Source organism: Schistocerca cancellata, chromosome 1 (genome assembly GCF_023864275.1).
Source record: "Schistocerca cancellata isolate TAMUIC-IGC-003103 chromosome 1, iqSchCanc2.1, whole genome shotgun sequence".
In the NCBI taxonomy this organism is placed as follows: domain Eukaryota; kingdom Metazoa; phylum Arthropoda; class Insecta; order Orthoptera; family Acrididae; genus Schistocerca; species Schistocerca cancellata.
In genome coordinates, this window is record NC_064626.1 from 1,221,196,468 (window position 1) to 1,221,484,825 (window position 288,358).

Sequence of the window (288,358 nt, forward strand, 5' to 3'; positions counted from 1 at the left end):
GATTATACGGTTCTTAGTCCAGTGCATATACGTGTGTTTCTGTCAGAGAAACTCTGACTCGTGTGTTTTGCAGGAGTTCGATTTATTGGTGTTTATTAGACTGACTCTTGTATTTTGCAGGTGTTCTATTTATCTTTTTTAGACTTTGACTCTTGTATTTTGCAGGTGTTTTATTTATAGGTGTTTTTTTTGTTTTAGATGTTGACTATTGTACTGTTTTATTTATCAATGTTTGTTTTTGTGTGATGTATTAGATTTGTGATATTTTGTTTCGTAAATTCATTGCTGTGGCATTGCTTCGTTTATCAGTCAGATAGCTTTTTATTCTCATTGAACTGTGATCGATTAGCCTTTGCATGGGGCATATTTACTGTGAGGAACCCCTTAAGGGTAACAATCACATAATTATTGTAGTTTCAGTATAATGACACAGTGCTCATTGTTTGCTAACTAATTGAAATATAGTAGAGTGATTAAATGAGTGCCACATAGTTATTTTAATTCTACAAATTATTAGTTTTATACGATATAGAATTTTTTTGCGATAACCACTTTGTAAAACATGTTTTTTCTCTTATCATTTTGTTGCTTTTGCAGATTGTGCATTGTTATGTTCTGCTTTTTAATACCGATGTTATTTGATGTTCTTTTTTTAATTGCTGTGGCACCTTTGCTATTTTCATAAATTTTGCTTGTTAATAAACAGTCATAAATTTTCCTGTGATCAGTTGGCTCTTGCAATGAGCAAATACTGGTGAACTCCATAAGGGTAACAACCAGAAATTGTTTTCATATTAATGACACAGGAACCATTGTTTTTACTTGCTGACCGAATTAGGTCTACACTACCTTTTAAATAGGTGTCACAGATTGTGTTCTTTTTTTTCTGTTTGAAATTGGTAGATTCTAAATATGAGTTGAAATTATTGTGTTTTAGCAAGTAGCTGGTGTCCTTTTGCCTTTTCTTTTACACTTTTGGTTTAAGTAGGGTGTGAGAAGCCTGCTTGGGAATGTCCTAGCATGGCCAGAAAATTCCCTGCACAGTCTTTTCCCGGAGCGTTGGGGTTATGAAAGGTCTCTGTTGGATTCCTTTCATGTTTAATTTCTTAAATCTGTTGCCATTTATGGAATAAATTCCTCTTCTAAATGTATTGTGGCGTTTCTGACTATCTGGGAGGAGACTGAGCAGTGGAACGTGTTACTTTTACACATAAACAAGAACGATCTGTCACACTACTACACTTTAAGTTGCATGCTTGAGGGTAGCAGACAAGCCTGTCTGCTAGAGAACAGTAGGACCAACGTCGGAACAGGTAGCTACGCTTCCTAAAAGCAAAGAGGTTTCCATCCTTAGTATGGTCCTGTCCGTCCGTTGTCATGTTGGTATAGGAAGCTGCCCCTCTGGCCACTTCCGTTGGTCTTTGTGAGCCACCGAGAGGAAGCACGCTCGGCAGTAGACAGTTGCAGTGTGGCCGTGGCGAGCGTCTGAAGTGGTAAGATCTCCGGCTAAGCGCGTGTCTGTTAAGTCCGTAGGACAATGGATTTCTTAAGTTCAGCCTAACTGAAAATTTATTCACCTTTATTTCAGGTTTAGCTCTAAAATATCTAATGCTATCTTAAAGTGCAGCGGAGTGTAATTCTCGTGTTAAATTCAGATTATTTTGCGGTAGTTGCTTTGTTACTACTTTGTGAGTAAAGTGGAACCACGTGTTGATCAGTAACTCTAACTAAGTTCATCAATCTTAAATCCGAATGTGCGTGAGATTATAACGTCTCGTCTTGAGAATATTTTTTTAATATAGCAACTTTTCTTTATGCTTTTGTTTATGTTCAACCCACGTGGGGTGTATTTTGCGAGACCACTACCACGTGCTTATATAACTGTTTGACCCATCAGGTTAATAGTAAGACGTTAGTAACCAGTTCAAGGTTTTTCTTTTGTCAATTGCTTTTCGATCTAATGTATTTTAATTATCAAAATTATTGTGGAGTTGTACGCTTTGTGTAAACCAAGTTGACCACGTGAAGCATGTGGTGTAATCATCAAAGCAGCCCTCAGCTATTCCTTTTGCGAAGACTTCACAAAGAGTTAATATGAATTTAGTATACCAGTGTGTGGTAATTACATGACGGACAGGATTGTGGTATGAACGTAATTTCTTTGGGTAAAAACTGAATCTGTTGGTTGTGGTTAATTTCTTCTTGCTTATGTTTCAATGTTCTTCGTGTGTGATTTTATGAATGCAGTGTTGTATACAGTCTCCCAATCTTGGCTCCATATTTTATGTGTTCCGTAAAATTACAATCTCACATTCTTTTCAATCGTAAATAAGGCACCAGCTCAGTTATAACTCACGTATAATACGCTGAAATTTCAATGAACAATCTTAAAATAAATTTCCAAGTATAAACTGATTTCTTTCTTTTTATTTAAATTATCCTTTATATATATATATATTACCGGTTTTGTAAGACTATTAAAAGATTATCATTAATGTTAGTCTGGTTGGTAAACCAAGACTAAATATCTGATGAAACACTTGCCCAGTAATCCACGGTTAACGTCCCCAGACAGATCACGGCTTTTAACCCACTTTCATTGTCAATTAGCACCGATTTCAGCATACCAAAATTAGAGTTACAACTTTACACAACAGCTAACAAAATTAAAGTTACAATATTACAAGTGTAATTTAATTAATTCTCTCGCCCAACATATTTATCTTAGCCACGTCAAAATTTTATTATCAATACTTACCTGCGTGCTGTATGCACGTTTAAATTAAGAGCTTCATCGGCCATCAGCAAAAGAAGCTATAAATTATTATGTAACTTGAAGTGGTGCGTAACTAGCCCAGCGGCTAGTCGGGAGAGCCGATTTGATCAGGCGTTCCCTTAGCCGTCCGCACCGCGGCTATATATATAAGAGCGCTGCGCGAGGAAGGAAGGCCCCAGTTCTCTCCAGACGCTAAATAGCACGCCATCTGTGTCGGGAGTCGCGTCGCATCGGTATCACTGCTACAAACAGCCTCGGGTGCCGTATTAAGTTACTAGAGATACGCGGAACCGTGAAAGCATTTCAAGTGAAGGGTTAATTCTGGGATGATTTTCATTATCTAGCCTCAGTTGGCGTATTGTCGTATTTTCACGTGCCGTCGCGGGACAGACATTCTACCAATTATTTAGCGTGGCGTTTGATGAAATATTCTCACAAATTTTTGGCGAGCATTCTTTTTAACATTTAATTCGAACATTTATAGTTGCATCAGCGCATTAGACTCTGAACTGCTCTGTTAGTTAGGTTGTAGGGATACTTGTGTTGTTATCAGTGAATTTCAGAATATACTCAACTATTTTGGAAAATCGTTTTTGATTAGAAATTCCGGACAATCTCCTAATTCCTCAGAGCTATAAGCTGCAGCTATAATGGTGTTCTCAGATGAAGTGGGCACTAGGAACTCTAATTACAGGCTTCACGTTCTGTTAAATCACTTTCTGGGTGCTAAACAGTAAATAGAGAGTCAGTGTTGAGAACGGCGAAAGACAGCATTAACAACATTCTAAAAGCCTGAAACTGATTCAACATTCAAACATTTGTATTTCAAGCATTTATACAGCAACAAATTTTTACGAGTTAACCGCCGCCCCACACAACCACTGCTTCCCTTTCGTGCCCCTCGACTCTTATAACTGCCATCTTGTTTCTGTACAAATTGTAAATAGCCTTTCGCTCCCTGTATTTTATCCCTGCCACCTTTACAATTTGAAAGAGAGTATTCCACTCAACATTGCCAAAAGCCTTCTCTAAGTCTACAAATGCTAGAAACGTAGGTTTCCTTTCCTTAATCTTTCTTCTAAGATAAGTCGTAAGGTCAGTATTGCCTCACGTGTTCCAATATTCCTACGGAATCCAAACTGATCGTTCCCGAGGTCGGCTTCTACCAGTTTTTCCATTCGTCTGTAAAGAATTCGCGTTAGTATTATGCAGCTGTGAATTATTGAACTGATAGTTCGGCAATTTTCACATCTGTCAACACCTGCTTTCTTTGGGATTGGGATTATTATACTCTTCTTGAAGTCTGTGGGTATTTCGTCTGTCTCATACATCTTGCTCACCGGATGGTAGAGTTTTGTGAGGACTGACTCTCCCAAGGCCGTCAGTAGTTCTAATGGTATGTTGTCTACTCCCGGGGCCTTGTTTCGACTCAGGTCTTTCGGTGCTTTGTCAAACTCTTCACGCAGTTTCGTATCTCCCATTTCATCTTCATCTACATCCTCTGCCATTTCCATAATATTGTCCTCAAGACATCGCCCTTGTATAGACGACCTATATACTGCTTCCACGTTTCTGATTTCCCTTCTTTGCTTAGAGCTAGGTTTCCGTCTGAGCTCTTGATATTCATACAAGTGGTTCTCTTTTCTCCAAAGGTCTCTTTAATTTTCCTGTAGGCAGTACCTATCTTACCCCTAGTGAAATAAGCCTCTACATCCTTACATTTGTCCTCTAGCCATCCCTGCGTAGCCATTTTGCACTTCCTGTCGATCTCATTTTTGAGACGTTCGTATTCCTTTTGGCTGCTTCATTTACTGCATTTTTATATTTTCTCCTTTCATCAATTAAATTCAATATTTCTTCTGTTACCCAAGGATTTCTACTAGCCCTCGTCTTTTTACCTACTTGATCCAATGCTGCCTTCACTACTTCATCCCTCAAAGCTACCCATTCTTCTTCTACTGCATTTCTTTCCCCATTTCTTGTCAATTGTTCCCTTATGATCTCCCTGAAACTCTATACAAACTCTGGTTTAGTCAGTTTATCCAGGTGACATCTTGTCAAATTTCCACCTTTGTGCACATGGGGTATGAATTCAATACCACAATAACGTTAACGATATGCATTGCAGAGTATAAAACATGAAAATAAAACCAGTATTTCCAGTTCGCCTGTGTGTACAAGTTAGCGTTGATGCTAGTTATCCTTCTTAAACTAGCCCACTGCTTTCGACAGCAGTCACGCTCCAGCAGTAATTAATACGCGGAAGTGGTGAGCCGGCCTCGGACTTGAGGCGTCCGGGCGCCCACACTGACAGCTTTCCCTTACACCGACGCCCGCCTCCTTTGTTTACGCGCCGGCCCGGGCGGACGCTGTGTAAACAACAGTGCGCCACGCCACGCCACGCCACGCCGCCCTAGGCCTGCCGGCAGTTAACAGAGCCGGCGGTCTTCATAATGAGCGTCCCGGCGCGTCGCAGACAATGAACACGGCCGCGCACCGCCGAGTTCCGCGTCGCGCCTGCAGTAAACCTGAGCGCCGCCCCCGCGTTTACGACAGGCGGCGGTGCTGTTATCTGGCGGCGGCCGGGTCCCCGCTGCTGATTCTGCTCCACTCGTTCGCGTTTCTGTTTCTTAGACGTCGTGATGAAGACTGTATTGTATCCCAAGTTACGTGTGGAAGCGTCTTGCATGAACACTGACTGGTTCGTAGACTGTAACAGCGCTGTAAGACAGTAGCCCAACCACACCCTATTTTGGTACTGGGAGAATGCCCTGGTGCAATATTCGTTTCTTCAACTGTTCTACTGCTTTATTCGGTACTCTATACAGTTCGCATTCTATTTTTTTCCTTAATACACTCCTGGAAATTGAAATAAGAACACCGTGAATTCATTGTCCCAGGAAGGGGAAACTTTATTGACACATTCCTGGGGTCAGATACATCACATGATCACACTGACAGAACCACAGGCACATAGACACAGGCAACAGAGCATGCACGATGTCGGCACTAGTACAGTGTATATCCACCTTTCGCAGCAATGCAGGCTGCTATTCTCCCATGGAGACGATCGTAGAGATGCTGGATGTAGTCCTGTGGAACGGCTTGCCATGCCGTTTCCACCTGGCGCCTCAGTTGGACCAGCGTTCGTGCTGGACGTGCAGACCGCGTGAGACGACGCTTCATCCAGTCCCAAACATGCTCAATGGGGGACAGATCCGGAGATCTTGCTGGCCAGGGTAGTTGACTTACACCTTCTAGAGCACGTTGGGTGGCACGGGATACATGCGGACGTGCATTGTCCTGTTGGAACAGCAAGTTCTCTTGCCGGTCTAGGAATGGTAGAACGATGGGTTCGATGACGGTTTGGATGTACCGTGCACTATTCAGTGTCCCCTCGATGATCACCAGTGGTGTACGGCCAGTGTAGGAGATCGCTCCCCACACCATGATGCCGGGTGTTGACCCTGTGTGCCTCGGTCGTATGCAGTCTTGTTTGTGGCGCTCACCTGCACGGCGCCAAACACGCATACGACCATCATTGGCACCAAGGCAGAAGCGACTCTCATCGCTGAAGACGACACGTCTCCATTCGTCCCTCCATTCACGCCTGTCGCGACACCACTGGAGGCGGGCTGCACGATGTTGGGGCGTGAGCGGAAGACGGCCTAACGGTGTGCGGGACCGTAGCCCAGCTTCATGGAGACGGTTGCGAATGGTCCTCGCCGATATCCCAGGAGCAACAGTGTCCCTAATTTGCTGGCAAGTGGCGGTGCGGTCCCCCACGGCACTGCGTAGGATCCTACGGTCTTGGCGTGCATCCGTGCGTCGCTGCGGTCCGGTCCCAGGTCGACGGGCACGTGCACCTTCCGCCGACCACTGGCGACAACATCGATGTGCTGTGGAGACCTCACGCCACTCGTGTTGAGCAATTCGGCGGTACGTCCACCCGGCCTCCCGCATGCCCACTATACGCCCTCGCTCAAAGTCCGTCAACTGCACATACGGTTCACTTCCACGCTGTCGCGGCATGCTACCAGTGTTAAAGACTGCGATGGAGCTCCGTATGCCACGGCAAACTGGCTGACACTGACGGCGGCGGTGCACAAATGCTGCGCAGCTAGCGCCATTCGACGGCCAACACCGCGGTTCCTGGTGTGTCCGCTGTGCCGTGCGTGTGATCATTGCTTGTACAGCCCTCTCGCAGTGTCCGGAGCAAGTAGGGTGGGTCTGACACACCGGTGTCAATGTGTTCTTTTTTCCATTTCCAGGAGTGTAGTTGGTTTAAGGTGGTTTCATTGGTGTGTAATCCTGGGGACCGATGACCTCAGCAGTTTGGTCCCATAGTCCTTACCAGAAATTTCGAAAAATTTTCCTTACTAATGTCTCCCACTAATTAATATTGCTTCTGTGGTATAAGGACGTTCAAAACACACATATAAACATTCAAACACACAGGACCAGTTCGAGAACATTTTTCCTCATAAGGGATGTATCATTGGCAGACCACCGACTTTTCTTCAGACCTCAGAAATTTTTATTTGGGTGCTTGGTAATAACATTAAATATAAATGAAAAGCACCAGTTTGCTTTTGTTCTACAATATTATTTTTACTGTTAACCGGTTCGGCTTACAAGCCCATCTTCAGACAATTACTGAGTATTGTCACCAAAGCAGTTAAATGTTTGCAGACAACATTGGAAGAGAAGTAACATACATAGACTGAAGTAGAAACATACAGTAAGTAACATCTTTGCAATGAAAAAGTAAAAACTGAACAGTACATAAATAACAATGGAGTAGACATGGAAAGCTTTAGCTCAAAATAGGAATAGCATACCTACATAACAGTTTCATTAATAAACAAAAATAATAAAATAAAATTAGTACTAGACAAGCCTGCATCAGGAGGTACGAAACATGGAGAGTGATACACAACCAATTAAAAGATGAGACAGTTATCAATGTAAATACAGAATACATAAGGAACTTAAGCAACATGAATGAGATAAACAGAAATAAATAAATGCAGGAAAATGGAGGTCTTTGAGGGAACCTACAGTTTGAGAGTATGGTAGTACTGCATTTTAACATTAACATTATAATCAAAGCAGTGGCTGTGTAACAGTTTACATTAAATAAATAATTAAATAAAGTAAAATATGACAGTATTTGATGAGACAACTACAAGGGGTTATTATAATTTATTATAATGTTGTTCTACCAAGAACCGACTGAAGATTCTGTTAAGAACATTAAAAATAAATCTAAATCTAGTGATTCTGGAAATCGGTTCTGTATGCTTCTGAAGGAAGTACATCTACCTCTCTACATCTACATCCATACTCCACAAGTCACCTGACGGTGTGTGGCGGAGGGTACCTTGAGTACGTCTATCGGTTCTCCCTTCTGTTCCAGTCTCGCATTGTTCGTGGATAGAAAGATTGTCGGTATGCCTCTGTGTGGGCTCTAATCTCTCTGATTTTATCCTCATGGTCTCTTCGCGTGATATACGTAGGAGGGAGCAATATACTGCTTGACTCCTCGGTGAAGGTATGCTCCCGAAACGGACGATTGATTTTATATGGTCATTCCATTTTAAATCACTCCTAATGTCTACTCCCAGATAATTTATGGAATTAACTGCTTCCAGTTGCTGACCTGCTATATTGTAGCTAAATGATAAAGGATATTTCTTTCTACGTATTCGCAGCACTTTACACTTGCCTAGATTGTGATTCAATTGCCATTCCCTGCACCAGGCGTCAATTCGTTGCAGATCCTCCTGCATTTCAGTACAATTTTCCATTGTTCCAACCTCTCGATATACTACAGCATCATCCGCAAAAAGTCTCAGTAAACTTGCGATGTTATCCACAAGGTCATTTATGTATATTGTGAATAGCAAAGGTCCTACAACACTCCCCTGCGGCACACCTGAAATCACTCTTACTTCGGAAGACTTCTCTCCACTGAGGATCACATGCTGCGTTCTGTTATCTAGGAACTCTTCAATCCAATCACACAAATCTGATAGTCCATATGCTGTTACTTTGTTCATTAAACGACTGTGGCGAACTGTATCGAACGCCTTGTGGAAGTCAAGAAACACGGCATCTACCTGGGAACTCGTGTCTATGGCCCTCTGAGTCTCGTGGACGAATAGCGCGAGCTGGGTTTCACACGATCGTCTTTTTCGAAACCCATGTTGATTCCTACAGAGTAGATTTCTAGTCTCCAGAAAAGTCATTATACTCGAACATAATACGTGTTCCCAAATTCTACAACTGATGGACTTAAGGGATATAGGTCTATAGTTCTGCACATCTGTTCCACGTCCCTTCTGGAAAACGGGGATTACCTGTGCCCTATCCCAATCCTTTGAAACGCTACGCTCTTCTAGAGACTTACAGTACATCGCTGCAAGAAGGGGGGCAAGTTCCTTATAGTACTATGTGTAAAATCGAACTGGTGTCCCATCAGGTCCAGCGGCCTTTCCTCTTTCGAGCGATTTTAATTGTTTTTCTGTCCCTCTGTTATCTATTTCGATATCTACCATTTTGTCAACTGTGCGACAATCTAGAGAAGGAACTACAGTGCAGTCTTTCTCTGTGAAACTGCTTTGGAAAAAGACATGTAGTATTTCGGCCTTTAGCCTGTTATCCTCTGTTTCAGTACCATTTTGGTCACAGAGTGTCTGGACACTTTTTTTATCCACCTACCGCTTAGACATAAGACCAAAATTTCTTAGGATTTTCTGCCAAGTCAGTACATAGAACTTTACTTTCAAATTCATTGAACACCTCTCGCATAGTCCTCCTCACACTACATTTCGCTTCGCGTAATTTTTGTTTGTCCGCAAGGCTTTGGCTATGTTTATGTTTGCTGTGAAGTTCCCTTTGATTCCGTTGTAGTTTTCTAACTCGGTTGTTGAACCACGGTGGCTCTTTCCATCTCTTACGAACTTGCCTGGCCAATACTCATCTAATGAATATGTACAGTAGCCCAACCACACCTTATATCGGTACTGGGAAAACGCCCTGGTGCAATATTCGTTTTTTCAACTGTGCTACTGCTTTATTCTGTACTCTACACTCTTTGCATTCTATTTCATCCTTACTAGTTAGTTTAATTAGTGTGTAAGCCTAGGGACCGATGACCTCAGCAGTTTGGTCCCATAGTCCTTACGACAAATTTCCAAAATTTTTCCTTACTAATGTCTCTCACTACTTAAAACTGCTTCTGTGGCAGAACGACGTTCAAAACACACATATGAACGTTCAAATACACAGGACCGGTTCGACAACATTTTTCGACATAAGGGATGTATCATTGGCAGACCATCCACTTTCCATCAGACCTCAGTAATTTTTATTTGGGTGCTTGATAATAACTTTAAAAATAAATCTAAATCTAGTGATTCTGGGAATCGATTCTGGTTACTTCTATAGGAAGTACCACATGAACATCGTCCGTAACGTAAGTAAATTTTTTTATCTCATTCCATTGCTCACTATGAAAATAAGAAAAAATTGTTTTCATTTAAGATAATTCCTGTGATCTCTTGAAGACCTTTCTTACTGATCCATCTCAAATCGAAGTGGGCTGTCTGCTAAACTTGGGCAAAGGTGTTTCCACAGTGGCAATACCGGTTCTAGTCAGCTCACCAAAGTCAAGCGCTGTTGCGCTTGGCTAGCACTAGGATGGATGACTATCAGGGTTTGTCGAGGGCTGTTGGCAAGCGGGGTGCACCCAGCCCTTGCGAGGCCAGCAGCTGACCCAGAAAATATTAGACACAGGCTCCCAGGTAGATGCTATTTTCCTTGACTTCCGGAAGGCATTCGATACAGTTCCGCATTGTCGCCTGATAAACAAAGTAAGAGCCTACGGAATATCAGACCAGCTGTGTGGCTGAATTGAAGAGTTTTTAGCAAACAGAACATAGCATGTTGTTCTCAATGCAAAGACGTCTACAGACGTGCCACAGGGGAGTGTTATGGGACCATTGTAAGTTTGTTACTTTGATTTGGTATGACAGGGGTACAGATATTCAATAATAGCGGGTTAAAAGCTGTGATCTGTCTGGGGAAGTTAACCTTGCATTACTGCGCAACTGTTTCACCAGGTAACTAGTCTAGGTTTACCAAATTCCCAAAACAGACTAACATTAATTATAATCTTTTAATAGTCATACAACAACCGGTAATATATATATATATATATATATATATATATATATATATATATATATATATATATGTGTGTATATATAAAAGAAGAATTTAAATAAAAGGAAAGAAATCAGTTTATATTAGGAAATTTATTTTAACATTGATCACTGAAATTTCAGCATATTAAACGTGAGTTATGACTGAGCTGGTGCCTTATTTAGGACTGTGAAAATGTGAGTTTGCAATCTTACGGAACACATCAAATATGGAGGAAAGATCGGGAGACTGCATACAACACTGCATTCATATAACAACACACAAAGAACGTCGAAACGTATGCAAGAGAAAGTTAACCACTACCAACAGATTCAAATTTTCACCCAAAGAAATTACGTTCGTAGCACAATCCTGTCCATCATGTAATTACCACACACTGGTATACTAAATTCATATTAACTCTTTGTGAAATCTTCGCGAAAAGAATAGCTGAGGGCTACTTTGATGATTACACCACATGCTTCACTTGGTCAACTTGGTTTACACAAAGTGTGTAACTCCACAATAATTTTGATAATTAAAATAAATTAGATCGAAAAGCAATTTACAAAAGAAAAACCTCGAACTGGTTACTAACGTCTTACTGTTAACCTGACGGGTCAAACAGTTATATAAGCACGTGGTACTGGTCTCGCAAAGTACACCCCACGTGGGGTGAACATAAAGAAAAGTTGCTATATTGAAAATATAGTCAAGACGAGACGTTATAATCACACAAGCATTCGCATTTAAGATTGATCTTAGTTAGAGTTACTGATCAACACGTGGTTCCACTTTACTCACACAGTAGTGACAAAGCAACTACCGGAAAATAATCTGAACTTCACACGAGAATTACACTGCGCTCCGATTTAAGATAACATTAGATATTTTAGAGCTAAACCTGAAATAAAGTTGATTAAATTTTTAGTTAGACTGAACTTAAGAAATCCATTGTCCTGCAGACTTAGCAGACACGCGCTTAGCCGGAGATCTTACCACTTCAGACGCTCGCCCCGGACCGACTGACCTGCGCTCCTACCGAGCGTGCTTCCCAAATACAAAACGGAAGTGGCCAGAGGGGCAGCTTCCTATACCAACATGACAACGGACGGACAGAACCATACTAAGGATAGAAACCTCTTTGCTTTTAGAAAGCGTAGCTACCTTTTCCGACGTTGGTCCTACTGTACTCTAGCAGACAGCCTTGTCTGCTACCCTCAAGCATGCAACTAGAAATACATTTGCTCATTCATCCTCTCACACAGAAGGGAAGGGGGATGACAGTATCTTATAATATACAGTATATAAAAGAAAGCGGATGTAGGTTTTGTATGAGACTGTGTGACATGAATTACATATAAACTGTGTTTTAAAGTGTAGTAGTGTGACAGATCGTTCTTGTTTATGTGTAAAAGTAACACGTTCCACTACTCAGTCTCCTCCCAGATAGTCAGAAACGCCACAGTAAATTTAGAAGAGGAATTTATGCCGTAAATGACAACAGATTTAAGAAATTAAACATGAAAGGAATCCAACAGAGACTTTTCACCATTGCTTTTCACAATATATATAAATGACCTAGAAGATAGTGTCGGAAGTTCCATGCGGCTTTTCGCGGATGATGCTGTAGTATACAGAGAAGTTGCAGCATTAGAAAATTGTAGCGAAATGCAGGAAGATCTGCAGCAGATAGGCACTTGGTGCAGGGAGTGGCAACTGACCCTTAACATAGATAAATGTAATGATTTGCGAATACATAGAAAGAAGGATCCTTTATTCTATGATATATGATAGCGGAACAAACACTGGTAGCAGTTACTTCTGTAAAATATCTGGGAGTATGTGTGCGGAATGATTTGAAGTGGAACGATCACATAAAATTAATTGTTGGTAAGGCGGATACCAGGGTGAGATTCATTGGGAGAGTCCTTAGAAAATGTAGTCCATCAACAAAGGAGGTGGTTTAGAAAACACTCGCCGATCTATACTTGAGTATTGCTCATCAGTGTGGGATCCGAACCAGATCGGGTTGACGGAGGAGATAGAGAAGATCCAAAGAAGAGCGGCGCGATTCGTCATAGGGTTATTTGGTAACCGTGATAGCGTTACGGAGATGTTTAGCAAACTCAAGTGGCAGACTCTGCAAGAGAGGCGCTCTGCATCGCGGTGTAGCTTCCTCGCCAGGTTTCGAGAGGGTGCGTTTCTGGATGAGGTATCGAATATATTGCTTCCCCCTACTTATACCTCCCGAGGAGATCACTAATGTAAAATTAGAGAGATTCGAGCGCGTACGGAGGCTTTCAGACAGTCGTTCTTCCCGCGAACCATACGCGACTGTAGCAGAAAAGGGAGGTAATGACAGTGGCACGTAAAATGCCCTCCGCCACACACCGTTGGGTGGCTTGCGGAGTATAAATGTAGATGTAGATGTAGATGTAGAAAGCGGAGAGCTTTACCCAGTGACGCCAGTCGAATGACAATCACACGGCAGTAGAGTCGGTGGAATCCGTTTGGTCGTCAGAAGCCTACTTGAAAAGAGTTTAAGCTTCAGTTTATCTATTAAACTGGTAGAAGGAAAGAAAATACGCTGCTTCTCTTATTTTCTTAGTTTAATAGCGGAAATTACTACTTCCGTAAACCGCAAATTATTTCGCATTCCGTCGCAAAAACGGGACTAAGGAAATACAGAAAAATCATCGTACTTTATACTGATAATGAAGCGTTATCTTCTAAGAAAACTCTCATGTAATCGAAGCATAAAGAGTCGCCGCACTGAAGATTGCAGCCAGAAGAAAAAGCTTCATTCGCGTTATGGTTCAGTGCGGAAATGGTAGTTAGCGTTCATTTAGCACTTTTTACCTCAGAGTCTCCCTCTTCCCTCTGCGTTTATATCTGACTAGTGAATAAATTGGTAAGCGTGCTCGTTAGACGGCGGGTGGTTGATCAGCTTACCACAATTCTTATGACAAATATCACTAAGCTATTGAAGACTGATGGGTACGAAATATCAGAGGGACGATTTAGCTCCGTTTAAAGAAATAAGTAAAGGGAGAGCACAATTAGCGGTCGTACGCCGTTGGTTGGTTGGTTTGTGGGGGTTAAAGGGGACCAGACTGCGATGGTCATCGGTCCCTTTTTCCAAAAAACTAAAATCACCCACAGAGAATAAAAAATAAATAAAAAAAACGAACAACAGATAAGACGTCAGACGACACAGGACAAGAAAGACTCAGAAAGAGATCAGACAAAACAAATTAAAGTCACAAACAGTGTGACGGTGGTTGGCCGACCATAGAGAAAATAAAGGAAAAACCAACCACCGAGAACACATTAAAAACTCAGCTTAAAATCGGAGGCCAAAAGCCAGAATCAACACTAAAAAACATAAACACTCAGATTAAATAATATAAAACGCCTCCCCGAATAAAACGCAAAACTAAGTCCACCATGGCAGAGTCATCTGTTAAAAGGGCAGGGAGCGTGTTAGGCAGCGCAAACGTCTGCCTGAGCACAGCTAAGAGGCGACACTCCAACAAAATGTGGACCACAGACAAAACGGAGCCGCAGCGTCATAGAGGTGGGTCCTCACGGCGCAATAAGTGGCCGTGGGTCATCCGTGTGTGCCCAACGAGCAGTCGGCAGAGGACGACAGACTCCTTGCGAGTCGTCGTCTTCTTGACGGCACGGAGTTTGTTAGGGGTGGTCAGACCGCACCATTCAGCGTCCCAAAGCGAAATAACTTTGCGGCGTAAGACTGCCCTCAAATCAGTCTCCGGGAGGCCAATGTCCAGAGATGGTGTACTGATGGCCTCTTTCGCCAGGCGGTCAACATTTTCATTGCCGGGTATCCCAACATGGCCTGGGGTCCAAACTAAGACCACAGAGCGGCCGCAACGGGCAAGAATATGCAGGGACTCCTGGATAGCCATCACCAGATGAGAACGAGGGAAACACTGGTCGAGAGGTCGTAGACCGCTCAGGGAATCGCTACAGATCACGAAGGGGTTCGCATTGCGGGAAACCAAGTTTCCTAAAGAGCAATGCCGAAGAAAGGGTGAAGACTGATAAGTTGTCGGAGCTCAGCTAGATGGTGGAAGAAACCGTTGCAGTTCCGCTGGAGGATGATATTGTCCATGTCTGAGAAAGGCGTGACGGGACTGGGAAGGCAGATTACGCCGCTGGGTCACCTGCTGCCTCCGATTGAGCACCTGTGCTAGTGCTATCAATGGTGTCTGAGGGGCCGGCGAGATCGAGGTCCTCAGCGGACGCCAGAATCTCCACCTCATCCTCAGACGCCGAGTTGGAAGGTTGTGGCGGGACAGGTGCCATCGCAATGTCAGGATGCTTGGGAGTCTTTTCCTTTGACTGCTTTGCACGCTGTGCCTTTGGTGGGTCTGGCTGGGAGGGCCCCACTGCGTCAGTCTCAGGGATGGACGACGACCGTGAAGCCCTATGACCAGCGACCGGTGGCTGGTTCAAAAATTTGCGTGTATCCGCTTTGGCACTGGGCAAAGCCTGGGATGGGAGGGCCCCAAGGGACCCCTTCCTGGCTAGAGTAGCCGAAGAAGTCTCACGCTTCTCCGGCTGGGAAGGGGGAACTAAGGTCCCCGATGGTTGGGGTGGCGTTGCTCCTGAAGTAGATGGAGCAGTAGCAACAGAGGGGGAAGTGCCCCCCTCAACCAAGGGGGCTGGTGCATTCTGACATATCTGAGAGGCAACAGTATCTGATGACACGGGAGAGGTTCAAATGGGTGTTCCAGCAGCGGAATAGGTGGATGTCATTGGCACAGGATGTAGCCGCTCATATTTCCGCCTTGCCTTGGTGTAGGTCAGGAGGTCCAGGGTCTTACATTCCATTACCTTCCTTTCTTTCTGGAATATCCTACAGTCCAGTGAGTAGGGGGGATGGTGTTCTCCGCAGTTAACACAGATAGGAGGCGGGGCACATGGAGTATTGGGATGGGATGGGCGTCCACAATCTCGACATGTGATGCCTGAAGTACAGCGGGATGACATGTGCCTGAACTTCCAGCATTTAAAACACCGCATCGGAGGAGGGATGTATGGCTTCACATCACAATGGTAAACCATCACCTTAACCATTTCGGGTAAGACATCACCCTCGAAGGCCAAGATGAAGGCACCGGTGGCTACCTGGTTATCCCTCGGACCCCGATGGACGCGCCGGACGAAGTGAACACCTGGTCGTTCGAGGTTGGCGCGTAATTCATCGTCGGGCTGCAGAAGATGATCACTCTGGAATGTAATACCCTGGACCATGTTGAGACCCTTATGGGGCGTGATGCTAACTGAAACATCCCCCAACTTGTCACAATTGAGCAACCGCCGTGACTGGGCAGGTGATGCTGTTTTGATGAGTACTGAACCAGAGCGCATTTTGGACAAGCCCTCCACCTCCCCGAACTTAAAATGCTCCACAAGAAACTGGGACTTGGTCGACATATACGATTCCCCATCAACTCACGTACACGCGAGGTACTGGGGTGAATATTCTCCACTGCCTTCTTTAGCCATACGTTCCTCCCATGGAGTGGCCAGGGAGGAAAGTGATCTTGGTTCGTATTTCTTGCGTTGAGGTTAGACCTCGATCGCTTAGAGACTGCTGGTGGAGGCCCACCAGCGAGAGATGATGTACCACGCTTCATTGCGGGTCATCCGCCCTGATGCCACCCACTCCGACCAGGGGCTCTCCCCACGGGCGCAACCCAGCCGCAGCAAAGACCACCTGGCAGGATGGCCTTTGCCGGGAGTCCCGATGCCCCAGAGGGATAGGCATCTACTCCTCGGCATACGTGGGGAAGTAGCAGCTCAGGCATCAGCAGTGCGATCCCTGTGTAGTCAGGGGGCTACCACCAAAAGGGTACATGAGGACCCCACCACAATGGACTAGCTACCGTGCTGGATGTCAGGTGTCAAACATCCATATGTGTCAGGAGGGCGAAGATGGAAGTGTATAATGGAGGGCATGTATGCTACCCAGAACACACAGTAATTGTTGTGGCCGGAAGCTTGGTGTAAGGCCAACTCCATGACAATATCGGTTGTGCCAGATCTTAGGGCAAGATGGATATAGAATGCACCACGTAAGGCGTCCTTCCCCAAATGGTACGCACTAACAGAAAATTTTGAAATCTAGTTGTCAAACCCCTTAGGGGACCAGCACATTTAAGGCCGAAACAGTTGAGACTCATTTTAGTCGCCTCTTACGACAGGCAGGAATACCGCGGGCCTATTCTTACACCCGAACCCGCAGGGGGGGGGGAGGGGGTGGTCGTACGCTGTCTAACAATTCGTCACCAACCTCTCCTATTTGAAAATTGGATAGGGTATACAAATGAAATGATCAGCACGGGAGTATATCAGATATTGCAATGAATACTCAAGTGTTTTACCAAAAAGAGTAAAAATTACAAACATCAGACAAGCGAATGAGTAAACTCGCAAGCTTCAAACAGTAGAACAGCACTTCTTCAGTTTTTCCCCGCGATATTATATATTCTTCTTTACAATATCCACAAAAATTTATAACAACATGATTATATAAAAATATTTATACAGATATGTTTTCTCCATTAACGTGTAAATTTCAAGGGTGTACCATCAAAATAAAAGTTTCTTCAAAAGCGACACAAATTTCAAATATCTTAAAAATAATACCTCAATCCAAGTTTCAGCCAGTATGGTTAGGTTTTTACAATAACGTTTATCATTATTTTAGCACTGAAGAATTCTGTACATATATAGTTTTATACGATGGATGAAGATGTAATCATGATGTTTAACTAATGTAATAACGGAAATTTTTAATTCTATAATTTGCAATTTATTTCGCATTTCATTGCAAAAATTAGACAGTAATTCGATGGCGTCATCCAGTTTCATGCTGACACGGTAAACGCAAGACTCTGGCGTAATTGCATAAGTTGCACATAACATGTGTAGAAAAGTCATCAGTAAATTATAACATGTAACGTAATGAAGTGGCATTCCGTTTCCTAGTAAGGTGGGCCCTGAGTGAAATTTGAATTCAATTAGATCGCTATTTGAAAATTTTCCATTTAAAACACATTTATGCAAAGCAGAAAACATTTGGTAGCAACATTTCGTAACCATATATTCTTCATTATCTTGTACACGCGAGTTTGCGGACTCATACTTACTGGAACTTCTTTTATTATCACATTATTTCACCTATGTCAGTGTTCGCTGCGAATTGGAGTACAGTCCGTACACAATTTTTGGCGCCCCAAGCAACTTGGACCTGAACCAGCCCAACAGATCTGAAACTTCGACATCTGTAGAATACTCATAGTTTCAAGCAATTCTACTACTACAATAAACGTTGTACATGAGCTCATTGCTCCCAACATTTTTTTTTCTGTTACTGACGTACAACCAACAAGATTATATATTTCAAGATTTTAAACACGGCTGCAAAAGCAACTGTTGAAGTTCTTCACAAGAATGGATGACAGCCAAAACAGTTTCAGGATAAAAATTTATTAAAATTCTTGACCAAGGTTTCAGTATATATAAATAAACCATCTTCAGAAATAAAAAATCCTAAACAGGAAGACACTTTCATTAGTAAAACCTTAGCATCGGAAGTGAGAAACACAAAATCTTAAGTAACAGTGAAATTACCAGAGAAATACAGGCACATAATTTTTTAGTTACTTATTAAAATTACATCATGCAATCGAGATTAATAAAACAATTGTGCCAAAGGCGTCGTCAATAATTAAGACATCTTCTCCATTTGTACAACATGACTATGTGCACAGGGTCAGTGAGAACAGTTTAGCACCAGCACTTCGCCTATGAACTATCGAGACAAGAGTGTGAAAGCACTAAGGCAGATGGTTTCGCCAAGAGAGGGCACTTGTGGTATGTGCCAGACGCTCGCGCATATTAAAATCCATGAATACCTACATAAGCGCATCAAAAATTATTAAAAGTTGTGCTAATTCAAACTTTCTGTCTTAATAAATAAGACATATCAGACCATTTAAAAACATTTATGTAAAATACAAAATACCTGTGTCCTAGTGTCAAACAGATGAAGCTTGCGCTATGGAGCACATCTAACGAGATAGGGCACTAGTGTAATGCGCGAGAATCTCGCGTAACGTAGGCGGTGAAATACATACTAGCGAAAAGATCCAAAATGTTACAGTAAAACGGAACCATCTATCGTTGTGAATAAAAACATACTAGTCAATTAAACACACATACACCTCGAAAATCACAAACAGCAAACATCAAAAATACGTAAAATCCCAACAAGATAGGAAAAGCGAATTTCACCGGCATCAACAAGCAAGAAAACTAACTTCAAGTCAGCCAGACTATATTACATTAAGGCAAGGAGTGGTTTGAAACTGTCTAAAATTTTTTTTTCTAAGCTGCACCTGTTCATTAAGAACAAAACCATCTTTTAGAGACAGATGCTTGAAAATATCTAGTTCTTCAAGCAAGTCTAGTTTGTAACCCTTATTCGCTTCATGAAGCAACTCTACGTTGTCTAGTTCGCGTGGCGTATGCTGTAAGAGCCATAGATGTTCGGCAAACGTGGAATTATGTACATTTTCCCCATTTTTACCTACCATGAGCTCTTTATACCTTACTTTAATGGGTCTACCTGTTTGTCCAATGTAATAGTTTGGGCAGTCGTTGTAAGTAGGCTGTTTATGTTTGCTTATTGGCAACGTTACGTAGCGCTCTGTATGAAAATCACTGGCTGTGCTGTGTGCAGTCTGTGGCTAGTTTGCATTGTTGTCTGCCATTGTAGTGTTGGGCAGCGGCAGCTGGATGTGAACAGCGCGTAGCTTTGTGCAGTTGGAGGTGAACCACCAGCAGTGGTGAATGTGGGGAGAGAGATGGCGGAGTTTTGAAATTTGTAGCACTGGATGTCATGAACTACTATATATATTATGACTGTTAAGGTAAATACATTGTTTGTTCTCTATTAACATATTTCAATTGCTAACTATGCCTATCAGTAGTTACTGACTTCTGTAGTTTGAATCTTTTATTTAGCTGGCAGTAGTGGCACTCGCTGTATTGCAGTAGCTTGAGTAACGAAGATTTTTGTGAGGTAAGTGATTTGTGAAAGGTACAGGTTAATGTTAGTCAGGGCCATTCCTTTGTAGGGATTTCTGAAAGTCAGATTGCGTTGCGCTAAAAAAATATTGTGTGTCAGTTTAAGCACAGTCATGTATAATTGTTGAATGGGGACGTTTCATATGTCGACCCTTAGCCGAGGATACCTCACTGGAATCTTCTGATTTTTTCTTGTAGTTTGTGTAATTAGTGTAGCTATTGTTTATTGCTAGTGCGTAATTCTAGAGAGAATCTCCTTGGTAGTTGCAGTCATTGTTGCATTTCATTGTTGTACAGTAAAACAGTTGTGGCATGCATGTAGTATTTCGCAGCTGCACTTGCAATTAACAAGATATTATTTTAACCCTTTGTTTCCTGACATAAGAAAAAATGTACTTTTTAACATTTTCTTTGCAGAATTTATGCTATTGTGGCCTCAAATGACGGTAGGATTTTTTGTAAAATTTTATTTTATTTTTCACAACTTTTTTCTCTCCTGGTACTCACAAGTACCGTCAGACTCCATGGACAGAATCACAACATGCGCAGAAAAATGCTCCAGTTTTTATAAGTTGTACTTTATTCCACATAAATATTAAATATTTTAACATTAGAAAATTAATTAACAGAAATATGATATTTCTGAATGTTTTTTAAATTTCACATAGATTTAATCTAGAGCAACTTCACAATACATAGTAACTTAGTTATACATTTTTGACAGTATATATGTATCACATATTTAGTGATACCTCATGAAATTGTAGGAAACAGTTCTTTCTCTCATTGCAGCACAAATACACTTTACATGTACCACATTGTGAATGTGCTCTCGACTGAATTTTATTTTTCGCACAAATTTCGCATCGTCCTCTTTTACAACTGAACAATACAAAATGGTTGCCTCTGTTGCCAAGACGTACATCCTTCGGAACAGAAAAGTTATCCTTCCTTCTCTTTGGGAGAGTTATTTCATTTTTATCAGAGTTTCTCTTTTTGAGATTTGGCACTTGCTGTTCATTCATTAGCCCTAGTGCCACAGCACGCCTGAATTCCAGCAGTGGCAGTGCCCCATGTAGATCACTGAAAATGACGTAAGCATTGACAAAAGCAATTTCTATTGCTCCACAGAAGAGACGGTGCCACCATTTCTTTGATCGCTTGTCAAGACCATAAGTTGAACGTAATCTGTCTGCATGATCCACACCACCCATGTTTTTATTGTAATCACATACAATAACTGGACATGGTATAGTCATACTAGTTCCATCTTTCTGTTTTCTTGTCACTACGCTCTGTTCAGTGCCATGGAAGTTTGACGCAAAATACACTACTTTATTTTCCTTCCATTGAAATACTGTTAGGTCTAAAGATGACTCTCTGTGATTTGATTTAGACATTTTTCTTTAGGTAAATTGCCTGGCAAACCTTTCCTGTTTGTTCTAATTGCTCCACAGGCAAATGTATTTACCGATTTCTATGTGAGAAAAAGCGGACAGAACAACTAGTGAGAGGTAACGCATTGTTGCTACAATAAAGTGTTCACACAACCTGACGGTACTAATAAGTCCGCCTTATATTTTCCACTTTATCTCATTCACATGTAACGTAATGCTTCAAACTATTATGAAAAAACAAAGAAGATAAGTACGTACAATGGAAAACTCAACGGAAGTTTCAATAAATTGCGCACAAATTCAGGCAACACCATGGAAACAAGCACATACAATCTTCTGTTTTCACAGCAGCGCGCGAAAAACAATTTCAAGCTCTGACCGCCAGAGAGGTCTATGTATTGCACAATAACATCTATGAAACAGTAGAGCAGAGTTACTGTTACGTACCGACAGGCTCTCAGATCACGAAACTGCACCACGAGAAAATAATGTGAGTCAAAACTTATTGGTACTTTTAAGTACCGTCAGGCAACAAAGGGTTAGTGCTATGTTAATGTGTTCTCTTATTGTTGCTCTTCAAATTGTGTTTTTCTGTGTTATCGTGTGAAATACTGTGACAATAATGGCGTGTGAAAAACGTAATACTAGGGTCCAAAATAAACTGAGAAATGACAGTGAAGACGAAAGCAGTGTCTTAGCGCCACCGAGTACTGAATTACGTAATGTTCAAAGTAGTAATTTGGTAATTGTACGTAGGGAAATGGAGCGGGCTGCAAACAATGGTGTAGACAGTGAAACAATTAGTGAACAGGGAAGCATTATCGATCGATCGGTCGGCAACAGCTCGCCTCAGGAATCCGAAATGACAGAACACAATATTGCAAATACTGTAGACTTAGGGTTTGGGTCCTCACCGTTTTCTCAAATGAGTCTGTAATGACGTAAAAACACAAATTTGTGAGCATTTTCAACCTATTTTTTCGCGGAATGAAAATGCATTACAGAATCACGAAGCAGCCATAAAAGAACTGCAAACCATTGTTCATGAAAATCATGAGACATTGTGGGCTAAAATTGACTCAGTTGCATCTACCGATTCGGTTATGCAACTTGCAAAAACTCAGGAAAACTTAAAGGACACAGTAGATTCGATTTCAACACAAATGGACACTCTGAAACTTGGTTCAGAAAAACACACTGAGGAAATGTGTTCACTATCGGAGAAAGTAGCCGAACTTTAGGATCAGGTCACTAACTTATCTACAAAGGTAGATGATGATCTGAATGACACAAGACCCGTAGCCTTCACTGATACAGAAGAGTTTGAACAAATTAGAAAAATCAAACAAAATCAAAATCAAATCAATACTCAGTACAAAAGAGTAAATCCGGGAAGTACAAGATCAGTTGACGCAGGTAATACAAGAATTACATATTTCAGAGGACACTCGTGCTTCAGTACGGGAAGAGGGACATAGAAATACGGAACAACCACAAAATTATAACACAGGACAGTTCGGAAATTATGAAAGAAATTGGCAAGGCGCATTGGATTTTGAGATGGAACCGCCGAAACGAAGTAACAATGAGCGATGTGCGACTCGCCGACACGATGATTTCGACTATAAGCTGTTCATTACTACACGTAAATTCAAAACATTTAAAAATTCTGACAACGACATTCATCCACAAGCATGGCTTCATCAATTTTCTCATTCTTTTTCCTCCCAACTGGTCATTGGAGCACAGGTTAGAATTTATGTGTGGCTACTTGGAGAATGAACCAGCTGTAAGAATGCGATCGGTCATTCACGATTGTCACAGTGAAGGAGAATTTTATCATGCCTTCCTCTCAGCATATTGGTCTCAAGCTACACAAGACCGAGTAAAACATAGCATCATCATGATGAAACGTTTCGAACAATCTGAATGTTCCAGTCTTATGAAATATTTTGAAGACATGTTGCATAAGAATCAGTATCTTTCAAACTCATACAGCCCCTCAGAACTCATCCGCATTTGCTTAATCAAACTGCCTGAACATTTACAACATATTATTTTAGCAGGACGTTGCAAAGACGACATTGAAGCTTTTCAGGGACTGTTACAAGAACTGGAAATTGACACTGACAATCGCGGAAATCGTGGAACGCGAAAACAGGAACACAACAATTACAGGTCACATCCGTCGCAATTCCACTATGGAAGAAACAATAACTGGACACGACAAGTCCATTCTTACAACGTAAACCGTGACCAAAACAGACACCACCCGTATGAGTGTAGAGTAATAGTCACAGAGAAAGATTGCACTTCCGTAACTATGAATATGACAGAGATAACCATAGGAACAGACAATATGGAAACCAAAACAATTATTATCAAGGGAGACAGAATAACTTCAGATGCAACAGTTCAGCCCACAGTTACGATTCCGGGAGATATTTTCCACCACATGAGCGACAAACAAGAAACTATGTAAACTACCAACAGAACGACAGACCCGAATTCCACCAGAACTGGCGGGATTCAAACAGAGCAGGGCACTTTCGACAACGTGAATTGTAGAAGCTAGGTCTCCTAATCCCAATAACGACGCGCGCCAACAAAGAAACAGACAATGACTTGCACAGCAGGCAGCCACGTGCGCCGGTTGGCTCAGAGAAAAATAACATAGACGCTAACCTTGAGAAAAATTCCAGTATTCTTTACCGACGTATACCACATGATAATTGCATCGAAGTTGAAACTCTGCGTACTAGGAAGAGTAAAGGTTTACACCACATTTCACATGTAAAACCGTTTATTGAAAGATAATCTGCTTTTTAACTTTGTCTTTGCCATAAAACGTTTCACTTCACGTTACTAGTATGCTTTAGAAACTGTTACCATGCAACAGTGTTTGAAGTTAAATATCCAGTCAAGAACCAAGAGAACTTATTTAAACAGAAATTACGAATGCATTGTTATTGCGAACAGACGACACAGTGTTATTGTGTGTGTACATTCTTGCTTGTTAGTTGCACGATTACGTAACGATTATAAGGCTCACGTACTTAGAACATTTACCAGTACTGCTAATGAGGTTCTACTTGAAAATACATTCCAGATTTAAAGTACTTTCTGTGAGATACCAGATGAGACAATGGTTAGTTTATGTGACAGCTACACGATTTTATCACGACGCTAATAATGAGTGACAATTTACAATGTTGCTTTTGCGGTGTTTCTGTTTCATATCTGCACAGTTTTTCTGTATTATTCTGGAAAGTAAAACATGTTTTAGTAGTAACTTTTGTGGTATAGCTACAATGAGACAGCCTTTTCCATAGCACAACAATACGTTACAGCACAGTGATTTCTTCATCACCACAATAAGCGTAATAACTAAGATATCTATACGCAAAGCATTTAACTTTTGTTTATCATGAGGTAAGTACATTGACTTCTGCAGAACTTAGCTTTCGGAGGACAATAACTATGACACTTCCACAGAGATTATCTTACAGCAAGAAGCACATTTAGCGCTACAGGACACGTATTTGAGTGATTAATTTTGTACTTAAATCATTTATTTTTAAAGATATTTGAAGTACAATGATACAAAGGTTTTCTGTAATACATTTCATTCCATTGTTGTAATCTGTAACACCTGAGGGTATAATTACATTAATCCTCAGGGGGGTACACGCTTACTTTGTGTATCATGTGTTTGGCAAGCACAAGGAGCCCTAGCTAATATGGTATTTGCTTATACAACTTTACACCTCGGTACCATATTCCTCTAACACATAAATTACACAGCTATCTGATCATTTAACTGAGAGAGAGAAACTCTTTTACTACGTCAGTGACACATGTTTACATAATTACACGGTTGGATAACTTCACACTTCGAAATTGTATTTTGTCTGTACTTTGTGAACTGTTCATATTTTTTCAGACCCATTGTGATATCATGAGAGCTTTGGATGATATATTTGCTATGGGATCACGATTTTTAAAGTACGTTTAAGGCAGATGACACTTTTGTAATGAGCAGAGAATTTTCATTAGGTTTTGAAATTATTGCAGAAAGCTACGACGTTTTTGAGAGTTGACAGAGGTGTTATGATGTTATTATTACGACAACGATGTGTATTATGCTGTTGAGGTATGTTTATGATCAACAAGCTGATGCTATATGAGGAATTTGATTATGCTATGTATTTATTATGATGAAATATTGAAGTTTCGTCACAAGATTGACGGGTCAACGAATATATATATGTGTATTAAGGTAAGGAGTAATGAATAGTGGTTAGGGACTTTGACTTGTGAAAAAGGATTTGGAAACCAAGAATCGTACTTTAAGAGTTATGAAATGTGTGTAAATGCGTGAATGTATCACAATGCCGGCGAAAATTTTTTGGCCACTGTTATATTCATAAGATTTTGTTTCTAAACATTTGCAATGCAAATTCTCGACCCGTGAAATTTTGTATATGAGACTGTCACTGTAGCGGAAACTGCTGTCGTAAATATTTCCATAAGAAAGTTAAGTGACCACCTGCACGTAATGTGTCGTGGGCACCCAGCTGTGTCATACGCCTGGAGAAAAAGCCATTAGTGTGTGCGTTTTCAGAGGCACAGGTAGAAAAAAAAAGGGAGGCCATTATTCTCGCTATTGACATTCCTTTGTAGAAAGCATCGCAAATACGACACACTCATTACTTGGAAAGATACTTACATCTGCACACCTGATTATGACGAGTGTCTTTCTACGAGAGTTGAGAGAATTTCTACTATCTTATGAAATGTCACATTACTATTGAATGATATTTTTATGCTTTGCTTTTCATAATTGCTTATTTCATTTGATATCTGTTTTCCAGCTGTGTTGCAGCATTGGTTTTATAAAATAAACTTAAATGCATTTGCTAATGTGAACACTTTCTGTCAACAGATCTATTAAATAATTATTTTATGATCCACATTCTTCGAAAAAGGAGCTCTTGGAACGGAAAGAACAATAAGAAGGGACTAATAACAGTAACTGCATATATAATTTTCTTTTCAAGTACTTGGTAATTTTTGTAGAATTAGTTTTTGTGGTGCACCACTTTAATTACATAGACATCAAGATGTCAATATACATTTCCCTTATCTGCATTGTTGTCTTTAGTGTAATATTTTTTCTTCTTGAGCTTTGTCATGTTTAGGTATAAGTTATGGCTTTTGCTGCTGCTGTTTGCCAGGCATAATGTTACTGAATTTGACTTTGTATTACATCTACATCTACATCTACATTTATACTCCGCAAGCCACGCAACGGTGTGTGGCGGAGGGCACTTTACGTGCCACTGTCATTATCTCCCTTTCCTGTTCCAGTCGCGTATGGTTCGCGGGAAGAATGACTGTCTGAAAGCCTCTGTGCGCGCTCTAATCTCTCTAATTTTACATTCGTGATCTCCTTGGGAGGTATAAGTAGGGGGAAGCAATATATTCGAAACCTCATCCAGAAACGCACCCTCTCGAAACCTGGCGAGCAAGCTACAGCGCGATGCAGAGCGCCTCTCTTGCAGAGTCTGCCACTTGAGTTTGTTAAACATCTCCGTAACGCTATCACGGTTACCAAATAACCCTGTGACGAAACGCGCCGCTCTTCTTTGGATCTTCTCTACCTCCTCCGTCAACCCGATCTGGTACGAATCCCACACTGATGAGCAATACTCAAGTATAGGTCGAACGAGTGTTTTGTAAGCCACCTCCTTTGTTGATGGACTACATTTTCTAAGGACTCTCCCAATGAATCTCAACCTGGTACCCGCCTTACCAACAATTAATTTTATATGATCATTCCACTTCAAATCGTTCCGCACGCATACTCCCAGATATTTTACAGAAGTAACTGCTACCAGTGTTTGTTCCACTATCATATAATCATACAATAAAGGATCCTTCTTTCTATGTATTCGCAATACCTTACATTTGTCAATATTAAGGGTCAGTTGCCAATCCCTGCACCAAGTGCCTATCCGCTGCAGATCTTCCTGCATTTCGCTACAATTTTCTAATGCTGCAGCTTCTCTGTATACTACAGCATCATCCGCGAAAAGCCGCATGGAACTTCCGACACTATCTACTAGGTCATTTATATATATTGTGAAAAGCAATGGTCCCATAACACTCCCCTGTGGCACACCAGAGGTTACTTTAACGTCTGTAGACGTCTCTCCGTTGATAACAACATTCTGTGTTCTGTTTGCTAAAAACTCTTCAATCCAGCCACACAGCTGGTCTGATATTCCGTAGGCTCTTACTTTGTTTATCAGGCGACAGTGCGGAACTGTATCGAACGCCTTCCGGAAGTCAAGAAAAATAGCATCTACCTGGGAGCCTGTATCTAATATTTTCTGGGTCTCATGAACAAATAAAGCGAGTTGGGTTTCACACGATCGCTGTTTCCGGAATACATATTGATTCCTATATAGTAGATTCTGAGTTTCCAAAAACGACATGATACTCGAGCAAAAAAGATGTTCTAAATTTCTACAACAGATCGACGTCAGAGATATGGGTCTATAGTTTTGCGCATCTGCTCGACGACCCTTCTTGAAGACTGGGACTACCTGTGATCTTTTCCAATCATTTGGAACCTTCTGTTCCACTAGAGACTTGCGGTACACGGCTGTTAGAAGGGGGGCAAGTTCTTTCGCGTACTCTGTGTAGAATCGAATTGGTATCCCGTCAGGTCCAGTGGACTTTCCTCTGTTGAGTGATTCCAGTTGCTTTTCTATTCCTTGGACACTTATTTCAATGTCAGCCATTTTTTCGTTGGTGCGAGGATTTAGAGAAGGAACTGCAGTGCGGTCTTCCTCTGTGAAACAGCTTTGGAAAAAGGTGTTTAGTATTTCGGCTTTACGCTTGTCATCCTCTGTTTCAATGCCATCATCATCCAGGAGTGTCTGGACATGATGTTTCGAGCCACTTACTGATTTAACGTAAGACCAGAACTTCCTAGGATTTTCTGTCAAGTCGGTACCTAGTATTTTACTTTCGAATTCACTGAACGCTTCACGCATAGCCCTCCTTACGCTAACTTTGACATCGTTTAGCTTCTGTTTGTCTGAGAGGTTTTGGCTGCGTTTAAACTTGGAGTGAAGCTCTCTTTGCTTTCGCAGTAGTTTCCTAACTTTGTTGTTGTACCACGGTGGGTTTTTCCCGTCCCTCACAGTTTTACTCGGCACGTACCTGTCTAAAACGTATTTTACGATTGCCTTGAACTTTTTCCATAAACACTCAACATCGTCAGTGTCGGAACTGAAATTTTCATTTTGATCTGTTAGTTAGTCTGAAATCTGCCTTCAATTACTCTTGCTAAACAGATAAACCTTCCTCCCTTTTTTATATTCCTATTAACTTCCATATTCAGGGATGCTGCAATGGCCTTATGATCACTGATTCCCTGTTCTGCACTTACAGAGTCGAAAAGTTCGGGTCTGTTTGTTATCAGTAGGTCCAAGATGTTATCTCCATGAGTCGGTTCTCTGTTTAATTGCTCGAGGTAATTTTCAGATAGTGCACTCAGTATAATGTCACTCGATGCTCTGTCCCTACCACCCGTCCTAAACATCTGAGTGTCCCAGTCTATATCTGGTAAATTGAAATCTCCACCTAAGACCATAACATGCTGAGAAAATTTATGTGAAATGTATTCCAAAGTTTCTCTCAGTTGTTCTGCCACTAATGCTGCTGAGTCGGGGGGTCGGTAAAAGGAGCCAATTATTAACCTAGCTTACGCTGTTAAGCCAGTTTTACTACGCATTTATTTTTCTTGTTTGCTGCACAGTGCCTTATATTAGTTGTAATATTGCAATTGCTTTGCCAATTTGAATTTTTTGTCATTGATGTTTGTGTTATCTGTTTTGTGCTGCTGCATTGCCTCGTCCCTTAGTTTATGCATCTGAGCTCAGTAGATTTAAGTTAGCTTAAGAGGGGGTAGACTATACAAGAAACTAACTATGATGAATTGGAAGAAATGCATTAAGAAGCTATAAGAAAATAGTTTGGCCAAAAAAGTAGTGCACAGTGGAGAAAACGTATTTTGAAAGGGGATATGAACAAAAAAGTAGGGTTTAGGGTAACAGGTTTAGATAGGATTTTCTTGGAAATAAACGTTGAAATAAGGCGAAAGATCTATGGAATGAAGTTTTGGGTTGGACTGCAGTACCAAATGTTACACTGAAAACGAACCCTGTCCTATCCTTTTGTGTTATCCCACTATGTGTTTGTGTACCCTTGTGTATTTGTTTTCTTCCTTTCTCTGTGTAGTTTCATAGATTTTTTTCCTTCTTCTAATACTAAGCTACATTCACTATGATGAGGAATACTGTTATCCTCAAATATAATTGGCATTAATAATATGTTATTTACCTTGTAAATATGCTTAGACATGATTTATTCTGTTCTGTTTTAATGCTCATGTGTGAAGTTGGTATTTCGAAAACTATTCTCATTATTTTATATATTTACTTATGTCATAATTCCTGTAACACTGATGTATCTGTTTATTTCTATTGTTTTGTAAAGCCTGTTTTACTACAAATGTTATCTGTATTATTAAGTTTTTAATGATGTATTTTGTACCTTTCTTATTGTATTCTTGTTATAAAATTATAATTGACACCAGTTCATCAAATTATGTAACTTGTAAGCATTCATTTCACTGCACACATTTCTGTTGGTCATAGTAATGCACAATATGTGAGAAGTTGGGACTGTTAGTGTTTGCACGTGTGTTAATAATTCAGCAAGGGACTGGATAACAGCATTGCTGGTTCTAAGGACAATTCCAAAAACTTTGTGCGTGCACAAGTGGTGGTTTATGGACTTGCTATCTTCTCTGCAAGACTCTTCGATGGTGATTGTGCACCTGCACAGTCGCAGCAGATGGCTGCTGGCCATCTCTGCAAGGACTACAGTGGGTCTGCATCTTTGATGACCCACCAATGCCATTATTTCTACAAGGACTACAGTGGGTCTACACCTTTGCTGACTCACCAGTACCATTATTTCTACAAGGAATGCAGTGGGTCTGCACCTCTGGTGACCCACCAATACCGTAATCTCTACCAGGACTACAGTAGGTCTACTCTGTGGTGGCCTAATCACCAATATTCTTCAAAACGTTGAATGACTCTGCTGTGGGTTTGCTCTGTTGTGGCCCATTACCTGTCAGCATGTCAAGAGTCAGCAATGTCTTTCTGTTGGAAGGACAACACTACTTCTTCAAGACTGCATGGAAATCCACTACTTCTGTGTGATTTTCTTTTCGTCCTCAGACTTTGAGAAAAACACTGCAATTTTACTGCTATGAACAATCTGGACTGTCTTTATGGACTGTGAGAAAATTTTAGCTTTTGATCAACATTGTATTAATAAGTGTCTGCATTGGATATCTTTGTTATTGTAATTATGAAAAATTTTATCAAATCATTATTGGCCACTGCCCAAAACAATTTGTAAAATTTTTTGTGCGGAGCATGGGGTCTATGTAAGTAGGCTGTTAATGGTTTCTTATTGGCAACGTTACATAGCGTTCTGTATGAAAATCGCTGGCTGTGCTATGTGCAGTCTGTGGCTAGTTTGCATAGTTGTCTGCCATTGTAGTGTTGGGCAGCGGCAGCTGGATGTGAACAGCGTGTAGCGTTGCGCAGTTGGAGGTGAGCCGCCAGCAGTGGTGGATGTGGGGAGAGAGATGGCGGAGTTTTGAAATTTGTAACACTGGATGTCATGAACTAATATATATATTATGACTGTTAAGGTAAATACATTGTTTGTTCTCTACTAACATCTTTCAATTGCTAACTATACCTATCAGTAGTTAGTGCCTTCTGTAGTTTGAATCTTTTATTTAGCTGGCAGTAGTGGCGCTCGCTGTATTGCAGTAGCTTGAGGAACGAAGATTTTTGTGAGGTAAGTGATTTGTGAAAGGTACAGGTTAATGTTAGTCAGGGCCATTCCTTTGTAGGGATTTCTGAAAGTCAGATTGCGTTGCGCTAAAAAATAATGTGTGTCAGTTTAAGCACAGTCATGTATAATTGTTGAAAGGGGACGTTTCATCATTACAAGTACTTTTGTATACACCGGATTTTTGTGCCGAGTTCTTACCGTGCTCCAATACTACACTCCTGGAAATTGAAATAAGAACACCGTGAATTCATTGTCCTAGGAAGGGGAAACTTTATTGACACATTCCTGGGGTCAGATACATCACATGATCACACTGACGGAACCACAAGCACATAGACACAGGCAACAGAGCATGCACAATGTCGGCACTAGTACAGTGTATATCCACCTTTCGCAGCAATGGAGGCTGCTATTCTCCCATGGAGACGATCGTAGAGATGCTGGATGTAGTCCTGTGGAACGGCTTGCCATGCCATTTCCATCTGGCGCCTCAGTTGGACCAGCGTTCGTGCTGGACGTGCAGACCGCGTGAGACGACGCTTCATCCAGTCCCAAACATGCTCAATGGGGGACAGATCCGGAGATCTTGCTGGCCAGGGTAGTTGACTTACACCTTCTAGAGCACGTTGGGTGGCACGGGATACATGCGGACGTGCATTGTCCTGTTGGAACAGCAAGTTCCCTTGCCGGTCTAGGAATGGTAGAACGATGGGTTCGATGACGGTTTGGATGTACCGTGCACTATTCAGTGTCCCCTCGACGATCACCAGTGGTGTACGGCCAGTGTAGGAGATCGCTCCCCACACCGTGATGCCGGGTGTTGGCCCTGTGTGCCTCGGTCGTATGCAGTCCTGATTGTCGCGCTCACCTGCACGGCGCCAAACACGCATACGACCATCATTGGCACCAAGGCAGAAGCGACTCTCATCGCTGAAGACGACACGTCTCCATTCGTCCCTCCATTCACGCCTGTCGCGACACCACTGGAGGCGGGCTGCACGATGTTGGGGCGTGAGCGGAAGACGGCCTAACGGTGTGCGGGACCGTAGCCCAGCTTCATGGAGACGGTTGCGAATGGTCCTCGCCGGTACCCCAGGAGCAACAGTGTCCCTAATTTGCTGGGAAGTGGCGGTGCGGTCCCCTACGGCACTGCGTAGGATCCTACGGTCTTGGCGTGCATCCGTGCGTCGCTGCGGTCCGGTCCCAGGTCGACGGGCACGTGCACCTTCCGCCGACCACTGGCGACAACATCGATGTACTGTGGAGACCTCACGCCCCACGCGTTGAGCAATTCGGCGGTACGTCCACCCGGCCTCCCGCATGCCCACTATACGCCCTCGCTCAAAGTCCGTCAACTGCACATACGGTTCACGTCCACGCTGTCGCGGCATGCTACCAGTGTTAAAGACTGCGATGGAGCTCCGTATGCCACGGCAAACTGGCTGACACTGACGGCGGCGGTGCACAAATGCTGCGCAGCTAGCGCCATTCGACGGCCAACACCGCGGTTCCTGGTGTGTCCGCTGTGCCGTGCGTGTGATCATTGCTTGTACAGCCCTCTCGCAGTGTCCGGAGCAAGTATGGTGGGTCTGACACACCGGTGTCAATGTGTTCTTTTTTCCATTTCCAGGAGTGTATATAGCAAAGTACACTTATCTGCATGTCGCTCATCGCTAGTTGAGTATTGTCATTCTTCTTATTTGTAATAAAAACTATTAATGTGATATTGCTTGATTTTTTGTATAACATTCCGAGAACCCAGTATCCCTTAGGCACCCTATACGTGACCAGTGGGCAGTGGTGATTTCCTGTCAGAGAGTTCATAGTTCGTAGTAATTGACGGAAAGTCATCGAGTAAAGCAGAAGTGATTTCTGGCGTTCCTCAAGATAGTGATATAGGTCCTTTGCTGTTCCTTATCTAAATGAACGATTTGGGAGACAATCTAAGCAGCCGTCTTCGGTTGTTTGCAGATGACTCTGTCGTTTATCGACTAATCAAGTCAACAGAAGATCAAAACTAACTGCAAAACGATTTAGAAAAGATATCTGAATGGTGCGAAAAGTGACAGGTGACCCTAAATAACGAAAAGTGTGAGGTCATCCACATGAGTGCTAAAAGGAATCCGTTAATTTTCGGATACACGATAAATCAGTCTAATCTAAAATCCGTAAGTTCAACTAAATGCCAAGGTATTGCAATTACGAACAACTTAAATTGGAAGGAATACATAGAAAATGTTGTGGGGAAGGCTAACCAAAGACGGCGTTTTATAAGGAGCACACATAGAAAATGTAACAGACCTACTAAGGAGACTGCCTACACTACGCCTGTCCGTCCTCTTTTAGAATACTGCTGCTCGGTGTGGGATCCTTACCAGATAGGACTGACGGAGTACATCAAAAAAGTTCAAAGAAAGGCAGCACATTATGTATTATTACGGAATATGGGAGAGATTGTCAGAGAAATTTTACAGGATTTGGGCTGGACATCATTAAAAGAAAGGCGTTTTCCGTTGCGACGGAATCCTCCCACGAAATTTCAATCACCAAAATTTTCCTAAATTTTTTGTTGACACCGACCTACATAGGGAGGAACGATCAACACGATAAAATAAGAGAAATCAGATCTCTTACGGAAAGATATAGGTGTTCATTCTTTCCGCGCGATAAACGAGATTGGAATAATAGAAAATTGTGAAGGTGGTTCGATGAACCCTCTGCCAGGCACTTAAATGTGATTTGTAGTGTATCCATGTATGTATAGAAAATTTCTTTGGGTTCTGTGAAATAGCACTTGATAATATTTTATTACGGTAGTGATCGGAGGCATCACGTATTTTTCTCTTGAAAGCCAACCGAATTTCATTCAACGTCTCCCTATCTATAGTCCTACGCTTTGTTTTACACATACTATGCAGTAGTCCGTTCCTTTAATAGTGTCTTTGCAGTGGCTGTATATCGCGGAATTTGCCACACATTATTGGCGTTATCTAGCTTACAATTTCAAATAGCTGCTACGTAGCACACAATACACGAAGACGAAATAAAATTAAACCTTAGTTACTCGGGTAAAACGTAATTTCAGTTTCCTGTTATTAACTTTGCTCACATTTAACATTTGTAAATATCTCGGACAATTTCAGAAACTATCACATATTTGTTTCTCTGGCGTGTACATGAAATGAACAACACGCCAGATTTATTTAATATGTCGTTTGAGAGAGAACGAAAGATTGTTTTTGTTTAATGCTCTTGCTACCCAAATGGTAAGTATCTTCATAAGGGTCATCGTTATAAGTGACAGTCACCCGGCGTTTGTGAACCATTGCTGGGTAAAAATCCTTTGTAGATCTTTACTATGAAAAACTGTCTTCTGCTTGATTTCTAGTGTCTTGTAATTTCCTTCCACTGGGTCTTTTCTCACGTTCCGAAATACAGCAAACAACTTAACTTGGTTCATCTACTCTCCTGGCTACACTTCTCATATATGTGATTTCCATTACATTCATGATTATTTATTTCGCTCCAGTTTATTTTCTGAATAATTTGTTTGTTTTTCTATTCCTTCCAGCAGTTCCGGCTTGCATGTCTCCATGATCCATGATTCTTTGACCAAAGATCGGTTCTGAAGGACTATTTTCGTCAGTACACCACAACAGAGCTCGATGGCGCCGTGGTGAACTAGTAGGACTCGCGAACTGGAGAATGAAGGTTTAAATCCCCATCCGGCCAGAGAGATTTAGGTTTTTCGTGGTTTCCCTAAATCACTTAAGGCAAATACCGGGACTATTTCTAGGAAAACAGAGCGAATGATTTACTTTTCCCAACGTTCTACGACCTGAGTTTGCGCTCCATCGTGCATGGGACGTCAAACCTCAATCATAATTCTCCTTCCTCACTGCCGTAACTCTAACTGTTAATTATTTGTTACGACTTACACACATCAGACTCTTCGTTCCACAATTGTATTTAGTTTGCCAAAACACCTCAGCTCGTATTTAATCTGTATTTATTTCCGTGAATACTGGATCCAAAATACAGAAGATTCCAATTTATACAGAAACATTGTGAGTTCGGGGTGTGATATTCAGGGTCCGTGATCGGCGATATGCATATATGCATGTATATATTTCTTTTATTGTCTTTCCGGTCGTTGTCTTCAATAGCTGTAAATGAAGAAAAATAGTAAATTTGTTGTATTATTTCAATATAAAATTGTAAAATGTTTCGATATGTTGATTGTATATCATTGTACACCCAGTACTACACAGTTTCGGGTCTACCATCGAATTTGTACTAATACGATCCATTCGTAACAGAAGTCTATCTGTACTGGAGGTAATTAGTACAGTGTCAGCCACTTCATCTGCATCTACATATACGCGAGTACTCTGTGATTGAAACTTAAATGCCTTGGAGGGAGTTTATCAAACCATTTTCACACTACTTCTCTACCGTTCTACTATGTATAGAGCACGGGAGAACAGTAATATTTCTGCGTGAGCTCTGGTTTCTCATATTTAACAAGTCAGTTCTCCCTATGTATGGGTGGGGGGGGGGGGGGGGGGGGGGAGGTGAACGAAATATTTTCGCTCTTGCATGAGAGAATTTCATGAGAAGACCTTGTCGCAATGAAAAACGCCTTTGTTTTTTTAAATGTCTGACACCTGAGCTCCCGCATTTTATCTACGACACTCCCTCCCCTCGCGGCAATAGGAAACGAGCTGCCATTCGTTGAACTTTTTCAAAGTCCTCCGTCAAGCGTATCTCGCAAGGCTCCCATAGCGCACAGAAATACTCTAGTAGAAGACATACAAGCAATTGTAACCTATCGTTATAGTGGGTTAGTTTTTTTTCCATGTGTTCTGAAATAAAACGCAGTATTTGGGTGGGTTTCCCACAAGGATACCTAAACGCTCGTTTACATTTAAGTTGTTCAAATTCGAGCTGCCCTTCATTGAACTTTTTCGAAGTCCTCCGTCAAGCTTATCTCGCAAGGCTCCCATAACGCACAGAAATACTGTAGTAGAAGACATGCAAGCAATTGTAACCTATCGTTATAGTGGATTAGTTTTTTTTCCCATGTCTTCTGAAATGAAACGCAGTATTTTGGGTGGGTTTCCCACAAGGATACCTGCACGCTCGTTTACGTTTAAGTTGTTCAAATTTGTAATCCCTAGCTATTTAGTGGAATTGACAGCCTTAAAATTTGTGTGATTTTTCTGTTACCCGAAATTAAACAGGTCTTTTAGTACTTATACGGATGACCACATACTTTTCATTATTTAGAGTCAATTGCCACTTTTCGCACCATACAGATATCTAGCTTTTGTATATCTGTCCTCCTAATTGGACATGTGAGGAACATGGACCTTTCACTTTCGTCATAAAATCGAACATCTACAGCGTCCTTACGATGTTATTTATTACATGGCTACCAGTTTCGGTGCTTCAGTGTAATTTCTTCAGGTCTTAACTGATGCTGAAGGAGTTAACATCAATCGTTTACAGTATTCGTCAGTGGCCCACATCTACGAACTGGTTTTCGCAGACTACCTGCAACAACGATGTTGTGTCTCCAACCATCAACTATCAACTGACTCGACTGAGCAGAGTCAGTTGATTGTTGAGGACACAACATCGTTGTTACAGACAGTCTGCTACCAACTGAGATGATTCATTCGATGCCTGATGGTTGGAGACACAACATCGTTGTTATAGGTAGTCTGCGAAAACCAGTTCGTAGATGTTGCCTACTGATGTATCGTGTTTACGATTGCTGTTAACCGTGACAGCGTCATTTAAGACGAAGATATTGCACTAAAGCACTGAAACTGCTAGCCGCATAATAAATAACATCGTAAGGACATCTGTAGGTGTTCCACTTTATTACATACAGATATCCAGTCCGAATCATTTTGCAATTAGCACAGATCTTCTGGTGACTCTACTAGCCGGTAAAAGACGGCGTCATCAGCGAACAATCTAAGATGGGTGCTCAGACTTTCCCCTGAACTGTTGAAATAGATTAGGAACAGTTGACGACCTCTGACACTTCCTTGGAGTACGCCAGATATCACTTCTGCTTTGCTCCATTACCTTCCATGAGTTACTACGAATTCTCACCTATTCTAATAGGAAGTCACGAATCCAGTCGCATAACTGAAACGATAGTGCATAGGCACGTAATTTGGTAACAAGCCGTTTGTGACGAACTGTACTGAAACCCTTCTGGAAATCTAAAAATGTGGTATTAGTCTGACATGCCCTGTCGATAGCACTCATTACTTCATGAGAATAAAGAGCTAGTATTTGGTTATAGCATAGTTCTTATTATATAAGCATCTTTAAAAAATGTTTTAAACCTTTCTGTATCATGTAGTACAGTGCTAAATTGAAGTATATCAACTTCATTCCTTCATTATTAGTTCCAAGTCGACCCTTCGTGTGATCCACGGAACATGACACACAGTATAACCACATTTGTCGCGAAATGTCGCCATAATTTGTGGGTTTCAAGATCGTCCAGCGTAAGCCTTATGCTGGACGCTATATGCCCCAAATTTTTGGCAGTGCTCACAATTCGAAATGTAATGCGCATTTACTTAAAAAATGGTCGAGTATGTGAAACCTCCGAAGCAAGTTCGAGAACGCGTCGATGGCGCAGGCACGAAAGTTTAAACACAGTCCGCCGGGAGGTCGTGATCAGCTGATGAACTAGAGGATTATGCGCACGCCAGAACACTAAGTACTGTCACTCACCAAGCCACTAATTTCTCAACAGTGTTTCAACTCCTGCCCCCCCCCCCCCTTCCCTCTCCCCTTTTCATCTCACCTACTGACCGACCGCTACTTCTCTCGTCGCATCACTTACTATTTTGTTTACTTCTGCAGAATTTTTTATTGATAGCAGTATGTTGGTACTTTCTGATGAACAGCACCGTACTTTTGACTTCATTTGTACCAGTATACCAACTTTCTTCACTACAAACGACAAGAAAATTCTTAAGAAATTGGATAATTTTTTTATCGCCCATTGATATAAAATTCATCTCCAGTGGTTACCGATTTCGGTCTGACACGCCCATTTTCTAAACACACATCTTGCTATTACGGGTAGTTATTCACATAATATGGTGCCTAACGGAACATGAAAGTATACCGGGTGATCAAAAAGTCAGTATAAATTTGAAAACTGAATAAATCACGGAATAATGTAGATAGAGTGTTACAAATTGACACACATGCTTGGAATGACATGGGGTTTTATTAGAACCAAAAAATACAAACGTTCAAAAAATGACCGACAGATGGCGCTTCATCTGATCAGAATAGCAATAATTATCATAATAAAGTAAGACAAAGCAAAGATGAAGTTCTTTACAGTAAATTCTCAATATGTCCACCATCATTCCTCAACAATAGCTGTAGTCGAGGAATAATGTTGTGAACAGCACTGTAAAGCATGTCCAGAGTTATGGTGAGGCATTGGTGTCGGATGTTGTCTTTCAGCATCCCTAGAGATGTCAGTCGATCACGATACACTTGCGACTGTAGGTAACCCCAGAGCCAATAATCGCGTCAGTCGATCACGATACACTTGCGACTGTAGGTAACCCCAGAGCCAATAATCGCAAGGACTGAGGTCTGGGGACCTGGGAGGCCACACATGGCGAAAGTGGCAGCTGAGCACACGATCATTACCAAACGACTCGCGCAAGAGATCTTTCGCGGGTCTAGGAATATGGAGTGTTTTTTTTTTATTTGTTCTAATAAAACCCCATGTCATTCGAAGCATGTGTGTCAATTTTCACCTCTCTATCTACATTATTCCGTAGTTCATTAAGTTTTAAAATTTATACTGACTTTTTGATCACCCGGTACAATGGGCAAGTATCCTCACAGATCTGACCCCACTACTGACTGACACAATATAACTACAGCCCGAAACCGGTAACCACTACAGGTGAAAGTTATATCAACGCAACTGGGAGGGACGAAACAAAAAATCGTCCAACTTTCTCAGTACTGAACAGTTGCTGAGCCACTATTCAGTTGCAGCATGTCTGGAATAAACAATGAAATACTAACCTAAAGCCTGAAAACAGTTGTATTTGATGTGTTGGCAAATGTGCCAACACCTTGTAGATAGAGGAGGCCGAAATGCACGCTATAATCTAACGCAGACGGGCGTGAGGTCTGGAACAGGATACGTCATGAATGCTATAAAGAAAAGTACGTAGCTGCTGGAATACTTAACTTTTAATCCATCATTTGTATACAGCATTCTTGATACAAGTGAGACTCTCTCCAGAAATGGTTAATGGCGCCTTGCTAGGTCGTAGCCACGGACTTAGCTGAAGGCTATTCTAACTATCTCTCGGCAAATGAGAGAAAGGTTTCGTCAGTGTAGTCGCTAGCAAAGTCGTCCGTACAACTGGGGCGAGTGCTAGTACGTCTCTCTAGACCTGCCGTGTGGTGGCGCTCGGTCTGCAATTACTGACAGTGGCGACACGCGGGTGCGACATGTACTAATGGACCGCGGCCGATTTAAAGCTACTACCTAGCAAGTGTGGTGTCTGGCGGTGACACCACTGTCTTGTTTTAGGTATTTGTCCTACTAATTTTTTAAACCGTCTGTGAATACCAACCGACTTCCTTCGAATTGGAACTGGCAATAATAACGATAAACATAAAAGGAAAGCGTGCTGGCTGCAGCAAACCAGTATGTACAGTGCGCTGATTATTAGCCATATTAAAAGCGATAATATGCCAAGTTACCTTTTCCTCCAATATTTGCCGGTTTTCATATAACGGTGACTAACCACAGCTGTGGAGAGACATTCAAAGCGATTCCGTCCGCTAGCAGTACGTGCAAATGGCTCTATCGGAGAGGTGCGCAAAGTATTTCCGGGACAGCTCGCGGACCCTCCCGGCAAATCCGGGTCCGTAACGAACGACCACCTATCGGAGGGGCGATGGTCTGTAATTGCCGATCGGCCCCGTAAAGATAGCGGGGGCAGAGCCGGCGCAGGTGCGCTGAGGGCGCAGCGTGGAGGCGGCGGAGGTGGAGGCGGCGCCGTATCAGCCGCGACCCGCCTCCGCGACTACGCCCCTGGCGCCGGGGCAGCTCCGGGACGCACAGATTCGCCGCCGTCTGTTTTATTGTTATGACAGTGGAGGCGCGCGGATAATTCGGCCTCCATCCGGCCGGGGACAAACAGGCTCTTTATATTCAATTGCCCGCCCCCGGGCACCGCATGCCGCCTCTTCGCCCCCGAGAGGCCACCCTACCGGATGGGGCGCAATAGTCACGCCTGCTACAACCGCGTCCGGATTTGTCTTCGTGGAGCCTCGCAGGTCTCGGCTAGGTGCTACAGTGAACGAGCCTGGGACATGGAGTGGGTGGGGGGAGGGAGGGGGAGGGCACCACTCGCTTTCGTGTGACTGGGTGGGGAAGACCCCCTTGTAGGACGGCTGTCGGCGGTTGTAAGTGGGTCGAGAACTGCGCCGCGGACACAGTTGTTCCGTTAAGGGTAAGGGGATATTCTATTGGTAGGCGCCAAACGTCTTGGGAACTCGTCTTTTCACCATCTTTGCCATTTGTTGCTTTGCAAGTAAGCTCTCCACGCTAAATATTAGTCACGCCCTTAAAAGAGAACATCAGTCAGTTTGGAAAGGCAACACCGGGCGAGGGGACGCAGTGGTTAGTACACAGTGTAAGCGTACTGTCATATCGCTGCCCTACTTGTGGAGTATCTCTGCGGGCAGCCGCGTGTGCAGAGTCGAGCGTGGAACACGGAACTGTTAATGGTTCAAAGGGCTCTCTGAGCACTATGCCACTTAACTTCTGAGGTCATCAGTCGCCTAGAACGTAGAACTAATTAAACCTAACTAAGCTAACGACATCACACACATCAATGCCCGAGGCAGGATTCGAACCCGCGACCGTAGCGCCCAGAACCGCACGGCCACACCGGTCGGCCGGAAATGTTATGTTGTGTGGTGTGTGGTGGCATTGTTAGTATGGAAGTTGAAGTGTTGCTACAAGTGCTTTTACAGTAAAGTGACAAAATATGCAAATAATTCAGAGGGAAGTGCGTCAAGAAGAAATTTAAAAATGAGCTGTGCCGCTGATAACGTATTTGGGTATCCTCTCGTCGCGTGTCGTACCGTACAGTATCAATCATCCGCGCCGTGTTCGGTCTCTCAGAATGAACTAATGTGAATCAGCAAAAATTAGTTACCACAAAAGAGTGCAAACAGCTGCCAGTGTCTTGTAGCGAGATTGAGGACGTGCGTTCGATCATCATTAACAATCAGCCGCGCCGCGACGGTTACGCGCACGCTCGTACAAGTGAAAAGTGAGAACTGAAAAATTAACTTTACGGACAGTGTTATATCATTACTAGTGTCAAGGAGGACTGGTACCAAAAGAAATCTGTGTATACGTGGCGAGCGTAAGAACTTCCGTTCGATTGTTCGGCTTTCGCGTCATCAACAATCATCCGCGCCGTGTTCGGTACGCGTACGCTCGTCCAAGTGATATTGTGGACAGATAATCATCGAGAATGTCAATTGAGATAAACATTTACGACTTAGAGTGTAAACAGTGCAACCGGTGATTTCCATATCGCCTCAGAATATAGATGTTCATACCAGACGTAGAACAGTGTTGTGCTTAACGTTGAATGGCTCCCCTAAGCCCGCTTGCATATTTCGATAGGTAATTTTAGGCAAGCCAGCAGCAGTGTGGAGCAGAACAGTACGACCGCCGCGGGATTATCAGTTACGTGGTGGGGACAGGGCGCACGGTCAAGAAAAGCAGAAACGACAACCAGTTTAAAGGGACACCCCATCCATTTGTACCCCCGGGCGCGTTACAACTGTACTCGCTTTCGTGAGAACGACGGTTGAAACCCCCATTCAGGCCTCCAGATTTAGGTTTTCCGTGATTTTCTGAGCTCACTCCAGGGAAATGCCGTGATAGTTCCTTTAGAACGGAACAGTCGATTTTCTTCTACATTCACTCGTCGTACGAGCTTGCGCTCCGTCTCTAATGCCTGCGCTTTCAAAAGGACATTTGCCTCGTATATCGCCATCGGCGGGTAAGTAAATGATTAGACCTGCAATTATCTGCGATAGGTACAACTGCCGACACAATCTCCTAGTGTTGTTTACGTTACTGCTGTTAACAGGCTTAATGGGATACAAAAGTAGCTTCAACAATGTCAGATGTTTATTGATCACTGTGAATTATACGGAGATGATGCGTACCCGTATGAAATTGGCTTGATAAATCAGCACATGAAAGAGTTTCAAAGGGGTCTCATTGAGGGTCCCTACGTGGCTGACTGATCGGTAGTGAAATATTCAGGCATGATGAGGATTCTGACGTGTCAGTGGCCCATTGTTCGACTGCACAAGAACGTGGAGACAGACATACTCATTGTCAAGCCTCAGGTCAACCAGGTCTGACCAACGCAAGAGTTGATCATCGTATAGTGAACCATCTACTTTCCTTGTATCTGTTACTAGAGAACATGAAATGGACCCACTGCGACATTCTATGTTACCTTTCTTTCCATCGTGGAACCACACGGCCAACAGTTCAGTTCAAACAACCGTTTCGTACAGTGACTTGTGTTTCGACACCTCTAAGGATGTCTTCATCAGAATGAAATTGAAGAAACTCTATAAAATAATAAATAGGAAATTAAGTTTGAGAAGAATATTAGCCTACAAGGCATTCGTCATAGCATACAAAATAAAGCTACATTGCGGGGAAGCAATGGTCAAATTTAAGGTGTGCCGGTCCCTGGTACGAATCCACCCGGCGGATTAGTGTCGAAGTCCGGTGTGCCGGCCAGTTTGTGGATGGTTTTTAAGGCGGTTTTCCATCTGCTTCGGCGAATGCGTGCTGGCTCCCCTTATTACGCTGTAAGTAGGCTGTTTATATTTTCTTATTGGCAACTATGTAAGTAGGCTGTTTATATTTTCTTATTGGCAACTATGTAAGAAGGCTGTTTGTATTTTCTTATTGGCAACGTTACGTAGCGCTCTATATGAAAATCACTGGCTGTGCTGTGTGCAGTCTGTGGCTAGTTTGCATTGTTGTCTGCCATTGTAGTGTTGGGCAGCGGCAGCTGGATGTGAACAGCGCGTAGCGTTGCGCAGTTGGAGGTGAGCCGCCAGCAGTGGTGGATGTGAGGAGAGAGATGGCGGAGTTTTGTAATTTGTCATGAACTGCTATATATATTATGACTGTTAAGGTAAATACATTGTTTGCTCTCTATCAATATCTTTCATTTGCTAACTATCCCTATCAGTAGTTAGTGCCTTCCGTAGTTTGAATCTTTTATTTAGCTGGCAATAATGGCGCTCGCTGTAGTGCAGTAGTTCGAGTAATGAAGATTTTTGTGAGGTAAGTTATTTGTGAAAGGTATAGATTAATGTTAGTCAGGGCCATTCTTTTGCAGGGATTTTTGAAAGTCAGATTGCGTTGCGCTAAAAATATTGTGTGTCAGTTTAAGCACTGTCGTGTATAATTGTTGAAAGGGGACGTTTCTTAGCCTAGGATACCTCACTGGAATCTTCTGATTTTTTTCTTGTAGTTTGTGTATTTAGTGTAGCTTTTGTTTATTGCTAGCGCGTAATTATAGAGAGAATTTCCTTGGTAGTTGTGGTTTTTCATTGTTGCACAGTAAAACAGTTGTGGCATGCATGTAGATTTGCACCAAGTATTTCGCACAGCTGCACTTGCAATTAACTAGATAAAAAAAACAAAAAAAGACATATTAGTAACTTGTAAGTTACATTTCACTGCACACGTTTCTGTTGGTCATAGTATATGGACAATATGTGAGAAGTAGGGACTGTTAGTGTTTGCACGTGTGTTGATAATTCAGCAAGGGACTGGATAACAGCATTGCTGGTTCTAAGGACAATTCCAAAAAAATTGTGAGTGCACAAGTGGTGGTTATGGACTTGCTATATTATCTGCAAGACTCTTCAATGGTGATTGTGCACCTGCACAGTTACAACAGATGGCTGCTGGCCATCTCTACAAGGACTACAGTGGGTCTGCATCTTTGATGGCCCACCAGTACCATTATTTCTACAAGGACAGCAGTGGGTCTGCACCTCTGGTGGCCCACCAATACCATAATCTCTACCAGGACTACAGTGGGTCTGCTCTGTGATGACCTACCTACCAATATTCTTCAAAACTTCGACTGACTCTACTGTGGGTTTGCTCAGTTGTGGCCCATTACCTGTCTGCATGTCAAGAGTCAGCAATGTCTTTCCGTTGGAAGGACAACACTACTTCGTCAAGATTGCATGGAAATCCACTACTTCTGTGTGCAATTTCTTTTACTAATGAGACTTTGTGAAAAAAAACTGTAATTACTATTATGATGAATGATCAGGGCTATCTTTATGGACTGTGAGAAAATTTTAGCTTTTGACCAACATTGTATCAATAAGTATGTGCATTTGATATCTTTGTTATTGTAATAATGAAAAATTTTATCAAATCATTATTGGCCACTTGCCAAAACAATTTGTAAATCTTTTATTTAGCTGGCAATAGTGGCGCTCGCTGTATTGCAGTAGTTCGAGTAATGAAGATTTTTGTGAGGTAAGTTATTTGTGAAAGGTATAGATTAATGTTAGTCAGGGCCATTCTTTTGCAGGGATTTTTGAAAGTCAGATTGCGTTGCGCTAAAAATATTGTGTGTCAGTTTAAGCACAGTCATGTATAATTTGTTCTAAGGGGACGTTTCAACGCTTCAGTTACACTATTTCGGTGACTGCTGCGGAAACACTTTCTCCACGTACGCGTACGCCATAAATCCTCTACCAAGCAAACATTGGCGTTACACTCGTCTGGTGTGAGACGTTCCCGGGGAGTCCAGCGGGGGCCGAACTGTACAGTAACCCTGGGTTCGGTGTGGAGCGGCGTTGGGGTTAGTGGACTGCTGTACCCCGTTGAGAGGTTGTATACTACTGCGGACTACGGTGGGGACGGAGCCTCTCCGTCAGTTCTAGGTCTCCAGTTCCATACAATACAATACAATGGTGAATGTTTATAGCAGACATGCTCAAGTCAGAAATTAAAATCAAACGCGTTTCAGTCCTTGGCACTATGCCGTGCAAGGAACAACATCAGACTGATCGGCACAATGGCTTACATTGCTGGCACTGTACAAGTAGCGTCACCTATCGGGTGCGGACAGTGACATGTGCCATTTGAGACCTAATCAGTTGCTCCTATTTATAGTTCAGGCGTTTACAAAACCACTTGTGATGCATGTCCTGTTTAGGTCATTTATTGTATAGAACGAACTAGAAGACCTTTCAGTGTCAGTTAGAAGAAACATTTACTGGGAAAAAGAGGCACTATTGTACATGATTCCACTTCTGCTGATCATCTGTTAATTCCGAGAGACGCCCTGCTAAACCAGCAGGACAGAAAAGGTAGTTTACGGTGTGGAAAGGGGCCGAAATAAGCGACTGTCAGTTACACTCGAACATACAACTTTTTATTTGATCAAACATTACACGAGCCAAGAATTTTTTTTAGTTTTGGATCTTAATTAGCGGCTGAATGCGCTGTACAATCTCATGCCTTAAGGGCAAGACCACTTTAATTTAAAAACAGCTGAAAGCCAATGACTTAAAGCTCAACCAAAATTAGAAATTTAAAATGCAAAGCCTTACCTTAAAAAAGTTAATTAATTAGGCTGAAGGCCCAAAGAATCTGACTCTTTAAGAGCAAATAACTTAAACTGAAAATCGGCTGAAAGCCCAACACTTAAGGCTCAATAACATTAATTTTAAAAATGCCAAAGGCTTTACGCAAAAGAGTTCTTAAATTAGGCTGAAGGTACATACCATCCGACGCCTTAAGGGCAAATCAACCTTAATCTAAAAATCGGCTAGAAGCCATACAAGTACAAAAAACAGACGACAATCCAACCGACAGACAGTCAACGGACCCACCGACAAAATAACCTCCACTTCACTGGACCAGCACACTACAGGGAGTTCAATGGAACAATGTAGATGGTATTGGCGTCCACAACCAATTATACATTCAGCTGTCAAACTACACACCGTGCTGGACGGTAACAAAACGATGAGGAAAATACACTACCTGAATTAACGTCAACGGCCAGGGCAGGTAACCGGAACGTTAACAGCCACAAGGAGGAAGATTCCGGTGGTGCACTTCAATTAAAATATCCAAGTGCAGTTAAATTCCATCGGAGGGTGGCTAAAATTTGGTAACTTGAGAACACACTTGCTCGCGGGAATATCCCAACAGCTGACAACGAACTCCAAACGACACAATGTGAACAGTGATGACTTGCTGGTAGATAAAGTCAAAACTCAACTTTCGTGTCCAGGATCCGTGAGCCACGAACCTCGTAGCAATGGGAACAGCACCATACACCCTGACACCGCAAAGGGCATCCAGCAGACCCGTCCAAACTACGTGCAAGGAGATTTCCTCGCTGCTCCACGCCAACGGACCAACTCCCAGGCCCAGAAACGGTGAAAGGACCAAATCTGCTTCGGCCTATGAGAATACCAACCGAACGACCAACCAACGGTTGTCCCACTCCCATCTCCCTCCCTCGGACAGTTCATGTGTAACCTCCCCCTCACTTATCGACCTTAAATGACAGTGAAAAAATTAAACCGCGTGTACCTAACGGAAATTTGGGAAAAGCAATCGTCACCGAAGTTAAACTGTCGGTAAAGAGGGAGGAAAAGGTTACATCTAAATGAAAGGAAAATGCTAATGAAACTGGTGGAAATTAATTTTGAAAAGGGGTAAAGTTAATAAAGAAAGTAAATGTGCTGCCGTTACGTTAATAATCAACTAGCGGTAATTAGATATTTGAGATTTGGGGGAAATTACGGTCGCCAGTCCTAAGGACAATTACTATAGTAACTGAAAAAGAAAGATTATTACACATATAATTAGCACTAGAAGTGTGGCAACTGAAGGTCGAAAAGTGTAGTGTGAAAAATGAAAGTTTGTCAGAAGTAATAAATTTCGCTACACTCTGACTTAATTTAGCAAAAGAATTAATAAAACCGAAAAATCGAAAGTTACTTTAGTGACTGAAGTTAATAGTGAGCTTTCTTTCTGAAGCACATCGAAATTCAGTAAAATACGGTTAGTCTTGGACTACCTCAACAATTATTTCAAAAGCTACTTGAATCTACACAATTTAGAAATAAGAGATTTAACTTTGAACTTGAATTAAATGATTCTGAACAATTAACAATAGTAAAATTTAGTACGTATCAAGCTGAGCTGCAGTCACAGGTAAGCTAAAATACGGTAACAAAACTCGCACTCTTAATTTGTGCTTGTGTAATGTAAGTATTGTAGTCAGCCATGAATAGTTTAACTGAACTTTGAAATTAAAGTAGTGAAATAGCTATAACATTACTTTAATGCTGGCGTTTGAATTTCAACGACACTCGGGTTCATTCCGGAAAAGGAAGGGACCCTGCTTGGTAATACAATTGGGACAATGAGCAACAAATGTTCATACCAAGTTGCTGTAATTATAGTTACGAAAATGGTACAGTTTGAAAAGCTGAGGTCTGCCATACAGTTCTAAAACTTTACGTGCTTCCAGTCTTCCTTGTTGGTTGATTGAAGGTTTGAAGCCGTCGATCGATGAGGTGGCGACAGTCACTCATTGTCGGACGTCGCTGTTGCAGAAGCTGGATGTCGGCGCGCCTTCTTCTCGACACGGTCACCAGACGAAACGGGCTCTTGATGTGCGCCAGCTAATGCTTCCCGTCCGCGACACCATGTCAGAAACTATCATCGCAAGTCGAGCGCAATTACATGCTGCCAAACCCCGAAAGCGCGGAAACTCGCGGGAGCGTCACACAACACACCTGCTCCACTCGCTACTCCGGCCAGACTTTCTCTCTGCCCGCGCTCCACGCGACAGAGTTAACACTACCAAAGATCCTCAACACTTTGGTTCTCCACACGACCTATCGATGTATCCTTTCAATAGCATAGTTTTCCCTAGGCCAGATCCAGCGTATAAATACAAATAATATTCACAAAACAAACAAACATAAATGCAGAAATATATATATATATATACAAACAGTAAAACAATTACAATATATAAAGAGACAGTAATGTTATATCTTGAGGTAACAAAGCAAGGAGAAAAAATTATAGTACAATGGATGGAAATAGGAGGATATACATTTCCGGCGTTACACATGTATGTCGCCAGCGGTCGGCGATCACTGGCTGCCGGCGCCTCACCGGCGCTCCGTGCTCGGCTTCACAGAGTTACTGCGTCCCGACTGAACAGCTGGTCCGTCTCCATCTGACTGGTAGACACACGACGACCCGGAAATACTATCGGTCGCTCCAGAGATGGTACGACAGTGCACTTATAGATACGCGCTGCTGCTGCCGCTCATGGGCAAGTAAGGCAGGAAGTAGTGACACCAGTAAATGGAGTAAGAAAACGAGGTGACGGTACCGTATTAGAAAATGACAAACAATAAATGGGACAAACGCGAGCCATGCACGGGTCATTCCGATCACAAGCCGAAAAGTGTCGAAGGAATGTCTATTTTGCAAAGGCAGGACAACGGCTATAAGCTCGTTGTATTCGACCAGCTGGAAATTTTAAATTTCTAAAAGCGGTGTTCTAGTGCTCAATGAGCAGTTACAATTAGATAACAATATTTTTTTTCAATAGCAATCCACTACTTTCAGAATTTTGATTCCTTTACTTTTTACTATGTTTTCCTACCTCTAGTTCTGAAACATCTTTTTCTTAAAACCTCACAGATGTGTACTACTAAATTTACCTTCATCAAGGTGTTTTTTTTCGATTGTTGAGCCGTTTGTAGAAATACTCTATAATATCCTGTGTTTTACGTAATGGTAATTTCTGTATAGTCTAAAAGATGGCTCTCTTGTATTTCATTTGGTTGAATTTTTTGTATTTTGATTTTATAATTAGCTGCTGTTTAATTCAGTCATTTCTGTTACAAAGTCTCAAATGGGCACAAGTTACTGTGCGCGTCCGATAGGCGGCGGTGGTTGTATTGTTTTTGTCGGTGCAATGTAAGCAATTAGGCTGATTAGTGTGATGATGTTCATCGCAATAAAGTGCCAAAGATGGAACGTGTTTAATTTTAATTTTTCACTTCAGCATATCTGCTCGAAACTTTAACCATTTCTTTCTTGTAATGCAACTCTACTTTGTCTGCCATGACGAATGTCTTCTTGATTAATATTTTTGTCAGATTACTTTTCTGTTTATTATTTTATAGGAGTTCTTAAAATTTCATTGTTTGTTGTTCCGGAGCAGGAAGTGTCATTAATTTTCGAAAGTGAAGCAGGGAACGCCACCGTGATAAAATCGGCGTGTGTCCTCGCCTCATACTTTCATCCACATCACCACAGAACTATTTAATCTCTGTCGCTAACTTTATTTTGGCGTTAAAGTCTTCTGGGAGTGGCACCGCGTCGTGTTATAAAAGGCTAAACTGAGGTGATCAAAGTTATTGGATACCACCTAATATCGTGTTGGACCTCCTTTTGTTAACGTAGTGCAACAACACGACGTATTATGGACGTAGAAATCCCCTGCAGAAATAATGCTGACTTTATAGCCGTCCATAATTGCGAAAGTGTTGCCGGTGCCTGATTTTGTGCATGAACTGACCTCTCGATTACATCCCGTAGTTGGTTGATGATATTGATGTCGGACGATCTGAGTGGTCAAACTATTCGCTCGAACTGCCCAGAATGTTTCTCGGACCAGTCAGGAACAATTGGGGCCTGGTGATACGGCGCTTCGTCAACCACAACAATTCCATCGTTGTTTGGGAACATAATGTCCATGAATGGCTGAAAATGGTCTCCAAGCGGCCGAACGTAACCATTTCTAGTAAACTGCTGGCTCAGTTGGACCGGAGGACCTAGTCCATTTCATGGAAACACAGGTAACACCATAATGCAGCCACCATCAGCTTGTACAATGCCTTGTTGACAGCTTTCGTCCGTATGGCTCAAAATGGCTCTGAGCACTATGAGACTTAACTGCTGAGGTCATAACTCCCCTAGAACTTACAAATACTTAAACCTAACTAACCTAATGACATCACACACATCCTTGCCCAAGGCAGGATTCGAACCTGCGACCGTGGCGGTCGCATGGTTCCAGACTGTAGCGCCTAGAACCCCTCGGCCACTCCGGCCGGCTAGTCAGTATCTTTCTTGGGGTCTGTTGCACAGTAACACGTTGCCATCAGCTATTACTGACTGAAATCTGGACTCGTCTGACAAGGCCAAGATTTTCCCGTCGTCTAGGGTGCAACCGATATGTTCATGAGCCTAAGAGAGGAACTGCAGGCGATGTCTTGCTGTTAGCAATGGCACTCGCTATGGTCGTCTGCTGACATAGCCCATTAACACCAAATTTCCCCGAACTGTCCAAACGAATAAGTTTGTCGTACCTTCTACACTGATTTCTGCGGTTAATTTACGTATTTTTGCTTGTCTGTTACCTCTGACAATTGTACGCAAACGCTGTTGCTCCCGGTCGTTAAGCGAAGGCCGTCGGCCACTGCATTGTCCGTGGTGAGAGGTAATGCCTAAGATTTGGTATTCTCGGCACACTTTTGACACTGTGGATCTCGGAATAATAAATTCCTAATGATATTCAAAATATAATTTCCCTTGCTTCTAGCTCCAGTTACATTTTTCGTCCAGAGTCTGTTAATTCCCGTTGTGTGACCTCAATTACGTTGGAAACTTTTTGACATGAATCACCTGAGTACAAATCACAGCTCCACCACTGCACTGGCGTTTCATACCTTGTCCGCGCGAAACTATCGCCATCTGTATACGTGCGTATCACTATCCAGTAATTTTTGTCACCGCAGTGTATCCTTCTCCACTCGCCTTCAATGTGCAAAGGGCTACCTTATCTTTGGTGGAGCCTAACATATCCTCGTCACTGTGGATGCTGTAGAAGACAGGCTGGACACCATGTCGGCGAAGCTGTTTTTGCCAATCCAGTCTATGTCATCCTTCAGGTGGAGTAAGAGTGGTGCTGGCTGCAGTTCGTCGAATTCGTGCCCATATTGTTGGCAGGATCGTGCAAATTAATTGATTGTTAAAACAAGTGGCAAAGAACTTAGTTTAAAGACCTTTGCGCTCAGGTGTACCGTTGTGGCCACTGTTTGGGCACTACGCATGGACAACCATAGCCAGAAAATGGATGACTGAGTCCTCCTGCGCTGGGTGGTGGTTGGTTTTGGCGTGGAAATCCCAGGCCTTATGTGTAGGCCTCTGTGCTCTTCTGTACTTCGAGCGGGAACTAAATCTCCGCGTGTTCTTTGTTCAAATTATTACGAAATCTGTGTATCTCCGTCTCATCGAGGGTCCATATAGCGAGCGTGTCGTTCACGAATCTGAACCACCAGCGAGGGCGTAAATGAGCAGAAGTGGGTGCGGTTGCTTTTAAGTCCTCTATGAATAGGTCGGCTGCTAAATGGATAGGGGGGAACCCATTACTACGCCGTCAGTTTGCTTGTAGTATTTTTCTAGCCATTTGAACTACCTTGATGACGAACACAACCAATCCAGGAGGCGTATGTCTGGCGGGACGTGATCTTTTAGGATGCGAATAGTTTGTTCTATTGACACGTTTGTGAATATCGACTAGCAAAGTCAACAATGGAGCGTACCTAGTTAGACACAAACAGTCCGGTCCTAGAGGAAGTGCTGGGGGAAACCATTGAACATCATTTGTTGTTAAGTACCTCCTGCTCGACATCTGTTTTTACTCTGGTTTCAGCTATTTTTCGCCGATTCAGGTTTTCGGTGATATGAGCGGGGAAAGTGTGCGGGCAATCCACACTGGAAACAGTGTCCCCAGCTGCGAGTGACGTTGTTAGCAACTATCGTACTATCACCCGGATGAGGCCCGTCTTCCCTAACACGCTCACGTCCAACATCCGCTTGAGCAATCCCAATGACGTCAGAAACCAGAAGTCTTGATACATTACAGGCCTTTCCAAAAGCAAAGTCCGAGCACGATCAACTTGATTGATGCTCTACACAATTGTAGCCACTGCCTCTGCCCCTGTATATCGAACACAAGTGCGGTAGGACTCATTTGTCACATGCAATCAGTAAGGGTTCCCCAGGTTGGTGTACCCAGAGCGCAAATTGGTTAATTAGCTCGTTCGAATCTAAGCAGACACTCTTTGCTGAATGTTCATGGAGTGTAGTTCATGCATATCGCCCTTGTAGACCAGGACAGTGTTCACCATTTCAGCTAAAGGACCGAACACAAGGGGTAAGCAAACAGAAACCCCAAATAACAAATACATTGACTTGCTTCTATAGGTTTACGCAGAACCACATAATTTCACAAACTGATTAGCGGTTCAAATGGTTCTAATGGCTCTGAGCACTATGGGACTTGACACCTGAGGTCATTAGTCCCCTAGACCTAGAACTACTTAAAACTAACTAACCGCCCGCATCTCGTGGTCGTGCGGTAGCGTTCTCGCTTCCCACGCCCGGTTCCCGGGTTCGATTCCCGGCGGGGTTAGGGATTTTCTCTGCCTCGTGATGGCTGGGTGTTGTGTGCTGTCGTTAGGTCAGTTAGGTTTAAGTAGTTCTAAGTTCTAGGGGACTGATGAACGTAGCAGTTAAGTCCCATAGTGTTCAGAGCAATTTGAACCATTTTTTTTAACTAACTAACCTAAGGAAATTACACACATCCATGCGCGAGTCAGGATTCGAACCTGCGACCGTATCAGCAGAGCGGTTCCGGACTGAAACGCCTAGAACTGGTCGGCAACAGCGGCCAGCCTCATTAGCAGTATCTGTTGCAAAATAATCTATGCCCTATCGGGCTAAAAAACGAAGTTCGATAAAACAGGCTGCCTCTCTAGGCATATTCCCTTCCACGGAACTGTGAGTTTCCCCTGGACGCTCCTTTGCCACACCACTACTTTTGCCCACTCGGGATCCCCAGTCCCATAATTCCAATCTAACGCATTCAGCTTGGTCTGCACGTACGGTACCGCGACCAATAATTCATTCTATTTACCCCTAGAGGTAACATCAGTAACTACAGATCCCAAGCGCTCTCCACTCGGTCGAACAAATGCGACGTCTGCACTTTTAGGCGATAAATTAGCGCGCGAGAGAACTCCTCATTCTCGTCTATCAAGTCTGAGAGGGAAGTGGAGCAATTCGCAAACGCGGCACTCACCTGGGTATACAAACCGCTGTGACCTACACAGGAAGCGTGACCGCTACACAGGCACGTGCGAGTAACTCACTGACATCGCCATCCTATCTTTGGCCTCGTACTCGCAATTCATGCTTAAGCTGGTGCTTCTTCAAGGTCACCATTTCGATCACGGCACTAGCTTCTAGGTTACCTAGAGTACCTGAAACAACAACCAGGCACCAACAGTTTCCAAGCGATAAAATGTTACACAGTAAAAAATAAATATTCCAGTAAAATCAGGGATGGACTAAAACGTAAAGCAAGCGTCGTAACTGTGTTCTAACTGCCAGGGCGTGTTTGTAGTTTGAGGACGTAAACAGTCAGATCTTGGAGGAAGCGCTAGGGAAAACCATTGACCAACATTTGATCATCTGTTATTAAGTACCTACTCCAGAAATTAATTGGTTCAAATGGCTCTGAGCATATGGGACTTAACATCTGAGGTCATCAGTCCCCAAGAACTTAGAACTACTTAAACCTAACTTTTCTAAGGACATAACACACATCCGTGCCTGAAGAGAAATTAATTAAGCAACAAGAAATTCTTTCGCAAAACTGTAAAAGGTACATTCATCAATGTTTTCTTTTGTAGTTAATAAAAGGAAAAGAATACGACAAATCCATTTTAGGAAAAAATACTGATCTCCAAATACCATACATCACGCAATTTAGACACGCTTGACAATATTAAAAGGATTACGAAACATAAAACACATTAAAGATTAACAAATCACAGTCTATCAACCCGACGTCATATCGAACGCAACCCCGCTGGTGGCACAATAGACTCCCAGCCATCGGCGAGAAGGCAGCTGAGAGTAAGGGCTACATGTACAGCAAACGCTCTCTTAGCGATAGGGTGAAGCAAAACTAAGGCCTTTGGCCAAACTCTGAAATAATTCACACTTACAATAGATGTAAACACGGTAATACCGAAGAGTCGAGGGTTATTTATACTTTAAATATAAGACAAGTATCACCACAGTCTCGACAAATTCTAAAGTCTCTTTCGAAATTACTATCCACAGTTTAAAACGTACCTCAGCCCTTCTTATATGAATGGCTCTCTTTCAGCTTAATGGTCACATCAGGGGTTTATAAGTACTTCAGTTGACCTTGCTGAATTCCACCTTGTAAACTTTCATATATAATTTAACAGATATGAGCATGGTTGTGTAACCTCCCCACAAAATTTCAAAAGAAAATATTTTAAATGTTAACAGACATAGAGCCAAGTGTAACCTCCCCGCAAAAATTTCGTATGACAATTATTTAAATATAAATGGAGCCAAGAGTAACCTCCCGGGAGAAAAATGAAAGAGAAAAGAGACGATAGTATAACCTCCCAGAGAAATTTTGAAAGACAATAATTAAATGTTAGAACTAGCAATCTGACCCATGTATAACCTCCCACAAAATGAAAGTCAACTCAATAAGAAATGAATAAAATCTCAGTGACAATGAAAATGCAAATAGACCGAAATGTCGATCTTTAGGCCCTTATTAAACTCAAATTCTTACCTCAATAAAACTGCATCTGCTCTTATTTTTCGCCATAGCTTGGAGGAAATGCATCGCAAATATATATTTTTTTGAATTTAAGGGAAACTTTTCTTTAAGGAAATGCTAGGGAAATATTATTTCAAAAAGTATTGTTTGTCAAAATGGTTGTATTAACAACAAAATTATTATTGGGGCGATTCTTGAACAAATTAATTACAGTTAATTTACATTACATTATCAGATGTGCGCAAAGCTGCTTCATTACCTTATTTAACAATATACCTCGTCCTGAATCTTGACCAGAGCCATGTCGGCGCCCGCCGATTCGTCACACACAACACCTAACTCGCAACAAAAAACCTACTCTCGCGGCTCGCTGCTAACTACTACTGCATCTCGCAACAAACTAAACTCTGGCGCGCTATTACTCTCTCGCAGCTGTACTGAACTCTATGCTCTCTGGTCAGAGATTGTGCAATGCCTCACCATCGCCGCCACACAATATACGTGTTTCATAACCCTCCACTGGGGGGGGGGGGGGGGGGGGGCAAAAATTTGGCAGCGATTGTGAGTCATTTGGACTTGCCAATCGCGGCAAAATTTTTTCTTAACTAATTAATTTTACAATTACAAAGAATATTCAGATGTAGAACGTGAAATAAATATGGTGCACATGCACCGAGTACAAAATATTTCAGACAAAGACAAAAATATATACAATAAGTACAAAACATATTACATAAGTGCACACGCACTAAAGTATTGAACATATCTTTCTACAACAAACAAACAAATCAAGGAGTGTAATAAAGTGCACATGCACTGTAGAAGTCTTCAGTAATTTCAGGATAACTGATCTCATTAACAAAAGAAAAGAAGTGCACACGCACTGTATATGACTTTTTCATTTCACAATAATTAGGGAAGGAATAGGAAGGATTGCGTCATGGTTGTAGCACTAAGGTTGCACGCAGCTGCACTGAAAGTCCATATCTTTCCACAGAAATACAACTCCAAGTGAGACAATTTGCAGTTCTTTTGCCAGAAATATTTATCAGCGTATCCAAGACACTGAAATGTCGTAGTAATATTCCCAGTTATCATTTTAGCAGTACATCAGGTACACCAAACAGTGGGACCATAATAACGTCTTCATCGCTCACGGTGGTGGACAGCATGTCGTGTCAACACCACGCTCTTACAAAGCACACCAACGTAGAATTAGTGCAAAAACCAAACATAGTGCTCCATGATCATGAGGATGGACAGGACAAATTGATATTACAGTAATTCAGGGTAGTTAGCTCAGAAGGTGAAGGACATTAAATCACATACAAGTCGTCATTAGTAATTACATTAGTAGTTTGCGGCATTCACAGCCCAATTATTAAAATTTTCTGTACCATGAATGTAGTATTACAGAAAAATGTTCATAAATTGATTTACATAGAATATTTGCACCGTTCTCTAATTACAAATCATCAGGAGTCATTACTTAAGACATGAGGTAGTCAATAATAATGTTGATACTCAATCATTGGACATCCCAATACAGTCATCATTTCTCAGTTACAAAGCATTATTAATTAGTAGTATTCATTTTCCATTTGTCATTTCAATATAGCCTTCTTTTCCTAGTTACAAAGCATTATTAAATAATCGTATTCTTTTCCAGTTACAAAGCATAATTAGTAGCATTCTTTTCCTAGTTACAAAGCATTATTAAATAATCTCATTCTTTTCCCAGTTACAAAGCATAATTAGTAGCATTCAGTTTCTAGTTATAAAGCATAATTAGTAGCATTCTTTTCTTAGTTACAAAGCATTATTAAATAATCATCTGTCATTTCAATATAGTAATAATCAGTAGCCTTCTTTTCTTAGTTACAAAGCATTATTAATTTATAGTATTCATTTTCCAGTTACAAAGCATAATTAGTAGCTTTCTTTTCCTAGTTACAAAGCATTGGTCATCTCTATATAGTAATTAGTAGTATTTTCCTAGTTACAAAGCATTATTAGCAGTTCTTTCTACTTACAAAGCATTGCTCATCTCTATATAGCAATTAGCACTACTCATTTTTCAGGTGACATATTATTCATAGCTGATCAGTATTATTTAGAATTCTCTTAAACCAGTAGCATTATGTGGGACTGGTAATACATTTTTTTTTTTGTTAGTTAGCAATGCACTGCTTTGGGTAATTATAAGAGAAAGCAAGAAGAGTAAAAAGAAAAAAAAATTGGTTCTGGGTTGTTCCTGTAAATGAAAAATGTGTAACGTCATTCGTCATGAGTCAGCTGTAGCAAGGTTGTGAAACAAGGCGGTAATGTGATCACATTTATAAATGATAGACACAAATGGGTAAAAAAAATGTAAGTGCTAGTACATGTATAATAAGTAACAGGTTTAGTAAGTATCATGAAAAGCTTCTGCTGGAAAAAAATACAAAATGGATTACTGAGCTGAAAGACGAAACGCATACTATGCTGAAAAGTAGTGAACTTCGAATTAACAGGTAGTGAAATGTGTATAAAAAATATGTTCCATAGCTGTCCTTTCAAAAACCTTCCGTCATCCTACTATGCAATATAACACCTGCTGTCAAAGCAAACTGCAACAAATACTTAAATAACTACATAGCATTAATACATAACCTTCAACATCATCCTCATGTGTAAAGAAAAAAACTTCATTATCCATCACTTCATTATTCATAACTCCATCATTATCAACACCTGTAAAGAAAAACTTCATTATTCATATTATCATATTCTTCATCATTATTCATCATCACTCATTATCATCTGCAAAAAGAAAATATCACTCCATTATTCAATTATTCCTTATCTCTAGCATATTTCATCACTAAAACTAAGATGTGTAGTTCTGTCTGACAGCCTGCATCAATCGCCTCGTATTCTGAAAGAAAAAATTAGTTAAGACTGCTATTCTTCGATGTGTATTGTATATTCTTGTTAATGCTTGTTAATTCTGATCCATTTACTCTTCTTCATAAAGTTTTTGTATCCTCTTTCGTCTATTCCGTAGTTGAAATTCCCATTTCCGTTTAATTTATTTCATTTACGTATCATTTCTTTCTGAAATTGATGAACAAAGATTAATGTCTTGCATTTACATCATATACTCACTAAATAATTACTGATTAACGGTAATATAATTAAGCGTACAGCATAACATGACAGAAAACGTAATATGTCAAAAGCATAGACAGTGTTCAAAGGCAAAAATGTACACAGAATATCACAATGCAGCAGCAAAAAATGTAAAAAATAGTCACGATGTTGAGATATCTTAAAGCAAAAATGTCAAAGTCAACTGGTGTTTGCTATGTCTTAGCTATTTCATAATGCATACAAACAAAACAGGAAAACAATCATACATACAAAAAATGGAAAATGTGCACGGTCTGATGTGTAACGACAAGTAAAGCGACCTGCTAACCTTACCTTGCCGAGCACTTACCAAGAAAAAAATACGATAGTCATCAGTAGGTAATCACATAAATATAATTGCATAAATGGTCATACAAATGTGTAAGTTCATCTGAAAAAATATGCACGGTCTGATGTGTAACGACAACAAAAGCGACCAGCTAACCTTACCTTGCCGGGCACTTGCCAAGAAAAAAATACGACAGTCATCAGTAATTAGTCATGTGAGTATAATTGCATAAGCGGTCATAAAAAAATTAGGAAATGGCATTACAGCATTTCAAATCATAAAGCATCTTCATTCAATAAAAGGTTTGACGTTGGATGTGTGGTGGTTCCTTTTCGATTTTCTGGTTCTCCAAGTTTCGACGTGTACGACATTGGGATGAAGAATGCTGCGAATCCGATACTGACCTGCGTATAGAAGTTCAAATTTACTGCACCTACCTTTTATTTTGTTGGATAAATAGTGTGTTCGTACTAATATCTTCTGTCCAACGTGGAAGTCTCGGCGTGTACAAACCTGTTTTTGCTGTCTTCTCCGGCGCTCTGCGGCACGTTTGATGTTGTTCAGTGCAATGTCAATTATTTCACGGTGTCGTAGTCGACAAGATCTAGGAAAATTTACTAATTCTGTAATTTTGTTTGGTGGTTCAACGTTCTTCAGTATAACAGACGGAGAAAGCATAGTGGATTCATTTGGAATGGAGTTAATTACATCCTGGAATGAGAGTATGTGTGTGTCCCAAACAATATGTCTTTTGTGGCAGTATATTCCTCACAGTTTACCAATTTCTTTCATTAATCGTTCACAGGGGTTCGAAGAAGCATAGTACTTGGATATATAGATCGGGGAAATATTTCTAGCTCGTAACATGCGTGTCCATATAGCAGAACGAAATTGTGATCCATTGTCGGAAATTACTTTCAACACATGCACTACATGAAATAAAAAATGCTTTACAAATGCTTTCGAAACAGTTTTAGCAGTAGCTTTGCGTAACGGAATGAAGGTAACCAATTTTGAAGTGAGTTCAACAGCGACAAAGATGTAGCAAAAACCTCTATTAGTTCTAGGAATCGGACCAAAAATGTCTATTGCGGCCATATGTCTTAATTTAACAGGTACAATCGGATATAATGGAGGAATATGTGAAGTTGTGTCTGACTTAGCTTTCTGGCAAATTTTACATGACGCTAAAACTCGTCGTATACGTTTCTCCATGTTGTTAAAATAACAGTTCTGTCTCAGTATAAGAAAACATTTTCTGGCTCCGTAATGCGCATAACTTAAATGAGTGTACCAGATTAATTTGTTAACCAGTTCGTCAGGAATACATAATAACCAATTGTTGCTGTCAGGATGAGAACGGCGAAACAGAATGTCATTGCGTACAGTGTAATGGTTTCTAATCGTAACATTATTCTTATCTTGCCAAAGGTGTTTAATTTCTTTCCACACATTGTCTTTATTTTGCTCTTTTGCTATGTCCCGTAATGACGATGAAATAAAATTTTCAAATGCAACTTGCTGGATGTACATGATGCTGGAATTTGTTTTGCAGAAGTTGGTTGCGACGTCTTGCTGATTGTTACTGAGAGAACGAGATAGTGCGTCTGCTACAACATTTTGTGTGCCGGGAATGTGAACTATTGTAAAATTAAATTCCTGTAAATAAAGTTTCCATCTGCTGAGTCTGTCGTGTGTAAATTTAGCCGAAAGTATAAATTGTATCGCTCTGTGATCTGTGTAAACTGTGGTGTGTCTTCCATAAAGAAAGTGCCGAAATCTGATAAAAGCCCATACAATACATAATGTTTCAAGTTCAGTAACGGAATAATTTCGTTCAGCAGGTGACAGAATGCGGCTTGCAAATGCGATGTTTTTGATTACTGTATAGCCATCTTCTTCAATTTCCTGAAAAATATGTACGCCTAAAGCTGTGTTGGAACTGTCGGTGGCAATGGAAAAATTTCTGGTAAGATGTGGGTGCGATAAAAGTGGTGCATTCAACAAAGCGTATTTCAAATAAGATTTTCGTGGACAAGATTCTGCGTGTCTAAGGTACTGCTTGCGTTACTGGAATATGCAATCTGTGCTGTATCTGGTTAAATTCTATCGTACGTGCTGTTATTTGCGGGAGGATGCTGTGTCATTTCTACTATTTGTACTGTTCTGTTAGTTCTTCCTGACGTATTACGCTATGGATGACACCTATTGTCTGGTTCATTCATGATAATATGTTATTGCTGATGTTCTTGCTGCTGAAAAGATCGACTGTTATTAAATGTACGCTGAAAATTGTGCTCACTATTTTTACGTCTGTCGTGATAGTCATCTCTATACGGCGCATTGCTATAGGAATTAAAATACTGTGTATTCGGTACGTAGTTATTTCTTTGCTGCCGTGCGTTACTATTTGTTGTAGCTGGGACTATACGTGCACGCGGCGAAACATTAAAGCTTGGTTGACCTTGTAGACTGCATTGTTGGTTAGGTATGCTAAGCGGCTGACTTTCATGCTGTTGCGGAGAAAAACGTGGATTGTTACCAAAAATGTGGTTCCTGTTAATGAAAATTTTTACAATTGCTGAAAATGCTATACATACTGATGATTACAATTTTATCTGATAATAAAGTTCTCGTAGTTGTCATTTCTGGAGCGTCTAATGAAAAATTGTCACATTCGGTATAACTTTGTCTTATCGGGTATTCATTATTCATTTTTAATTCTAGATAGAGCAATAGTTGAAGAGCTATTTTGATAGATATAAAGGATAGTAGAAGAGAAAGCAGCAGTGCAGAAAACTAAAGATGAAACAGCACTACTACAGCTCGGGGCCCTATGCTCGCTACGGCACATATTCATTAAAGCGTAATGAATCCCCTGAGGTTTATTACGCGCTACAAATAAATTTTAGCTTTTGCATTACAGGCAATGGCAGTAAAAATTCAGAAACAAATTGCTGTATCCATGCTAATTCAAGTTTCTGCATTACAGGTAATAGCGGAGAAAGTACAAAAATAAATTGTCGTATACAGCTCAAAGCGTGTATTTGTGTTCTGTCACTGTTAAGTTCCTTACATTCTCTTATGGATAAAAATTGTTCGTAATCAACGTTCTCGTCTCTGAATTTGAGAACACGTTCAGGTTTGTGTGAAAATCTGTTTGTCTGTGTCATTTCGGATTTCAAGTTGCGTAGCTTTTCAGATTTTAAGTCGCATAGCTTTTCGGATTTTAAGTCGCATAGTCTCTGTAAATTGCTCAAATCATACGCGCTGCGTGACTCTGACAAATGTTCGCTAAGTGGCGTCTGCTGTGCTGTGTTATTAGCTGAAATATTTTTTATCTCTGCTACCTCTTGCTGTAAACTTGACAATTTTGTATGCAATGTGTTATTAGATGAATCGATTTCATTGATTGTCTGTTGTAGATTTTGGAATTCAGGTGTTTGGTTAAATGAAACCGGTGAAATATCGTCTGATTTATTGTCATTAGTAGTTTCAATAACGTCAATACGACTGGCCAGTTCATCACATTTTTCAGTCAGTATTTTTACCTGATCATCGGTTTTAGAATCAGACGCATTAATCTGTTTTTGCAACTTACGTGTAGTTTCGTTCAGTTTTTTAACATCAGCTTTGATGACATCGCAATCCTGTGTTAGTTCTAATTGTTCGAATCTGTCTGTCACTGTTTGAATATCTACTGTGTGTGTATCTGTTTTTGATTTAAGATCAGAAATTTCATCACGTAATTCTATGTTCAACTGTTTGATGGTATTAATTTCGTCGGTCACTGTAGCAATATTGTTGTCTACATATGTCTTCGCTTTCGCGAACAATTTACGTTTGTCTTCCTGTCTCTGCGTAGTGATTGTTTCCATTACTTCACGTTTTACTTTATTTTGATCCTGAATAAATTTGCGGAAACGCGTATCACTGTTTTGTATGTGAAAATTAAAACGTTCGTCAATCTGTGTATTCTGTTGCTCGAATTTCGCGTCAATCTTTTCATCCATTGTGCGCGAAAGTTCTGCTGTCATTGCTTTAAACTCGTCACGTAATTGTGTAGCTTTTTCAGAGCATTGTTTAGCGACTCCGTTAATTTCCTCTCTAAGCGTTTCTGTTGCAGCTGTTTGCATTTCCCTTAATTCCTGAGCAACAGACCTAATTTCTTCGCTACTTTTTCTTGAACAAGCCTCAATTTCCTCGCGTAACTGTTCCTTAGTATCATGACACTGCGCGGCAACGGCTCTAATCTGTTCACTAAGCTGTCTGGAAGTGTTATCTAATTTTTCATTTAAGTGTTGTTTGAGATTTTCATTATCTTGCTTGTTCTGTTCTCTAAGTTGTCTGAAATCTTCACTCTGTTGTCTGACCTGTTCACTAAGTTTGTCTTGTTTTTCATTATTATTGTCTAGTTTTTCATTAAGTTGTTTGAAATTTTCACTAAATTGTTGTTGTAGCAATTTTGCCATAATTTGTTCCAAGCCAAAATTAGCATTTCTATTCTCTGTGCCGTTTAGTGGTGTACCTGTAATTGTCGCGTTTTGTGTGACCATTTGGTCATTCTGTAATTTACAAAAAGTATTATCAGTCGGATGTACACTGTCAGACACTATTTCGGAATTAAATAGATCAGTCGTACTTTCAGTACACTGTCCATTTTCATCAGAAAAATTTCTCTGTACGTTACTTGAATTTTCCAAACCGGGTGTATTAAGCTGGGCAGCGCTCATTACAATAGTGCGCCCCACGTCATCGGTTGTCGTCAAATCAACAGAGGACATAACCGAGTTCGTTTGTTCATCAGTAAGATAATAATCATCACTAGTAGTTGGAACGCACTGATTGTCAGTGAACGCAGGATTGACATCATTACACTGCGTGTCACAAGTACTATTGGTGAAGTTGTTTAAATCGGTAGCTTCGTTCATTATACCTCGCGATACACTATTCACAGTCTTTCGCGGCATTTTTACAGTAGTCAAAATTATTCACAAAACAAATAAGCACAAAGCAAAAGCAACAAACACAAATACAACAGAGCAAAGAATTGACGATGATCTGAGGAAAGAAAGTCACAAATTAGTAAAAGCGTTGCGCCAAATGTTAATTATATTAAAGCAAATAAGAGCAGACTTCTGACTACTTTTCAGAAGATTCTCAACGAAATACGATCCTGGACCGGATGTCGCCAAGTGTAACCTCCCCACAAAATTTCAAAAGAAAATATTTTAAATGTTAACAGACATAGAGCCAAGTGTAACCTCCCCCCAAAAATTTCGTATGTCAATTATTTAAATATAAATGGAGCCAAGAGTAACCTCCCGGGAGAAAAATGAAAGAGAAAAGAGACGATAGTGTAACCTCCCAGAGAAATTTTGAAAGACAATAATTAAATGTTAGAACTAGCAATCTGACCCATGTATAACCTCCCACAAAATGAAAGTCAACTCAATAAGAAATGAATAAAATCTCAGTGACAATGAAAATGCAAATAGACCGAAATGTCGATCTTTAGGCCCTTATTAAACTCAAATTCTTACCTCAATAAAACTGCATCTGCTCTTATTTTTCGCCATAGCTTGGAGGAAATGCATCGCAAATATATATATTTTTTTAATTTAAGGGAAACTTTTCTTTAAGGAAATGCAAGGGAAATATTATTTCAAAAAGTATTGTTTGTCAAAATGGTTGTATTAACAACAAAATTATTATTGGGGCGATTCTTGAACAAATTAATTACAGTTAATTTACATTACATTATCAGATGTGCGCAAAGCTGCTTCATTACCTTATTTAACAATATACCTCGTCCTGAATCTTGACCAGAGCCATGTCGGCGCCCGCCGATTCGTCACACACAACACCTAACTCGCAACAAAAAACCTACTCTCGCGGCTCGCTACTAACTACTACTGCATCTCGCAACAAACTAAACTCTCGCGCGCTATTACTCTCTCGCAGCTGTACTGAACTCTATGCTCTCTGGTCAGAGATTGTGCAATGCCTCACCATCGCCGCCACACAATATACGTGTTTCAGTTGGAACATCATATGACATATTGCACTTATGCCGCTAGAGAGTAACTGCGTTGTCTAGGTGGGGAGATATACTACAAGAACCAAGTCAATGGTTTTGAAAAGAAACGTTGCTACTCAACATCTAGCGGAGATGCTGAGTTGCGATGGCCACAACAAAAAGCCTGTCCCAGAATAAGTTTTTGGGCCAACAAGGCCTTTATCAAAAATAGACGATAGCCAGACACACGCTCACGCAAACGCAACTGAAACACGCATGAGTCGTGTGTGTGAGAGTGGGAGAGTTGCGTTTGCATAAGTGTGTGTGCCTGTGTGTGTGTGTGTGTGTGTGTGTGTGTGTGTGTGCGTGTGTGTGTGTGCGTGTGTGTTTGTGCGTGCGTGTTCATATCGTCTATTCTTGACAAACGCCTTGTTGTCCTGAAACTTATTCTGTGACAGGCTTTCTGTTGTGCCCATGTAAACTCAGCATCTCGGCTGGATGTTGAGTTGCAACTTTCCTTTTCAAAATATTGTCACATTCCATCCTGATTTTCCATTGTTTGGTATCAACGTTTCTTTTATTTTTTTAAGAAACATTAGGACGTAATGTGGTTCTCGGTGATAAATCATGACAAAATATATGTGATTCTGGACAGCAAAAACATACTAGTAGACTCAGAAGAACGCCGTTTTAACTGGGATCGCACCGTTAATTTCACAAAAATGGTTCAAATGGCTCTGAGCACTATGGGACTTAACATCTATGGTCATAAGTCCCCTAGAACTTAGAACTACTTAAACCTAACTAACCTAAGGACATCATACACATTCATACCCGAGGCAGGATTCGAACCTGCGACCGTAGCGGTCGTGCGGTTCCAGACTGTAGCGCCTTTAACCGCTCGGCCACTCCGGCCGGCTAATTTCACAAGTAATAGTGTTTACTAATACGTAGCGGTAGCACACCCAGAAAAGTGTTATGTCACCTGACGCTGACCACACAAGACTATTCGTCACACACTCGAGCTACTTACTCTCATAATTGCAGTTCTCAAATCATACGGACGTTGATAACATTCGCTAAAACTGAATAATTACAGAACAACAGATGTGTCAAGCGGTTTGAGGTTCGAGGTTTTACTCGACACTGCGAAATTTTGCTGTTATGTTTTGCTACTCTTAATTCAATTTATATGTATCACAACCCTCCATTTGTCAGTGCTGTCATCTGCAACTGCCTATCCTGTTCCGGTTGCCTTGACGTCCTGTTACAACGGTGAAAAATGTGTCACTTTTACGCCGGCAGCCGTTAATGCCTGCACGCCGAACCTAATTGCAGAAATTATAGTTAAACTGCGCCGTCAATCAGGCCGCGCCAGAGACAACATCTGCCCCGCAGCAGTAATCAGTGTCATCACCGTTTTATCCGATAAGCGGCATAATCGAAGGGAATTCAGTTACCGACTAGTCTGCGAGAGAAATTATCGGTAATAGCTGATTCGATCGTTGCCTGCAGCCTTATCGACATACAGCTGAAGTATAATGCAGGTAATGTTCGAGCGTCCCATGATAATGATGTTTCTAATGTTGTTCAATTACTACGAGTAGCGTGTATTGGATGAACACATCTACAGCGGCCTAAAATATGCGACAGTTCTTGTAAAACATTTCGTGCGACACCTGTTCACGGAAACAAAGTTCATTCCATCAGATAATTCTTGATCTGATACAAGTTCATCGCTATTTGTCAGCAGAAAACCAAAAGACATTCTGGTCGTATCGCAAAGTATACCAGCGTAGGACGTAATCAATGACTTCGACTGGCGATAGTATGGTAATGTTACTGATTTCAGCGACCGTTTAGTAATACAACATTATTTCATGAACAAGATGTAGTCTGTATTGCACAATTGTAATTTGGAAGTAGATAGCTTGAGTTGCGAAGCAATTTAAGACTGGAAAATGCACTAATCATACAAATACACTAGAAAGGAGATTGAAGTACAGAACCACATCATTAACATCGATGTGCAGAAGGATTTTGGAATATATACTGTGTTTGAACGTCATGAAATGAAGAAAACTATCTATAGACTAATAACTAACACGGATTTTCAAGTTGATCCCGTTTTTCCAGATTTTACACCGTTCCAGTCAAATAAGCTGCCTATGAAGTTCGTTTCAGTTGTGCGAGTATATTCGTGATTTCCTGTAGGAATAACGGAAGTTCGTAGTAATTTACGAGAAGTAATCTAGTGAACCAGAAGTTATACCTAGAATTCCCCATAAAGTAATAGGCTGTACTTGTAGACCCTCTTCCGTTCCTGATCCAGTCCTCTTGGATTGTTAGCAGGTGATACTGCCTTACATCACAGTCTTCAAGAGATCATAACGAATTGCAGAATGAATTGGACAACGTATCTGTAAACTGTGATATGTGCTAATCGATACTAAATAAAAATTTGAAGTACTCCACAGGAGTAATAAAAACGTTCCGTTAAGGGGCTCCGGAAAGGCTCAAAATCATGAAAAGTTCAATTTTTACTTTTTTGCGTTTTCTGAATCTGCAGACTATTACCTTTTAATAGATATATAATTTATTCACTTCCGAAGACTACAACTATTTTTAAATTTTTTTTGAAATGTGTTCTACATGGCGTGACCCACTGTGGCGCTGTTAAACTGCTGTCAAATGGTGTTATTATTAACGTCCGTGTTCATCAGGTACATTTTAGTGATGTGAGATAAAGTATGTGTTGTGGCTAACCTGTGATGGTTCAATATATTTCGCTGGTGTGATTGTCGATTGTTTCATGTTTACGTACTCTGTCGTTATCTCGAAAATATTCGTCATTAATTCTGTTTCTTGAGTCTCTGTTTTGTTGAAGTATAATATTGAGTAAAAGTAAAGTTATTAGAAATCCTCTGAAGGCTTTTAAGAAAAGGAGAAATGTTGGAAAGCCAAAGGTATGTGTTATTACTGTAAATAATAAAATTCTAACATGGTACGAGCGATGCTTGCTTTAGACAAGGAACGCCTTCGGGCTGCAGACAAGGCTGTAAAGAGTCTAGAAATACAAGCAAGAGTAAACAGGAGGAGGAACAAGAGGAAGCTGGAGGAGGAGTTTGCAGAGGATGAAGATAATCCATCCTATGGACCTGGAATGCACTAAATAGTTAATCCAATCTTTGTCGCTCGATTCCGAAAACTTTTATTTCCTCATACAAATTACATGTTTTCTAAGGATCTTCCAAACATATTTGTTTCAAACTTTCAGTAAATGTTACACAGTACCTTCTGCATAATTTAACATAGCCTTTTTCCTAAAAAATGTATATTTTTGAATATATAAATAAAAAATTGCAAAAAATGTTGTGAATTTTCATTACAATTGAAAAAAAAAATCATCTTTAATAACTGAACTAAAATTTTGTAAGATCCCTGTGTTAAGTTGTTGCCCACATTCCAATAAATAATCTGTAAAAAGTTCAACTTCCTACCTCAAATACTTTGTGAGGAAAGATGTAATTTATAAGCGTTCTTTTAACATTGCAAGTATAGGGCGTTCCGGAGCCCCTTAAATCACGGATAGACAGATTTAAAGCTTCTCAAATCAACTACGTACCTAGAGATCACAATTACGGACGACTTGTACTGAAACCAACAAACAGAGAATGTTGCGGGGATATGAACCGAAGACTGCCTTTTACTGTCAAACACTTAGAAAATACAACAAATCTGCTACAAAGATTGGCTACACCACGCTTCTGCGTCCTCTTCTAGAATACTGCTGCACAGTATAGCGAAATAGGAGAGTGACGCTCACGTGTATGATACACCTGTTGGAGTTTCAAGCATTAAAGCAAAGGCTTTGTCACTGCGGTTACATCTTGTCATCAAATTTCAGTTGCCAGCGTTGTCATTCAAATCCAAAAGTATTTTGTGACTCCCCTGTGTATGGAGGTATGACCATTATAATGAAACAAATAGAAATATAGGCTCGTACAGTAAGGTTTAGTTGTTAATTTTTCCTACGTGCTGTTAGGAAGTGGGACGGTCGAGATATGGTCTGAAAGTCTTACAATGCCAAATACACAAGTGTGAATAATAGACTAGTCATACACGAGGTACGTTCCGACTATAGTTTCGACATAGATTTCGGAAAAGAAGACGGCACACCAGATGACACAAACTCGTTGTGTGTCCATTGCCGTTGGTGGTTGAATAACGGAAGGTGTGTCGGCGGAGGAGGAATGATTCATGCACAGAGAGCCCAGAAAGAGAGTAATAGCTGACAGGCGTGCCCGAGATCTTTCGAGCATACATCGCGATGACAGACGTGTACTGACAAATGAGCCAACATGGCCTTGCTTGGTTTGTACCGCGAATAGCTGACGATAAGACGGAAGTAAAGCTATTATATTTCCTAGGGGTACGTAACTATGCCGTATAGCTTAATAATGGTGGCACGCTGTTGGGTAAAGTAGACCCCCAATTTGAATTTCCGGGCGGGACTACTCAGTATGATGTTGCCATCGGGAATTACAAACCTGGGATTCTACGGTCCACAGCCTCGAATGTTACATACCATTATTGAGTAGGAAGGTTCGAGAGCTTAAACAGAAAAAAAGTTTCTACTGTAGTTAGATACAGAAGGAATTAGTGAAGCCAGTGGCAAGAAGAAAATGCCTTTTGGCCTGATATGCACAAGAGCTACTTACAAAAAACTCTAATAGGAGTAATTGGAGAGTAGACCTAGTCGTACTTAAGAAATTAGAGGGTGTGGGTAAACTACTATAAACCACATTCTCGTAGCCAAGATAGATACAAAGCCAACACCCACTACAGTAGTACAAGATGATATGCCAGCTATCCCACAAATAACGAAGAGAATGAATGAAATGTGTGATAAGATAAAAGAATGCATGCATATAGTTAAGGAAGAATGTTATTGTGTTATAAAATAGATTTCGATAAAAGTAAATGAAAGAGACGAAAATGTAGGGGGAGAACGAGGAGTAGGGGGAAAGGAAAGAAAGAGAAAGCGACCTTGTACATCTTTGCACAGAGCAGGATTTAATCAACACTAACACTTGGCTTAAGAAACAGGAAAGACGGTCGTATATGCGGAAGAAACCTTGAAAGGTGGCTACACTGAGTCACAGCGCCAGAGATTTCGCCAGAGAGTATTATTCAGCCGCCTCCACTGGCAGTAGTTGTTCAGAAGCGGTGGTAGAGATTGCTTGTCGTGAAGTCGTCGTAGAGAGTTCTTGTCGAGAAGCGGTGGTAGAGAGTGCTTGTGGAGATGTTGCAGTAGCGTGTCGTTGTTGAGAATATCCCATGGAGAGTGCTTGTTCATATGTTGTCATATTGCTTTGATGGACTAGAGTGTACTTTTCGTCAATATATATGAAGGTAAAAAATTCCTCTTTTTTATTATTTCAATGTCTTAAACAATAATGCCTCTTGGTCACAGGTTCAGTCAACAAAGCATCTGGCTCGTGTTCATGTATTAGTCTGTAATTCTGGTTTCTATGTGCAATTATAGTATTTCAATTTTATTTAATTAATTCAGTCTAAATGGTATCTAAAATATCTTGTCTTATTGAGGAAGTACCGTGCCAGATGCGTACGTTGAATCACAGTTCCACACACAGAACGGCTACACTTGAGTTTTGTTGTTTCGTAGGTTTTATAGTTGCTGGGGACTTAATTAATTAATTGTGTTAACGGAAGTTTTGTTTCATTCCTTGTTGTTATTCTATGCAGTCAGATTGCGTACAAATACTGGGCAGGGCCAACTGGTTACGAGGCTTCGTAACCGCACAGACAGCGACTAAAAATTAAATTATTTGCATAATATTTAAATATTTAATTAAGCCCCCATGCAACCTGGAGATAATTGAAGGTCTTAGGCTGATTGTACGCCGTGCGTTCAAAACATTCCTCGACTGATTTTATTCCTGTCGCATAAGTGATGTTAGCGTAGTAACTACTGTGGCAGCCTGAACTTAGAGCTGTAAAAAACAGATGTCCATTCGACAAATCATCTGTGAACGGGGACTGTTAGGTAGTGGACGTGTGGCCTAGCTAGTCAGTGTTGTTGTAACACAAATGACAGTTGAGCAACGTTTCCAAATCACTTGTACGAGACATTCGCCACAATGTTTTTAGAGGACAAAATTTTGTGCTGACTTTGTCCCAGGCACCTAGTCTACCCAACAAAAAGAATCGCATGGGCACATGATTGAAATGCAAATGTGGACAATTCTTTCCTAGAAAAAATCATTGTGAGAGACAACATTTAGTGTTATGAATACGAACTGTCACAAAAACAGAAAGTGCAGAAATTCACACGAGGATTTAAAGCTTTGGCGGCACAATCGACATTGAAGTCAATGAGACGCGTGAGTTGAACAACAGCTCAAATAAAGACTTTACTGACACTCTTGTACAGAAGTTCTATAGGTTGTATTCACTTGGGGCATAGAGTATGTAGAATATCTGGAGCATTAAAATTGCCATCTCAGTGTTTCTATAGTTTTCATTAATTCAATCTCATATCTTTTTGGACTCACTGGGTGTATTGCGCAGTGCGATTTTACATTCCGTGACAGTTCGGAAAATATAAAACTACCGTTTAATTAGTAACAGCTGTGCATGTTGCTACAAGAATGCGGTTTGCTGGATGGTGCTCATTTCTCCTCAAAATGACTTATCGGAGTTTTTCTCATTTAAGTGATGCGTTACTCTTTTCGGTCTGTTTCTGTTTACTGTAATTTTAAAGACAGTTGGCAGAAAGTATACTGAAGATTCCAGTTGTTTACTATCCAAATTGGATTTGAAACCGTTTTTGGAATATGTTTAAAGGTGTTAGTCGTCTTCTTCTTTATGGCTAATATCATTCCACTATAGTTCCCGTTTATGGAATTGTGACAATGGAGGGAATCGATACGTGTTTGTTTCTTTCACTCATTACTAAATTTAGTCCGCTAACGTAAATGAAGTGGCAACTAAACGACTATTCAACTTCCCCTGTAGAATCTACGAGGCACCATTCACGTAATTCCTGTCACCAAGGACAGATAACAGACACATCTGTCCCACGACCAGCTCAACGGTTCATGAATCCATGTTGCTGAAAACAGATATATGCAGAATAACGTAAACGAAACTGACGTTCTATTAGGAGTCGATCAGTGTGGCTGTAGGAAAGGTGAAGGCATAAGAGGGGAAATTGTGATGTTGCGCTTGATAAAGACAGTGAGTCTTAAGGAAAATCAAGTGACTTTCATGTTGTTGTTGTTGTCGTCTTCAGTCCTGCGACTGGTTTGAAGCAGCTCTCCATGCTACTCTATCCTGTGCAAGCTTCTTCATCTCCCAGTACCTACTGCAACCTACATCCTTCTGAATCTGCTTAGTGTATTCATCTCTTGGTCTCCCCCTACGATTTTTACCCTACGCAGTGCCCTCCAATACTAAACAGGTGATCCCTTGATGCCTCAGAACATGTCCTACCAACCGATCCCTTCTTCTGGTCAAGTTGTGCCACAAACTTCTCTTATCCAAAATCCTATTCAATACTTCCTCATTAGTTATGTGATCTACCCATCTAATCTTCAGCATTCTTCTGTAGCACCACATTTCGAAAGCTTCTATTCGCTTCTTGTCCAAACTATTTACCGTCAATGTTTCACTTCCATACATGGCCACACTCCATACAAATACTTTCAGAAATGACTTCCTCACACTTAAATCTATACTCGATGTTAACAAATTTCTCTTCTTCAGAAACGCTTTCCTTGCCATTGCCAGTCTACATTTTATATCCTCTCTACTTCGACTATCATCAGCTATTTTGCTCCCCAAATAGCAAAACTCCTTTACTACTTTAAGTGTCTCATTTCCTAATCTAATACCCTCAACATCACCCGACTTAATTCGACTACATTCCATTATCCTCGTTTTGCTTTTGTTGATGTTCATCTTGTATCATCCCTTCAAGACACCATCCATTCCGTTCAACTGCTCTTCCAAGTCCTTTGCTGTCTCTGACAGAATTACAATGTCATCGGCGAACCACAAAGTTATTATATCTTCTCCATGGATTTTAATACCTACCCCGAATTTTTCTTTTGTTTCCTTTACTGCTTGCTCAATATACAGATTGAATAACATCGGGGAGAGGCTACAACCCTGTCTTACTCCTTTCCCAACCACTGCTTCCCTTTCATGCCCCTCAACTCTTATAACTGCCATTTGGTTTCTATACAAATTGTAAATAGCGTTTCGCTCCCTGTATTTTACCACTGCCACCTTTAGAATTTGAAAGAGAGTATTCCAGTCAACATTGTCAAAAGCTTTCTCTAAGTCTACAAATGCTAGAAAGGTAGGTTTGCCTTTCCTTAATCTTTCTTCTAAGATAAGTCGTAAGGTCAGTATTTCCTCACGTGTTCCAGTATTTCTACGGAATCCAAACTGATCTTCCCCGAGGTCGGCTTCTACTAGTTTTTTCAGGATTTAGGATTTAGGATTTAGGAAAAATCAAGTCACTTTTATGCAATTTTTTCGTGCATAATATATGCTCAATAAGATAAAATGGTGTTAGACGTTCGAAATTCTCAGAAAAATATGTATAAGCCATAGAAATGACGGATAATATACAATATCTACAAGAACTGCTATGAAAAAACATGACCGGAAGACTAGAAGAATGTGCAACATTATGTGGTAGGATAAGAAATGACTAAGTTGTGAACCCTCAGGTTTTCTCGGAGTGATTTATTAGTAGTGTGTTTAACCGAGTAGTGCAATAATTCGGTGGACTTCCGGAAGCACACCATTAATGCGGATGTCCTGCTCAGAATAGGGGCAACGAATATGTGGTAAACAATGACAAGAAGAGTTGTGTGTGCGCTTTAGTTGTGCCCAACGACTAGGTAATGAGCGCACCGAGGGCACGATGATAGGACATTTGCCAAGAAATGTTGTAACTACCGTGGTACAGGGAGCCAGAGAATGTAAAAGATGTAGGAGAAGATAGAGTTGGTATTACATCCAGCAGTTAATTGAGAGCGTTGTGTGCAAGTGCTACACTGACACGAAGGAGAGGAAGTCAGAAGATTGCTGACTAAATTAGATGCTTAAGGCGACCTTCGCTTGAAAAATGACCAAAAGTTTAAAAAAAATACTTTTTTACTCTATAAAAGCGCATTTCCTGCAGATCACAAAATTGTTTAGTTAATGGATGTTTTCACTTACTGTTTGTTCTTAAAATTAGCATAGACGTAATGTTAAACAAGTGGCACACCTGTACATCATCTTTAAATGCTCGAGCTGTCCTTGCTTTTTTTTTTAATTTTTAGCCGATAGTTACGGATCATAAGCACAGACGCATTGTAGAAGGCTCTGAGTAATGGAGCAAAAGTTCGGGTACACACTGAGGTAACAGAAGCCACAGAATATTTTCTAGTATCGTGTCCGACTTACTTTCGTCCGGCGTAGTGCAGCATTTCGACATGGCATGGACTCAACGAGTTGTAGGAAGTCCCTTGCAGAAATATTGACCTACGCCGCCATTACAGACATCCATAAGTGGGGAAGTGTCACCGGTACAAGATTCTGTGCATGACCTGACCTCTCTATTACACCCCATAATTGTTGGGTGGGATTCATGTCGGGCGATCTTGGTGGCCAAACCGCCCCATCACTTCGTCCGGAAAGTTGTTCAAACCAGTCGCAAACAACTGTGACCCAGTGACATGGCGCATTTCCATTCCTTCGTACTTAGGAGCATGAGGTCCATGAATGGCTGCAAGTGGACTCCAAGTAGCCGAACATAACGGAGCCTCCCGTCCATTCGACGCACACGGAACCCACAGTACTATGGAGCCGCCACCAGCTGGCACGGTGCCCTCTTGACAACCCGGTCTTTGGATTCATGGGGTCTGCTCCGTATTCGAATCCTCCCATCAGTTCTCACTAACTGAATTCGGGAGTACTGACCAGGCGACGGTTTTCCAGTCATCTAGGGTCCAACCGACGTGGTCACTAGCCTAGGAGAGGCGCTGCAGGCGACGTCGCTCTGTTCGCAGAGGCGTTGGTCGTCTGCTGCCATAACCCATTAACGCGCCGGCCGCGGTGGTCTAGCGGTTCTGGCGCTGCAGTCCGGAACCGCGGGACTGTTACGGCCGCAGGTTTGAATCCTGCCTCGGGCATGGGTATGTGTGATGTCCTTAGGTTAGTTAGGTTTAAGGGGCTCCGGAAAGGCTCAAAATCATGAAAAGTTCAATTTTTACTTTTTTGCGTTTTCTGAATCTGCTGACTATTACCTTTTAATAGATACATAATTTATTCAACTCCGAAGACTACAACTATTTTTAAATTTTTTTTAAATGTGTTCTACATGGGCGTGACCCACTGTGGCGCTGTTAAACTGCTGTCAAATGGTGTTATTATTAACGTCCGTGTCCATCAGGTACATTTTAGTGATGTGAGGTAAAGTATGTGTTGTGGCTAACCTATTTTCAGAGACTTAGCAGCACCTGAACTGTTGAAAATGTGTATTCACGGAAAAACTCAAAACCCCAATGAAAGTGTAAATAGTGTTATATGGTCGAGAATCCCCAAGACTGTATTTGTTGGAACAGAAACACTTCACTTTGGTGTTTATGATGCTGTTGCGACTTTCAATGATGGCAACATTGTAAGGTGCAAGGTATTTAGAAATATGGGAATGAAGATAGGTTCTAACATGGTACGAGCGATGCTTGCTTTAGACAAGGAACGCCTTCGGGCTGCAGACAGGGCTGTAAAGAGTCTAGAAATACAAGCAAGAGTAAACAGGAGGAGGAACAAGAGGAAGCTGGAGGAGGAGTTTGCAGAGGATGAAGATAATCCATCCTATGGACCTGGAATGCACTAAAAAGTTAATCCAATCTTTGTCGCTCGATTCCCAAAACTTTTATTCTCTCATACTAATTACATGTTTTCTAAGGATCTTCCAAACATATTTGTTTCAAACATTCAGTAAATGTTACACAGTACCTTCTGCATAATTTAACACAGCCTCTTTCCAAATAACTGTATATTTTTGAATATGTAAATTAAAAATTGCAAAAAAATGTTGTGAATTTTCATTACAATTGAAAAAAAATCATCTTTAATAACTGAACTAAAATTTTGTAAAATCCCTGTGTTAAGTTGTTGCCCATATTCCAATAAATAATCTGTAAAAAGTTCAACTTCCTACCTCAAATACTTTGTGAGGAAAGATGTAATTTCTAAGCGTTATTTTAACATTGCAAGTATTGGGCGTTCCGTAGCCCCTTAAGTAGTTTTAAGTTCTAGGGGACTTATGACCTAAGATGTTGAGTCCCATACTGCTCAGAGCCATTTGAACCATTTGCACCCATTAACGCGACATTTCCTCTTCCAGTCCTAACCGAAACTTTCGTCACTGATTTCTGCGGATACTTCAAGTATTGGTTTTTGTATGTTAGCACTGACAATTCTGCGCATCACCGCTGCTATCTGTCATTACGTTAAGGCCATCGGCCACTGTGTTGTCTGTGGCCTAAGTTAATGACGGAAATTCGGTATTCTCGGCACGCTCTTCACACTGTGGATCTCGGAATATTGAATTCCCTAACGATTTACGAAATGGAATGTCCCATTCATCCAGCTTTAGCTACCGTTCCAAGTTCAAATCTGCTCATTCCCGTCGTGCGGCAGTAATCACGTCGACAACCCACGCACATGAAATGCTTGAGAACAAATGACAGCTCCGACATTGCATTGACCTTTTATACCTTTTGTGCGCCATACTACCGTCATCTGTATACGTGTATATCGCAATTCCATGACTTTTGTCACCTCGGTGTATTTAGAAGGCTATGGTTTAGCTGCTTCCAAAGATCTTAGGGTAAATTTTTTTTCTTCTTGGCTTCAGAAGTGTACATTCGCTTCATAGTTACTGCTGCGATGTTCTATTTGACAGTGTATGAGATTTATGTGTGAAAAATGCAGAGAACATAGGAATTTCACAGAAAGCGGAGTTTCAAAGCAGATACCGAATAATCCACATCATTGGATTCAACACTCGCTTTCAGAAATTGTGTCTATAGATGGTGCTTCTAAACGTTACGTTTCTCGCTCCATTATATAACACGCTAATTTAAAATGCTGGAAAAGTTATACACGAGACTGAATGTAAACTAACCTAATTTTTGATGCAGATGATCAGTACAAGTACCTTAAGCTCTATGCCACACATCCAACATAAAACTCAACTTCCCCCATACTTTGGTTAAAAATTCCAGAGAATTGGAAGCTATAGCCTCGCCAATTCCCTTGTTTTTTGGGGGGGGGGGGGGAGGGGGGCAGGGTCATCAGTCTTCTGACTCGTTTGATGCGGCCCGCCACTAATTCCTCCGCTGTGCCAGCCTCTTCAGCTCAGAGTAGTACTTGAAACCGAAGGCCTCAATTATTTGTTGGATGTATTCCAGTCTCCGTCTTCCTCTACAGCTTCTGCCCTCTACAGCTCTCTCTAGTACCATGGAAGACATTCCCTGATGTCTTAACAGATGTCCTACCATCCTCTCCCTTCTCCTTGTGAGTGTTTTCCGCATATTCCTTTCCTCTACGATTACACACAGAAACTCCTCACTCCTTACGTTATCAGTCCAACTCTTTTTCAACATTCACCTGTAGCACCACATTTCAAATGCTTCGATTCTCTTCTGTTCCGGTTATGCCACAGTCCATGTTTCACTACCATACAATGCAGTACTCCAGACGAACATTCTCAGAAACTTCTTCCTCACATTAAGGCCGATATTTGATATTAGTAGATTTCTCTAGGCCAGAAATACCTTTTTTGCCATTTCTAGTCTGCTTTTGATGTCCTCCTTGCTCCGTCCTTCATTGCGTATTTTACTGCCTAGGTATCAGAATTACTTAACTTGATCTACTTCGTGTCCATCACGTCTGATGTTAAGTTTCTCGCTGTTCTCATTTCTACTACTTCTCATTACCTTCGTCTTTCTTCTATTTACTCTCAGTCAATATTGTGCACTCATGAGACTGTTCATTCCGTTCAGCAGATTAATCCTTCTTCACTTTCACTCAAAAAATGGCTCTGACCACTATGCGACTTAACTTCTGAGGTCATCAGTCGCCTAGAACTTAGAACTAATTAAACTTAACTAACCCAAGGACATCACACACACCGATGCACGAGGGTGGATTCGAACCTGCGACCGTAGCGGTCGCTCGGCTCCAGACTGTAGCGCCTAGAACCGCACGGCCACTACGGGCGGCCACTTTCCCTCAGCAATGTCATCAGCGAATCGTATCATTGATATCCTTTCACCTTGAGTTTTAATTCCACTTCTGAACCTTTCTTTTATTTTCATCATTGCTTCTTCGATGTACAGATTGAATAGTAGGGCGAAAGATTATATCCCTGTCTTACAACCTCTTTAATCCGAGCACATCGTTCTTGGTCCTCCACTCTTATTATTCCCTGTTGGCTTTTGAACATATTGCATATTAACCGTCTCTACCTATAACATACCTCTATTATTCTGAGAATTTCGAACATCTTGCACACTGTCGAAATCATTTTCCAGGTCGACAAATCCTACGAAAGTTTGATTTTTTCTTTAGTCTTGCCTTCATTTTCAACCGTACCGTCAGAATGGCCTCTCTCGTGCCTTTACCTTTTGTAAAAACTGATATTCATCTAGTACACCGTCAATTTTCATTTCCCTTCTTCGTTATATTATTTTTGTCAACAACTTGGATGCATGAGCTGTTAAACTCACTGCGCGATAATTCTCGCACTTTTAAGCTCTTGCAGTCTTCATAATCGTGTGGATAATATTTTCCGAAAAGTCAGATGGTGTGTCGTCAGACTCATATAGTCTACACACCAACGTGCATAGTCTCTTATTTGCCATATCCTTCGATGATTTCAGATGTTCTGATTGAATGTTATACATTTCTTCTGCATTAGATCTTAAGTCCTCAAAATCTCTTTTAGGCTATGATTCTAATACAGGATGTATCTCTTCTAAATAGACACATGTTTGTTCTTTCATCACATCCGACAAATCTTTCCCCTCATAGAGGCCTTCAATGCGTTCTTTCCACCTATCCACTCTCTCATCTGCATTTAACAGTAGAACTCCCGTTGCTCTCTTAATGTTACCAACCCTGGTTTTAAGTTTCCAAGCCGGCCGCGGTGGTCTAGCGGTTCTAGGCGCTCAGTCCGGAGCCGCACGACTGCTACGGTCGCAGGTTCGAATCCTGCCTCGGGCACGGATGTGTGTGATGTCCTTAGGTTAGTTAGGTTTAAGTAGTTCTAAGTTCTAGAGGACTGATGACTATAGATGTTAAGTCCCATAGTGCTCAGAGCCATTTGAACCATTTTCTTTAAGTTTCCAAAAGTTGTTTTGACTTCCCTCTATACTGAGTCTGTCCTTCCAACAATCATTTCTTCTTCGATTTCTTCACATTTTTCATGAAGGCATTTCGACTTAGCTCCCCTGCACTTCCTATTTATTTCATTCCTCAGCGACTTGAATTTCTGTATTCCTGAGTTTTCAGGAACATTTTTGTACTTCCACCTTTCATCGATCACCTGAAGTATTTCTTTTGTTATCCTTGGTTTCTTCGCAGTTACGTTCTTTGTACCTACGTTTTTCTCTCTAACTTCAGTGATGGCCCTTTTTAGAGATGTCCATTCCCCGTCAACTGAACTGCCTACTAAGCTATTCCTTATTGCGGTGTCTGTAGCCTTAGAGAAGTTCAAGAGTATCTCGTCATTCCTTAGTACTTCCGTACCCCACCTCTTTGCGTATTGTCTCTTCCTATCTAAACACTTGAACTTGAGCCTACTCTTCATCACAATTATATTGTGATCTGAGTCTGTATCTCCTCCTGGGTACGCCTTACCATCCAATATCTGATATCCGAATCTCTGTCTGATGATAATGTAGCCTAAATGAAGTCTTCTCGTATCACCCTGCCATTTCCAAGTATACCTCCTCTTCTTGTGATTCTTGAACAGTGTATTCGCTGTTACCAGCTGAAATTTATTACAGAACTCAATTAGTCTTTCTTCTCTCTCATTCCCTATCCCAAGCCCCTGTTCTACTGCAACCTTTTCTTCTATTCCTTCCCCTACAACTGCATTCCAGTCCCCCATGACTATCATATTTCTAATCTGCATTTACGTACTGTATTAGCCTTTCAGTATCCCCATGTACTTTCTCTATCTCTTCATCTTCAGCTTGCGACGTCGGCATGTATACCTGAACTATCGTTATGGATGATGGTTAGCTGTCGATTCTGATAAGAACAATCCTATCACTGAACTGTTCACAGGAAGACACTCTCTGCGTTACCTTCCGATGCATAATGAATCCAACTCCCGTTATACCATTTTCTGCTGCTGTTGATATTATCCTATAGTCACCTGACCAGAAATCATGTTCTTCTTGCCATTTCACTTGCCTGACTCCTACTATATTTAGATTGGGCCTTTGCAGTTACCGTTTCTGATTTTCTACTTTTCCTACCACGTTTAAGCTTGTGACATTCCGCATCCCATCTAGTATAACGTTATCCTTTCACTGATTATTCAGCCATTTTCTCAAGGTCACCTCCCGTAGATCCGAATGGACTATTTAGCCAATGGACAGATCATCACGACACTTTTCCAAATACAGGTCACATGTCCTGTGCATACACGTTACTTGTCTTTAATGCAGTGGTTTCCATTGCCTTCTGCATCCTCATGCCGTTGATCATTGCTGATTATTCCGCCTTTAGGACAAGAGAGTGCCCTGAACCTATGTCCGCTCCTCTGCCCTCATTGACAAGGCAGTTGGCAGAATGAGGATTCTGATTATTAATCAAGATTTAAGCAGTGGCGTGTTTCGAATACGGGACCGAGAACATTTTGTTTGCTAATCAAAGACGCTACCCCTACAACACGAGTGTCGTCAGTTCTATATCTCAAAAGTCATGAGGCAATGGCAGGTGGTCGGACACGATATTTTATAAAGCCCCAAAGAGAAAAATCGCATGGTTTGTGGTTTGGTGAACGTGGAGACCAAAGGAAATGAGCTCTTGTCTTACAGTGTCTTACTGGCCATTACGATCAATTCAATGGCCAGGGAATTGGACTTTCAACCTCGCTTGTACAAAGAGGTGTCAAATTCGAGGGGCTGCATTTTGTTTCCAAATAAAGCTTTCATATTCTCCTTCTAATTGGTGAAAGAACCAGTCTTGCAACATATCAAGATAAGCCACGCCTGTTACAGTACTTTCAGTGAAAAAATGGTGTGTACACTTGAGATCGATACACAGCGCTGAAAACGTTTGTCTTCGTCGAATCCCTTTGATACTGTACAAGTTCAGGAGGATGTTATGTCACCAGATGCGAACGTTGTGAATATTTATCTTCACAATCAGACGAAAAGTAGCCTCGTCACTGAGCACCCCACAATCAAGAAAATGATCTTCCCCCTGCAACACATCCCTTGCCAACTTATAATGTACACCATAGTGATCTGACTTCACAGCATGTAGTAGCTGTAATCAATAAAGTTTTTGCCTAAAAACCTTCCCCACTGTCGTTTTTGGCAACTGAAGTTCAAGACATGCTTTCGGAACAGACTTCTTAGGACTACAAAGGTAAGATGCTACGATTCGCTCAACATTCTCTTTAGCCACTTTTGGTCATTATGTGTGTTCTGGCATAACCACACGCGCCAGAACGAAGAAACGGAACGCAAGAACAGAGAAGGCTGTGAGCAAACATCGGCCAACGGTGCGCGGAATTGGACCGCGCCGCGCCAAGTGCGACACCTGGAAGAAGTGAATATAAACGCCGCTCCTGCGCCTATCGCATCCGTCTCCCCTCCCCCACGCGGATCCTCTACGATCTCATCCCCTTCCCCCACCTTCTCCTCCTCCTTGAAAGGATACGGATCCTGTACACCTCTCGTAAACTCGATCCTCCTCACCCGCTCTTCTCCCCGATCCTCTCACACCCCCGCCCGCTGCCGCGCCTGTATTCCCACGTCCCACCCGGTCTCCATCTCTCCACCCTCCTTACCCTCTCCCGAGGTGGCTCCCCCTCCCTGATGATGTCCTCTTCCCTTCCATTTACCCCTCCTATCAACTTTGATCCCCCCCCCCACTCCCTGTTTCCTTTCCTTTAGGCACCCTCTCTCCCTTCTCTTTCCTTTTTCCCCCGTCCCCCGTCCTCCACCCCTCTTCCCCCGGGCTTCCCCTCCCCCTTCCTCCCTCCCCCACTCTCCCCTGCCCGTGGCATCTCTGCTCTCCCCTCTCCCTCTTCCACTCCCCTTCCTCCTCCTCCTCTCTTGGCAGGTCCCCGGACTCGCACACGCTCAGTGAACATTCGCGCGCCGGAGGTCATCGCCATTAGTGTCTCGTGTGTGTGCCTTCGTTTGTGTTTAGTGTTTGTTCGCCGAAACGCCGCCACTGTTCACGTGTACCATCGCCATCATCCTGTTTTGTGCGCCGTGTCCACTAGTGTCAGTGATGTTTTCTCGTCAGGCGTGAACGGCTCCGTGTTTTTTTGTTTTTTGGTGTCTACATTGTTTTGCCCACCATTTTTGATTGTATTCTCTGTGTCCCGTCTATTTATTATTTATTGTAAATCTCAAGGCTGAAGAGCGGCGTACTCAGATGCTGACAGCCCGCCTTGTGTAAGGTGATAAAAATTACAATAAAGAAAAAAAAAAGCCGCTCCTGCTAGCCTCGAGGGCTCAGATGTGCCCAATACTGCAACCGACATTTGTGCCACACTTTGTGACTGTCGTGATCCGTATCAAGTGCTTCCTTGGACTTTGTGTATAGCAAGAACTTTACTGTTTTCGCGTTTCCTCTCGTTTGCGACTACTACTTGTACATCTCCAAAGTTAAATATTGTCATCTGCTTTATAGAATTGAAACAACTATTAATATTATTTGTTTAAATTGTTGTATAGCATCCCGAAAACGCAGCATCCCGTAGGCACCCTATTAGCGCCGAGTGGGCAAGACCCCACATCACACAAACATCATACACACTCATCCGGACGTTTGAAATTGACTGCACCATCGGTGGATGCTTTTGCCAAACGGGGCATCACAAACTGTAAATGAACCGCACGTTGAACTGAAATAACTGATTCACTCTTATCAAACTGCAGGACACAAACCACTGCACGATCTGGAGTCGCCATTTTGCGCATGTGCTTTACGTGCCGCCGCAAGCAGGAAAACAAGGCCCAGGCAGTACTCACACTTGCACCTTATCTAAAACCGTTTGAGTTACTCTTTATTCGTGACGTTGAACCATCACTGTACACTGCTTACAATTGATGCAATTCCAATTTGTATCTGGGACACAGTTTTATGGACGCCATGTATAATAAATACTCTACAGACTAATTAACAATTTTAGGAATAATAAATACGATTGAAATTTGCGGGCGCCGTACAAGACGCGCAACAATAGTGAGTTCGCTCGCGAGCGTGTGTCTCAGCTAATTTACGCACAGCGACCCACTCCGGAGGGACCGGTTATGATTTTTCTTATAAACGAAAAATCTGTAACATATAATATTGTATTATTAGCTGATAGCTGTTCGAGCATTGGTGTTATTTACCTCCTCGTCTCCTTTGAAGACAGTATTACGACGTCCAGTTCACTCTGCTTAAATTTCTTGCTTCTCCAGAATATTAAGATATCAGGAGCAGACAGATAGATCAGGTGAAATAACGAACTAATAAGTGACCTCGTCCCTTGCGAATTTATATATTTCACATTGTTATTGAACTAAATAGAACGACGTCCTCTCTCTCTATCATGGACGCGAAAAGACAGACAGCACAAGATCGATGAAACATCCGACAGGAGGTTTTACAAACATAGGAAAATTGATTTTCTTCATATTTTCTCGCTAACTTTACAGACTTGATTGCTACGGGCATACCGCGTTTTGATGTTAGTCTTAATCTACTTAGGCGAATTGACGGACAAAGACAGACAGAAAAAACTAAAACATATACCCATATTGGTATCTCAGCATATGATCCAATAAAATACCTAAGTACTTTCCGCAGAGTGTTGGCTAATAACCCTAATTTGTTTGTTTGCATGGCTATCTTCTGCAGCAGCTGTTAAAATCAATTACGATTGGTTTCTCCGTCTTAAGCTTACTTCAATAAATTAAAGAGAATTTTGCACCAGACACGAATCGCTTGTCTTGATATATACCTTCTGTTGCTATTCTGCAAATATGGATACAAATGTTTGTATTTTCTCGGTTGTTTTCAGTACAAAACGGTAGTTCTTTGTAAAAGTGGTGTGCAGTTTAGTTGCGGTGTTTCAGCCTCTAGTTCAGATATTTCGCAAACCACTGCTGCTTCCGCCTTTGGCAGTGGAGGATGACGTTGAAAGAAAATTCCTTACACATAACTTATACACTTCGCAGTTTTTGACTTTTTGCATTTTCTCTTAAACTACATTGGCGTTATTTGCATTTCATCTCACTTTTGGAAATAAAACCTTTGCCGGACTTACAAAACAGCGTTACAGTGTTTATGTTTGCTCATTTGTTTACAACGCAGGTCACGAGCGAGCGTTGCCAACCTATGAAACCATTTCATTTTAAATGTGTAATTCGTGTGTGTGTGTGTGTGTGTGTGTGTGTGTGTGTGTGTGTGTGTGTGTGTGTATTTGTGTTCGTGTGCATGGGTGAGCTAGTGTAAATTAGTATGGAATTCTTATATGTTCGGCAGAGATCTGAACGCTGATGATGGAGGTGATGGTGGTGGTGGTAGTGGGGATTCTGAATTATGACTCAAATTTTTGGGGGATGGTGATTACAGGAAAAGAAACTGGGAGCAGATGCAGTAGTGAATGGGGTCTGTGGTTAAATCTATATATTTAATGTTATATTTTAAATGTATATATTTAATGCTGTATTAAGTGGTCAGTTAGTTTAAAGAGTGTGTCATCTGCCACATTGATCTGATGGTTTATGAGTTGCTTCTTTTCTGTTATAGTTTTCTGAGTGTGGTAGTTTTCTTGCAAGGTGAGGAGGCGTATCTTGTTGTTGTTTATCCTTATGATTTCCATGTCTGTGTCTCTGGCGCTAATTTTATGTTGATGTTGATGGAAGTGTTCTGCGAAAGTTGAATGATTCGTGCCATACTATCTAGCTCCTACATGTTCTTTCCATCTGGTGTCAAATGGTTTTACGTATGTATCTTCCATCATATGTATTAGGTTTAGAATATAAGAAAAACTGATCTGTATCGGAAATCGTGAATGTACCAACTTAAATGCAATACATGTCATGGAAAATACATAGGTCAAACCAGCAGGACACCAGATACACAGAACTTGTAAGAGCAAAACGGATCAAATGGCTCTGAGCACTAAGGGATTCAACTGCTGTGGTCATAAGTCCCCTAGAACTTAGAACTACTTAAACCTAATTAACCTAAGGACATCACACACATCCGTGCCCGAGGCAGGAATCGAACCTGCGACCGTAGCGGTCCCGCGGCTCAAGACTGTAGCGCCTAGAACCGCTCGGCTACCTGGGCTGGCTTGTAAGAGCGCAGAAGAACAGGAGAAACTATTCAGATTTTGCAGAACACTTAAACCTACACCATCATCTACATAAAATTACCACGAGAGGCACAGAGATGGAAATAATAAGGATAAACAACAAGTATAAACACTTCCTCACCTAACAAGGAAGCTACCACATTCAGAAAACCATAACAGAAAGAACCAACTCATAAATGATCAGACCAGTCTAGCAAACTATATTCTCTTTAACTGGCCACATAACATAAATGCGTACATATAACCACAGGGCCCATTCACCATTACAGTGACCTCCCAGTTTCTTTAATATTATCACCATTCCCCAGAAAATCAAACCACAACTCGGAACCCCCCACCCCTATCTCCCTTCATATCTCTGCTGGACTTACAAAACATCTTCACTTGCTTACCCCAACTCATACATACACACACACACACACACACACACACACACACACACACATACACACACACACACAAACACGCACACACACACACACATGTATTATAATTTAAAAGTTTCATAGGTTGGCAACGCTCATCACGCAAAAAAATGAACAAACATAAACACACTAATACTGTTCTGAGTGCGAACACTGTAGTTATGTTTCGAAAAGTGAGGTGAAGTGTAAATTACGCAGCGTAAGAGAAAGTAAAACCACCCGAGTGTATACGAGTAACGACTTTTCTTTCAACATAAACCTCCACTAACAAAGAAGGAAGAAGCAGTGGTTGGCAGAATATGCGAACAAGAGACAGAAACAGTGTAAGGAAACTGCACGCCAACTTCAAAAAGACATATTGGTTTTAATGTGAGACAACCAAAAATGTAAAAATATGTGTATCCATATTTGCAGAATTACCATAGAAGAAGCTTTGTTACTAAAATAGAAATGCACGTGGTGCAAAATTCACTTCCATTACCTTCAGTAATCTTAAGATGGAGCCGGCCGGGGTGGCCGAGCGGTTCTAGGCGTTACAGGCTGGAACCGCGCGACCGCTACGGTCGCAGGTTCGAATCCTGCCTCGGGCATGGATGTGTGTGATGTCCTTAGGTTAGTTAGGTTTAAGCAGTTCTAAGTTCTAGGGGACTGATGACCTCAGATGTTAAGTCCCATAGTGCTCAGAGCCAGTTCTTAAGATGGAGAAACCAATGGTAACTGATAACCTTAACTATTTCTGCTAATTTTGAGATACATCTGCTATCTAGATCAGTAAACTGTGAGGGGGCGAGAATGCTGAAAGCACACCGCTCATCTACGGGTCCCTGAATTTCAAGAAGACACGGGCAAGTTCAACTGCAACATCCGTGACTACGTGTAACGTTCCATGGCAAACTCACGCTGTTAATAAATTAAAATTTATTTGTACCATATACGCCGCTCTGAGCAATTTGAATATACTGTAATTATTTAACAAAAAATATTATTGAATTTTGTGTAAAAGATATTTGTTATTATTGTAATATTTTTTGTAGTAATATTCTTTCTGTATTTAGGATGGTAATATTTCTATATTCATTATGTAATTGCGAAATGCGTCAATATCTGCGATGACAGAGATGTGAAATTTAGCCAGAGGAAAATAATGTTATGAGATTACAAAGAAATGTTAATAGTCAGCAGTAGTATAAAAGCACCGCGTACTGTGTATTCTTTGGTCATCTCCGTGTAGAGCTGAAAGCGAAAGGAAGCTGTGACGAAGCTTTTATGAATGGGTAGACTTCTTTTGTCTGTATCTAGATTTAGCCGCCATTAGAGGAGAAATTACAAACTAATGTGAGTTGAATTATTGTTGGGTCTAAATATATCATAATTTATCAAAAGTTTGTATTATTAATGTAAAATTAGCTTGTCCATGTCATCTATAATATTTATTTAAAGAATTTTCAGCATTTTTAGCGGTGTTGCTGGGCTGTGCCGCGACCGATCGATTTGCAGCGGCGGCACATTTAAAAAATTGTTCCGCTAAAGGAAAATTAACCAAACCCGTAAATCGGGAACAGATAAAAATTAGCAGTGAATTAAGAAAATGTTCTTCTTTTACAGTGATCCTGAGACTGATGAATTTTAACTAGTTACACATTTGTGCATTCGTAGGCGGATAGTTAATGTTGAAATTTAACAATTTTGGTTCTTTCAAATAACTTAAATGTAATAGCGAAGTGTGTTTTATCAGTGATAATTAAATGTCGGCTTGGCAATATTTAACCAATTTCTGCTAATAGAGACAGTCTTGTGTTCCATAGCTAACGCCGGGAAAGAATTCAGTAAATATTTTTTAAAAAAAGCCCACTGCATTTAGAAAATGTGTGCCAAGGCCGAATTATGTAAAGGATTTAATTCTCAACTAAATATTCTTAATCAGTTAATATGAGTTCACGTAATTTTTAAATGTACGTAATTCTTTTGAAAAGGCATTTATATTACCACATGTAAATAAGAGAGAGGTTCTACAACAAAGTTCGTACTTACAGAAGAAAGTTAAAGAAAGGCAAATTAATTAACTAAAGGCAAAAATTTAAAAAAAGGTAACTGCTTATTATTATTCTTTAATAATAAAATTTCATGCATTTCATTAAATACGCTAGTACAATTTCAAGTACTGTTACGAATGTATCGCTTGTGATCGGACGATATAGTTCCAAAATATTCCAACTAAAGATTAGTACAGATACAGCGGGACTGAGTCTGCCTGTGCTCCTTTGGCGAAAAAGACACAGAAACTAGCTCGAAAGGGAAGCCTACACGTATAGCAAGCAAAAGGAGAATCCCACACTAGCGCCATTGGGCGACCACTATGCTGCCGGACCGATGCTCGCGAGGAACTTCAATTAAATCTGGGGCGCTTATTTTTTGGGGGGACGCAGAGCGGCCAGGTCCGCTGCTACAAACGGATGACCCAGCGGCGCCGGCAGAGGCGCCACCGTCGCCGTCTGCGAGAGAGAGGCTCGTGGGGTGAGGGGCGGTGCGGCGCGCGCCGTTCCAAATTAATTCGCGGCGGGCATTAATTGAATCTGGGCAGGCACCCGCTGAGTGGTGGCGGCGGCGGCGGCGCTTGTGGCCGTGGTCGTGGCAGCGGCGGGCGGTCGTGGTCGTGTCCGCGCCGGCGGCGGCGTCGCTTCCCCTCTGCGCCGACACCCCCAGCACGTCCCCGCGGCGCCGGCCGTCCCTGGGTTTTATTTACACCGTAACAAAGCACTTTTCTGTGCGAACTCGGCGATGTGTAGAAGAAGACCCCCGCGACGAACTTAATGCAAATCTTGGTCTCAGTTAATGACGCCCAGGTGACGGAGATGATACTCCAGAAACAAATCTCTTCGGACTAATGTACTGGCACCAGCCAGCACTAGTGATTTTTCAGCCGTGTATTCGCTATTACTTGATGACATTTATTACAGAACTCAATCTACCTTTCACCTCTCCCATTGTTACTGCCTCATCTTGTGGTTCTTGAAAAGAGTATAGGCTATTAATACCTGTAATTTATTCAAGATTTTGATTAGTCTTTCTCCTCTCTCATTCCTACAGCCTGGCCGATATTCTCCCGTAACTCTTTCTTCGAATCTTTCCCCTACTACCTACTTTCACATGCTGAATTACCCATTCAAATTCGTCATATGCTATGTCTATGTCTTCCATCTTCTGCTTGTGACATTGCTATGTATACCTGAGCAACTGTTGTTGGTTTTGGTTTACTGTCGATTATGACGATACCAATCCTATCTCTGAACTGTTCGCAGTAGCACACTCTCTTCACTACTTTCCTGTTCATAAATATCTTCAACATTTCGCGGCCCTTTCAGCAACTGTGTAAATACACTCCTGGAAAATGAAATAAGAACACCGTGAATTCATTGTCCCAGGAAGGGGAAACTTTATTGACACATTCCTGCGGTCAGATACATCACATGATCACACTGACAGAACCACAGGCACATAGACACAGGCAACAGAGCATGCACAATGTCGGCACTAGTACAGTGTATATCCACCTTTCGCAGCAATGCAGGCTGCTATTCTCCCATGGAGACGATCGTAGAGATGCTGGATGTAGTCCTGTGGAACGGCTTGCCATGCCATTTCCACCTGGCGCCTCAGTTGGACCAGCGTTCGTGCTGGACGTGCAGACCGCGTGAGACGACGCTTCATCTAGTCCCAAACATGCTCAATGGGGGACAGATCCGGAGATCTTGCTGGCCAGGGTAGTTGACTTACACCTTCTAGAGCACGTTGGGTGGCACGGGATACATGCGGACGTGCATTGTCCTGTTGGAACAGCAAGTTCCCTTGCCGGTCTAGGAATGGTAGAACGATAGGTTCGATGACGGTTTGGATGTACCGTGCACTATTCAGTGTCCCCTCGACGATCACCAGTGGTGTACGGCCAGTGTAGGAGATCGCTCCCCACACCATGATGCCGGGTGTTGGCCCTGTGTACCTCGGTCGTATGCAGTCCTGATTGTGCCGCTCACCTGCAAGGCGCCAAACACGCATACGACCATCATTGGCACCAAGGCAGAAGCGACTCTCATCGCTGAAGACGACACGTCTCTATTCGTCCCTCCATTCACGCTTGTCGCGACACCACTGGAGGCGGGCTGCACGATGTTGGGGCGTGAGCGGAAGACGGCCTAACGGTGTGCGGGACCGTAGCCCAGCTTCATGGAGACGGTTGCGAATGGTCCTCGCCGATACCCCAGGAGCAACAGTGTCCCTAATTTGCTGGGAAGTGGCGGTGCGGTCCCCTACGGCACTGCGTAGGATCCTACGGTCTTGGCGTGCATCCGTGCGTCCGGTCCCAGGTCGACGGGCACGTGCACCTTCCGCCGACCACTGGCGACAACATCGATGTACTGTGGAGACCTCACGCCCCACGTGTTGAGCAATTCGGCGGTACGTCCACCCGGCCTCCCGCATGCCCACTATACGCCCTCGCTCAAAGTCCGTCAACTGCACTTACGGTTCACGTCCACGCTGTCGCGGCATGCTACCAGTGTTAAAGACTGCGATGGAGCTCTGTATGCCACGGCAAACTGGCTGACACTGACGGCGGCGGTGCACAAATGCTGCACAGCTAGCGCCATTCGACGGCCAACACCGCGGTTCCTGGTGTGTCCGCTGTGCCGTGCGTGTGATCATTGCTTGTACAGCCCTCTCGCAGTGTCCGGAGCAAGTATGGTGGGTCTGACACACCGGTGTCAATGTGTTCTTTTTTCCATTTCCAGGAGTGTATTAATTTATGGCGGGTCATGGCCCATCGCACATAGCCCGGTGTGCAGTGGAGCGTACATCATTAAGTTAGGTAGTGGTTTTGACTTTATACATATGTACTGTTGGTGTTTTCCTTTTCTTTCTCGTTTATAAATTTATAGCTATGGTGTTCTTATCATCATTGACAAAGGTCTTCTTAGGCACTTGTAGGTTTTATTGTTGTTCTGAGGAAGGTGTAGTTATCTACACCGAAACATGGGTTTAACTTAACACTAGGTGCTTTTTTCGCAATCGAAGCAGGTTTTATTTTTTTAATATTTAAAATATTAATTTTAATGATTAGCAGCCTCAGTTGTACTGTTTATCTAAAATTTAAGTTGGTTTCAGTCGGGATAAGCAAACCTTCTTCAGAATAATAGTAACTACCGTTTGTCCACAGTGGACATCGTCAAGCTAAAACTACAAATCCATAACTCATCGTCAGACTATAAAACTTGTCTGGAACTGCCTCGGCCCATCTTCGCAACGGCGTTGCGGCAGCCACTAGTGCTGTTCCAGTAGAGCACTAGTGGCTGCTGCATCGCGGTCGGGAAGATGAGCCGAGGCAGTTCCAGACAAGTTTTATAGTCTGACGATGAGTTATGGATTTGTAGTTTTAGCTTGACGATGTCCACTGTGGACAAACGGTAGCTACTGTTTTTGTGAAGAAGGCTGGGTTATCCCGACTGAAACCTAGGTGAATTCTAGGTAAACGGTGCAATTGAGGCTGTAATTATTAAAATTAAAATTAACTTTCCTCTTCATGTCGAACCGTACTTCCGTTCGATCATTTTCCACTGCTGCTGATTTTGCCCTACATACGACTGACGAGAAATCCTTATCTCCTTTCCTTTTTTCACCTCACTAACTTCCACAATGTCAAGACTGAGCTTCTGTATTTCCCTTTTCATATTTTCTAGCTTCCCTACCATGTTCAAAATTCTGACATTCCGCTCTACGACCCGGAAGTGTTTGGTGTTTCAACAGGAACCATATCGAAGATTAACACCACGTACAGGGAAAACGGAAAAACATCATCTGTGCAGTCCCAACGAGGACAAACGTGTGTGTCGAGTGATCCTCCCGGACGGTCATTGAGGATTGTGACGAAGAGGACGACAGGTACAAAAGTCACTGCACTCGTGACCCGTGTCAGCGCCAAAAGAACAGGAAGGGAGCTCCAGAAGCAGAGAGTTAGAATGTGATCTTTAATTCCAAGACCACTCATCTGTGCTGCAAATGTCCTTAACAGGAAAAATTTCCTGCTGAAGTCAGGGTTCTGGGCTCGAGGTCCTGTGTGGCCCAGACATTTTATCCCCTAGGACGTTTCGCAACAACGCAGACTTTGCTGGAGTGGGAGATTCAGTTTGGATGGACAAAGGTATAATGACACTAACGGAGACGATATATTCAGAACGGTGGAGAACAGAGGTTAAGGGAGAAAGAGGTGCCTGAAATGGTCTATAGACAGAATTCTTAACGAATACCAAGAAAATCAGTGGGAGAATGTAAACTTGCTGCTGCAAGTATCATGAACGAAGTAGGCAGAAACGTTGGGATAAAGAAACGAGCCATTTTCTAAAACATCCGTAAGTAAAGGTATTGGAGAAGAATCATTTGGTACTTTCTCATAATATTGAAAATACAGAATTCTGCTCGGCTAACAATAAACTACGTAATGCTAGATATGTAGCTAGCTTCTGATAGGACACTTAGAAAGCAGAAATGAGAAGAGAATTGAAATTATAGAGTGAGTTTGTTGAAATAACTGCGTGAGAAATCATAATTGGCGGAGGGCAAGTAAGATTTAATAACGTAATAAAGGAACTATTAATATACAAGATGTACCGTAATTCATAGCGAAAGCACGCTGGTGGAAATATACGGTAATAGGAGCAATAACGTCCCATTAAACATAGTCTCGCAAACGATTTGTTTGCAAGATGACTGCGAATAAGTGATTATGTGTTGCCACTGACGTTACTCTTCGAAAACACCATTATGCTGCACTGATTGTACACAATCAGCAGTTCACGAAGTGACGTCGTTTACAGAAGTGAACACTGCATAGAGACAGAGTAGTAATCCGTGGTCGTGCGGTAGCGTTCTCGCTTCCCGCGCCCGGGTTCCCGGGTTCGATTCCCGGCGGGGTCAGGGATTTTCTCTGCCTCGTGATCACTGGGTGTTGTGTGATGTCCTAAGGTTAGTTAGGTTTAAGTAGTTGTAGGTTCTAGGGGACTGATGACCATAGATGTTAAGTCCCATAGTGCTCAAAGCCGTTTGACCCATTTGAGTAGTAATCAAAGCATCCGTACAAGCAAGACGAATAGGATTGATACAAAGCACAGTCATGTGCTCTGTACAGTCATTTGCAGCCGCAACGAAAAATTTGTGGAGATGCAATGTCGTGTCACGTAATCCGCAATGTTATAGCTGGCCTTCGTAACCCATGCGTGAGATTTTCAAATTCTCTTCCTCGCTCCGAGCAGTCTATTAGTGCTACAGAAAATTGAGCGGGCCTTTTTGTAAAATTTTTTATTGGGATATGTTTTCCCTGGAGGCCACGGTTTTCGAGTATTAAAAAAAAAGTAAAGAAGTGACCTTCAACCACACTCATCCCTCACCAGCCGAGAGTTCTAGTATGTCGTTCGTGACATTCCCTCCGCGTATCAGTGTATAATAATTTCTGGCCACACGAACATTTCTCGATTGGTCTCTATTGATTGGGTTATTACGCCACCAAAATAATTGGCTACTTCGTTAACACTATTAATTTAAACGTGCTTTTGAGCGTAATGAACGAAAACCATCTCTTGTAAATGTTACACTAAAACTAATTATTGAAAATTCGATCCAAACATAAATCTTACAAAAAATGTTGTTTCCTAGTCAGAAAGCCTGACGAGTACAATAACGTAATTGTTCATTTTATGCTGTTACAACTCACAAAATCATTACGCAAAATTTACACCAATGTCATTTATACAATTTTTTTTAGTTCTCGACTAAGCCGGTGGCGTAATAAGCCCAGTCAATAAAGACCAAAAAAGCTCGACTGTGGTAAATTACTCGTACAGTAAAAAATGTTTGTACAGTGGTAAGAGTGAGTACCATGAACGACACACTAGGAATCCAGACCAGTGGGGGATGAGGGTGGGAGTGGGCTTGCGTTTGTATCCCACTTTTGGACATTTTTCTTGAATAGGTCGAAACGTCCCCTTTGGAAAATTATGAGTTACTGTGCTGGTAAACTTCTTACATTATTTGATTTTCAAACAGCTGAGAAAAACTGAACGTATTCAGACAGTTCTCTCTTTACTTATTCTGATCATCACTAAACTGACACACAATATTTTTTGGCGCAACGCAATCTGGCTTTCAATAATCCCTATAAGAGAATGGCTCTAACAATAACCTATACCTTTCATGAATCGCTTACCTCACAGAAATCGTCGTTACTCGAACTACTGCAATACAGGGAGCGCCAATACTGCCTGCTAAATAAAAGATTATAACTACTGAAGGCACTAACTACTGATAGGCATAGTTAGCAAATGAAAGATTTTTATAGAGAACAAACAATGTATTTACCTTAATAATGTTCAAAAGCCATCATATATGTATCTAGCAATTCATGACATCCATCTTCACATATTTCCTTTTTCTGGCGGACACACGCTTATAGTAACCTCTCAAATGTCTGGCATTTCTCTCTCCACATCCACCACTGCTGGCGCCTCACCTCCAACTGTCCAACGCTACGCGCTGTTTACATAATATTCCAACAATGAGTCCATCCAGCCACAGATTGCACACAGCACAGTCAGTGATTTTTATACAGAGCACTACGTGGCGTTACCAACACAAAAACCTCAACAGCCTACTTACAAAGTAAAGCTAATAACTGATAAATGAAACGTATTCCAGTACAAAATTCAACTACATTAAATTTCCTACAAAAAGGTCCTGTTCATTCTTTTCTACAGGACTAATAGTTTGCATGTAGCGAGAAGCAGAATACAAAAATCTCGCTCATGCTATATGAAGGCCAGACAAAACGTTGCGGGATGCATAAAACGACAGCGTTAGGGGCAGCTGAATCCCCTGTATGTATAATAAAGCTGATAGCAGTGCATTGGAACATGCAAGTTTATAGAGACAAAAATACCCTGATCGAAGTCGTATATGCAGTGGTGGACTGTGCGGCTGGTCCCGGCTGAGGTTCCAGTCCTCCCTCGGGCATGGGTGTGTGTTTGTCCTTAGGATAATTTAGGTTAACTAGTGTGTAAGCTTAGCGACTGATGGCCTTAGCAGTGAAGTCTCGTAAGATTTCACACACATATGAATATCTGAAGTCGTATATTTACAATGCTACATTAGCAACTGCGACATCAATGGGTCTTGGCACTTGGGAATGGGGCAGGTAAATCTGCAACCATTACACCCAAAGTTGAGGTGAAGTTTTTGTAAGCATGACAACTCCGTTTAGCATCTTAGACGAAGACAATAGCTGCACAGAAACTGAAATAAACCGCACTATCGGATGGAGACATACTTCGTTATCATATTTTCCTGTACAATCTTCACCGAGCTCAGTATGTCAGTGATAGGGTCGTCGATTGTAATGTGGTTGTATCAGTAGGTGCAACAAAAGGCTGCCGTCATCTAACTGTTTGCAAGCAACATTTGTTCACAGACAAGGTGAGGATCATACCTCACTGTGTTCTTAATCTTCATGGTAGTCTTCTTTGGAGTGGCCAAACCCATATACTGTTCATGACTGACCACATTAGAATCGTTTGTCATTGACTGTTTGGTTATGGGTACTTGGTGGTCGCCTCATTGGGCCATAAGTTGTTCCGAAGGAATTAGGTTCCGTACGATTTCTGCTGCGGGGTCTTCAAGGACTGAGTGAGGACGTTTCACTTGACACCTTTGGGGAATGTGGGATATGCATGATGGGGAACCGACACATATTTCTACTGATGTTAGGCATTTGCGCGCATCAGTGGTCCAAGTAGAGTAGATCGAGGAGGGCCTGTAATTTGGCCTCAAATGTAACCTACCTTAAGTCTTCTGGATTTTTCTCTCTTGGGTTGTTTCAAAAATTAAGCAGAAACAATTAAGAAGAAATGAATCAGCATATTGTACGGTCACATTATGAGATGATATGGAGACGTTAGAAAAAAACATGTAACTCACTGTAGGACGAATGGAGCATTGCATCAAAATGCAAGGCTGTCACGTTTAACCAGTACAAGTGTGTAATAAATACATATAAAACACTGCAGTTGTATATTTCTTGTCAAAGTAGGTCATTTGAGCCCAAACAGATAGGCACTTCAAACTTCCTGGACAAAGAAACTGTATGCTTGACAGGGACTCTCGCAGAAGAGTATTCTAACGCCTGAGCTGTCTATATACAACTCCAGACACATTGTCAAGGGTTTATTTCCGCCAGGACCTTTCCCCTTTCAAAACATTATAGAACTTGCCTGTGTACCTCTTGGGACAAGCACTCTTCAAAGAAAGAATACCACAGTTTAGTGGATTAGGCAAAGCCTTAGGGATTGTTTCGAGTGTGAATTGTTATTCTGCCCTAGAGTATGTACCCATTTGTAACCTCGGATCAAACTAAAACTGTCTTCTCCACAGGGAGTAAGACCCGTAACGCCGGCCGGTGTGGCCGAGCGGTTCTAGGCGCTTCAGTCTGGAACCGTGCGACCGTTACGGTCGCAGGTTCGAAACCTGCCTCGGGTATGGATGTGTGTGACGTCCTTAGGTTAGTTAGGTTTAAGTAGTTCTAAGTTCTGGGGGACTGATGGCCTCAGATGTTGAGTCCCATACTGCTCAGAGCCATTTGAACCATTTTTGAACAAAGAACCCGTAACTATCGCTCTCAGCGGGATAATGATTTACAGACAAAGTTATCAATTACTGATCCACGACCCTGTGTCACAGCTTCTCTTCAATCGTGAAAGGCAAGTTCAGGTGAGGCACTTAGTTTCAGTATGTTAGGAAGTTTAAGATCAGCGTACATCCCGCTGCATACTGAAAATTCTTTAACCGAGAAGTTTACATTTCAAACACATTTGAACTAACAACGAGACCATTTAACAGTGAAGTATATACCATGGAAAGTATCTCGCAAGCGGCTCGTTTCGTGGATTCATGTTCATTGCAATCTTTTTGGTATTATTACCATATATTTCCACCACTTGTCACCATTGATTGTGATACACCTTGTATTGGACTGTGATCTTACGGAATCTTAAATTCGGAAGAACGACGGTGCAGAAGCGCGTCCGATTGTCCTGATTTAGGTTTTCCGGGAGTTCCCTAAATCGCTTCAGGCAAATATCAGGACTCTTCCATTGAAAGGGCACGCCCGATTTCATCCCACATGCCTGAAACAATTCGGCTTGTACTCCGTCTCTAATGACTTCGATGTCGAAGCGACACTAAAACCTTATATTTCTTTCTTTCTTCCTTCGAAATCTCAACAATAACTACCTTCCTTATACAGAATGCCTCTTTTTCCGTATAAAACTATTCTGCCGCCCAATAAAACGAATCCGAGATGAATTACAGTTCTGTCTTAAGGTCGAATACTCATGGGCAAAAATTGGTCGTGTGAGATATTCCTCCTTTATGGAAGCTCCTTCATTAGAATTCTTCCAGTAAATTTCAGTCTGCAGTATGCCGTTTTCGGGAGAATTATGTAACTATTCCACCATTGATCGCTCCCGACTTTTGTTTCTACATATATTTTTATTGCAAGTGTTATCAGTGATTGTGAAGAATGTTGTTGTTGTTGTGGTCTTCAGTCCTGAGACGGGTTTGATGCAGCTCTCCATGCTACTCTATCCTGGGCAAGCTTCTTCATCTCCGAGTACCTACTGCAGCCTACATCCTCCTGAATCTGCTTAGTGTATTCATCTCTTGGTCTCCCTCTACGACTTTTATCCTCCACGCTGCCCTGCAGTACTAAATTGATGATCCCTTGATGCCTCAGAACATGTCCTACCAACCGATCCCTTCTTCTGGTCAAGTTGTGCCATAAACCCCTCCCCAATTCTATTCAATATCTCCTCATTAGTTATGTGATCTACCCATCTAATCTTCAGCATTCTTCTGTAGCACCACATTTCGAAAGCTTCTATTCTCTTCTTGTCCAAACTATTTATCGTCCATGTTTCACTTCCATACATGGCTACACTCCATACTAATACTTTCAGAAGCGACTTCCTGATACTGAAATCTATACTCGATGTTAACAAATTTACGTTTTATATCCTCTCTACTTCTACCATCATCAGTTATTTTGCTCCCCAGATAGGAAAACTCCTTTACTACTTTAAGTGCCTCATTTCCTAATCTAATTCCCTCAGCATCCGTTCAATTGCTCTTCCAAGTCCTCTGCTGTCTCTGACAGAATTACAATGTCATCGGTGAACTTCAAAGTTTTTATTTCTTCTCCATGGATTTTAATACCTACTCCAAACTTTTCTTTTGTTTCCTTTACTGCTTGCTCAATATACAGATTGAATAGCATCAGGGAGAGGTTACAACCCTGTCTCACTCCCTTCCCAACCACTACTTCCCTTTCATGTCCCTCGACTCTTATAACTGCCACCTGCTTTCTGTAAAAATTGTAAATAACCTTTCGCTCCCTGTGTTTCACCCCTGCCACCTTTAGAATTTGAAAGAGAGTATTCCAGTCAACATTGTCGAAAGCTTTCTTTAAGCCTACAAATGCTAGAAACGTAGGTTTGCCTTTCCTTAATCTTTCTTCTAAGATAAGTCGTAGGGTCAGTATTGCCTCACGTGTTCCAACATTTCTACGGAATCCAAACTGATCTTCCCCGAGGTCGGCTTCAACCAGTTTTTCCATTCGTCTGTAAAGAATTCGCGTTAGTATTTGGCAGCTGTGACTTATTAAACTGATAGTTCGGTAATTTTCACATCTGTCAACACCTGCTTCCTTTGGGATTGGGATTATTATATTCTTCTTGAAGTCTGTGGGTATTTCGCCTGTCTCATACATCTTGCTCACCAGATGGTAGAGTTTTGTCAGGACTGGCTCTCCCAAGGCTGTCAGTAGTTCTAATGGAATGTTGTCTACTCCCGGGCCCTTGTTTCGACTTAGGTCTTTCAGTGCTCTGTCAAACTCTTCACGCAGTATCATATCTCCCATCTCATCTTCATCTACCTCCTCTTCCATTTCCATAATATTGTCCTCAAGAACATCGCCCCTGTATAGACCCTCTATATACTCCTTACACCTTTCTGTTAAGAATGTACTGAAACATATATCAGCGATGTACCTATTTACGTCAAATATGTGGCAAGTGTTTAAGCTGATGACGTACTGTACCAAGCGTCGGCTACAGATGATCTGTCTGCATTTCGTTACAACTTTGTAGCGTTTCGTCTTCGCTATGTACGACAGCTTCGTCTGTGAAACACTTCAAGGAGCCTCACAGTGATAGCTAAAATCATTCTAAAATATACCACAAATTACCGAAAACAAGAGAAGAGGATAGCAAAAAGGAGGTGTATGTCATTTTCCGCGAGAATATGGAGTTCGTGGTTCAGTTGGACCACAATTAAGCAATAAACATTGCATAAGGATAGCTGTACTCTATGAACCGATGGAAAATTTGGATTCGTTTTATGGACAGATGGAGGCCGTAGATTGTCAACAGCTGAGGAACAAACCTTGTTCCCACAGGTCTTCATTTTGGACACTTTACTCTTACCTGCACATTCCAGAGCGGTGTGGTTGCCTCTTTCCATGGATAGTAAAAATTTTAGAAATTTTGAAAATTACTGACCGCGATGTTCAAATTTCTTGTGCAGTACTACGCAGTATCATAGTGAAGCGAGTTCATAAATTTCATCTTACAGAAGCTGATTGATGATTTGAAGCAACATTGCATATACTTGTTTTCTGATATGCTGATAGTGTACATAAACTGCTGCCAAAATTTAGCAGTGGTAAAGACGTTCCCTAAGAGGTATTTTAAAAATTTTATCCAGTTTTTTATATAGTATATTCTATGTTAATTCTGCAGTTGTAGGATTTCCACAGGCAATTCCTCTTTTTCTTTTTTATACTTTGGGGTCCACGATTGGTGCCGTAAATAAAACACTAGTCGTATAAACAGTGCAGCTGTCATAACTGGTATCATATATTCTCCTCCAATATATGAAGTATCTGCACAATAGACAGGCGCTTTCAGTGAATCTCTGTCGTCACTGCCAGTTGGTTTACGTTCGTTCGCAGGTCGCGTGAGAGCAGATGCTTTCGAGTGTTAATGCGCTCTCATAAATATGCAGTTTTAATGTGCCGTTGTTTATGGCAGTTAAAAAACAAAGCACCCAGTAAAACTGACAAAGTTGGTCGCAGATATTTTCAGCCTTTTTGGTTTTGTTTTTCAACTTCGCCCGTATGAACAAAAATTAGCCGGTATGAAATCAATCAGCACGGACAAAGTGCTGTCGTGATGTCGAGTAGCATGTGTTACATCAAACGCAAACATTGGCGTTAATGTTCAAATGCAGCTGATTTATTGTCAAAAATTGTAATCCAGGTGGAACGGATGACTGTAAATGGCCAGCACTCTACCGAATTCGATGTGGTAAGGCCAGAAATACAGGTCGCGTTAGCTTTCTGCATCGGCTCGAGTTATCCGCAACGCCACCAGACAGTGCATTTCAATTTTTACTTAGCAGTGGCGTTACGTACACGAACACATACTAAGTGAAAGATTCATTGTCGTTTAATTTAATAGCAATGTCTAGAGGTGTACTTACGGAATGATTTCTAGACGTAGCACTTCATCTGCTAATCGATTTATCCAATGATGATTGCACAAGATAGGAGGACCTGTGGAGCTTATCAGGGAATAGCCCACAGGGCCTATTACGAACATTATGACGTAGATCAAGACTACTGTGTGAGGGGAATGCAGTATCCGTTTTGTAAACCAAGTTCTTTTACCCAGTCTCAGGTCGCACAAATAGTTTCTAATCTTCTTAAAAATCATCTCAATTTTTATTGTGGCTTAATAAAACAGTACAGTTATTTCTCGCGTCCTAGCTTCCTGTCTTTCCAATCTTTCGGCCGCAAATTACTCTCTGACGTGGCTCTTCCGACACTCTTCGAGAGTCCTCTACTTATTCCATCAGTTGGAATCCATTCTGTCACCTTACTAGGCCTTCTCACCCAAACGGCGTACGTGGCAATAACATCTCAATCGTTTCACCTAGATTGTATCCGTTACAGTGCTGACCACGATCATTTCCACACGTGTGCCTTCATTTTTAATATTATCCCTTAGTGTCCACCTACCGCCAATCCTCCAACTTCCTTTGACAGTAAGTGCCTCCCAATACCTCAGTTTGTTCGCATGATTGTGCTCCATACTTTGCTTTACTTTGTACAACAGATTTAAATGTCTTCGTTTCTGATGTAATACCTGTTCTTCATACAACTCTGAAAAGTGAAGAAAACCGCCGGAGAGTTGCTTAATCAACAGGCTTTTTGTGGGGTACACGACCAGCTACACTTCCATTAACTGGTGTAAAAAATAAAGTCACTTCGTCATCTTAGGTCATCCGCACCCCACTGTTGTCATGGAACCAAGGGCTCCCTATCAGAAGAGTAAAGGGAACAAAAATTCCGTAACAGCCGTTTCCCCGAGCTGTGTGTAAACTATGGAATAGTAAAATTATTGAACTGTTTGGTTTCTTGTCTTCCTTGGCCAATGTGGTTCTTAGTTTCTCTTTTATTACATCCATATTTGTTAATAATCACTGCAAATAGTTATTCTAGATTATATGTTAGAAAACAGAAAAGAGAAATAGCACTCTACTGAGAAAGTAAATTACAGACACATACCAATTATTTTTGTTTGTACGGCCATCTACCACAGCAATTGTTATTGGTATTTCTATCTTAAGCCTACTGCAGATAAAAAGTATTTTACATCAGACCCTCTTCGCTTTTATTTACAAAACGCCTTCTGTGGTCATTGTGGAAATATGGGGACATAATATATCTTCGCATTTTCGTCAATGCAGGTTAAAAACTGTATATTCTATAAAGTTGGCGTGCATTTTACTTATGGTATTTCTGCCTCCTGTCCGCATATTCTGCAAACAACTGCTTTTTCCTTCGTTGTTACCGCAAGCTGAGATCTTAAGAAACTTGGGGAGTACATTCATTCTTGGCAAATTTTCGCCGATTTAGAAACCAGTTTTTCTTACTAACTGCCAAGAGTGAATGTACAGCCGAATTTCTTCCGGCCTCATCCTTCGCTAACAACGATGGAGAAACAGTAGTTTGCAAGGTACGTAAACCAGAGTCAGAGAAACCGTATGTAAACTGCATGCCAACGTTACAGAAAGGTGGTTTTTAAGCTTCAATGATAAAAATGTACACATGTATTATGTATACAAATATCCTGGAGTACTTCAGAAGATGGTTTATAAATAAAAGAGAAATGCGACTGGTGTGGATCACTCTTTAACTGTAGTAAGCTTAAAACTGAAAAACGAGTAGCATCTGCACAAATGAAGTTCTAAGTACAACTACAAGTACTTTACTATTTTACATAGTAACTCAAACTACAATGAATCAGTCCATGTGACACTTCCTTAACAGAAACCTGTCTGCGCTCTGACTGGCGAAACTGAAGTAAATAATTAGAACAATTTTAGTATAAAGAGAGTGATTCCTAAATCACAGACACAACGTAATAAATTTCACAATAAGTAACTAATTGTAAGATAAACCCGTCTCAAAATAAAACCTAGTAAAAATTACGCAAGTACTTGAAGGTCAGCAAGACGTTCCCTATAAAAGTGCAATCTACTGACAGTCCAAGAACCACCTACAGACATATAGCTTCCACTGAAAAAACAATCCTCATTTTACTGCTCTTGATTTGGTAAACAATGGATTGTAAAATATAGTTCAGACTGGGTTTGTTTACAGAAACATTAAAAGTATTGTAACAGGCCTTGCCCCAAACGTAATTTAGCTCTATCTGTAAAATACGAAGAGGATTAATACCCAAATAACACCCGAAAACCAAAGCTTACCTTCATCAGTAGTTTTGTAATATTTACATTGAGAAAGATATATGTACACTTTATGTTGTGAATGTTTTAACTTAAATTCACGATGTAAGCGTTACAAGCTTAAACCTTAAACAGCGTAGCTTGTACAGAAGTTTGAGTTTGGAATTTAATTTCATAATTTTACAATTCCCTTGTTTCTTTCTTTTTGGTCAAACGTCTGACTAAAGGGAAAACAAGACTTATTGGAACAAACACAATGCATATTACTCCGAATACGTATAGCAAAACGAAGAGTGGGAAATGGAGAAACGGGAGTATGAAACTGAACACACTGAGGTCTGCTTTTCCAAAGAAAGTTGTAATTGCTTGAAACTACTCTGGATAATATAAAAAATTTAATTAGCTATTTGAGGGAAAACTGAAATATTTCACGAACAATTGCCGCAAACTGCATGAAAAGTGTGTCAAAAGGTCATCACTTTAGGGCCTAGGTATTTTGCACACAAAAAGCTACATTAGTCTGATACTTAACTGTCAATAAAAATATTAAAATTTGGGATAAAAAGGTCAAATGTCTTGTGAAATGATTAGCCTAAAAGTAAGAAATAAAATAAATTAGACATAAATTAAACGCATCTGTCAATGATGCTCCAAGTCCTATACAGGAAATTAGGTACCTATTGAGAATTTTCCTGCAAAGTTCAATGTTTAACTTAAATATGCAGAATTTCAAAGAGTACTAGAGGATATTTATCTGGTGGATTATGTATAACGCCTAGTCTCACATGCTGTACATGATACGAAGCAAAATTCAATGGCGCGTCGAATGTTTCTTCAAACTTCGTTGTTTCTTGCATTTAGACAAATCATTTCACAAAACATTTGACAATATTCTTGAAAAAACTTTTTATCAGACAGATCATTTGGGATAGCTCTCTAAGAGTCGAAACCGTCTATGACACCATTTGTGCAGCGTGAGACTGAAAAAATACAAGAAAAGAGTTTTTTGGTTATTGTGTCGTGGTGACCAGAACCTTTGGTGCTTTTCCGAGCAACGATAAACAGAAAATGCACCAGGAACAACATCCAGTCCAATTCGAGGCCGTTCTCGTAACATTACGCATGTTTTCTCTTTCGCCAAATCAACATTCGTACGCGCACTTGTTGCAATACTCACAGCGCTCTCCAAAATATTTATGCTATCGAATACCACGTCACTGACTTCTCTACTGAACATTTATACTGCGAAAGAAGCAATTACATCTTTCCGTACCATATACTGCAAACTGTAAAGTCTTTCCACAGCCATTATCAGCGGTTCCGCCTCAGTGCGATGAAGGCACGTTGCGATGTTCAGCAAACGGAACTAATTATTTTCTCCATGAAGGCCACCCACGTCGGAGAAGTTAGTCGTTGTGGCACACTACCTGACATTTCCCTACAAAGAGTAAATGCTTCAGACGTAGAACTGTGGAAAAAGTGAGTAGCAATAATGCTTCAGAATTTGGAGAAGGGCTCATAATAAGGTACAATATTCGCTATCAGTGACGTTCAAGGAGAATCGAAATCAGCACCACTCCACCTGAATCTCAATTACATCTACTTCAAGCAACGTCTGTACAATCTCTGTCTTTTACCGTAACCCGCTGCGTACATGTAGTCACGAGAAGACAGAACGCATATCATCTCCAGCTGCATAAATCGCCATGATTCGGCAAACGCTCTTTCGCCCGTGTGATTGAACTCAGCTTAGTGCGACTTCAGTATCGCTGTTATCAGCGGTCAAAAATAAAAACCTGACCTTGCTGTGAATATACTGTATGTCAATCATGAAATGTATACATTGTACCGAGGAACTGGTGGAAGTTATAGATTTCTTGTTTCATTACGACCTCTTATTAATTATATAGGCAGTAGGGTTGACCATTAAAGACCATATCACATACGAACTGACAAGCAACTAGCGCAATTATGTTGACAGAAATAAAGCAAGGATTTAGACGAGGATACCCAATTTGATCTGCTCACGATTACAATTAATGGCACGAATCTGATAACGATAAAATAAATGAGCGTGGCCATTTATGCTAGGTATCTCAGCTGAGGATCAATGGCACGAAAGACCGATCGAGGTGGTTCAGTAGATTCTGTATTGGGTTTAAACGCGAAAAGTTTGCAGTCTAGGGGAATACGGTAAGCCAATTCTGGTGCTCTTCGAACCACACACGTACAGTGAGAGCTGAGTGACAAGTTGGATACTCCTTCTGGTAGGTTCCATCGTGCCGAAGAAAACCAGACTGCATTTGGGAGAGGACGAGGTCCCCAAGGATAGATAGGAAGCATGGCGAGATGACACAGTGAATGCCATCAAAATATTTCTCAGATCAAAACGCACCCTCCTCCACCCTGAACCCTTTCGACGGTTGTTGCAGGGCAGTAAACGTCTTTGGGGAACATTCTCATGGAGCAGAAAACGCGATTCATCTGAAAAGACCACCTGTCGCCGCTCAGTGGACGTCAGTTGCGGAAATGGCGTGCAAGTTCCGCCCTTCGTGGCAGATGAACTGCAGTCACCGTTGGTGAATGGGCAAGGTGCCTGCTCCGGAGGTCCATAAGCAGCAGCTTTCGCTGAGGAGTCTTTGAGGATACACTGTCGAAATCGTCTTGGTTCATCTGGTCGGTAAACTGCTCAACATTTGCACATCTATTCGCCTGTACACATTCCTCAGCCGCTGTTCAGCCCTGTCATCTAGGGCTCGTAGCGCACCACAGTAGCTTCGGCACCGGTTTTCGATAGCACCATTTTGCCATGCACAGTATATTTTAAGAAGGGCGGCACGGCAACAGTTTACAAACTTAGTCATTTCTGTAAGGCTTCCTCCCTTTGCTCGAAAGCCAGTGATTATGCCCTTTTTGACGGTTTCTAGAGGAAGTCAATTTGAAGTAGGATAAAACAACTACAGAATATTAGCTAGATATTTTGTTACCAAAGTGAGGAATAAGAGCTCTAGAGGACCTGATCCAAGAGGGATTGAGGCACGAGTAAGTAATTTCAGATATATAGGCTGCCAACATCACATATGTACCACGCGGTTGTAATTAAAGCACAAGTACTCACAGGGGTCCTGCGTCGGCCATAATTTTCGTTTAGCAGCGAGATTTTGTAGACACTCTAATCACTAATGCGAAACAAATTTACGCTGAAAAAAGCTCCGATTTGGATAACCAGGTGCAAATCTGGCGCTGCGAATTAAAAATGACGTATAGAATTGTTTCCTTATGTAATGGATTAGGAAAGTGACGGGCGGAAAACGTCATACAAGTGAGAAAGGCAGAATCTCGAGTTGTTTATTAACTATCAGCCACACAATTTGTTCAGTATTAGCAACGGAGACGAAGTCGATAGAGCCTGATTTGCACCTAGTGGCCAAAACTGGAAACATTTCTTTTCCAGCGTACATTGGCTGTGCATTAAGTCTGGTTGCCTCACGATAATTATAGCTTACACCGGAAATCTGTGAGTAGCTGCACTTCAATTATAACCACACAGTATCAGACAAAGAAATATGGAACAGAGTGAAAGCTTTTCATAATTTCTAAGGAACTCTACAACAAACATAGAAAACAAAAGCACGACCGACTGAAATTTTACGAAGCGATTTTATAAAATTTTGCTTTATGACATTCTAAATTTTGTTTTACAGATGAGTTGCGTATAAAAGTACTAGTATACAGTTAAATTAATAGAAGATGAAACAGAAATACTCCAACAGTACCAAAAATTTCAGAATATTATGCAAAAAATTAACTAAACAGAAGAGATGCGTATAAAAGTACTAGTATACAGTTGATTTAGTAGAAGGTGAAACAGAAATACACCAACAGTACCAAAAATGTCAGAATATTATGCAAAAGAATATATGTTTCGAATAATATAATCAAGGAAACCCATCTTCGAAGTGATGCAAGAGGAGTTGGTGAGTCCAACTATGAAGAGGCTAATTAAACAAAGGGCGCAAGTAGTAATGGTGAACTCAACCCATAAATAGGACAGCGCTTCACTATTATTCTGACCATACACAACCAACGAAAAATCAAAATGTCACATAGGTGTAATCCAGGCTTTCTGGTCTGATGTTAGTGTCCTTGGTGAAGTTTTATGGGTATCAGGCCTTGGTCCAAGGCATATTTCTGTGCCTAACGTTTCGTCTCCTGACACTGCTAGCAGACGACAGTTTCAAACTTAAACAAGCAAAACGTGTTCGGGTGTAATAGGCGAATCGGAACAGAACGACCGCCATGTCATCCTCCGCTAATGCAATATGGAGGAACATGTGGTCAGCACGCCCCACTCCCCGGTAGCTGTCGCCTTCTTTGTCCTAGGAATAGCTTCTTCTCACCCAAGTAACTCCTCAGTTGCCATCACGTGGCTGAGTGCACCCAGGCCTAGCCCTCCAACCAAGGAAAAATCGCTGACAATACCGGGAATCGAAACCGGGACCTCTATATAACATCTAGACACGCGGACAAGCCTAACTCTTATTTGGTAGCCGCGCAACGGTCGGTTCGTGACGTTATTAAGACTCTGCCTGAGTTCGTGGAGTAGCCGCGACGTATTGTTATGGAGATTGTAGTGCGGAAGTATTAACCCCGACGTAAGAAACACAAGAGAAATTGTCGTTTGGTAAACACCGATAAATTGGCAGTAGCAGGGACAAAAAAAAAAAAAAAGGTTCAAATGGCTCTGAGCACTATGGGACTTAACATCTATGGTCATCAGTCCCCTAGAACTACATAAACCTAACTAACCTAAGGACATCACACACATCCATGCCCGAGGCAGGATGCGAACCTGCGACCGTACCAGTCGCGCGGCTCGGGACTGAGCGCCTCGAACCGCTAGACCACCGCGGTGTAGCGGGAACATATTCTGGTGCCCGATACCACTCGTCGGTTTTCAGCAATGACGTCATACCAGAGGCAAGCACACCACATAGAGGCAATATATGAAAGCAGCGGACGGTATTCGTAAATAAAGGAAAGTAGCATACGACAAAATTACAGTCACAATCCACACAATTGTTTATTGAACCACGATTTGTATCGAAACTAATTGAGATAACCGAAATAAATAAGTAGAAAACAAAAGGGAACATATATGTATGTAAAATAAATTTTGTCGTAATTCGTGCAAGTAAAGAAAGCACAGAGAACCTTGAAACTCCATATTACAGTATAGGACGAGGTGAAGTCGTAATACTATGAAATAGCGTTAATTTATAATAACAATTATAAATATAATGCTACTACCGCGGGAATGTGGGGGCTTTGCGGAGGGAGAAACTGAAATTTGACACAACAACGGCAAAATGAATTAATAATAACGTACATGAAACGCCGATAAAGAAATTCTAAAGAAAGTCCGGTACACAAATAACGGAAATTCACAAAAAGTAAGAAATGTTGGAATCGATAGCTAGAATGGACCTACATACGTCACTTCGAGTTACCGATTCCAATATTAGTTTCTCGCTACTGTTCAGAGAGTGCAAGTGCAAAAATCATATTACACTTGTGTGCAAAACGGCCGCAAAAGCGATCCCAATAATGAATCATGGGATGATAGGAAACGGTAACTAGAATTAACATCTTATGTAGGTTATTTCTAGTTACCGACTCCAATAGCAATCATTTTGCCGTAGTAGTTTAGCGAGCAACTACGAACGCAATTACATCTCAGCGTGCATACATGCCAAAAATCTAACTAAATAATGAACCATGGAATTTTCAATTCTAGTACCCGATTCCAACAGTTCGATGGTTCATGATTGTGGACACGTTTGCAGTATGTGTGTGAAGTCGGTTTTTGTAGGATCTCTAGAGCTCTAATTTATCTCTTAACTAATGCGAAAAAGTGACAAATATTGTAGGGCACGATTCCAGTATTTTTCGTTCGTAATAGCGGAGAGTGTAATACCAAATGTAGAAATCCTGCAACAATATAGTGCGCTCACTAGTTGCAAAAGCGATCTAAATAACTTACCATGAATTTTTGGAATACCGAAGTCTAAGGGACTGATGCCCTCAGATGTTAAGTTCCATAGTGCTTATAGCCATTTGAACCATTTTTGAGGACTGAGTGGAGGCGACAGAGAACAGGGAGAGGGGGATGTAATGGGACCGTAAATTCTCAGTTCAGCAACCAGGCTGTGTGGGTGATTCTGGAAAGCAGCACCACATGGGTCGTACCAGCAGAAGGACTTCTGGCCATAGCACTCTCCTCCATCCGTTTAGGGTTAGACAGGAGGACGCTGGTTCGCAAAAAACTTTACCTGGGGCAGGCGGCATTCATCAAGAAGGCGATTAACTGGCGGAAAGTTGGTGAAGGACGCCATTGAAGAGAGACTACGGTAAATTGGGAATTTGTGCAAATAGTAGGCAGGTCATAAAACTCCATGCATTTTCATGTTAGAGGCTAGGGCGATGTGGACAGAGTGGCTGGTGCACATGTTGAGTGGAGGCAAGACAGTAACGCTCCTGACGCCTGGAAGTCGCCACGTTCTTTTAGCGTGTGGCAAAATCATATATATTTTACTGGAAAGCTTAATAGCCCTCTTTCAGAAATTGTTCGGCCTGGAATGATTCGATCTCTCCATAAATGGGGGAGTGTGGTCTGGCCAAGGTAGACCTTTTTTTGCCAAAAACATGGCCATGCTTACTGTGAGAACAACGCCTCCCTAGTCTAACGTCTCCCTTTTTTCAGACAAGAGAGATTTGGAGTCGATGATTGACTCCTGTCAGGATATGCAAAGTGGAGGCTTGTTTCCCAGCATGGGAGCCCCATTGCTGTGTCTGGATTGGCTACCAGGCCAACGTAACAGTCAATGAGCAGAGGGTAGTTCCATTGGTTTTGTACAGTGTGAGACGACATCGTTTCTGCTAATTCGGCTCTGATACCAAAACTTGGTGGAAACTCGTGGTGATTCTTTATCTTCCTCGTTTTCTCGTCCTCCCCTTGTGGAGAACTTCAGGTCTTTCCCTGGTGGGTGAGACTTGTGGTCTGTATTGGTGGTGGACCAAGAGCCAGCAGCAATTTCCAACTGTACCATCAGTGGAACCGCGTATCACCTCAGACATACCGTGTGTCACAAGGGTGAACTTATTCGTCCTGCATCGGCCGTCTGACGTTTGACAGTTCCACCACGTACCGTCACGCCCTTGTCTTAAGTGCCTCGGTTCAAATGTCTCTCAGCACTACGGGACTTAACATCTGAGGTCATCAGTCCCCTAGAACTTGGAACTACTTAAACCTAACTAACCTAAGGACATCACGCACATCCATGCCCGAGGCAGGATTCAAACCTGCGGCCGTAGCAGCAGCGCGGTTCTGGACTGAAGCGCCTAGAACTGCTCGGTCACAGAGGCCGGGTAAAGTGCCTTGGTTTGACCAGAACAGCAGACTGAAATCAGCTGGAATTTGAGGCCTCTAATAGGGACGTTTCCCGCGTTCTGATAATCAGCACGCCGGACCGTGTAGTTTGCAAATTTTCGTGGATGCATCGACACAATAAATCTGCCGCAGCGCACCGCAGCTCGTCCACAGCTCGCCGTATTCTGCTACTGCCTGAACAAAGGTGAATGTGTAACATACCGCTGGTCCAGCCTAGGGTAGTTACATGATATTCAAATGGTTCAAATGGCTCTGAGCACTATGGGACTTAACTGCTGTGGTCATCAGTCCGCTAGAACTTAGAACTACTTAAACCTAACTAACCTAAGGACATCACACACATCCATGCCCGAGGCAGGATTCGAACCGGCGACCGTAGTGGTCGCGCGGTTCCAGACTGTAGCGCCTAGAACCGCTCGGCCACCAAGGCCGGCAAATGATATTCACAGTTCCCTGTTGCCAGGTGAATCATTGTGTTATACTTGGTTGTAGTTGGGTCCATTTCAATACATTTGAGCCTCACAGTGGATTCATGTAAACAAGCTCAGGTCGCATTGTAAGAGGAATTAATTCAAAGGAGAGTTTGTATACCATGCCTTTCCTGGCTTTTGTTTGTCATTTTTTGTGTAAGATTTATCAGCTTGTTGATGTTATAAAATTATTAATAAAACTTGTAAACTTTGTAAACTTTGTAAACTTAAACAAGTCACTGTTCTCATTCACACTCCCTCAACTATTCAGTGTTTCAAAATATTGAAAAACACAGCCCTCTGTCGCGAGTTTTGTGTTGACTGTAGCAGAGCACACATGGCAGCCCCTAGTGGCTTGTACCTCTGCTGCATTTTATTTTAATTTCTGACTCTCTAACGCTGTCAGGTATGACCGCAGCTTTCGTATTTTTTGGCACGTCATGCTGTAACTCTTAGTTTTAATTTTGTCCGAAGAAGGTGTCCCTTGTGACACCGAAACCTATGTCACAAATTACTTGAGTTCGCGACTGAGGGCTCAATTTTTCAAAATTTTGTATTATACAACAGTCGCTGATTGACAGCCATGTTTAAAACCTTATTCAGTGTTTTTTATTTTGTGGTGGTGGTGTTTGGGTATACCAGCAATTTAAGGTTCAGTCTTAAGAAATTTATTAATTTGATTATTAATCTGAGTTGTGAAAGTGACCACAGGCATTGACAACAAAAGTGTCAAGAGTAAATTCACTAATTTAATAGATAAAAATAAAGGGCGTAGCTCATGATTTGAAGGTTACTCAGAAGATAATGCTTTTCCTTATGTAAATATAACACTTAGCTATAATAGATCGCTACAGATACCATTTAACAAAAGAAATAAAAGCCCTGCTGCAGTTTCACTCCATCATTACATTTGAGGACGTGAGGCCATTACGAAACGTGTATCGATGACAAGCCTATCGCCTAAATCAAGGTAAAGAGAGCTCCCGCTCCGTGGCTCACCACTGCATTACGCCAGTTAATGAATAAACGTGAGGCTGCACATAGGGCCTTCAAGCGTAACCCAACTCCCGAGGCGTACGAAGCTTATAGGAAACTCCGAAATAGAACCAAGCAAAGCGTGAGGAATGCCAAAATCAGACATGCCCGCTCTGTCGTATGCGGTATAACAAAACCTGCTGCACTGTGGAAAAAGCTGCGCAGTTTCGGTATAGGGAAGCGAAGATCTGACGCTGTTTATCAAGCGTCTGCAGAAGAATTCAATGATTTCTTCTCAACAGCTATAAACTGCCATGCAGCGACAAATTACCAGCCCCAAGATATCAATCTCTCGAGAGACAAGTTTTTCCTAAAACATGTAACTACTGGCACAGTACACAAGGCAATTATGAGAATCTCTTCCGAGGCAGTAGGAAATGATGGAGTGAGCATTGGCATGATTAAGAACGTCGTAGACACTATTACTCCAGTTATCACAGACATCTTCAACCTGTCTCTTGTCAGTAGTACATATCCTACTGAGTGGAAGCAAAGTTTAATTCAACCTATACCCAAGACTGACAACCCTAAGTCGCCAGGTGACTACAGGCCGATCAGCATACTACCTGCAATATCTAAGGCCCTAGAATACATCGTCCATGAACAGCTGACGGATTACCTCAAAACTCATAACATCCACAACAAATATCAGTCACGCTTTCGAAAGCACCATAGTACAGCAACTGCATTAATCAAAGTAACTGATGACATTAAACATGCTATGGACAGACGTGAAGCTACCATCCTAACACTGCTTGACTTTAGCAAGCTTTTGATACAGTTGACTTTGATATATTACTAACTAAAATGAAACAGCTGAATTTCTCAAACAGCGCTATACACTGGTTCGACAGCTACCTCAAAAACAGAAGTCAACAAGTCATTTGTGGGTCGGAAAAGTCATAATGGAAAAACGTGCGCTCTGGAGTTCCCCAAGGCTCCGTCCTTGGTCCATTACTCTTCTCACTGTACATTAATGATACTTCTTCAGTGATTCACTCCTGCAACTACCATCTATATGCCGACGACATCCAACTGTACATAAGTGCAAGCCCCAAGAACATTGCTGACGCAGTAGCGAGTATGAACGCAGATCTTTGCTCTGTTTCTCGATGGGCACAGAACCTAGGTCTGAAACTAAACCCCAAGAAATCCCAGGTCATACTTATATCTCATCCAAAGTTAATCAGTCGGTACTTTCGCGAAACAGTCCCTCAAATACTCCTCAATGGTACCCAACTACCATACCAAAAAACAGTAAAAGACCTTGGAATAATCTTGGATGAACACCTAAACTGGGAAGAACAAACAGTCACAGCTTGCCGGAAATCGCTCTCCTCCCTACATGCAATTCAAAAATTTAGAAAAATATTTCCAACCCTTGTTAAACAAAAATTAGTCCAAACACTAGTCTTGCCTAATCTTTACTACTGTGATGTAGTTCAACACGGCACAAATAGTGAAAATTCGAGATGCCTCGAGCTTGTGATGAATGCTTGCGTTAGATACGTATGCAATATACGGTTGTATGATAATATCAGTCCTTCATACTCCCAGCTAGGTTGGATACGCCCACATAAGGCACGCGATCTCCACACGATGTGCTTACTTCAACGATTTCTTAGCCACTGGTGCCCCCAATACTTATCTTCTCACATTAAACACCTATCATCATTCCACAACCGCAATACCAGATCGGATACATCTAGCATCTTGGCTGTACCTTTACATAACACAAAATCTTTCTCTGTGTCATTCTCCATCTCAGCCATACGACTATGGAACGCGCTCCCCTGTGATCTGCGTCTTATCCAGAACCACTTAACATTCAAGAGGGAACTCAAGACTTACATATTAGGGACGGTATAGCCACCATTGTCGTGCCCCTTTCATCTTTTTCTTTCTCCTCGCCATCATAGCTTCGAATTTTACCATTCTATTTCTCCTCCTCTAACTTATCTACCTTTTCTATATCTCTCTCACCCCATTCTATCGTCTTATGTCTCTGCTTGATGAGAATAACTCACAAGCTGCAAGAATATAACGAGAAAATTCCCAACTAGCAATAGGACTGACATTCATAAAAGAAAAAATATGTTCACTTTCCCATACATAGTCATTACTATTATTATTATTCTTGATTATTATAATTATTTTTTGATTGTTATAATTATCATTGTAGTACTTTTATAATCTCTAATTTTTTCTGTAACATTAATACTGTATAACATGTTATATGTCCTTAATGTTCTGTAGAAACTGAAATTTTTTGAATCTGAGTATGCCTGGTTAGGTGTAAGAGAGGGCCTGAAGGCCCTAATCTTGCCAGGTAAAATAAATGCATAAATGAATAAATAAATCAGAGACCATCTTTAAACGCACCTCAGCTTTCTGTCCTGTCAGCTCTATTTACAGCTACTAAGAAACGTAGCCATTGATTATCTGATCTCACAGTCTCTACATAGGGCAAAGGAAAGCAACGACTCTATACAAATGTATTCAGCTGCCCTTTTGTTCAATACCGAAGTGTCCGGGAGTTAATAACGAATGGAAAGGGAATTCGGATCCCGGCTTTAGCCATCTGTCACCGGGCGTCGTTATTATGCGTTCATATTTCTATATTTTTTCATCAGCAACCGGCTTCGCCATTTCAAAGCGCCAGCCTGCTACAATATTTCAAATGAAAATGCGTTTGAGTTGTCGACAGAAATTTTATTTTTATTTTCGTGCACCGACGAACTTTACCGGCTAATCTTCTTCGTCACACATGGATATTGTATGTTAAATTATTGATACCGAGGCTCTGGCTGCAAACTGTCACAATAATAAATGCCTCATTTCGTCGTTCCATTCAGCCCGTATATTTATTCCGAACAGAAAGCGAACTAGCTCAGTCTGAGAGATCGTTCCACACTGAATGAGGTGCTCTGTTTCCAAACACAGGGAGCAGTTTGAGGCTTATGTATCTGACGTACAGAACTATGTGGAAGTAAATCGTTAACGGTGGAAAAACGGAAGAAGAAGGGAATTGAATTGTTCGAGATTTGTGTTTACTACTACTTCCGTCATATTATACTAACATTTATTAGCTCAGTATATTTCGACAGCAAGCTGCTATCATCACGTTACATGTACATTAATTTGAAGTATTATGAGCATTCAGAAAGAGATTTTCATTCAGCAGCGGAGTGTGCGCTGATATGAAACTTCCTGGCAGATTAAAACTGTGTGCCCGACCGAGACACGAACTCGGGACCTTTGCCTTTCGCGGGCAAGCGCTCTACCAACTGAGCTACTGAAGCAAGACTCACGCCCGGTACTCACAGCTTTACTTCTGCCAGTACCTCGTCTCCTACCTTCCAAACTTTACAGAAGCTCTCCTGCGAACCATGCAGAACTAGCACTCCTGAAAGAAAGGATATTGCGGAGACATGGCTGAGCCACAGCCTGGGGGATGTTTGCAGAATGAGATTTTCACTCTGCAGCGGAGTGTGCGCTGATATGAAACTTCCTGGCAGATTAAAACTGTGTGCCCGACCGAGACTCGAACTCGGGACCTTTGCCTTTCGCGGGCAAGTGCTCTACCAACTGAGCTACCGAAGCACGACTCACGTCCGGTACTCACAGCTTTACTTCTGCCAGTATCTCGTCTCCAACCTTCCAAACTTTACAGAAGCTCTCCTGCGAACCATGCATAACTAGCACTCCTGAAAGAAAGTCTCATTCTGGGAACATCCTCCTGGCTGTGGCTCAGCCATGTCTCCGCAATATCCTTTCTTTCAGGAGTGCTAGTTCTGCATGGTTCGCAGGAGAGCTTCTGTAAAGTTTGGAAGGTAGGAGACGAGATACTGGCAGAAGTAAAACTGTGAGTAGCGGGCGTGAGTCGTGCTTTGGTGGCTCAGTTGGTAGAGCACTTGCCCGCGAAAGGCAAAGGTCCCGAGTTCAAGTCTCGGTCGGGTACACAGTTTTAATCTGCCAGGATGTTTCATTATGAGCATTATTTGCTGCGTATGCCAGTGACGTTCTGTGCAAGGTTAAATTTAGATACGTAACCTCACTAGCACAAACGACAAATAATCGTCATCACCCTTCAGCTTACTGTAAGTGTAATTCTAATGCACCTGGTAACGGCAGAATGCTGCTGAAATGTTCCGTGCTAATAAATAGTGGTAAAAATTAGCTGAAACAGTAGTAATTCCTTCATACAGTAGCACACCGTATGAAAATTGTCAGATGGGAAATGATACAGAACGGTTACACAACTAAATTAATAACAGTCTAATCCCCCGGTCCAAGTTTTCTGTTTTCCAATTAGGAACCCCTCCACCTCATTCACAGCCCGGGGGCATTGCACTGAAAGCAACCTAGTTATACGAGTACAATGACCAAGATCTTCAACAGTTATCCGTGGCTCGACGAGGGCAGAAAAAACCGTTAGATGTTGAAAACCCCACATTTTTAGCAAAATTTAAATTCGCCATTGGTGAGAGAAAGACTTGAATTGTGTCTTGAGCTTGATGATATGGGGAATGTTTCTGCCTGTTAATAATTTGGCGTAAAATTCCTTTTCGAAACTGATGACGTAATACACACTGAAATCTTTCGTCGATGGCTTAATGCTTGTGGAAAACTGCCATGCACATATCATTCGTTTTCATACTATACAGCCTTTGGGTGACCCCTTACGTGCACTTTCTACATCTACATCTACATCTACATGGATACTCTGCAAATCACATTTAAGTGCCTGGCAGAGGGTTCATCGAACCACCTTCACAATTCTCTATTATTCCAGTCCCGTATAGCGTGCGGAAAGAACGAACACCTATATCTTTCCATAGGAGCCCTTATTTCCCTTATTTTATCATGGTGGTCTTTCCTCCCTATGCAGATCGGTGTCAACAAAATATTTTCGGTTTCGGAGGAGGAAGTTGTTGATTGGAATTTCGTGAGAACATTCCGTCGCAACGAAAAACGCCTTTCGTTTAATGATGTCCAGCCCAAATCCTGCTCCATTTCTGTGACACTCTCTCCCATATTTCGCGATAATACAACACGTGCTGCCCTTATTTGAACTTTTTCGATGTCCTATCTCGTAAGGATCCCATACCGCGCAGCAGTATTCTAAAAGAGAACGGAAAAGCGTAGTGTAGGAAGTCTGCTTAGTAGATCTGTTAAATTTTCTAAGTGTCCTCCCAATAAAATGCAGTCTTTGGTTAGCCTTCCCCACAAGATTTTCTAGTGTTCCTCCCAATTTAAGTTGTTCGTAATTGTAGTACCTACGTATTTAGTGGAATTTACCGCTTTTAGATTAGAATGATTTATCGTGTAAGCGACGTTTAACGGATTCCTTTTAGCACTCATGTGGATGACCTCACACTTTTCATTATTTAGGGTCAACTGCAAATTTTTGCACCATTCACATGTATTTTTTTAATCGTTTTGCTATTTGTTTCGATCTTCTGATGTCTTTATTAGTCGATAAACGACAGCGTCATCTGCAAAAAACCTAAGACGGCTGCTCAGATTGTCTCCCAAATCGTTTATGTAGAGAAGGAACAGCAAAAAGCCTATAACACTACCTTGGGGAACGCCAGACGTCACTTCTGTTTTACTCGATGACCTTCCTTCAATTACTACGAACTGTGACCTCTGTGAAAGGAAATCACAAATCCAGTCACATAATTGTGACGATATTCAATAAGCACGCAATTTCACTTCAAACCGCTTGTGTGGTACAGTGTCAAAAGCCTTCCGGAAATCCAGAATCGATCTGAAATCCCTTGTCAATAACACTCAGCACTTCATTTGAGTAAAGAGCTAGTTGTGTTTCACAGGAACTATGTTTTCTAAACCCATGTTGACCTTATTTAGGTACTCCTTCCTGTATTTTCTTGTAAGAGAACATGCTCATGGAGTCTGATATATTTCTCGTCTGTTTTTCATGTTTTATGTATGTTAATAAATGTGTAAAATCTGACACTGCGTAATTAGTTTTTGTGTGCAAATGATTCAAAATCTTCGATATGAGATGTGTGGCTTTCCTTTCGTAGTAGCACTAGTATTACTACTATACTCATAAGTATCAATGGTTTTTCCCACATTATAGCCTTTCTCTTTACTTATCCAGTTATTATGTTCTATGACTACTTCGTTCTCTATCTGCCAGATCTCAGGTCACTCAACAAACAGTGCAATCCGTTGGGCAGTGAAATGCTCGAAAATTGAATCACGGTAGTGACCAACTATGGATTGTATGGAGATCTCCACTGAGTCATACACTTCACAAGCTGGTTGGAAGGAGTTCGACAATCAGGTGGAATTGAAGAGCCACATAATTTTCCTGTACTGCAGTTTACCATTCTTACCACCTAGCGTAGCAAAGTAATTTTCTTGGATTCAGTTTATTATACGATATCACATTTTAATATCCCAATATCGAAAGGAAGGAAGCAAGATCGTGATCTAATACTGAGAGTTGGTTGTTACATCAACAATCTTCGTTAATCAATTTGCAAATTTCATCACAGAAGTATTTTGAGTGTTAGTCAACGCAGTTCTTCCGCAAAGATACAGTTCTGTACTTTGTAATCAATAACGTATAGCATAGTTTTTCTTTGGGTCAGTTTCTAGGTGTTCAGAAATTATTTATGGAGATCCATCTGAGCTGAATGGTCCGGCCAGTGAGCAGCTAGCTGAGTGGTTGTAGCAAGTACATCGTGTTCTGTCGAGCGTAGTAGAGGGGTTAGATATTTGTAACTTTCTATTAAGGTGAGATTGACTTCGACGCTGTGCATCGTGGGCATAGAGTATGCATTTCTGGTTTTTCGCAGAAATCGCGTAGATCATGCGTAATTATTTTCTTAGTTTGTATCATGAAACAGAAGGTAGATAATACCACTGAAACTTTGATGGCTTGGAGTCGTGTTTCCCAAGTAGGGAGGTGTCCTTTGCACGTTCCTCATGGGGGTGGACGTCAGTAGCTGGCACAGATACTGTTCGTTTCCAATCTATCTCACTGGTAGAACATTTAATTTCGACACAGTCCTTATCAAAGAACCTTTGGCAATGTTCTGCTAATTGTACTGATTTTGCTGTGTCCGAATTTCTCCCATGTTGGAACATCGTGTCCATGCGCTTTTCGAACACAATGTTATATGCACTCTACTTGTCTTTGAAATTACGTTCAAAATTTTTTCCAACCAATTTTAATTGCCAATAACTTCCCTGGTTACACGAGTTTATGCCAACTCACATAAAACTTCCAGTATCCGATCAATTGATGCGAAGTGTGATACGTTCAAAATTTTTTCCAAACCAATTTTAATTGCCAATAACTTCCCTGGTTACACGAGTTTATGCCAACTCACATAAAACATCCAGTATCCGATCAATTGATGCGAAGTGTGATATTAGCTTCAGCAGTTAGCAGAATTTGGCATGGTATCTTACTGCAATTGATATTCAAACTAACATTATTCAAAGGGCATTTCTATGCACGCTCTTTCAGGAGAAGAGGTATGTGTTTGAGAGAACGCTACCGATGGAATTTCAGTCACGTCCACAGCGCTGCACTAGGACCTAAGCCACTTTCCTTACAAATTTCATCGCCAAGTGAGATGTTTCTTACATCTATTAAGGGCCGTGTAAATTCGGTTTCTCTTTGCTATGCCTACTGTAAATCGTTACGTTATGTAAGAGTTCAATGCGTAGATTGTATTCTATAAAATTAGCAGTCAGATGGCACTACTACTCGTAGTTTGTTTCCTGGGGTTGAACATTGTATAGTAGAGAGTATTTATGTTAATTCACGGCATACCCCGGATTACTTTCGTAGGTAATCCGTGTTTAAAACCTAGCAGGAAACTTAGGACTTGTGTTCAGCGACGAGATTGTTAGAGACGGAAGACTGGTTCGAATTGGGAAAGGATATGGAGGAAAGTCGATACCTTCCATTTTCAAAGCTGGGCTTCAGTTATTCAGCTAAACCTTAGAAAATTTTAATCTGGGTGACTATAAGGATACCTGAACTGTCAACTATTATGAGCTTCAGCTTATTCTCCTGGAATATGAACATAGGAGAATTTACAATAGTGAGATATATGTCTGCTCTTATGTTTTCTAATCAGATTGACTCTGTTCTTTATGTGTACAATGTCCGGTTTTGAATAGGACCGCCATTATTTACACTCCTGTGTCAAACTCTTCATCTCACAAAGACAACTACACTCAGTATTCTCAATGATTTGTTCTTCATAGTTCATCCATAAAATGTTTGCCCTACAGCCATGAAAGTTAATTTCTGTTGATTTAACATATTCTGTACTGTCGTTTGATCAATGTCTTCTACATTGAACTTTCTTCGCCTTTTTATGTGCAGAATCTCCTCATCTCTTATTAAATCTGTCCATGGGAGTTTCCGTGTTCTTCTGTAATATCTCATCTCAAACGCCTCGGTTCTTTCCTCTTCCACAATCAATGATTCACTTCCGCAGAACGCTGCGTTCCACAAGTATGTTCTTATAAATGTTTCTAAATATGAGTCTTCCAGGTTTCTTGATGCAGAATGCTGTATGCCTGCACTTGTCTTGCTACATATGACGTTCTTGCTTCATCCACTATTTTGTTCAAACTGAGCACAAGTACTTCGCCTGCTACTTGTGCCTCAATTTTGACATGTTTGTAGCTAATTTCACTGCTGCTGCTCTTCAATACTTCTGATGATGTTTTTTTTCTTTCTTGTTCACATAATCGAAACTTCTTGGGCTACTAATTATTTAGAAGACCGAGTAGAGCTCACAGGACGCATGACGCTAGACAAACAGTTTAAAGATTAAAAGTGAGATGTATTCTACCAGAATTAACGTACAGTCTAGACAAGCCATGACTAATGTCCTAATGCTGCTTACAAGAAGGAGGAACACCGACAGAGATATGAACCGATTAATACAATAATCGATAAATGAAAATACAAAATTCCTTAAACACCACCTGCTGTAGTTACGAGCTAGAAAGATCTGATTGCAGGGAATCGTAACATGTTGGAGAGAACTGAATCTATGAGACAACTATCGAGGTAAGGAAGGGAGACGGAGAGACAAGTGTGGTGAGGGGACTGGGGTGAGGGGCAGGAGTGCTGGTGGTTGCTGAGACGTCTTACCACAGCACTGAAGATGTTGTACCGTGACAACCGTCGATGCAACCGAACACGCAGAATGAAGGCTGCCTTGCCTCTACGTGAGTAACGTAACTATCTTCTGGCCAGGATAAGGAACTGGCTGACTGAAACTGACTCAGAGCCGCAAGTGCCAAGAACAGAACTCCTTCGTACTGGAGACGTCTGGCTGCAAGCGCTGGTCCGCAATGGAGGTGGCATAAATTGAGGCTAGGATAACTTTGTTCTAGTGTTACATGACCATGCAGTGTCCACCTGTAAGTAGGCTGTTTATGTTTTCTTATCGGCAACGTTACGTAGCGCTCTGTACGAAAATCACTGGCTGTGCTGTGTGCAGTCTGTGGCTAGTTTGCATTGTTGTCTGCCATTGTAGTGTTGGGCAGCGGCAGCTGGATGTGAACAGCGCGTAGCGTTGCGCAGTGAGAGGTGAGCCGCCAGCAGTGGTGGATGTGGGAAATGAGATGGCGGATTTTCGAGTACAAAATGGATATTATGAACTGCTATGTATATTATGCTTTTTCCACACTATTAAATACATTGTTTGTTCTCTATTAAAATCTTTCATTTGCTAACTATGCCTATCAGTAGTTAGTGCCTTCCGTAGTTTGAATCTTTTATTTAGCTGGCAGTAGTGGCGCTCGCTGTATTGCAGTAGTTCGAGTAATGAAGATTTTTGTGAGGTAAGTGATTTCTGAAAGGTATAGTTTAATGTTACTCAGGGCCATTCTTTTGCAGGGATCTTTGATAGTCAGATTGCGTTGCGCTAAAAATATTGTGTGTTAGTTTAAGCACAGTCGTGTATAAATTGTTCTAAGGGGACGTTTCACACTCGATACTGATTTTCCGAGCTCCAAAAATAGGCACAGCATCAACAGACTGGAGGAGCAGTGGCCAACGACTACCTGCTGGTACAAACAACATATTCTGTCCACACAGGTTTCACATCATGCCTTGGCTCCAACCGTCGAAACGCAGTCGTCTTAGTATCAGTGTAACTCCTCAAGGAGAAAGAAGGGAGCCATGTGATCTTTTTGTCTGAATTGTGGACGTCTTAAGGAAATAATTAAATTCTAGTTAATACCTCACAGAATGGTCGAAGTCTAATATCAGATTCAAAAATACTGTTAATGAGTAAGTCTCCGTTCTCTATGTCGCTAGTAACTCGTTAATTCCCATTTAAAGCGTTGGGAGCGTTGAAAGAAAGTACGGGGTGGCCATCAGAAGTCCATTAACATTCGAAAAGGCACTAATTCACGGAATAGTGTAGGTAGGGAAGTAAAGCTTGACACAAATTCCCGAAATGACATCTGGTTTTATTGAAACAGAAAACAAGTGAAAAAAGCGACAAAGAGATGGCGCTGGATAACAACACGTCAGTGACGTTGCATGACAATCGTGAACACATGAGTTGTAGTGAAACAGAGATTTAGATGCGGCAGCAACTGCGGCATTTTGACTTTACCGGAAAAGGCAGTGCTAGTGAAATTTTACCATCACAACGGAAAATCCGCTACTGCAGCTCTGCAATCATATCGTCATAAGAAGGGTATTCGAACGGGTAAATGTCCTGTAACAAGTGTTACTGTGCAGAAAATGATGTTTAGACGCAACGTGGAGGGCAGCCAGACAGAAGCGTTGCTACTAATAGTGCAGTTCAGGAAGAAACGGAGACTTTGGCGGGTTCATCTGCGAATGGCAAGTCAGCGTTCGTGAAGTCTTTCTTTGCACTAAGAACTTACGCTCTATTGTTTGGAGAGCAAATACTATCCACACCAAATTAGGGGTTGTCACGAACTGTTTGCCTCAGATTTTGTGAAACTGACAGCATTTATAGTGCTTGAATTTAAAAAAAATGGGAGAAGATAGCGACTGATTGTCTAAAGTGCTGTGGACGAAGCCCACGTCACACTCCAGTGGTCTGTCAACATCCACAACTACTGAATCTGGGCTCCCGAAGATTCTAGTACTGCCGCTGAAACGCCATTCCGTGATAAGAAAGGCACGGTGTAGTGTGGATTTACTACGTGAATCGTGATCGCCCCCTTTCTCTACCAGGAAACGCCAGATGCTGCTTTTCAAACTGTCAGCATGACGGGTGCGACGTACGCCGTTATGTTAGAGAATCACATCATCCCTGGCCTGGCCGATAGACACCTGCTGGAAGGTGCGACTTTTATGCAAGATGGTTGTCCATCTCATATCGCAACACTTGCGAAAGATCTCTTGAGCACGTCGCTTGGTGGGGATCGCTTTCATTAGGGACGCTAAAAGACATCTTACGGCAGTTACTCACTATACCTACTTATAAGCTGTACAGTGCTGTTCACAAGATCGTTCCCGGACTACACGTATTGTTTATGGATGATGACTAACATCTTGAGAAATTGTTATAAGGAACTTTATCTTTGATTTACGTATGTAGACTGAAGGTACGAATGAAAAGTTGTACAAAGGCTGGGATTCGAACCCGGGTCTCCTGCTCACTGGGGAGTTGTAGAAAACAGTTCGCCAAATGGAATTCGGATACAATGGCTTTTCACAAGTGCCCGGAGTGGCCTAGTACCCCTCCCTCCTCGAATCAAATTATCATTCGCGCCTCAGCCCTTTTGGTAATCCCCGAATCACAGCCGAAACTTGGCAGAAAATCCAAAGAGATTCTGGTCGTATGTGAAGTATGTCTGCGGCAAGGAACAATCAATTCCTTCTCTGCATGATAGCAATGGAGGTACTATCGAAGAGAGTGCTGCCAAAGCAGATTTAATAAACACAGCCTTCTGAAATGCCTTCACAAAAGAAGACGAAGTAAATATTCCAGAAGTAGAATCAAGAACAGCTGCCAACATGAGTAACGTAGAAGTAAATATCCTCGGAGTAGTGAAGCAACTTATATCACTTAATAAAAGCAAGTCTTCTGGTCCAGACTGTATAGCAATTAGGTTCCTTTAGGAGTATGCTGATGCATTAGCTCCATACGTAACAATGATTCGTACCCAAAGGCTGGAAAGTTGCACAGGTCACAGCAATATTCAAGAAAGGTACTAGGAGTAACCCACTAAATTACAGGCCCATATCGTTAACGTCGATATGCAGCAGAATTTTAGGACGTTTATTGTGTTCGAACACTATGAATTACCTAAAAAAAACGGTCTATTGACACACAGTCAACAAGGGTTTAGAAAACATCGTTCTTGTGAAACGCAACTAGCTCTTTTTTCACATGAAGTGCTGAGTGCTATTGACAAGCGATTCATATCGATTACGTCCTTCTAGATTTCCGGAAGGCTTTTGACACTGTTCTACACAAGCGGCTCGTAGCGAAATTTCGTGCTTATGGAATATCGTCTCAGTTATGTGACAGCATCTGTGATTTCCTGTCAGTCAGGTCACAGTTCGCAGTAATTGACAGAAAGTCACCGAGTAAAACAGAAGTGATTTCTGGCGTTCCCCAAGGTCTTGTTATAGGGCCTTTGATGTTCCTTATCTATATAAACGATTTGGGAGACAATCTGAGCATCCGTCTTCGGTTGTTTGCCGATGACGCTGTCGTTTATCGACTAATAATCAGAAGATCAAAACAAACTGCTAAACGATTTAGAAGAAATATTTGAATGGTGCGAAAAGTGGCAGTTGACCTTAAATAACGATATGTGTGAGGTCATCTACATGAGTGCTAAAAGGAATTGGTTAAACCTCGGTTACAGGAAAAATCAGTCTAACCCAAAAGCCGTTAAGTACAACTAAATACCTAGGTATTACAATTACGAACAATTTAAAATGGAAGGAACACATAGAAAATATAGTGAGGAAGGCTAACCAAAGATAGCGTTTTATTGGCAGGACACTTAGAAAATATAACAGACCTACTAAGGAGACTGTCTACACTACGCTTGTCCGTCCTCTTTTAGACTACTGTTGCTCGGTGTGGGATCCTTACCAGATAGGACTGACGGAGTACATGGAAAAAGTTCAATGAAAGGCAGCACGTTTTGTATTATCGCGAAATATGGGAGAGAGGGTCACAGAAATGATACAGGATTTGGGATGGACATCATTAAAAGAAAGGCGTTTTTCGTTGCGACGGAATCTTCTCACGAAGTTCCAATCAGCAAATATCTCCTCCGAATGCGAAAATATTTTGTTGACACCAGCTTACATAGGGAGGAACGATGTCAAAGATAAAATAAGGGAAAACGGAGCTCGTACGAAGAGATACAGGTGTTCATTCTTTCCGCGCGCTGTACGAGATTGGAATAATAGAGAATTGTGAAGCTGTTTCGATGAACCCTCTGCCAGACACTTGAATGTGATTTGCAGAGTATCCATGCAGATGTAGTAGATGTAGACGTACTACCAATTTTCAGTCTGCATATACACATCATAGCTGTTTCAGACTTCGAAAAGTCTCTGGCATCTTATTGTTCACTGTCAACGTCGTCTTTACTAAATATCGATTGTCGTACCACTTACTTGTTTTGTATGATATGAAGCTCTATCTGTTGGTCATTTTGTGCAATTTTTTTTCGGTTTCGACGAAACTCCGTGTTATTTCAACCAATTTTTACCACTTTCTCTACATTATTTCGTGAATTATTGAATTTTCAAATGTTAATGGTTTTTTGGGTCACTCTGCAGATAAAGTGATGATAAATTCCAGGGAGTATTAGTAAATAAAGAATGGGTCTACGATCAGCAATAATATGCTTTGAATATTAATGTATAGGTATATGTATTTGTACGCATCCCGACATGAGACGAGCCTTGCAAGGATCGATGTGTTACACTCTACGAGTATTATCTCTGAGGGAGGATCATCGATGTATTTATATAAACTCTGGTCTGATAATAATGCTGCCACTCGAAGGAATTACACTGAATCTCAGCGGCGATTTAAGGCTTTAATGAGATCTCGCAGGTAGCTTGCCTCCCCAGCGCTGGGGGGGGGGGGGGGGGTAACTTCAGCCAGGCGTGTGGGAACAAGTGGGGTTTCCCGCAGTCCGGCCGCTGTTCCCATTATAGCCTGTCGACCGTCCCGAGGAAGCTGAGCGTGGTGGCGGCGGGGGCGGTTGGCGGCGGAATTAATCCGGCGCTGCGCCGACACCCACACAGTGATTCATGGCCAGTGCGAGGGCAGTGGCCCGCCACTTGTACCCACCATTCCGGGATGTAGAATATTACCGCGCGTAATAGCTGCCGGTCGGATCGTGCAGCGTTATTAGGACATCTGCAAGTGGACCACCACTTGGATACTCCAGTGCAATTATGCTGTACTACTGCAACGGTAATCTTAGTTGAAACTTCACAGCAAATCAAAACAATGCACCAGACCTGTATACGTACCTGTAACCTAGTCTTTTGGGAAAAATGATCCTACTGACTGAGCTATTGAGTTACGACTTACACCGGCCCACACAACATTAGTTCCGCTAATAACTTCCCACTCTCCTTTTGTCGTTGTGGTCTTCAGTCCGAGGACTGGTTTGATACACTTCTCCATGCTACTCTAACCTATGTGAGCCTTTTCATCTCCGAATACCTACGGCAACATACATCTTTCTGAATCTGCTTACTGTATTCATCTCTTGGTCTCCCTCTCCGGTTTTGACTCCACACATTTCCCTCCAGTACTTAACTGGTGATACCTTGATGTCTCAGAGCGTTTCACATTAACCGATTTCTTCTTTTGTTCAAGTTGTACCACAAATTTCTTGTCTCCCCAGTTCTACGCAAAACTTTCTCATTAGTTACGTGACCGACCCATGTAATCTTCAACTTGAAGGAGGTGGTAGAGAAACGAAGGAAAGGCAGCCTTTTGATAGTTCATGGGATGATTTGAAGGAGGACGAGGTCAGTGGTTGTAGGTTTCCGGTAAATGTCGAAAACTAAAGTACTGTTTCTTAATGTGATTAAGAATTCAATATAAGGGAGTGTGCATTAACATTGAGTCAGATTGTAAAATGAATACCAGACTGCTTCGAAGTCAGGTAGTCCACTAAGGAACTGCAAGACTCTCTGAGACCTCCATATAGTAAGTGAACGTCATCAACATAATGAAACCAACCAAAGATTTCTACGAGTTCTAACAACTTCAACATTTCATTAATTTCGTCCAGTGGACAACTGCTATGGGTACACAGATCTTCAGCGATAATATACTGGACTTCGTCCGTAGGCAAGTTGCTATACACCTTCCTAAAACATGCTGTGTTGGCATCTGTGCTAATACAGTTTATGAATTGTCAGTCAATTATGTATAACTATTTTAGCTGTGGCTGTCCCAGTTTCAAAATTATGCATTCCAATTTTGTTTGAGGAACACCGAAGATGCGAGATGCTCCGTGGCTTCCATTTCTCTACTGCTAGGGCCTTAGCTTTTTCTTGTGCACATGAACGAGCTTTCAACAAGCTTTGACCAGTAACAGGTGCAGGCGCAGGTGATATTTTCATGGACATTGATAAATGGTTTCTAGCCAACTACCTGTCACGATACTTTGAAAAAAGAAAGAAAAAAATGTTAAGTACAGTTCAGAATTTGTAAGAGATTTCGCCTCAGTACACAGGATGATTCCGCGACTGTTCTAAGAACCTTCGGTGTTGATGGAGAAGGGTAAATTTATCAATTTTAGGTAAGGGACTCTGGTCCAGTAACGACCGAGTCGAAAGTTATACGCCCGGTAGTGGGATACATGTACCGGGACTGCTGTTGCTAAGATTTTAGTATAGGCATATACCTTAAGATCATGTGCACTTGTTCGTCTTCGGTAATGTGAAACACATCTCTTCTAATGCAAGCTCTTTGGTTTCCATACTTTTGGAGCAAGCAGTATGGACCTAACAAAAAAAAAAAAAAAAACAAGAATTCAGTAAACAAGCGCTCAGAAGTGCATTCCTTAAGAACTATGAGCATTTGTTGAGTAGAGGGGATGTGTGTCACAGTGGCGAAGTCGAATAAATGCTTGTTCTTAAGATACACACATTAGAGCCTTTATTTACTGACATTGTTTTCTTATTTAGGTCTAAAATGCCTCCTGCAAGGATATGGAAATCAAAGGGCTTGCATTCGAAGAGGTGTGTATCACAGTATCGAAGATGAACAAGTGCTTATCGTCATTATGGTAACGGTTTCAGAGCCCATGTTTGCTAGCCTTTTCTTCTTGTTTTGTTCCAAGCTATTATTTGTGAAATTTGCCTACACTATAACCTTAGCAACAGGAATACCGTACATATATTCCACTGTCAGAGGTATGAGAGTGTTCTCAAATATAACGTACTACTTGAACGTTTCTTAACCACTAACCTTAACAGTTCGTATTAATAGCTCTCAGTAGCTTCGGTACCCTGAGTGAAGTCTTCTACCGTGCGACTGTTACAAGAATCCTCACTAATAGATTCCTTACGAGAAGGACTGCCAATAGTAACGTGTAAGAACCTATGACTGGGTTAAGAATCTATCACTGGGTGACCCTCTTAAGGTATCAAAGCTCGTTCATCACTGTGCGTGAGGACAGCCACTCAATGGTCAGTCTTTTAAAAAGTTATTCAAATACTCGGTTTTTCATTTGAATGCTGTGACATCGTACATTGTCTTTAGCATTTTGAACTCAAAAATTGTGAGTAAAAATCTGCTCTTATTTTCTCGCTGTCACACACTATATACAGCGTGGTCCATTGATCGTGACCAGGCCAAATATCTCACGAAATAAGTATCAAAAGAAAAAAACTACAAAGAAAGAAAGTTGTCTAGCTTGAAGAGGAAAACCAGATGGTCCTATGGTTGACCCGCTAGATAGCGCTGTCATAGGTCAAACGAATACCAACTGCGTTTTTTAAAATATGAATCCCCATTTTTATTGGAGATTTGTGTAGTACATAAAGATATATGAATGTTTTAGTTGGACCACTTTTTACGCTTTGTGATGGATGGCGCTGTAGTAGTCACAAACATATGGCTCACAATTTTAGAAGAACAGTTGGTAACAGGTAGGTTTTTTAAATTAAAATACAGAACATATGTACGTTTGAACATTTTATTTCGGTTGTTCCAATGTGATACATGTACCTTTGTGAACTTATCATATCTGAGAACGGATGCTGTTACAGCGTGAGTACCTGTAAATACCACATTAATGCAATAAATGCTCAAAATGATGTCCGTCAACCTCAGTGCATTTGGCAATACGTGTAACGACATTCCTCTCAACAGCCAGTAGTTCACGTTCCGTAATGTTCGCATATGCATTGACAATGCGCTGACGCATGTTGTCAGGCGTTGTCGGTGGATCAGGATAGCAAATATCCTTCAAGTTTCAACACAGAAATAAATCTGATGACTTGAGATCCGGTGAACGTGCGGGCCAAGGTTTGGTGCTTCGACGACCAATCCACCTGTCATGAAATATGCTATTCAATACCACTTCAACCGCACGCGATCTATGTGCTGGACATCCATCATGTTGGAAGTACATCGCCATTCTGTCATGTAGTGAAACATCGTGGTGTAACATCGGTAGAACATTACGTAAGAAATTAGCATACTCTGCACCATTTAGATGACCACGGGTGCAATCGATATTGATGTAACACTCTCAACACCGACGTTTTTGAGATTCCCGATTGTCGCGCAGTTTGTCTGCTACTGATGTGCGGATTAGCCGCGGCAGCAGCTAAAACACCTACTTGGGCATCATCGCCGGCCGCGGTGGCCAAGCGGTTCTAGGCACTTCAGTCCGGTACCGCGCGACTGCTACGGTCGCAGGTTCGAATCCTGTCTCGGGCATAGATGTGTGTGATGTCCTTAGGTTAGTTAGGTTTAAGTACTTCTAAGTTCTAGGGGACTAATGACCACAGCAGTTAAGTCCCATAGTGCTCAGAGCCATTTGAACCATTTTGGGCATCATCATTTGTTGCAGGTCGTGGTTGTCGTCTAGATGTGGCTGAACATGTTCTGTTTCCTTAAATAACGTAACTATCCTTCGAACGGTACGTACCCTAGGATGATGTCGTCCAGGATACCGAGCAGCTTACATAGCACACGCCCGTTGGGCATTTTGATCACGATAGCCATACATCAACACGATATCGACCTTTTCCGCAATTGGTAAACGGTCCATTTTAACACGGGTAATGCATCACGAAGCAAATACCGTCCGCACTGGCGGAATGTTACTTGATACCACGTACGTATACGTGTGTGACTATTACAGCGCCATCTATCACAAGGCGAAAAAAGTGGGCCAACTAGAACATTCATATTTCTGTACGTACTCCACTAATATGAAATAAAAATGGGGTTTCTATTTAAAAGAAAAACAGTTGATATCCGTTTGACCTATGGCAGCGCCGTCTAGCGGGCCAACCATAGCGCTATCTGGTTTCCCCCTTCAAGCTAGACGAGTTTCGTTCTTTGTAGTTTTTTCGTTTGATGCTTATTTCGTGAGATATTTGGCCCGGTCACTATCAATGGACCACCCTGTATTAACACCATTTTATAAAAATACTTTTGTACCCAATGGCAATTTTCACCTGAAGAAGCACCTATAATGGAGTGATACCTGTTGTTTTGCCCAATAAACTAACCATTATACAGCTAATAGGGCCTTAAACAATTTTCATCTATTTAAAAAAAAGCTTTGTAAATATTTTCTAAGATTTTAGGATAATATTTTTAGAGTGGCGACAGAAATTAAGAAGCAGCCCACCAACAGGCATCGCAGCGACATCAGTAACACAGGACATGCGGATCGAAAGTGATGGCAAGGTTGCCCCCAGAGGCGCGGCCGTACACACGACATTCTAAAACTCACAGAGAACTTTTGTTTCAGTTGTCACCATGCTTAACGGGAAAAAAGAAATGTCACTGTATTAGATAATTCTTCATTCGTCCGTAACTGCCATCCAGTCGAAATGTTTCAATGACTTGCTTGCTAAACTGATACTAACAGCTGGTTGAAAAAGAAAAAAAATGTGCTGTCATGATCACTACAGATCACTAACTCAATAGCATGTTCACCACACTGCTGAGGACCACTTCAAAGATCTCGTATTTCAAAAGAGAAGTTTATTTAAAAAACAATGACGACACGGTCATATAATCCGTCCATCCTACAAGAAGTGTGGCCAGAAACAATCTGAAAAGCTTGTATGGGTGTTTCAGGGAAGGTTGTCCTGAGAAATAATGTTTAAGATAAAAATTAGATATGTTGCGCCTTTGCCGAGTTATTTAACACTGAAGTAACTAATCAGATCGTCGTTAGCAATTTCAAGCCGCTTGCGACAGACAGTGTTGTTTAACTTGTTCTTCGTTTGGTTTGTTCAGAGCGAAAAAACGTACCTTAAATTTGCCACTTCCGAAAGAGGAACGATTTAATTGGTAATGACTATTTGAGAAAGTGATAACTCACACACCCACAGAAGTTTATACATTACTGTTTTTTCGCGTGTGCAGAACGACCGCATGAGCCAACTTCATTGGTAAATAACTCGGAAACGGTTTAACATACCAAATTTTTTTCTTAACACTTATTTCTTTGCTCCCCCCCTTCCCCGCCCTGCAACACCCTTAAATGCTTTCCAGGCTGTCTGTGACTACCGTGTAAATATTCATAGTGAAATTACACCACTACAGCGATTTCACCAAACTTGATAGCCATTTTACTATTATCAGGAAAGAAGCACGGTGGGCGAAAGAACCGTCTTCCCAGCTGTTGGGTAGGGGATAGGTAGGAAAAAGGTGATATGAAAACTACCTGTTGGTATTTCTTGACTGTATTTAGCAGATTGGCAGTGCTTTAATAGCATGAAGTCCAATATGTGTCTTTGTGTTTAGTTCACACGTTGAAAAGGTCGCAAAAATTAGAACTACAGCAAGCCAATAATTTTTTCCGTGTGTTTCTGGGCCAAACACCATGACCAGTGCTCTTATTCCGATCCTGGTGCACTTTGCTATTGATCGTTTCTATACCGCTGACCTGAAGCGCAAGTGCTAGTGCGGATTACCTATGTGCAGGAGCAATGACGTTACAATTGAATATGGCGGTAATACCTATACTGTCGTCATCATAACATGACAAGCAACGCCCTCTCCTATCCTCCCTTAGCCCCTCGCCAGCACCCTCACCCCCTCCCCCTTCTCCCCCGCCATACCCATCGTCCACCACCATCCCAGTCTCCACGCCAGCCAACCAGGTATAAGTGTAGAGTTAAAACACACAATACAGTATTTTAGTGCGCATTAAAATGAAAACAGAATATGGCCATCAAATGGCGTACTTGGCTGTGCCCAAATGTATCCGAACTACCTGAATGTTTTCTTATCCATGTTGAAAAGTGTTTAGCCGAAATGTTACATGAAGAGTGCATCTTGCAATATGCACGCCCATTACAATATGGGGTGAAGCAGCTTAGAGAGCGACTCCAAGCACACTGTTCAGTCAAATTAATATGACCACCACCTACGTTCCATATGAAAAAGTGAATGTGAAATAACCACACACAAAAGGTAGGTGGCAGCAATAGTGGAGGATATCCGATGCCGATCATAAAGCGGTTACGGCATCGATGATTTCAGCCATAAATAGGAATATTAAAAAGGGTAGGAAGATTTTTCTGTTTAGAAAAAGTTACAAAAAGTAGATTTCAGAGTACCTGTTGGCTCAACACAAAAGTTTTGTCTCAAGTACAGATAGTGTTGAGGATCAGTGGACAAAGTTCAAAACCGTCGTACATAATGCGTTAGATGAGTATGTGCCAAGCAAGACCGTAAGAGATGGAAAAGAGCCACCGTGGTACAACAACCGAGTTAGAAAACTGCTGCGGAAGCAAAGGGAACTTCACAGCAAACATAAACATAGCCAAAGCCTTGCAGACAAACAAAAATTACGCGAAGCGAAATGTAGTGTGAGGAGGGCTACGCGAGAGGCGTTCAATGAATTCGAAAGTAAAGTTCTATGTACTGACTTGGCAGAAAATCCTAAGAAATTTTGGTCTTATGTCAAAGCGGTAGGTGGATCAAAACAAAATGTCCAGACACTTTGTGACCAAAATGGTACTGAAACAGAGGATGACAGACTAAAGGCCGAAATACTAAATGTCTTTTTCCAAAGTTGTTTCACAGAGGAAGATTGCACTGTAGTTCCTTCTCTAGATTGTCGCACAGATGACAAAATGGTAGATATCGAAATAGACGACAAGGGATAGAGAAACAATTAAAATCGCTTAAAAGAGGAAAGGACTCTGGACCTGATGGGATACCAGTTCAATTTTACACAGAGTACGCGAAGGAACTTGCCCCCCTTCTTGCAGCGGTGTACCGTAGGTCTCTAGAAGAGCGTAGCGTTCCAAAGGATTGGAAAAGGGCACAGGTCGTCCCCGTTCTCAAGAAGGGACGTCGAACAGATGTGCAGAACTATAGACCTATATCTCTAACGTCGATCAGTTGTAGAATTTTGGAACACGTATTGTGTTCGAGTATAATGACTTTTCTGGAGACTAGAAATCTACTCTGTAGGAATCAGCATGGGTTTCGAAAAAGACGGTCATGTGAAACCCAGCTCGCGCTGTTCGTCCACGAGACTCAGAGAGCCATAGACGCGGGTTCACAGCGGGATGCCGTGTTTCTTGACTTCCGCAAGGCGTTCGATACAGTTCCCCAAAGTCGTTTAATGAACAAAGTATGCGCATATGGACTATCAGACCAATTGTGTGATTGGATTGAGGAGTTCCTAGATGGCAGGACGCAGCATGTCATTCTCAATGCAGAGAAGTCTTCCGAAGTAAGAGTGATTTCAGGTGTGCCGCAGGGGAGTGTCATAGGACCGTTGCTATTCACAATATACATAAATGACCTGGTGGATGACATCGGAAGTTCACTGAGGCTTTTTTCAGATGATGCTGTGGTGTATGGAGAGGTTGTAACAATGGACAATTGTACTGAAATGCAGGAGGATCTGCAGCGAATTGACGCATGGTGCAGGGAATGGCAATTGGATCTCAATGTAGACAAGTGTAATGTGCTGCGAATACACAGAAAGATACATCCTTTATCATTTAGCTACAAAATAGCGGGTCAGCAACTGGAAGCAGTTAATACCATAAATTATCTGGGAGTACGCATTAGGAGTGATATAAAATGGAATGATCATATAATGTTGATCGTCGGTAAAGCAGATGCCAGACTGAGATTCATTGGAAGAATCCTAAGGAAATGCAATCCGAGAACAAAGGAAGTAGTTTACAGTACGCTTGTTCGCCCACTGCTTGAATACTGCTCAGCAGTGTGGGATCCGTACCAGATAGGGTTGATAGAAGAGATAGAGAAGATCCAACGGAGAGCAGCGCGCTTCGTTACAGGATCATTTAGTAATCGCGAAAGCGTTACGGAGATGATAGATAAACTCCAGTGGAAGACTCTGCAGGAGAGACGCTCAGTAGCTCGGTTCGGGCTTTTGTCAAAGTTTCGAGAACATACCTTCACCGAAGAGTCAAGCAGTATATTGCTCCCTCCTACGTATATCTCGCGAAGAGACCATGAGGATAAAATCAGAGAGATTAGAGCCCACACAGAGGCATACCGACAATCCTTCTTTCCACGAACAATACGAGACTGGAATAGAAGGGAGAACCGATAGAGGTACTCAAGGTACACTCCGCCATACACCGTCAGGTGGCTTGCGGAGTATGGATGTAGATGTAGATGTAAATATGTAAAGTATGCTGAAAATGGGAATGCCGTGTGGCTATGGCCTCCCGTGAGGTAGACCGTTCGCCTGGTGCTAGCGTTTCGAGTTGACGCCACTTCGGCGACCTGCGTGTCGATGGGGATGAAATGATGGTGATAAGGACAACACAACACCCAGTCCCTGAGCGGAGAAAATCTCTGACGCAGTGGGGAATCGAGCTCAGGCCGTTATGTATGACATCACTTCGCCCCGACCACTCAGCTACCAGGGGCGGACTATAAAGCGAGCTGGGGGAAGCGGAAAATACAGCAGTCATTGATGTAGTGCGGAAACGAAGCTATTTGTCTGTCGCCCAAACTGGCATTATCATTATCTTTCAGCCAAGGATGGCACTATTTCTGAAACGACAAAGTTAGTAAAATGTTCACATGCCTTTGTCGTTGAAGTATACCATACACGGAAAATTGGTGCTATTCAAAACCGGCGCCGATGCAACTGTGGCGCACCACTGCCCATTGATGACTGAGGTGGAGGACGGCTGCGAGATGCATATGGGCGAATAGACTTGACACCGTTGAGCAGCTGACCAGAAGAATTAATAAATGGTCTAGCAATGGCGTTTCTTCAACGACAGTTCAGGGAATTTGCCTGCGTGTGGCCCTCTGCAGCAGATATGAAGAAACAAGTTTTGTATATATTCATACATATTACTGAAGAACAACCTCATTTCAATCATTCACGCACTTTAGGCAGTATTACAATCCCCACAAGAAATAACGACCTTCGGCGCTCATTCACTTAGAAAAAATTTCGTTCCCATGCATAGTTTCACTTCAGTGTATGTATTGTATATGTTGTCCTAATAAATTTTGTAAAGTTTAAGTAAAGAATCGATATATTAAAAAGTTGACGCCTATGTCTTTGTTTGGTTCTCATCTTTGAGAACAGTTACGTGCCCGACACCTTCTGCGCACAGTAATAACGAAGTTAGTGAAACACTGTTGAACAAGTGTATTGTTGAACTAACACAAGACATAGTGTTTCACCACGAACCCACAGTTGAATCAGTTAAAATGATCTGTTGCTACATTTCCAATAAATTAGTACAACTAGTACAATATTTCATATTAAAGTCACGAGCTGGTCGTAGTGACTCAGTTGCAGTTATCTCTCAAGCTGACGCAGGTTTACTGGGACACTTTTGGATTTGTTGTTGTGTACTTCCAGCGGTATGAGACTCAAATGGCTCTGAGCACTATGGGACTTACTGCTGTTATGTCCCTTAGAAACTAGAACTAAAGACATCACACACATCCATGCCCGAGGCAGGATTCGAACCTGCAACTGTAACGGTCGCGCGGTTCCAGACTGTAGCGCCTAGAACCGCTCGGCCACATCGGCCGGCTAGCGTTATAAGATCTCGCTGTTAAGTACACCGTGTATAGATCGATTTTCTGACGAAACTACAGGGTTATTACAAATGATTGAAGCGATTTCACAGCTCTACAATAACTTTATTATTTGAGATATTTTCACAATGCTTTGCACGCACATACAAAAACTCAAAAAGTTTTTTTACGCCTTCACAAATGTTCGATTTGTGCCCCTTTAGTGATTCGGCAGACATCAAGCCGATAATAAAGTTCCTCCCACACTCGGTGCAGCGTGTCCCCATCAATGAGTTCGAAAGCATCGTTGATGCGAGCTCGCAGTTCTGACACGTTTCTTGGTAGAGGAGGTTTAAACACTGAATCTTTCACATAACCCAACAGAAAGAAATCGCATGGGGTTTCGGGAGAGCGTGGAGGCCATGACATGAATTGCTGATCATGATCTCCGCCACGACCGATCCATCGGTTTTCCAATCTCCTGTTTAAGAAATGCCGAACATCATGATGGAAGTGCGGTGGAGCACCATCTTGTTGAAAGTTGAAGTCGGCGCTGTCGGTCTCCAGTTGTGGCATGAGCCAATTTTCCGCGGGCTACGCGTGAATCTTGCCCGCACGCGTTCAACCGTTTCTTCGCTCACTGCAGGCCGACCCGTTGATTTCCCCTTACACAGGCATCCAGAAGCTTTAAACTGCGCATACCATCGCCGAATGGAGTTAGCAGTTGGTGGATCTTTGTTGAACTTCGTCCTGAAGTGTCGTTGCACTGTTATGACTGACTGATGTGAGTGCATTTCAAGCACGACATACGCTTTCTCGGCTCCTGTCGCCATTTTGTCTCACTGCGCTCTCGAGCGCTCTGACGGCAGAAACCTGAAGTTCGGCTTCAGCCGAACAAAACTTTATGAGTTTTTCTACGTATCTGTAGTGTGTGGTGACCATATGTCAATGAATGGAGCTACAGTGAATTTATGAAATCGCTTCAATCATTTGTAATAGCCCTGTAGTACTAGAGCGGAGACTTGGTAACGCACTAACCATACCGTCTGTTAATCTGCGTCACGAAAAGGACATGCTGTGGTACCGTTAGCAGTCGGTGCAGTCGCAGATGGAGAGTCGGTGTGCGGCGTGGTTGTATTTAACACCGCACCTTCCCTTCAGTCGGCGGGCACGGAGTCTCCCACCCATCTCCCCCTACTCTCTCTCTCTTTCTCTCTCTCTCTCCCTCTGTCTGCCCTACGAGAATCCCGCCTGTGTATTCACGGAGGGCTGGAGGGAGGGAAGGGGACCGCGGAATGGACGACAAAGGGCTCTGATCGCAAAGGAAATGAGGTGGCGCTGAAAACTGAGTGCGAGAAGTGCCAGTTTGCCGGCTCACAAAGGCCTCTGGCGGCGGCGCCCGCGTGAATCGAAAACAGCGGTCGATGCGGACGGCCTACTGCGGGGACGCGGCTCCAGTCGGACACGACGCGCCGCCGTGCCGTGCCGTGCCGTGCCGTGCACGCTGGCAGGCGGCGAGCGCTCTTTTCAAAGGCGGGCGCGCGCGGCTGCCCAACCAGCGGCCGACTATTCACGCTGCGACGAGTTGGCGCCGCGGCGCTCATCAGCCGGCTCTGCCGAGACAAAGGAACCTCTGCGCGCCGAGGGATAAATAACGAAAATTTGTTTCGTATCCTTTCCGCTCTGGCTGTCTGACGACTGCTAATCACTATCGGGCACTCTCTGCGAGACAATCAGGAGACCACTGCGACTCCCTCAGTTATACAGTTTGATTATATTATATGTACAGTGCAATCCATATAAACCTTAGCTACTTTATTGAGTCGTAGCGTATGAATTAATAATGGGACATATGTGCAGTGTTGGGATATGATAACTCACAACTGGTAGATTACATACTATAACAATACTACCACTTGCAAAGTAGGTTGGAAATATGATTAATAATGTTGCTCACGCAGCATATGTTCGCTTTATCGGTCAACAAGAAAGTTTTTGACTGTGGATCGTATCGTCAGAATGGAAATAATGAAGTCACTGTAAAAAAGTCATTTTTTTCCCTTTATTGTAATTTTAATCACCTCATGCAGGTGGGCTGTCAGCAGCATATTACGCTGCTCTTCAGATTTAAGTGGGACAATAATATGACAGATAGGTGACACAGACAATACAATAAAAACGGCGGGCAAAAATGGAGATACAAAAAAACAATAAACATGAAGCCGTTCACGCTGGACGCGAAAAAACAGGAACACTTGGTGACACGACGCACATAACAGAGATGATGGCGACGGCATTTGAACGGTGGTGGCGTGACGGCGAACAACACTACACACAAACGAAGGCACACACACGAAACACTGACGGCGACGATCTCCGGCGCGCGAATGTTCACTGAGCGTGTACGAGTCCGGGGACCTGCCAAGAGTGGAGGAGGAGGAGGAGGAGGAGTGGAACGGGAGAGGGGAGAGTAGAGATGCCACGGGCAGAGCAGAGAGGGGGATGGAGGAAGGGGGAGGGGAAGCCCGGGGGAAGAGGGGAGGAGGAAGGGGGGAAAGGAAAGAGAAGGGAAGGGAAGAGAAGGGAGGGAGGGAGGGTGCCTAAAGAAAGGACACAGGAAGTGGAGGGGAGGATCAAAGTTGCTAGGAGGGGTAGATGGAGGGGAGGAGGACATCATCAGGCAGGGGGAGCTGGCGGAAACCACCTTGGGAGAGGGTAAGGAGGGTGCAGAGATGGAGACCAGGTGGGACGTGGGAATACAGGCGCGGCAGCGGGCGGGGGTGGGAGAGGATCGGGGAGACGAGCGGGTGAGGAGGATCAAGTTTACGGGAGGTGTACAGGATCCGTATCCTTTCAAGGAAAAGGAGGAGGTGGGGGAAGGGGATGAGATCGTACAGGATCCGCGTGGGGGAGGGGAGACGGATGCGATAGGCGAGGCGGAGAGCATGGCGTTCAAGGATTTGGAGGGATTTGTAAAAGGTAGGGGGGCAGAGATCGAAGCCGGATGGGCATAACAAAGGATAGGGCGGATGAGTGACGTATAGGTGTGGAGGATGGTGGAGGGGCCCAGACCCCACGTACGGCTGGAGAGGAGCTTGAGGAGACAGAGTCGGGCACGTGCCTTGGCTTGGATGGTCCGGAGGTGGGGAGTCCAGGAGAGGCGACGGTCGAGGGTGATGCCAAGGTACTTAAGGGTGGGAGTGAGTGCGATAGACGGCCATAGATGGTGAGATAGAAATCAAGGAGGCGGAAGAAAGGGGTGGTTTTGCCAACAATGATCGCCTGGATTTTGGAGGGATTGACCTTGAGCAACCACTGGTTGCAACAAGCGGTGAACCGGTCAAGATGGGATTGGAGAAGGTATTGGGAGCGCTGCAGGGTGGGGGCAAGGGCAAGGAAGGCGGTGTCATCGGCAAAATGGAGAAGGTGGATGGGGGGTGACGGCTGCGGCATGTCCGCCGTGTACAAAAGGTACAGATGTTCAAATGGTTCAAATGGCTCTGAGCACTATGGGACTTAACATCTATGGTCATCAGTCCCCTAGAACTTAGAACTACTTAAACCTAACTAACCTAAGGACAGCACACAACACCCAGCCATCACGAGGCAGAGAAAATCCCTGACCCCGCCGGGAATCGAACCCGGGAACCCGGGCGTGGGAAGCGAGAACGCTACCGCACGACCACGAGATGCGGGCACAAAAGGTACAGAAGGGGGGAGAGGACGGAGCCTTGGGGCACACCGGCAGAGGGGAAAAAGGTGTAGGAATCTGCGTTATGGATGGTGAAGGAGCCGATCAGACGGACGTAGTTGATGAGAAGGGCGAAAAAAAAGTCATTAATTTTGGTACTTATCTTGAATGGATTCCCACGCAGATTTCGTCGAAGTTGTTATGGCTCATCTTGTTGATTGTAGGGTGAGTCCACTTTGACTGCTAGAAGGTCCAGATGTGTACAGGGTGTCCAGAAAAGGGCTCCCTAATTTCAAAATTAAATATCTCGAAAACAAAGATCGATAGAGGAATGCAGTAAACGGTATGTTCATTGTGAAAGCTGTAAGAAGTTTGTACAGCAGTTTGAAATAATAGTTACAAAAGCTGTCAACAGATGGCGCTGTACGCTGTACAGCTCATATAACCATACATAAGTGAAATAATCGTATGAAGACAATCTTTGCAAACAATCACATCACAATGTTTTCAAAATGTTCACCATTGGCACTGCAGAGGTGGCGCAAACGAAGAATGGAATTCGCCATCACATTTCGTAGTGTCTCAACCGAAATGGATTCACATGCCACAGAGGTCGCCGGTTCAAGCTCGTCCAGAGTGGCTGGATGCTTCGGATAGACCATGTCTTTCACTGTGTCCCACAAAAAAAAAAAGTCGCAGAGAGTCAAATCCGGCGAATATGGAGGCCAATCCATGCCTGCACCAGTAAATTTGGGATATTCCAAAGCAATGACTCGATTCCCGAAGTATTCCTCAAGAAAGCGAACCACTTGTTCGGTCCGATGTGGTCGGACTCCATCTTGCATAAACCATTCAGTACCTGGTCGTTCCTCTAACGCTTGCTGTGTGGCGACAAATTGTTCCAAAATTTCACCGCAACGTGCACCAGTGACCGTTTCTCGAATGAAAAAAGGGACTATAATGCCTCTGCTGCATACTGCAGCCCACACAGTAACATTAGGAGAACACAGGGGTTTCGCTTCACACCAATATGGCTTTTCGGAACCCCAAAATCGCCAGTTCTGCTTATTCACGTATCCATTCAGGTGGAAGTGTGTTTCATCTGTAAACCAGATGCAGCCAACATCAAATCATTCACTATCAATTATTGTGAGCATCTGATTAGCAAAGGCAACCCTTTGTTGCCCAGCTTGCACGGGTATGGCCTGGTGCGTTTGAATTTTGAATGGAAACATGTTTAGGCTCTTTCTCAGCATTTTCTGCGTGCTGGAACGCTTCAATCCAGTCTCCGATGCAATTCTACGGTCGGATGGCAATGGATTTCGCTGAATAATTCCAGAAACTGTGGCGATATTTTCAGGCGTAACTGCAGTTTGCTTGCGGCCAACATGCCCCACTAGATCATCAGTTACGCTGCCTGTTCGTTGAAATTTTGCGAAGAGCGTACGAATGGCTTTCGCATCGGGTCCTTTTGGAACATTAAATCGTGCTTGAAAACTTCGCCTTGTTGCCGTAGGACTCTCTTCTAACCTGTGGTACTCTAGCACCAGAAAACGCGTTGTTCAATGGAGTACAAGGTTTTAATCTCTTCCTTCGGTACGCTAATCTCCTTTCACGTTTCAATAGTGGAAATGATCGCTCTGGGCTTCGGATCACTGTTTATACTAGGCATTACGTATGGCGATTACAGCGCCACCTGTTAGCAGCTTTTGTAACTATTATTTCAAACTGCTGTACAAACTTCTTACAGCTTTCACAATAAACATACCGTTTACTGCGTTCCTCTATCGATCCTTGTTTTCGAGATATTTAATTTTGAAATCAGGGAGTCCTTTTCTGGACACCCTGTATTTTAGCAATATTTGAAGACCTAACAAATACGTTTTTCAGGAAATTCTCAATGATCAAACAATCCCAGATCAGAACAATGGTATGGTAGAAATAATTTTTGACTTGGTGTTCACGATCTACATTTTTATTAAACTTCTTGTAAATTCACAGCCGGCCGCTGTGGCCGAGTGGTTCTAGGCACTACAGTCTGGAACCGCGCGACCGCTCCGGTCGCAGGTTCGAATACTCCTTCGGGCATGGATGTGTGTGATGTCCTTAGGTTAGTTAGATTTAAGTAGTTCTAATTTCTAGGGTAGTGATGACCTCAGAAGTTAAGTCCCATATTGCTCAGAGCCATTTTTTTTTTTTTTTTGTAAATTCACATATACTTCTTCTTAATTGTCACATCATCAAGAAAACAGTTCTGTATCAATCTTCATATATTTAATTTCAACTTTAACCAAACACAAGAGTTGACTGTTCTTTTACAAACCTAACTTCTGCAAAGTGAAACAAAGACTGCCCTGTGCGCATTCGCGCCAAAACGGTTATAAGAAAATCTAAGATTATGACAGTCTCACAGAAATGAATACACACAAGAACCATATCACTGTAATATATCGATACATCGGTGTACCTATTCATCAGTAAAACCAAACGAGAATATTGTCACAAAAATATGTCTGTTACTTCGCAGAAAAGTAGTACGATATTACTGGTATCGAGAACTGGGGTTGGAGTGCTGTAATGGTCGCGTAAATAAAGAACCATTACAATACTTACATACAAACTCATCATCACCTCCTTCCAATGATTAGGCATAGTAATTACTTGTTCTGGTCTCTATCATCCATCCACCCATCTCATATGACGTCGGCCTGGATCTCTTTTCAGTCGACCGATAATTCATTGCCGTTTTCGGCAATCGGTTTCCTGTCATTTCATCAGTATGATCCTCCCATTCCAATCTAGTACCTTCTATCTCGTCATTAACGGAAAAGATTTTTAAGTCTGATCTCATTTTTTCATTCCTTATTTTATCCATTCTATTACATTCTCTTATATACCTCAAGAACTTCATCTCTTCTGCCTGCATACGCAATTTTTTTTTTCTATCACCGGCCATTTAGAACCATTTACAAGAGTAGCTGGAGCAATAATTTTATAAAGTTTGATTAACGTAACTTTCCTTGTTTTTCTTTCCAAAGTTCTTCCAATTGTTCCGCAGATAGCTTGATATTTATTAACTTTTTTCTCAACGTTTTCGTCACAGTTGAAACTAATATCACATCCCAGGTAACTGAACTGGATCATTTGTTCTAAAATTTTCTCATTTATTACTACACTGGAAAGCCAAAGAAACTGGTACACCTGTCTAATATAGTGCAGAGCCACCGCGAGCGCACAACGTGGCATGGACTATACTATTGCATGAAGTAGTACTGGAGGGAACTGACACCGTGAATTATGCATGGCTCTCCAGACATCTGTAACAGTACGAAGGAGTGGAGGTCTCTTCTGAACAGCACATTGCAAAGCATCGCAGATATACTCAATGATGTTCATGTCTGGGGAGCTCGGTGACCAGCGGAAGTTTTAAACTCAGAAGAGTGTACCTGAAGCCACTCTGTAGCAATTTTGGACGTGTGGGGTGTCGCATCGTCTTGCTGGAATTGCCAATTTCGTCGGAATGCACAATGGACATGAATGGATGCAGATGATCAGATAGAATGCTTACATACGTGTCACCTGTCAGAGTCGTGTCTAGATGTATCAGAGGTCCCATATCACTCCAACTAAACAGGCCCAACACCTCTACAGAGCCTCGACCAGCTTGAACACTCCCCTGCCTACTCATAGGGTTCATGGATACATGAGGTGTCTCCATACCCAACACGTCCATCCTCTCGATACAATATGAAACGAGGCTTTTACGACCAGGCAACGTGTTTCCAGTCATCAACAGTCGAATGTCGGTGTTGACGGGGTCCAGACGTGGCGTAAAGATTTGTGCCATGCAGTCATCAAGGGTACATGGGTGGGCTTTCGGTTCCGAAAGCCCATATCGATGATATTTCGTTGAATGGCTTGCATTCTGATACTTGTTGATGGTCGCGCATTGAAATCTACAGTAATCTGCGGAAGGGTTGCACTTCTGTCACGTTGGTCGATTGTTTTCAGTCGTCGTTGGTCCCGTTCTTGCAGCATCTTTTTCCGGCCCCAGCGATGTTGGAAATTTGTTGTTTTACCCGGTTCCTTATATTCACGGTACATTCGTGGAATGGTCGTACGGGAAAATCCCCACTTCATCGCTACCTCGGAGATGCTATGTCCCATCGCTCGTGCGCCGACTACAACACCACGTTCAAACTCACTTTAATCTTGATAAAATGCCATTTGTACCAGCAGTAACCGATCTAACAACTGCACCAGACACTTGTTGTCTTATATAGGCGTTGCCGACCGCCGCGTCGTATTCTGCCTGTTTACAATTTTCTGTATTTAAATATGCTTACATATACCATTTTCTTTGCCGCTTCAGTATGTTTTTTATCCGACTAGATGTCCGCCCCCGGTGGCTGAGTGGTCAGTGCAACAGACTGTCAACCCTAAGGACCCGGCTTCGGTTCCCGGCTGGGTCGGAGATTTTCTCCGCTCAGGAGGGACTGGGTGTTGTGTTGTTCTAATCATGACCATTTCCCCTCCCATCGACGCGCAAGTCGCCGAAGTGGCGTCAAATCGAAAGATTTGCACCCGGCGAACGGTCTACCCGACGGGAAGCCCCAGTCACACGACATTTACATGTGACTGGATTCTGTCCTGTGAAGGGCATAACCTTTGTCTTATTTTCAGATATACTTAAATTGTCATGTGTTGCGTTTTGGCTCGATCTGTATACCACTCTTTGTAAATTGCCTTAGGATTCCTGCATAATTATCTGATCATCAATATATAACCGAGTATTTAATGATAAGCTAGATCCTATTTTTTGTTCTTGAGTTAATTTCAACTTACTAGTTCTTAACTAGGTTATCAATATACAAATTAAGTAAAACAGTAGAGGAAACAACAAGTCACAGCTTGAAAACCTTACAAATTTACATAAACATCCATACATACTGAGGTGATTAAAGTCACGGGATAACTCCTAATAGCGTGTCAGATCTCCTTTTGACAGACGCAGTGCAGGAACTCTACATGGCATCATTTCATCAGGTCGTTGGAAATCGCCTGGAAAATTTTGAGTGATGCTGACTCTATAGCCGTCCACAAGTGTGACAGTGTCGCCTGTGTAGGATTTTGTGCACGAACTGATCTCTCGACAACGTCCGATAAATGTTCGACAGGTTTCATGTCAGATGATCAGAGTGGCCAAGTCACTCGCTTGAACTTTCCAGATGTTGTTCAAAGCAATAACGAACAATTATGGGCCCAGCGATACGGTGCGTTTTAATCCTGAATAATTCCATCGTTCTTAGGGAGCATGAAGTTCATAAATGGCTGCAAATGGTCACCGAGTCAATTATTCCAGTCAATTATTGATTCAGTGGGACCAGAGGACGCAGTCCATTACATGTAAACACATCTCACACCATTATGAAGCCACCACCATCTTGTACAGTTCCTTGTTGACAAGTTGGATCCATGGCTTCGTGGGGTCTCGCAACATTCGAAGAGTACCATCAGCTCTTAACGACTGAAATTTTGGGGTTCATCCGACCAGGGCACGATTTTTCAGTCGTCTAGGGTCCAACAGATACGGTGACGGGCCCAGAAGAAGCGCTGCAAACGATGACGTGCTGTTAGCAATGGCACTCGCGTCGGTCGTCCGCTGCAGTAGCCCATTAACACTACCTTTCGCCCCACTATTCTAATGGATACGTTCGTAGTACGCCCCACATCGACTTTATTGGTCGTTTCATGCAGTGTTGCTTGACTGTTAGCGCTGACGGCTCTACGTAAAAGGCATTGTTCTCGGCCGTTCAGTTAAGGTCGACAGCCACTGTGTTGTCCGTGGTGAGAGGTAATGCCGGTAATTTTGTGTTCTCGGCACATTCTTGAGACTGTGGATCTTGGAATTGCTTGGCGATTTCCTAAATGGAATGCCCCAAGTGTCCAACTACCAATCCGTGTTCATAGTCTGTTAATTCCAGTCGTGCGTCCATAATTATGTCGGAAACCTGAATCACCTGAGTACAAAAGACAGTTCCAACAATGCGTTGCCCTTCTTTTGTGCGAGTACTACCACCATCTGTATACCTGTGTATGTCCATATCCCTATTCCATGACTTTTGTCATTTCAGTGTACTAGTAATTAAGTTAATGCTTTCTGATAAAGTGACCCCGTAATCATAAGTTACTTAATGGGGCCAATACCAAAATTGTTTAGTTAAGTCTTTACATAACTGCAATATGATTAAAACCCAATAATCGCAAGCATTATTTAAGAAACTGCCCACGCAAAGAGCGCCATGAGCAGACCAATTAATGTCTTAAGAACAATGAAGGTGAATCCATTAAACAATTTAAAAAACAAAATAGCATAAAATACACGGTGGCGGCACAGCAACCGGCACGTATTACAGAGAGTCAGGTGACACAGCTTACGAATCTACTAGGTAATACTGTACAAACACGCCTTCACCCCACAGAAAGGATACCTAACAATAGAGAACAGTGGAAGAAAAGTAGGTTTCAAGGCTGATAACACTTTTAAAAGGCATGAGTTTTAAAAAAAAATTAATATTACCCCATAACGTTTGTCTTGTAACCAACAACAATAGTTAACCACATTCTTTTTAGTTCACGCTCAAAATTACTGTTCCGCTACATTTACCAATGGATGTCGCTTCACCTTTGCCTTGAACGAGAACATTAAATACAAGAGTACAATTATTTAGTGCCCGAAAAGAAATGAACTGAACTCCTCCCGCGCAGGCCACGAAGGCCCACAGGAACCGACCGGCCGCCGTGTCGACCTCAGCCCAAAGGCGTCACTGGATGCGGATATGGAGGCGTATGTGGTCAGCTCACCGCTCTCCCGGCCGTATATGTCAGTTTCGGAGACCGGAACCGCTACTTCTCAATCAAGTAGCTCCTGAGTTTGCCTCACAAGGGCTGAGTGCACCCCACTTGCCAACAGCGCTCGGCAGACCGGTCACCGGTCACCCATCCAAGCTATAGCCCAGCCCGATAGCGCTAAACTTCGGTGATCTGAAGGGAACCGGTGTCACCACTGCGGCAAGGCAGTTGGCCCGAAAAGAAATGCTGCACGGTTAATTTTGGTATCAGCGAGCATCTAGCCTTTAGAAAACATGAGCACTGATTACCCAACCACCAATCATTTACGGCACAAAACTTTCCGTGAAATTAAACTGATTACCTAGGAACGGCATGCCTTTCAACTATCATTAAACGTCTTCGAGAAGATAAACGCAGTATTCAGTGATCCGGTGAGAACTGCCGTGTCTTTAAAAACTTGAGGAATAATGCCAGTGAATGGACGTGGGAAGAGAACCGTCATTAGAAGACTATGCCATTAATAAGGCTCAATAGTTTGTAATCACGTGTTAACACATTTATTGGTGACAAAGAGGGATTACGGAAACGTCATTCAGTACAACGGATCACAATCACACGTCGTTGATGACCAATTACCACACTGTCACGGATGCTCACAGTTACTAAAACTGAAGTCCATGTGTGCTGGCACACCTACAGGTGAGCGACAGGGAATAGACGGACACCCCCACATACATCTACATCTACATCTACATCCATTCTCAGCAAGCCACCTGACGGTGTGTGGCGGAGGGTACCTTGAGTACCTCTATCGGTTCTCCCTTCTATTCCAGTCTCGTATTGTTCGTGGAAAGAAGGATTGTCGGTATGCCTCTGTGTGGGCTCTAATCTCTCTGATATTATCCTCATGGTCTCTTCGCGAGATATACGTAGGAGGGAGCAATATACTGCTTGACTCTTCGGTGAAGGTATGTTCTCGAAACTTTGACAAAAGCCCGTACCGAGCTACTGAGCGTCTCTCCTGCAGAGTCTTCCACTGGAGTTTATCTATCATCTCCGTAACGCTTTCGCGATTACTAAATGATCCTGTAACGAAGCGCGCTGCTCTCCGTTGGATCTTCTCTATCTCTTCTATCAACCCTATCTGGTACGGATCCCACACTGCTGAGCACTATTCAAGCAGTGGGCGAACAAGCGTACTGTAACCTACCTCCTTTGATTTCGGATTGCATTTCCTTAGGATTCTTCCAATGAATCTCAGTCCGGCATCTGCTTTAATGACGATCAACATTATATGATCATTCCATTTTAAATCACTCCTAATGCGTACTCCCAGATAATTTATGGTATTAACTGCTTCCAGGTGCTGACCTGCTGTTTTGTAGCTAAATGATAAAGGATCTATCTTTCTGTGTAATCGCAGCACATTACACTTGCCTACATTGAGATTCAATTGCCATTCCCTGCACCATGCGTCAATTCGCTGCAGATCCTCCTGCATTTCAGTACAATTTTCCATTGTTACAACCTCTCGATATACTACAGCATCATCTGCAGAGTCTTCCACTGGAGTTTATCTATCATCTCCGTAACGCTTTCGCGATTACTAAATGATCCTGTAACGAAGCGCGCTGCTCTCCGTTGGATCTTCTCTATATCTTCTATCAACCCTATCTGGTACGGCTCCCACACTGCTAAGCAGTATTCAAGCAGTGGGCGAACAAGCGTACTGTACCCTACCTCCTTTGTTTTCGGATTGCATTTCCTTAGAATTCTTCCAATGAATCTTAGTCTGGCATCTGCTTTACCGACGATCAACATTATATGATCATTCCATTTTAAATCACTCCTAATGCGTACTCCCAGATAATTTATGTTATTAACTGCTTCCAGTTGCTGACCTGCTGTTTTGTAGCTGAATGAAAAAGGATCTATCTTTCTGTGTAATCGCAGCACATTACACTTGTCTACATTGAGATTCAATTGCCATTCCCTGCACCATGCGTCAATTCGCTGCAGATCCTCCTGCATTTCAGTACAATTTTCCATTGTTACAACCTCTCGATATACTACAGCATCATCTGCAAAAAGCCTCAGTGAACTTCCGATGTCATCCACCAGGTCATTTATGTATATAGTGAATAGCAACCTGCTTGATCGCACCCAGACATACGACCTTCTTCGAAAATCATCTTCCGTTCCTCAAGAATGCCTTCCCCGTACACTGAACAGAGAACCGCTCGTCACAAATTGCCTTGTCCTGCCCCCTGGCTTCACGTGGCGTACCTCCACTGGCGTGGTTGCCCATAACAGAAGCCCCCCCCGTCCAGAGCATGCGCTGGCCATTTAAATTCCACAGTTGCGCGCAAGGCGCCATCCCGTCACAGAAACCGGAACTGAGCACAGCGTAAAGAGACACTCTGAGCGCGAATAGTGGTATCATTATTTTCATATAAACGGTAGTAATAAATACATTATGAACGATATAAATGTAAAATACACTGTAACAATGCCTCACGAAAGAAAAAAACATTAATTTACGAAACGTATTTACATCAACCTCATTGCTTTAAACAAAGATTGAAAACAGTCTTGACCACAATAAGCTATTTATTTGCATTGGTAACCTGTTTCGGTCAGGCATGTGACCATCTCCACACCATTTATACCATGATGGTAGGCGGTGGCGATAAATGGAGCAGGTGTCGTGGCTCTACAAACGTCAACTGTTCAACAAAGATGGTTCAAATGGCTCTGAGCACTATGGGACTTAGCTTCTAAGGTCATCAGTCCCCTAGAACTTAGAACTACTTAAACCTAACTAATCTAAGGACATCACACACATCCATGCCCTAGCAACTGTTCAACAGCTGAGCAGTTGGTGTCCTTGGAGCCGCGGTAGCAGCTCTTTTCTCCGCCAACGTTTTGAATCGACCTGTAGTTTTCTCTTTGTAAATTATCTTCTGTTTTCTGTATAATCATCTCATCACTAGCGTATAAAAGAGTACTTAATGATACGCTAGATCCTATTTCAGTTCCTTCGTAAGTAGGTCATCGCTATACAAATTAAATGAAGTAGGTGATAGACTGCACTGTTTCCGAATATCTATATTTATTGATACTTAACCTGACATTTTCGTACCTATTTATATATAGACGTTTTATGGAATTAATAAGATGTTTAGGAAAACATCGCAGTTCCAACGTTTTCCACTAAATCGGTTTTCTGCCGTATTCCAACCTTTCTCAGAATCAGTAAACGCTAAATGGTTTGTAAGCCAAATTCCCTTCGTTTTTCAATAATTTATCTTATTATAAATATATTATCATTACATGGACGTCCGTTTCTAAAGTCTGGTTGTTCTGAGATTATTGTATCAGAGATAGTCCTTAGCCTTTGATGAAGAATTTTCTCGTAAATTTTAGTAATCTTGTTTCTCTACAGTGTCCCGTATCTTTCCTATCATCTTTTCAAAACACAGAAATCAGTTTACTTGTGTCCCATTTTTCAGGTACACAATAGTTCTTTCAAATAGAGGAAGACAAAATCTAAAATGTTTCCTTCATACTTGATGAAAACAGCATTAACGCCATTTAAGCACATTTAAGTCTACTTTTAATTCCCTTATGTCTGTTTGATCTACAATGTTATTATCAGGTTTATAGACCTGGAACTCGATTGAATGCTCATACAGTATCGTTAGCACTATGCTTACGTCTACACTATGTGATCAAAAATTTCCGGACACCTGATGAAAATGACTTCAAGCACCCTCCATCGGTAATGCTAGAATTCAATATGGTGTTGGCCCAGCCTTAGCCTTGATAACAGCTTCCACTCTCTCAGGCATACGTTGAATCAGGTGCTGGAACGTTTCTTGGGGAATGGCAGCCCATTCTTCACGGAGTGCTGCAGTGAGGAGAGGTATCAATGTTGGTCGGTGGGGCCTGGCACTAATTCGTCGTTCCAAAAGGTGTTCTATAGTATTCAGGTCAGGACTCTATGCAGGCCAGTCCATTACAGGGATCCTATTGTCGTATAACCACTCCGCCACAGGCCGTACGTTATTAGCAGGTGCTCGGTCGTGTTGAAGAATGCAGTCGTCATCCCCGAATTGCTCTTCAACAATGGTACGCAAGGAGGTGCTTAAGAGATCAAGGTAGTCCTGTGCTGTGATAGTGCCACGCAAAACAACTAGGGGTGCAATCCCACTCCATGAGAAACATGACCACACTGTAACACCACCGACTCAAAATTTTACTTCTGGCGCTACACACACTGGCAGATGACGTTCACCGAGCATTCGCCGTACCCAAACCCAACCATCGGATCGCCACATTGTGTACCGTGATTCGTCACTCCACGCGACGTTCTTCCACTGTTGAATCGTCCAATGTTTACGCTCCTTACACCATGCGAGGCGTCGTTTGGCACTTACCAGCGTGATGTGTGGCTTATGAGCAGCCGCTCGGCTATGAAATCCAAGTTTTCTCACCTCCCTCCGAAATGCCGTAGTACTTGCAAAGGATCCTGATGCAGACTGGAATTCTTGTGTGATGGTCTGGAGAGATGTCTGTCCCTTCACGTTTCCACTTCTCTATCAGATCGGAAACAGTGGACCTAGGAATGTTTAAGAGTGTGGAAATCTCGCATACAGACGTATGACACAAATGAAACCCAATCACCTGACCACGTTCGAAGTCCGTGAGATCCGCGGAGCGCCCCATTCTGCTTTCTCACGATGTGCATTGACTTCTGAAGTCGCTGATGCGGAGTACCAGGCGGTAGGTGGCAGCACAATGCACCTAATATGATAAAACATATGTTTTTGGGGTATCCGGATACTTTTGATCACATAGTGTTGAAACGTCCCCTTAGAACAATTATACACGACTGTGCTTAAACTAACACACAATATTTTTTAGCGCAACGCAATCTGACTTTCAAAAATCCCTACAAAACAATGGCCCTGACTAACATTAACCTATACCTTTCACAAATCACTTACCTCACAAAAATCTTCGTTACTCGAACTACTGCAATACGGCGAGCGCCACTACTGCCAGGTAAATAAAAGATTCAAACTACTGAAGGCACTACCTACTGATAGGCATAGTTAGCAAATGAAAGATTTTAATAGAGAACAAACAATGTATTTACCTTAATAGTCATCAAAAGTCATAATATGTACAGCAGCTCATGACATCCATTTTTACAAATTTCAAAACTCCGCCATTTCTCTCCCCACATCCACCACTGCTGGCGGCTCACCTCCAACTGCGCAACGCTACGCGCTGTTCACATCCAGCTGCCGCTGCCCAACACTACAATGGCAGACAACAATGAAAACTAGCCACAGACTGCACACAGCACAGCCAGTGATTTTCAGACAGAGACGTTTCCAATAAGAAAACATAAACAGCCTACTTACAGTGTATCTACTGGATAACAACTTTCACTGAAAACTTCTCTGATAGCGCACTGCCTCACATTTCTTAGATACGCAATATAAAATTGAATACACGTTCACATACCTCAGAGAGACAACAAATCATTAATTGAATTAAACGTAATCATTAACTGAATTATGATAAGCGACTTTTGTATTTGTTGACTGATAATCAGTATCTGTATTTAATACGAGGTCTGTTCAAAAAAATTCTAGAACTTTGTCCATAAAGCTTTCCTACACTGACTTTTATTTATTGTGCATGGTCTTCTTGGAAATACTTTCCTCCACAACTGTTACACCGTCCCAACGCCGTTTCCAATTCCGGATGCACTCTTGGTCCGTCTCTCGCTGGATCGCGCGAAGAGCCGTTTGCGAATTTTCTTTCAACTCGTCTATCACTGTAAATCTTCACCCTTTCCCACAGCGGTTTGAAGTTCGCTGGGGCCAGGTCTGAAGGGTACGGAAGATAAGGCAGCACAATAGCCACGCATCAACAGGGACGAATGTGCGGGTGCATTATCGTGATGCAAGAGCCATTAATTCTCGCCACATTTCAGGCTGTTTCCTTCCCACATTTTCTCTCAGGCGTGGCAACCGGTTCCGGTAGTACCATAGATAAGCAGTTTGCCCTCTGGCACGAATTCATGATGAACTAATCCTTTAAAGTCAAAGAAAACTATCAGTACGGTTTTGACATTTGACCTGACCTAACAAGACTCTTTTAAGGGGCTCCGGAACGCCCTATACTTGCAATGTTAAAATAACGCTTATAAATTACATCTTTCCTTACAAAGTATTTGAGGTAGGAAGTTGAACTTTTTACAGATTATTTATTGGAATATGGGCTACAACTTAACACAGGGATCTTACAAAATTTTAGTTCAGTTATTAAAGATGATTTTTTTCAATTGTAATGAAAATTCACAACATTTTTTGCAATTTTTTATTTATATATTCAAAAATATACAGTTTTTTGGAAAAAGGCTGTGTTAAATTATGCAGAAGGTACTGTGTAGCATTTACTGAAAGTTTGAAACAAATATGTTTGGAAGATCCTTAGAAAACATGTAATTATTATGAGAAAATAAAAGTTTTGGGAATCGAGCGACAAAGATTGGATTAACTTTTTAGTGCATTCCAGGTCCATGGGATGGATTATCTGAACCTCTGCAAACTCCTCCTCCAGCTTCCTCTTGTTCCTCCTCCTGTTTACTCTTGCTTGTATTTCTAGACTCTTTACAGCCCTGTCTGCAGCCCGAAGGCATTCCTTGTCTAAAGCAAGCATCGCTCGTACCATGTTAGAATGTTATTATTTACAGTAATAACTCATACCTTTGGCTTTCCAACATTTCTCCTTTTCTTAAAAGCCTTCAGAGGATTTGTAATAACTTTACATTTACTCATTATTATACTTCAACAAAACAGAGACTCAAGAAACAGAATTAATTACGAATATTTTCGAGATAACGACAGAGTAAATAAACATGAAACAATCGACAATCACACCAGCGATATATATTGAACCATCACAGGTTAGCCACAACACATACTTTATCTCACATCACTAAAATGTACCTGATGAACAAGGACGTTAATAATAACACCATTTGACAGCAGTTTAACAGCGCCACAGTGGGTCACGCCCATGTAGAACACAGTTAAAAAAAAATTTAAAAATATTTGTAGTCTTCGGAATTGAATAAATTATATATCTATTAAAAGGTAATAGTCTGTAGATTCAGAAAACGCAAAAAAGTAAAAATTGAACTTTTAATGATTTTGAGCCTTTCCGGAGCCCCTTAAGTCTGGGAGAACCTTTCCGGACCCATTGTGGAGATTGAACCTTGGGCTGAACATCATAACTGTAGACCCACGTCTCTTCACCAGTTACGATTTTCTTAACGAACGTCTCTTTCTCAGCTGCGAGATCCACAAGTTCTTCACAGATTGCCGGGCCGAGGTCTTACTGGTCTTCACTCTTGAGCCGTGGGACGAACTTGGAGACAACACGATACATTCCAACATGCTATGTCAGGATTTGATGGCATGATTCAGCTGAAATGTTATATTCTTCTGCAATCTCTAGGACAGTCAGTTATCGATTGGCACGCACAATTTCGTTGACGATCCTGACATGAACCTCTTCAGTAGACATCGAATGTAGTGTCACGTTGAACGTCCGTCCGACCATTTATAAGCCGCGTGAATCAGTCGCAACACAGAGCACGGCTTGAGCACTCATAACCGTAGGCCCCGTGCATCATTTTGACCTGCCTCTGTATAGGTTTTTCTTGAGTTTCGCGCAAAATATAACTAAGGCGAGTTGCTGCTCCCTCATCCCGAAATGTGCAATCTGTGCGTCACAATGTTCTACTCAATACAGCACTGAACAATAACTAAGAGACATGCAACAATGAAACTTGCGGCAGTGTACAGAGATGCCAACCACATTTCACAACAACACATCATTGGCTCGAAATTACCAATATTCCAGAATTTTATCACCAGACTCCGTTCTTTAATGTTGCGTAATAACTGCTGTTCCATATGGAGAATTTCATTTCATGTGCTCTGCACCGAGTAAATGTTTGGTATAACGTCAAAACATAATCACATAAGATTAGCACAACAACTCATCCACCAACATTGTGTACCTACATTTATACTTTTGCAACTGATTCACTAATCTAACCGGAAACATGCGGAGGTATTATAGTACTAGACTGCGAGAAATTTAACATTGTGCATTCCATTGTAGTTGGACCGTCTACCGCTAACTTGAGTCTATTCTGAAGGTTTTCTGTTGCAAGTTTAATTTACTTTGTTGTTTAGTTTCCAAATGCATACAAATGAATAGCCATTTGTTAAAAGGGCAGATGTCCATGAGATTGAATTTTCGAACATGAAGAAAAAAGTTATTCATTACTATATTTCGTACGTTTTCTTGGAATTTTCCATTCCAGAACACAATGCTACCACTCTTAATGAGGATTGATGTTAATGAGGACGGTTAATCTGAAATCTCGTATATTGAGCAGAACGGTAATGCTAGTATATTTCATAAACTCTGCACTTCTGCCCTTTCAACAGATTTCGGAAAAAAATATTTAATTGGTTTCTTAATTTTTATTATACTTGGAAAGGAAAAATAAACAGAAGAGCGAGTGTAAAAAGTTGATATTAGTTCACTAATATGGTAATTTCGTCTACCAAAGCATCCTTCAGAACGTCCACACAAAATTAAGTGCTTTTGTCTTTCGCATACCGAATGATTTTGTGAAGGTCTCCAGTCTTTTGCTTATTTATGAGCATTTTAATGAAAAGGATAGCATACATTTCTAGGTAGTTCAACTTGCTGACTTAGGCCAACATGAACAGCATATTTGACCAGGTCGTTGAATGGCAATAGCACAATATAGCCATGGTTGCTGGTATTTTAACTGAAATGGTGCAGTGATCGCAGGCAAAATGAGTTTTGTCATTGCGCTGTTTCAAAGAAGCTGTTCTCTTCTAGAACTTGGGCCATCAGTGTTATATATATATTTTTGAGTCTTCTACTTTTACTGTCAACCTTTATGCGGTGCTACTTTGTATTACAAATTGAATTAACTGTTCGACTGTATAAATTTTGTCTACCTTGTGTAACACCCACATATCGAGAAAGCACTGATGAGCTGCGTTTAGGAATCTTTAGCTGGATTCTGTGGTGTATTTTGTTTAAATAAGTGAGTGATTGTTATATGGTTCCCTCGCTGCTTCGAAGGAGTCCTTTTTTACGTTTAGTTACGACCACACACCTTTTTCATTGCTGGAGCAGTAACTATTTTGTAATGTATAAAATTTACGTAAATATCGTAAAATATATTTAAGTTAATTCAGTTAGTTGTTCTAATAATTTTATTAACATTAATCACCAATATAGTAAGTAATTCTCCATGTTTCTTATAAAGCTTTGTATTGTTTGTTTGCTGGACTACCTACTCGTAAAATATTAATTTATTTTTTTAAATTTCATACCTTTTCACCTTTCTTCAATAATATCCTATTCAAATTATTCAGTTATAATCACCCTGTAAGTAATACATTCAGTACAATAAACATTGTTTATAGATTCTCACGTATTCTCTAACTACCACATAAAATCAATTATTGGACTTTACATTAAGATGCGAGCTATCTTGGAAAAATTAAATGGTGATGTAGGCCTCAGCTGAAGATCCACAATGCTATCTTACGTGTACTGAAATACTTTTTAAAGTAATGATTTACAGAACTTCCTCATACTTCCGGTTGGATCAAATGGTTCAAATGGTTCTGAGCACTATGGGACTTAACATCTGAGGTCATCAGTCCCCTAGACTTAGAACTAATTAAACCTAAAGACATCACACACATCCATGCCCGAGGCAGGATTCGAACCTGCGACCGTAGCAGTCGCGCGGTTCCGAACTGAAGTGCTTACAACCGCTCGGCCACCGCGGCCGGCCCGGTTGGATCATTGACCAACACAATCAGAAAACAATATTGCTTTAATCTGTAGTTGCATAGTTATACTGCCCACTGACTACAGGTTGAAGTGCAAGTTACCATCATCAGGCCATATCTGTCACCCATTCGTCTAGGTCGTTACCCAAACAGATATGTCGTATACGACTTAGTGGCTATCCATAAGTTCGCAGATATTACCGGACTGGCTAAATGATTATCTGGCTAGCGTTACCAATTTGTATGTAAATTCTTTTTCCTCTTGAAATTTACGTGTTGCATGAATGTTTTAAGTGAGTTTCATAAAGTATAAACAAGAACAATGAATAGAAGAAATCCTAACATCGAAAGAGTAAGCGAGCGACGTTATAATTTCGTTGAGATTATAATATATTGTTCTTTCTTCATTCGCACTGATTATAATTTTTCTTATTGACTTTGTATGGTTATTTTTTCCCTGTTATTTTTTGGTTCTTTTCTGTTTGTTACGGGACTCTCGATCTTTATACTTTAGTTTCAATGATTCACTGTCATGGCAATGATTTAATGATTTTTTTAAAATTCTTTTTTTGATCTATCTCTGTTTATGAGACAATTTTTAGTATGAGAAACAGAACAATAATTGATACAGGAAATGATTCAATAAATCGCAGAGAAACAGAAAAACCGATCGAGTACATGCAATCCTGTATCAAAGTCTTCCATACCCTGAGTAGCTTAACAGTTGCCGTCAGCAAATTTTACTCAGTACACAGATATAGACAACGTCAGCCTCATTGCTTGTGTTACGTACAGGTGTAAATGAGTTTTAACGTCACATCGACGATCATATCATCTTTATATTTTGCTGAACGGTTCTAGGCAAATCTTAGAGAAATTTCGTTAGAATACAGATGTGCCATATGAGTATATGGTTTTCTGTATCCGCAAGTGGCTCCGTCAGTGAACTTGTGCCTTTCTGCGTCGATACAAATGGTGTTAACGTGAACGTCCACAGCCTCAAGAAAACTGAAAAAGAAAGAAACGTAAATTACTGTTCGTAGATAGTGTTGTTCACCAGCAATGTTCGTGAGGAACAGACCGAAAACACGAGAGCCTAATGCGTTTCACGGATACTGTAATACGTCATTAAAGCTTATCCGTACGCGAAAGTGACCACATTACCCTTATTTATCTGCTCATCGGGCAGCGTTCAGTATCACGAAATAACACGGCTGCACCACAATGGACACATGGCACGGGAGCGAAAAACGACCACCCTAGGGAGTTTATGCCAGCCACACGCAGCCAATAGTCGTTAAAAGCGAAGACAGCGTCTATTACACGACCGCCTTTGCGGCTCGCATGTCCTACAACTTCAGCAAACAACTGCAGTGAAACTCATCTGCATTTCTGTTATTCGTGTTGATGTGTTTGTAATCGATCCGGAAAATATTGTGACAGTGCGACAGCAGATCCCTACTGCGCGTTACTTTCTGTTACAAGTCAGAAAGTGTAAACTTTTAGTTGGTGCTAAGAAATAATTGTAACGCAGTTTGCAAAAAAGTGTTTAATAATACCTCGCTTACTGTACAATTTTTGACACACATGGAGAGGCAGATATGCCATGAAGCAGTCAGCCATGGAAAGGGAATCTGTGACAACCTGTCTTGAAATTTTAACCGGACATTATCTACATGGCATCCATTTTTCACTGCGAAAATTTCGGACTTCCTACTGAGGCTAAAAAAAAAAAAAATTACGAGCGAACACCAGATTGGGTATAATAGAGACTGGTTTACGAAGTTTAAAATTGCCCATTTACGTAGTTTATTTGAGAATAGCTTCGATTTAAGGTATCCCATTATAAAAAAAAAGATCGCTTATTGTGAGAGCTGAGGAATGTGCGGGCAACCAATGTCACCAAATAAAAAATTAGGCAACGAGGAATCTTAACTCGCGAAGACTTTGTTACAATGTTCCTAGTGTGACTAGTTGTCCTTTCGTACTGGACTCACGTTCGCTTGCGATTTTAGAGGTTTCTTGATAGTTCGGTCACTAGAAAATTGTCGAGTGTTGTGAGACTGCTGTCACTATTCCCTTATGCCCAAATTACACACTTATTCATAGCTTCACACAAGGTGGTTACTTTGTAACTGTGAAAGGGGAATTCATGCATTGTTGACCCAATTAGATAAATAAGCAAAGCGTTGTCGTTCGTCATCATAACCCACTCATCAGTCTACACTTCAAGCATTTATTCTGATAATGTTACGTGCGTTTCGTAAACAGGAGCCTTAGGTTGCAGAACCTTACCCATTTTATAAGGGTAAAAGTGTAAGATACATGCCTTACTCTGTGATCAAAGAAATACTTTGCTACGAGGTGGACAGTACGGGTTAGTCTGCACAGCGTATCTTCCTCAATGTTTCTTCATGGTCTGAATGACGATGACTTATTTTTTGGAGTTTTCTGTGAAGTTCGACGAAATTCTGTTACGGGGTGGAAAATATTCCCTTCTATCCATGTGCAGCTGCTTTCAGAAATAATCCTGAGTTGCAAAGCAGAAAATTTGGGTTGAGCTTAAAATGCGAAGAGATTGTGGGAATTTTAAGCTCTGCACTGATCTGTCAAAATAGATAGATCACCCGCTCTAAGAACAATGGCTATAGCAGCAACATTTATGCACCAGAACGAGATTTTAACTCTGCAGCGGAGTGTGCGCTGATATGAAATTTCCTGGCAGATTAAAACTATGTGCCCAACCGAGACTCGAACTCGGGACTCTCGCTTCCCACGCACGGATTCCCGGGTTCGATTCCCGGCGGGGTCAGGGATTTTCTCTGCCTCGTGATGGCTGGGTGTTGTGTGCTGTCCTTAGGTTAGTTAGGTTTAAGTAGTTCTAAGTTCTAGGGGACTGATGACCATAGAAGTTAAGTCCCATAGTGCTCAGAGCCATTTGAACCATTTTTTTGAACTCGGGACCTTAGCCGTTCGCGGGCAAGTGCTCTACCTCACAGCTTTACTTCTGCCAGTACCATGTCTCCTACCTTCCAAAGCTTCTGTAAAGTTTGGAAGGTAGGTCTCCCTAACTGGCAGATGACGTATGTCTACGAGTGTTTGTTTTGTAATAAGGCAGCCAGATAGGTAATAAGAGGATAATCAGTTCTAAAGTATATTTCAAGCCTAGTTTTCTCTTAGATTTCATTTGGTTTGGTTTGGTGGAACATTTTGTTAATATTTGTAGCATGAAATGAAGTAAATACATCTGCGAATGTTGTTTGGAGTAAAACAGTTTAAGCGCGAATATGATCTTGAAAGATTGATCTGATTGGCAGTTCGTTTTGATCAACGAATCAGAGTAAAGACTTTCCCACGCACTGGAATGAGTTATATGTCCTGACAGCAATGGGATTCGGAGAGTCGTGGACTAGCTGCTGCCGAGCGGTTCTAGGCGCTACAGTCTGGAACCGCGCGACCGCTACGTTCGCAGGTTCGAATACTGCCTCGGGCATGGATGTGTGTGATGTCCTTAGGTTAGTCAGGTTTAAGTAGTTCTACGTTCTAGGGGACTGATGACCTCAGATGTTAAGTTCCATGGTGATCAGAGCCATTTGAACCATTTTTGACTAGCTGCTGGACGAGAAGGTCATGTTAGACGTGTCCGAAAAAGTTATGTTTAAAATGAAGAAGTGACTGTTATTTCACGTTCGGTTTCTATCGCTGTGCAAGTAGATGCATTTACGGACAGTTTGGTGAAGTTTGGGAGATTTAGGAATGTTTGTTGTAGAGAAAATCGTATGTGAAACTGTCGGCCTTTGTAAATAATTCTGCTTGGCGTGTTCAGTGTGCATTTACAAAACATATTTTGGCGAGCATCTTCCTTTGAAGAATCCACTGAAAAGGACCGAGTGTGTAACTCATTTCGTAGCAGAGTATTGACTGTATTAATCTCTTAATATTTCGTGTTGGACTTAGTACATTTCTGCCTGTCTTGCGTGTGATATAAGCTGCATGAACTAGTAGTAGTTGTGCTATCGACGTAAATGCGGTCTTGTTGACACCGTAACTAAAAGACAATAAAAAACATTAGTATCGGGAAGCGAACATTTTCAATGAAGGAAGGAAGTATCCAGTTTTGCCCGTTATTACTAGAGACTCACAGGTTTATTTTGTTACATGAGTTATGCGGACTATGCAGTCGTAAGTATGGACGATAGTTTCCTTCAACGCTGCTTATAACATCGTCTACATAGTACCTACGAATGCAGAGCAACGGATGGTGAACGAACCCTGTACATTAATTTGAAGCTTGCTTCACTCAGTGCTAGCGAGCGAATTTTTTAACACCGCTCCACCGCAGCGTATCAGAGAAACAGTGTAGTGGTGCGCCATCTTGCACCAGCTATACTCTGCGTTGTTGGTCGTAAACGTCAATGGTTTGAGATTCGATCGTTTGCATAATACACGGCAAACGTAGCGTGCCTAGCTCTAAGAAGCACTCGGGTCGATTTTGTGCGACCGTTCACAAAGGTTTGTCTCACTAGTTCTAATTGTCAGACGCTCGGTGACGACCTGAGTATGTATTACAGGGTGTTTAAAAAATGACCGGTATATTTGAAACGGCAATAAAAACTAAACGAGCAGCGATAGAAATACACCGTTTGTTGCAATATGCTTGGGACAACAGTACATTTTCAGGCGGACAAACTTTCGAAATTACAGTAGTTACAATTTTTCAACAACAGATGGCGCTGCAAGTGATATGAAAGATACAGAAGACAACGCAGTCTGTGGGTGCGCCATTCTGTACGTCGTCTTTCTGCTGTAAGCGTGTGCTGTTCACAACGTGCAAGTGTGCTGTAGACAACATGGTTTTTTCCTTAGAACAGATGATTTTTCTGGTGTTGGAATTCCACTGCCTAGAACACAGTGTTGTTGCAACAAGACGAAGTTTTCAACGGAGGTTTAATGTAACCAAAGGACTGAAAAGCGATACAATAAAGGACCGGTTTGAAAAATTTCAATGGACTGGGAACGTGACGGATGAACGTGCTGGAAAGGTAGGGCGACCGCGTATGGCAACCACAGAGGGCAACGCGCAGCTAGTGCAGCAGGTGATCCGACAGCGGCCTCGGGTTTCCGTTCGCCGTGTTGCAGCTGCGGTCCAAATGACGCCAACGTCCACGTATCGTCTCATGCGCCAGAGTTTACACCTCTATCCATACAAAATTCAAACGCGGCAACCCCTCAGCGCTGCTACCATTGCTGCACGAGAGACATTCGCTAACGATATAGTGCACAGGATTGATGACGGCGATATGCATGTGGGCAGCATTTGGTTTACTGACGAAGCTTATTTTTACGTGGACGGCTTCGTCAATAAACAGAACTGGCGCATATAGGGAACCGAAAAGCCCCATGTTGCAGTCCCATCGTTCCTGCATCCTCGAAAAGTACTGGTCTGGGCCGCCATTTCTTCCAAAGGAATCATTGGCCCATTTTTCAGATTACTGCATCACGCTATCTGGACATTCTTCGTGAATTTGTGGCGGTACAAACTGCCTTAGACGACACTGCGAACACCTCGTGGCTTATGCAAGATGGTGCCCGGCCACATCGCACGGCCGACGTCTTTAATTTGCTGAATGAATATTTCGATGATCGTGTGATTGCTTTGGGCTATCCGAAACATACAGGAGGCGGCGTGGATTGGCCTCCCTATTCGCCAGACATGAACCCCTGTGACGTCTTTCTGTGAGGACACTTGAAAGACCAGGTGTACCGCCAGAATCCAGAAACAATTGAACAGCTGAAGCAGTACATCTCATCTGCATGTGAAGCCATTCCGCCAGACACGTTGTCAAAGATTTCGGGTAATTTCATTCAGAGACTACGCCATATTATTGCTACGCATGGTGGATATGTGGAAAATATCATACTATAGAGTTTCCCAGACCGCAGCGCCATCTGTTGTTGAAAATTGTAACTACCGTAATTTCGAAATTTTGTCTGCCTGAAAATGTACTGTTGTCCCAAGCATATTGCAACAAACGGTGTATTTCTATCGCTGCTCGTTTAGTTTTTATTGCCGTTTCAAATATACCGGTCGATTTTTAAATACCCTGTATGTCTTACCATACATCCAGTTTCAATAAAACACGCTACGCGGGGTAATAGGCATTCTGGAAGGATCTTTTCCATACTGTCTACGAAAATTACGTTGCACAGTTGCCGCAGTCTTCGACGCTTCAAAGCAAAACACACAGCGAGCACGCTAGGGACCGGTAAAGACCACCATCTCTGCTGCTACTGCCGCTAGCACTTGCGGTCGCGCGATTCTGTATTATCCTAATACGTTAGTCTAAAATTGACCTACTTTCGTTTGAAATGACACTAAATCCTTCGGCACACGGACCGTGCATCCAAACGTTGAGCGTTGAGCGTGCCGCATTTTCGACATCATAGCGTGGAATAGCACGTTCGGGAGTCTTTCTGAACGTGCACGTCAATATCTACCACCTCAGATATTCTGAATTTACGTCTGAGTGTTGACCAATGACATGGCACAACGCCACCTACGTCAAATGCACCCCATCTCCCTCCAGCACAGAGCTGTGAGGTGCCATATTGGCATTCAGTTCAAGCCTACACGTGTATATGTCGTTTCTGACCACCAGTAAATTGAGATTCACTCGAAAACCCGTTAACTGTGTGGTTCGTTGCAATAAAATAATGAGAGACATCATATTTGTGGCAAAAGATTTATTGTATCCAGCGTGTTACGAGAGTATGCCATTTGAAGGCAACGACACACTGAGGATCAACCAAAAACGCTTTGTTGTTACTGCAGTTCGTTATAATTAAATTTCAATTAGTAACATAGATACGATTGAAGCTTTTAGCAAATTTGAACATATAAGCATTGGGAATATATAACTTGCCATCGGTTTATCTGCCGTGTTCGGTCAGGGGGTTAGCTGCCCTCTGCAACAAAAAAAAAAAAAAAACTGAGTAGATGGACCTCCGGTGAACTTTAACGGGTATCGTGGGACGTCTGCTCTGAACTAATGCACCGAACTGTACCAAAAAAAAAAAAAGCGTTGTGGGTAGCGTTGACGATTATCAATGGGCATGCGTGATATGGTGGTGGTTAGCATCCGAACATGTTGTAATTTTTTTTCCTAACATGAGCGTTTTTCATAGGTTCTAATGTTTCATTATTAGTTTAATATAAGTATATAATATCAGACTCGAAAATTTGCTCCATTTCCTTTCAAGTTTCGTAATTCACATTTTGTAAAGATTCTGCTACTGGGTAGGAACAGTGATCAAGTAGGAATGACCTTAGGGTTTTAATGAAATGTTTATCTTAATGTGCAGAACTATTGCAAATTTCTATCACACTGTTTGTAATGGAACTTTTATAAGCCTGACTGGACATGGTATTTTGCTCTTTGTCTTAAACATGTATATGCATACTGAAGTATTTATTTGTGTATTTTACACAGAAAACAACGTGACTGTGCGTTTAGTAGAGCTAACTTGGGAATTTTACGGGCGCCCGTTTAGTAAAGAGTGTGATTTATGAATTAGAAACATCCCAGAACTGCCACAGGAGTGCGTTGAGATCGCGTATACCACATCGGGGTCCACGTATCGAATGCTCAAGTTGTGCACGTTGAACACAGCACGCTCAACTTTGGCGTTCGGCAGCACGGTTCGTGTGCCGACGGGTCTAGCGTAAGTCTGAAAGCCGTATGAATAAGTTTCTACGCTTTTTCTAAATTGTAAATTACTAATTACTTTTTGATACTGAAAAAAACGACATTTCGTCAATGGAGTGAGTGATTGATTATTTTACAAAATTTTTTGTTCATTTATAGGCGCGATCACATTCTTATGACACAGGCATAACCGGTTTCGGCCATACAATGTCCATCTTCAGATTCTATAACAAAACAAAAGAAAATTTATATTAAAACCTAAAAATAAGTGCAATATTTAACCAAGCTTATTATCTACTGAATTTATGAGAAATATATATAGTTCATACCTAAAGGCGGCATACACTGAACACAGGTTCATGCGTTGTGAAACTAACTTATATAGCGACAAAAGGTTTTAAATTTTGTTCGCCCTCTTTGCGCTAGATGCGCGCGTCCTCTGTAAGATGGTCTTTATTTTTCAAAATCCTACATATGACAAATTTACCAGTAATATTTGGGTCAAATGTATATAAAATTTAAAATTACAGAACAGATCGTTAAATCCTTAAAATAACATTTCAGATCAAAGAGAAATCATTGCTATAGATCAAATTGGTAGTAGCAATTGTAGAGTGTATTTCTGACGCCCGATGGCCCTGTACTTCCGGCTATTGCCTGTTTATGCCGTCCATTAGTACGGCAGGGACGACACGGGCAGGACGACGAGTGCAGTGCTCTGCAGCAGGTGTCTGGGACGCTCCTCCCCCTTAAAGGTTGTTGACATCTGCTGCGGCCCGCGCTGGACAGTGCAATACTCGACCGCCGGAAGGCTCCATCCTCACCTGAAAATTTTACTTTTTTATGCACAATGTATATGTCACATACTCATACGTTCAACATCTCCAAAGCCCCGAGATCGATTTCAGCTGTACTTGGAACACATATTACTTAGTGTCTGAAAAGAAATGATGGTAAAAGCCATTTTATTGGGTGGACTGGTGGTGAAAGCGGGGAGACGGTGAGAGGTTAGGTGAAGAGAGATAGAGGGGATGCAGAGATGGAAAAACAGAGTGGATGGAGAGGAGATGGAGAGAGGGAAAGGGAATAGGAGGAAATGGACAGATAAAGAGGGACAAGGATATGGAAAGAGACAGGAGGTGGAGGTGATGGACAGACAGAGTTAGTAGGAGGAAGTGGATAGACAGAGACGGGAAGAAAAGACAGAGTAACAGAAGACGAATGAATAAGTACCCCAACAACAGTGGATTTCTCACGTATACGATATGTATAGAGCTATATTCTGAGAGAATAAACGAGGGCTATAGAGAACATCGGTGGTATTTTTGCGTAGACTGTACACACTGTCAATGCTCTCAACGCCGTGGTGTAATGAAACCTTTGCGAAGTGACACGACAATATTAAATCCATGAAGAAAGCTGCTAACGAAGTTTTCCCTTACGTTTTATCTCCATCCGGCCACATCGTAATTATCACTTCGCCGGCAACGTCCGCATTAGCAACACGTACATTTCCCTCTAAAGCGCAGGCCATTAATATTCATAGTCCCTGCAGAGAGAATCCACAAGATGGAGGACAGCAGCCAGTGTAATGAGCTGCCTTGCGACGCGGCTTTGCCTGCCCGCCCTCTTACGTGCGGCCGCCTTAAAATTTTGAGGGCGCAATTTCGGAGCGCTGTGTGGTCCTAGACGCTCTCGCATCTTGGCCGGTACTTCGGTGACCATGTAGCCTTCAACGCAGTCTAATGTTAATGCCCGGTCTCCGCTGATATCAAAACTTCAAAGCATCTGGGTCGAGCCCACAGCCGTCACAAAGCGCACAAGCGCGCCATTGCACGTCTAAACGTAGCTGACGTAAGGTCGTTGCATAACTTCGAACAATATTTCTTTAGCACGTGGGTATTCCGGTTGATATGAGCTTATTTATCGATTGTCCTTTTCTATTTGCAATTCAGTGTTGCTATCTAAGTTAACGTATTGGTATTTTGTCATGTGTACTGATATTCGATATGGTGTTGGCCCAGTTGATGACAGCTTCCACTCTCGCATCCATACGTTCTATCAGGAGCTGCAATGTTTCTTGGGGAATAGCAGCCCATTCGTCATGGAGTGTTGCACTGAGGAAAGATATCGATGCGGGTCGGTGAGGCTTGGCACGAAGTCGGCGTTCAGAAATATCCCAGAGATGTTCTAAAGGATTCAGATTAAGACTCTCTACAGGCTAGTCCATTACAGGGATGTCATTGTCGTGTAACCACTCCGGCACAGGCCGTGCATTATGAACAGGTGCTCGATCATGCTGAAAGATGCAATCGCCATCGCCAGATTGCTCTTCGACAGTGGGAAACATAAATGTGCTTAAAACGTCAGTGTTGGCCTGTACTGTGATAGTGCCACGCAAAACGTCAAGGGGTGCAAGCCCCCTTTATGAAAAGCACGATCACACCATAACACCACCGCCTCCGAATTTTACAGTTGGCACTACACACGCTGGCAGGTAACGTTCACTGGGCATTCGCCATACCCTCACCCTGCCATCGAATCGTCACATTGTGTACCGTGATTCGTCACTCCACACAACGTACTTCGACTGTTCAATCGTTCAACATTTAAACTCCTTACACTAAGCGATGTGCAGTTTGGCTTTTACCGATTTGATGTGTGGCTTATGAGCAGCCGCGAGACCACGAAATCCAAGTTTTCACACTTCCCGCCTAACTGTCATGATAGTTCCAGTGGATCCTGATGTAGTTCGGAATTCCTGTGTGATGGTCTGGATAGATGTCTGCCTATTATACATTACGAACCTCTTTAACTGTCAGCGGTTTCTGTCAGTCAACAGACGAGGTTGGCCTATATGCTTTTGTGCTAACGTGTCCCTTCACGGTACCACTTCACTATCACATTGGAAACAGTGGACCTAGGGATGAACAGGGGTATGGAAATCTCGCGTACAGATGTATGACACAAGTGACACCCAACCACATGACCGCGTTCGCAGTCCTTGAGTTCCGCGGAGCGTCCCATTCTGCTCTCTCAGGATGTGTGACGGCTACTGAGGCAGTAGGTGACAGCAAAATGCACCTAATATGAAAAATATATGTTTTTGAGGGTTTCCGGATACTTTTTATGACATAGTGTAGGTCGATGAAACCTGGAAGACAATAGAAGGAACTGCTACAGTACAGTACAAAAGGTAACTGAATGAAGTACACGATGGGACGAACACAAATGACTCTTCTGTTGAATGGCAATTATTACAATGAAGTCACGGCCATCTGTGTTGTTCTCATGCGCATTACAATAAGCAGGACATAGTTCTTTACAAGGTATGTGATCATCACGGACGCCTATGCAGGATTGGTAATTAGTAGGGCGTTCCATACATCCACGAGTGCGGTCGGCAACTATTGGGTGGTCGTTGGGGCAAGTGGACGTGCTGCAATATATCTCGTCACCGCATGCTACACGTGCTCGATGAGATTTAAGTCGGCGGAAAGGACAGGTCGGTCCATTCAACAAATATGTTTTCATTCCATGTGCTGCTCCACTTGCGCTGTTCCATGTGGCCATTCGTCATCTTCCATGAGAGTAAAGTCAGGACCAAATGCATCCCTGGAAAGACGCTCTCGTGGAATGAGTACAGCTTCTCGATATCGTCGATCGGTTAACGTTCCGTGTTCAGAGATTTGGAGGTCAGTAGGCCCACACTAAATTAAACCTCGTCACACCATAATAGCAGTCGTGTGCAACTATGTGCATGGTGCGTCACATGCCCTGACATGGCTACGGATGGGCACACGCAATGCGTTCAGGAACACTGTCAAATATGGTCGTTTTCGAATCCGACAACGGCTGGAAGAACGGCCTGTTGATATCCATACTCCTCCTTACCGCATCCCAATGACGCCACATGTTGGAGAACGACCACGGTGGTTGGTAGGCATCGCGTGATGCTATGGACCCGATAACAACGTTCAGTTCCTTTTATATACGGTATTCCATTATATCCCTTTCCCTACAGCTTTTACCCCTTACACCTCCGTCAAGGTGAACGGGATTAATTTCGTGATGTCTCAACTCCTGTCCTGTCATCCTGTCCCGTCTCGTTGCCAATGTTTGCAACATGTTCTTGCACAAATTGAGCCCAATATTTGAGACTAGCTTTCTTTGACTGTGATGGAGTGGCTTTTGTGTTCTGTGTGCTTCGTACATCATGCTTTATTTTGCTACCAAGGAAGCAGGACTCCTTTACCTCGCCTGCCTCTCGGTCTCTAAATTTTTTATTCACTTCTAATTTCTGTCATTATCCTCCTGACGTTTACTCTCAATCAATAGTGTGTGCTCGTTACATTTTACATCCCGGTCAACAGATCTTCCAGCTCTTCCTCAAGTTCACTGAGGATAACACGGTTATCAGCAAATCTTATTATTCAATTCGTTCACCCGACATTTTAAACCACTCTTTGACTTTTCTTTTATTTCGTTTATTGTGTTGGTCACGAATAGTGATTTATTGTTGCAACAGTGCATATGGAGTACATGAAATGACAACACGTAATTCATAATTTTTAACATTTTTATGCAGCGACAGCAACTAACATTGTTTATATAAGAATATACAGTACAACAGTACTACACGTTGCAACTGTAGGCTGTGTATTCTTATATGACAACACGTACTGATCAGTAGCAGAAGCAATTCTGAGGTTTCAAGTAATTACCCATGTTGGAACACATGGCGATTCGTATGCCACGCTTACTCGACCTGTTCACGTAGTTCTATAAGAGTTGTTACTTGACGCGTAGCACGAGTCACTTCTTGTCACATTGCACCCTACGTGTGTTCGACTGGAGACAAGTCCGAAGATCGTGTTGGCTAGAGAAGTCCCTGCATGTCTTTTTTATTTATTTATATTTATTTATTTATTGTTCCGTGGGACCAAATTAAGGAGAAGTCTCCATGGTCATGGAACGAGTCAATACATGAAATTATAACACGATATTAGAAATAGATAAAATGAAATATAAAAAAAAAAAACATATTCAGGTGACAAGTCGTAAGTTTAAATGAAGACAATCAACAATGTAACCCTGGAATTTGCTTAATTTTTTAGCTCTTCCAGGAGCTCCTCGACAGAATAGAGGGAGTGAGCCATGAGGAAACTCTTCAGTTTAGACTTAAAAGAGTTTGGGCTACTGCTAAGATTTTTGAGATCTTGTGGTAGCTTATTGAAAATGGATGCAGCAGAATACTGCACTCCTTTCTGCACAAGAGTCAAGGAAGTGCATTCTACATGCAGATTTGATTTCTGCCTAGTATTAACTGAGTGAAAGCTCCTAACTCTTGGGAATAGGCTAATATTGCTAACAACAAACGACATTAAATAAAATATATACAGTGTGGGCAGTGTCAGAATTCCCAGATTTTTGAATAGGGGTCGACAAGAGGTTCTCGAACTTTCACCACATATAGCTCGAACAGCCCGTTTTTGAGCCAAAAATACCCTTTTTGAATCAGAAGAATTACCCCAAAAAATAATACCATACGACATAAGCGTATGAAAATATGCGAAGTAGACTACTTTTCGTGTTGAAGTATCACTTATTTCAGATGCTGTTCTACTGGTAAATAAAGCAGCATTTAGATTCTGAACAAGATCCTGGACATGGGCTTTCCACAACAGCTTACTATCTATCCGAACGCCTAGGAATTAGAACTGTTCCGTCTCGCTTATAATATGCCCATTCTGTCTGATCAAATTATCGGTTCTTGTTGAATTGTGAGTTAGAAACTGTAAAAACTGAGTCTTACTGTGATTTAGCATCCAATTATTTTCCAAAATCCACGAACTTATTTCATGAACTACAATATTTGTTACTGTTTCAATATTACACACAAGATCCTTCACTATCAAGCTGGTGTCATCAGCAAACAGAAATAATTTTGAATCACCTGTAATACTAGAAGGCATATCATTTATATAAATAAGAAACAGCAGTGGCCCCAGCACCGACCCTTGGGGAACGCCCCACTTAACAGTGCCCCACAAAATATTACTGCAGAAGTTGGACCATTGTGGAGTAAGGGAAGTAGCTTACAATTGGTTCGCCTCTTACTTTAAGAACAGAAAGCAGAGGGTAATTCTCCGCAATATTGAGATTGGTAGTGATGTTCAGTCCCTGCATGTCTTGCAGTGGACGTTGAGTTTCACCGGCAGTGTGTGGCAGAGTATTATCCTGTTGGAACAACACATCACCTTCCTGTTGCAAGAAAGCCAAGAGAACGGGTCTGCCAACTTTGTGGAGTACCGAGCGCTGGTTAGCGTCCTCTCCAGAAAAACGAAAAGTGCATTATATTTGCAGCTTACTGTATCCCAGACCTACGGGGTAGACAGTTTGACTCAGATGGATGTACTCTGTAAGTCAGCGTTAACAGGCTCTACTATATACGCTGAAGCGGACAGAATCTTCTTTCATCCCTGGGGACGAAGGCACGCCATTCCATCTTGCAAGTGGTAGTAGGACGGCATCAGTCGAGCCGTCCACATAAATGATGTGGCGTGAGCGGAAGGCAGGCTATAGGTGTGCGTGGCCATAGCCGCACTGCTAGTAAGGTTTCGCAACAGTTCGTGTTGACACGCCTGGGTTTATAAGCTCTCTTATCTCACTGTGACAGCGGTATTTTCTGCCACTGCTGCCCTTGCAGCATGACTATTAGGGCTGGCATTTGTGTTGCGTAGACGTCCAGAATCCCGTCTACGAGTGTGAAAATGTTCACGTGCCCATTGGAAAGATTCTTTGCTCAGCTAACGCTGCACGTCTAACGTCTGTGGCAGTCCTCCGAAAGGACCCCTGCGGCACTCGGATGGCCGCAATCTGACCCCTTTCAGGGTCCCTCAGTTGACTGTAGGAAGCACTAATGCGTCTCCGTGACGTGGTTGCCTGCTTGCTTCAAACTTTCACATCACACTGAACGATCTCGCTGTTAGTACTCTTTATGACAGGGTGGATACAATCACGCTCTGATAGCTATACCACTACGCCATCTGCTGGCGGTCGACGTTGATACCATTATCAATACATCCATTACACGCGAGGTAGCAAATGCTATCATCGGATTGAAATCGACGTCATCTTTCCGAATGCACTAATTTCTTTCCGACAGTGTGATCTTAATTATCCTTCATGTAAGCGATCGAGACAATGACATTGGCGTTGGCTGCATCTCAGAGATCATATTCCATGCATCTTCCTTGTTTTATAAAAAAAAAAAATGGTTCAAATGCTTCTGAGCACTATGGGACTTAACATTAGAGAACATCAGTCCCCTAGACTTAGAACTACTTAAACCTAACTAACCTAAGGACATCACACACATCCATGAGTGAGGCAGGATTCGAACCTGCTACCGTAGCAGAGCGCGGTTCTGGACTGCAGCGCCTAGAACCGCTCGATCACACCGACCGGCCTTGTTTTATCGTAACTTGTAAAAAGACGTGTTTACAATGCAGAACATAGTGCACTGTCATCCCATTGGTAACGAGATGCACACACCGATCTAAGTCCGACCTGGAAGTCAGTATACAGTTCCAGGAATTGGGACTGAAATAAATCCCAGAAGTCACCTTTAGTGCTTCCAGACATAAGAGGTGTGTCTTGCTACAATATGTTGTAGAAAGCTCACCACGGACGACGTTACGTTGAAGTTGTTACATATCTGTTGCTCGAACATTACAAGTAAATAGCCTAAGACTTCGCTTTCATCATTGTTATTAACTTACCACTCTGTAATACTCTACGTGCATAATTCACTTTGTGACGTAGACTCCCGCTAAGAATGAATTTTTCCCATTCAACTCCAAATGGGGTTAAACGCGGATTCAATATTTTCTTTATACATGCCCAGCCAATAACCACTGGTTCAGGAAAGAATGAAGTTTGAAGGAACTTCCTTAACGTGACGCCAACCTCCACTCAAGAAGTGTTTACGAAAACTCAACACATTGGAGGGTGATATCTACGTAATGTTCTAGCTCGAGAACCCGTCTCACTACCAATTTCACATCTCACCGCCATTCCTAAGCCTTTCGCCCTTTAAACGCGAAACCTGGAGAGAAAATTCTTTACATTCCATTTAGACACCTATTGAGAAAGGTTTCTCCGTGATGCAACACGTAAAGGGCTATAATTAGTATTAAATAAGCACTAAGTTGTCCCTTCCACATCTCGCGCAGCGGAGAAGTGTTCGACAGTGAGTGTTACATTGGGACCCATAAGACGAGAACAATAGGAATAGCAACGTCGGTGATCAGTATTTGTGGAACAGCAACATTCTGATATATTAATTAAGGTTAATGGCTACTACATAATTGTAACATGTGAAATGATTATAATGTGTACTAAAAAGTACTAAGAAGTCCGATCACCATCCAGCCATTTCTACAGAAGCTTTTTTCACGTGGGCACGAATGTTTAACTAGCGGCTATAAACCTGCGGATGAAGACATGGAAAACCCAGTAAACACACTAGAAACTCTCCGGTTACATAATAAATATCTTCAAAAATGTCTATTCGAAATACTCTAACATTTACACTTTCACTTCGTACATGACTTCTCTAGCTGTCTATTCGTAACACAAAAACTATTTTACGCTAGCGGTCAGTTATTTCAATTCAAATTTCCCCTGCATAGTAGGCGCCATCCTGGAAAGACTCTGACATTTTCATTTGGCATAACCAGCAGTACCTCAATGGGCACAAAATGATAAAAAACAAAAACATACTATTGTGTTCAAGTACATGTCTTTAACTTCTGTTGCCAGGTGTAGCTACCATTTCTTTACAATTTAAATGAAATAAGTGTTCCTTCCACATTTCACCAAAAGTCCCATAAACTGAAAAGAAACACTGAAATCAAAGTGAACAATTGTTATTGCACTGAAGTGCTTTATACTTCAGAACTTATTCGTAACAGTATTCTAATGTCGAAGGTCCTATAAGGATAAAACGCTGGTAACTGTAAAGGTGTTAATTGGATGACAGACTACAATCAAGTTTGTTCTCGCTGTTGACAAACTGATTAAAGAAATTACGCGAGATCACAGAGCACTTTCCTCAGGTACTAAACATCGTTATTTGCCTAACAGCTGTGGCGAATTGGATAACAACCTCCTCTTTTCCTTGATAATTAATCTAAGAGTCGCACTTATTTATTTTTAGTTAGATTTATAGAGGCGATTTAAAATAATGAGGATCGATGAAGCTGTATCAAGAAACAAGTGTTTCCTGCAGAGCAAACATGGCGCAATTTTATTTGCCTAGTTCATAATGAGCCAAAATAATGAGTGCAATTACGTGAAATAGGAGACTGTTTGCCCTGAATTAGAGGCCATTACATGGAGATAATGAGGCTGTGAATGCTCAGAGTTCCCACCTGCCATCACAGCTCCCTCCCCCGTTTCCTCCCCATCACCCCCTCTCCCCGTCAGACCACCCTCCACCGTCTTCCCCAATGCTACTCATTTCGGCCCTCCGCTTTGTGGACCACTACCCTTCACGTCTCCTTGTCCTCATTAAGCCTGCAGTGAGGCACAACCTGTGGCCAAATAAAGCTACAAGTATTGCCAATTATCCAAAGACAGCACTAAGAGGCCGCGAAACAACACGCTTAATGAGAGAAAATGCTCCTATACTCTCGGATAAAAATTGTCAGTTTAAATATTTGAGCGGCGTGCGATTTGTACACATAGGACATACGGGTGCAGTTATTTCCATTGATGACTGAGGACAGTGTTCAGAAATCATCACTTCAGTATTTACTTCATTCGAAGACTAATAATTGTTAGCACCTTCAAAAGGGATGCCAGTAAGTCAGGTAATGAAGTGTGATCGCATGGATGCAGAACGGTTAGTCTTTACTGAAAGTCGTTCTCTACTTAACGGTTCAATTGCGACCGTACGGAAAACATCAGATAGTAAATTATGTGACATGTTTACGGGAAGACTGCTAGAGACAGAGGAAAAGGCCTCTAACACAATGAAGTGGGTCCACTTTAAGGTACCAGTGATCACAGTATCTGTAGCTATAGCCCCAACACAATATATACAAAAAACTAATATTTACAAAGTGGCCATCTGTCTGTGCAAAATCTGGTCACCAACTAACACCCCCTGCCACCCTCTCGTGAGAGAGTCAACTTTTTAGTTTCAAATGGAAACCGCTTTTTTACTGGATATTACATTTCTACGCCAAAAATTGCGTCATGTTTATCTGAAGCAATGGTTTCCATTCTTAGAGGATGACGCTGTAATCAGCGTGAGAGTATGGCCCTTCAAACGTAGCTTATTTGACAGATTTTGAAATATATACACGTAAACATCTTAATGTACAATCAAATTTGCAAAACTGAATAAAATTTCTGACAATAATATCAACTGTTTGGAACAAACAGGTTTATATTTTTATCAAAATTTAATGTAGAATCAAATGGTGTTGTTCTTAACTGCATAAATCGGGAAAATATGAATTCTGTCCATTTCAGCGTCATCTGACACGAATGTAAAAATTATTTTGGTAAACTCTAGGTGTTTTTTTGCGGTGCATCCGAATATGGAATAAAAAGGGGGGGGAGGTTGCAGATTACAAATAGAAAGTTGGCCCCACCCTGGAACGTGCGAGGGGTTATAGGAGAGGGTAATTTCAGCACAGACAGATGACTCCTTGAATTATTTTTATTTCATCAGGATCATTTTTTTCGTGCGATGCAATTTTTCGATTTATTTAGTTGCAAGTTAAAACGAACGCCCTGTATATAAAGTGTATATACAAGCTGAGTACCTGGCGTTACCTGTCTGTGTATTAATTCCAGTTCTTTACTATTTCATCTCCTCTTTCCCTGCCTCTCTGTCTATCTCCTCCTCCCACCCACTGTCTATCCACATGCTCCTTCCCTTCTCTGTCAACCTACATCCAACCCATTTGGTCACCTCCTTCTCCCCTTCTCAGTCTCCTCCTCACCCCTGTGTTCATTCCCACCTCCTCTACTCTCTGTTCATCCCCTCCTCTCCTCTCTTCATCAAATCTCCCCTCTACTCCTCTCTGCCCACGTTCTCCTCTTTCTTTCCTCTGTCCATTTCACCTCTCCCTGTTCGTTCCATACTCATCCTTTTCTGTCTATTTCCCCCTCCATTTGTTTTAGTTCATCTCCTCCTTCCCCCCTATGCTCTACATCTGCTCCTACTCCATCTCAAATATACCCATAATATTTTATACCCCATAATATTTCATTCTAGATAGTAAGTAGTAATTTGTACTAATTTTGGTTAAAATCGACCCAGGAGCTTTGGACTAGCTTTCTACCCAAAACGTTGCCCACCTACGCGTATGTCACATATATTTCTCTTATATTTAACACATTTCTCACGTAAGTAACACGAAAAACCAGTCCAAATTGCGAATTTCTACTTTTCATTCCCTCAATGGCTGGTTTCGGACTGAGGCCCATTTTCAAATCAACATAGTCGAAAACTGCATTCCCCAATGTGTCAAAAATGTGCAATGAACATTTATAACGCATACAGATAACAGTTGTCTCTATGCACTGTAAAAGTTCATTACACATTTTTGACATATTTGAAAATGCCACTTTCGACTGTGTATGAACTGTAAACGTTCATTGGACATTTTTCACCTCTTTGGACGTGTCATGTTAGACTGTGTTATGATGATCTGAAAATAGGTCTCGGCCCGAAACTAGTCATCGAGAGATTAAAGAGTTAAAATTTCCAACTTGGACTGGTTTTTCCTTCTACTGATTAACAGAAGTTGCTGACCCAAGCTACTCCAGCATGCTGGAAATTCGTATTTCACATATTTAGAGACACTGTTCACCGGAATCTCTACCGAATTTCGCCCTATAGTTTCGTTTCCATGCAAATCAATACTTACGACGTCATGTGTTTTGAACTGTATTTCTTACAATAATGCAATTTGCAAGTACATTCAGTGGCATGTGAGAATGCTGTGTTCGAAATGTAGCACAACGCAGTTAGTAATAAAGAAGTAGTAAATTAAAACATCTTGCCTGGGGCGGCTATTTCACTGCTTGAACAGTGCACATGTAATCAATTATACACTTAGGTTCTTCCATCAGTTTGAGGGATTGTCAGTAAGAAAACGTTTTGTTAAATTTCTAAATTATGTGTACAGACTGTTGTAAATCACTAAGCGCTCTCATTATTAAATAATGGGTGAAAAAAATTAGGGTATTCGAGGGTCGTTGGCTACACCCCATATTCACCTCCACCTCTTTGATACATAGGAGGTTCCCACTTCCACAACGATTCTTTCGAGACAGTAAATGATATGTGTACCAAGTTTTGTTGAAAGCTATCCATTGGTTTAGGAGGAGATATGGAACATTGAAATATATATTTTTATAACAAGTATGGATACAGCATAAATTTCATATTTTAACATTTAGGTCCAATTCGAAATACATGCCCCTTCCTCTTATATTCGTAAGATACCTATTTCAGTGTGTCTTTTTCTCAATTTTCGGTGCGATTTTCAATATCACGTTATTTATTTCCTTTTTTTAGTTTACGTATGACTCACCAAAGTTCCAAGTGTAGAGGATTAAGGGAAGAACATCTAGATATGCTGCTACGAGCTGTGCTCGTCGTATTTTACATTTATTAACAAATATACGTTTTGCTTTATTGTTAAAATTTCTTTTTGTAATACATATTTGTTTGTAAAACACTAGCGGAGGAATATGATTGACTAAGTATGCTTCTTATTCTTCTCTTATGGTTTTACAAGTGTGATGCATTAAGAAACAAATGAAATGCATGCCAGAACAATGCAGAGGACGTACGTACAGTGCAGAAACTGGTAGTAGACCCTGAACGAAAATACGAGTAAATGTAACGCATCGCTCGTAAACAAGCGATGAGACGCACTGCTGTTCAATTGCTCTAATGGCGTCCTGTCAAGAACACTGGCCTTCAGTAGCATTACATGTTGTTTTGGTTATCACCTTTACGGAAAATTATTTCGCGCTCAGTCCAAGCCATTGGCTACAATTCCTTACCCACGGTAATTATCTACTTCCAGCTCCACGTCCGGCGCTAACCTTTCCTTAAAATCTTTATTCAAATGCCGCAGTCCCGACACATTTGTGACTTTATTTGTCCATGGTACCCATAATATCCACAGATGCCCCCACATTTCAAATATCTTAAACTTCTTTGACTCAACTCGATCGAGTAGGATAAACAACACGTAGCATCGAAGTAGTCGAATGAGAAGTGTGGTACTTATGTCACGGCAGTCAGAACTTCGTTAATTTTTCGGAAATAAAATTGCTGTGTTCAGTCTTGAACTGAATTTCTTGAGAGAAGTCCCTGTTATGTTTTATCTGACAATTCGATAATTTACATAGCGGAACTCTGTCGATATTGTCACTACCGTGTAGAAAGCTGCTCTGAATTTTCTCTCGGTTTCTACTGTCAACCATCCATTTTGTCTTCATCGCGTTTAAATTAACTCCTAGGCGTTATGCACGCGAGTAACAATTATTGGTACTTCCTACAAATCTTCGAACCGGGTCGAGAGTATCGTAAGATGTCACTAGCATATCTGATGTTATTGATGATAACTCCATTAACAGTCATCATTGATACCTATCGTCAAGAAGATTTTTGAGAACAAACGTTAACGAAGCCCACGCCTACTACAGTAGTACAAGTTTATTAGTTTAGTTTTAGCTCTGCAGGTGACGAAGAAATTGAAGAAATGTATGATGATATAAAAGAAATTATTCAGATAGTGAAGAGAGACGAAAATTTAATAGTCATGGGTGACTGGAATTCGTGTGTAGGAAAAGGGAGAGAAGGAAACGTAGTAGGTGAATATGGATTGGGGCTAAGAAATGAAAGAGGAAGCCGCCTGGTAGAATTTTGCACGGAGAACAACTTAATCATAGCTAACACTTGGTTTAAGAATCATGATAGAAGGTTGTATACATGGAAGAACCCTGCAGATACTAAAAGGTATCAGATAGATTATATAATGGTAAGACAGAGATTTACGAACCAGGTTTTAAATTGTAAGACATTTCCAGGGGCAGATGTGGACTCTGACCACAATCTATTGGTTATGACCTGTAGATTGAAACTGAAGAAACTGCAAAAAGGTGGGATTTTAAGGAGATGGGACCTGGATAAACTGAAAGAACCAGAGGTTGTACAGAGTTTTAGGGAGAGCATAAGGGAACAATTGACAGGAATGGGGGAAAGAAATACAGTAGAAGAAGAATGGGTAGCTTTGAGGGATGAAGTAGTGAAGGCAGCAGAGGATCAAGTAGGTAAAAAGACCAGGGCTCTTAGAAATCCTTGGGTAACAGAAGAAATATTGAATTTAATTGATGAAAGGAGAAAATATAAAAATGCAGTTAATGAAGCAGGCAAAAAGGAATACAAACGTCTCAAAAATGAGATCGACAGGAAGTGCAAAATGGCTAAGCAGGGATGGCTAGAGGACAAATGTAAGGATGTAGAGGCTTATCTCACTAGGGGTAAGATAGATACTGCCTACAGGAAAATTAAAGAGACCTTTGGAGATAAGAGAACCACTTGTATGAACATCAAGAGCTCAGATGGAAACCCAGTTCTAAGCAAAGAAGGGAAAGCAGAAAGGTGGAAGGAGTATATAGAGGGTCTATACAAGGGCGATGTACTTGAGGACAATATTATGGAAATGGAGGAGGATGTAGATGAAGATGAAATGGGAGATACGATACTGCGTGAAGAGTTCGACAGAGCACTGAAAGACCTGAGTCGAAACAAGGCCCCCGGAGTAGACAACATTCCATTGGAACTACTGACGGCCTTGGGAGAGCCAGTCCTGACAAAACTCTACCATCTGGTGAGCAAGATGTATGAAACAGGCGAAATACCCTCAGACTTCAAGAAGAATATAATAATTCCAATCCCAAAGAAAGCAGGTGTTGACAGATGTGAAAATTACCGAACAATCAGTTTAATAAGCCACAGCTGCAAAATACTAACACGAATTCTTTACAGACGGATGGGAAAACTAGTAGAAGCCGACGTCGGGGAAGATCAGTTTGGATTCCGTAGAAATACTGGAACACGTGAGGCAATACTGACCTTACGACTTATCTTAGAAGAAAGATTATGGAAAGGCAAACCTACGTTTCTAGCATTTGTAGACTCAGAGAAAGCTTTTGACAATGTTGACTGGAATACACTCTTTCCAATTCTGAAGGTGGCAGGGATAAAATACAGGGAGCGAAAGGCTATTTACAATTTGTACAGAAAGCAGATGGCAGTTATAATAGTCGAGGGATATGAAAGGGAAGCAGTGGTTGGGAAGGGAGTGAGACAGGGTTGTAGCCTCTCCCCGATGTTATTCAATCTGTATATTGAGCAAGCAGTAAAGGAAACAAAAGAAAAATTCGGAGGAGGTATTAAAATCCATGGAGAAGAAATAAAAACGTTGAGGTTCGCCGATGACATTGTAATTCTGTCAGAGACAGCAAAGGACCTGGAAGAGCAGTTCAACGGAATGGACAGTGTCTTGAAAGGAGGATATAAGATGAACATCAACAAAAGCAAAACGATGATAATGGAATGTAGTCGAATTAAGTCGGGTGATGCTGAGGGAATTAGATTAGGAAATGAGACACTTAAAGTAGTAAAGGAGTTTTGCTATTTGGGGAGCAAAATAACTGATGATGGTCGAAGTAGAGAGGATATAAAATGTAGACTGGCAATGGCAAGGAAAGCGTTTCTGAAGAAGAGAAATTTGTTAACATCGAGTATAGATTTAAGTGTCAGGAAGTCATTTCTGAAAGTATTTGTATGGAGTGTAGCCATGTATGGAAGTGAAACATGGACGGTAAATAGTTTGGACAAGAAGAGAATAGAAGCTTCCGAAATGTGGTGCTACAGAAGAATGCTGAAGATTAGATGGGTAGATCACATAACTAATGAGGGAGTATTGAATAGGATTGGGGAGAAGAGAAGTTTGTGGCACTACTTGACGAGAAGAAGGGATCGGTTGGTAGGACATGTTCTGAGGCATCAAGGGATCACCAATTTAATATTGGAGGGCAGCGTGGAGGGTAAAAATCGTAGGGGGAGACCAAGAGATGAATACACTAAGCAGATTCAGAAGGATGTAGGTTGCAGTAGGTACTGGGAGATGAAGAAGCTTGCACAGGATAGAGTAGCATGGAGAGCTGCATCAAACCAGTCTCAGGACTGCAGACCACAACAACAACAACGTTAGAAAGTAATGAGGGGAGCATGCATCCCTGGAAATTGCTTTCATAACTGATGCATCTTCTCATACCAATCTCGCATCCTAGCACTTTTGTTCCGTGGCAGATTCCAGTCAATCGGATGGCACATATGTACCATTTTGTCATGCTGAAAAGTGCCTAAAGCTTTTTCGTAATCTAAAAAAAATACATATAAACATTGACATAAACTTCACGACACCGACAATTCTATACCGATACAAAAGTGAACTGCAATTACTTGATCTAAATATTACAAAGAAGGTCGAAGATGTTAGGCGCGCCTTTAAAGTCTACAGGGAGTCAACAATAACATATACTTATATACATAGTAGTTCTTGTCTTCCTTAAAGATGGAGCTGAATTCAAAACCGACTACACACTTTGACGGAAATTAAGGAACAATTTCGAAGATGAGGATGATAAATACGATGGCTCTACAAAATTCAGTGCAACCGTTGTAATATGAACTGCATTTACTAGACTGCAGATGCATTTCGGCTTAATAACTTCGAAACATCGGCTGTAGCCTTGCTTATTCATGACACGGGCCTCATTTTCATGGGTACTGAAGAACGTCTCACAATTTAGTGCATACAGAATAAAGGTAGAAAAACATACCTGTCAGAATTGCTAGAAAACTAGGAGATTACGGTACAAATCTTAAAAAATGTAAGTACACTAAATAATCAGCTTACAGGTGTACAAATAACATCTACAAAAATTTTTAGATCTTTTTCAACATCTCTCTTGAGTTAGCTACATTAATTCTTATTGCCATTCTGTTTCATGACGAGATCTGAACTTCCCGGTAGAGTTGTGCACTATCTTTTTTCTTTAGTATCTCTTCGACTTCCTGTTTACTAACAAAAATGCCTCTCATACGTTACGCATGTGGTTGTATTCGGGTGCATCATTCTTGGAGGTGTACGAATCGTGCTATGAATGGCTCTTAGTGTGACGCTGCCGATACTAAAGACTACACGCGCCATTTCATTTTGATATGTTTTATCCACGTCACGTATAGTGTGGAGGCACAGTTTAGGGGTACACAATTGTATTGCAAGTGAACACGTATTAAATATTTTTGTTTGTGTTTTTGTTTTGTTTGTTTCTACAGATTCTGATTATGAAGGTCTGTACCATCGAAACGCGTCGATTTTACTGTTTTTGCACAGTTGAAGTTGATATTGAGCCGACATTTTGACATCGATTGTAACAACCATGACCTCGTATCCAGTATGAACAAAATCAAAGAGATTAAATTTGCTAAAGATGCAGAATTTAAGATGCCTATATATTTTGGATAAATAACACGGATGTGGAAATACTTGAAATTACATCCATTACATAGCTTGTGAGCCTGTGTGCGCTAACGTGGAATAAAATTTAATCACTCCACAGTACAGTAATTGACATAACCACTTTTTGGGAACCACAATCACACAAACACACACACACACACACACACACAGAGAGAGAGAGAGAGAGAGAGAGAGAGAGAGCTGAAATATACTGATAGAGCAGTCCATTACTTGTCATTAAGATTTTTGATAATTAATACAGATGTGGAACATTACTCAATATACGCGTGTTTGTGTATGCTGTATTTTTGATAAATAATTTAGGTAGTTCAGATACTTTTGAATATGGCGCAAAATTCAGGACATCCGGATACATGGTGCAAGTTTGAGATCGACCGTGGCACCATAATGGTCACTAGCACAAGTGGATTATTTTCGTCCTCTTGGATTATTTAGAATCTCCCCTTAGCACGACTGAGCTAGTACCACCCCAGCTTTAATTTTTTGAATCTCCCACCAATGCCATCTTGCATTCCTAATTTCTTGCCATCACCATCAGGCACTTTTTTTAAATTTCGCTCCAATACCAGCTTTCATTTGCACTTTCGAATTTCAGCCACTGGCATCTTGGATTTATCGATGACTGCGTGCTCGCCAGCGGCGACGACTTGAACTGTAAGTTTTAGTCGCTTTAGCTATTCTACTGTCCTGACTTGTATAAAACGAAAAAACTTCTTGAACTATTAAAGTTATTATGAAATGAAAGTCGTGTTCCTACGTGGGTGATTTCAATCTTACAGAAGCACACACATTAGCTTATTTTAATTAATGCGGTTTCATATAGGAAATTACAGTGATACAATTGAAATTTAAATCACAAATGTGGCAAAATGAAATAATCACAACAATAAATGATAGGACTGACATCCTACGTAACGAAGTCCAATAGTCCTAAAAACCTTACAACATCCAAAACATTCTTATTTTGAAACCGAAAGGAAGTATACAATGACTGCCATTCATCCACGACGTGCCGTACGTCAAATAAACGCAAGAAATATAGTCAATTGGGATATACAAAACGTTTCCTCGCAAGAGACTGGAAATGAAGCGCGAGCCATGCAGACAATATGATCTCTCTAGAAGATATATTCCGCGCACATGTAATTTTCTGATGAAAGATCTGTTAGTGACACGAATGAAATACAGAATTCGAGCTCTCTCATTTGTGGTATAATAATTATGGCGACGCAGCCGGTAATACGGGTTGTTCAAAAAGCCTCTCCGCAGTGCCGTATGATTATTAGCCGCGCATGCCATATGATTGTTCGCCTGCCTGGGTTACTTCCCTTCAAGTGGACTCTCCCAACATTCCACTGTTTCGTTTACGTCAGCCACCGTCAGTAGTGTCGTTGGTGTGTGTCGTTGCGTGTTGACGTGAACGTTTTAGTTCGTTTGTTTCGTTTTCGTCACTGTTAAAGTGCTAACCATTAAAGAACGTGTGTTTTTAGTCGAACAAGTGTTCAAAGCTGGCGGTAAATACACAGTCTCAGTTCGTCAAACATTTAATTCAGTTTTCCGAAGACAACACTCCCACATCGCGATACTGTGCGACACATGATTAACAGATTTGGAAGTACTGTTTCAGTGACAGATGGACCGAGAAGTGGTCGTCCTAGCGTTTTGTCTGAGGATAAACTACTCGATATTTCCTACAAAATGTCCATAAGTCCGAACAAGTCAGCAAGAAAACTCGCCGAGGAAATCGGTATTAGTGCCGGAAACGCACGCACAGCTGTAAGGAATAAATTAGAACTTTTCCCATAGAAAGTGACAGTCGTGCAAGAACTGAAAAATACTGATCATGGCAAGAGACTGCATTATTGCCAATGGTTCAAAAATTTCGTTCAACAAAATTGAAGGGATATTCTTAATGAGACGTTTTACACAGATGAGGCGTGCTTTCATTCATCCGCCTACTTGAACTCGCTAAATTCTCGTATGTGGAGTACTGCAAATCCATTGTGTATTCATGAGGAGCCACTTAATTCTGTGAAAATAGTAGTTTGGATTGCAATTTCTAGACGTCGGATAGTGGGTCCCTTATTTTTCACCGAAACAATAAACTCACAACGATACTGCAGTGATTTCTGCACCCATTCATTGGAGAACTTGTGTTACGTGAAATACTGAACGGCTATTTTCAACAAGATGGTGCAACCGCACATACAGCTCGCGTTTCAATGTCACTGTTTGTTGATTTCTTTGGTGATCGCATAATTTCACACGGACTTTGGCCTCCACGGTCGCCTGACCTAACACCACCTGACTTTTTCTTCTGGGGTGCAGCGAAAGCCACTGTCTATATAAACCGTCCAAAATCCATTGATGAATTTAAAACTGCAATATCCACTTTCATTGCTTCTGTTACAGAAGAAATGTTACAGCTTATGTTTGGAAACATGACTAGACGAATTGAATTGTGTAATCAACAAGAGGGGGGGGGGGGGGGGGCGGGCGGGGACACGTTCAACATAAATGTGAAAATTTGTGAGTAATAATGAATTTTCAATAAATTAACTTGAGTTTCACTGAGTTTCATTTCGGTATATTCACTGCGGCGTACGGCACTCGCGGCTAACAATCATACGGCACTGCCTAGAGACTTTCTGAACGTCCCGTATTTCGCCAGTAACAGAATGATCGCAAATGGTGAATGCACAAGGCAGACACGGACCCTCGCACACTCGTGAAGATATTCCTTTGTTTTGGTTGTACTGTATATCGAATAGACAAGTTAGTGCACCAGCAGCTGAAAACCAGAGCTGCGCTATGGACGAGACTCAGTGTGGTGTTCTGAAACAGGAAAAGAGTTGAATACAGTGACGGTAACTTGAAAGAGACGTTATTTGGAAAACTGTGATAAGGCGACATTCGGAGCTGGACTGAATTATCTGAACGACAAAACAACAAGAATAATATATCGCACCACACTGTATCACCCAATCATATAGACACCTATAGCACCACAAATACATTTTTGTGGGGTTACAACGGTACTGACCCTGTCACGAAAACTGTACAAAATATTCTTGACACTGTACCACACCTCTTAGCTCTTATTACAATTAAATGTATTGTTTTCCAGAAGGTTAATTCGTACAAGGCCATATTTTCTTACGTAATTTTCCAGCATGCAAGTTGATCTCTAAGGTATTCTTAAAATTCAACATCGACGTCAATGAACATAAAATGGTCTTTTGTTAACCAGAATTCCTAGAGGGGTATCCGCATTTGGGCGAACGCTATGTAGTCTCTCCTTTCAAGATACGCTGTTTTACTATTAGGTTTCTCATAAAATACGGCCGTGTCACATGTTACGATGGCAAGAATTGTACAACAGTAAATGGATAACAACCGGTTTCCTCGTCACGCGTTAATTTATTTGGATACTGAAATAATTTTTGAGGCAATACTCCACAGCTTTAACATCTTTCGCTAAAGATACATTTCGGTAGCTACACCATCAGCTGCTGTCAAACGATTTATTAAGGTGATGCTAGTTCCGGTCTAAACGCGGACAATTTCCCGTCTCTGAGAACAAAGTCGTTACAGCATTTTGATTTCCGATGCATTACTTATAGTTTCTTTAATATTAAGTTAAGTGGGTAGCCATATCATCACTGATGCTTGTCTGTCTAATTTAATATTAGGGCAAGTATACGTAATTCAGCAGAAATCAAAATGGTGAAACGAGTAATTTGACCAGTGTCAGAAGATGGTTCCTGTATAGACGGAAGGAAGTAGCAACCTAAAAAAGGTTTTTGCGCACCAGCTGATGGTGTAACCACTTAAATACATATACATTGGATTTTTTTCAGAGTCACATACCTGGTAGTTTTATTGCCGTGCCACTAGCCGTGATTTCCTCAATGCATTTCCTCATGATAAGCATCCGTGACTTGATATTTGTACTGAGCAACCATTGTCTTGTTTCCCCTGCCACTTTTGTTGTAAGTATCCGTGACTTGATATTTGTACTGAACAGCCATTGTCTTGTTTCCCCTGCCACTTTTGTTGTAAGCATCCGTGACTTGATATTTGTACTGAACAGCCATTGTCTTGTTTCCCCTGCCACTTTTGTTGTTTCCCTTAACGCACTGGATAACTCGAAACTTGTACACTGAAGAGCCAAGGAAACTGGTACACCTGCCTAATACCGTGCAGGACGACTGCGAGCAGGCAAAAGTGCCGCAACACGATGTGGCATGGACTCGAATAATGTCTGAAGTAGTGCTGCATGGAACTGACACCATGAAACCTGCTGTGCTGTCCATAAATCCGTAAGAAAACGATGGGGTGCAGATCTCTTCTGCACAGCACGTTGCAAGAGATCCCATATACGCTCAATACTCTTCTACTGCCGGCGGCAGTGGCCGAGCGGTTCTAGGCGGTTCAGTCCGGAACCACGCTGCTGCTACGGTCGCAGATTAAATCCTCCTTTGGGCATGGATGTGCGTGATGTCCTTACGTTAGTTAGGTTTAAGTAGTTCTAAATCTAGGGGACTGATGACCTCAGATGTTAAGTACCCATAGTGCTTAGAGCCATTTGAGCCATTTTTGAACTCATCTAGTTCGGGAAGTTTGGTGGCCAGTGGAAGTGCTTAAACTCAGAAGAGTGTCCCTGGAGCCACGCTGTAGCAATTTTGGACGTGTGGGGTGTCGCATTTTCCTGCTGGAACTGCGGAAGTCCGTCGGACTGCACAATGGACATGAATTGATGCAGGTGATCAGACAGGATGCTTATGTAGGTGTCACCTGTCACAGAGTCGTATCTAGACATCTGGGGTTCCATATCACTCCAACTGCACACGCCTCATACCATTACAGAGCCTCCAACATCTCGAACAGGCCCCTGCTGACATGCAGGGTCCATGGATTCATAAGGTTGTCTCCATAGCCGTACACGTGAATCCGCTCCTTACAGTTTGAAACGAGACTCGTCCGACCAGGCAATATGTTTCCAGTCATCAACAGTCGTATGTCGGTGTTGACGGACTCAGACGAGGCGTAAAGATTTGTCTCATGCAGTCTTCAAGGTACATGAGTGGGCCTTTGGCTACGAAGGCCCATATCGATGATGTTTCGTAGAATGGTTCACACGCCGGCACTTGCTGGCACAGCGTTGAAATCTGCTGCAATTTGCAGCAGGGTTGAACTTCTGTCACGTTGAACTGTTCTCTTCCGTCGTCGTCGGTCCCATACTTGCACGATATTTTTCCGGCAGCAGCGATTCGGAAATATGTTCTTTTTACAGATTCTTGATATTCACGGTACACTCATGAAGTACGGGAAAATCCCCATTTCATCGCTAACACGGAGATACTGTGAGTCATTGCTTGTGCGCATACTATAACACGACGTTCAGGCTCACTTAAATTTCGATAACCTACCACTGTAGCAGCAGTAACCAATGTAACAACAGCGCCAGATACTTGTTATATAGGCGTTGCCGACAACAGCGCTGTACTCTGCCTGTTTACATGTCTCTGTATTTGAATACGCATGCCTTTACCAGTTTCTTTGGTGCTTCAGTGCGTTACGGATCCTCTTGTCTTATTTCCCTGAATGCGTGGGAAAGTCTTAGAAACATGATACGTGTCAAGTGATTCGATACTTGTATTGCGGTACCACTTGTCTTGTTTCCCTCAGTGCATGGAACAGTCGTAGAAATACACTCCTGGAAATGGAAAAAAGAACACATTGACACCGGTGTGTCAGACCCACCATACTTGCTCCGGACACTGCGAGAGGGCTGTACAAGCAATGATCACACGCACGGCACAGCGGACACACCAGGAACCGCGGTGTTGGCCGTCGAATGGCGCTAGCTGCGCAGCATTTGTGCACCGCCGCCGTCAGTGTTAGCCAAATTGCCGTGGCATACGGAGCTCCATCGCAGTCTTTAACACTGGTAGAATGCCGCGACAGCGTGGACGTGAACCGTATGTGCAGTTGACGGACTTTGAGCGATGGCGTATAGTGGGCATGCGGGAGGCCGGGTGGACGTACCGCCGAATTGCTCAACACGTGGGGCGTGAGGTCTCCACAGTACATCGATGTTGTCGCCAGTGGTCGGCGGAAGGTGCACGTGCCCGTCGACCTGGGACCGGACCGCAGCGACGCACGGATGCACGCCAAGACCGTAGGATCATACGCAGTGCCGTAGGGGACCGCACCGTCACTTCCCAGCAAATTAGGGACACTGTTGCTCCTGGGGTATCGGCGAGGACCATTCGCAACCGTCTCCATGAAGCTGGGCTACGGTCCCGCACACCGTTAGGCCGTCTTCCACTCACGCCCCAACATCGTGCAGCCCGCCTCCAGTGGTGTCGCGACAGGCGTGAATGGAGGGACGAATGGGGACGTGTCGTCTTCAGCGATGAGAGTCGCTTCTGCCTTGGTGCCAATGATGGTCGTATGCGTGTTTGGCGCCGTGCAGGTGAGCGCCACAATCAGGACTGCATACGACCGAGGCACACAGGGCCAACACCCGGCATCATGGTGTGGGGAGCGATCTCCTACACTGGCCGTACACCACTGGTGATCGTCGAGGGGACACTGAATAGTGCACGGTACATCCAAACCGTCATCGAACCCATCGTTCTACCATTCCTAGACCGGCAAGGGAACTTGCTGTTCCAACAGGACAATGCACGTCCGCATGTATCCCGTGCCACCCAACGTGCTCTAGAAGGTGTAAGTCAACTACCCTGGCCAGCAAGATCTCCGGATCTGTCCCCCATTGAGCATGTTTGGGACTGGATGAAGCGTCGTCTCACGCGGTCTGCACGTCCAGCACGAACGCTGGTCCAACTGAGGCGCCAGGTGGAAATGGCATGGCAAGCCGTTCCACAGGACTACATCCAGCATCTCTACGATCGTCTCCATGGGAGAATAGCAGCCTGCATTGCTGCGAAAGGTGGATATACACTGTACTAGTGCCGACATTGTGCATGCTCTGTTGCCTGTGTCTATGTGCCTGTGGTTCTGTCAGTGTGATCATGTGATGTATCTGACCCCAAGAAAGTGTCAATAAAGTTTCCCCTTCCTGGGACAATGAATTCACGGTGTTCTTATTTCAATTTCCAGGAGTGTATAATATGCAGTGGATGGTCCCCGCATCTATTTTACCCCAATGGCAGAATGTCAGCTTCTCCAGTTTCCCTTTGCTGTCATTTTCGTAATTTTCATTTCACACGGGTAACTAGCTATAAACTTCACAAACACGGAGATCCGTTTCAATGAAACTGGCTAAGAAAACTTAAGAATGAGATAGGCGAAGTAACATAATATATTAACCTGCTGGGTGGGAATGAATCAGAGTGTGGGAGCAAGTTTTGAGAGGACTCCCACTCGTACACATCGTGTGAAGTCGGTGTGAATACTGCAGCAAATGGGAGTGACCCCACAGGCAGAAGCAGTTTAAAGAAAGTGATATTCTTCTTTTCAGTACGGCTTGCAGACAATATGTGTATGAAATCGCACAGGGAAGAATCATCTGAAAACTGGAAGAGGGACGAAGCATGACTACTGTAGCCCATGAGTTTGCTCGCAGCACTGTTTCACATGCATGGTGAGCGTTCCGGTAGAGCGGGACTCAAGCCCAGCGAGAACAGGTCGACCAAGGCCAATTACAGAAGCAGATGACCGCTATATTGTGCAACAAGCAGGAAGGTACCCTGCTAGTGCAGCTGGCAGCCACATTTAACAAAATCTGAAAACTGGAAGAGGGACGAAGCATGACTACTGTAGCCCATGAGTTTGCTCGCAGCACTGTTTCACATGCATGGTGAGCGTTCCGGTAGAGCGGGACTCAAGCCCAGCGAGAACAGGTCGACCAAGGCCAATTACAGAAGCAGATGACCGCTATATTGTGCAACAAGCAGGAAGGTACCCTGCTAGTGCAGCTGGCAGCCACATTTAACAAAACTCTAAGGTATAGATCCTCAAGCCCCACAGTGTCGTGGCCACTGCATGGGAGTGGTCACTTTGCCGACGAGCAGTACGTCGTGTTCCGTAGACATCCGTAAATAGACAGGACCATTTGCGATGCTGCCAAAAGCATAGTGACTGGTCCTAGGAGAGGTATGGTCGCGTGCTCTTCTTGGATAAGAGTAGATTCAGTTTCAGTGCTGATTCTGGATGTACCCACAATGACGAGAGATGAAAATACACGTAATACACCCATCGTTTCGGTGGTTCACATTTTATAATTTTCTTAAGACGGCACAGTCAGCAGTCAACGTTATTGTGACACGGTACTTCTTCCCATGTGAGTCTTTTCAGGGTTGCATTCGGCCTTGCTCTCGTATTTGTGGATGACAGTACGCGACCACATAGAACAGCCCAGGTGAAGGAGCTCCTCGAAGGAAGAGGATGTTCTGCGAATGGACTGGCCTATCCGTTCTTCAGACTTAAATACATGGAACGTGTGTTGCATGCCGTGGGAGACTCATTGCAGGACGTCCACACGCACTAACTTCCGTCAATCAAGTGTCAACAGCGCTAGTCGAGAAATTGATGGCCCTATCGCAGAACTCCTTACCAACGTCATTTCTGGCATGGGAACATACAGCAGAACCGACATTGCTGTTCGTGGTGACATACACCCTACTAAGAAGTACATGACTGACTGACAATTCGTACAGTACAACAGGTGTTTAAGAACCGGCGTTAAAATTATTAAATTTAAAAACTGTGAAAAGCCTAATAGCCCGCTGTAGCTGTATTTCTTTAAGGTGATTAGAGACCCACACAACAAATGTCGTATTTGGAAGATGCATTCTCTGGTGTATATAAATTCCATGTCATATGATATAGGGAGTAGCTACAGAATAACGCAGAGTAGCAGTTGGCGAGGCTAGGCAAAGTTCTCAGTCCTAATCAGTTGATAAAACCCAGAATTAATGATGAATGTCATGTGTGTGTTAAAATCAGCTGTCGTCACTTTACCAAGCATTATTATAAATATCTTATAATGAAGCAAGTCTCGCCTTTTTTAATGTCTGTGTGACCACCATATATAGCAGTAATTTCTCTCTAATAACTGTCTTCTAATGAAAGTGGCATTTCTGTTCGCTTCACTGTGCATTTCGTTGAGGTAGCTCGTTTACTGTACTGCAGCAGTTTTTCTAAGTATGAACCAAGTATGATCGAATTATGCTACTTGACAGTGGCACATCATTAGAAACATACTTTAGTCCTAACGTTTTGCACACTACTATGTACTGAGGCGACGAAAGTCGTGGGACTGAGTTATGAACATATACAGGTGGCAGAAGTGTCGTGTACACCAGGTATAAAAGAGCCGTGCGTTGGCGAAGCTGACATTTACTCAAGTGATTCGCGTGAAATGTTTCCGACGTAATTATGGCAGCGCGACGGGAATAAACATACTTTTAACGCGGAGCTACAAGCATGCGACATTCCATTACGGAAATCGTTAGGGAATTCGATATGCCGGGACCCACAGTGTGAAGATTGCGCTAGAATACCACATTCTAGGCATTACCTCTTGCCACGGACAACGACGTGGCCGACGGCCATCACATAACGACCGAGAGCAGAGCCGTTTGCGTAGAGTTGTCAGTGCTAACAGACAAGCAACACTGCTTGAAATAACGGCAGAAATCAATGGAACGTACGACAAACATATCCGTTAGGACAGTGCGGCGAAATCTGGCGTTAATGAGCTATGGCAACACACGAGAGAAGCGAGTGCCTTTTCCGACAGCATGTCAAGGCTGCAGATCTTCCCCTGGACTCGTGACTGTACCACTATAAACTGTAGCCTGGTCAGATGCATCACGATTTTAGTTGGTAAGAGCTCATGGCAGGGTTCGATGTGTCTCTGAACCCACGAAGTCATAGAGCCAAGTTGTCAACAAGGCACTGTGGCAGCTGGTGGTGACTCCGAAATGGTGTGGTCTGGATCCTCTGGTCCACCTGATTCGATCATTGACCGGAAATGGTTCCGATCGGGTCTTTGGAAGCCATTAGCCAAACAACGATGGCATTTTTGTGGACGAATGTGGTGTGTCACCGAATAACAATTGTTCGCGACTGGTTTCTAGGACAGTGTGGCTAATTCGAGCAAATGTTTTGGGCGCCAGATCGCCCGACATGAAACTCATCGAATATGTGTCGGACATAATCTAAAGGGGTTACGACGTACTGAGTGTCAATAACTAATGTTCCAGTTTCAAAGCGGTGTAGAAAGTGAACCACAGCTTAGAAAGACGATTTGAAACATACACTCCTCGAAATGGAAAAAAAGAACACATTGACACCGGCGTGTCAGACCCACCATACTTGCTCCGGACACTGCGAGAGGGCTGTACAAGCAATGATCACACGCACGGCACAGCGGACACACCAGGAACCGCGGTGTTGGCCGTCGATTGGCGCTAGCTGCGCAGCATTTGTGCACCGCCGCCGTCAGTGTCAGCCAGTTTGCCGTGGCATACGGAGCTCCATCGCAGTCTTTAACACTGGTAGCATGCCGCGACAGCGTGGACGTGAACCGTATGTGCAGTTGACGGACTTTGAGCGAGGGCGTATAGTGGGCATGCGGGAGGCCGGGTGGACGTACCGCCGAATTGCTCAACACGTGGGGCGTGAGGTCTCCACAGTACATCGATGTTGTCGCCAGTGGTCGGCGGAAGGTGCACGTGCCCGTCGACCTGGGACCGGACCGCAGCGACGCACGGATGCACGCCAAGACCGTAGGATCCTACGCAGTGCCGTAGGGGACCGCACCGCCACTTCCCAGCAAATTAGGGACACTGTTGCTCCTGGGGTATCGGCGAGGACCATTCGCAACCGTCTCCATGAAGCTGGGCTACGGTCCCGCACACCGTTAGGCCGTCTTCCGCTCACGCCCCAACATCGTGCAGCCCGCCTCCAGTGGTGTCGCGACAGGCGTGAATGGAGGGACGAATGGGGACGTGTCGTCTTCAGCGATGAGAGTCGCTTCTGCCTTGGTGCCAATGATGGTCGTATGCGTGTTTGGCGCCGTGCAGGTGAGCGCCACAATCAGGACTGCATACGACCGAGGCACACAGGGCCAACACCCGGCATCATGGTGTGGGGAGCGATCTCCTACACTGGCCGTACACCACTGGTGATCGTCGAGGGGACACTGAATAGTGCACGGTACATCCAAACCGTCATCGAACCCATCGTTCTACCATTCCTAGACCGGCAAGGGAACTTGCTGTTCCAACAGGACAATGCACGTCCGCATGTATCCCGTGCCACCCAACGTGCTCTAGAAGGTGTAAGTCAACTACCCTGGCCAGCAAGATCTCCGGATCTGTCCCCCATTGAGCATGTTTGGGACTGGATGAAGCGTCGTCTCACGCGGTCTGCACGTCCAGCACGAACGCTGGTCCAACTGAGGCGCCAGGTGGAAATGGCATGGCAAGCCGTTCCACAGGACTACATCCAGGATCTCTACGATCGTCTCCATGGGAGAATAGCAGCCTGCATTGCAGTGAAAGTTGGATATACACTGTACTGGTGCCGACATTGTGCATGCTCTGTTACCTGTGCCTATGTGCCTGTGGTTCTGTCAGTGTGATCATGTGATGTATCTGACCCCAGGAATGTGTCAATAAAGTTTCCCCTTCTTGGGACAATGAATTCACGGTGTTCTTATTTCAATTTCCAGGAGTGTATTACTGACGCAGGGGGAAATGAGTTGGAAAAAATAGAAAGAAATACTAGCGAAAATTTGACCAGTAGATGGCGCTATAGCCGTCATAATATGCACAATAACAGCACGCAGCACTCGGTTGTTCCTCGGCTTTCGTCCTGGACGCCCACCATGACAGTCTCCATGAAGGATAGTGTGCTGCAGGTAAACGGTGATTGCGTGCCAATAATCCTGCAGAAGTTCCAGACACTCAGGACTATTAAAAACAGTGCAATAATGCAATGTCTGCTGAGGATATGGAGAAAATATTTACAAATTTCTAAAAATCGTGTTCTCTTGATGTGCAGCGTGGCAGAGGAAAGAAAAAATTCTATCCGACATCTACAGAAGACTTGACCACAGCGCTGCAGAAGGAGTTGAGCGCTGATGGGTAAACACGCTGTGCACGGGGAATTTCCCGAACGTTGGACATGCCTGAGAAAAAGGTGCATAAAATCCTACGAAACATCCTGCAGTGCTTCTTGTTGACTTGTCAGTCAGACAAGCATTCACTCTGGAGTCTTTTTGTCATATGGAAGTGGACAATAAATGGCCGTAGAACATTTTGAGGATAGACGAGGCCCAATTCCAAGAACTGCAGAATACGGACCACGGAAAATCCGCACGCTCATCAGCTTGTGCCACCTCATTCTGCAAAGGAGACTGTTTAGTGCGGGTTGATGGCCTCGCTTATCGTAGGGCCGTATTTTCTCAAGGAAACAAATACTGCGGGTCCTGTTACCTGTACCGTACCACTCTTTGGAACACCAACGTCATTCCAACCCTTCGACAACGTGAATGTGAGTGTATGATCATTTCTATGCAACTTGGCGCTCCTCTACACATTCCATTACCAGTGAAGGGGCTGCTGCATTGCAGAAATGTTGGAATTATCAGCTGAAATTTCCCTAAAGCGTGGCCGTCCGGACCACCTGATCTTAGTCCACTTTACTTCTGGCTGTGGGATCATCCGAAAGATGGTGTGTTCAGTGCTCCAGCCGCACAACGCATTCTGAACGTGACTTCCGAGACAGGTCAGAGTGATTCCTAGGACTCACCGATCTGTTGTGGTACATCCAGTTTCCCAGTTTTACCTTGTGGCAGAAAACGGTGGACTGCATACGGAACACGTCTTGCGCCAGTCCCACAACAATCAGAAACATGCCAGCCCGGCTAGCCGCGCGGTCTAACTCGCTGCTTCCCGAGCGGGAAGGCGTGCCGGTCCCCGGCACGAATCCGTCCAGCGGATTAGTGTCGAAGTCCGGTATGGTGGCCACCCTGTGGATGGTTCGCCGCGTGGTCTTAGGCGCCTTGCCACGGTTCACGCGGCTGCACCCGTTGGAGGTTCGAGTCCTTCCTCGGACATGCGTGTATGTGTTGTCCTTAGCGTAAGTTAGTTTAAGTAGTGTGTAAGCATAGGGACTGATGAGGGCCTGCTGACCTCAGCAGTTTGGTCCCATAGGAACTTACCACCACCACCAATTAGAAACAGACGTCATTTTGGGTTTTATGCCGTTTCTGATCGTAGGACAATTAAAAGCCGATCTCTCGCATCCGATGTATGTACGACCTTGCCGGGGTGGATGGACTTACCTGACTAACAGTTCCATAACTGTTGAATGCCGAACGTGTTCAGTCGTGAACGTTGAATGGTACGTGTGGTGTAATGTACAACTCAACCTTCAACTGTCGTTTGGCGATTCATATGTCATTTGTAGCTGATCCATTTAGGTTAAATGGTTATTATTCCGTTATACATCACCCTAGACGCCGAACAGTGGTGTTCTTTGAGCTATAATTATGGGCACGCTATACGTCCTAACACCTTTACATCTGGGCCAGCCATGCAAGAGGAAGTAACCGATTTTCTGCACTTACCTGTGTCACTGGCAATGTGGCAATCTCCCCTTATTTGCGTTCAGAGATGGTGCTCTGGTAACTGGACGATGAGTTTGTTTGCCCTTGCGTTCCCATGCAGTCAAATATTGGGCCACTGTCACATCAAAATATCCCACAAATGATGATACTGCACGATTCGAGCCAGATCGTTTAGTATTTTAGTGACGTAATAGTTGGCCATGGGAATCCACATTGACTATAAATACAAAATATCCTCAATGGTTGTGGAGGAAGAGCTCAATCCATTCTCCAGTTACTGTCCCGTCTTTACTGACCATTTATTTTTGAATGGCCCTTATCTTGAGTACTTGCGCCATGTATTAATGCTTGAATGAATACTTTTTTATCTTTATAGAATGCTTGACGATTATTCACTTTACCTCCGTCCTTTCTTAATGATGATGTACTTCACCAATAGGACTGTGAACGAGAAAAAAATATGGACCGCTTTAAGCTGCCTGGCACCTATCGGTATGCAAACTTCACTTCCTGCTCCACGCCACAAGGACACCCGACAGGAAGTGAAAATTTATTCCCGCGAAACACAGATTCCTCTCTTCAGCGAATTGGTTTTCGGCCGTTTATTTGTCTTCCAAAAATCTACATTTTCAATTACGGACCTGCGCGCTGGTTACCTTTGAAGTTTGCGAGTTGGCGCCTGCAAGTTTCGTGCGCCGGCGGCGCGCGCTCTGCGCCCTACGCCCTGTGCCCTATGCCCTTCCCGCCTCCTCCGACTCCTCCTCCTCCTCTCCCACCCCAGGCCACCCATCCCTCCTCCTCACCGTCATCCTGCAGCTCTTCAGAGACCCCGTCCGGAGGGTCCTCATATTTTCTCAGGCAGGCATTGTGAATACTGTGTAAACAGTCCATTAAAACCTCTCATTTGCACGGAGCGTCTCATTTGCATTGAAACTCGCGGCACAGCGCGGCGCGGCGCGGCGCGGCACGGCACGAGGTTTTTTGTGCCGAGCGTCGCTACAGCTGGCGGCACCGACGCCGAAGCCGACGCCGTGGCGTCCTGCCTGCTCCCTACAGCCCACAGCCGCACTCCTGGCTATCAGGCGCCGAGGAGGTGGCTGTGCAGTAGCCACTTCTCGCTACTAAAACAACAACTATCACTGTGTCAGATTTACGAGTGACATTCAATAACAGATGCAACACATATTTTTCTCTAGGACAATTTCGGCTGCAAAAAAATGCGGAGCTTATTGTGCAACATCGTGGAATATTTTTGCTTCATGAAATTCCGATAGCTAACGCCGATATACATACATTTCAAAGTGGCGTCTGTAACCTAGGTGCGTTCCAGATAGCGGGCTGTCATTGAGTTTCGTTAGGCAGACAACTAGAGCATCGCAGATAGTCGTAGGCGCTTGCAGAATGACCACGGAGATATGTAGTGAACAAAAGTGCGGTGAGTCGTTGGGCGAATAGTCTGTCATCATCGCAACTTAGTCGCACAAAACCTGTCCCATCTCTACGTCAGCATCTACTTCCGTACTCCGCAAGCCACCTGACGGTGTGTGGCGGAGGGTACTTTGAGTGCCTCTATCGGTCCTCACTTCTATTCCCGTCTCGTATTGTTCGTGGAAAAAAAGATTGTCGGTATGCCTCTGTGTGGGCGCTAATCTCTCTGATTTTATCCTCATGGTCTCTTCGCGAGATATACGTAGGAGGGAGCAATATACCGCTTGACTCCTCGGTGAAGGTATGTTCCCGGTACTTCAAAAAAATCCCGTACCGAGCTACTGAGCTGCTTTAACCGTTACCTTCACCCAAATTATTTCACATTTCGGATCTCCGTCAATTTCCTTCGATACCATTGCACTTTCTATCACTATAAACACGCCTCCCCCTTCACTTTCCAGCCTGTCTCCGCGGTATACATTCCAATCTGAGTTTAGAATTTCATTACTGTTTACATATGGTTTCAGCCAGCTTTCTGTCCCTAGTACTATGTGGGCATTGTGACCGTTTATTAATGAGAGTAGTTCTGGGACCTTTCTATAGACGCCCCTACAGTTTACTATTACCACATTAATATTGTTATTCTCTGTTGCGTTTTGCCTACTACTACCTTGTCGCGTCTCAGGAGGCGTCTTGTCGGGCCTAGGGAGGGAATTCTCTAACCTAAAAAACGCACATGTGCACTCCACACGTTCTCCGCTACCCTCGTAGCCGCTTCCTGCGTGTAGAGCACGCTTGACCTATTCAGGTGGACCCTACATTCCTCCACCCGATAGCGGTGGACGAGAAATTTGCACCCTAGATCTCCGCAGAATCGTCTGAGCCTCTGGTTTAAGCCTTCCACTTGGCTCCAAACCAGAGGACCGCGATCGGTTCTGGGATCGATACTACAAATAGTTAGCTCAGAATCCACCCCGCGAGCGAGGCATTCCGCCTTCACCAACTCCGCCAACCGCCTGTACGAACTGAGGATGACCTCTGAACCGAGACGGCTAGAGTCATTGGTGCCGACAATTTGCAGTCGGGTGCACCGCCGGCAGGGCCTCTCCACATCTCGGATGAGACGCCCCGGCAAGCAGACAGAGAGAACACTGGCCTTCTTCCCGGACCTTTTCGCTATTTCCTTAAGGGGAACGTTGGAGCTCCCAGTCACTAATAATCCCCTCCGCCCGTGTGCCTCCTCGGACCTTGCTGAAGGAGCGGCCCCATGTCCACTCACAGGCAGAGCGGGTGACTCCACATGGCCAGCCTCCACACTGACCCTCCGCCTCGTGCGCCGCGAACGCCGCTGAACCCGCCACTCCTCTTGGGGAGAGGGTGGCCCAACCGCGCCCGGTGCCCGCGAAGATGTCTCGACAGCAGGGACCGTGGGTGAAGCATGTAACACCTGGGGTGTACCATGCGACGCACCAGACTCCCCACTGCCGCTACACTCCGAGGCAGCAGCCTGAAGACGGCTGACCGCGGCCATCAACACGTTCGCGAACAGTGGCCAGCTCCTCCTGCGTCCGTACACAGCAGTCACACATCCTATCCATCCCAAGAGATCAATTTACCGTAAAGAGTTAATCAACTTTTAACTAGACTGCTAATTCAATAAAGGCGGCTGATTGCTGACTAAACTGTGGTTACTAGACACTTCTTGTTGAAAACAATGAAAATATTGCTACCTGCCTGTGGACTGTATTCAAATATAACACGAAGTCTATGGAACACTATTACTAGTACTCTAATATTAAAGCTTCCTAAAAGCAAAAACACAAGGAAGAAGAAGTGACAAGTAAGACAAATACAGTTAATACTTAAATTAACGTAGCTCGCTGCACAGCAGATGTGAAGCAGACGTCAGTTACGACGACGCTGGCACTACTCCCGCGTGTCGGCCGAATATTGCTGTGACTTCTACAATGTTGGAACGTGCGGACACTCTCACTCGAAGTGATCGACGCATCGCAGTCAAACACCTATCGGCGCAAATCGATTTTTCGGGTATTGCTGACACTCTCGACCATCAGTATTCAAAGGTGTGTGCCCGCTTGGTTCCTCGCTGTCCATCAGAAGACAGTAAAGAGAAACGAAGGACCATCTCGGCGGAATTGCTTGCGTGTTACGAGACTAATCCTGACAACGTTTGTCGAACACTGGCAGCGTCGATGAAACATGGGTTCATCACTTCGAACCGGAAACAAAACTACAACCCGCAAGCTGCGGCGTTGTCGCGAAAAAACAGTGAGCCGTGTATGTAATAAGTTTCCTTTAATTTACGTCTATGGTCACAAACATTTTGTTAACAGATTACCGGTTTCGGTCTTTAATGACCATCATCATATCTGCAGCAGAAATGGGAAAAACGTAAAGTATTTTTGTGTTTCTTCGTCCTTCTTTGACACATCTCTGTGATCAAGAAACGACTCTCGTAATTGCTAAAGTTGTGGAATATGATAAGCTAATATCAGCTAATTCTTCCTCGGGGCATGTTTCAATGTTATAATTTTGTTATAAAAATATATTTTTAGGCGCAGCCGTTAAACACAGCTGCTCATGAACCGTTCCATGCAGTCATGTCCACAGTAAAATTTCCATTGTCATAGCTACAGCGTTTGTAGAAGGTAATTCTGAATGGTTTATGCAAATTTATGTGATCAGAATGTGAACTATTCCGTGCCATGACTACAAGTAGCAACAGTTTTTAATATGTATTCCGTACTTGTATGAATTTCAAAGGGTGTCACTAGTTTATAACTGAACTTTGTAAGCTTTGCAAACTGATTCTTGCGACCAGGTATTACAATTTTTACTATAGGTTTCCACAAATTACTGCAACCAGTCACCTTTTGTTTTCCTACTCAATTTCATTATCCATTACCGGTATAGAATCGCTTAGTAATTCATCATCAGACGATGCATATTTATTGCATGTTTGCAACATTGTGTGGGTCGTGTAGAGTTTGCAGTATCTGTTGGTTTGTTCTTGGTGCGCACATTGTGTTGGTAAGCTTAGTGTATGTTTTCCAGTGACGTTAATTTTACACCACTTCACAAAATTAGCCACAGGTAACAACTTCCACATACTTTACAAGACGTATATTTACGTCATGTAAACAGTCTGTATGCCATTAACGGCCAGTTCCTATGTTTGTAGAAGGGATAAAGAAACTGAGTCATAGATATGTTTACTCACCCCTATCACACAACAGTGACTCCTTGTCACAGACTAAGGAGGAAATAAGTTAAAAATCTGTACTGCCAATAATTACTGAACGTTTTTTTGTTATTACTTCAGACGGGCATGAGAATGGTACATTAGTATGAATAAGGTAACGAAAATAAAAATTTCAAGTAAACTACTCATTTAGTACAGTTATGTAGATTAATACATCACGAACCGTCAACTACACCTAGTAAAATCACATTCTGCTCGATAACTGAATCGCTATTAAAAAAATTACACATCTGTTTGGTGTATGAAAAAGTGACTAATCGCTGGTTCAACACGGGATGCGAGTGTAGTCAAAATGCTGTATACTGTTCTCACTCTGATCGTCACGGTTCATATGAAAACAAAATCCATTACAGTCTCTCTACAAAACACGCCAAACTATGGGGGAATCGCTAACACCAAATCGTTGAGCAGAATAAAAGCAGAGGAATGAAATCTGCTTGTGGTAATCAAACCAAAAAAATATAGCTTAGTCACTCAAGATATATTGTAAGTAGGCTATTTAGGTTTATATGTTGGTAAAGCCACTTACCGCTCTATACGAAAATCACTGACTGTGCTGTGTGAAGTCTGTGGCTGGTTTGCATTGTTGGAATTTTTGCTCTTGTAGTATTGGGCAGTTGGATGTGAACAGCGCGTAGCGTTGCGCAGTTGGAGGTGAGACGCCAGCAGTGGTGGATGTGGGGAGAGAGATGGCGGAATTTTGAGAGCGCACGATCTGGACGTGTGTCCATCAGAAAGAGTAAATTTGTAATACCGTATATCATGAACTGATATATATGAGTTCTGAATATTATTAAGGTAAATACATTGTTTGTTCTCTAGCAAAATCTTTCATTTGCTAACTATGCCTATCAGTAGTTAGTGCCTTCAGTAGTTAGAATCTTTTATTTAGGTTGCAGTATTGGCGCTGGGTGTATTGCAATAGTTCGAGTAACGAAGATTTTTATGAGATGAGTGATTCATTAAAGGTATAGGTCATTGTTAGTCAGGGCCATTGTTTTGTAGGGATTATTGAAATTCAGATTGCGTTTCACCAGAAATATTGTGTCAGTTTAGTGATGATCAGAATAAGTAAAGAGAGAAATGTCTGAGTACGTTCAGTTCTGCTCAGCTGTTTGAAAATCAAATGACATAAGAGGATTATGAGCACTGTAATTAATAAATTTTTGTAAGGGGATGTATCATAATATTAGTGTAGCCACTCTCAGTACCAATTCCACTACTACGCGCTAAATCTCTTCAACTGAGTGGTAACAATATCAGACGACAGATTTTCTGATACAAAGAACTCGCAAACACCCTCTACCGTCCCAGTGCTGCCTGCTCACCCAAACTCACAGTGACCGACACTTCATACGTAAAGCTGCTTATCGCAGACTAAATTACAATAACATGCAGTGCATTATACGCTAACGCCTCTTCAGTCTGTTCATATCCGACGATACCAGACTGACAGCCACCATACAACTATGGTCCCTTCTTCTTTTCAAATTATACGTGCTCCCATGGCACGACCATGCCTTATCTATTCATTGGCCGAGACCATAACTAAATCTTAGGTACTTCCCATATAGCAAAGATAAATATCGAAATCGGTAAATTTGCATTCGGATAATAAAGGCAAAATCATGTGAAACATATATGATCCAAATGAAGTGTGCCTGAAGGAACATACACCCTTCAACTTCTGAGCCTTCCTGCAGAATCAGCAAGTTCAAAGCAATTCTGTCTGGTTCATACTTGCTGAAGTCACCAAGGCAAGACTTGTTTGAACAAGAAAAATGCTCTTCCAGCGAGTTCATTCCTGCTACTACCTGGCATGTGTGTCATATGACACTGAGAATCCAATGTATTGAACGTCAGCAAGACAAGACTTACCGAAACAAGCAAAACGTATAGTAAGCGAGTTCAATTTGGCTAACGCTCGCGCCCCTCCCATGTAGTACTTGAGAATCATCGTAAATAAATTATATATTTTGAAGATAATTAAATTGACGCTCCATTATAAATGCTTTCGAACACAGACCAATGTAAAAATTTTCGAAGTGTTCAAATAATTTGCGCCCCCTGTAAAGTATTCTGAAATAGTGAAATTTCCTATTTTTACGTAGCTTTTAAATTGAACATGGCATAAGAAATTCAAAACATTCGGACTCTTTTGTGTTGCGTGTAAAATACTCTCAAATACTGTAATGTCTGTAATAAATATTTTTAGACATGGCACAAGAAAATCGGAGTGCTCGGGTACTTTAGAGCACTGTAAACTATTTTGAGATTCTGGCAAAAAATTTGATAGTTTTCGGGTACTTCTGAGCAATTTGTGCATTACTTTAAAATACTGAAAATTAAACCCTCTGTACAATGTTTTGGATAAATACATACGAACATAGCACAAAAAGATCTGATCGTTCAGATACTTTTGAGCACCTTGTATAGAACTTTGAAATAATGCAATTTGTGCACTTCACGTATTTTTTGGATAAACACTTTACTACATAGAACAAAAAAAATCAGAACGTTAAGATACTTCTGTGTATCGTGTTAAGTTCTTTAAAATAATACGATATTCAAGCATTTTACGTAATTGTTTGGGTAGATCCTTTTTAACATGAGAGAAAAATTCGGAGCATTCGGATACTTTCCGAGAACTTTGTAAAGTGTCTTGAAACACCGCAATTTACATTTTCAATGCAATTTTTTAGATAAATGCTTTAGAAATTTGAGGGTAAGAATTCGGAGGGTTTGCGTAGTTTCCAGCATGGTCAAAAAGTCCAAAAGTTACACTTTCGACGCAAGTTTTGAATAAAAGCTTCTGAATATGACATCACACACAAATCTTCGAAATACTGAAATTTAAACGCTTTGCATAAGTTTTTGGATGACAGACTTTAGCAAATTATAACGCATTTTAAGAATAAAACGATCTATATCGCTAAATCAAAAATCTTTCTTCATTGAGATGTTTTGGGAACTGGTTTCATCAGATGTCTGCAGTTAAGAGGAAAGGAACATACTGAGAGACAGGCGTTCGTTATACAGCATCAAGAGCCAGAAGTTTAAACAGGAAAAAGAAAATATATTTTCAAAAGATTTAAAAGTCAAACTTTTCGACATCTCATTGATCCACTGTGTGAAATGGCTAGCTATATAAAAAATATTGGAATACACCTTCGATTTCAAGAACGCTTCCAACTCATTTTTCTTCCCAGAGACATCATATAATGAAACGGTTCAACTTGATCCACTTCATTTAGATGCCACCTGTTCTGTTTCCATGTGGTTGTAAGCTCCAACTACAGATAGTGCAGTGGTAACAACCCTCCGGCACAGAAACGGGGGAGCGGTTCTAGGCGCTACAGTCTGGAACCGCGCGACCGCTACAGTCGCAGGTTCGAATCCTGCCTCGGGCATAGATGTGTGTGATGTCCTTAGGTTAATTAGGTTTAAGTAGTTCTAAGTTCTAGAGGAATGATGACCTCAGAAGTTAAGTACCATAGTGTTCAGAGCCATTTGAACAGAAACGGGCTGTTATGTACAACTGAAGGACTTAAAATTTATCCTGTATATTTACTGTGTGTGTACATTTATTCTTGTCCTGTTCCCTCATTCTGGAATGCAAGATTGTGTGCATGGTTTGAATGCACAACTTTTGTAGGTGAGGGGAACCTGCAGCAGGAGGTAACAGTTTTGCCAAGTTATGGGCGTGCGGTAGGTACGAGAGGAGTTCTACGTCTACCGTGCATTTGTTTGCTGGAGGATTCGTACCGTCAGCTCTTTAGGGTGAGCTTTCTATTTTCACCCCCTTTCTCTCATCTAACACCGGGAGCATGCTCCAGGATACCCTCCCGGTAAGAATAAATGTGTTCTTAAGATACTGTGAAATGAAATAGCTTCAGGTATTGGAATTGTGCTTAAATTCACAATATTGATATTCTAACGTCCTCTTTTCGGTTTTGTGTATTTCAGGGTATGTATTTTGGGATAATCGGTCAAGTAATTTATCGTGTGTAGTAATTATCACGTTTTGCACATGAGTTGCTTTGTTTCGTGACAAACTGTTACTATGCAGGACAGTTGCAGAAATGGGCATTTTCTTTCGGAATCAGTACGCAATGAATTTCAGTGTCTCTTTTCAATTCGCGGTTTAACTTTCTTCAGTTCCATATACTTTGTCTTAGTAATCTGTAGTGCTTGTTGAACTTGCTTTGCTCAGTAGTTTCCCTTGTCTTCCCATAACTGTGCCTGAGCCTTCACGTCTAGCTATAAAATTTCTGCCTCAGCATCTTCTGCTTTTATTTCGAAATTGTGTGCTTTATTTCCGTGACTGAATTCCTGCAAATTTCGCCAGTATTATTTTCATTCACGCGGTCTAGCCTTAGTGTGTCAGACCAACCACTTGCTGGTATTCTGTATGTAATACTTGAACAAGTAAATGAAAGAGAAAGAGTGTAGATGAATTGACGCAGTGTATGTCGCAGCACGTAAATTACCCTGATTACATTCACACAGAGTTTTAAAATGAGTATACTTAAAGACTTCCAACAAACGTTACACATAATTTCAAACCTTTTCCTACCTTTTTTCTCGCTAAGATTTCCACACTAAATAAATAAAGAGAAAACATTTATCGTTTAATAGATTTTTCCTGTTCATGCATCAAGACTTCAGAAACAGACATTACGTTTTCATTCATTGCTTCATTTCTTCTAACTTCGCTTACAACCATTTGTAGACAGTATCCACATAGGTAGCATCCAGTATGACTGCAAAATTAGGACACTGCATAACAGTAATTTCAGGAGGCGTGACGTTTTAAATACTGAGAGGCGTGAAATATTAGCTTTTGTTTAAAACAGAGTGCAAATAATACGCTATACTCAAGCACTGTTAGCACTTAGTGGCATCCAACAAACGTTAAACGTAATGTGGTGGTGTTTCATACACGGGAGCTTATTCCTTAAAAAGATCATGGAGAGGGGGCGGAGGTTGAAGAGTTGCTGCTGGTATGGTAACATCTCCAAATATTACAGTTGTACCCTGCAATAAGTCGCAGTAAAACTTGAATGGTACATACGGTTTCCTTAACAAGTGCACTTTGCTAAAATGCTTCCCGAATATCGAAGCCTTTTCTCCCACTGATTCCATGTGTAAGTGTCTAAGCGTAACCGCGTACAGTTTATCTCAAGTATTCAGACGATTCGTCAATCCCTATGAGATTACTATTAATTTTCAGAGTGACGTGTAGTAATTTATATTCTTTACGTTTCGTCATCTGCTATTGAAGATAGGAAATGTGTGTAGTCCTGAACAATAGTACCACAAGGTGTGATGAATATAATATCTCTTTAAATGTCCTGCGAATGTCGTAACAGGACGATACAGCCATTGTCGAAGTATATAGGGGACAGGTTCGGGAAATTTAGACGGTCATTTAGGGAAGAACGCCAACGGCCAAGCCTCAGTAGTAACACCTGTTCCAGTCAGATCACCGAAGTTAGGCACTGTCGGGCTGGGATAGCATCCGATCTGCCGAGCGCTGCTGGCAAGCGGCGTGCACTCAGCCCATTGTGAGGCAAACTGAGGAGCTACTCGATTGAGATGTTGCGGCTCTGGTTTCGTAAACTGAGATACGGCCGGGAGAGCGGTGTGCTGCCGCCAGTGGGCTGCGGATGACACGGAGGCCGGTCGGTACTGTCGGGCCTTCATGGACTCTTCGGGCGGTGTTTAGTTTTTATGTAGGGAGAAAGGAACCCGTAGTTAAAGAGAAGTCCGGTTGGGTTAATTTAGATAACCACCGTGGGTCCGCTCTGTTGCCGCAATATTATGTGTCGTGTAATGTTTATGAGTACGCGTGCGCTCAGTATTTGGAAGGAACAGAACAGAGAATCACTAATACTGGTTCGAAGTACCCACCACCGTGCGCTGCACAGAATCTTCCGCAGTATATGAATAGAAATATATGTGGACATCGATGTGGAGACAGATGATTTAGATTCTCTGGTGTTTATTGATTCGGTAAAAAAAATTTCAGAACCTAATCCTAAGAGAGACAGACAGCACATTGGCAGGAGGCGAAACGTTACATAGGAGAGACGTCACCACTAAGACCTGGAGAGATCAATATTTAGCAAATGAAGTTCAACCCGACTCTGATAATGTACACTACTGGAAATTGAAATAAGAACACCGTGAATTCATTGTCCCAGGAAGGGGAAACTTTATTGACACATTCCTGGGGTCAGATACATCACATGATCACACTGACAGAACCACAGGCACATAGACACAGGCAACAGAGCATGCACAATGTCGGCACTAGTACAGTGTATATCCACCTTTCGCAGCAATGCAGGCTGCTATTCTCCCATGGAGACGATCGTAGAGATGCTGGATGTAGTCCTGTGGAACGGCTTGCCATGCCATTTCCACCTGGCGCCTCAGTTGGACCAGCGTTCGTGCTGGACGTGCAGACCGCGTGAGACGACGCTTCATCCAGTTCCAAACATGCTCAATGGGGGACAGATCCGGAGATCTTGCTGGCCAGGGTAGTTGACTTACACCTTCTAGAGCACGTTGGGTGGCACGGGATACATGCGGACGTGCATTGTCCTGTTGGAACAGCAAGTTCCCTTGCCGGTCTAGGAATGGTAGAACGATGGGTTCGATGACGGTTTGGATGTACCGTGCACTATTCAGTGTCCCCTCGACGATCACCAGTGGTGTACGGCCAGTGTAGGAGATCGCTCCCCACACCATGATGCCGGGTGTTGGCCCTGTGTGCCTCGGTCGTATGCAGTCCTGATTGTGCCGCTCACCTGCACGGCGCCAAACACGCATACGACCATCATTGGCACCAAGGCAGAAGCGACTCTCATCGCTGAAGACGACACGTCTCCATTCGTCCCTCCATTCACGCCTGTCGCGACACCACTGGAGGCGGGCTGCACGATGTTGGGGCGTGAGCGGAAGACGGCCTAACGGTGTGCGGGACCGTAGCCCAGCTTCATGGAGACGGTTGCGAATGGTCCTCGCCGATACCCCAGGAGCAACAGTGTCCCTAATTTGCTGGGAAGTGGCGGTGCGGTCCCCTACGGCACTGCGTAGGATCCTACGGTCTTGGCGTGCATCCTTGCGTCGCTGCGGTCCGGTCCCAGGTCGACGGGCACGTGCACCTTCCGACGACCACTGGCGACAACATCGATGTACTGTGGAGACCTCACGCCCCACGTGTTGAGCAATTCGGCGGTATGTCCACCCGGCCTCCCGCATGCCCACTATACGCCCTCGCTCAAAGTCCGTCAACTGAACATACGGTTCACGTCCACGCTGTCGCGGCATGCTACCAGTGTTAAAGACTGCGATGGAGCTCCGTATGCCACGGCAAACTGGCTGACACTGACGGCGGCGGTGCACAAATGCTGCGCAGCTAGCGCCATTCGACGGCCAACACCGCGGTTCCTGGTGTGTCCGCTGTGCCGTGCGTGTGATCATTGCCTGTACAGCCCTCTCGCAGTGTCCGGAGCAAGTATGGTGGGTCTGACACACCGGTGTCAATGTGTTCTTTTTTCCATTTCCAGGAGTGTATGTTGTATGATTTGACACGTCATCTACTCGGTAGAGCTCGCGTTATATCTTTTCCTTTTGAAGCATAACCAGTCATTATGCACATTTAAAGATCACTACGTTTAGTTTATCTGCTAGAAAGAAGGATTCTTCGAGTCATACAACGGCAGCACATTCCTATAGGTAAAATTAACCTCACCGAATCGCCAGACAGTGTTCCGACCTTATCTGATAAATCGTTTACGTATTTGCATTCACTAATACTTCCGTGGTGTTGACAGTATGTTTCCGTTTCTCAGCTATCAGCTGAGAGCCTTGAACTCATTTACCAAAATTAGGAGTATACAAAATATCGCATATGAAAGACGCGGTTAGATTATAATACGAGATGGTTATCTAGAATCATACCTACTTCTTGGAAATGAGGCTCTTTCTTGTTTTGCTTCTGCAATATCAGAAATTCCCACTCCAGTCCGCCATTAAGGATATTGCTCTGTAATCCTGCATATACGTTCTTGCAGCCATGCAATAAATAGATGTGATCCGCGGTTTCCCTCAGTCTTGCGAAACTGTTTACTACTCGAGGGAGCCTCTACACGTTCATGCTCTATTAGGAGATAATTCTGCGGCGTACTCACATAAAGTACATTCGGTGGTGCACTTTCTGTGATAAAATCGTCAAATGTGAACAGAATTACAAGTTGAAGATATCTCGTAACCGTCAGTAAACACTCTACTTTGAAAATCAAACACTAGACAGACCCTCGGAATTTTATAGATAACACTTAGTGGTAAACACTGGGGTACTGATAATTAGATTAGAATGTAAGGCAAAAATGTTCAAATGAGTGTGAATTCTTGTGGGACTTAACTGCTAAGGTCATCAGTCCCTAAGCTTACACACTACTTAACCTAAATTATCCTAAGGCCAAACACACCCACCCATGCCCGAGGGAGGACACGAAACTCCGCCGGGACCAGCAGCACAGTCCATGACTGCAGCGCCTTAGACCGCTCGGGTAATCCTGCACGGCAGAATGTAAGGCAGTCCAAGTAATGCCTGAGTGGCATGTAAACACTGCTGTTCGCCAGTTTGTGGCATTTGACTGCAGCTGAGAAGTTCACAAAAAAGAGCGCTTAAAAATAGCTTTCAAACACCGACACTTGTGGCAAAGAATGGAAAGTTAATAAACAAAATAAAAAAAGTAAGTGTAGCAGTGGAACAAATATCTCAAAGAGAGGTGGGAAATGTTTTAGTAGATGTTAGCTTTTCAAACTGCGCTGTTTAGTGAGACCTGTCACTTACATTTTCCCTGCAATATTTCGTTTACATCTGTCTGTTCAAAGATGAAAGATCAGAAATGGGATTTCCATCTTTTTAATATTCTTTCATCCATTTTGGTTCTTCATACCGTACCATATGTGTTCTTTGGGTGTTTTGCCATGTACACGTAACATAATATGCGTTTTAACACTCCAATTTTCTTATGCACCATGGGAGAGAACAGTATGTTCTTGACAAATAAAGTACCCAAAATAAAAACGCAATTATGTGAAGGCATGTTCGACAGCCCGAAACCAGAAACTGCACTAAAACAAAGAATTTTAAAATCATTTGTTAGGTTCCTCATCAACTTGTTTTTAAAATCTGATTTTTTCTTTGTGTTATATCAAGTGTGGTTCTACAGCACAAAACGATAAAAATTTTGTGTAATTTGGAATCAACAGGTAAAGTTCAGACAAGAGAGAGCCTTTGTGGATGTAATGCTACAGGAAAATGATAGAGACTGGGTTGATAGATCTAAAAGCTACTGAGGAGGTAATAAATTAAGTTGGGGTAAAAGAAATTTGTAGCACAACCTGACAAAAAAAAAGCAACGCTTTAATAGGGGCGATCCTGAAACTTCACTCATCATTTTTATAGCGGACGGAAATATGTGACGTAAAAGTCATAGAAGGAGATAAGGCCTCATACTGAAGGCTAGGACTACTACAGGGAAAGGGGGACTTGTGCCCTCAGGCGCTTAAACAAAAACAAAACTTAAAATTATATTTCTATCACAACAATATTGTTCTGAAGTAATTAACAGATGCTATTACTCCCAACTAAGTTATTAATATAACATTTCCCTTGTCAGTTGCTATTTTCTTTATGGAAGACTTTGAGGAAAAGCTAGCTCGACCCCTCACAGTAAGAAGTTGACGGCACGTTTGTAGTATGACACCATGGTGACGTTACAAGAATTCTTAAACCATCTCAATTCAGTCCATGGAAAAATCCAGTTTGCAATGGAAATCTAAAAGGAGGGATGTCTTCCATTATTTGAAGTTTTAGTTCGGCACAAAGATGGTGGCACTTTGGGCATGCAGTATATAGGGAACCGACACACAGGGATTTGTATTTATGTGGAAATAGTTGCCACCATCCTTCCCAGAGTGGTCTCAGAACTTTGATTCATAGAATGCACGTCATTGCTGGCGAAAGCAGTCTGCAAGACAAGGTTCCATGCTTAATGACAATGTTTGAAACCTTAGGGTGTTCTCCACGGCACGTACATAAGGCGTTACGAATGAAAACAAACGTGGGGCTAAGGAATGCAGAAAAAGACACAGAGAGATTTAACTCCATGGTTGCCCTGCCATATGTGGGAAGCTTATCGTAGGAAACAGACTAATCCTCAGCAACCATAGTGAAAAGATGGTGTTTCGCTCTCCACCGAAAACATTAGTGCTCTTGGGCTCCGATAAAGATGATTTGATGCTCCGGAGGACTGGGCTTTACGTTGTGAGTACAGCCTTTCATAAATTGGCTTGACGACTCTTTCATGAACGAATCACGCAACACCGTAGGCATACCGAGATCTTACATCCTAAGAAATGGCTGTGGCCCAGCACTGTATTGATACTGCTGTACGACAATGACGACATACTTATTTCGCCTTCAGCGGTTGAAATTTTTTAGGCGACGAATTTAATTAATAGCGATAAATATGTCAGCTTGGATAAGTCATGGAATCCGGTGCTTTCTTTGGTAAACTTGCAACAGGTATTGCCACAGTCTAGCTCGCAGTGATACATCGAGTTCCCAGACAGGAGAAGTGGAATTTATGCAGCTGCGAGCCTAAAGTTAATGGACCAGTCATGACTCCACGAGAATATGAATATTGAATCAGTGAAGGATGTAGCTGCTCTCTTACTGCGACAATCAAAACATTCGGAATTACAACGGCCGTGTCTCCATGCCACCGTTGGGGTAATCTGCTACTATTTATTGCTGTGTGCCATGTTTAGTATCTTCTTATTCGCCACTAGTTAAAGGGAGGTTTACCATCTTTTGATTAAAAAAATCGATTTTTTTTTTAAATTGCATTTTTGGATCTATAAAAGTGTTTAGAATCCACCCACGAAACGGTTTTTCAGAATACAGAACAAAGTTGTTTGTTATTCGTGGTTAAACAAAAGAATGCACCTGGCTGAAATCGGCCTATTTTATACATCGGATTTTTTTCTTTCGGAGGACGAGTTATTGTACCGGTGCTTGGGAGGAAACACAAAAATTTCAAATGAAAGTTTGAACGCCTGGGTTGGGAAGTTAGCCGCCAAGAATTTGCATTCTGTTGCGAAAACTGTGGAGATTGCGACTTTCCTGGCAGTGAGCAGCTTCAACGAAGGGTGTTCAGCACCATGACAACGATGGACGTCACCCTGGGACTCTATTCGACGTAGTTCGCCAAGCATTCGGACGACCACCGGATTCAAGCGGCCGAAAACCGCTCTGGAGCAGCGCAAGATGGCCCAAATCGAGCAGAGCGCACTCTATGACGAAGGACTAGTTTATGGACCCGGAATAGCAGATTGAACGTAACATGCATAACACTGCATTTATACGTAGTCAAAGCTTCAAACGCGTTTTCCTCGAAATAAAAGCTAACTAAGTCGTCTAGGAGTTGTACCACTTTTATTCCTGTATCCATCAACTATAAATATATTTACTTGGCCGACGAAGTCGAAAAAATCTATGAAAAAACCCTATTTTTCAAATGGCCGCCATTTTGTTTCCCATGGTCCAAATAACTTAAGCGAGGTACAACTCGTAAAGAATATTATATACTTTGCTAACGTCAACCCAATTTTGATTTGAGACGAGCCAGCTGACCTGTAACGCGCGTTGAGGTCTATATCGAAAGGTTGTTTCGTATCGACGGCACTTCCGCCTTTGCTCTTCGACATTTCGGGTCGAAAAAATTACAGTTTGTAGAGAAAAAAACCAATAAACATTTGGACCGAATTCGACATTGATATCTACAACACATAGCGAGAAAAAAAATTCTCAAAAACATGCTTGTTTCGGGCCAAAATAGTAAACCTCCCCTTAAGAAGCTTATTTCTTCATTTTGTGTCTCCGGATTACATATGTGATTGTCCGTGCGTTATCTATCACTTCAATAACAGCCCTGTCACATCCAAGCCCTCATGCCGCCTATTACAGTGAGTGTTTACCTTCATAAATTTATGAGCCTCTTTGTTAATATGTTTGTAGGTCTTTAAGGAAATGTTATATTTAACTAAGCATGTAGCCGACTCTAACGTAAGTAAAGATGTGCTATTCCCTTCCGTCCTTTATCTACTGTGAGTGTGGAGACAAGATCGAATCACACCAGTAGCAGGAGAAGGATTCGATGCTTTATGAACAGTTAATTCAGAAAGTTGGGTAGTCGGTACTCATTTCACAGCCATACTGAGCTGGGAATTCGGTTTCACATATTCACAACTCACGTTCAGAATAATTTTTGAGGTCCATTCGATTCTTCCTTCAACCCTTTCTGCTACATTATTCAGTGCACTGAGTATGTGGCGGATGATGATAAATAGATGGGGCAGCAATGAAAGGAGACAGGTCCCAACGTAGCGACAGTAGTTGTCTTTCTGATATCTCGGATGATTTACCCTTAGGTTTAGTTTATTATGAGTAAATTCTTAGTAACCTCCAACTCACTTATCGACCTTAATGACAGTGAAAAATTAAACCGCGTGTACCTAATGGAAATTTGGGAAAAGCAATCGTCACCGTGGTTAATTTTTCGGTAAAGAGGGAGGTAAGGGTTACATCTAAATGAAAGGAAAAATGCTAATGAAACTGGTGGAAATTAATTTTGAAATAGGGGTAAACTTAATAAAGAAAGTAAATGTGCGGCCGTTACGTTAACAATCAATTAGCGGTAATTAGATATTTGAGATTTGGGGGAAATTACGGTCGCCAATCCTAAGGACAATTACTATAGTAAGTGAAAAAGAAAGATTATTACACATATAATTAGCACTAGAAGCGTGGCAACTGAAGGTTGACACGTGCAGTGTGAAAACTCAAAGTTTGTCAGAAGTAATAAATTTCGCTACACTCTGACTTAATTTAGCAAAAGAATTAATAAAACCGGAAAATCGAAAGTTAATTTAGTGACTGAAGTTAATAGTGAGCTTTCTTTCTGAAGCACATCGAAATTCAGTAAAATACGGTTAGTCTTGGACTACCTCAACAATCATTTGAAAAGCTACTTGAATCTACGCACTTTAGAAATAAGATATTTAACTTTGAACTTGAATTAAATGATTCTGAACAATTAACAATAGTAAAATTTAGTACGTACCAAGCTGAGCTGCAGTCACAGGTAAGCTAAAATACGGTAACAAAACTCGCACTTTTAATTTGTGCTAGTGTAATCTAACTATTGTAGCCAGCTATGAATACTTTAACTGAACTTTGAAATTAAAGCAGTGAAATAAAATGATGCTGGCGTTTGAATTTCAACGACACTCGGGTTCATTCTGGAAAAGGAAGGGACCCTGCTTGGTAATGCAACTGGGACAATGAGCAACAAAGGTTCATGCTAAGTTGCTGTAATTTTGCGAGGCAAATGGAACAGTTTTAAAAGCTGAGGTCTGCCATACAGTTCTAAAACTTTACGTGCTTCCAGTCTTCCTTGTTTGTTGATTGAAGGTTTGAAGCCGTCGATCGAGGAGGTGGCGACAGTCACTCATTGTCGGCCGTCACTGTTGCAGAAGCTGGATGTTGGCGCGCCTTCTTCTCGACACGGTCACCAGACGAAACGGGCTCTTGATGTGCGCCAGCTAATGCTTCCCGTCCGCGACACCATGTCAGAAACTATCATCGCAAGTCGAGCGCAATTACGTGCTGCCAAACCCCGAAAGCGCGGCAACTCGCGGGAGCTTCACACAACACACCTGCTCCACTCGCTACTCCAGCCAGACTCCCCCTCTGCCCGCGCTCCACGCGACAGAGTTAACACTACCAAAGATCCTACACACTTTGATTCTTCACACAACCTATCGATGTAATCGTTCGATAGCAGTTTTCCCTAGGCAAGACCCAGCGTAAAAATACAAATAATATTTACGAGACAAACCAATTATACATCGACATAAATGCATAAATATATATATACAAATAGTAAAACAATTACAATATCTAAAGACACAGAAATGTCATATATTCAGGTAACAAAAATAAGGAAAACAAATTTATAGTACAATAGATGGAAATAGGAGGATATGCATTTCCGGCGTTACAAGTTATCTTTCTGATATCTCGGATGATTTACCTTTAGCTTTAGTTTATTATGAGTAAATTCTTTGGTTTACCCTTAACTTCAGTTTATTCTGGGTAAAGTCTTTTGATGAGTGACCGCGCGGTACTTTGAGGCGCCATGCCACGAATTGCGCGGCGCCTCCCGCCGGAGGTTCGCATCGTTTCTCGGGCATGGGTTTATGTGTTGTTCCTTGCATAAGTTAGTTTAAGTACAGGGCTATTACAAATGTTTGAAGCGATTTCATAAATTCACTGCAGCTCCATTCATTGACATATGGTCACGACACACTACAGATACGTAGAAAAACTCATAAAGTTTTGTTCGGCTGAAGCCGCACTTCAGGTTTCTGCCGCCAGAGCGCTCGAGAGCGCAGTGAGACAAAATGGCGACAGGAGCCGAGAAAGCGTACGTCGAGCTTGAAATGCACTCACATCAGTCAGTCATAACAGTGCAACGATACTTCAGGACGAAGTTCAAAAAAGATCCACCAACTGATAACTCCATTCGGCGATGGTATGCGCAGTTTAAAGCTTCTGGATGCCTCTGTAAGGGGAAATCGACGGGTCGGCCTGCAGTGAGCGAAGAAACGGTTGAACGCGTGCGGGCAAGTTTCACGCGTAGCCCGCGGAAGTCGACGAATAAAGCAAGCAGGGAGCTAAACGTACCACAGCCGACCATTTGGAAAATCTTACGGAAAAGGCTAAAGCAGAAGCCTTACCGTTTACAACTGCTACAAGCCCTGACACCCGATGACAAAGTCAAACGCTTTGTATTTTCGGCGCGGTTGCAACAGCTCATGGAAGAGGATGCGTTCAGTGCGAAACTTGTTTTCAGTGATGAAGCAACATTTTCTTAATGGTGAAGTGAACAGACACAATGTGCGAATCTGGGCAGTAGAGAATCCTCACGCATTCGTGCAGCAAATTCGCAATTCACCAAAAGTTAATGTGTTTTGTGCAATCTCACGGTTTAAAGTTTACGGCCCCTTTTTCTTCTGCGAAAAAAACTTTACAGGACACGTGTATCCGGACATGCTGGAAAATTGGCTCATGCCACAACTGGAGACCGACAGCGCCGACTTAATCTTTCAACAGGATGGTGCTCCACCGCACTTCCATCATGATGTTCGGCATTTCTTAAACAGGAGATTGGAAAACCGATGGATCGGTCGTGGTGGAGATCATTATCAGCAATTCATGTCATAGCCTCCACGCTCTCCCGACTTAACCCCATGCGATTTCTTTCTGTGGGGTTATATGAAAGATTCAGTGTTTAAACCTCCTCTACCAAGAAACGTGCCAGAACTGCGAGCTCGCATCAACGATGCTTTCGAACTCATTGATGGGGACATGCTGCGCCGAGTGTGGGAGGAACTTGATTATCGGCTTGATGTCTGTCGAATCGCTAAAGGGGCACATATCGAACATTTGTGAATGCCTAAAAAAACTTTTTGAGTTTTTGTATGTGTGTGCAAAGCATTGTGAAAATATCTCAAATAATAAAGTTATTGTAGAGCTGTGAAATCGCTTCAGTCATTTGTAATAACCGTGTAGAGTGTAAATCTCGGGACTGACGACCTCAGCCGTGTGATCCCTTAGGAGCTGACACATATTTGAACATTTGAGTACTCCCGGATAAGTTACCGACGCTGATAATGACTACAGAAATTTAATAAAATGGTTCAAATGGCTCTGAGCACTATGGGACTTAACTTCTAAGGTCATCAGTCCCCTAGAACTTAGAACTACTTAAACCTAACTAACCTTAGGACATAACACACATACATACCCGAGGGAGGATTCGAACCTGCGACCGTAGCGGCCGCGCGGTTCCAGACTGTAGCGCCTTTAACCGCTTGGCCACCACGGCCGGCCAGCAATTTAATATTCTACAAGGTTTTTTAGTGCGCATTAAATGCAGTATCTGAAAAGTAGCCCTAGTGATGAATCCAGTTTTACGGACACTATACCAGGTTTACAGAAATGAAGTTGAAACGCATAAATTCGTCGACAATGGTAGGAGACAGAGTGATCAGCCTTCGTCGAAAATTCATCCGCACCGCTCTGTATCAATGGTTCATCTGACACAGGTTTGACTTCACGACTGGCTCTCCGTTTACTGTCGTGTTGGCCACAGAACCAAATAAAATGGTTATGAGTTATAACAATGTAGATGCTCTACAAGGCAGCGACACACAATTCCAAGATTTTCTCTCAAATGGCAAAGCTATTCTCACATATGCTAGTGCCGTTCCCTATTCCGGGTCTGAACAATTAGTGTGATGTCTCTACAGGAAGCCATCTCCCTTTTGTACTGGCTACCTACTGCAGGAAAGCATTTCGTATGGTTCATAATTTGACACATCCTGGTACAAAAAACGGGACACGACTAATGACAAAGCGTTTCGTGTGGTCCGGTGTAAACAGAGGTTTTAAAATATAGGCATGGGAATGTTTAGTCTGCCAAAGCAGTAGCGTGGCTTTATGGCCAACCCCTGTAGGGGACATTTTCCGATGGTAGCGGAGGATTTATGCACACACATATTGACTTCAGATGGGGCCACTATCATCGTCACGTGGATTCTGCACCTTGTTGATAGTTATTGATCTGTTTACAAGTTGGGATCAGGCCGTTCCTATTACTCGTATTTCGAGTAAGAGACGTGCGTTATCACGAAACAGCAGCAGCCATTGTCTCCGCTTTCCCGGACATTTCGCGTTAATTGCGCTCCGTAATTCCGCAGCTCTGAGCAGTACCATCCCCTCTACGCTGGAGACCCTGGCATCAATATGCAATGGAGCCTGATAATCCAAGAGCAGTGTGAGCGTGACCTTCCCAGTAGACGGCTGGCTCTTGAACTTCTCGGAATAGGGGACGAGGGATGACGCAACTGCACCGTCTAAGCTTTCGACTCCGGTTCCCAGTGCTGACACCATCTTCCGTTGCCTGCAACAATGCACTCAAGGAACGTGTTGCCTTCAGTACTGAAACACACTGGGTCATTCAGGAAAACAGCCATTCGATTCGCTTTTTGTTCGGCATTCAGCTCTTGGAGTATCAACTGGCTACAGTCCTTACGATAGCGTACCTCCTACAGGATGATGTGTCGCACGCTGCCAAAGCTGCAGTCGAGCTCCTTTGCTAGCGCGCAAATGTTTAAGTGTCTGTCCAACCTAACTGCATCGGCAACCGCTCGCTCGTCGGAAAGACATGAATACCACACTAATCCCTTGCCTACATTTCGATGCTTACATACATGCATCGGAGCCACGCTACGTTGCACGTATGCTGCATTAACGCCCTCAAACTAATACCAAGCTACCAGCCACAGAGAAATGGCGTGGCGGAAAGGACCTTGAAGGCAGCTATGATGAGTCACAAGGGCAAATAGTCACAGGAGATCTATTGGTTGTACTGTACTTTACACTGTTTAGAAGACTGACACTGACGCGACCGGTGAGGAAGTGTATTCGGTAAGGGTACCCGCGTGCCAGTCTACTTCGTCATACACTTGACGTCTTGGACAATATACAGGGTGTTTCAAACATGACCGGTATATTTGAAACGGCAATAAAAACTAAACGAGCAGCGATAGAAATACACCGTTTGTTGCAATATGCTTGGGACAACAGTACATTTTCAGGCACACAAACTTTCGAAATTACAGTAGTTACAATTTTCAACAACAGATGGCGCTGCGGCCTGGGAAACTCTATAGTACGATATTTTCCACATATCCACCATGCGTAGCAATAATATGGCGTAGTCTCTGAATGAAATTACCCGAAACCTTTGACAACGTGTCTGGCGGAATGGCTTCACATGCAGATGAGATGTACTGCTTCAGCTGTTCAATTGTTTCTGGATTCTGGCGGTACACCTGGTCTTTCAAGTGTCCCCACAGAAAGACGTCACAGGGGTTCATGTCTGGCGAATAGGGAGGCCAATCCACGCCGCCTCCTGTATGTTTCGGATAGCCCAAAGCAATCACACGATCATCGAAATATTCATTCAGGAAATTAAAGACGTCGGCCGTGCGATGTGGCCGGGCACCATCTTGCATAAACCACGAGGTGTTCGCAGTGTCGTCTAAGGCAGTTTGTACCGCCACAAATTCACGAAGAATGTCCAGATAGCGTGATGCAGTAATCTGAAAAATGGGCCAATGAGAAATGGCGGCCCAGACCAGTACTTTTTGAGGATGCAGGGACGATGGGACTGCAACATGGCGCTTTTCGGTTCCCCATATGCGCCAGTTCTGTTTATTGACGAAGCCGTCCAGGTAAAAATAAGCTTCGTCAGTAAACCAAATGCTGCCCACATGCATATCGCCGTCATCAATCCTGTGCACTATATCATTAGCGAATGTCTCTCGTGCAGCAATGGTAGCGGCGCTGAGGGGTTGCCGCGTTTGAATTTTGTATGGATAGAGGTGTAAACTCTGGCGCATGAGACGATACGTGGACGTTGGCGTCATTTGGACCGCAGCTGCAACACGGCGAACGGAAACACGAGGCCGCTGTTGGATCACCTGCTGCACTAGCTGCGCGTTGCCCTCTGTGGTTGCCGTACGCAGTCGCCCTACCTTTCCAGCACGTTCATCCGTCATGTTCCCAGTCCGTTGAAATTTTTCAAACAGATCCTTTATTGTATCGCTTTTCGGTCCTTTGTTTACGTTAAACCTCCGTTGAAAACTTCGTCTTGTTGCAACAACACTGTGTTCTAGGCGGTGGAATTCCAACACCAGAAAAATCATCTGTTCTAAGGAATAAACCATGTTGTCTACAGCACACTTGCACGTTGTGAACAGCACACGCTTACAGCAGAAAGACGACGTACAGAATGGCGCACCCACAGACTGCGTTGTCTTCTATATCTTTCACATCACTTGCAGCGCCATCTGTTGTTGAAAATTGTAACTACTGTAATTTCGAAAGTTTGTCCGCCTGAAAATGTACTGTTGTCCCAAGCATATCGCAACAAACGGTGTATTTCAATCGCTGCTCGTTTAGTTTTTATTGCCGTTTCAAATATACCGGTCATTTTTGAAACACCCTGTAGACACACTGTCATTGTTTAACTCTTAGTTACAACAAGAGATGTCTTGACGGGACACATCCCCAGAAACCAGACATGGCCCGACCAGATTTGGTCCAAAAGGATTTAAAACGACGTACCCATGTTATGCTCCAATCGACTGTTATCAAGCCGCCATTTCAGCCATATTATTCGATGCTTCGGTGAGACAGACGTGGAAAGGAAACATACTAACAAGAAGAACCCAAAGTGGCCTCAATAGACAGACAGATAGATATATAGATAGATAGAGAGAGAGAGAGAGAGAGAGAGAGAGAGGCCAAATTTGTGTCATCTGACGATTCCCAAGCCCCAGACAAGTGATAAGACAAGCAACGATTACTTCAGAGGAACCAGCGCCATGCTTGCTTCTAGTTCAGCAAACAATTGGGTACCAGCAAACATTGCAAAGGCGGACGCCAGCAGAATGTATAATGCGATTAAAATATCCATACGTCCCGTACGTTCCACGCTTAAGGGGGATGAGGGGGCAGGCTGTTTGGTGGACGATGGTGAATCGATGTGGCGGCACAAAAAGCAGAAGGGATTGAGCGTGGCGGAATACATTTGTGTTTCTGATATCTATGATGTTTCACTATTAGTTTTCGTATGTTCAGAACGTCAGTATTTCGATTTCATATTCTTGTTATGTCTACGAACTTATGGATACTAATAAATAATAAAGCTTTTGAGTAATCTGGTAGGGTTTTGTACTATACATTAACTGAAACAGATAAATGATAAGCCTATGTCTCTGCAGTCATGGACTGTGCGGCTGGTCCCGGCGGAGGTTCGAGTCCTCCTTCGGGCATGGGTGTGTGTGTTTGTCCTTAGGATAATTTAGGTCAAGTAGTGTGTAAGCTTAGGGACTGATGACCTTAGCAGTTAAATCCCATAACATTTCACACACATTTTTTTTGATAAGCCTATGATATATTCACGTAAGATTATGCCCTGTGGCTTGACAATAAGCTTCTGGATCGAAATCAGTAACATAATAAAGATACTCACTTAGCAGCTGTCTGTGTTTTCCGGTTCGAGTACGGCGCAGACCCTACGAACCCGTGGACCCAATTTGTCAGCAAGGCAGTGTGCAAGCTGGTGGTGGCTCCATAATGGTATGTGCTGTGTTTACATGGAGCACACTGGGTCCTTTGGTCCATCCGAACTAATCATTGACTGAAAATTGTTAGGTTCGCTTACTTAGACATCATTTGCAGTCGTTCGTGGAGTTCATGTTTCCAGACGCCGATGGAATTTTAATTGATGACAATGCGCCAAGTCACTGGGCCACAACTATTCACGATGGATTTGATTCTAGACATTTCGAACGAATGATTTGGCCACCCAGATCGTCTGACGTGAATCCCACCGAACATTTATGAGACACAATCGAGAGGTCAGTTAGAGAACAAAACTGGCAACACTTTCGTAATTGTAGACATCTGTAGAGGCAACGTCGAGTGTTATTTCTGCAGGTGACTTCCTACGACTTATTGAGTTCATGTCACGTCGATGATCTGCAGTAAGCGGGCAAAAGAATGTTCTACACGATACTATATTTATCCCATGACTTTTTATATCATGAGGTCGTAAACTCACCGCGCTTATGACTATATTTATGCAATATTTGAGAATGAGAACACTTACTGATTAGGAAAATATTGTACATAAAATTTTAAACGTTAATTAAACTTTTCCTCCCTGAAAATAACGACCAAAGCTTCGTCTTTCGCTACATTTTCATTGCTCATGTAGTAAAACTGCCGCATCAGGCAAGATTTTTAAATTTATTTAATCTTTCCTATATACTGCATTTGCAACACGTTTTGTAGACGATGACGAAATACGTCCCTGAGTCATATCACTCTGCGACACATCGTTCAGGAGAAATGACTTCATAAACATTGAAACGGAGCGCAAATTACTCAGAATATTGTCATGCATTGTCTGATAATGTGAGCACTTAATGTCTTTCAAAAACTTTAAATATAGTTTCAAACGTTTTATTCGTTTTTCCTCACTTACATGCTGAAAGTCTAATATTCCACACATTAACGCATTTGCAATCAGAGGTTTGAGGCTGTTTTATACATGGGAGTTTAATACTTTAAGGTATCGTGGGTTTATTCATAGTTATCTAACAGGGGAAAGGCTGCATACAATTAACGTGGAATAAGAACCACGTTTGGTTACTGACAAACCTTCACATCACTGAGAGGTGAATGCTAGATTAAAGATTTCATGGCCCGATGGTTATGTGATCTCGCATCCTTCCTGCTCCCAGACACGCAGTTTGCCGCTAAATTACCAGGCGCCATCAACAGCATCAGTAGTCCTCTGTTCGAGAGGTATGGTGTCTCGTACTTTTATTCGATACACGATATCGTTAACATTATCCCAGCCGGCCGCGGTGGTCTAGCGGTTCTGGCGCTGCAGTCCGGAACCGCGGGACTGCTACGGCCGCAGGTTCGAATCCTGCCTCGGGCGTGGGAGTGTGTGATGTCCTTAGGTTAGTTAGGTTTAAGTAGTTTTAAGTTCTAGGGGACTTATGACCTAAGATGTTGAGTCCCATAGTGCTCAGAGCCATTTGAACCATTTTTTTGAACATTATCCCACAAAAAGAAAGGGAGATGTGTATATCTAGCGAACGAGATGGACGAAAAATGTTTCCACCTCATCCATTCTGGAAATGTTACATTCAGTTTCATATAAACGTGCAGTCCTCAGCGCGGTGGCGCACCTTCTTGCTGGAAAACGATGGTACGTGGGTATGTTGAAAGAACCGTAGGTTGTTGAATGTTTCAGAGGGCGCGTTAGGCAGCGTATGATTAGAAGAGGGGGAAGGAACACAGTAGAAGAAATAACAATTTGGAGGTTTGCCGATGACATCATAGTTCTGTCACAGACAAATGGTTCAAATGGCTCTGAACACTATGGGACTTAACGTCTGAGGTCATCAGTCCCCTAGAACTTAGAACTACTTAAACCTAACTAACCTAAGGACATCACACACATCCATGCCCGAGGCAGGATTCGAACCTGCGACCGTAGCGTGTCAGAGACAGCTACTGACTTGGAAGAGCAGTTAAATGAAATGGACAGCGTCTTGAAAGGAGGACATACGACGAACGTCAGCAATATCAAGATAACAGAATGTAGTCAAACTAAATCAGGTGACAAGGACGTGTAACAGTTTGGACAAAAATAGTATAGAACTTTTCAAATGTAATATTACAGAAGGATGCTGAAGATTAGATGCGTAGGTCACATAACGGATGCCGAGGTATTGAGAAGAACTGCACAACTTGACTAAAAGGAGGGATCGGTTCATAGGTCACATATCGAGACATCAAAGGATCAACAGTTTAAGGCTGGAGATAACTTTGTGGGATAAAAATCGTAGAGGGAGACCACAAGATGAATAGGGTAAGCCGATTAAGAATAATATAATTTTCATTAGTTAATTGGAGATGAAGTGGCTTGCGCACGATAGAGTAGCATGGAGAGCTGAATCATCAGTCTTTGGACTGATGACCACAACAATGTAAATAAGTAAAGAAAACCAGTTGACCATAAAAATATTATGGCAATAAGTGTTCTGTTAAATTCCGTGGAAGACAAAAATGAGCTCCATATAAACAGTTTTTATGGAGGTAGATATTACGGCAGTCTACTAACCGTTTGTATTGTCATAGGTATTTTGTATTAAAATTATATTAAAATTGTGAATGTTTGTTGGAAGTATAAATTATTTTGAACATTTACGTAAGAAAGTGTGTTGCATGATTCAGCAGGATGTTTTATTTTGCGTCATGGAAACGCCTGGATTTTATTATTGTCGATGGGAATGGTGTTCGCTTATGTTTCAAAGTGAACACCACACCCATTGTCTCAAGGTAGAAAGAATCCCAACTAAATTTGTAGAAATGTTGAATCGGTTAACTTCATTGAGAAGATGATGTGGTACTTTGCTTTTGTGGATATATATATATTCTCGAGATGATATATATATATATATTCTCGAGATGATTCATCACGCTTGTAACCACCCAGCAAAAATATAAAAATAATAATGATAATAAAAATTTGCCAGAATGTTAACTTCCCTACAAAATTAAAGAATGATGATTGATCATAAACCTACAATAATATTAATTAAATAATGAATCATGAACTGAAAGTAACATCTGAACAGAAATAATTAAACCTGATAAATTTTATAAGGGCAGCATTGCTGACCTTCGGCCCTGTATTCAGAATAAAAAAAAAGGCAAAAGATTCTTACCTCAATAAAAAAAAACTGCATCTATATCTGCTCTTAATTGTAGCTTCTACTACACAGCTTCGTGCAATGCTGGCTTATATTTAATTTTGATTCTTGGAGGAAATGCATAAGAAATATTCTTTAAATTGAAATGAATGTTTTCCTTTAAAAGATTTACTTTATAAAAAAATTATTATTGGGGCATTTTTGAACAAATTAATTACAATTAACATACATTATTAGATTTGTGCAATGCTGCTTCATTACCTTCTATAACAATATACATCGTCCCGGACCGTGACCAGAGTCGCGAGAAGAGCACGCCGCCGACGCCTGCCGACGCCCGCTCAGTACAATCGTCCACTCGCTACTACTGTCGACTGACTACAATCTCTCCCGACTCGCTACATATAACAACTGTTCCTGCCGACTCGCTATGTGCTACTGTTCCAGCCGACCCACTACACGCTACTACTGTCGTCTCGTGCGGTCAAGCGCAGACTAGCAACGATAAATAACTCTCTGGTCAGAGATTCTGTCTTGCCTCGCCATCGCTGGTAATGAATAGATACGTGTTTCATAACCCTCCACTGGGGGGGCAAAAATTTGGCAGCGATGGTGAGTCATTTGGACTTGGCAAGAGCAAAAAATTTTCTTAACTAACTAACTTAACAATCACAGAATATACAGATGTAGAACATGAAGTAAATATAGTGCACATGCACAGAGTACAGAACATATAATGTAATGACAAAATATATATACAATGAGTACAAAACATATTAACAAATGACATAAGTGCACACGCACTGAAAAATTCTTCAGCATTTCACAACAAATAAACATAATGAGTACAAATTATATTGACAAATGACATAAGTGCACATGCACTGTAGTTAAGAACATATCAGCAAATCAAAAAAAAAAATGTAGGTCATGAATACAAATTATGTTAGCAAAAAATGATTTTCACTATGTTACAAGAATTAGGATAGGAAAGGGAAGGATTGAATCATGGTTGTAGCACTTTAGGTTGCACGCAGCTGCACTGAAAGTCCATATCTTTCTACAGAAGCACAACACCAAGTGAGACAATCTGAAGTTCTTTTCCCAGAAGTATTAATCAGCGTAGCCAAGGCACTGAAATGTCATAATAATATTCCATGTTATCATTTTGGCAGTACATTAGGTACACCAAACAGTGGGACCATAATAACATCTCCATCGTTCACGGTGGTGGACAGCATGTCGTGTCAACACCACGTTCTTGTAAGGTACGGTACACCAACGTAGAATTAGTGCACAAACCAAATATAGTGCTCCATAATCAAGAGGATATACAGGACAAACGGATATTGCAGTAATTCCAGGTATTTAGGTCAGAAGGTGAAGGACGTTAAGTCACATACTCGTCCTCATTGAGAATTACACTAGTATTTGGTGGCACTCATTGCCCAGTTATTGAACATTTCTGTACCATGTATGTAGTATTACAGAATAATGTTCAGTCGTTTTACAGAGAACATTGGCACTCATTGCCTAATTATAAATTATCAAAAGTCATCATTGAAAACAGGAGCTAATAAATGACATAGTATTACAGAATAATATTCATAAATTGTTTTTACAGAGAATATTGGCACTCATTGCCTAATTACAAATCATGAGAAGTCATAATTGAAAACAGGAGGTAATAAATGACATAGTATTACAGAATGATAATCATGAGGCGTTTTACAGAGAATATTGGCACTCATTGCCTAATTACAAATCATGAGAAGTCATCATTGAAAACAGGAGCTAGACATAGTATTACAGAATAATATTCATAAATTGTTTTTACAGAGAATATTGGCACTCATTGCCTAATTACAAATCATGAGAAGTCATAATTGAAAACAGGAGGTAATAAATGACATAGTATTACAGAATGATAATCATGAGGCGTTTTACAGAGAATATTGGCACTCATTGCCTAATTACAAATCATGAGAAGTCATCATTGAAAACAGGAGCTAATAAATGACATAGTATTACAGAATAATATTCATAAATAGTTTTTACAGAAAATATTGGCACTCATTGCCTAATTATAAACCATCAAAAGTCATCATTGAAAACTAGAGGTAATAAAGGACATAGTATTACAGAATAATGTTCATAATTAATCTAATTATAGAAATCATTGGCATTCATTGCCCAGTTACAAAGCATTATATATATATATATATATATATATATATATATATATATATATATATATATATATTTGCTTGCAATGCATTGCACTTGGTAATTACTGGAGAATGAAAATATTTGCTTTTGAGTTGTTGCTGCAAATGAAGATGTGTAACGTCATTTGTCATGAGTCAGCTGTAGCAAGATTATGAAACAAGTAGAGTATATGAAATCACATTCATAAATGACGTAGGTTTAATGAACAACTGCTTATAGTACATTAATTTCATAAATAATTTCTCCTGCAAAATATACAAAAACGGATTATTAAACTGAAAGAAGAAACGCATAGTAAGCTGAAAAGTAGTGAACTTCGAATTAACAATTAGTGAAATTTGTACAAAAAAATGTGTTCCCTAGCTGTCCTTTCCAAAACCTTCAGTCATCATACTATGCAATATAACACATACTGTCAAAATGAACTGCAACAAATACTTAAATAACTACATAGCATAGATACATAAACTTCAACATTATCCTCATCTGTAAAGAAAAAACTTCATCATCCATCACTTCATTATCTATATTATCATAACTCCATTATTATCATCACCTGTAAAGATAAAATTAGTCAAGACTACTATACTACGATGTGTATAGTATATTCTTGTTAATGCTTGTTAATCCTGATCCATTTACTCTTCCTCATAAGGTTTTTGCATCTTCTTTCGTTCATTCCGAAGGTGAAATTCCCATTTCTGTTTAATTTATTTCTTTTACGCATCATTCGTTTCTGAAATTGATGAACAAAGATTAATGTCTTGCATTTAAATCATATACTCACTAAATAAAAATTGGTTTATAGTAACATAATTGAGCATACAGCATAGCATGACAGAAAACGTAATATGTGAAAAACATACATAGTGTTCAGAGGCAAAAATGTACCCAGTGTATCACAATGTAGCCGCAAAAAAAAGGTAAAGTAGTCACGATGCTGAGATATCATAAGGCAAAATGTCAAAGTCAACTGGTGTTTGCTATATCTTAACTATTTCATAATGCATACAAACAAAACAGGAAAACAATCATACATAGATAAAAAATGACAAGAAATGTGACCTTCTTTGTGTTCAACTTCTATGTTGTGTAGTTAATAGAGGCGAGAATTGAAGACTTTAATGGATAGAGAGTTTAATAAAATTAATATGTCACTAGATAAAATTGCATAATTATTCATAAGATACGTAAGTTTATCTAAAAAAATGTGCACGGTCTGATGTGTAACGACAAGAAAAGTGACCTGCTAACCTTACCTTGCCGGGCACTTGCCAAGAAAAGAAATACGACAATCATCAGTAAGTAGTCACATAAATATAATTGCATAAGTGGTCATAAAAATGTGTAAGTTCATCTGGAAAAATATGCACGGTCTGATGTGTAACGACACGAAAAGCGACGTGCTAACCTTTCCTTGCCGGGCACTTGCCAAGAAATAATACGACAATCATCAGTAAGTATTCATGTGAGTATAATTGCATAAGTGGTCATAAAAATTAGCAAATGGCATTACAGCATGTTAAATCGTAAAGTATCTTCATTCAATAAAAGGTTTGATATTCGATATGTGGTGGTTTCCTTTGGATTTTCTGGTTCTCAAAGTTTCCACGTATACAACATTGGGGTGAGGGATGCTGCGAATCCGATATGGACCTGCGTATAGAAGTTCAAACTTACCGCACCTACCCTTTGCTCTGTTGGATAAATAGTGTGTACGTACTAATATCTTCTATCCAATGTGAAAGTCACGGCGTGTACAAACCTGTTTTTGCTGTCTTCTCCGGAGCTCTGCGGCACGTTTGATGTTGTTCAGCGCAATGTCAATTATTTCACGGTGTCGTAGTCGACGAGATGTAGGAAAGTTTACTAATTCTTTAATTTTGTTAGGTGGTTCAACATTTTTCAGTATAACAGACGGAGATAGCATAGTGGATTCATTTGGTATGGAATTAATTACATCTTGGAATGAGAGTATGTGTGTGTCCCAATCAATATGTCTTTTATGGCAGTATATTCTACACAGTTTACCAATTTCTTTCATTAATCGTTCACAAGGGTTCGAAGAAGCATGGTACCTGTATATATAGATCGGAGAAATGTTTCTAACTCGTAACATACGTGTCCATATAGCAGATCGAAACTGTGATCCATTGTCGGAAATTACTTTCAACACATGCCCTACATGAAATAGAAAATGTTTTACAAATGCTTTCGAAACGGTCTTAGCAGTAGCTTTGCGTAACGGAGTGAAGGTAACAAATTTTGAAGTGAGTTCAACAGCAACAAACATGTAGCAAAAACCTGTATTAGTTCTGGGAATCGGACCAAAAATGTCTACAGCGGCCATATGTCTCAATTTAACAGGTACAGTGGGATGTAATGGAGGAATATGTGAAGTCGTGTCTGACTTAGCTTTCTGGCAGATTTTACATGACGCCAAAACTCGTCGTATACGTTTCTCCATGTTGGTAAAATAACAGTTCTGTCTCAGTATAAGAAAACATTTTCTGGCTCCGTAATGTGCGTAACTTAAATGACTATACCAGATTAATTTGTTAACAAGCTCGACAGGAATGCATAATAACCAATTGTTGCTGTCAGGCTGAGAGCGGCAAAACAGAATGTCATTGCGTACAGTGTAATGGTTTCTAATCGTAACATTTTTCCTATCTTGCCAGAGGTGTTTAATCTCTTTCCATACGTTGTCTTTATTCTGCTCTTGTGCTATGTCTTGTAATGACGACGAAATTAAGTTTTCAAATGCAACTTGTTGAATGTACATTTGCTTTGCAGAAGTTGGTTACGATGTCTTGCTGATTGTTGCTGAGAGAACGGGATAGTGCGTCTGCTACAATATTTTGTGTGCCGGGAATGTGAACAATTGTAAAATTAAATTCCTGCAAATAAAGTTTCCATCTACTTAGTCTGTCGTGTGTAAATTTAGCCGAAAGTAAAAACTGTATCGCTCTGTGGTCTGTGTAAACGGTGGTATGTCTTCCATAAAGAAAGTGCCGAAATCTCGAAAGCCCAAACAACACATAATGTTTCCAGTTCTGTAAGAGAATAATTTCGTTCAGCAGGTGACAGAATGCGACTTGCAAATGCGATGTTTTTAATTACTGTAGAGCCATCTTCTTCAATTTCCTGAAAAATATGTATGACTAAAGCGGTGTTAGAACTGTCGGTGGCAATGGAAAAATTCTGGTAAAATCTGGGTGCGATAAAAGTGGTGCATTCAACAAAGCATGTTTCAAGTTCATAAATTCAGAATGTGCTTGCTTATCCCAGGACCAAATAGTGTTTTTTCTTGTCAATTGGCATAATCTAGGGGTGTCCAAAGCAGAGTAATGAATAAATTTACGAAAAAGGTTAATTAAACCCAAAAGGCTGCGTAGTTGTTTTTTCGTCGTAGGAATAGTAATGTCACGTGAAGCTTGAAGTTTTTCGGGTCAGGCGCAATGCATTCTGCTGAAATTACATGTCCAAGATATTTTATAGAAGTTTTGCCAAAGTGCGATTTACTGAGATTAACTGTGAGTCCTTGTGCTCGAAAAGTTTGCAACATTTGTTCAAGAATCAGATTGTGTTCAGACCAGTTAGCTTCTGCAATAAGAATGTCGTCTACGTACGTTGTGATTCTGTCTATAAGTTCTGTCGGAAGTATTGTATTCAAACCGCGAATAAAAGCTGCCGAAGAAATTGTTAAACCGAACGGTAATTTACAAAATTGGTGACAGTCACCAAAACAGAGAACTGCTGTGTACTTTCTGCAATTCGGATGGAGTTGAATTTGCCAAAATCCCGATTTCAAATCTAATGTAGAATAAATAGCAGTACCATGAAATTTTTGTAGAAGTTCTTCTAGTGTTTGAGAGCGATCTGTTTCATTAATAGTAATGTCATTGATGTGACGCGAATCAAGTACGAGGCGAAGTGAAGCATCCTTTTTCTTGACAATATGGAGCTGGTTTATGTACGGACTAACTGCCGGTTCAGTAATTCCTTGGTCAAGCATAGCTTGCAATTCTTTCTTAACTTGATCTCGGTGAATATACGGAATGGGATAATGCTTGGCTTTAAATGTATCGTGTTGTTTAACTTGAAATTCATACATAAAACCGGACATAATACCAGGAATGTTGTCAAAAACTGGAGCTTGCTGTAAAACAATTTTGTGTAGTTGCGATCGTTCGTCGTCTGTAATTGCACTGCTCTGTTTTACTTTATCAGAAATCGTCTGTATTACGTCATAGTCGGCTTCGTCTGGAGTATTATAGTTGTGTACGTACTTATCTGTGAACAATGTGGAATTACAGTCTATGCTACGTGATACGGAAATGACCTCTGTGCGATTAATTGTTGGTTCTTCTGCAGATAATGAGTGCTGAAATTCTAAAGCCAATTGTACATTTTCATCCTTTAACATTAAATAGGAATTTTGAAAGTCAATAATTACAACGTGTTGTACCAGAAAATTCGTACCTAAAATAATGTCTGTCGTCAATAAGGGAACAATCCAAAATTTTGAGTGAAACGTATGACCTGCAATACAAAATGATAAATGTGTCTGTAAGTTTACATCCACTCCTTTACTAGATACTGCTCCTTTTACTTTTGGTTTGCCTAATGGTAACGTAGGATAGGTATTCTCCTTGTTACACTCGTTGAAAGTTTCTTCATTTATCACGGACATAGGGGATCCAGAATCGATTACTGCTGAAAATTTCGATGATCCAATTTTAATTTCAATGACAGGGTGTGAAATGGTTTTCTGAACAACTGGTCTTTCCTGCAAAAGAGTGTCTCTGATGTCGTCAAAAGTAATAACATTTTCATGAACAACATTCTGTGTGTCTGAAGTGTTACTTACGTTGCTGGAAGATGCAACCTGTACTGTATCTAGTCAAATTCTATCTGACGTGTTATTATTTTCGGGAGGATGCTGTGGCATTTCGACTATTTGAACTGTTTTGTTATTTCTTCCAGACGTATTACGCTCTGGATTATACCTACTGCCTGGTTCATTCATGAGAATATGTTGTTGCTGATCATTTTGCTGCTGGTAAGACCGACTGTTATTAAACGTATGTTGATAATTGTGCTCATTGTTTTTACGTCTGTCGTGATAGTCATATCTACACGGTGCATTGCGATAGGAATTGAAGTACTGTGTTTTCTGTACGTAGTTATTTCCTTGCTGCCATGCGTTACTATTTCTTGGGGCCGACGCTATACGCGTACGCGGCGAAACATTAAAGTTTGGTTGACCTTGTAGACTGCATTGTTGCTTAGGTATGCTAACCGGTTGGCTTTCATGCTGTTGCGGTGAGAAACTTCTATTGTTACCAAAATGCGGTTCCTGTTGATGATAATTTTGACGATATTGATAATTAAAATTTTGTCTGTTATTAAAGTTCTGGTGGTTGTCGTTTCTAAAGCGTCTATTACCTTTGCTATTGAAATTGCGTGGCTGATCGTAATTGCTGTACGTTTGTTGACCTTGGTTATTATAAGAAAAATTTTTGTTTATAAAAGAATAATCCGATTGTTGCACTTCCAAAAGCTGTAACAGATCTGTGAATGCCGAAATGTTTTCCTTATGCTGACCCGTTAAAAGTGACACTCTTAATGACCGTGGTAATTTAGAAATGCATAATTGTATAAGTGCAGATTCACTGTATGGTTCACTTAAGTACTGGTTTTGTTGGACCATGTGCTCAAAAAATTGCGTGACAGTGGAAAAATTTGAGTTCTCATAATCTGGCAAACTAATTAGTTGATCCTTAATTCCGCGCTGTGTCGTCTTCGACCAATACGCTGACAGAAAAGCATTCTGAAATTCTTCTACCGAGTAGCATTGTCTCGCGATCGGTCTCATACGAGTTGCCGGTTCGCCTTCCAAAAAACTGCAAATAAATTCAAGTTTGTGTATTACGGGCGAAGTCGGTGGAAAAGAAAAGCTAAATTGTTGTATCCAATCCAGGGGTGAATGTGTGTTCTGTCATTTTTAAATACTTTAAATTTTCTCACTGATAGAAAATGTTTGTAATCAAAATTATCATCTCTGTATGTCTGAACAGGTTCAGGACTGTAAGAGAATCTATTTGTCTGTGTCTGTTCGGAATCTAAGTCGCGTACTCTTTGTAAATTACCCAAATTATACGCGCTGCGTGAGTCTGACAAATGTTCGCAAAGTGGCGTCTGCTGTGATGTGTTAAACGCTGAAACATTTTTTATCTCTGTTACCTCTTGCTGTAAACTTGACAATTTTCTACGTAACGTGTTATTAGACGAATCGATCTCATTGATTGTCTGCTGTAAATTTTGGAATTCATGTGTTTGGTTAAACAAAATCGGTGCAGTCTCGTCTGATTTGCTGTCATTATTACTTTCGATAACATCAATACGACTGGCCAATTCGTCATATTTTTCAGTCAGTATTTTTACCTGATCATCGTTTTTAGTGTCAGAAGCATTAATTTGTTTTTGTATTTTACGTGTGGTTTCTCTCAATTTTTTAACGTCTGCTTTAATGACATCGGAATCCTGTGTTAGTTCTAATTGTTCGAGTCTGTCTGCCACTGTCTGAAAAATCTGCTGTGTGTGTGTCTGTTTTCGATTTAATTCTGTGTTCAACTGTTTGATGGTATTCATTTCGTCGGACACTGTAGCAATATTGTTGTCTACGTATGTTTTTGCCTTCGCAAACAATTTACGTTTATCTTCCTGTCTCTGTGCGGTAATTGTTTCCATGACTTGTCGCTTTACTTTATTCTGTTCCTGTATAAATTTACGGAAACGCGTATCACTGTTTTGTAGGTGATGATTAAAACGTTCGTCAATTTGAGTGTTCTGTTGTTTGAATTTAGCGTCTATCTTTGCATCCATTGTACGCGAAAGTTCTGCTGTCATTAATTTAAACTCGTCGCGTAATTGTGTTGCTTTTTCAGAGCATTGTTTACCGACTGCACTAATTTCGTCTCTAAATGATTCTGTTGCAGCTGTTTGCGTATCCCTTACTTCTTGAGCAACAGATCTAATTTCTTCACTACTTTTCCTAGAACAAGCCTCAATTTCTACACGTAATTGTTCTTTTGTATCATGACACTGCGTGGCAACACCTGCAATCTGTTCACTAAGTTGTCTGGAATTGTTGTCTAATTTATCATTAAGCTGTTTGTTTTGTTCACTAAGTTGTTTATGATTGTTGTCTTGTCTTTCATTCTGTTGTTTAGAATTTTCATCAAGTTGTTGTTTGAAATCTTCACTACGTTGTTTGAGATTGTTGTCTTGTCTCTCATTCTGTTGTTTGGTATTGTTATCTAGGTTTTTATTAAGTTGTTTGAATTTTTCATGAAATTGTTGTAGCAATAGTGCCATAATTTGATCCAAGTCAATATTACCTACTCTATTCTCTGTGCTGTTTGATGGCGTACCTGCAATTGTCACGTTTTGTGTGACCATTTGGTCATTCTGTGATTCACAAAAAGGTTTGCCCATCGGACGCGCACTGTTAGTCACTACCTCGGAAATAAATAAATCCGACGCATTCTGATTACACTGTTCATTTTCATTAAAAATATCTGTCCGTTCGTCACGTAAATCCTGCTAACCGGGTGTGTTAAGCTGGGCAGCGCTCTTTGCAACAGAACGCCCCGCGTCATTAATTGCCAGTAAATTAACAGAGGACACAATTGAATTCGTCTGTTCATCACTAGGATCAAAATCATTATTAGTGGTCGGTACGCACTGATTGTCAGTAAACGAAGGACTGTCATCATTGCACTGCGTGTCGCAAGTACTATCGTTCAAGTTATTTAAGCCGGTTATTTCACTCACTGTACATCGCCATGTACTATTAACAGTTTTTCGCGGCATTTTTCTCAAAACAAATTAATCACAAATGAAATAAGCACAATGCAAAAAGCAACAAACACAAATACAACAAAGAGCAACAAATTGCCGATGATCTGTGGAAGAAAGATTGACAAATTAGAAAATGCGTTGCGCCAAATGCTAATTATATTAAGTAAATGAGAGGAGATATATGACTACTTCTCAGAAGATTCACAAAGAAATACGATCCTGGTCCGGATGTCGCCAAGTGTAACCTCCCAGCAAAAATATAAAAATAATAATGATAATAAAAATTTGCCAGAATGTTAACTTCCCTACAAAATAAAAGAATGGTGATTGATCATAAACCCACAATAATATTAATTAAATAATGAATCATGAACTGAATGTAACATCTGAACAGAAATAATTAAACCTGATAAATTTTATAAGGGCAGCAGCGCTGACCTTCGGCCCTGTAATCAGAATAAAAAAAAGGCAAAAGATTCTTACCTCAATAAAAAAAACTGCATCTATATCAGCTCTTAATTGTAGCTTCTACTACACAGCTTCGTGTAATGCTGGCTTATATTTAATTTCGATTCTTGGAGGAAATGCATAAGAAATATTCTTTAAATTGAAATGAATGTTTTTCTTTAAAAGAGTTACTTTATAAAAAAATGTTATTGGGGCATTTTTTGAACAAATTAATTACAATTAACATACATTATTAGAATTGCGCAATGCTGCTTCATTACCTTCTATAACAATATACATCGTCCCGAACCGTGACCAGAGTCGCGACAAGAGCACGCCGCCGACGCATGCCGACGCCCGCTCAGTACAATCGTCCACTCGCTACTACTGTCGACTGACTACAACCTCTCCCGACTCGCTACATATAACAACTGTTTCTGCCGACTCGCTACGTGCTACTGTTCCTGCCGACTCACTACACGCTACTACTGTTGTCTCGCGCGGTCAAGCGCTGACTAGCAACGATAAATAACTCTCTGGTCAGAGATTCTGTCATGCCTCGCCATCGCTGGTAATGAATACATACGTGTTTCACGCTAACTTTTCCAGAATGTTGCGGTAGTTGGCGGTCATCGAACCGTTTCTTAGAAAGCATTTACCTTATTATAAATCAATATTAAGAATTTTTATAAAAATAATGTGGCATTTTCCCACACCGTTTTTGGCTGTAGGGACCAGCATCCAAGAAACGTTTGTTACAATCACTGAACATGACGGACACGTCACAATGTGATTTTATACGTAGACAGCCTTCTGAAAATCAAACTGCCAGTTCGGTACATTTAATGGCAATATTTATTCCTTATAAGTAGCATTATTAACAACGGCTTGTTATTAGGTTTTACTCTGTCGAAATAATTTGCCTTCGATATAATTTTGTGAAATTGTAAAAGAATTTCACGGATCTAACATAATCTGACCTAGCACAGAAAACATATGGAGATGTATGCCAAAGTTATGTTTTTTTTTAAAGAATTTACCTTTAATTTCAAGAATCGCACCATGCTCTTCTCTGATAGCTTCATGCTTAACTGCCAATGAAAAGGACAAAAAAATAAATAAACAAAATAGAAGACTGAAAATTTATGCGGTTTGGCTCTGTTTAACTTTTCCCCATCACACAGTGTGAGCTGATAGAGCGTGCGGTTTACCTGTTGATATTTAGCTGCGCGAAACGGAATTTTTAACCCGGCGAAGAGTAATTGGTGTTCAATGATTAATGCGCGGGTCCCGGTCGGAGCACGCAAGTCTGCTGCGCCGCCTACGCAGTCCGGGCCTGCGAGTTCTGGGAGCCGCCTGGTAGGTAGGCAGCCCCGGCTGGCAGGCAGGCAGCGAGGTAGCGGCGCGCCGCCCGCTCGGCTCTCCTGGGCCCTGAAATATTCAGGCGCCGCTCAAGACGGCAGGCGAGGCGCGCCAGACTCGCCCCGCCGGCGAATTTCCGGCACCCTCCCAAATTAACACCGGCACTGCGAGGCGCGGCGCGGCGGGAGCGCTACTGGCGCAGCCGTCGACGGTACGTGCAGGTGCCGGACCACTTCCCAGACACTCCTGTTCCGTTGCTCCCAGCCTGCAGGGCGAGTATAAGCGAGGAAGCTGCAGGGGGAAGCACAGGGCTACTATACGTGTAAGGAGAAAATCTTTTAGTCCCAACAGCTTTACAGTTTTATTTATGCTGCAGCCGTCTTGGTACTTGTCAAATACAGCAGATGAATTTTTGACCAACTAATGTACATTATTACGGGGGTGAGTCAAATGAAAACCTTAAATATTTTTTAAATATTATTTATTGTGCAGAAGTGGTACAAAGCTATATCACTTTTGAACATAATCGCTCCCACGCTCAATGCAAGTCCTCTAGCACTTACAAAGTGCATGAATTCCTTTAGGGAAAAAAATTTCTTTTGGTAGTTCGTGCAACCATTCATGCACCGTGTGGCGTACCTCTTCATCAGAACGGAACTTCTTTCCTCCCATTGCATATGGAAATCACTGGGGTCAAGGTCTAGTGCGTATGATGGATGAGGAAGACACTCAAGCCGGCCGTTGTGGCCGTGCGGTTCTAGACGCTTCAGTCTGGAGCCGCGTGACCGCTAAGGTCGCAGATTAGAATCCGGCCTCGGACATGGATGTGTGTGATGTACTTAGGTTACTTAGGTTTAAGTAGTTCTAAGTTCTAGGGGAATGATGACCACAGATGTTAAGTCCCATAGTGCTCAGAGCCATTTGAACTATTTGAAGACACTCAAAATGCAGGTGTGTGATTGTTACAACTGTTGTACGAGCAGTGTGAGGTCTTGCATTGTCACGTTGCAAAAGTACGCCTGTTGACACCTGTACTCGTAGGCCGCAGATAACTTTTTAGGAGATCTATGTATGATGTACTGGTGATAGTGGTCCCCCTGGGCATGCAATCCTCCAAAATGACGTCTTTTTCGTCCCAAACGAGAATCAGCATAGCCTTCCCTGCTGATGGTTCTGTTCAAAACTTCTTTGGTTTTGGTGATGAGCAATGGCGCCATTCCTTGCTCGCTCTCTTCGTTTGCGGTTGGAGGAAGTGAACCCACGTTTCGTCCCCAGTAACGATTCTTGCAAGGAAGCCATCACCATCTCTTTCAAAGCGCCGAAGAAGTTCTTCACAAGCATCAACACGTTGTTCTCTTATTTCAGGAGTCAGCTGCCGTGGCACCCATCTTTCAGACTCTTTGTGAAACTGGAGCTCATCATGCACAACGTGGTGTGCTAACCGATGACTAATCTGTAAATTTGCTGCAGTGTCATTCAGTGTCACTCGGCGGTCTTCCTTCACTATGGCTTCAACTGCTGCAATTTTCTGTGGAGTCACAACGCTTTGTGCTTGACAAGGACGAGGAGCATCTTCCATTGAAGTCACACCATTTGCGAACTTCCTACTCCATTCGTAGACTTGCTGCTGTGACAAACATGCATCAGCGTACTGAACCTTCATTCGTCGATGAATTTCAATAGGGTTCACAACTTCAATATGCAAAAACCGAATAACAGAACGCTGTTCTTCCCTGGTGCAAGTCGCAAGTGTGGCGGCGAACTTCATACTGATACTGCGACGATATGTGTGCATCTACACTATGCTGCCACCTACAGGCCATTCTGCACACTGTTTGTAGTACGCTTACCAACTTACAGGATAACGGCGCTAAATTTCGATTTGTTAATACAAATTTAAGGTTTTCGTTTGACTGATCCTCGTATCTCTCGTGAAGATGGTAGAGAGTAATTGAAGCTGTACAGCCTTTAGCACTAAAAATGTTTGTTTCCGAACATTTATCGGCTGCAGATAACCACTTGAAAAAAGCTTTACTACCATAAGCAATGCATTTGTTTTCAAATGTCTAAATTTTCCTAAGTGTTTCGTGTACAAATATGGCTGGTGCATAAATAGAAACATAAACTCTCCGGTTTTCTCTTGTGCCCACCAGCTGACATTACGAGTGCAGTGCATTGACAAAATGACGACGAAGCAAGAAAAGAGTTCCTGTGTTTTGTAATATGCGACATGTTTATGTATTACAACAGTGCAACATGTATTCAAGAGGAATTATGCTAAAGAGCGGCCACGTAAAGATAGTATTGTGCGTTGGTATCGATAGTTTAAGGATACAGATTGTCTCTGTAAATAGATACCGGTCGACCAACTGTCTCAAATCCACAGGTGGGGAGGATGAGGAAAAGTGTCCTGGGGTGTCCAAAAAAATCAACAGTCCGCACAAGCCACGAACTGGAGATACCGAAGCAAAGTGAGTGGAAGAATTTTCGACCGTACCGTCTGCAGCTCGTGCAAAAATTTACACTGAAAGATTATGGCTGGCGTTCACAGTGTAGTAAGCACTTCAAAATGAACTTTTCAACTCCAGATTTATATTCACCGACGAAGCAATCTTCCATTTACCAGCAAAGGTTATGTCCGATAATGTGAGAGTATGGAGCATTGAACATTCTCATGAAATTGTAGTGTGTGAACGAGATTCGCGAAGGTTAATGCTTTCTGTGCGGTGTCACATGCCAAGCTGTGAAGGCCGTTTTCCTTGTACAAGGAGATTATGACGTGTTATCTAGGGAAGTTGCAGTGGTGGTTATTTTCCCAACTGTCTGCTAATTCGTAGAATTTTATTTTCCAACAAGACGGGGCACCCCTCACTGGACCATCCATGTTCGTCGCTGCCTAAACGTCGGATTTCCGCGTCGGTGGATTGGGAGTAGTGCTAAAGATAGTGTGGCTCTCTTCCTCTGTCCCTTGGGACCCCATGTCGCTCGGCTTAGCTGGGTGTGACTTGTTCCCTTTGCGGGTACATTAAGACTGTGCTTACGTACGTCCACCGCCAAGAGCACTGGAACAGCTCAGAGATCGCATCATCAAAATTAAGATGACACTGACAGTATGTTGCTACATAAAGTACGGCATGATATTGGCTACCGACTGGATGTTTGTCGTGTGAACAGAGGATCACTCATGAAACATTTATGGAGTGTAAACACAATGAAAAAAGCGAACTTGGTGAGTTTAGGATCCTATTCATATACCAATCATATTTGTTCATTTCGATAAATGTGTTCCTTATCAAAACTTAATCAACTACATTCCTTCCAAAACACCAAGAAGCCTGAAAATAGAAACTGTGATACACACTGTACTTTCTGACTCTTAGTTTAAATGTTTTCTTCGTTGCTTGAACTGTTTTACGTTTTACTATTGGACACGGGTAACGGATGGTTAACACGCATTATGTGAAACTTGACGGTATTGCACAAAAGTATATGTGTCTCTTTCTTTACGAATACTGTAGTCATCAGTTCTTCAATGTAACTGATAATTTATTTTTCATTTCCTTCATGTAGGTTACAGCAGCGATAAATTTTTGAATGGGTATACCTCAGATGTGATTAATTAACAAATATTTACTTTATTACTTTTCGCACGATTGGTTAATTTCAGCCGTACAGGTCCTTCTATAGTGCTGTAGGTGTTATGAGGGATCGGTTGCGGTTGGAGCATACCCCTAGGATAGACAAAACCAAATTCTCGTGCTTACCCGAATGAGGAACCACCACAGATGTTCATGCAAATTAATTAAAAACAAGGATATCTTCGTGCAAAGGAAAATGTGTTATCTAAATAAATATTAATAGGCATGGTGCAATCAAAAATGAAACACATGGGTACCGCAGCATTTATACACACACACTAATAGTAAGAGGAATGGTCTACCTATGAATGGATCAAAATGGACACTATTACAAATAGTTTAATTGACTTTGGACATGAAATTTACCATTAACGCCTTGTAAGTAGGCTGTTTATGTTTTCTTTATGTAAGTAGGCTGTTTATGTTTTCTTATTGGCAACGTTACGTAGCACTCTGTATGAAAATCACTGGCTGTGCTGTGTGCAGTCTGTGGCTAGTTTGCATTGTTGTCTGCCATTGTAGTGTTGGGCAGCGGCAGCTGGATGTGAACAGCGCGTAGCGTTGCGCAGTTGGAGGTGAGCCGCCAGCAGTGGTGGATGAGGGGAGAGAGATGGCGGAGTTTTGAAATTTGTTATACTGGATATTATGAACTGCTATATATATTATGAATATTAAGGTAAATACATTGTTTGTTCTCTATTAAAATCTTTCATTTGCTAACTATCCCTATCAGTAGTTAGTGACTTCCGTAGTTTGAATCTTTTATTTAACTGGCAGTAGTGGCGCTCGCTGTATTGCAGTAGTTCGAGTAACGAAGATTTTCGGTGAGGTAAGTGATTTGTGAAAGGTATAGGTTAATGTTAGTCAGGGCCATTCTTTTGTAGGGGTTTTTGAAAGTCAGATTGCGTTGCGCTAAAAATATTGTGTGTCAGTTTAAGCACAGTCGTGTACAAATGTTCAAAGGGTACGTTTCAGCCTTAAGAAGTATCACTGATAATCTGATAAGGGAACGCAGCACAAAGTATAACCTTGGAACAGGTTGGTAGGGAGAATCAAATAGAATTGTGTTAATTATTAGCGGACACGGCGGTTGGATGCGTAAATTGTCAATTAAGCGTAGAAAGTACGCGGAAAGATGTGAGTAAACACCATGAGATTGCCAAAATGCGTATTGAGAGAAACAAGCTGGATGCATGAATTTAAGATCGCGGACTCGCCTCGTGAAGAGTACGACTTAAAAAAGTTTCAGAACTGTTTCGGCGACTGCGATGAAGTGCCATCTTACCAGTCAGCCAGTGCATACATAAACAGGCTGGCTGCAGCAGCGGTTAGAAGATGTGCTTTCAGAGCTCTTTCTGTTGTTACGGCTCCTGCACCACTTGTAACAGCAGACACAGTGGCTGCGCCAATTACTGAGACGGCGAGGAGTATTGCCATAATTTATTGAACTTTATTTACAATTTCTCCCTCGTCGTCGCTGCCCAGCCACGCGGATCTCTCCGCCTGGCTGCTGCTGTGTAGATTCCCCGACAATGCGCGCAACGCGCGCCGCTGATCACACTCGGGAGCCTCAGGCCACCAGTGCTCCGCTGAAGCCAGGATGCCCTGTGGTTGAGATGAACTCGTCGCCGCTCGGCGCCCCAGTACGGCACGACCACGGAGCCGCGTCGCCGTGAGGTCAGCTGCAGACACCTGCTGCACCGGCGGCTGGGAAGCCGTCAGTCGCGATGTCCGCGAGGTCCCGTCATGGCCGGACCACGCGCCGTGGGGCCGGGTTGCCGTGGAGTCCGAGCGTCAGTCCCCGGCGGCGACTGTGACCGACACCGCATTGCGGCCGGTCCTGGTGGAAATTCTCGCTCAAGTTAGTCAGCCATGGTGCCGACCGAACTCGGGCCGACGTCTGGCGGCGAACGGATGACTCCTGCAAGGTGGAACAGACTTCCTGAATCGTCACCTACGATGATTGAACATTCGGACACGGACCACGTCCGTCCTCAAATCCGAACTGCTTCCTAAGTGCGTCTGTCTCTTGCTGCCTGCGCTCCACTATTTATATCCGGCAGGACGACGTTTTTCACCCTCAGTGGTAGCTTTTTTTATTACCCTCGCAGTATATTGCAGCATAACTTAGCGTGCTGGTCTCACTTCCCCTTACTCAGCACTCTCCAGGCTTCGCTCGGCGCTCGGTCTGTATGCATCCTTGCGTCAGTCTGTTGGTAGACTGCTGCTGTCAGCAAGGCTATCTGTGCCTGCTTACTTCGCAACGCTTTGGTCGCCGGCGTGCCTCTGTTCTGCCATTCTCCACTGCGTGAAACAACGCTTACTACATGTGGCCGCAACACTGTACTTATTATTTGAATACAGACAATGTGTGTGTGTGAAATCTTATGGGACGTAGCTGCTAAGGTCATCAGTCCCTAAGATAACACACTACTTCAACTGAATTATCCTAAGGACAAACACACACACCCATACCCGAGGGAGGACTCGAACCTCCGCTGGGACCAGCCGCACATTCCATGACTGCAGCGCCCTAGACCGCTCGGCTAATCCCGCACGGCGAATACAGACATCGTCCCAGTGGCAGCAAGGCTCCTGTCATCTGTCACCTCCACTTAGGTGTGTACTTTACGAAGACAGAGAAGAATGCTTTACATTACGAACACTTAAGGCCGGATGTTCCCTCTGAGAACCGTCTGAATATGGGGTATCTTGCCGCCAGAACTGGAAATAGCCACCCAACGAACGTGGAGATACCGAGTTCCGAGGAATGAAACATGCGTAACAGCGTTTAACTGTTTCCTACTCTCTTCTATCACATTATTCCTCAGCAAAGAGATCAGAGGCGGGCCGTTAGCTCAGGGAGTCTTCTCACACCATATGACGTGATTCTGAAATGCAGGAAAGAGAGCCCCAGCACGTAGGCACAATACAAATGCCCAGGCACTCCTGAAAATGACAGCGTGAGCCAGTCAGAAGGCAGTGTTCTAACGTTTAAACTGAGCTTATTCCGACGCTTCTTAACTAATAGTCAGGTGCCCGGTGTGAAGCACTCCTGCTTAGATATCTCTTATCTGGAAAGGCTTTTGTGAATAAATACTGGTTTCCTTCGAAAAAGGTGTGTGCATTCTTCATCCCTTTTGTTGATCGGACTGGGGGAACTAACATGGCAGACTCACTACCTGCTGATGGGGTGCCTGCCCGAAGTGTTTCAGTTTCATGGCGGAGAAATCATCTTAACAGAGACTGTAATCTAGGGTATCCACCCCTTGAATCTTCCAGTGCTCAAAACCACCACCAGCTATATAAGAAAGGCAGAATTGAAGCGAAAACCAGCGACCAGCAATGCTAATAGAGAACTGCAATTACAAAGCAGTCTCCTGAATGACTATTTGATAAAGGCAATTTGCATACCAACCTCTGAAATACAGGGTGTTTCTAAAATGACCGGTATATTTGAAACGGCAATAGAAACTAAACGAGCAGCGATAGAAATACACCGTTTGTTGCAATATGCTTGGGACAACAGTACATTTTCAGGCAGACAAACTTTCGAAATTACAGTAGTTACAATTTTCAACATCAGATGGCGCTGCGGTCTGGGAAACTCTATAGTACGATATTTTCCACATATCCACCATGCGTAGCAATAATATGGCGTAGTCTCTGAATGAAATTACCCGAAACCTTTGACAACGTGTCTAGCGGAATGGCTTCACATGCAGATAAGATGTACTGCTTCAGCTGTTCAGTTGTTTCTGGATTCTGGCGGTACACCTGGTCTTTCAAGTGTCCCCACAGAAAGAAGTCACAGGGGTTCATGTCTGGCGAATAGGGAGGCCAATCCACGCCGCCTCCTGTATGTTTCGGATAGCCCAAAGCAATCACACGATCATCGAAATATTCATTCAGGAAATTAAAGACGTCGGCCGTGCGATGTGGCCGGGCACCATCTTGCATAAACCACGAGGTGTTCGCAGTGTCGTCTAAGGCAGTTTGTACCGCCACAAATTCGCGAAGAATGTCCAGATAGCGTGATGCAGTAATCGTTTCGGATCTGAAAAATGGGCCAATGATTCCTTTGGAAGAAATGGCGGCCCAGACCAGTACTTTTTGAGGATGTAGTGACGATGGGACTGCAACATGGGGCTTTTCGGTTCCCCATATGCGCCAGTTCTGTTTATTGACGAAGCCGTCCAGGTAAAAATAAGCTTCGTCAGTAAACCAAATGCTGCCCACATGCATAACGCCGTCATCAATCCTGTGCACTATATCGTTAGCGAATGTCTCTCGTGCAGCAATGGTAGCGGCGCTGAGGGGTTGCCGCGTTTGAATTTAGTATGGATAGAGGTGTAAACTCTGGCGCATGAGACGATACGTGGACGTTGGCGTCATTTGGACCGCAGCTGCATCACGGCGAACGGAAACCAGAGGCCGCTGTTGGATCACCTGCTGCACTAGCTGCGCGTTGCCCTCTGTGGTTGCCGTACGCGGTCGCCCTACCTTTCCAGCATGTTCATCCGTCACGTTCCCAGTCCGTTGAAATTTTTCCAACAGATCCTTTATTGTATCGCTTTTCGGTCCTTTGGTTACATTAAACCTTCGTTGAAAACTTGCAACAACACTGTGTTCTAGGCGGTGGAATTCCAACACCAGAAAAATCCTCTGTTCTAAGGAATAAACCATGTTGTCTACAGCACACTTGCACGTTGTGAACAGCACACGCTTACAGCAGAAAGACGACGTACAGAATGGCGCACCCACAGACTGCGTTGTCTTCTATATCTTTCACATCACTTGCAGCGCCATCTGTTGTTGAAAATTGTAACTACTGTAATTTCGAAAGTTTGTCCGCCTGAAAATGTACTGTGGTCCCAAGCATATTGCAACAAACGGTGTGTTTCTATGGCTGCTCGTTTAGTTTTTATTGCCGTTTCCAATATACCGGTCATTTTTGAAACAGCCTGTATTTTAAAAGTGCTATTTGGAATTGTTTTCTTGATTACTAATTCAGGCCTTCAGCTGTTTGACATATTAAATTGTTTGTAGCCTTCAGCGAAGTAATAATTTCACTTCTTTTATAATAAGGTATTCAGCAGTGTTACAGTTTATTTTAAAACGAAGTATTTATCTTAATATGTGCTATCTGGAATTGCTCTTCTGACTTCTAATTCAGGCCTTCAGCCGTTTGTTGTTTGAGGCTATTGTTGGTGGCCTTTGGCCTCAAATTTGTGGAATTTTTTTCTGTGATAAGGCCTTCAGCCGTCATATAGTCAATTATGTTTTTTTAAAGAAGTTGCCTTAAAATATGCCTTTCTTTAAGTAAAGTTACTCATTTGTTGTACAATCGAGAGTAATGATTATAGCCCCGTCCACAATCGTAACGTTATACTGCCCCATCCTGAGAAACCAGCTCTCAAACAGAATAACCGAGTCAGCTCAAGTACAGTTCTCGATTTGAAATCGTCATAACACAGTAAATTTCTAGCGTAATGAACACTTCAGAATGTCCAACCGCATTCATTTTCTAACACACTCCCATAAAGTGTATGTAGCACCAAATTTAATAATTCACTGTCTCAGTACAAAAGCTCCCATACAGATTCAGATCAGTCTGATCTCCGAGAATTCTCTTTTCATCTTTCTTGTGCTATTTCAGTATGTGAAAGATTTGCCCTTCATTCTCTAGCTCTTGCCAGAAATTAAAAACGACCGTTACCGGGGCAATGAATATCAAAATTAAGTTAAGTACCTGGATTCGTCGTAAGTGTGTAACCTTATCAGTAGCCACAAAATTTCGCAAGAAGAGTTTTTTCTGAGATCTGTGAATTACATGAAGAAGTGTCAACAGCAGTCCTGTCAGGATCTTACAGGCAATGAGAGTTTAATCAAATGATGGTTATAAAGTATAAGACCAAAAAAACAACGCAACACGGCAGAATTATCTGATGGGATGAAAAGGTGCATGTAATGTACATGTATAGACAAAGAGATCATTACAATATCAGGAAAATTGGATGATTTATTCAAGAGCTTCACAAAATGAGGAAGTCAGTAACGCATTGGTCCGGCTTTGGCCCTTATGCAAGCAGTCTTTAGGCTGTATGTGGCATTTCCAGGCACGTCCTTGGCCTGCAGTCTCATTGACTGGAGTAGAACTCTCCCTCTTCCAAGTGAATCCCGATGACCATGTAGGGCATCCGCGGTTTTCGGACCTTACCTGAGCTTCATAAGTAAGACACAGAAAAAAAATCCTCATAAAATGACTCTATATTGTTATCAGGAAGCAACTGTAATAACCTCATGTACCAAATAACAAAGCAATACCTACCCTTACAACGACAGGGGCATGAATTAATGAGATAAAGTTAACGCAGTTTGGAGGGGGCCTGTACACGTGGCTAATGACATTGGGAAACCCCAGTTACTATTACCAAAAGAAGGCACAGCTGCAGTGCAGAAAGAAATAAGGCCAGAAAAATATAATATCTTTTAAATAAACAGAGCCTAGACCGTGGGTAAGTGGCTAGACAGCATTAACAAAGCTAGCGGCGACCCGGCAAGAAAAATAAAAATTCACCTATAACGAGGAAGCGGTTGGCTGAAGCCATACTGTGTGACTTAGATGAGACACGGTGGGGAGAGCACATCATATAAAAGCATTCTTTAGAACTAAATTAACAGAACTCTCTCGTCTCCTTTGGAAAAATAGCGAAGACGATGAGACTTTTACATCTGCGAACTGAGGGCGGTAGGCTTCACGTATCATGGCGACAGACGTAAAGCGGTAGTTCATATTCCTGTGGGAATTTTTGAGGGCAGAGCATTGTGCACACCGCTGCATTCCTTAGCGAGTGTGCAATACCCATTATTTCGATAAGGGAAAATTAAACGTTCTACGGAACGTAGGAAAGTTGAGACTGAATGATTCAGTCAAGGCCAGAGTAGGGAATTAGCGTTTCAGATCCAGCGCAGAGTCAACACCGCAGCAGTTCCCGATTGGTAATGTACCTGCGCGCATTAGGCAACATTAAATGTTGGGTCCAGAGTTTTCTCACCCCAACCTGCGTACCCTATGAACATATAATTTCAAGAGTTGAATACTAACATACCCTCCATTGAGTACATGAGAGTTTGATTAGTTTAAAGGATAAAATTTCATTCTCCACCAACTTAGACCATTGAACAGCTAGTACAATGTAGATACAAATTTCAATGATGAAGATTTAATTGTTTTGCTACTTATAACATTCATATATATAGAGATAATGATTTAATAATCTCAAATTCAATGTCTAAATGTTATTTATTTTGTTGAGAGTTGAAAGTAATTGAACTTGCTTGTACCACATGAACCTTGAAATCAGTGATAAATTAAATGTAGAATGAAAAAGGGAGGGGTTGTGTTGTCATTTTAGAAAAAAAATCCCAAACTCTCATTTATATCAGATTGCGCACTCTTGTTATGTCACAGCAGAGTTTCTAATTAATTTGAGATGATCCACACCTAATATTAGCGGTATTACAGGGCCAAAATTAGTAGTTATGTAGAATGCCTGTTTACCACCCTGAGCCTGAGAAGACAGTAAGATATGTTATCCACTTGCATGCGATCACAAAATAGCTTTATCCACCAGCACTTTACTCAAAATGACAACCGGTTACTCCCAGCGCAAACGTGTCAAGAGACGCCCCGTACAACAGTGGGGTATCAGCTTGACTGTCGCCATCTTTATGGTCTGAGCTGTCCTTTCTTTTCATAGAAGGAACCCTCTGGTGGTCATCGCAGCACCCTTACAGCACAGGGGTAGATCAATGATCCACGCCCCGTTTTCTTGTCTTACATGTCAGGCCATCATTGGCCTATGTTTCAGCAATGTGAAGCCCTCCCAAAGGGTTTCTACTGGCTATCTTCACCCTTGCCAAACCCTACCTTGGCCATCATAACGCGACCGCTACGGTCGCAGGTTCGAATCCTGCCTCGGGCATGGATGTGTGTGATGTCCTTAGGTTAGTTAGGTTTAAGTAGTTTTAAGTTCTAGGGGACTGATGACCTCAGACGTTCAGTCCCATAGTGCTCAGAGCCACTTGGACCATTTGAAATTTGAGCCATCAAGGTTGCCAGATCCCTCTCCAGTTAATACTTGGAGGATTATGGGCAGGGTTCTGCAGTCAGTTCAAGATTTTGACGACCTAACGCGGCAGTTGGACATACTTTGGAACGGTACCCCTCAGGAGGATAAACACAATTTTATCACGGCCAAGCCGAATAACTTCCTCCCTCAATTTGTGAACCTCTTCCTCTTGAATAAACAATGTGGTTTCTCTGAAACTGAATTTACGTCCCATTTGGATAATTCCTTCGTGGCACTGCGTTCTTTTCCCTTTTTTTAAATTTTTGCTTTATAATATATTTCCGGTTTCAGATTCTTACTATATAGGTAAACACGATCTCGCCGATGGTAATCATGAGCATGTTGCTTAATTATGAGGGTATCCCAGAAAGTATTAGTAATGCACCGCATCCTTTTTCTTCAACAGTTCTTTATTGAACATAATGAGAATTACACACACGAAAGAATGGTGTTTTATCTACACACCCTATTTTTCTACGCAATCTCCATCCTGTTCTATGGCGAAACAAGGACGCGTATGCCGTGTCGGTACCAATCTTTGTGTTGGTGGCGGAGCCAGAGCTTCATTGTGTCAACCTCCTATGCTGATTGACAGATGCAGTGCCAACTGCCGAGTCATAATGCGTCTGTCCTCGCGAATGTCAACATCAGCTCGCTGCAACACGTCTGTTGTGACAGCTGTGGGTGGTCTCCCCAACAACTGCAAATCGTGGATCTCCGCCCAACCGCCTTGTGATGAGCACACCCTCTGTGCCCAGCGATTAATTGTACTCCTGTCGACAGCAGATTCAAAAATGGTTCAAATGGCCTTGAGCTCTATGGGACTTAACATCTGAGGTCATCAGTCCCCTATAACGTAGAACTACTTAAACCTAACTAACCTAAGGACATCACACACATCCATGCCCGAGGCAGGATTCGAATCTGCGACCGTACAGCGACAGCAGATGCTCCATAGACTTTTCACAAGTGTTTGAGAATATTCCCCACGCTTTCTGTCTCTGCAGTGACCAATTAAATGAGGCCACGTTTTTTGTAACGTACATCACCAACAGACGCCATTTTCAAACTGTTCTGCAGCTACACTGTCTGTCGGAAGTGATGGAATCTTGGCACGCTCACTCAGGAGATTTCAAATACCCTCATGCTCGTAAGTTAACGATAATGCTGATACATGGTGAAACAACGCTTTGGCGGACGTATTGCGGGTTTAAATCACCTCAGTCGTTGCACGGTGGCGCTTTCAGCAGCCCACGTACGCAGAGGTGTTTCGGTACATGTCAGAGTACGGTGCAGCGACTAAGTGTGCAGATGTTTTCACACGTGTTGTGGTGACTGTGTGTTGAAAATGGCTCAAAGAGCACATATCGATGACGTTGTGAGGGGTAGAATACTGGGGCGACTGAAGGCTGGTCAAACACAGCACGTCGTAGCACGGGCCCTCCGCGTGCCACGAAGTGTGGTCTAAACATTATGTCAACGATTCCAGCAGACAGGAAACATGTCCAGGCGCTACAGTATGGGACGTCCACAGTGTACAACACCACAAGAAGTTCGGTATCTGACCATCGGTGCCAGCAGACGGCCATGGAGTACTGCAGGTAGTCTTGCTCGGGGCCTTACTGCAGTTGCTGGAGAAGTTGTCTCCAACACATAGACAACAGATGACTGAACAGACATGGTTTATTCACCCGGAGACCTGCGGGAGAGCCCAAAAAGCCTGTTGTCAAGAACACAGTATATGGTCATTGGAACAATGGTCCTAGGTTCTGTTCACGGATGAGTCCAGGTATAGTCAGAACAGTGATTCTCAGTGGGATTTCATCTGGGGTGAAGCAAGAACCAGATATCAACCCCCCGAAAGGGACCTGTATGGAGGTCGCGGCTTGATGGTGTGAGGTAGGATTAAGATTGGTTCACGTACACCCGTGCATGTCTTTGACAGAGAAACTGTATAAGGTCAGGTGTATCAGGACCTCATTTTGCACCAGTATGTCCGCATTTTCAGGGGTGCAGGGTGCAGTGGGTCCCACCTTCCTCCTGATGGATGATAACGCACGGCCCCACCGAGCTGTCATCGTGGAGGAGTACCTTAAAACAGAAGATATCAGGTGAATGGAGAGACCTGTCTGTTCTCCAGACCTAAACCCCATCGATCACGTCTGGGATGCTCTCAGTCGAGGTATCGCTGCACGTCTTCAAACCTCTACGACACTTAAGGAACTCCGACAGGCACTGGTGCAAGAATGGGAGGCTATACCCCAGCAGCTGCTCGATCATCTGATCCAGAGTATGCCAACTTGTTGTGCGGCCCGTTTAGGTGTGCATGATGATCATATCTCATATTCATGTCGGGGTACACGCACAGGAAACATTGGCGTTTTGTAGCACATGCATTTCGAGACGGTTTTCTCAACTGATCACCAATACCGTGGACTTACAGAACCGTTCCGTGTGTGTTCCCTAAGTGCCTATATTATTTGCGCCAGTTTTGTGAAGTGCCACGTTGTGTGGCACCACATTCTGCAATTATTCTTAATTTTTGAGAATGAGTGTAATGTAATACATACGTAACATTTGGCATTCGTAGAAGAATTGTTTTCGGCTGAGAAAAAATAATGCGGTGCATTACTTTCTGGGCAACCCTCATAAAAAGGCAATAATATTAATTTCAGTTGATACACTAGATTTTTCCCGCTGCCATCAGAAACCATAGACGCGTACCCTAGGCAGAGGACTGTCGAAAACGGGGGCAGATAAATTCTCATATTCACCGAAAAGCTACAAGGTGGTGGAAATATAAATTCACTTTCAAATTTCGGTTGCAGAGACACCATGGTGCAGAGACGCTGATTCGTCCATGTCTATTGTGCTGGCGCCGTGGAAGGGTGCTGAACTTAAACTCCATGGAGGAGAGTCATCTGCCTTTTCTCTCTCACTGCGAGGCTGCGTCCGAGTCTACAAGGTCACAGAGAGACGTTCTCCGCGCCTGTTGTGGTGAATTTCTTGGTCGGTTTAAGATCACTGCTTGTAGTAGTGTGTGAATGGCCGCCATATTACTGTACATGTGCTGGCTCCCATCACCTTGGAAAACACCTCCACATTCAGTCACTTTTAGTTGGAATGCTGCTGGTTAGAATGGTCGTGAGTATCTCGGTTGTTTTTATTATGCGATTACAACCATTCCGCCGCGAGCAGCCGGCACAGCGAGTTCATCAATGCTGATACGCTGAGCTTCGTCACGTTGCCCCTGTCTTCGCTTTCATATCCGTAACTCTTCGTGGCCCTAATACATTCTGCCGCGACATCCTACTGCAGGAGACATTTCAGTTCTCCAAATAAGACTCTCTAGGGTTTGGAAGAGTTATCATTTGTTCCTTACAATTTTCCTATGTATTTTTATTGTCCTACGGCTGACAGCGTGTCAAGAAGTCCCAAATTGAAAATTGATTCAGTTATAATTATGTAACAAGACTATTTCTCTCTTACTTTGTTCAAATGATCAATATATCGATTTATTTGAAATGTTGAGTCTGTTGTTGGTTATAGTTTCCCCCTGTCCACGTTATTCTTTAACTTGTTTTTTCTGATAATTGGAAAACTTGTAAGGAAATTAGGTCTGATGTCTCTGTCATACGAGTGACAGGTGAAATTACTTTATCGCCTAATAAGGAAACAGTGATAGGCAATACATCTAATTTCTTACATTAAATATCTACATACTTCGCATCTACATCCTGATCTGTGACTTGACGTCTTGACTGTATTTTTGTGCCGGGTTTCCCGCTATTCTTCCCTGATGACGCTGGAGATACCGTGGAAGAGACAACAGTAACACGAGACTGAAGACATACATGAGTCATGACAACATTTCGTCCCATCTGGCTTCATAGTGATGGTGGTGGGCAGCAGATTCCTTTTCAACGTCTCACTAAAGGAAGAATCTGGGTAACAGGGTGAGCTCCAGCAATGCCTTACGTCCATGTTGATCAAAAGCGTTTAGAATGTTCCGTAAGTAAACGTGGCCGCGCTGCCAGAAGCCGCCACCCGCCAGTGCGCAAATTTCACAAAAACCGGTTTCCAGTGACAAATTTATGTCTTCCCGGTGGCAGGATAGGCAGGGAACAGTTAACTGAACAGCTAAAGCGTCCAGGAATACGAACACTTACCTGTTCCGTGCCAGCATGCGAGCAAAGGGCCGCAAAGATCTACGTATATTAGCCAGCCCGGTTAGCCGTGTGGTCTAATGCGCTGCTTCCCGGACGGGAAAGCGTGCCGGTCCTCGGCACGAATCCGCTCGGCGGATTAGAGTCGAGGTCCGGTGTGCCGGCCAGTTTGCGGATGGTTTTTAAGGTGGTTTTCCATCTGCCTCGGCGAATGCGGGCTGGTTCCCCTTATTCCGCGTCAGTTAACTATGTCGGCGATTGCTATGCAAACACTATCTCCACGTACGCGTACACCATAATTGCTCTTCCACACATACATTGGTGTTACAGTCGTCTGGTGTGAGACGTTGCCGGGGAGGACCACTGGGGGCCGAACCGTACAGTAACCCTGGGTTCGGTTTCGGGCGCCGGTGGGGGTGAGTGGAGTGGTGTAACCTGTTGTGGTGTTGTGAACCACTGAGGGCTACAGCGGGGACGAAGCCTCTCCGTCATTTCTAGGTCCCCAGTTACATACAATACAATACATTACTATAAATATATTATAACTCGCTGTTTCTTCGTCGAACAAGAGGCCAAGATGCGCTGATTTAACCATGGCTCTTATTTTGGGATCAATCCCTTTAAAGATTAGTTTCACGAAGCATCACTGCTGATTTGTAGGCGCTTAAATGCCTCCCAAATGACTTCTCGTGAAAATAAGCAAATATGATGGCTGCAGTCTCGGCCGGCACCGCTACTTTTGTCTGTAGCCCCCTCCAGCAGTACCGTACAAAATCACGCCCTTAAAGAAATAAGGCACAATTTGGTCTCCTATTCTTACTTGATATGCTAAAGAAAATAAATGTGAAGTTAAAAATTGTGTATGCAGAGCTTGCAGTGACTAAGATAAGCATGTATCAGTGAATGTAAGTGGAATTACTAACGCACTTGCAAAGGATTGATTAGCGTGGGTGTCTGCATGAAAAAGTCCTCATAGTAAAGGCCTTAACAACAATAGTTACTGCTATTTAACTAGAGTGCGACCTAAAAGACTCGTACTTCTGAATGCGGGTTTCATGTAAGAGAGGATCTAATGAACCAATCTGACAACAGTCGCAGCACTCACGCAGTCTAAATCTTATTTGTTGTAGGAAAGAAGACTAACTCGGTCTTTAAACTGGGATAACAGCTCTAAACCGCGTTTCATCAACAGCCACAATGATAATCGTGAATGTTTGTTTCTTTGTGTTAGGAAGGCTGCAGTCACAGTATTTTCCAACGTCGTTCAGTGCTCATGTAGTACGGAAGCAAGAGTCTTCAGTCTGCATTCGAAATTCTGGCGTTGGTCAAATCACTGCGGTCTGATAACGCTCCAGATATGTCGAACGATGACTTTACTCAAGATCAGCTGTCGCAGTTTCATGTGTTTACTTTTTAGATCTTCCAGAGCTCTGAATCGACGTTTATGCTCACACGAACACTACGAAATCGATTACACTTAACAATAAACTCAACATCGATCCACCGACTACTCCAAACACCATATAAACATTATGAAGCTCTATTTTATTTTTACCATGTAAAGCTTCAGTTTTAGCTGGAGGCATTTAAAGCTGACGCAATAATTGCAGTACGCTGTGAGAGATTGGAAGTCGTCAACTGATTCATGTTATCTGTTGAATAGTTCTGTAAACGACACGTTTGCCATTCGTGTTCTGAGATTTAAACACTTTGGATTAAGTTTACATCACTTTCCATCTGTAACGCTGGAAATGCATATCCTCCTATTTCCATCTAAGGTACTATGAATTTTATCCTTATTTTTTTACCTGAAGATATGACATTTCTGTGTCTTTATATATTGTAATTGTTTTACTATTTGTATATATATATATATATATATATATATATATATATATATATATATATATATACTCGTATTTATGCATTTATGTCGATGTATAATTGGTTTGTTTTGTTAATACTACTTGTAATTTTTACGCTGGGTCTGGCCTAGGGAAAACTATGCTATCGAACGACTACATCGATAGGTCGTGTGGAGAACCAAAGTGTTTACGATCTTTGGTAGTGTTAACTCTGCCGCATGGAGCGCGGGCGGAAGGAGTCTGGCGGGAGTAGGGCGGTGGAGCAGGTGTGTTGTGTGACGCTCCCGCGAGTTGCCGCGCTTTCGGGGTTTGGCAGCATGTAATTGCGCTCGACTTGCTATGATAGTTTCTGACACGGTGTCGCGGACGGGAAGCATTAGCTGGCGCACATCAACAGCCCGTTTCGCCTGGTGACAGTGTCGAGAAGCAGGCGCGCCAACATCCAGCTTCTGCAACAGCGACAGCCGACAATGAGTGACTGTCGCCACGTCCTCTATCGACGACTTCAAACCTTCAATCAACCAGCAAGGAAGACTGGAAGCACGTATAGTTTTAGAACTGTATGGCAGCCTCAGCTTCTAAAATTTCCATTTGCCTCTTTAAATTACAGCAACGTAGCATGAACCTTTGTTGCTCATTGTTACAATTGCATTACCAAGCAGGGTCCCTTCCTTTTCCGGATCAGCATTAAAGTAATATCATTCCATTTCACTGCTTTAATTTCAAAGTTCAGTTAAAGTATTCATAGCTGGCTACAATACTTAGATTACACAAGCACAAATTAAGAGTGCGAGTTTTGTTACCATATTTTAGCTTACCTGTGACTGCAGCTCAGCTTGGTACGTACTAAATTTTGCTGTTGTTAATTGCTCAGAATCATTTAATTCAAGTTCAAAGTTAAGTCTTTTATTTCTAAAATGCGTAGATTCAAGTAGCTTTTGAAATGATTGTGGAGGTAACCCAAGACTAACCTTATTTTATTGAATTTCGTAGTGCTTCAGAAACAAAGTTCACTATTAATTTCAGTCACTAAATTAACTTTAATTTTTCCTGTTTTATTAATTCTTTTGCTAACTTAAGTCACAGTGTAGCGAAATTTATTACTTCTGATAAACATTCAGTTTTCACACAACACGTGTCAACCTTCAGTTGCCACGCTTATAGTGCTAAATATATGTGCATTAATCCTTCATTTTCAGTTATTATGGTAGTTGTCCATGGGACTGGCGACCGTAATTTTCCCAAAATCTCAAAATCTAATTAACGCCAATTAATTGTTAACGCAACGACCGCACATTCACTTTCTTTATTGACTTTACCCTTTTCTCAAAATTAATTTTCACCAATTTCATTTGCATTTTTCCTTCCATTTAGATGTAACCCTTTCCTCCCTCTTTACCAACAAATTAACTTCGGTGACGATTGCTTTTCCCAAATTTCCATTAGGTGCACGCCGTTTAATTTTTCACTGTCAGTAAGGTCGATAAGTGAAGGGGAGGTTACACATCGACTCTTCCATCTCGAGGGTACATAAGCCACATGAACCAATCTCCATTTTTATTGCCGATGATGAATCATCAAAACAATAATGACATACCAGCTACCACCACACTTGAAAATATCTCTCTGAAATGAGGGCGTAGCAGCACAGTGCACTCTTATTAATACACGGCTGGCGAGCGTTTAATTAAACGTCCATACGCAAACTACACCTTTGGGTGTGATCGAAAATGGACATGTTAATCCTTAGATTTCTGCTTTGTTAATTCCACCTCTGTGTATTGTTATTTGAAATCAATGTATCCATTGACATAACCGCATTTGCGGAAAACACAGCGGTCCCACTATGTCCCTTCTCCCAAGGGCGCCACGGAGACAAACGAAGCCGCTTTTTGAGTTTGTAATGGAAGGAGAGGTGTTCCCGATTCCTCGATGCAGAGGTTCCCAGGCAGTGGTACGGGTACCAATCGTGGTATGCAAAGGCATTTCATGTGGTACTCATATAAGAAAATAAAATGCGTCTGATATACGTAAAACTGTCCTTTTACGTTGCCTTATGTTTACAGTAAAATGACAATGAGAAAACGGAAAAAAATCAACATCTGTATAACGTTAAATAATGAGTTAATCACAAACATTGGGCCGGCCGGAGTGGCCGTGCGGTTCTAGGCGCTGCCGTCTGGAGCCGAGCGACCGCTACGGTCACAGGTTCGAATCCTGCATCGGGCGTGGATGTGTGTGATGTCCTTAGGTTAGTTAGGTTTAATTAGTTCTAAGTTCTAGGCGACTGATGACCTCAGAAGTTAAGTCGCATAATGCTCAGAGCCATTTGAACCACAAACATTGGGTCAAATTATACCCTTCCCACGCCTCCCTTTAATAGTTTTCACTGACACGGCCGTGAGTGATACAACTTGTTTTCCGTTGGCCATATTCTGATCGGGTCTTGGTGGTCGTTCGAAAGTTTTCGAGTTGCTTTGCAACTACTGCCGCCTTACTCGGTGTGCCATTGTGTGGCGTTGCAGTAGTCACTGTGCAGTCACTATGTTTACATGCGACAAATCTTCAGGACGACGAAAACTGAATTTCGGAAACTGTTTTATCATTGTCGTTTACTTGTTAAAGCCTGAAGCGGATTTGCTATCCCAGTCAGCTATGGCGACTGGAAAACAGCCGTACGAAATTCTGATTTAGTTAGCACGATGGCTATTTCTCTTTAATTAAATATTAAGGATTTAAACAACTTCATGCTGTGTGTAATATTTCTACTTCTGCTTCGATGTACAAAAAATCACTCCACCAATATTATCTGAAAATCATTATAAACGTGAGCTGAAAACCCAAGCATGTTTCCTTGTCCATCATGAAGTTATAAGAGAATTTTTTTAAGTTGTAAACCACTTGAGTCAAATGCTACAGCTCGAACTATTTTCAAGACTAACCACCTTTACTTACTAAAAGTAGGTGTTCCAATGACATAAATGTGTTATTGTTTGTCCAGATGGGGACAACAGGGCTGGTACCAAAAGTTCACCATAGGGGCTCCAGAGAAGCAGTCCTAGCCGTTACAAGAAAGCAATGTCTGGAACCTAGTTCAGCCTGAGCAGCGTGTCCAAAATCCTGCAGATGTTGAAATGAAAAGTTTCAACACTCTGTGGTGACGGATAGTTTCTCTGAAATGCGCGATTTTAATTAACCCTCATAATAACAGCTCTGCATCACTGCTTTACCAGCTGTCAAAACGGGTTTCTGTGGTTTGTTCAGTCAGTCTTCAGAATACAAGGTCATGCCATTCAGGCGCTATGTTGACACCAACTGAGCGCTACAGGTACCCGAAGGTCAACGAAAGGAAAGCGGTCAGCTAGGTAAACCGTTAATAAACTTGTTGCTCGGTAGTTGCGGCCATCAGGTCAACCGGAATTAAGACAGCAACATATAATCGCATCCACAATACCAACGCTTGCATGTAACCACTAAGGTAATCTGCCTCGTTCTGTTGCCAACCGCCATGATCCATCATTAGACATTATCTCCCTCACTCGCCGTCAGTTTCTTAGTGCTTCATATCGTACGTGTCCTGTGAGTATTTAGGTGTGTGGTGTTAATTGATTGACTGAGCGTAGTTTCCTGGTACAGCAGTAACTATCTAATATCAAGTCATCATTACCATCTATTTCAGTGGCTTTTTACTTTGTTCAACTGTGTGACCTTCACTACTGATGTGTTTATTGATGTAATTGGCTCATTTTCGGCTAGGGGTGTGCTCTCTCCTTTCACTCTTAATCAGTCGTCACCCCTGAACTTCTGCACTGTGATTACGAAACCAAGTTCGAATCGCACCTATATTGGGAGTGAATTCGGTAATGTACGCATGGTCACGACAGGACGTTGGGCAGTGCGTTCTTGTTTCCAACCCACACTGCTGGGAAATCACCTTTTCACGGTTCCGCTGAACAGTATACGACTGAATATTTTCCTCGCATTACCCCTTTTAGAGGCACTAATGACCTAGATTTCGACAGGACGTCAAGCCCTAGTCTTGTTTTTTTCCGAATAGGTTGATAAATCTCATCGTCATGCAGAGGCCTGCGGCCACGCGAGTACAGAACCCAGCAGTAGCTGCAACCCGGACAGCACGCTGCGTCGCACAGGAAAATTGATTTTTAAATGGCGTAAAATGACGCATTAGCGCAGCAGAGCGACACGGCGCGCTTATGGCTGAGTTGTCACTGCACACATGCATGTGTGTGGCTGCGGGTATAGTGTATCTGGCCGGGGATTGGAGTGCACAGCTAGAGGCACAAGGCAAAGACACACTTTAAAAAAGCAGCCCAGTGAGTAACTGGTCGTCTCTACATAACTGCTTGAAACAGTCGTTGTTTTATTTTCACCGAACTTGGAAATAGTCCGGTATATTGTTTATATCTATGGGAGATGCATATACATGTTAGTGCTAGACTGCACAATATTGTATCAAAGTAACGAGGGCACTTTCCCCGTAGTCATTAGAGATATGAAATTTCATATTTTATTTTTATTATTCACGTTTGGGCCCAGTAGGACCGCACGCGGTACCATCCATCAATGTCACGTTTGATGGTTGACCTTTATCTCTGCCCAAATTTGTTTCATTCTTTCAGAATAAAATATCTTTCCTTCATCAGACCACGGTGTTCCAGTCCGTTTTCTAATTCCCTTCTGACCAACTTTCCAATCAAATACCTTTGTCTGAATGTTTTCCTATCTGTAAGGTCTGCCTGCGTTATACTGGGTGCTTTAAGATGCTCCTCAATCGCAGCAATCCATTTCATAGGCTCAGTTTTGACCTTACTTCTGTTTTCGTAGAATTCTACTATTTGTTTTGCCATCCTAGTGGGTGCCTTTCTTTTGGTGTGCCCATAGAATTTAAGTCTTCGTTTTTTCAGGTCACCATGTATGTCTGTGTATTCTTCTATTTCCTTCTCAGCCTAATATTTTCCTAATAATCTTTCTTTATTTCTTTTGAATTTCATCAATATACGTCTTCCTATTTAAAATTAAAGTTCCTGCTACATAAAGACACTTAGGTTTGATTACAGTGCTGTAATATCTGAGTTTACTGAATTTAGAAAGTGATTTTTTACTATAAATATTTTGTATTAATCTGAATGCAGTTGCCATCATATGACCGCGAACTTCATTTGCAGCTGTTTTTTTTTTCTACGATTTCCCCCAAGTATTTCAACTGAGATACCCTTTTTATTTTTCCATATTTCTTGTTCAAGGACTTTGGTGCTTGTTAGTTGTTTGTGATGAATTCCGTTTTTTCGAATGATATTTGTAGTCCTACCTTTTCCGAAACTTCTTTAAGAATTTCAATTTCGTTTTGCGCTATGGTAACATGCCTAGTTAAATCTGCCAGGTCATCTGCAAAGGCGAGGAAATCTGCTCTAATATCACTTATACCTAACTTGATTGATTGGTCTATATTTTCAATCGACTTTTACTCTCGCCATTCTGTAATTACCTTTTCCTAAACACAGTTAAACAGTAATGGAGAGAGTCCATCTCCCTGTCTAGCACCGTCTATATTCCAAATAGTTCAGAAATCTCTCCCATTAATTTAACTTTAGACCTAGTGGTGGTTAACATTCCCTTAATCGTGTTAGAGTTTTATTATCTAGCCACCGTTAATTTAAAATTTAGAAAGGAGATTCACGATCAACTGAGTCGTAAGCCTTTTTAAAATCTACAAATGTACAGGGTTATTGCAAATGATTGAAGCGATTTCACAGCTCTACAATAACTTTATTATTTGAGATATTTTCACAATGCTTTGCACACACAACAAAAACTCAAAAAGTTTTTTTTAGGCATTCACAAATGTTCGAAATGTGCCCCTTTAGTGATTCGGCAGACATCAAGCCGATAATCAAGTTCCTCCCACACACGGCGCAGCATGTCCCCATCAATGAGTTCGAAAGCATCGTTGATGCGAGCTCGCAGTTCTGGCACGTTTCTTGGTAGAGGAGGTTTAAACACTGAATCTTTCACATAACCCCACAGAAAGAAATCTCATGGGGTTAAGTCGGGAGAGCGTGGAGGCCATGACATGAATTGCTGATCATGATCTCCACCACGACCGATCCATCGGTTTTCCAATCTCCTGTTTAAGAACTGCGGAACATCATGATGGAAGTGCGGTGGAGCACCATCCTGTTGCTGTCGGTCTCCAGTTGTGGCATGAGCCAATTTTCCAGCATGTCCAGATACACGTGTTCAACCGTTTCTTCGCTCACTGCAGGCCGACCCGTTGATTTCCCCTTACAGAGGCATCCAGAAGCTTTAAACTGCGCATACATTCGCCGAATGGAGTTAGCAGTTGGTGGATCTTTGTTACACTTCGTCCTGAAGTGTCGTTGCACTTTTATGACTGACTGATGTGAGTGCATTTCAAGCACGACATACGGTTTCTCGGCTCCTGTCGCCATTTTATTTCACTGCGCTCTCGAGCGCTCTGGCGGCAGAAACCTGAAGTGCGGCTTCAACCGAACAAAACTTTATGAGTTTTTCTACGTATCTGTAGTGTGTCGTGACCATATGTAAATGAATGGAGCTACAGTGAATTTATGAAATCGCTTCTATCATTTGTAATAGCCCTGTACGTACAATGTTGTTATTAGAAATCCTTGAGTGTCTGAGGATTAGTTTTAAAGCAAGAATTTGTTCCTTACAGGATGTGTCTGGTCCAACGCCTGCTTGGTATTCACCAGTTTTAGGTTATAACTGTTCTAGTGCTCGATCAAGTAAACAGTGGGAGAGAATTTGGTATGTGACTTGGACGAGAGAGATTCCTTGTTAATTATTAACATCGGTCCTCTCCTCTTCTTTATGCAATGGATGAATTAGGGCAGTTTTCCAGTCCAGTTTTCTCAGTTTGCCAGATATGTCATATTAGTTGAGTGATCTCTTTTATACTGTGAGGGCCACCTGATTTTAGTAATTCTTCGATTATACCGTCTTCTCCAGTTGCTTTATTGTTTTTAAGTCTCTTAATTTGTTTAGTTGTTTCGATTCCGTCAGGTGCTTGAGAGTTATGGTTGGTGTTATTAATTTGCTGTGGTTGGAATTTATTCGCTGGCTCTAGACAGTTCAATCGTTTTTCCAAATAAATAGTAAGTACCTTACAATTTTCCTGTTTGTTAAGAGCCAAACTGCCATTTTCATTTCTGAAGCAATGAATTTGAGGTTGGTAACCAGTTAGTTTTGTTTTGACTATTTTATAAAAGTTTCTTGTATTGTTATTCTGGAAATTTTTCCCATTCGAAAAGTTGCTCATTTTCGTGGTCTCTTTTAGTCTCTCCGATTAATTTAGGTGTTTCTTCCCTCACAGTTAGAAAAATGTTGTGCTTTTTCCAGTTTTGTTGCTATTCCAGACCCTACGGACATAGAAATCGACAGGGCTGCATCACATATCCAACGCGAAGGCCCTGATAGGATAGCAGGCAGTCTATCAATGTACAGTTTATGTAATATAGGGCAACAGCGTTATGTTGTATGTTAAATATCACATTTTACTATTATCAAAAGGGTGAATGGCTTTTCAGGCCAAGATGCACAAATTTTAACACTAAAAGGCTTTTGTACTCAAACAAATGTCACATATAATTGCGAACTATGTAGGAAAGTTAATCCAACAGCAATAGAGAGTTTTTTAAACTTTCTCAAGGAACAAGAGTGGCAGGGTGTTATAGTGCTGATAGCATAGATGATAAATATAATGCTTTCCTGCCGGCCACGGTGGCCGAGCGGTTCTAGGTGCTTCAGTCCGGAACCACGCGACTGCTGCGGTCACAGGCTCGAATCCAGCCTCGGGCATGGATGTATGTGAAGTCCTTAGGTTAGTTAGGTTTAAGTAGTTCTACGTTCTAGGGGACTGATGACCTCAGTTGTTAAGTCCCATAGTGCTCAGAGCCATTTGAACCATTTTAATGCCCTTTCTTAACACATTTCTCATGCTCTTGCAGAGTTGCTTTCCATTAGAGCTTTCTAAACGGGATACTAGCAGCAATAGTCAGCCTGGATTGCTGACTAGTGGGATAGGGATATCACGTACGACAAAGTGGGAACTATACAAAAATGTTAGAAGTAGTCATAATCAAGCTACTGTAGCCCATTACAAACAGTAATTTAAGGGGCTTAAAAACGTTATTAGGAAGGCAAAGGGTATGTGGTATGCAAAAAGAATAGCTAATTCACTGGATAAAATTAAAACCATATAATCAGTTGTGAAGGAAGTGTCTGACCAGCAGCACAAGGTCGACGATATAAAGTAAGTTCGTAGTAAAAATATTTCTGTTACTGCTGGTGCATTAAATAAAAATTTAGTTTCTACAGGGAATCATATAACCGTCTTGACAAATACTTTTCCGAGATTTATGTCTGAAATACTGCTCTGTGATAGAGACAAGGGGGAGATTGAGTCAACAATTAAATCACTCAACACTGAGGACTCTCATGGATATGATGGAGTGCCTAGCACAATATTAAAGTACTGTGCTGCACATGTTAGCCCTGTATTTAGTCATATTTGTGATTTTTCTTTTAGGAATGGGGAGTTTCTGTACGATTAAAGTACTCAGTAGTAAAGCCACGTTATCAAAAGGGAGAAAAGGATAGTGTAGACAATTTTAGACCTACGTATATGCCATCAGCCTTTGCTAATGTTATTGAAGAGGCTGTGTTTGTAAGAATAATTGATCATTTTTTATCATACGATTTGCTATCAAATGTACAGTTTGGCTTTAGAAGCCTTTTAACAACGGCAAAAGCTATATTCTCTTTTCTCTGTAAGGAATTTGATGGGTTAAACAAAAGTTTCGAACACTATGTATATTTTTTTATTTAACTCAGGTGTTTTATTGTGTTGGTCGCAAAATATTGCTCCAAAAGTTGGACCATTACGGAATACGGGGAGCAGCTCACAATTGGTTCACCTATTAGTATAACAACAGACAGAAAAAGATCATTATTCACATTCTTGAGAACGGCTGTGATGTGGGGTGTGAATAGCTCTCATTTTTCTCTCTTGGTTCTTGTAATTATTATATATTACAAATCTTTCCCTATTGCTGGTTCTGACGTTTCTCAGAATTTCGCACATCTTTCACCATTTTACACTGTCGAATGGTTTTTCCAGATCTTAATTACTTTTCAGTCTTACTCCCATTGTTAAGAGCAGCGTAAGAACTATTTTTGTGGTGCCTTAAGATTTCCTAAACCGAAAATGATGGTTATCTGAAGGGTCCTCAGTTTCCTTCTCGGCAACTTGGATTCATGAGCTGTTATTCAGACTGCGCAGTAGTTCTCCTACTTCTCTGCCCTCGCTACCTTCGGAACTTCGCGAAAGTCTGATGGTATGTAGCCGGTCTGTTAGATTCTACACACCAAGTTGAACAGTCACTAGGTTACCACGTACCCCCGGAATTTTAAAAATACTGTTGGAATTCTATCTATCCCCTTTTTCGTTACATGATCTTAAGCCTTCCACAGGTTTCTAAACGGTTACTCCAGTATCTGAGCCCCATCTCGTCCCTGTCGATTCTTCTTTCTTCTTCTGTCACGTCACCAGACGAGTACTTCCCCTCACTGAGACCTTCAGTGTAAACTTTCCGCTTATCTGGACTTTCCTCTGAGTTCAAAAGTGAACTTTCCATCTCACTTACCACCTTTACTTTGAAATTAACCGAAGATTATTTTGACTTTTCTACACTCCTGGAAATTGAAATAAGAACACCGTGAATTCATTGTCCCAGGAAGGGGAAACTTTATTGACACATTCCTGGGGTCAGATACATCACGTGATCACACTGACAGAACCACAGACACATAGACACAGGCAACAGAGCATGCACAATGTCGGCACTAGTACAGTGTATATCCACCTTTCGCAGCAATGCAGGCTGCTATTCTCCCATGGAGACGATCGTAGAGATGCTGGATGTAGTCCTGTGGAACGGCTTGCCATGCCATTTCCACCTGGCGCCTTAGTTGGACCAGCGTTCGTGCTGGACGTGCAGACCGCGTGAGACGACGCTTCATCCAGTCCCAAACATGCTCCATGGGGGACAGATCCGGAGATCTTGCTGGCCAGGGTAGTTGACTTACACCTTCTAGAGCACGTTGGGTGGCACGGGATACATGCGGACGTGCATTGTCCTGTTGGAACAGCAAGTTCCCTTGCCGGTCTAGGAATGGTAGAACGATGGGTTCGATGACGGTTTGGATGTACCGTGCACTATTCAGTGTCCCCTCGACGATCACCAGTGGTGTATGGCCAGTGTAGGAGATCGCTCCCCATACCATGATGCCAGGTGTCGGCCCTGTGTGCCTTGGTCGTATGCAGTCCTGATTGTGGCGCTCACCTGCACGGCGCCAAACACGCATACGACCATCATTGGCACCAAGGCAGAAGCGACTCTCATCGCTGAAGACGACACGTCTCCATTCGTCCCTCCATTCACGCCTGTCGCGACACCACTGGAGGCGGGCTGCACGATGTTGGGGCGTGAGCGGAAGACGGCCTAACGGTGTGCGGGACCGTAGCCCAGCTTCATGGAGACGGTTGCGAATGGTCCTCGCCGATACCCCAGGAGACACAGTGTCCCTAATTTGCTGGGAAGTGGCGGTGCGGTCCCCTACGGCAGTGCGTAGGATCCTACGGTCTTGGCGTGCATCCGTGCGTCGCTGCGGTCCGGTCCCAGGTCGACGGGCACGTGCACCTTCCGCCGACCACTGGCGACAACATCGATGTACTGTGGAGACCTCACGCCGCACGTGTTGAGCAATTCGGCGGTACGTCCACCCGGCCTCCCGCATGCCCACTATACGCCCTCGCTCAAAGTCCGTCAACTGCACATACGGTTCACGTCCACGCTGTCGCGGCATGCTACCAGTGTTAAAGACTGCGATGGAGCTCCGTATGCCACGGCAAACTGGCTGACACTGACGGCGGCGGTGCACAAATGCTGCGCAGCTAGCGCCATTCGACGGCCAACACCGCGGTTCCTGGTGTGTCCGCTGTGCCGTGCGTGTGATCATTGCTTGTACAGCCCTCTCGCAGTGTCCGGAGCAAGTATGGTGGGTCTGACACACCGGTGTCAATGTGTTCTTTTTTCCATTTCCAGGAGTGTATATGCTCAGTCTGTCCTGCCGATTATCACTTCTTCGTTGATTTCTTTACATATTTTCTGCACCCACTTTGCTTTGGCTACCCAGCACTTCCTATTTCTATCATTACTATTTGCTTTACATTTCTGTATCACTGTCTTTATCTGAAAATTTTTGTACAAATTTCTTTTTTAACTATTTCTCCTGTTACGCGAGGTTTCTTCGCAGTTGCCTTCCTAATACCTGTGTTTATCTTTCCAACAGCTGTGATTGCTCTTTTTAGAGACGTCCACTCCTCTTCAACTAAACTACCTACTCTGGTATTCCTTATCGCAGTATCCACATCAGTAGCGAACTAAAACGCGTTTTACAATTCCTCAGTACTTTAGTATCCCATTCTCTTACACACTGAATTTTCCATACAATTTTCGTAAACATCAGTCTACTCTTCATCATTACTAAACTTTGATCTGAGTCTACATATGCTCTTGGCTACACCATATAATCCAGTATCTTATTTGGAACTGTTTATCTTTTCTGTCTAACCATGATAGAACCTTCTTGTGTCTCCAGGCCTTTCCCAGTTTAAATCCTCCTCTTCTGATTCTTAAACAGAGTATTCGTTGCTACAACCTGAAATTTATTGCCGAAGTTATTCTCCTTTCTCATTCCTAATGCCGAGCCAATATTATCAGATAATCTTTTTTTCTATTCCTCCCGTACAACCGCTTTCCAATCATTAGCGGTTGTTAGACTTTCATTCCCCTTTCGTTACTATAATATCCGTCCATTATTCTCTTAGACTTTCTTTGTCTCTCCTTCTGCTGCTTGCTGCTTTGACATATGTTCCTGACGGTGGATAAAACAGTATACCTGAAATATCGTTGTCGGCGTTGGTTTGCTGTTGGATCTGGTGACAAGAACCCTATCACTGTACTCTTCACAGTTGCCCACTCTGTGCCATAATTTCCTCATCATAAACAATCCTACTTCTGTTTACCATGTTCTGCTGCTACCCTATTTTCATTTGACCAAAAATCCTTATATTCTTCCCACTTCACTTCCCTGTCCCCCACTACATCGGTTTGATAAGAGGTCTTAATCTGAGGAAGACATTTTTGAGAATGCACGTCCGGAACACTGAACTGAGTGGGAAAACAGGAAAAGATGGGAATCAAAGCGTTTGACATGTGGTGTTACAGATGCATGCTCAAAAACTAAGTTGACGTTCAACAAGAAATCAGTAGCTCGTCCACAGAATCATGGAAGAAAGGTAAATGTGGTATAATTGATTAGAAGGAGAGACGGAATGATAGGGCAGGTGTTATGAAATAAGGTAATAACTTCCGTGGTACTACTTGGAGCTACAAGGGAGCATTGAGATGGAAAGATACTTAACGGATACGCGACAGTGTTTTGTGTTGGTGAGCATATGAGATGAAGAGGTTGAACGAGGCGGCGAAGTCATGGTGGGATGCACCATGACATTGCTGACATCAACCGTCGCATGCTCACTCCAGGATACTAAACGAAGAAGTCGCCCGCTTAATCGACTAGGGAATAAATGTAACTGAACCACTGACTGAAAGGAGATGAAAGGTGATAGGTGTTTTTAAAAAGACAGGGTTAATTCCCATGGCTGTAGATGGATCTACAGTGGGCAAAAAATGTAGGGGAAGAAAAGTGGAGTACACCCTACAAATAAACAAGGACGTTGTGTGTAAGTGCTAGTCAGAGATGAAGAATTTGTCATAAAAGAACTGGAGGGGTACTTCAACCGAATCTGAAGAGTAATGCCTCTTCCACCCAGACTAGTGTTGTTGTTGTTGTCTTCAGTCCTGAGACTGGTTTGATGCAGCTCTCCATGCTACTCTATCCTGTGCAAGCTTCTTCATCTCCCAGTACCTACTGCAACCTACATCCTTCTGAATCTGCTTAGTGTATTCATCTCTTGGTCTCCCCCTGCGATTTTTACCCTCCACGCTGCCTTCCAATACTAAATTGGTGATCCCTTGATGCCTCAGAACGTGTCCTACCAACCGATCCCTTCTTCTGGTCAAGTTGTGCCACAGACTTCTCTTCTCCCCAATCCTATTCAATACTTCCTCATTAGTTATGTGATCTACCCATCTGATCTTCAGCATTCTTCTGTAGCAAGTTAGTGTTAGTGTTACACCCCAGAAAAATATGCTTCCTTGCGGGGCCTCCATCCGCTGGCATTCTACTGAATATGTTTTGTGATCAGAGTAGAAAGCGAGGAAAGCGAGAGCGGCACACGGAAAGGGGTCATTTGCCATGGAGATGAGTTAGTGGTACTCCAGTACAAAGAAGGACTGCGCAGACCGAGGCAGTTAGTGCGGCGAATCTAATTTGCCTGTACTGCGAGCAGAACACACGTCGCAGGTGCCCCCGTGTCTCTGAGGTCCCACCCACGCTACCTGCGATTCACCTTTGTGCTGCTCCCTACTCTGTCCTTTTGTCGAATTAGGTTGTGCGGACGGAGTGGAATAGTTACAAGGTAGACAGCAGAGGTCGCCTTATACGACGTTCCACAACAAGAGCTTCCCAGAAACTGTTGTTTCAGTGCTGCAGCATTGTTTCTAAAGTGCTCATTAACAAGCGTTATATTCTCTTGTGTAACTCATGCCGTCATTTTATGTTGCGCTAACGTTAAATGTCGTTACTGATAACTGCAGCCGGCCGGAGTGGCCGAGTGGTTCTAGGCGCTACAGTCTGGAACGCGCGACCGCTACAGTCGCAGGTTCGAATACTGCCTAGGGCATGGATGTGTGTGATGTCCTCAGGTTCGTTAGGTTTAAGTAGTTCTGAGTTCTAGGGGACTGATGACCTCAGAAGTTTAGTCCCATAGTGCTCAGAGCCATTTGATAACTACATGTGCCCTGAGTTCTACATCTACATTTATACTCCGCAAGCCACCCAACGGTGTGTGGTGGAGGGCACTTTACGTGCCACTGTCATTACCTCCCTTTCCTGTTCCAGTCGCGTATGGTTCGCGGGAAGAACGACTGTCTGAAAGCCTCCGTGCGCGCTCTAATCTCTCTAATTTTACATTCGTGATCTCCTCGGGAGGTATAAGTAGGGGGAAGCAATATATTCTATACCTCACCCAGAAACGCACCCTGTCGAAACCTGGCGAGCAAGCTACACCGCGATGCAGAGCGCCTCTCTTGCAGAGTCTGCCACTTGAGTTTGTTAAACATCTCCGTAACGCTATCACGGTTACCAAATAACCCTGTGATGAAACGCGCCGCTCTTCTTTGGATCTTCTCTATCTCCTCCGTCAACCCGATCTGGTGCGGATCCCACACTGATGGGCAATACTCAAGTATAGGTCGAACGACTGTTTTGTAAGCCACCTCCTTCGTTGATGGACTACATTTTCCAGGGACTATCCCAATGAATCTCAACCTGGTACCCGCCTTACCAACAATTAATTTTATATGATCATTCCACTTCAAATCGTTCCGCACGCATACTCCCAGATATTTTACAGAAGTAACTGCTACCAGTGTTTGTTCCGCTATCATATAATCATACAATAAAGGATCCTTCTTTCTATGTATTCTCAATACATTACATTTGTCTATGTTAAGGGTCAGTTGCCACTCCCTGCACCAAGTGCCTATCCGCTGCTGATCTTCCTGCATTTCGCTACCATTTTCTAATGCTGCAACTTCTCTGTATACTACAGCATCATCCGCGAAAAGCCGCATGGAACTTCCGACACTATCTACTAGGTCATTTATATATATTGTGAAAAGCAATGGTCCCATAACACTCCCCTGTGGCACGCCAGAGGTTGCTTTAACGTCTGTAGACGTCTCTCCGTTGATAACAACATGCTGTGTTCTGTTTGCTAAAAACTCTTCAATCCAGCCACACAGCTGGTCTGATTTTCCGCAGGCTCTTACTTTGTTTATCAGGCGACAGTGCGGAAATGTATCGAACGCCTTCCGGAAGTCAAGAAAAATAGCATCTACCTGGGAGCCTGTATCTAATATTTTCTGGGTCTCATGAACAAATAAAGCGAGTTGGGTCTCACACGATCGCTGCTTCCGGAATCCATGTTGATTCCTACAGAGTAGCTTCTGGGTTTCCAAAAACGACATGACACTCGAGCAAAAAACATGTTATAAAATTCTACAACAGATCGACGTCAGAGATATAGGTCTATAGTTTTGCGCATCTGCTCGACGACCCTTCTTGAAGACTGGGACTACCTGTGCTCTTTTCCAATCATTTGGAACCTTCCGTTCCTCTAGAGACTTGCGGTACATCGGCTGTTAGAAGGGGGGCAAGTTCTTTCGCGTACGCTGAGTTGCCGACGGACTGCGAAGACAGTCGTAGACAAATTATCATATTTGACTGAGAACTACTCGTTGCTTCACAAGCTAAGATTATATAATCCTTATCTGTTTATTTTTGACTCTGTTTATTTCATGTCAAGCTGTGTATACTGCTACAATTCAACTTGAAATTAGGCTAAACACAGGAATGTCTCTTAACATCTGTGAGCGGACGACACTTCCAGATCCATGCGGATGTGAATGAAAAATATCTTTTCTAGAAAACTGTTTTGGGACCCAGAAAGTAAGCCAACATTGTAAATAAGTTCGACTCCACGGAACTGACCATGTTTCAAATCAATAAAGCGAAACGCGTATGTTGAAGAGAACTCACATTTTTGGTAATTGCAAATATGGAATAAAATTTATTTATTCTTACGTGAAAGTAGTAACCCACAGTTAGTTCTGTGGAATTTACATGCTCCAGTCGCGCTTGATTCCAACTACACTCCTGGAAATTGAAATAAGAACACCGTGAATTCATTGTCCCAGGAAGGGGAAACTTTATTGACACATTCCTGGGGTCAGATACATCACATGATCACACTGACAGAACCACACGCACATAGACACAAGCAACAGAGCATGCACAATGTCGGCACTAGTACAGTGTATATCCACCTTTCGCAGCAATGCAGGCTGCTATTCTCCCATGGAGACGATCGTAGAGATGCTGGATGTAGTCCTGTGGAACGGCTTGCCATGCCGTTTCCACCTGGCGCCTCAGTTGGACCAGCGTTCGTGCTGGACGTGCAGACCGCGTGAGACGACGCTTCATCCAGTCCCAAACATGCTCAATGGGGGACAGATCCGGAGATCTTGCTGGCCAGGGTAGTTGACTTACACCTTCTAGAGCACGTTGGGTGGCACGGGATACATGTGGACGTGCATTGCCCTGTTGGAACAGCAAGTTCCCATGCCGGTCTAGGAATGGTAGAACGATGGGTTCGATGACGGTTTGGATGTACCGTGCACTATTCAGTGTCCCCTCGACGATCACCAGTGGTGTACGGCCAGTGTAGGAGATCGCTCCCCACACCATGATGCCGGGTTTTGGCCCTGTGTGCCTCGGTCGTATGCAGTCCTGATTGTGGCGCTCACCTGCACGGCGCCAAACACGCATACGACCATCATTGGCACCAAGGCAGAAGCGACTCTCATCGCTGAAGACGACACGTCTCCATTCGTCCCTCCATTCACGCCTGTCGCGACACCACTGGAGGCGGGCTGCACGATGTTGGGGCGTGAGCGGAAGACGGCCTAACGGTGTGCGGGACCGTAGCCCAGCTTCATGGAGACGGTTGCGAATGGTCCTCGCCGATACCCCAGGAGACACAGTGTCCCTAATTTGCTGGGAAGTGGCGGTGCGGTCCCCTACGGCAGTGCGTAGGATCCTACGGTCTTGGCGTGCATCCGTGCGTCGCTGTGGTCCGGTCCCAGGTCGACGGGCACGTGCACCTTCCGCCGACCACTGGCGACAACATCGATGTACTGTGGAGACCTCACGCCCCACGTGTTGAGCAATTCGGCGGTACGTCCACCCGGCCTCCCGCATGCCCACTATACGCCCTCGCTCAAAGTCCGTCAACTGCACATACGGTTCACGTCCACGCTGTCGCGGCATGCTACCAGTGTTAAAGACTGCGATGGAGCTCCGTATGCCACGGCAAACTGGCTGACACTGACGGCGGCGGTGCACAAATGCTGCGCAGCTAGCGCCATTCGACGGCCAACACCGCGGTTCCTGGTGTGTCCGCTGTGCCGTGCGTGTGATCATTGCTTGTACAGCCCTCTCGCAGTGTCCGGAGCAAGTATGGTGGGTCTGACACACCGGTGTCAATGTGTTCTTTTTTCCATTTCCAGGAGTGTATATGCCATGTTTTAATTTCTAAGTAACCTAAATAGCAACGTTTTTACTTGTTTTCTTTTCTTCCCTAACCTTTAGGTCTGAAGAAGAGCAGTGGCATTCGAAACCAAGATATGAATGTGCCTGAGAGTAGACAATTTTAAAAACATTTTTTGCAATCACGAGCGCTTAGATTGCGACTGAAATGACATTTCTTCAACAGTTACCTGTGTAGGCAAATTGGTTTCCTAGACATTCTCGGATTCCTGCCTTGGCCGTTACGGTGTGAGCCTTAGACTCGTAGAACAACGAGGGCCACCTTAAGGTTGATTATTATGCCGATGTGTACTTGGTGAGAAACATCAGAACTACTGGTCCGGGGAGAACTGGGAGCAAGATTCTTTATGAAATACTGAATGATAGATAAAATAATATTCTAAATTTATGATAATTTCTCAGCTTCAGTCATGTTTAAGTTTCGGTATTTATTTCGGCAAGATGATGCCGTTAGCAGGTGCCCAGTTCTTAGTATTTTATGCATCTGCAGCTACTGTATTTGTATTGATTGAAATAACCTGCAGCCAGATGCACAAAAGGAATTACATTTAGAAGTTAGATAAGAATATTCAAAGTTTAGAACGAAAAGTTTAAAACGTTTAAAAATTAAGAGATAAAAATTGGTACACGGTTATAACTATCCCATTATTCACGAGTGTCAAAAATAAGATGCATGCAGCGATATTGTTCTGGCCCTAAAAAATACAAGGACAGTATTGATTGGAATAATGAATCCATTGTTACAAAAGGTGAAGTTCACAGCGCCTGTACGAAAATGGTATAATAAAGCCAAACAACAATTGCAGACACCATACTAGCACTGGAGCTAATCAGTTAATTGCATGCGTATCCTGAGGCTGGTCTCATGGAGGGCGTAAAAGTACGAAAAAATAATAAAGCAAAGCCTTGCACAACGGTAGTTGTCATAAGGCATAAACGAGAATGTGAGAGCCCATAAGGAACACAATAGGTTACAAAAAAAAGAACTAATGATAGATAAACTGACGTAATACCAATAACAAATGGCCCTAAGTTTCGAAGCTAATCTCGAATCAGCTGTGGTGATGTCGGTAGCACGATTGCATGGAACCTGACAGCAAAATCAATGGGCAGAGTGCATCATGGGGATGGAAACTCTAGCTGGAGTAAGGGGAGAGACAATTATCATTGACTAAATTAAGGATATGAAAGTGACTATAGAGGAAATGAAGCACAATGTATACATCATAGTGAAGCAAATTGTACTGGAAGCCTGTCATAGACATTCCTGGTCGTTGGGGCCAAATGATTCTAACAACGGGTAAAAATCTGTCGTCTGTTTATTTGTGCTGTATTTTATTGTGTACATAAATCAACTTCGTTAAGTGGAATAATACCTTTCTTTTTTAAGATGAGTTGCCCCTGAACGTTATTCCATATGACATTTTGGAATGAAAATACGCATAACATGTCAACTTAGTGATTTCTCTCTCCCTGAGATTTGGAATGATTCTAAGTGCAAATGTGACTGAACTAAGATGTTGTAGGAGTTCCAGACTGTGCTTTTTACACTATAAATTCAAATCAATATGGACACCGAAAAACTCTGAAGTTTGCATCCAGTTTATTAGATGTGCATATATGAATATGTTGTGTCTTTTTAAAGTAGAGGGTGACGCCATTCGCAGGAAATTAGTCAGTGACACTTTTAAGAACTTTGTTTACCATTTCTCCTGCTGCTCTATGTATAGTTGAATTGATTGAAAAAGTAATGTCATTCGTAAAAAGAACTAATTCTGATTACTGCATATTAGGCAGAGGATCATGTAAGATATGACTGTCATCAGAATATGTTTCGCTTTCTCGAGCAAAATAACGGCGTTGTGAAGGGAAATTTGGAATTCAAAAGTAAATTTTTGTGTAGCAATAAAATGTACGGGATTTGATTAGCACAAATAAAGAAAGCGGGAGCATGTATCTGTATTAATAAGTCACCTCGTTATTTGGAGGTAAGGTTGGAATTCAGAATATAGTGTAATAACACCTTGATATATTTATATGCATGCTTGTAGTCTGAGGCTCCAGATAACCCAAGTCCACTATCTATTCTGCGTCAGACAAAAAAAGAAAACGGCAGGAACAGTACAACTCCTTATGAATAGCATCCTCCCGGAAAATACCATCATGAAACAACATTATTTCCCGCGAAACTAAACAGAAAGCTACTGTTGCTGATGCGGAAGGTATCGCTGCATAGGTTTTCATAAAAGTGACCACCATCTCTCTCCCAAATGCTGTGTTAGGAAACTAATACTAACATGAAGGGAGTTCTCGACAGGGTCCTACAAGGGAACATCCAGGGCGCTACGACTGGGAATTTCACTAGCCACTACTAACAGGCTACTTTCAACATCACACAGGAGATGAATGCAACTACAACAAATATTATTGTCGATAGCCTTATGAAATCCTTAGCGCCCTATTGTTCATTGTATAGTATGAATTATTGTTCTGTTTATTTAAGGACGTAATCACATTTACGCTCATAAACGTATTCAGTTCTTTATCTGGCTTGTAGTATTTTGTTGCTATTATTTCAGCAATAACCAAACACATTGGACCAAGATTGACAAGTTTTAACACTTTCCCACACTTTTACATTAGACGTTTCATGGCACACACATTCAAAGTATCCAGAAAAATAGATAAACAAAATTTTGTCCATTCATCAACTAGAGCTTCTGTCAAAAACTAATGAGGTGTTGAATGCTACAAAACAGTGACAAGTATTTTTATTTTTGAGCCTTCGTCCATCTGACTGGTTTGTTGCGGCTCACCACGAACCACGAATTCCTGTGCCAATCTCTTCATCTCAAACAGCACTATCAACCTTCGTCCTCAATAATTTGCTGGATGTGTACTAGTCTCTGTCTTCCTCTATAATTTTTAGTCTCTACAGCTCTCTCTAGTACCATACAAGTTATTCCATGATGTCTTAACTGATGCCCTACCATCCTGTCCCTTCTCCTTACCCATTCTGCGGAAAACCTCCTAAATCCTTACCCTATCAGTCCATCTAATTTTCAACATTCTTGTGTAGCACCGCATCTCAAATGCTTCGAGTATATTCTTTTCCGGTTTTCCCACAGTCTACATTTCACTACCATGCAATGCTGCGCTCCCAACGTACATTTCTTCTTCAAATTAAGGTCTATGTTTGGTACTAGTAGACTTCTCTTGGTCAGAAATGCTCTTTTTCCCAGTCCTAGTGTGTGCTTTATGTCCTCCTTGCTCTGTCCGACATTCGTCATTTTGTTGCCTAGGTACCAGAATTGCGTAACTTTATCCACTTGGTATTCACCAATCCTTATGTGTAATTTCTCACTGTTCTCATTTCTGTAACTTCTCATTACTTTCATCTTTATTCGATTTACTGTCAGTCCATATTTTACACTCCTTACTCATTCCGTTCACCAGTTACACCCGAGAATTCTAAACTTTTAAATCTATACTCAGAGATCATTTTACAATCGATGTCCATACCATTATTGGGCCAGTACGAATGGTCAGTGCTTATCGATGAAAACTGGCGTTAGAGAACTCAGTTTTTCGTATTAAGATGTCCAAGGTTCGCAAGCAGATACAGGCATATTAAACACAATAGCATTTGTAGACTTAGAGAAAGCTTTTGACAATGTTGACTGGAATACTCTCTTTCAAATTCTGAAGGTGGCAGGGGTAAAATACAGGAAGCGAAATGCTATTTACAATTTGTACAGAAACCAGATGGCAGTTATAAGAGTCGAGGGACATAAAAGGGAAGCAGTGGTTGGGAAGGGAGTAAGACAGGGTTGTAGCCTCTCCCCGATGTTATTCAATCTGTATATTGAGCAAGCAGTAAAGGAAACAAAAGAAAAATTCGGAGTAGGTATTAAAATCCATGGAGAAGAAATAAAAACTTTGAGGTTCGCCGATGACATTGTAATTCTGTCAGAGACACCAAAGGACTTGGAAGAGCAGTTGAACGGAATGGATGGTGTTTTGAAAGGAGGATATAAGATGAACATCAACAAAAGCAAAACGAGGATAATGGAATGTAGTCGAATTAAGTCGGGTGATATTGAGGGTATTAGATTAGGAATTGAGACACTTAAAGTAGTAAAGGAGTTTTGCTATTTGGGGAGCAAAATAACTGATGATGGTCGAAGTAGAGAGGATATAAAATGTAGACTGGCAGTGGCAAGGAAAGCGTTTCTGAAGAAGAGAAATTTGTTAACATCGAGTATAGATTTAAGTGTGAGGAAGTCATTTCTGAAAGTATTTGTATGGAGTGTAGCCATGTATGGAAGTGAAACATGGACGATAAATAGTTTGGACAAGAAGAGAATAGAAGCTTTCGAAATGTGGTGCTTCAGAAGAATGCTGAAGATTTGATGGGTAGATCACATAACTAATGAGGAAGTCTTGAATAGGATTGGGGAGAAGAGAAGTTTGTGGCACAATTTGACCAGAAGAAGGGATCGGTTGGTAGGACATGTTCTGAGGCATCAAGGGATCATAAATTTAGTATTGGAGGGCAGTGTGGAGGATAAAAATCGTAGAGGGAGACCAAGAGATGAATACACTAAGCAGATTCAGAAGGATGTAGGTTGCAGTAGGTACTGGGAGATGAAGAAGCTTGCACAGGATAGAGTAGCATGGAGAGCTGCATCAAACCAGTCTCAGGACTGAAGACCACAACAACAACAACAGTGTCCAAAATTAAAGCAACAAATTTTATTTCCCCGATTTGTGTCTAATTAACAGTATAATCATACGAACTGTCAACAGATGTCTGCACGATCGTATTCTGCACGGAAGGTGGCATTCCGGTCTACGGACAAACATGCCAACGATAATGTCAAGGCACCTATCAAACGGGGTAGTGTTTACCAGGTACTCCAGCATCCACAATTGCTATGTACGCTGTCACAGACGGTGCAGTATGGCACAGAGAAGACGCCTACCAGATTCTCTGCGGTGGAGGGCCATAGGAAGAATGGAAGGGGAACAGTCGCAAACTAATGTGGTCCAATGGCTTAACGTGAATCCTTCTGTTGTTTCTCTGTTGTGGCGAAGACCAAGGCAGGGACAATTATTTGTGACATCAGAAAGAAAGGATTGTTATTAGAATGAAGGGCATGATGGTACCGGTTTGGTGCTCTCCGCATCTGGCATCTGACCACACAGCATCCACTGGACGTGTTGTATCGAGCAAAAAGGTGTACAGAAGGCTTCGGCAGAGTAGCTTTTATTTCGGAGATCTGCTGTATTGAAACGTCCCCTTTGAACATTTATACACGACTGTGCTTAAACTGACACACAATATTTTTTTAGCGCAACGCAATCTGACTTTCAATAATCCCTACAAAACAATGGCCCTGACTAACATTAACCTATACCTTTCACAAATCACTTACCTCACAAAAATCTTCGTTACTCGAACTACTGCAATACAGCGAGCGCCACTACTGCCAGCTAAATAACAGATTCAAACTACGGAAGGCACTAACTACTGATAGGCATAGTTAGCAAATGAAAGATTTTTATAGAGAACAAACAATGTATTTACCTTAATAGTCATCAAAAGTCATAATATATACAGCAGCTCATGACATCCATTTTTACAAAGTTCAAAACTCCGCGATTTCTCTCCCCACATCCACCACTGCTGGCGGCTCACCTCCTACTGCGCAACGCTACGCGCTGTTCACATCCAGCTGCCGCTGCCCAACACTACAATGGCAGACAACAATGCAAACTAGCCACAGACTGCACACAGCACAGCCAGTGATTTTCATACCGAGCGCTACGTAACGTTGCCGATAAGAAAACATAAACAGCCTACTTACATAGCCCGCATGCTCCCCAGAAAAAATTTTACAAATTGTTTTGGGCAGTGGCCAATAATGATTTGATAAAATTTTTCATAATCGTAATTACAATAACAAAGAAATCAAATGCACACACTTATTGATACAATGTTGGTCAAAAGCTAAAATTTTCTGACAGTCCATAAAGATAGTCCTGATCATTCATCATAATAGGAATTACAGTTTTTTTTCACAAAGTCTCATTAGTAAAAGAAATTGCACACAGAAGTAGTGGATTTCCATGCAGTCTTGAAGAAGTAGTGTTGTCCTTCCAACAGAAAGACAGTGCTGACTCTTGACATGCAGACAGGTAATGGGCCGCAACAGAGCAAACCCACAGCAGAGTCAGTCGAAGTTTTGAAGAAGATTGGTAGGTAGGTCATCACAGAGCAGACCCACTGTAGTCCTGGTAGAGAGTATGGTATTGGTGGGCCACCAGAAGTGCAGACCCACTGCAGTCCTTGTAGAAATTGTGATTCTCACCGGATTCGCATCTTAAGTGAACGTGGAACTCTATTTCGCGACCCGAACAATATGGAAAGAGACTGATATTGAGGAGTATCCCTGATGGTCTGGCCAGGGACGAAATTGTGCAGGTGAACCGGCAACGTCTAACTGCTGTCAGTTATCGTGACGAGATGTTGGGACCTGACTTGATGTTGTTGCGAAGTGCTGTGGGTCCTGACTTTGTACTGATGGACGATAACACTCGATGTCATAGAGCACAAGTGGTTGATGCTCTCTTGAAAAAGGAAGATATTCAACTCATGGCGTGGCTTGCTCGCTCTCCCGATTTGAATCCCATAAAGTATGTCTGGGATGCGTGGGTAGATGGGCTGAGTCACTTCAGCTTCTACCAACCACTCTCCAAGGCAGGTGAGCAGCTCTGCAGAAGATCGGGCGTTATTGCCTCAGCATGAGATTAATGACATCATTTAGGGAGTGCCCTGTCGTTGTCATGTTCGTATTTTTGCCATAGTTGGTCACATCCTGTACTGAGCACATTAACCAGGGGTCACAGTGTGTGTGCAAATCTGTAAAGTTGGAAGAAACGAAGAACATTTTTGTCTACCATTATGCATGTTGCAGTTGTTTACGTTCTGTATTTTTTACATAGTTTCTGCTTTAATATCACCTATTTATACTGTTTTGTGGCAAAATAAACTAGACCTTGCAAAATTTCCGTTTGTTTCTTTAATTTTGAACACCAGTGCAGATACATGCAGGAGATCAACTAGATTGGAATTTTCACTCTGCAGCGGAGTTTGCCCTAATATGAAACTTCCTGGCAGATTAAAACTATGTGCAGGACCGAGCTCCGAACTCGGGACCATTGCCTTTCGCGAGCAAGTGCTCTACCATCTAATCCGCCCAAGCAGAATTCAAGCCCCGTGCTCACAGCTTTACTTGGGCCAGTACCTCGTCTCTTACCTTCGAAACCTCAGAAAAGCTCTCCTGCGAAGGAATTGTTATGTTTTTAATTATTACTGTTCCAACTAATTGATTTTCAGAAAAAAATAAGGAATAATGAGTTTCTATATGAATGAGAAGCCTATGTTTCAGTGAGATACCGATCTTTATGTTTTAATTGAGATTTGAATACCACTGGTTTTTTACTGACAAAATCAAAAATGTTGTTTGAGAAAAATTCAAAAGACGAAGTTACGTTAGGTAAAATATAACATTTACGAGAAAGAAGTACATGAAAATATTCAAAATTTAAATAAGAAATTAATGCATAGGCCAGTATTTAGTATTCTATCTTTTCATAAATACTCGTTCTGCAATGTGTTTCTCTGGAGGTTGGCTCATTTCGTTTGCAACCGTATCATTCAAAACAATACCAATCTTTCAGAAGCCACAGAACTTCTACGAAACTTATTTTTAGAAAGGTTATCTTTGAAAAGCAAAGATTTTGGTCCACTTCCATCGTACCAAGATAGATTTCATAACCGCTGTAATCTAGATCCACCCAGTACCGAAAATTACTGGTTAATCAGAAACAAAATATTGTTGTGTGTTGTAATTGGTCGGTTTATCCCATTCCTACGTGGAACTATCAACTAACGTCAAGCTAGTACATCACATACCACGTGTTACACGCAATAACTGTGTGTCTCAGAGACTGTCCCTTGTCACTGTTTACGGACGAAGTATCCATTTAAGGTTCATCAGCTACTGGGACTAGACTAACAAATGGGAGAAGTAACGTAAAATAATTGCTATGGCGCAGGAAAAAAACATATTATTCTCGTTTTAAACAACAGATTTACTGTTACCAATTACAATTTCTCTTATTTTATTTTCACAACAAGGTTCAGAGGAATTAATTTCCATTTTTGTGAATTCATACGACGGTTACGTGTAGTGTCAAAGAGTTAGGAAAACGTGTGGCACTGTCTCGAGTGTCAACAGGTGCATTTTGTATCGTGTTACATCACATACAACATCACATCACTTTGTAAACAAAGAAGTGAGTGAATGATAATAGTAAATTTGTTGTTTCTTTAGAAAGTTTGCATCTCACACGCAAGCAACCATGTAGTTCACTTGTAACAGATGGTTGTAATTATAGTGCAGCTGCACACGAACCCGTATGACAGCGAAACTCGGCGAATATGCTAATGCATTAATGCAGAACCGACCTATATTGGAAAAAAGTTTTTCCAATTTAAGACAGCAGATGCGAATCTGGCGCTGTGAAAGCAAGAAAGATGTGTAGAAATATTTCCACATGTAACGGATTATGAAAGGGGTGTGGGAAGAAAACATAAAACACTTGAGAAAGGCATAATGTTGATTGTATTGTATTATCCACCACTTACTCATTTTGTTCAGTATGAGTACAAGAGGCGTCGACGAGATGCTGTATAGGGCCACGTGGACACGTGGTGGCAAAAATTGGAAATAACCTTATTCCAGTGAAAATCGACTCCCTGTTAACGCATTAGCATATCTAACCAGTTTCACTGTCATACGATAATTACAGTCCACACTGGAATTCCGTAAGTATTTGCACTTGACTTGTAACCACTTAGTACCTGTCCATTTACGAATAGCTCCATATACTCGTACCATTGTCGAGTTCGACGTACTTCACCTGAAGCCTTTGAGCACCACAGGAATTCCTGCTTATCGGCTTTCAAGGAACTGCCTGACTGCTACCGCTGACCACACGTTTGTGAGTGTGGAGTCCCTGTTTTGGCATAGCGGCGGCCACTGTTTGGCTTTCGGTCGCGCGGATTCTCGTTGGCGGGAATCTAATTTGCAGCTGGACCGCGGCGGTAGGGCTCGCCTGTTTGTACCGAGGACGCGATTGTGGCGATGCCCGTCCCTTTGTGGCGCACTGCTGAGACTCATAGCTTCCCCATAGTCGCAGGCGCCCTCCAGTTAACTGCGCGACGCGCCAATGGCGCTGGAGGCACTGTCAGACGAGGACGCCTGCTGCGTGCCTGGAGTCCTCGCTGCGCCAGCGTCCGCTGGAGCACGGTCGGCCGCGCCCCCACTGTGAACGTATTGGAACGCGGGCGCGCTCGCCTATCCGACCGTTCCGCCAGCAGAGGGCAATGAAAGCGTTGGGGCAGCAAGCGAGCGGCTGGCTTGTTTTTGCAGCGACTACCTGCTCCCGGCGTGTTTTGTTTACGTTCGGTTCCTGCCGGGCAGAGACATCGCTCCGGTCGGCTACGCAGGCAAATGTTTTTCTTAGCTCTCCAGCACCAAGCACCGTTTTGTTTTGTTTTAAACCCCCGCACGAAATTTATTTCCCTCAAGCACACATCCCCTATTTGACATTTGAAACGAAACTATGATCGCTACGTATTTCTTACATAGAAGAATAACATTTGGCGTGAATTTGTGTATGCTTCGTATATTGTTCGGAAACATACTATAAGTCTTTCCGAAAAATATCATCCGCACAATCCCGAAGGTATCAATGGAAATTAAGTGCGAAAACTATAACCAATTCAGTTCAATGGCTCATCCGTCCTATTTGCTGTCTAGAATAATATACAAAAGAATCGAATACGAAGCTGAGCGTCTGTTAGATGACGATGAGTTTGGTTTTCTGAAAGGTAAGGACATCAGAGATCATGAGGGATATGGTGATTAATAAGTAAAGCAAGGCTGAAGCGAAATGAAGATACGCTCATAGGATTTGTCGATCTAAAAAAAGCACTGTGAAATGGGGCAAAACGTTCGAAATTGTAAGAAAAATGGTAGTTATTATTTATTCGTGTCAGAAGTACCAGGACACAGACTGTACTGATTTAAAAATATACATATTTGTATGCATGGGTAATTCAAAGACATATAAACGTAATAAAATGAACACATAGTGAAAAAAGAGTAAGATATCCATATTTATTACCACACAATGGTAAGAAATCAATATTTACGTAATACTCACAGGAGTAAGAAATAAATTTTTACACAATAAACTCATTTACACTAGTTGTGTCCAGTATTTGGCAACATTGACTGCGTTGCTGTAAGCCAAGGCCAGTTGCAGTCCTGTACAAGTGTATGGGCAGAGACGACACTTAAGGAGATGGCTTGTACTTTGTTCATCTCCACATTCACACACTGTGCCTCTGCCTTGTGCGATACCCCATTTCTTCAAGTTGTCCCTCGTTGTTGCTACGCGGGAACGCAGCCTGTTCGAGGACTTCCATGTGCACCATCCTTCTTGGTGACCAGGTAGCAGAGTTTCTCCAATTACGTTTCGCTCTGGATGGGCAGGATGTCTTTTTTTACACAATTCAACCTTGCCTATACTTTGATCTCTGTCAATCGGGACAGAAGACTGTAGAAATTTCTTCCTGGACTTCCTGGAGTCGAGCTGGTGGTGGCTGATGTTTGTGCAAGGGGTGGGCCGAGTTATTGCAGATCTTTTGCCTCTCGTAGCTAGCAGCTATCTCGCGTCTAATATCGGGTGGGGCTATACCTTCAAGTGTATATAGCTTCTGCATTGGCATTGGCTTCAGACAGCGTGTGATCAGCCTGCAGGTTTAATTCAGGGCGACGTACGATATTTTCAAGAACTGAGAATGATAAGACTGAAAGACCAAGAACGAAGTGCTCGGATTAAAAAGGGATTAAATGGATTAAAAGGACGGTCAACTTTCTCTCCCGTAAGACAAGGCTGCAGTTTGTGGCCTTTGCTATTCAGCCTGTACGTCAAAGAAGCAAAGAAATAAATGAAAGAAAGGTGTAAAAGTGAGATCAAAATTCAGGGTAAAAGATTATGGGTGACAAGATTACTGTTCTCAGAAGAAGAATTGTGCAAACTGTTGGATGGAGTGAACAGTTTAATGAGTACAGAACATGGATTGAAATGAAATCGGGAGTAGTAGATATGGTAGTAGTGAGAACTTGACATTGAAATTGGTGGCGATGAAGTAGACAAAGTTAAGGAATTCTGCTATCTTGAAAGCAGGATAATGTATAAGAATCGAGGAAGACATACAGTGCAGATAAGCACAGTCAAAGAATTCATTCCTGATCAAAATACGTCTGCCTGTATTAAAAATTTGCCTTAAGACGAGAATTTTAGAAATAAACATTCTGGGCAGAAAAGTACATCGTAATATCAACAGAAGCAGAAAACTGTGTAACGAGAACGGGATTACTTAGGAATATGAACATTGGGCAGAAAGTGCGTTAGAGCGAACAGCTCTTGTCGTAAGAACAAACGTCAGAACAACTCCAACAACAGTTGTACAAACCGACACCACAATCAGAAGATGAAGAGATAGAGATAGTTTATGATGACATTTACGGGTAATTCAGTGTGTAAATGAAGACGGTAATTCAAACGTCATTAGGGAGTGGCAGAAGGTTACCATACATGCAACAGATCATGAATGAATGACGCTGGATGTAACACATACGTGGAAATGAAGAGGAAGGCAGACAGAAGAGAGGAATGGCGCTCTGCTGCAAACCGACCTCAGGGCTGAACACTAATAGAAAAGAAAGAAGAAGCTGGCAGTGGAATTGAGGAACCTGTGTTGGAGAATGGCACCTGGAGAGTTCGAAAGAACACTGAAATTTATTAGTTAATGAAGCAACCCACTATTGTAAAGAAATTGGAAAGTAGAAGACTCGATTGGACTGGGCATGTGGCTAGAATGGAAATCAACAAAATTCTTAAGAAGGGGTTTGCAGGCACTCTCCAAGCAATAAGATCACTGAGTCGACGTCGCACACGGTGGAAAGATGACCTAGAGAAAGACGTCGCAGCATTAGCAATTCACGCAGGATGGAGAAAGACAGCGGGAGATAGAAGAAGATGGAAACAGGTCGTGGATGCAGCGCGCGGTCTACAAGATCTGTGATCGCTGAAACGAAGAAGAAGATGTAGAAATGAGAGAGGAGAATGACTAATTCAGTTCTGCAATAATTTTCAACTCGTAACAGCAGATATACAGTTCAAAAATCACTCAAGAATTAGGTATATACGAAAAGGCCAGGAGATACGGGGACAGTCCAGCTGGCGTACAAACGTTTCCATTGTAGTGGCTTAGAAACGGGACGTTGGCATGGAAGGTCAAACAAGCGAGGAAAGCGTAGTGTTGATTTTGTCATTAACAGTTTATTCAATATGAGCACCGAAGACGTCGACGAGAGGCTGGGTCCGAAACGACGTGACCAACAGCTGCCCGCAGCAGTTCCGGTGGAATCTCAGAAATGCGTTTCTCTACTCTGGCCTTCGGATCGTGTAGAGACTGAACGTGTCCCTGTTGAAATCGGTCTTTTTGATACCCACGGTGCCAAAAGCCACATGGATTCAGATGAGGTGATCTTGCAGGCCACGCATCTGGAAAACATCTGGCGGCAACACGTTCGTGAAAGGTTGCATTAAGCAGGAATTTCAGTCTGCAAGCGACATGCGGTGTTGCCCCATCTTTCATGAAAACAGTGGTTTCCACACAGTACGCTCTTGCAAACCAGGGAAAACGTGCTGCACAAAGAGGTCTCGATAAAGTGCAGACATCACGGTGCACTTGACACGCCACGAGGGTGTATTCTCTTTAAATAAGAGCGGAATGAGAATAGTGGTGCTTGTGAATCCACACCACACATTCCCATAAGGCGTGCAGTGGCCTTTCGAGCAAAACACCCGGTTTAACAATAGCCATGATTCGTCTGTTCTGCTCATTCGCTGCGTTCTGTGCCTTTTTACTCAAGAAAATATCGCCCGGCCACATGTTATCAACCGAATAAACGGAAGAGCAAGATCATAACGTTTCTGTGGATCATTAGGTTGCATTGTCTGGATCTTGTACGGGTTAAATAGATTGCAAAGTTTTCCCTACTGTTGTCCATGAGATTGACAATTCTCACGACTCCTACGAGCACCAGCAGTACCCGGGACATGGTAAGTCATAGCAACCTCGTCAATAACTACCATCGGGGTAGGACGCCTCCCTCTTCCAGATGTCACACCAAGTTCACCATTTTTCGAAGTTCATTGCCATCCTCTTCAAACCATTTAATAAATCGGGCCTCTCGATAGACCATCCTCTCCATGCCGCACTATAGCTGCTGCCTTTCACGTAAAACAGTTTCAATGACAGTGCTAAGTAGCCATACTGCTCACTCACATTATGGCTTCTCAAAAGACAGCGTGGATGCCGTACCGTCAAACAAACAGTGTTCAGAGCCAAGTTTGCACCTGTTGGCCATAATTAGAACTAATTTGTTTTCCGGCGTAAATCGTTTCCGCATTAATGCACTACCATATCTACCACGTTTCGCCGTCATGCGATAATGGCAGACCACAACATACCTCCACGAGTACCTGCACTTTAAAAATAACCACTTGTCATTTGAAGAAAAACAAAGAGCCATAAAAATAAATAAAGGAGAAAGAAAAGGCAGTAGATAGAGAAAATTTTGTATCTTAACACAATAAACATAGAAAACTTTCGTATGTGTTTAGACTCAGTGACACAAGCGAAATTATTGTAGTATATGTAGCTCATGTTAACATATTCATGAACACTGCAGATGAAATGAAAAATAAATACCCAAAGCGAACCATGTTGATGTGAAGTAAAACAACGTGTACATATAGGTGACGTCAATCACGATAAAAATTTACGTTAATCATGTTGTTCATTTAAATACAAATAAAAGCACTAAGTACATAACCCTATGTTATGGAGCCAAGTCTCTAAAACGGCAGTGTGAATCGTAGTCAGTTTTAATGCAAACAATGAATGTAAATCTGATGCATCTGAGTTTCCTTGTATCCTAAGTGACTGTCATAGAGAAAGATAAAAATTCCACATTACGCATTGTACACCATGCAAAATTTAACATCAAACCGTCAGATAAAATTAAGTCTATGTAATTCTGTTGTCTGTCAGTGTAACATTAATAAGCAAGGAAGAACAGTCGTATTCAAAACAGTTTTGATTTAATGCAGTGTCATTCGCAGTACAAAACGAATGCTACAAATACAATTCAAAGTTAAAGACAGCAAACTCGCTTACCACTAGAACAGTGGAAGGGGTCAAAATCGCCCCTGTCGTACGTTTTTCGTTCACTGTCATACCCAATTTATCTACTTCATTAATGAATTTATATGACTTTCCTAATTATTTCTTCCTCTTTTTGAAGACGTTTAAGTGTTTACAAAATATTTAAATTTTCTTCACCATTTCATTCAGTACACCAATTTCACCCCACTGTAATTTCTCTGCTGAATATAAGTAAATCGTCCAACAATACAGTAGCACAAGTGCGCAGTAACTCAGAGTAGTTGCTCCTCATTGTTGCAACTTTGCACGTTTACATTCCATTCTGCCACAGCTTACGTTGTGTCGCTCACTCAGTCTTTGTCTTTAAAACACCTTTTCGAACAAGCTTGGTCTTTCTGATGAAGGATTGTTACATCAGTTAGAGAATTCCGAAGTTGAATCGGAAATTGACTTTAATAATGAAGATGATGGTTACGTACATGACACAAGTGAAGATGAAGACATTGTGAACGAGGGGCGATTAGTGGAAGACGATTCACAGGCTGATATACGTCAATCACCACCTCTTTCACCACAGCAGGTACAGTTGGAAGCGTCTACAATGGATGGAAGCGTGAGGGAGATAGGAAATTATTCATCTTCTGGAAGGCGGTCAGGAAGGCTGAAGGAGAGAGGAAGTCCTACTGCTTATGCTTGCCAACGAGAAAACAGCTCTGTCATCTGTGCTTTCCATCTTATCGTTGAGGAAGCAATGCTACGTCTTGCTCGAAATGTACTGAAAAACAATTACTGGACTAAGTCACATGAGGAACTGAAGAAACTGATAGCCATCAAGTATGTTCTGGGTGTATTCTATGCTAAAGATATGTCTGTGGATGATCTCTGGTCGCACTCTTGGGGGTCTACTTTTATCAAGAACATTATGCCAAGGGACAGGTTTCAGGAGCTTCTCAGATTTCTCCGTTTTGATACAAAATCATCCCGGGCTGAAACGCCTGGCAGCCAACAGTCAGCATTTGTACCTGAAATTTGGGGAAAACAGTATTAGCGCTTACCACCATGGAGAAAACAAAACCACTGACGAGCAACTGTTACCATATAAAGCCAGATGCAGCTTTGCTCAATTCATGTCCAACAAACCAGACAAATACTGTCTCAAATTCTAGTTGGCTGTTGATGTAACGACCTCCGCATAGAGGACACGCACAGAGACAAACAACAATTCGGAGAGTACATCGTTCTGCGTTTCATGGAGCCATTTGTAAGCCAAGGAAGAAATGTGATCACTGACAACTTCTTTACGTCTCTTCAACTTTCTTCAAACCTCAAAGAAAAGAAAACTTCGTTAGTTGGTACAAAGAACAAGATCCACCGTGAAATCCCCGATGAAGTAAGGTAACCGAATGCAGAAGTACACTCCACCACAATACTGTACAGTAGTAGCAACACAGACTGAACCCCTGTATACGAAGGAAAGAAGAATAAGAATGCCATTCTTCTCAGTATGCTGCGTACTGAAGTAGCAATAACCAAGGAAGGAAAGAAAAAAAAACTGAAACCGTAACATTCTACAATGCAACAAAGTGTAGGGCGAACATGGTTGATCAAATGACCCTTAAATATACTACGATGGTGGCATGTAGGAGATGGCCAATGCATGTCTTCTACAACATATTGGAGATGGCGGTAATAAACGCATGGGTCATCTATAACGTAGTAACGAACCAGAAAATGGAAAGGAAGAAGTTCATACTTCAACTGGCAAATGAACTCAAGGGAAGGAAAGAGCAAGAACATCAGGCAAAGGAAGAGGATATGGGACTGAAATCACATAGAAAGCGGAGGATGTACCAAATCGGGTTCTGCAAAACAAGACCAGAGAAAATTTCGTAAAGTGCCACAAAGCCATATACGGAAAACGTACGCCTAAAACAGAACTCACCTGTGCCAAGTTCATCTAGCAGCTTCAAATGAGTTGAGTGAAAAGTAATACAGAGCTGTTACTAAAAAACACATGAGAGAAAAATGGACCAGAAATACTCAATATGCCCAGAAGGTTGCATTAATAGTTAATAAATTAAAATATATAGTTCAGAAACTTGTTAGCAGTAGCAACAATAAATTTGTATGTGTTGCTGCTCAAATAAATTAGTAATTATTATTTCTAATTGTAACTAATTGTTATCATTTCTAGAAATAAAGTGTGGATTAATGAACACTAAAAAAAAGTACCTGTTTAAGTCAAATATGAAAATATTTTATGAGGGGTCAAAATGACCCCTTTCCGTCGTTTTGGTAATGTCATAAACTTCGCCGTTCTAGTCTTAATTTACCAAGAGAAGTAAATGTACGTGTACAGTTGTAAACAACATAAATATAACTTCAAAACAAACTGAAAATATGAGGAAAATACGTCAGACCACACTAGTGTACTGATAACACTTAGTAATCGAAAAATTTTTTTTTGTCATCAGTCTTCTGACTGATTTCATGCAGCACGCCACGAATTCCTCATGTGCCGAATTTTTCATCTTAGAGTAGCACTTGTAACATATATCCACATTTATTTGCTGGAGGTATACCAAACTCTGTCTTCCAGTACAATTTTTATCTTCTACTGGACCCTGTAATACCATACACGCTTTTCCCGATATCTTATCAGTTACAGTACTATCCTGTCCCTTCCTCTTGTAAATGTTTCCGATATATTCCTTTCCTCGCAGATTCTGCCGAGAATCGCCTGGTTTCTGACCTTTTCACCCCACCTGACTTCCAACATTCTTGCATAGCACCACATCCAAAAGGCTAGATACACTTACGCAATGCAAAAATTTCAGACCAGTTTCATGAAATTCAAAATGTCCAATCAGAAGATAAAATACAAGAAATATTTGTTGCAAGCGCGCACAGCATCAATAAACAAATAAATAATAGGTTATTTCATCTCTTGCATAAAGCATCAGTATGTGTTGGGGTCATTGGTAAACCAGGGAACTGAAAATTCTTAAGAAGAGAGAATAGTTAGTAACCGAAGTCAATTAATACGGTCGGCGGCTGTGGCCGAGTGGTTCTAGGGGATTGAGTCCGGAACCGCGCTGCCGCTGCGGTATCAGGCTCGAATGCTGCCTTGGGCATGCTTGTGTGTGATGTCCTTAGGTTAGTTAAGTTTAAGTAGTTCTAAGTCTAGGGGACTGATGACCTCAGA